This window comes from Felis catus, chromosome D3 (assembly GCF_018350175.1).
Source record: "Felis catus isolate Fca126 chromosome D3, F.catus_Fca126_mat1.0, whole genome shotgun sequence".
NCBI lineage: Eukaryota > Metazoa > Chordata > Mammalia > Carnivora > Felidae > Felis > Felis catus.
Genome location: NC_058379.1, coordinates 8,494,973 through 8,757,539, shown reverse-complemented (window position 1 = coordinate 8,757,539; position 262,567 = coordinate 8,494,973). Strand labels below are relative to the sequence as shown.

The 262,567-nt window shown below is 42.4% G+C and overlaps 9 protein-coding genes and 1 long non-coding RNA gene across 40 annotated transcripts; 7 read left to right on the top strand and 3 right to left on the bottom strand.

Annotated features, from left to right (window-relative positions):
- The first annotated feature begins 7,957 nt into the window (after positions 1-7,957).
- On the top strand, positions 7,958-28,936 carry PPP1CC (protein phosphatase 1 catalytic subunit gamma). Its single transcript, XM_003994662.6, has 8 exons — positions 7,958-8,202; positions 18,845-18,976; positions 19,943-20,173; positions 24,562-24,666; positions 26,069-26,292; positions 26,501-26,635; positions 27,594-27,654; positions 28,545-28,936. The coding sequence occupies exons 1-8, from the start codon at positions 8,148-8,150 to the stop codon at positions 28,613-28,615; spliced, it is 1,014 nt and encodes a 337-aa protein (XP_003994711.1). The 5' UTR covers positions 7,958-8,147; the 3' UTR covers positions 28,616-28,936.
- Positions 28,937-53,959: 25,023 nt separating this feature from the next.
- HVCN1 (hydrogen voltage gated channel 1) lies at positions 53,960-91,333 on the top strand. Of its 9 annotated transcripts, XM_045042376.1 has the most exons (9): positions 53,960-54,144; positions 55,255-55,320; positions 60,662-60,701; positions 65,848-66,868; positions 79,318-79,599; positions 84,097-84,195; positions 86,581-86,812; positions 89,061-89,173; positions 89,522-91,333. In XM_045042376.1, exons 5-9 carry the CDS (start codon positions 79,357-79,359, stop codon positions 89,585-89,587), a joined length of 753 nt encoding a protein of 250 aa, XP_044898311.1. In that variant the 5' UTR covers positions 53,960-54,144; positions 55,255-55,320; positions 60,662-60,701; positions 65,848-66,868; positions 79,318-79,356; the 3' UTR covers positions 89,588-91,333. The 9 variants fall into 9 exon arrangements, with proteins under 9 accessions (XP_044898311.1, XP_006938529.1, XP_006938527.1 ...); XM_006938465.4 differs by lacking the exon at positions 65,848-66,868 and having other exon boundaries at positions 53,965-54,144; XM_045042375.1 differs by lacking the exons at positions 53,960-54,144; positions 65,848-66,868 and adding an exon at positions 54,564-54,582.
- TCTN1 (tectonic family member 1) lies at positions 89,905-118,606 on the bottom strand. 6 transcript variants are annotated; one of them, XM_006938463.4, is made up of 15 exons: positions 118,299-118,605; positions 115,146-115,266; positions 108,249-108,379; positions 106,741-106,892; positions 104,950-105,037; positions 103,308-103,417; positions 101,499-101,525; positions 97,074-97,208; positions 96,411-96,536; positions 95,936-96,021; positions 95,255-95,395; positions 93,940-94,102; positions 91,581-91,706; positions 90,854-90,998; positions 89,905-89,993 (listed from the first exon to the last, which is right to left on the bottom strand). In XM_006938463.4, exons 1-14 carry the CDS (start codon positions 118,516-118,518, stop codon positions 90,855-90,857), a joined length of 1,770 nt encoding a protein of 589 aa, XP_006938525.2. In that variant the 5' UTR covers positions 118,519-118,605; the 3' UTR covers positions 89,905-89,993; position 90,854. The 6 variants fall into 6 exon arrangements, with proteins under 6 accessions (XP_006938525.2, XP_019670079.2, XP_044898306.1 ...); XM_019814520.3 differs by lacking the exon at positions 90,854-90,998 and having other exon boundaries at positions 118,299-118,606; XM_045042371.1 differs by having other exon boundaries at positions 89,905-90,998.
- Positions 118,607-122,755: 4,149 nt separating this feature from the next.
- On the top strand, positions 122,756-128,202 carry LOC123381391. The gene is made up of 2 exons (XR_006588273.1): positions 122,756-124,193; positions 126,191-128,202. It is a non-coding gene; the product is annotated as an uncharacterized LOC123381391 (long non-coding RNA).
- A 12,261-nt stretch (positions 128,203-140,463) lies between these two features.
- Positions 140,464-177,814, top strand: PPTC7 (protein phosphatase targeting COQ7). 2 transcript variants are annotated; one of them, XR_002737183.2, is made up of 6 exons: positions 140,464-140,986; positions 161,443-161,622; positions 166,957-167,155; positions 170,829-170,952; positions 172,069-172,157; positions 172,618-172,749. XR_002737183.2 is itself a non-coding variant. In XM_011287829.4 (6 exons), exons 1-6 carry the CDS (start codon positions 140,764-140,766, stop codon positions 173,924-173,926), a joined length of 915 nt encoding a protein of 304 aa, XP_011286131.1. In that variant the 5' UTR covers positions 140,467-140,763; the 3' UTR covers positions 173,927-177,814. The 2 variants fall into 2 exon arrangements, 1 of the variants encoding a protein (XP_011286131.1); XM_011287829.4 differs by lacking the exon at positions 172,069-172,157 and adding an exon at positions 173,868-177,814 and having other exon boundaries at positions 140,467-140,986; positions 172,618-172,747.
- Positions 176,829-209,276, bottom strand: RAD9B (RAD9 checkpoint clamp component B). Of its 7 annotated transcripts, XR_002147263.3 has the most exons (12): positions 209,124-209,275; positions 207,210-207,280; positions 206,260-206,412; positions 205,939-206,053; positions 198,044-198,143; positions 196,258-196,364; positions 189,812-189,918; positions 189,665-189,729; positions 188,991-189,113; positions 187,413-187,653; positions 184,185-184,269; positions 176,829-179,040 (listed from the first exon to the last, which is right to left on the bottom strand). XR_002147263.3 is itself a non-coding variant. In XM_045042260.1 (11 exons), exons 1-11 carry the CDS (start codon positions 209,158-209,160, stop codon positions 178,978-178,980), a joined length of 1,182 nt encoding a protein of 393 aa, XP_044898195.1. In that variant the 5' UTR covers positions 209,161-209,276; the 3' UTR covers positions 176,829-178,977. The 7 variants fall into 7 exon arrangements, 6 of the variants coding, with proteins under 6 accessions (XP_044898195.1, XP_003994708.2, XP_019670075.2 ...); XM_045042260.1 differs by lacking the exon at positions 184,185-184,269 and having other exon boundaries at positions 209,124-209,276; XM_003994659.5 differs by lacking the exons at positions 176,829-179,040; positions 184,185-184,269 and adding an exon at positions 179,127-179,832 and having other exon boundaries at positions 209,124-209,276.
- A 30-nt stretch (positions 209,277-209,306) lies between these two features.
- VPS29 (VPS29 retromer complex component) lies at positions 209,307-218,014 on the top strand. 2 transcript variants are annotated; one of them, XM_003994658.5, is made up of 5 exons: positions 209,309-209,452; positions 211,747-211,758; positions 214,007-214,198; positions 217,057-217,292; positions 217,528-218,014. In XM_003994658.5, exons 1-5 carry the CDS (start codon positions 209,450-209,452, stop codon positions 217,643-217,645), a joined length of 561 nt encoding a protein of 186 aa, XP_003994707.1. In that variant the 5' UTR covers positions 209,309-209,449; the 3' UTR covers positions 217,646-218,014. The 2 variants fall into 2 exon arrangements, with proteins under 2 accessions (XP_003994706.1, XP_003994707.1); XM_003994657.5 differs by lacking the exon at positions 211,747-211,758 and having other exon boundaries at positions 209,307-209,452.
- A 1,324-nt stretch (positions 218,015-219,338) lies between these two features.
- FAM216A (family with sequence similarity 216 member A) lies at positions 219,339-229,889 on the bottom strand. Of its 4 annotated transcripts, none has more exons than XM_003994656.6 (7): positions 229,647-229,889; positions 228,036-228,076; positions 223,941-224,056; positions 222,250-222,379; positions 221,987-222,170; positions 221,345-221,427; positions 219,339-219,715 (listed from the first exon to the last, which is right to left on the bottom strand). In XM_003994656.6, the coding sequence occupies exons 1-7, from the start codon at positions 229,736-229,738 to the stop codon at positions 219,600-219,602; spliced, it is 762 nt and encodes a 253-aa protein (XP_003994705.2). In that variant the 5' UTR covers positions 229,739-229,889; the 3' UTR covers positions 219,339-219,599. The 4 variants fall into 4 exon arrangements, with proteins under 4 accessions (XP_003994705.2, XP_006938518.2, XP_006938519.2 ...); XM_006938456.5 differs by having other exon boundaries at positions 222,250-222,376; XM_006938457.5 differs by having other exon boundaries at positions 228,042-228,076.
- A 325-nt stretch (positions 229,890-230,214) lies between these two features.
- On the top strand, positions 230,215-243,631 carry GPN3 (GPN-loop GTPase 3). 7 transcript variants are annotated; one of them, XM_023241411.2, is made up of 9 exons: positions 230,215-230,352; positions 233,977-234,085; positions 237,033-237,104; positions 238,811-238,978; positions 240,203-240,327; positions 241,025-241,140; positions 241,262-241,358; positions 242,322-242,450; positions 243,011-243,631. In XM_023241411.2, the coding sequence occupies exons 2-9, from the start codon at positions 233,995-233,997 to the stop codon at positions 243,071-243,073; spliced, it is 861 nt and encodes a 286-aa protein (XP_023097179.2). In that variant the 5' UTR covers positions 230,215-230,352; positions 233,977-233,994; the 3' UTR covers positions 243,074-243,631. The 7 variants fall into 7 exon arrangements, with proteins under 7 accessions (XP_023097179.2, XP_044897559.1, XP_019670073.1 ...); XM_006938458.5 differs by lacking the exon at positions 230,215-230,352 and adding an exon at positions 230,382-230,540; XM_006938459.5 differs by lacking the exon at positions 230,215-230,352 and adding an exon at positions 230,643-231,012.
- Positions 243,632-246,964: 3,333 nt separating this feature from the next.
- On the top strand, positions 246,965-256,604 carry ARPC3 (actin related protein 2/3 complex subunit 3). The gene is made up of 7 exons (XM_003994653.4): positions 246,965-247,248; positions 249,416-249,515; positions 252,419-252,495; positions 254,310-254,378; positions 255,230-255,356; positions 255,708-255,802; positions 256,280-256,604. Exons 1-7 carry the CDS (start codon positions 247,243-247,245, stop codon positions 256,340-256,342), a joined length of 537 nt encoding a protein of 178 aa, XP_003994702.1. The 5' UTR covers positions 246,965-247,242; the 3' UTR covers positions 256,343-256,604.
- Positions 256,605-262,567: the final 5,963 nt, after the last annotated feature.

The window sequence follows — 262,567 nt, the reverse complement described above, 5'->3', positions numbered from 1 at the left end:
AATTCCTTCCTTTCTCCTTTCCTCCTAAATATGATGCGTTTCATGAATGGGTCTTTATGGTTTTACTACATGGTAACACTTTCCTGAATATATGTATCTTTCTCATGTATCTTTACCACATCGTGTTGTAAATTCCTAAACCACTGTTTTCAAACTGCAGGTTGCAACCCTTTAGTAGATTGTAAAATCAATTCAGCATTTTAAAAATTAGGATAGGCTAGGATAAGACAGGATTAAAAATAATAAGAGTGTATCACATGTACTAAGGCAAGTATTATTGTCTTGTGAAACTTTTCTTCCAGTTTTACATCTGTGTGTATGTGTACTGGATTGGGTCATAAAATACCTTTCTTATAGCACAATGTGGCCCCCCCCCAAAAGTTTGAAAAACACTGTCCTAAATGTACAATATCGTTTTGTCATTTTATTTTTTTTTTAATGTTTATTTTTGAGCAGAGAAGGGGGTGGGGGTGGGGGAGAGACAGAGAGACAGAGTGCGAGCCGGGGAGGGGCAGAGAGAAGGGGAGACACAGAATCAGAAGCAGACTCTAGGCTGTGAGCTGTCAGCACAGAGCCCAACGCGGGGCTTGAACTCACGAACCGTCTGATCATGACCTGAGCTGAAGTAGGACGCTCAACCGACTGAGCCACCCAGGCGCCCCAGTTTTGTCATTTTAAACTTTTGCGTAAACAGTAGCCTAATCCTACCCCAACTGGCTTTTGCTCTCTTGACATTACTTTCCAAATAGATCCATGTTGATCCATGTAGCTTGCTTTCATTCATTTCCACCACTGCATAAACATGCCCAAGTTATTTCTCCCCCCTCCCAGTATTGGATTTTCTTTCTTTTGCCAAATGGGACATTTAAAAAATAGCTATCTGTCACTGTCACCATTTCATACTGGGAAGGACATTTCATACTGGGAAGGACATTCTAATATAAATAAAGTTGGAAAGCCCTATACTCCGAATCAAAGGCAATCTTTTAAATGGAATAAATCTGGCTTTATGAAAATACATTCCATTTGCCCTGGAGTCAAGATTATTGTTTTTCTTCCTTGTTGACTGTTAGTTTGCACATTGTAAACTGGTAAAAACATAGTCACCTACATACACAACCATCTTGGGCTAGCTACTTCTGGGGAGAGGAAGAAGGATTGAGAAGAATGGAGAAGGGGTTCCAAAGGAGTCTCAACTGTAATGTTTCGTTTCTTTTGTTACCTAAAAACAAGTCCAAATCAAAAATGGCCAAATGTTAACTTTCATGAACTACAGAGTGTGAACAGAGTCACCCAACCTTTGCTCTAGGCTTTAAATAGTTCACTAAAACAAAAACAAAAAGAAAACAAAAACAAAAAGCCCACCAAAAACAAAACAAAACAAAAAAAAGTTTATCACCAAATTGTACTTTCTCTAAGCTTTAAATAGTTCTTTAAAAATATTTCATCATCAACCAGAGTTAGAAAATGTACAATACAGGTAAAACAGGTAAAAGACAGTTTGGTCTCCATGGTTTAAAATCCAGACCTGTCAGGGGCACCTGGGTGGCTCAGTCGGTTAGGTCATGTTCTTGTGGTTCGTGAGTTCGAACCCTGCATCTGGCTCTGTGCTGACAGCTCAGAGCCTGGAGCCTGCTTCAGATTCTGTGTCTCCATCTCTCATTGCCCCTCCCCTTCTCGTGCTCTCTCTCTCTCTCTCTTTCTCAGAAATAAACATTAAAAACTTTAAAAATATAAAATAAAATCCAGACCTGCCAGCTTCTCTGTTTACTCTGTGATCTTGGTGAAGTCATTTAACTTTCCTGGGCCTCATGTCCCTCATCTGAAAAAAGAGGGCTGTGACAACCCAAAAGTCTGTCAATGGAGGAGTGGATGAACAAAAGTTGGCATATCCGTACAAGGGAACATTATTCAGTACTGACATCTGCTACAATGTCAATGAGCCTCAACAACACGATGCTCAGTGAAAGAAGCCAGACACAAAAGGTCACATAGCACTGGATTCCACTTAGATGCATTGTCCATGACGGGCAAAAACAGAGAGACGGGAAGCAGACTCATGGTGGCCAGGAGTTGGGAGGAAGGAGAAATGGGGAATGACTGCTAACAGGTACGGGCTTTCTCTTTGGGGTGATGGAAACGTTTTGGAACCAGCTAGAGGTGATGTGATGTTTGTACAACCCAATGAATGTACAAAAGGCCACTGAATTGTACACTTTAAGATGGTTCATTTTATGTGAACTTCATCTCAATCGAAAAAGGAGGGAGGGCTGTGGCTCCCAGCATTATCGAGGCTGGAAGTAAACATGAACTTGTATGCAAGGGGCCGGCACTGCCTGGTCCTCAAAGGGCCATCTCGCCACGTGGCGGAAGGTGGGACTGGGCTGACGGAGCATGTCTCACCAAGGAAGTCAAGCTAGTGACTTGCCCAAAGCCGCACACATGTGCACTTTGCCCTAGAACTTGGCTTTTCCAATCCCTGAGTCCAACAAGTTCTCTCCATTCTGCTTCTCCGACTTGATACTAGCATCACATTTTATTGTTTAAAAAATATTTTTCACCACGTGATTTTCGAACACCCTGTCTTCAGAGGCCCAGCGTGACAGAGTGGTTAGAGATTGTGGCCCTTCAAGTTGGACAAGTCTGGGTTCAAATCCAGGCTCTGTCATTTCTTAGCTGCGTGTCTTTGGGTGAGCCATCTAACCTCTCTGATCCTTGATTTCTCCATGTATCAAATGCAAATAATGACTTATTCTATGGATTAATTGGGAATGAAACCAGAAGATATGTATAACGCAAAAGTTAGGTCAATGCCTAATACGTAGTAAATTCTGAATAGCTGATGGCCGTTAGTAGTCAAAGAAGCTCGTCTGGCAAGGCACGTGACGCATAGGGTTAAAAGTTACAGAATAACAAAACAATTTCAAAGCCACTTTGTCACAGGCCTCGAAATGCTTGAAAGCAGTGGTCCCCTATGAGGGGGATGGGAGAGGGAGTGATTTTGACTTAGCAGGGGACACATAGTGGTACCTGGAGACATTCTCGCATGTCACTATTGGGGAGGGGGGCATGTTTCTGGCATCTAACAGGTAGAGGTCAGGGATGCTGCACAGGGCAGCCCCCGCAGCAGAGAATGATCTGGCCCAAAATGTCAATAGTGCCCAGGTTGCAAGACCCTACTCTCGAGTGAGCCTTCTTTTGCCAGACTTAGTTCCAGATGACAGTGCAGTCCACTCTCCAGATACTGGGATAGCTTGCTATTTTGTGAAGCTAAGGAATGTTTAACCAGGTGATGATCATCCTAATTTCCCTGTGGAGAAAGTCCAGATGGAAGTACATCACCCAACATCCGCATAAACTCCACGAGGGCCAAGGATGGTTCGAGAGATTTTGAAAGACCCATGTAAATCCCCCTCACCGGAGGCTTGTGGGAATATCCCAAAGAATCTGCTCTCCCTAATCATGCGTGAAAGGCCCCGAGCACAGGGACTAGCACAAAGTACTCAAAAAATATGCTATTATTATCAGCATCTTCATTGCCATCTTGTAACTATTGTCTCCCCAAGTACATTTGAAGGTACATTCTCACAACAACCTTCTGAGATGTGTGATATTGTCCCCATCTTGAAGATGAGGAAAAGGAGGCTCAGAGCAGTGATTCCATATTTTTCATCAGCCCCCTCCCTGATTTGCAGCGCCCACTCTTACCCCACTAGTCCATTATCCTCACAGACACCAAAGGGGTCTTTTTCAAACAAAGTCAGATCATATTTAGGAGAAAATGCTCTCTGGGTAATAATGTATGCAATATTTTTTTTACGGATTTTATTTTTAAGTAATCTCTACATCCCAACGTGGGGCTTGAACTTACAACCCCAAGATCAAGAGTCACATGCTCTACCGACTGAGCCAGCCAGGCACCCCTGTTATGTATTTTCTGATCCAACATTTCTTTATGATATAGGTGTCTTAAAAAATTAAGAGCAATGCCATGGTTGGGTTAGATGTTAACATTAAGGGGAGACTGAGTGAAAGGTATACACGAACTCTGTACCATCTTGGCAACTCTCAGTAAATTCCAAATTATTTCAAAATAAAAAGCTTATTTTTAAAAATGAATTAGATCATGTTACTGCTCTCACTAAAACTCCACAGTGATTTCTCACTAGGCTTAGAATAAAATCTGAGTTTCTTTCCATGGCTTTCTAAGCCCTGAGTGGTCTGGCCTTTGCCCATTTCTTCAACCTCCCTCCCAACATTAGCCCCTCACACTATCCTCCAGACCCTTTGACCATCTTTCAATCTTCCAAAGCTGGAAGATCGTTCCTGCCTCAGGACCTTTGTACTTGCTGTTCCCTCTGTTGAGAAAGCTCTCTTTCCCTGTGTAGTTCTTTCCATGACTCTCTCTCTTATCCTTCAGATCTTGATTCAAATGTCAAATCCCAAGAGTCCCTCTCTTATGTAGTCACATGACTTCTTCTAATTATTTCACAAAATTCACCACTCTCTGAAATTGCCTTCTTTGATTGGTTTCTCTGTTCCTGTCTAATTTCTCCATTAGACTAAGAATTGCATGAGGGCAGAGACTATGCTGGATTGCTTACTGCTGTGTCCCCCTGCTTCTCACACGGTGCCTGACACAGAGTAAGGCCCCAGTGAACATTTGCCAAAAAGAATACCAGTGTCTATTGGTGATACCACAGGATATTGAGACAAAACTGTGGACTTTGTCAAAGGTTTTCACCCATATTTTTTCCTATGGTTCTTGACTTTGCACAAAACCTCCAGAATATCCAGGCGGGGGGTCCAGATGTACTGGCAAACCTCATCAACACTATTTCTTTGTATCATTTAACAAGAATCCTAATGCTCATTAAATTGGGATAAGGGAGGGAAAAGAGTTCACCCCCAACATTCTAGAACAGAGTTCCAAATTATTGGCCAAGGGCCAAATGTAGTCCAGATAGGTTTTGTCAGTCTCATATAGTGTTTTAGGATTTGAGTTTATGACCAACCAATTTAAAAATTGGAACATTTCACATAAAAACCCATATGCCTAAATTCTCCTGAAAACTCAGAGGATCTGGCCACACTGGGCATACTTCCCACATGGCCTCAACAGACTGAAAGTGAAAGTGGCTGCTCCCTAGGTGGATGGGGTATGGGCTCTCCAGTTCACCATGGTCCCCATCCACTTGGCTTAATTATTTCATGGTGCCTGAATTCTCCTCGAAGCTAAAGTATCCCTAGAAATACCTTGGAGTTTTCAAACATTTTGGCCACAGCCCCTCTTACATGGGAAACTCAATGTATAAAAGATAATAGTAGTGATACTTAACATTGATCGTTTAGCGTGTAGTGTGGTTCTGTTCTGGCTGATGCAAAGGATGAGGGACCAGAACCCCATCAGTCCCCATCATTTCCAGCAGCTCCATAAAAAAAGCTCTGTGGACCCAAGGAAGAACACACAAAAAGCACATTTTAATCCACTATCTTCATTTTCTAGGTAGGCAAAATGAGGCATAGAGAGGAGACTCCACCTATGAGACAGTAGCCTTTCAGGCAAATGCTTGTCTGCTAGTCCTTTGGGAGACCATTAGTATCGATAATGGCAGAAAAAGGCCAATCAGCTCTTTCCTCCAAGAGCTGGTTTCTGGGAGTCATTCAGACCTATTTTGTGAGCTGATGCCACTCTTGGGCTCTAAGCCAGCTAATTTGCATAGACACATGCCAGCAAAACTGGACTCCAGGGGGGTTGCCCAGTGAAGAATGGCACGTGGATAGAGGCCCTCCCTATGTCCCAGTCCAGTCTGAAGTCCTCCTCCTGCAGCCCTGATGATGTCAACAGCTATTAACATACCTGCCATTTTGTGAGTGGAAAATCATGGCACTCTTGTTGTGGTAGAGACATGTTTAGATCATTTCACTGGGTTCCCCATTGACGTGTCAGGATTGTGCTTGGTGTGGTGCATTCACAATGGTGATTTGTTCCATATGAACAAGGGCTTTGGTTTTTAGCTGTCCTGAGTCCCAGCCCTGGCTCTGTAACTTACTAGCTGTGTGACCTTCAGAAGACAACCTACCCTCTCTGTGTCTCACTTTCTTCATCTGTAAAATGGGGATGATTGTCCTGGGGATTTGATGAGATCATTTTTGGCACATACTAAGAAAATGAGTGCAGTGTTTGGTTTTTTTCTCTACTGCACTTATCAGAAGCTGACATTTTTATTTGCATCTTTGTTTATTGTCTGTCTGGCTTACTAGATGACTCTCTATGAGAAGGGCCTTGTCTATCTTACTCACCCCTGCTTCCCAGCCTAGAACAATGCCTGGCACAGAGTAGGTGCTCCATAAATATTTGTCTGCTGAATGAATCGCTGTCTTTCATATTCTTGTGCTAATTGCCATTGCCATGATGCACCCTGCCCCGGAGGAGCCCAAAGTCTCCTAGAATCCAGCAAGAGCCACCCTGACCTCAACAGCCAGCTGTTCACAACAGTGCTGGGCATCGACTCTGAATGTCACCAACTGGGCCCTGTGCCCTAGGCTGAAAAATGACACTTGTGTATCTTCTGGTGGACAGAGCTACAGCACGAGGGAATGAGCTTAAGACTGGGGAAAGTGGAGTTGGTAGCTGAGTCAAGCAGGGGGAACCCTGAACTTCAACACTCCACCCCCACACCCCCACCCCGCCAGCAGCAATGGGACCACAAGTCCACGTGCAAGAAGCCGGCCCAGGGAGGACACCGATACCGCAAGGATTGATGCCCAGGTGGTGCAATAACCTCAGTGGCATTTGGGGATGGGATGTGCATCCCGAATGCCTTGGGAAACAAAATTAATTTCTCAGGGGTTGGGAAAGAGCTTTGCAAACTGTAAAATGCTGCGGGAGGAAACAGGCAAATGTAAAGGTCAGGAAAGAGCGTATGTTTTGCTAAGTGTGGGCTGCACTTCCAAAGCTAGCTAAAGGCGACACGGAGCCCTCGGAGGAGGCATATTTTGGGGGCTTCCTGGAGAGGGGTGCACTTGGAAAGACTGGGAAGCCGAGGGGAACGGGCCAAAGTTTCCTAGGATGTCTGCCCAGGACAGGACTGACTGCACTGCCGGCCTCTGCAAACTCGCTCCTCTCTTCCGGCCTCGAGCTCCGACGCGGGAATTCTGCAACTTCTCCCTTTATCTGCTTGCACACGCTTGTTCACCTTCATTCTGGTTTACATCAGGGTAATCGTTCCGGTGATTATATAAGTTCCCCAGTTCAAGAAAGATAATCCAAAGATAGGAAAGATGAAAAATTTTTGAGTGGATTAAAAACATTTTCTCCCAAACGTAAAAGTTACAGACCGCACACATACACAAAAATATACAAATACCCATAATCCCACCGCTCAGAATGAAAAACTGTTAACCTCTTGATTTATTTGGGAGACGACTTTTTAAATTAGTGGCCAAATGAACCTGTCCTTGCCCCCAAATCCCATCAAATTTGAATCCAAAATAAATCAACCTACTTCTCTTTAATGCGGTCTTCACCTCCACCCCAGATTTATTTTAGGAGGTAAATCCCAGGACCCCCGATTTCTCCCGGTGGGCTTCCACATGGCCAAGTCTGCAAACATCTAGCTTAATGAACAGTATCTGGCGGAGACTGCAAACCTAGGAGCGCACACCTGCGTCTACCACCTCATCTTCAACTCCCGCGTGCAACTTTGCAGCTCCCGCTCCCGCCAGGGGGCCTATTTGCTCGGCCCGTTTGGCGGAGGGATCCCGCGCGGGAGCGCGGTTACGCTCAACCGTCCTTTCCGATTCCCGCGTTCTGGCCCCGCCCCCTTCCCGCGCTCTGGTCCCGCCCCCTCCCGCGCGCCCTATGGCCCATAAAGAAGTCCCGGCCGGGCCGCTGCACTCCGCCGCGCGCATCCGTGCGCCGACAGAGACTGGCTGAGGAGTCGGCGGCCATCTTGTTCTTCTCGTGGTTCCAGTGGGGAGAGAAGGAGGAAGCAGGGAGCGGGGCGGTTGGGGGGGGGACCCGCCGCGGCTGCTGCCACCGCCGCCACCGCCGCCTCTGTGCTCGTGGCGTGGGAAAGGAGGTGTGAGTCCCGGGCGCGAGCCGGCGGCGGCGCCGCTGCGGGAGGGTCGGCGGTGGGAAGGCGATGGCGGATATAGATAAACTCAACATCGACAGCATCATCCAACGGCTGCTGGAAGGTGAAGGGGTCGGCAGACGGGCTGAGGGGAGGCGGGCGCCCCGGGGGCTCGCGGGGGAGGGGGAGTTGGGAGGCCGGTTGGGCTTGCAGCGCCGAGGGGAGTGAGCCCCGCGAGTTGGCTCGTGGCGCCAAGGGTTTGCAGCCCGAGGGAGGCCGGCCGGGGTCCGGCACTCGGCCCACCCCGCAGACCCTCCCGGCCCCGTTCATTCATTGCTCAGAGGTGCAGCCTTCTTCCCAGAGATTTGAAAACTCCGCTCCCCACCCCCACGTTTCCGGTCGGTACCCCCTTGCGCCCAGCAAACGGGACCAGTCTTTGGAGGCGAGAGGGCTGGGGGACCCGGTCCGACCTGCAGGACGGCGTGTTCCTTACTTTCTGGTACTCGTCCTCTCGGAAGGGAATTTGATGGGGCTGTGGGTTCCACCGGCTATGGGGGCTTCTTTCCTGTCTTGCTTATTTTTGTGTGGGGCTGGTGTCGGGCGGCCCATTTCTTATTACTTGGTGACGAATGTTCATATCTCCGGAGGATCTTGGAACCCATCCCCTCCTGCCCTCCCAAATACTCTTCTTAAGTTATCCTTATCTTGAAGAGGTCTCCGCGCTCTTTTCTGAACGTGCCACTGAACCTGAAACCAGCGATGGTGACAGTTTCGTTATCTTTCCGGTTGTGCCAGGCTCTGTATTAATGAGGCTTTGCATTCATCTCATAATTACGTTCATAGCAATAGTCAGCGTTTCTAAAGCGCTTACTATGTGTCAGACATAGAGCAGTTTCATTCTCCCAACAACCTTGAGAGGTGGGTGCTGGTCTTTTTTCCTGTTTTTCAGAAGAAACTAAAACACAAGAGACATTAAGTCACTTGACCAAGGTCACACATCAGTGACAGTCAGGTTTCAAACCCAGGCAGCCAGGAGTTAGAACTTGCTACATTCAACCCACCTTGTGTCTGAAGGAAGGAGCTGCTCAGCAGTTAGGCAGAGGTTAAAAGAAAGCTTGGATTTTGGTTGACCTGAGACTCCTGAGGTGCCTGACAGTTGATTGACACTGACCTGGGAGACCGATGAAGTTTGGATTTCATAGAGGGTCGCGGAAGTGAATCCCCCCACCCCACCCCCTTCAGGTCTAATGCTAAGTCTTTTTCTGAGGCTTTGGGAGAATTCAAATCTCTTTCTTGATTTGGGCGCTGGATAATGTAGGTTTGGCTGAGTTTTCACTGCTTTTTTGCCTTTATACTGTCCTCTTAAAATAGTGCACTGTAAATGCTTGAGGGATGGAGTCCAGACTAAGAACAGTTGGGGTAACTCTGGTTCTAGGATTTGCAGGTCTTTTAAATAAGTCATTTAAAATGAAACCCCTGGGAATATCTTAATCCGTGCTGGGGTTTTTTGTTTTTTTTGTTTTGTTTTGTTTTGTTTTTTTACTTTTATACCTTCTTAAAGGAAAACCTCACTGAATGTGTATAAGGATCCCTGAAATGTCAGTGCATTGTGTGAAAAACTTGTCACTCGTTAAGTACTTGACATTTATTATAAGAACTGTATTTTCATGCTAGTTAATACAGTCCTTTGATTTATATAAGGCCACAGAAACCAATTAAAACTGTTTGCAGTAAGAAAGGAACTTTTTATTAAATATTTTCATTTTAAATCTAACTTCTGTCTGTGCAGGGTTATGTGTCTCTAGATTAGATGGGCTTTATTTCACTGAGGAAACAAAAATTGGAATCATCAGAACTTTAAAACCATTTAAGTCTTGTTAACTTAAGATCTATGTTGCCTGTAATTCTATTCACCTAAGAGATTTGTTCATTTCAATCTTATTTTTAAAATCATGCTAAGAAATTTACCTTAATGAACTTAGATCATCTAAAATGAGATCAATCATTTCTTAATAGTTCCTCTTTACATGTTATGTTGCACTTGAAAACTGGATTTTTTTACTATTTCATTTTTCATTGAAATTAATATAAGAAAGCATTGTATCTTAATGCCTTCGGAATGGGCTACCTGCATAGTACTATATGCTTAAATCCCCTTTTTTCTCATCAGTATTAATTTGGCAGAGAAATGGTTGAAGATGATCCATTGAGGGAGGAGATTATATGTGTGTGTATATATATATATATATATTCACACACATAATATATATATGTTAGAAGTTAATAATAAATTTTGTGATTTTGGGGGGTAATGCCCCCAAAACATTTTCCCCTAAGAATTTTAATTAAGGTGTAAGTATATCTGACAATGGAATAGGAGTTTTGTGATCTCTCTTTGTATGTTCATATAACGTGGAAGATTGGGGGCGCTTGGGTGGCTCAGTTAAGCCTCCGACTCTAGACTCTAGCATTCGTGTCACTGTTCCTGAGATGGAGCCACACGTCGGGCTCTGCACTGGCAGTGTGGAGTCTGTGTGGGATTCTCTCTTTCTCTCTCTGCCCCTCTCCTGCGTGTTCTCTCTTTCTCAAAATAAATAAACTTAAAAAATAAGAAGGTCAAAGACTGTGCAAGCTTAGTTGAGAAGTGGCTCAGTAATAGTACTGACAAGGCAACTCAAAGCGAGGTCTTATTTAAGAAAAACAGCATGTTGATTTAGAGTACAGCTTGGCAGTTTTCTACTCTAAACTCTTAAGTTGTTTTTACTTAGCTGAGGCATCATTTATGTGATCCATCTCGGAAGCTTTATCCAGGCTGTTTGCCTTGCTGGTGATAAAACTTGAAACTCGTAGTTTAATGTTCAATTATTTAATTGCCTGTACCTTAAAACTTGGGAGATTTAGAGAGAAAATAAGCCAGGTGTTGATTTGGTCTGATATTCCTACCATGTTAGAGAAAAGTGAGAGGGCAGAGTTTTAACTTTGTAAGTGAGCTGGTTCAGGGAGCAGTGATGGCTAGTACTTTTCTTACATAGCAGGCAGTGTAACATTTCACATCTTGATTTGCAAAAAGCATCTTGGCTCTGAAGATGGCCATTGTCAGACTGCAAGACTTTGTCAGGCTTTGCATAATTGTCCTACTTACTTTAGTGTTTAAATAATGACTTCTGCCCCAGCCCTCAGAAAGCGCCTACTACTTTAATCCTCTGATGTGTAAGAGTTCATCTGAAAATAGTGAGTGTTCAGATACTCTCTAAAATTCAGTGACCCATGTGTTTAGCTCTTTGGTGTAATATGAAACATGTTTATACAGTTAGTAAAATTCTGATCAAAGAAAACAAAAGTAATCTTTTCTAATGAGACCTCTGCATTTATTATTTTTTAATAGGTCATGCTTTTAACGATACAGGTTTCTCTTGGAAGCAGTTACCATAGGGCGTTTTGTTGATAAAGACAGTGATACCCAAGTTTGTGTCACTACTCCCTAATTTACAAGAAGTCTGTGTTGTGAGACCTCTGCTCTTCCCTGCTGTCCCCGCTACTGCGTGTCTGCAGTAAGCCTCACCCTCTCCTGTGAGGCAGGAGATCTAGGAAAGATCTCTTGGAGACACGAACTGAAGCTTGCACCAGTCCTAATCCACAGCATGGAAAGGATTGCTCTCCTTATGCCTGAAGTGTCCCCTTGTTTGTCAGTAGCAGGAGGCATCAGTGAAATCTTAACAGGATGGTGTGCGTCATGATGTTGTGTTTGAGGGAATGTTAGCCACGGGAGCAAAGGCCAGGCTTTCCTTCTCCCAAGCTGGTGAGGTGGAAACAGTGCTGGGCCACGCATTAGTAATCTGTTGCCGAAGTAGAGTTTAGTTGGTGAGATTGTTTTATGTCTTTGACGCTGCAGTCCTATAACAATCTTTGACCTGTTCTGCAAAAATGTGTGCCAATGCCAGTTTACTTGAGGTAGGTGAGGATTACTGATCCTGAAGCAAGGCAGTGGTTGGTACTGATTTTATACCAACTTGACTATTTCATTCACTTCATTTACAAATCAGGGCTATTAGGAGACCTTAAAGATTGATATGTGATGGAGACCATATTCTGATGTGAATTGCTTCAAAACTGTGGAAAAATCTTATTCATGATGAATAAGGAAAGATTTCATAATTTTGTACTTTATGGAACTCTGGGATGAATTATTAAGTTTTGGGATCAGACCCCTGTATCCAAAGCATGTAGGAACAGATGATTTACTTAGTGGTCTTGATTTACCTGAAATCTCCCAAATTCTCCACTGCTCTAAGATTTGCAGGCATCCCTTGTGTAGAGTGGAATGGGTGTCACTGATATTAAGGCTTATGAAAATGAAAACCACTCATAAAATGTAGGGTCAGACCTCGAGTCCAGTTAGTAGTGTTTTACCAAGATGGGTTGTTAGACTGAAAAGATAAATGCTTTTCAATAAACTGGGTTCACTCTAGGTGTAGAAAACTCAAAATATTTTGAGAGCAAGTAGATAAGTGTTTTGCAACTATATCCTGATTATTTTGAGAAAATTGGTATCACCGCTAAATGCCCAAAGTATATACTAATGTAACATTGTGTGTCACCTATACTTCAATAAAACAATTTTTTTAAAAAATGGCCAAAGTATAAGGGCAGCAGTTAGGAAAGTCAATGAGGGGAGGGTATAGTGAGAAAACAGTTTTAAGATGGCCCGAAAGTGGGAAGTCTTCCTCCTGGTGACTTTGCAATAAAACCAAAGGATTCTTGATAACATTTTTGTCTTTTCTATTTTTTGCAGAAAAGAATTCAGTTGTTTGTGGGAAAGTTTTAATGTTGCAAATATTCCGTTTGTCTTGGTTTGAAGTCTTCCTTTCCTAAATCTGTCTTCTATTTAGTGAAGTTATTGATTCTGTCACTGCAGTGAATATGATTACCACCTGCTTTAATAAGATTATCTTAAAACAGCAAAATCTGTGTTGGCTCATTTTTCTGCTGGTTGTGTCATTCATAGATTCTAAAACTTCATTGTAATTCATCTGGGGCTTTTTTTGTGTATGCCGTTCCTTCAGTAAGACTTTGAATTAAGGGACTTCTTTTTTTTTTAATGTTTTTATTTATTTTTGAGGCAGAGAGAGACAGAGCATGAGCAGGGGAGGGGCAGAGAGAGAGAGCGAGACACAGAATCTGAAGCAGGGTTCTAACTCACGGACTGTGAGATCATGACCTGAGCTAAGTCAGATGCTTAACCGACTGAGCCACCCAGGCGCCCCTCAACAATTAAGGGACTTCTAATTAAGGAGCAAGAAGAATACTTTTTATTATTCATAAATAATCCCAAAGTAGTTTTAAATTTCCTTGCATAGTTTTCATCTCTACTTTGCTTGTTGGCAAGCTGTGAGAAAAGTTAGTGTTACTTGTAAGAAAAAGCTGGTGTTGCAGATAATCACCGAAAACATTCTTTTTATTATTTCAAGTTTTTGTCAGTTTGATAAAATTGCATGGAAGTTTTTATCATATGCTCATGTTAGTGATTTGCCAGATAAATAGATAAGTTTTTACAGAACAGCCTTTGCTGTTAACAGCCATGATGCATTTTTCAGAATTCTTTTTTCTAGCCAGGTAAAGGGAAAAGTGTTTACAAAGTTGTATGTTTAAGATCTAAATTAATGTATTTGGTACTAACCTATACATGTTCACAATACCTACTGATTTCCATGCAATACCTAGCATCTGTCTTTATGAGAAACACTCCATCTGGAAAGTGGAATTCTTATTTGTTGGAATATTTTGGATTCCTTTGGCAGTTGTTGAAATAATTTGATATTTACTACTTGAGCTTACCTTGGCTACCACTTAAGAAGGTGACATGGGGTGACAAGTCTTGAATTTTCCACCTAGGGTCTCTTTTTTTATGAACCTTTCTCCCACTATGCACAGAGTACAGTGAGGGCTTTAAAACCTCAAGGTAAGTATCGACTGATGTTTATTGAGTAGAGCTGCATTGTAATTCTCTTTGTAGCTACTAGTGATAAAATAGAGATATTTTTACTTAAAAAAAGCCTTTGTGTTTTTAATGATATTGAAGATACCCTTAAGGTAAACCTTTTAGTTTTATAATCTTTATGGGGGGGGGGGGGGGAGGGAGTTCTCATTGTAGCATTTATAACAAGATGCAGTTACCTAGTTGGTCTTACTTTTCATGTCCTCCACAAGAGAAAGGCTAAGGTTCCTGTCCATCCTGTTGCCAGGGTATCCCCAGCATCCGCCAGAGGGTCTGGCACATAGTAGGTACTCTACACCTATTCTCTTGAATGTTTGAAGCATAGTTAATAAGTATTGACAGTTTTAACAGATTGCCTAATTTAGTTCTGATTTAATGCTTCTCATTTGTAAGGATGCCTTATGATTTTATATCCCATCTTGGAACTTTCTTAGGGAGCAGTGACCATATATTAGGGTTTTGATAGTTTGTCCTATAAAAGCTCCTTTGGTTTGGAAGTTAAAGAAGAACAAATCCTCAGTTGGGAGGAAAGTAGTATGGTAGAAGCACCACTAGACCTAGAGTTCTTTGGGGCCCGGTGTGCTTAAAAGCTCTTGTGACCTTGGACCAAGTCACTAAACCTCTCCCAGGCTATAACAGAAGTGAGAGCCTAACTTCATAGGATTGCTGTGAGGATTAAATGGCAGCATAAAGCCCTTTAGTGCAGTGCCCAGCACATGGTGAGTGCTTAGTAAATGTTATCTACAACTAGTAAGTAATTCTATTTGATGGACGTCGAAAATAATGAAGTAGATCTATGTGCTGTTGGTCGATATGGCCATCTTTTTTTTATTTTTAAAAAAAATCTTTTATTTTTGAGAGAGCGAGAGAGAGCAGGGGACAGAGAGAGAGGGAAACTCCAAAGTGGGCTCTGCGCCTACAGCAGCAAGCCTGACACGGGGCTCAAACTCAAAAACCAGTCCTCAAAAACTGCGAGACCATGACCTGAGTCAAAGTCGAAGCTCAACTGACTAAGCCCCCTGGGCGCCCCCCACCCCCTGCCATATGGCCATTTTTAAGAAATATCCAGTGTGCGTTTGGTTTGCTAAAACACATTTTGAAATCTTTATCTTCTAATTGTTATCATTTTCAACTTGAAATTTAAGAGTAATCCTGGATTTTTACAACTAGAAAAATGCTCTATTAAAGGCTGATAGGAAAATGACTCTATTGATTTTTAACTTAAAGAACAGACACGGGTTGTTGGTTTTTTTTTAACTAATCAAAAGTATGTAGTCTGGTACGCGTGTTTAATTCTGATACCACAAGTCATCAGCGCTTAGAGATTTATCCAGGTTTCATTCACACAACAAATTTTGAGCACCTGCCACATACTGGCCGTGGCATGTACACTGCTGAGCAAGTGGTGTGGTCTTGGGGCTTCTAGTCTGCGGGGAGGCCCAGATGAATAGGTGAAAGCGAAATGGCAATCACAGTACGAAGTATGACGTGTGCTGAGTGGTGTCCGGGTGTCGTGAGAGCCTTTCAGAAGCAAGTAGGCTTATGAAGGGAGAGGAGGTAGACAGAAGAGGCTCTCCAGGGCGGTCCTTGAAGGATGAACAGGTATTTGCCAATTGGTAGATGGTGGTTTTGGCAGAGTTTCCGTTTTTATAATGTTATTCCTTGAGCTAATTGTAGGGAATTCAAGAAGCCTTGGGACCAGGTTATCTTTTTTAAATGTTTATTTATTTTTGAGAGAGACAGAGTGTGTTGGGGGCGGGGGGGGGCGGGGGGGGGCGGGCAGAGAGAGAGGGAGACACCATCTGAAGCAGGCTCCAGGCTCTGAGCTGTCAGCACAGAGCCTGATGCGGGGCTCAAACTCACCGACCGTGAGTTCAGTTGGCTTAGCCAGCTGAGCCACCCAAGCACCACAGGGCCATGTTATTTTTAATGAGCACTGTCCTTCAGATATAAATTCTTGATCTGTTCTGGAAAAACTGCAGTTAATCCTTATTCACGTAGAGGATAATTTTTAAATGTTGGCAATATTGCTTTTTACTTATCTATACACTCCACTCATAGGACAAACAGGAAAACAGAACAAGAAAACTTAACATAAACTATGTCTGAAGGTTGTAGTGGGAAGCCTTCAAAACCAGTAAAATTTATATTAACAAGATTGATTTAATCTGATGGCACTGATTTATTATGATAGCATTCTCCTATAAAAAGTATAGCTTTTGTTCCATATAGGTGTAAGTGATTATTGCATACTCTTCTGGAGGACTTAAAGGGCTCTGCTGTAAAGATTGAGGTTGAAAACCAGAAGCTTCTAGGAGTCCCCTCCTAGCCAAAAATAAAGTTTCCTGCTGGGCTGTCTGCCCAAACTTCTGGCTGACTTGTGGTATAATTGCTAATGATTGGGGTTTTCTGGCCAGTGAAACAGGAATCCCACCGTCTTTCCATCAGGAGCGTTTCTTGAGTTCTTCACTGTGTGTATCTAGAGAGAAAATTACTGTGGTTCTGGAAAAACCATTTTTTGTTGCTCAGTTGCTGTAGTATTATATGTGTGTCTATTCCATATCTTCCCTCAAACGTTATCATTACTGAGCTTTCCTCTTCGTTGCTTCTCATTTCGTAATATTTTTATCAGAAGGAGACTGGCAGTTGTTTACTTCAGTTACATATTTTGGGGTTCAAAGTAGTGATTTGCTCAGGCTCTAGAACTAATACAGAAACTTGGGGCCGGCTCCCAGTCCATTGCTCACCCTTAACGTTTTCTCTTCATTGTGTGTTTCAAGAGCTTGGCCCTTCCCTCTTGTCATCTTTTCTTGTTTACTGTCGTTCATTGAAAAAAATAAAACCCCCTCCACACAGTGTTCCATTTCTGCTCAAACTTGTTTCTTCAGAGAACTCAGGGTTTCAGTGGCTATTCAGGTTGAAGAATGGCTTTGCCTAGGACAGTATTTCTCAAACTTGGGCATAGTCGTTTTTTTAAGTGTATTTATTTATTTTTGATAGAGGGAGAGAGAGAATCCCCAGTGGGCTCTGCACTGGCAGTGCAGAGCCCATTGCGGGGCTCAAACTCACCAACCGTGAGATCATGACCTGAGCCAAAGTTGGACGCAACCGACTGAGCACCCAATTAACACAGACATTTTTAATGGAAAAAAGTTCTCAACAGACAATCGGGTTTTTTACTTGTAATTTTTATCACTCTGTAACATCAGATATTTACAGAACAAAGCAGTTAAACTTACTGTTTTTATTCAGCTGTTAGACTGAATGATTTTGTAATTGGAATATAAAGCCTCCAAAACTGATGAAATTTAAACTAGCAACCTTTATTTATTTATTTATAATTGTTTATTTTAAGAGAGAAAGCGGGGGGGGGGGGTGTCAGTGGCAGAGAGAGACAGAAATAGGGGCTCCGAAGCAGGCTCCAGCCAACAGTGGGAAGCCCGACATGGGGCTTGATCTCTCACATAAACTGTGAGATCATGACCTGATCCGAAGTCAGACACTTAACTGACTGAGCCACCCAGGCACCCCTAAATTAGCAACAATAATGTTATCTGATGGGTTTTGTGGTTTTGCTAAAACTAAATCATTTTATACTGGGTTTAATGGTGGAGGGATGTGACGTAACATTCTATATTTAGTCTGGTTCTTTGTTTTTGCTTCGCTTGTAGTTCATAGAATGCCTGCTTTCATTAGTCTTTTATGCAAAACGAGTATTAGGACTGATTGCAAGTTGAGGATAATCAATCCCTGTATTTAACCAGGCCACTGGATAACTGTAAAGTTAAGGTAAAATTAGCAATTCTTTAATCTGTAGTTAGTGACTGTCTAATCTGTTACAACTGAAATCAAAACAAAATTTCATTTCCTGCCCACTTGCTGATAAATTAACTGTTACGGAGCTGGAGTGCTCAACTTTGATAGTGAACAGAACTCCAACAAGAATGCCTGGATGTGGGCAACACCTAGTACTATACCATGTTTTCTTTTCTCCCTTTTCTTTTTATTTGTTCAGATTACTAGGAAACCTTCCTTACATCATTCATGGACATCCTTTGCCCTGTAAGGTCATGATTGTATTCACAGATGCAGGCTCCGAGGTTGCACGGCAAAATATGTACAATGAACGTTAAAGTGTGTTTCAGTGAAATGCAAACAACACCTACATTTTTTCATAGAACTCTTAAGAAAATAGATTACCTATCACCCTTTGAAAAGCACTGATGGGGGCAGGCTTCTGAGCATTACCAATCTCACATTTTAAAACAAGAAATTCTTAGAACCAACTCAGTAACATGATAATCTCTGAAACCCCCTACTGTACACATCCTGATTCATTTATAAGGCTGGAGAAGAGAAGACAAGATCGGAGGCAAAAAGCAATGGCCTGGTGGGCAGGCTGCAGGTGAACAAGCCAGTTGTGTGGCTTGGATGCAAACGGAGGCCTCGAGCTGTGCCACAGGGAGTCTGATTTCTGCAAGGAAGACCTTTTCTAGCAGTATTCATACGGAGCGTGGCTCCTTGTTCAGGACAGCATAAGAAGTCTTAACTTGGTATAGAAGATGTAACTAAATGATGAAATCCCGTCTAAGATTTTATAGTTGTAATTAGTCATTAAAACCATGTTGAGAAAATAGAGTCAAGTCAGAAAGCCAGTTAAACTGTGTTTTTGACTCCTCATTAAAACTTGTGCCTTTTCAGATCGTTGTAATTTTTCTGGTAAATTGGATTTTGACTTCATTTGACTAACTGGAGTTTTTCTTCTCTGCAGTGAGAGGGTCCAAGCCTGGTAAGAATGTCCAGCTACAGGAGAATGAAATCCGAGGACTGTGCTTAAAGTCCCGAGAGATCTTTCTCAGTCAGCCTATCCTACTAGAACTTGAAGCACCACTCAAAATATGTGGTAGGTTTTGGCACATGAACAGCTTTTGGTTATATGATTGATTGACTCAAGGATATAGAGATGAGCTTGTATTACCCAGCAGAATCATTTGCTGTTTATGAATAACCTGGAACTACTTAAAATTAAATAATTTTAGCTCTTGAATAAATACCATTAATGGATTTAGTTTACTTAGATGTGCTTCAGATTTTCTAAAAACTATTTCACTAAAGGAATATAAACAGAAAGGAGATGAAACTGAATAGAGAGCTAAGAAAAGGTCTGAACTATATGAATATATAGGAATTCTATTTAAGCTTAAAGTAAGACTGGTTATGCTTAAAAATAGACCTTCCTTGATGCCATTTGTCATCTGTTTCTACATGATAGATGCAGATAATCTGTATAAAAACTGAAGTTCATCTGAGTAATGTTCTATATTCTAGCATATTTGACTACATTGATAAAGCTTATATGGATTTTTTAAAGTAAAATGCTCTTTGGCGTTATCTAGCAGGGAGAAATTGAGAGCTGGATGAACTGGTGGGTGTTGTGTATGTTCCTTTGTTCATACCGGTCCAGGGCTCAGCAGCAGTGCAGCAGTTCTGCTGACACAGTCCCTGCGGACCGAGTTGCCAGAGGTCTGATATCGATCAGCCGACCTGAAAGGAAAGCGATGTTACTTGGCAGAAAGGCCTGTCTGGGCATTAATAATTCTTTCCACAAAATTAATTCTTAATTAGTTGAGTTTTGTGTGAGACTCTGGACATATACATATGCTTAAAATTTTCAGTAAAGCTCACTTGAACTGAAATGAACTGAAATACAGTACAAGATTGGGCATTAGTGTTAGCCATCAAATTTAACTCTCATTATTACAGATCAATCCCATTATGCAGGGAGTGTTTAAAGATGGTCTCTCCAGAGCTTGTTAGTGGATTGAACAAGAAGTATGAAGTTACTGTGTAACACAATTCTTGTTTCTAGGTGATATCCATGGGCAATACTATGATTTGCTTCGACTTTTTGAGTACGGTGGTTTCCCGCCAGAAAGCAACTACCTGTTTCTTGGGGACTATGTGGACAGGGGGAAGCAGTCATTGGAAACTATCTGCCTCTTACTGGCTTACAAAATCAAATATCCCGAGAATTTTTTTCTTCTCAGAGGAAACCATGAATGTGCCAGCATCAATAGAATTTATGGATTTTATGATGAATGTAAGTACTTTCTACCTCTAAGGAAGAGTTACTTAAACTGAGATACTTGGTCATAAATTGAACTATCACATACTTCTGTTAGGATTTATGACTGTTTAGATGAAACGTTACAGTCTCTCGTGTTTTCTATTAATTGTTTTTATCGTAGTTTTTTCTTTCTTGGGGTAGAAAAATAACTGCTGCTGCAGTATAATAATGCCCTAGATTCTTTTATGATGTGATTATTAGATTAAGAAGTAATGGTCTCAGCGATGACTTCTTTAAGATCATTTTTTGTGAAAATTCACAGATAACTTAATTCTTAGTACAACTCTGAGAACCTGTCCGAATAGATAGTTTTGTTTTTAACAACTTTATTGAGATATAATTTCATTCCATAAAATCTGTCCTAGTGATTTGTAGTAAATTTATAAGGTTGTGCAACTATCAGCACAGCCTCAGGCAAGCACTGACCTGCTTTCTGTCTATAGATTTGCCTTTTCTGGATATTTCTTATAAATGGTATCTTGAAATACACAAATAGTTGCTTTTTATTTTTATTTTTTTAAGTTTATTTATTTATTTTTGAGAGTGGGGGAAGAAGGGCAGAGAGAGAATGCCAAGAAGGCTCTGTACCACCCGCATGAAGCCCAGTGTGGGGCTCAGACTCACAAACCGTGAAATCATGACCCAAGCCAAAACCAAGAGTTGGACACTTAACCAATGGAGCCACCTAGGCGCCCCCAAATAATTGCTTTTTAAATTTTGTGATATTGTATTTTTTTTCCTTCTGGCACATGCGCACCCAGGAGAAATGCCAGTTACTATCCTAAAATGTGCTGAAAGGAGAAAGAAAAATTAGAAAACAAACAAAAATTTATTTGTGTAATATTTTACACATATTATCCATTTTGGATTGTGTAATTGAAGGTGTACTTTGAGTTGTAATTGACAAAAACCAAGATTCTTAAAGCCTTAAAAATTGCCAGTTTTGGTGGAGGTTTTTGTTATAGTGTTAAGTATAAAATGTTTTTTTAAAAAATGTGTTGAGTCCTTACCCCATCCTCCTTTTGTGCTTATTTGTGCTAGGAGAGGCTTCAGGCTTGGACGAGAGAGGTGGTTGAGGAATTTGAGTTACTAGCATTTGCCAGTGATGATAACAAGATCAGTAAAGAATTGTCCCTGTGGCCCTCCCCTAGAGTGTAGTCATAACCTGTAATGTGTTTTTCTATCTCAGTTCCACATAGCTCTTTTGTTAGAAGTGCACTGCTGGAAAGATTATGTTTCTAGACTTAGCTCTCCTACTCCTGCCTACCCTCTCCCACAATTGTATACTTGCCTGGTGGTCTAAGGCCCTGAGACCCATCTGGTAAGATGAGGTGGGGAGGGATCACCAAGGAAAAATCTTGTGGGTTCTGAACTGACCAGGGCAACTGAGTCTGTGGCAAGGTTTATTGTTGTTATTTTAAGTAATCTCTACACACAACATGGGGCTTGAACTCACCACCCTAAGATCAAGAGTCAGATGCTCTCCTGACTAAGCAGCCAGGTACCCAAGAAAGGTGTTTAATTTTGACAGTGAGTCTATCAGAGAAGTACTAGTAAAGCAGTTATTACTCCTAAGGTAGTGAGATGAAAGGCAGCGAGTTTTATAAATTGTGTTTTGGATATTTGCTATAGTTGCTACTTTTTAGAAAAGGTTCCTTTTAGGGGCACCTGAGTGGCTCAGTCAGTTAAGCGTCCCACTCTTGGTTTCAGCTCAGGTCATGATCTCACAAGCTCTGCCCTGGGCATAGAGCCTGCTTAAGATTCTCTCTCCCTCTGCCCTTCCCCTGCTCATGCGCGCTCGCTCGCTCTCAAATTTAAAAAAAAAAAAAAAGGTTCCTTTTATACACTATTCAGCAAGTACTTGATGTTTTCATTGATGAAGTTCAAATCCAGATGATCTCTTTGTTGTGACATATATCCAAATGTGAGGATACTAGCTATGTCCTTTTCAGTTTCTATTTAATGCAGAGGACTTTTTTTTTTTTTTTTTTTTATAAATTTTTTTTTTCAACATTTATTTATTTTTGGGACAGAGAGAGACAGAGCATGAACGGGGGAGGGGCAGAGAGAGAGAGGGAGACACAGAATCGGAAACAGGCTCCAGGCTCTGAGCCATCAGCCCAGAGCCTGGCGCGGGGCTCGAACCCACAGACCGCGAGACCGTGACCTGGCTGAAGTCGGACGCTTAACCGACTGCGCCACCCAGGCGCCCCATAATGCAGAGGACTTTAACAGTTATTTTAGATGGTTGGAATCAGTTTTGATTCTTGTTTGGTCAAGACTCATTGACTCTGTGCTCATGCTCCCCCCAGTCCCCCATCAGGCAGGTATAACTTGCCATCTAGTCTACTTGCAGGCACAAAAGTGTCCTTGGCATAGGTGGCCTTCAATTCATGGTTTGCAGACTTTTAAAAAACTCGATAATTTCATTAAAATTTTATTCAAATGTAGACTTTCATGGAACAATTTAAAACCACTGCTTTAAGTGCTAGGCTTATTTCACAAGTATAATAAGCGTTCTTCTTTACTACGGTTTCTCCCCCTGACCCCCACCCCAGTTTTATGACTGCAGTCCTGGTATCTGTTGTTAGATAAGATGTGAATGTGTGTTACCCTTTTCTGATACCAGAATGGTCTGATCTGTAGTAATTGGAAACTGCATTAGGGGTTCTGGCTCAGAATCCCCAGATTTGGAAGCTTGAAGAGACGTTGGCATTTATCCAGGCTAAGCCTTTCTGGAGCCAGATGTTCCTAGTGGTGTGAAGTAGCTTGAGAGAGGAAATGTAGAGAGAAGAGAAAACAGGGCCCCAGGACTTAGTTAAGATGCTCAGAGGCAATAGAAGGAAGAATCCTCGTTTTTGTTGAAGAAACCAACAAAGATAGCAAAGGACTCTGCGAGACAATCTGGAGTGTGTTGCATGAATAAAAAATCAGGGAGCAGAGCAGACTTTAAGAAGGGAGAGGGTTCGTCAGCACTGGCAGATGCGGCATATGGGCAAAGGAAAAATCCAAGTGAGCCATTGGTTGGTCCTTCAGAGATACAGTGGAAATGGGAGATAGAACCAAATCGCTTTTATGAATGGAGGTCAGGACCAGCCCAGCCTTGTTCTTCCATTATTATCATTATTGGAAATTGGAGGTGGTGATTGTGAACAGGTTCCCTTTCAGCCTTTTGTAGAGAGGAATTCTATTCAGCTTTTGGAAACCTCCAATGAAGGAGGATAAGGCATAGGGAATTAGTGACCGCCCAAGAAATACAAACAGGGTAAACCGTAGTGAGAGTTATACCCAGGTGCAGAGAAATAGACTATTATGAGAAAAAAGGACAGTCCTCCTCTGTAGAGGGAGAAGTCAAGTATTTGTTGAATTTACATTACATTCCAAACTCTGCTAAATTCCATACCCGACTTGATTTGCACTAGAGTGGAAGGTGTGGTTCAGGAACCTGCTGCTTGGGCCAGTCTCTAATTTTCAAAGAACATTTCAGCTTTAAACCTGTAGATGTCCCTAGAATAAGAAAGGAAAAAAGAGACGAAGGACAAACTTGGCTTTAGGAATGAACATTGTGCTTTGATCTTTGGTCTTTCTGGTATGGAGAGTACAGGAGACAAAGGCACCCAACAATTGGGCCATTCTCAATCCAGTTCTGACAGATTTGTGCTTCCAAGGTTTATGAGTAGGTCTTTAACTCAGAATATGATTTTCTTGTGGGAACAGTGCCTTAAAAGACATGCTGTGTCCAGATCACACTGTGACTCCAGTATGTATGGAATACAGGGCTGGTAGAGGGAATATAACCATCCTATAACATCGTGTCTATGGGGAACGTGAGCTTTTGTGGCAGTTGTAGGAACGGTTATCCTGGGGTGCCTGCAGTAAATCTGTATTCCCCTATAAGTCATTTGTGCCTGCTACTAGAGTATGTAGGACTAGTAATTGTCTGGTACCAGTAGGCTATTGATGATAGTAGGAGATAGGATGGGTGTTAATTCTCAGAAGCTTCCACAGAAGGAAGATGGTAATGACACATGTGTGATCTGTTCATAATTACGTTTAGACACAGGAGCTACTTATGGGTTGAGATTGGACAAAACAGACTAGATTTCAAACAGAGTAGGTGCTACCAAATAATTATTGGGGGTTAATGATCTTTAATCGTTGCATCTGGGAATCTGATCTCAAACTTCTATGGAATTTTAAATTATATCTAGTTCTGCTAAAAACCTCCATTGGGGTTTTAATAAAAGCATAGTTTTTGTTTACTTAAAAGGTAATTAGCACCTTGCTTTGGGAGAAATGGTCCCGAGAGAATGAACCTATAGAACACCAATCTCTTTTTAACCATCCTAAAATTTTCACAGGTAAAAGAAGATATAACATTAAACTATGGAAAACTTTCACGGACTGCTTTAACTGTTTACCGATAGCAGCCATCGTGGATGAGAAGATATTCTGCTGTCATGGAGGTTCGTGGGCCGATTTTAGTTCCAGATAGATTTTGTCCCCTCTAAAGGGTGTGTGTACACTTTGACATTTATGAGTTGTCATTGGGATGACTTCCTCTGAAGTCTCCTTTACTGATGTGTTGTATCATGGGTCCAGTCTGGCACATCCAGGATCATTTGGCTAGAAATCTAAAGTAAGAAATTGATTTGTTACAGGGAATTCTAGGCTCTGTAACAGTTTGACTTGAAAATAGAGCAGAAAGCGTTTTTAAATATAAAATGAAGTACGATTAATATGCTGTACTATAGATCCTCTAGAATACTGAAAATGTGAGTAGACTTTCCTTGGTCTGTTTTTGATCCTCCAGAAATTTTTATGACTTGGATTTTTATTTTATTATTATTATTATTATTATTATTATTATTATTATTATTATTTTAGTGTTTATTTATTTTTGAGAGAGAGTGCAAGCTGAGGGAGGGGCAGAGAGAGAGAATCCCAAGCAGGCTCTGTGCTGAGAGCTCAGAGCCTGATATAAGGCTCAGTCTCACAGATCATGAGATCATGACCTGAGCCAAAATCAAGATTCGGATGCTTAGCCAACTGAGCCACCCATGTGCCCTGATTTGGATTTTAAAAGGATTTTGCTCAGTGGTTGTGCTCGGTGAAGTAGTAATTGCAAGAAGAATTTCTTTTCATCTATAGTCAAAAATTAGATAACCATCAGAGAGCCAAAACAATATATTTTAATAAAGCCATTATTCCTGCCCTCCTATACTTTAACTGGTTTTGGTAGAGCTGGACATACGGTTTTTAAATTTTTTAATTTTATTTTTTAAAGTAAACTCTATCCTCATGATGCGGCTCAAATTCACGACCCTAGATCAAGAGTCTCCTGCTCCACCCACTGAGCTAGCTAGGAGCCCCTGGGCGTGATTTTAGACTCAGATGAAAGTCAGCTACATCTGAACTGGTCTGATAGATTCAATGGTCCTTGGACAGCACAGGTTCCCTGGAAAGCTTCTCACACCTGAGTATCTGCACCTTCTGCACCCAGTCCTTACTAATGGTCAGTAGTAAAATCTAGAATGTACACTGTTCACTACCATCATCAAAGGAGTTGAAGAGTAGTTGGTTTTAAATCACTGGATCTTAATTTTTATACCATTTAAACATAATGTGCCCCACAGATAGGTGCATATAATAAATTCTAGTGCCTTTTCAGTTGAGTTGTTTTTTTTTTTCTTTCCTTAAACCAAAGCTAAACAAGAAAGCATAGCCATGAAAAAAATACTAACCGTAGATTTAATTTAAGCCTTCCAGGTTAGAGTCATTGCATCTCTATGTAAGTAAATGGAACCGTTAAAGTGCAAACATCCTTTTTAAAGTTCTGTTTCCTTCAATTTTCATCTCATTGAATAGGTTTATCACCAGATCTTCAATCTATGGAGCAGATTCGGCGAATTATGCGACCAACTGATGTACCAGATCAAGGTCTTCTTTGTGATCTTTTGTGGTCTGACCCCGATAAAGATGTCTTAGGCTGGGGTGAAAATGACAGAGGAGTGTCCTTCACATTTGGTGCTGAAGTGGTTGCAAAATTTCTCCATAAGCATGATTTGGATCTTATATGTAGAGCCCATCAGGTATTGATTTTGAATTTTACATGTACACTTAACAGCATGTGTGTGAGCACAGATTCTCCTTGTTGATTTTAGTGGGTAGGTATTGCTTATTCATACAAAATGTCTCTGCAAGTGACCTAGAGGATACAAGACTCAATGGGAAACTGAAAAATGGTTTTACTCACCTACAATTTACACCTACTTACACTGAAAACATTTTCTCTCCAAGGTGGTTGAAGATGGATACGAATTTTTTGCAAAGAGGCAGTTGGTCACTCTGTTTTCTGCACCCAATTATTGTGGAGAATTTGACAATGCAGGTGCCATGATGAGTGTGGACGAAACTCTAATGTGTTCTTTTCAGGTAGAGGATGTTTTCAACATTGCTTCTTATTATGATGTCTGAAATTTACTGATTTAAAAAGACTACTTTCTGCCTACTGTTCATCTATGTTGAATAGACTCAATTTTTACTTTCCTGTAACCAGTGTTTGTCCTAACTCGGTAATGAGTGGACCCCTTTTAAGGGAAAAAAATTATCAGAGAACCTTTCCTGCAGTGTGGAATTTAACTGTTTTTGCATTATTTAAGTGGGGTAAAAAGAATTTCCTGCCTTCTTTACTATAAATCTGAAACTATAACATCAGTGTGTTCAGCTAAACTTAATCACCACTTGTACGTGAGAATAGAACTAACCGCCAGGTGCCAAATGTGCTGTGTGATTACTCCCTTCTCCCACCACTCTGCTCTCATTTCTACAAAACCTGTTGATTGTCCATGACATCATTTGGCCTTCACTTGGCGCAAAAGCATCGTTTTCATGTAAAGTCTGCCTGAATCTTTTTCTCATTCACTTATTACGATTAAACTTGTACAGCTTCAAGCTAGCCTAGCCCATCATTAACACAAATAAAGCCGTTGAAGTCAAGTGGCAGTAAAATGTTGTTTTACCAATTAACTGGGAGAACTTGCAGCTCCCAGAGATTGAGAGACTCAAACATTGCTCTCTCTAAAGAACTTTCCTCTGTGTGAGAAGGGATAGCCTGAAGGTACTTACAAGGTCTGACTTCAGAAAATTGTTATTTTATCCAGAGACAAAATAATTTGTCCATGCATTTAATGTGTTCGTCATAACATTTTTAACCAAAATGTTCACGTCAGCTTGGCTTATATTAATATGTTAGTGGGGCCTTCAAAGTTTTGGGGGCAGTTTTAAATGGCCAAAAACGTTTCTGAACAAAGATTTGAGTGAGATTTAAGAAATCTTAAGATTGGCGGTTGAGAATATTTCCTAAAATGCACCGTATTTTGAATCTTTGCAGATTTTAAAGCCTGCAGAGAAAAAGAAGCCGAATGCCACGAGACCTGTAACACCTCCAAGGGGTATGATCACAAAGCAAGCAAAGAAATAGATGTCATTTTGACATTGCCTAGTTGGGACTTGTAACATATAGTATATAACCTTCATTTTTAAAACTGTAATGTGTATTGGTCAGCTTGCTCAAATAGTGTGTTTGTGGGCTCCCCCTTCCATTTTTTGAGTTAATGAATGGCATTTGCTGGTTATAACAGCAAATGAAAGACTCTCCACTCCCAAGAAAAAATGTTTTGTTTTTTAATTGTCTATTCCTTTTGCAAACAACTTTAATGACGGTGTTAAAGCTGTACACCCCAGGACAGTTTATCCTGTCTAAGGGGTCAGTGTACAATTGATCTTTTTAAAATTTAGTTCAATCCATGAATTATGTAAATGCTTGTTTTCTTTAGAATATAAAGAGAGCCCTAGGGTGCTCAGTCTGTACATGTTATTGTCATAAAATACATACTGTTGATACAAACCACTGTGAACATATTTTTTTTTTAATTTTGTTTCAAAGGGATTGCTTTTTTCTCTCATTGTCTTGTCGTGTACAAACTAGTTTTTATAGCTGTCATTAGGATTAACTCAACCTTGCCAGCATCACTGGTATGATGTATATTTAATTAAAGCACACTTTCCCCTACCATATACTCAAAATGACAATTAAAGCCATTATTTTAAATGTTTGTGACTCTTTCCTAAAGCCAAAGTTTCTGTTGAAATGTGTACTGACACACCCCCTAAGTCCAAGGTGGCGTGGCTGTGTACACACACCACACTTGGGATTCAAAAACAGGTTTTTGGTTTTGAATAGCAATTAGTAACATAGTGCTGTTTAAGCTATTAATGATTAAAGTTAATAACATTTTGTACAATTTCCATATAGTCTATTCATTAAGTAATCTTTTTACAGTTACATCAGGCCTGAACCCGTCCATTCAGAAAGCTTCAAATTATAGAAACAATACTGTTCTATACGAGTGACCGATTATGCTTTCTTTGGCCTGCATTCTTTATTCTGCGGTGAAGTTGAGGCTTATAAGTCAAAACAAAGGAACTAACTTACTATCCACCAATTTATACAGAACTCACAGTATCTATGACTTTTTTAAACTTAATCTGTTAAAAAGAAATCTGTTTCAACAGATGACCGTGTACAATACCATGTGGTGAAAATGAATTCAGACTTATTAAACGACGAACTTGTTAAATTCTCTCAGTGTCTATTTATCTGCACAATACACCCAGGAGAACTGTTGATGGCATATTGAATAGATTTTAATGAATAAATTGCTCTGGAAACCACACAGTTTCAATTTGGATTTGTTTTCCTTCAAATAGTCTGTTTTGCAAAGAGGGATTATAATACGGATGCTCATGTTTGTGGTGGTCTAACCTGGATGGAGCTACGTTTCTGAAGTGGGGTGATGAGATTGAGCCATCCTTCCGTGTTGTTCGGGAGGGGTGGGGCTTGGTGAGCCGCAGTGTCCCCTGCATCCATGGTTTTCCCTCGGCGTGGGCTCAGTTGAACAACTGTTTGCTTTCTCGGGCTCAACCACCAGTGTTAGCATGCATGGTAATTTGCTCTCTTCTCCCTTCCCTAATTCGTATGGAACACGGTGTTGTGTCATGTTACATGTGTCACACGTGTGTCAAGTGGATATTAATTTCTTAAAGTACGTTAAAAGTGGGTGAAGAGCACGTCATTTGCAAAGTGCTTTCTCCTGTTAAAAACTGGTTCCCCTCAGAATTGGAGGAAGAAGCTGTTGAAGCCGGTGCTGGCATGTGGAGGGAAAAGCACAGGGCTGCTGGGGGCCAGTCTCCTCTCTACACTAACAAGCTGTGGTCCTGAGGCATTGGCCACATCTCATCTTCCCTCTCCTCCCACCCATGCTCCTCAGTCGGTGAGGGGGGTCAGACCCCCTGACCTCTTGTACTTTTCTATTCCACATTCTGTGACAGATCCAAATTTGTACTATTTTTAACTTCCTTGTCCTATTCTTCCAGGTCTCTCTAAAAAAAAATTTGTTTTAATGTTTATTTATTTTTGAGACAGAGAGAGACAGAGCACGAACGGGGGAGGGTCAGAGAGAGGGAGACACAGAATGTGAAACAGACTCCAGGCTCTGAGCTGTAAGCACAGAGCCTGACGCGGGGCTTGAACTCACGGACCGCGAGATCATAACCTGAGCCGAAGTCGGCCGCTTAACCGACTGAGCCACCCAGGCGCCCCTCTTCCAGGTCTCTTTAATTGTAGGAAGAAAGATGAGCAGTAATTGATTATGTCAAAGGCAGATTTCGTGTGTCCTTAATCTGTGCCCTGGACAGATTGTCGATTGTGTCCCTTCTAGGATTTCAGAATTCTACACTTGTAAAATTGGGCTACTCTACTCAGGTTATAGAATGTGGAGTGTGGTAGCCTCCTTAAAATTCTTTCAGAAAGAAAACCTAGCACCAGGTAAATAGGTAAGAAAGTCAATCTTTGTTTTAGGACATGAAATCTTAGGAGAGGCTCATAATTTGAAACTAGCATGTGCTAACAAAACTTGAGACCTTGCCTTACAAATCCCAGTCTGCTCTAACCTTACTTTCTCTTTTCTTACTTATCTTTATTTGCGCCTGAAGTCACATCTGCCTTTATAAACCATTGGTTACACTCCATCCAAGTCTGGCTCTCCTTCTCACTTTGAGTAAATGACTTAAATGCTGAGCAACAGTGTCTTATAAAACAGGGACAGTACCTGCCTCATGGTGAATCTTGAATGCAGTGATACGATACAGTAAGAATAATGCTTGACTCCTAATAGTATTCCTCACTCTCTCTTGCTTTATAATTAATCCCAGTTGTGTCGTGGTTGAGTGTCTCATCTGGCCAGCTGGGTTCTAAGTAGCAACCTGTATGTAATGACCTGATACTAAGCCATGGACAGCCAAGCAATTGAGCACTGACTGCACATAAAACACCTATAGATATTTTCAGCAAATACAAAGGAAACAACCAGGAAACATGAAGTTGCAATTAGTGTAATATTTTAAATTCTAGTTTGCTTCTGTGTGATTTTTAAGCATCCCTGTTCTTAAGATGACTGCACCATTACAATACATTCAGAAAGGTAATAGCTATCCTTATGTAGCTAAATAGTCTATATAATATAATTGAAACCATCTTTTGAAATCACTGGTTTGTGCCTACTTGACTAGACCTGCCCATGTCTAGCTACAACGAACAGCACAGATGCTGATGTGGCATATTTTTCAAGTAACAGGCACATAAATGGCACACGGGACATAGGAACTAGGAACTAGGAACAAATGATTGAGTCCTGAGCCGTGAAGAAGACACAGGATTTGGACTGAGGAAAGGGAAGGGAAATCACAGAAGTTTCCCACTGTGGGACCACGGTGGGAGGTTTTGAAAGGAAACTGCTGGGAAGTGCAGATAAAAGGATAGCTGCGAAACTAAGGCAGGGTGGGCTGGAGCCTTTAGAAAAAGGTTTAAAGGTTTCAAGTTCTCTACGCCCATTTCTCCCACCTCTTAGAAAAAGACCCAAAGCCCATTCAGCCTTGCAAACCAGCTAGCTGGAATCTGCAAGGATCATGATCTGCTTTTTTGAGTTCTGCAAGTCAGATGTAGACATCAGCCCAGAGAAGGCTCAGACACCCCAGGCTTTGGTTTCCTAACCTGTAAGATAGAGAATTAGAATACTTGATGGGATTGTGAAGATTGAAAACCCACAAATGGTGTCTACAACTTGGCTTACATATAACGAGCACTCACTAGGCAGCTCTAAGATACCAAGGAATATAATAAGATTTACATCAATGGCAACAAAAAGAAACTTAATAAGGAAAACTCAGCCCAGGCATAGGCAAAAAAGTCAATTTTCATTCATCCTTGCTGGATTATGTATGTGAGCTTCAGATGAAGAGTGAAGATGAAAACCTATCCATGCTTTCAACCTCATCCCAAAACCAGTGGAATGAATACTTAGAATTCCTGGTATCCCTGAACTGGCGTGTGATTAACGATTGGGTGGTCACAGAGATGACAGCTGTTGAACTTATCAGCCAATCCCTGCAGTAGCTTGAAAAGACATGGCATTTGGATTTATTCCATTTATCTGAATAATTTCAAATACAGGTAAGCTTTCCAGTTACGCAGATAGTCTTTTTTTTTTTTTTGACAGTTATTTGAAGTATAAATGTATGTTATAGGATGAACACTTCAGTTAATTTTGAACACTTTTACAATCAAAAAATTAAAGAATGCAATAAATAGGAAAATAAATAAGTTCAGGAAGAACTTTATATTCTTTAAGCTAACAAAAGGCTTTAAGAATTTTTAAATAGGCACGCAAAATACTGGAAGTTAATCAACATGGCAAAAATCTTAAGTGCTTCTGAAAATATTAGGAAAGCATCTTACAATAAAGCTTGAGATGGAGGGATTGTGTACAGTTAAATCATTGTCATCAGCCAGAATTTTTAAAGTCTAGGAGCTGCGGAAGACCCAAGTCGTTATCTTACGATCAGGACACAACACTCAATTTGGTAGTAGGACCACTGGTGCTAAGAAAGTTTCATTCCTGCCCAATGTCAAACTTTGGAAAATACTGACAGTTTAAATAAAATATTTTTTTTTTAGCTGGAGGTCACATTCTTGTGTTACAACAGCCAGTTTCTTTAAAAGTGATATTTAATAGTGTATTTGGCTGTGACCAAATACAGAATTTTAATAATCATTCGGCCTAGATGTGGATTTGGTACAACTGGAGAGGAAATTCGAAGGAGCCGTTTTAAAATGTGTTCCCTTTTTCTTCTAGTTACCCAATTAGCACAGTATCAAATACCGTGTCTCCCAGAGAGGACCAGCCCACACACCAGTTGTTCAGGGCTGGTGTACAAGAGAACAGTAACCAGTCATTATGTTCTTGGACAGACTGGCTGCTTGACCTTTCCAGAAAAAGCCTGGCAAGTTAGGGAGGTGTGGCAGGAGAGCGGGTGGGATAAAGAGGTTTTCGCTGTGGTCGGCAGAAGTTCGTTTGCCATCTGCTGGAGATTTGCTCCATTCACCAAGTCACGAGCCTTTAGAGGAGTCAAATTCTATACCTGTTAGTTACCAAAATGAAATCCTGTCTTTCCAATTTTGGTAGTCCACCCACAAACACCACCATCTTCCTTCGCATGTTTAGTGCTAACCCTCATGATAAAGGGCTAGCTGGAGGTGACTCAAATAATCGCCCAATTGGGAATCTGTGCAATCTAAGTGATAAGCTGTGTGGATCGGGGCATTTTGCCCACCAGCTTGGCTTAGATTGGTTTCAAGTCTGCCTCCTGTTCCTATCGCTCTTCTAGGGCCATTGGGTATTTCTCAAGGCAATGGGATAAGGACAAAAGGGGAGAGAGAGCCAGCTATCTCAAGATCTGCTGCAGCGCAAGTTGCTTATTGGGTGTACGTTTTGGTCCCCTCTGCTTTTACATTGATAGAGAGTTGAGAAAGGTGATTTGCATTGTTTTCCCAACTCCAGAATGCTAGCATTCCTCTAAGACAATGCTGTTCAAACTCTTTTGACAGGTGGAGCCCTTCAAACAAAATCCTATCAAAGGCATACATAAAGTGAGTAAAATCAGAATGGCTCTGTAAAAGCAGAGGCTGGGGGCTCCTTGTCCCCCACCAGCTTCAGTCCCCAACGATTGAAACCACTGCTTTAAGAGAACTGCTTACAGGCCTGGGTTTGTAGACCAGCATCGGTAAGATACCAATACAACCTTACAGTCTTAGAACTTTCTCAGCTTTGTGATGCCTTGTCTAGTATCTAAGAAATTTAATCCAGGTACTGTCCTGATAGAAAGTCAAACAGATTATCACTTTGGGGTTATTTAGCTTGCTTTCCCTTCTTAGCACTGCATTACAGGACACAGATCAGGAAAGCATTCTGCAGATCTGAACACAACATCCTTTAGGAGGCCAGGGTGTTTCATTGAGGGGGTTCCAGGGCCATTTTCTTTGTTTCTTGATGTGTGTGTGTAATTTTCATTAAGTGTATTTTACTGTGTGTGTATATATTACCATTTTATGTGTTACATATTTTATATGCTGTAGATTTTTTAGTGTATTTTTTGTGAAATACCTGAATACAAATATGTGTGTGTGTGTGTGTGTGTGTGTGTGTGTATAAAACACCCACATACCCACCACCTGGGTTAAGAAACAGAATATTACCAGTATCTTAGGAGCCCCCTGGATGTACCTGCCCAATTACATATACTCCCTCCAGAGTTAAGCACTGTCTTGAATTTGAGATTAATCATTTCCTTGCTTTTTATTGTGTATGTCCCTAAACAATATATTGTTAAATTTTGCCAATTTTTGAACTTTATATATGCTGGGTGTATTCTTTTGTGAATGGCTTCTTTCAGCATTTTTTAATTTAAAAAAAAATTTTTAAGTTTTATTTATTTAAGTAAATCTCTACACCCAATGTGGGGCTCGAACTCACCGCCCCAAGATCAAGAGTTGCATGCTCTTCCACCTGAGCCAACCAGATGCCCCTCAACATATTTTTTTTTAGAGATTTTTATCCATGTTGACATGCTCAATTCCCATTTTAAGGTTTTTTGGGGTCCGGGGGGGTTCCCCTCCTTTCTTTTTTTCCCCCTCTACTTTTTTTCTATTTGTTTGAAGTTATATTTTTTATGACTGCTCTTTTAGTAGTCACTCTAGTAATTCTAATACGCATTAATCGTGTTGAGAGTTACTATCTTTGCTCTTCTCATTTTCTCTCTTTTGGAATTGAAGATAAGACAGGCGTTCGACCCCATTCTTCCATTTCCCGGTAACCTCTCTTTTCCATCTCTGTCCCTGTGATCTACATTCTCTACCTTCAGCTCTAGCTTCTACTTTACTAATTTTCTCCTCACTCATGCCTAATCTAATCCACTGCATTTTTAAATTTTAATTGCTATGCTTTTATTCCAAGTTCTGTTTTTGTTTTATTTTCTAAAATCTGCTCGGTCATTCTTTGTTGTTATTTTTCCCCTGCTAATCTTTTTTTTTTTTTTTTTTAAGTTTATTTATTTATTTTGAGAGAGAGAAAGAGCAAGCACAAGCTGGGGAGGGTCAGAGACAGAGGGAGAGAGGGAATCCCAAGCAGACTCCACACCATCGGCGCAGAGCCCCATGTGGGGCTTGAACTCATGAACTGTGAGATCATGACCGGAGCTGAGATCAAGAGTCGGACGCTTAACCGACTGGGCCACCCAGGCGCCGCCCCCGCTAATCTTTTAAAACTGTGGTTCTATTTCTCTAAGTATAATAACCATGGTTATTTTATATTCCATCTGATTATTCCAATATCTGAAGTCTCTGGGAATCTGTTTCTATCATTTGTTACTCCTCCTACTGGTTTTTCATTGTTGTTTGGTCTGTGTGTTTTGTGAGTTTTGAGTGGGAGTTGCCCATTTTCCTTGCATCTTTACCCATGGAGAGTCCCTGTGGCCTGGATTGAAGTTGAGTTCTGTCAGTCAAGATTGAGTTTGCCTCTGCAGGTAGAGTGGACAGGGATGGTGTAGAAATCTTAAATTCCTCACTTGACACTTTTCAGATCATGCAGGAATCACAAAATTAGGTCTCAAACCTAGAGGTCCTAGTTGTGAATTCTCAGGAGAGCTTTTCATTTCCCTCTACCCGGTGCCAGGGTCAAGACAGGCAGGTTTCTTTGCTGTCCCCTTACGTGTGGCAGGGTTATTTCTTCTTTTTCTTTATGCCATAGACGCAGCTGTATTCACAGTCCACTGTAATTCAGTGGAACCACGGGAGGATGCCTACAGAATTCAGCAGTGTCATAGAAAATGGCAGCTTTCTAACAGACTCCCTTTCCCCCACCCTTTAGCCGGTTCTGGACTTTATCCCCTTCCCCACTAGCCCTAGAGAGTCGTAAGAACTGAAGCAGAAGGTCTCCAGGGTTTTGTAGAAGCCTTGAAGACGGAAACCATTTTGATGCTCACCTGCCTCCCCAAGCTCAAGTTTCTTATTTCTGCTTTGTTTAGGGATCAGTCTGTCAATCCCTTTAATGCCAACCCTGTAGTTTGTTTTTTAAAAACCTAATTTTTATATTTAACATTTTAGGTGTTTTAATCAGGAGGGTCTCTCAGGGTCTTTCTCCATACTTTGGTCTCCCCAAGTTTCTCTCAGCTCATTTCTAGTTCAGTAGTTGATATAATTAAGTTGAACCCTTGGCATTGTTGTTTCAGGAATTCAAACACCCCACCACTTAAACCCAGAGACTTTACGGTCTTGGGTGCCTGTCAGATTTCTCTTTAATAGTTTCATCCTTTGATCCTGGATCCCACTTCAAATGGAAATTATTTTTTACTTCGTATTTAAATTGTTTGAAGTTACCACCTGCAGATCCGTTTAAGGTCAGAGTTTGGTGTAGAAAATAGTTTACTGGGTGGGTGTATTGCTACTGTTATTTCAAAAGCTCCTGTTGATTTGCTGTGCAGTTTTCCTCTGGTAAGAATTTTATACCACTTGACTTGCACACCCAGAAGTGAAGCTGCTGTCGTGGAGAGCTGACTTATCAGGACTGACAGAGGCCAGACAGTGGATGTGGGTCCGTGAGCTCCCTGAAATTATCTGCATCGTATTACCTGTGAGTGCCTGTGTGAATATTTCTAAGGAAAGATTTATAGTTTTGTCAAGTTTGCATAATTAGAGGGCCTAAGTGGTGGTTTAAAATGAGTGAGTGGGCTTGGGTAGTACCTCAAACTTCATTTGACTTGAAGGTGGCCATTCTCATAATTACTACTTTAATTCTAGAGCGCTTCTAAAATACAAAGATAAATTCTTAGGCCTAGAATTGTAATTCTCTCTCTCTCCCCTCCCCCTCTTTGGTCTCATGTTTTAAAATGGTATTTATGCACTCTTGTTAGTAATTATCTCACTCATGGTTTCTTTGCCAAGTAACAGAGATCCCATTGGTAATAACTAGTATTTATGTTATAGTGCACATTTGTGTTCATTTTGATGAATAAATAGTAGAATCATACATCTTCCAGCCATAAGGGGACTTTCTGAATTATTAATAGTTTCTCAACAATATAGATGAGTGAGATTCAGTTTAAGCTTTCTATTCCTTTAGGAATCATTTGTTAGGGGGCGCTTGGCTGGCTGGCTTAGTCGGTTAAGTGTCAGACTTCGGCTCAGGTCATGATCTTGTGGTTCGTGAGTTTGAGCCCCGCATCAGGTTCTGTGCTGGCAGCTTGGAGCCTAGAGCCTGCTTCCAATTCTGTCTCCTTTTCTCTCTACCCCTCCCCCATTCATTCTCTCTCTCTCTCTCTCTCTCTCTCTCTCTCTCTTTCTCTCTCCCTCCTCCCCCCACTCTCTCGAAAATAAACATTAAAAAAAAATTTTAAGGAATAATTTCGTAGAAAGAAGTAGGAATGCAAACCCAGTATTATAAGGTTTTCTACAAAGTATGCTGCTCAAGCTACTTCCTACATAAACTGAGAGAGGTGCCCATTTTTGTAATGAGTTTGAATATATGTGACCTTGGGCTGGTTACACTAGCTTCCCAGTCTAGGAAGCCCCCATGGGCAGCAGCCTGCAGCATTTCCTCCTCCTGTGTTGGGCAGTGGTTAGAGCACGGGCTTTACAGCCAAGGGCCTGAGTGGGGTTCCTTACTGCCACTTCTGGTCGTGTGGCCTTGGGTGAGTCATTTAATCTCTCAGTGCCTCAGTGCTTCCCTTGGATAAAACAGGGATGATGACATCTACATCAGTGAATGCTGGGAGATTAAAATTAAAAGCTAATATATGGAAAGAACTGAGACCTAGACCCATAATAGCTGTGCAATAAATATGATGCATTATTACTATTTTGTGACTATTTCCTGCCACCGAATCCAGGTAGCACTAAGTGAATGGTATGAAACAGTTAAAGGAAAAACAAAAAACAAAAAACACCTTCATGCCCCTCCTCCCCGACCTGCCCCCGTCGCCATCATGTACTTGATAACCAGACGTAGAAATCGTTTGTGAAAAGCACTGTTACAAAATTCCACTCCGCGAATATCCACAGGCTTCCTGTAAGTAACACCAAGCTAACCAGGAAACTGTGATTTTAATACAGTCTCAGCTAATCAGTTATAAATTAATCTTTTTAGCATTTTTAATCTTTTAAATTATTTTTGAGGCATAATATATGTAAATCATTTTCTAAAACTACAGACACCAGAAGGGTCAAAGTAAATCTTCCCTTCACCCCAACCCCCCAGATGAAGCTGTTCCTGGTTTTGGGGTACCGTTCAGGGATATGCCATATACATACACCAGCATGTATGAGTATACATCTCCTTTTTTTTTTTTTTAACACAAATGGCACTGAAACATTGTTTTCATCACTTAACCGTATACTGTAGACACCCCATATTAGCATGTTATAGAACTAACTCATTCTTTCATCTCAACCGTTGATCCTAATTTTTCAAAAAGCTTATTAGAAGAACATTCTTCCTTTTTTGGAAACAGGGAATTGTGAAGTCAGGAGTAACAACAGAAAAATGTGGGGGGTGGGGAGCCTTATCACGACCCAATAAGAGGACCTGTTTTATGCCAGCAGAACTGACAGTATTCACCTAGAGACATTTGTTCTTGTAACAAGCCACGTTTGTTCCCAACCCTGGTTCCTCAAGTACGGTTGAGGAATGTCTACTGAATTGTGGCCAGAAGAGGGAAATGAGCTCGATGGGCCTCACACAGCCCTGTGATTGTGCCAGAAGGCAGAGGCAGGGGCCACACTCTGGAAATCAAGCCAGGGCTGGACCTTGAGGGCCAGGAGGCCTGCCACGAGCGGCGGCTCGCTCAGTGCTGGTTCCTTAGCTGCCCAGTGTTCATGTAGCCTGGGGGGCGAGTGTGGGTGTTTTCCACTCCACGGTAGCTAACGGTCATGCGTGGGACTGAAAAGTCGTTTTCAAGGATAGAAAAGGATAGACAGTGTAAGGTCCCCTAAGCTACCATTTTCTTCCCCAGAGACATGGAATCCCTCATTCTGCACGTTTATAAGGATAAGTTGATCTTTTTTTTCCATACACACTAATTTTTTGCACACTTCTACGTCTTGCTTTATGCGAGTCTACTAATAATAGGTCTTGGGGATCCTCCTATATTATGTGTACATGTTGCTGCCTTATGCATTTTAAGAACTGCACAGTATTCCTTTACATAGCTTTCCTTTTCTTAACCAGCTGCCCATGAATGGACTTGTAGGTTGTTTGCTACTATAAATAATGCTAGAATAAATATCGTTGCCAGTACTGAGGTGTGCACGTGTTCAAATCAGGTGCTGTGTGTTGAATATATTCCATGAAATCAAATTGTGAATCAAAAGGGAAGTCGATTTTTTAAAAATTCTTTTTAACTCCTCACTCTGGAAAGATGTCAAATGCGTACACAAGTAGACAGAAGAGCACTGAAGTCCTCGGTCATCACCACCTCGCCCCATCGGTCACCAACTGAGAGCTGAGCTTATATCATCTTCCCTCCCCAACACGATTGTTGTGAAAGATGCCCTACATATCACTGTATCTATATGTATTTCAGTTTGTACCTCTGAAAGATGGTTTTCAAAACCATAACTATAACACCATTATCCTACCTAATATCTAGTCAGCATTCAAATACTGAAATCCATGAGTTCATAGTGATATGAAAATCTCAAGGATTGCACAATGTTCATACTCTGATTCTGTCCTGCCTTCTTTATTTGTCACCTAGAATGTGTCTCTGCCGGGGACGCCTGGGTGGCTCAGTTGGTCTTGATTTCAGCTCAGGTCATGATCTCATGGTTTCTGGGTTTGAGTCCCACGTCAGGCTCTGTGCTGACAGAGTAGAGTCTGCCTGGGATTCAGTCTCCCTCTCTCTCTGCCTCTACCCTGCTCTCTGTCTCTCTCTTTCTCTCTCAAAAATAAAAAAATAAACATTAAAAAAAAGTCTCTGCCAAGAAATTTCCCTTCACCTGCTACTTGATTACCCTGAATTATAATATGTACAGGAAAGTCGGGACATATGCTCGGCTCTTCCCTTTTACTAACTTTGAAAACAAATGCATCCCCCAGCATCCTCTCACAGGTGACCGGTGAGTTAGGATTTTGTTTTGTTTTGCTCTGCTTCCGTATCATGATGAACCCTTGGAATTCTGAGTATTTGAAATGTTTCAATCTGTTGTAATTAATAACTTTGCTCATGTTCACAGTCACCATCCTTAGCCAATCAGAACCTCTTCATGTTCCCTGCATCCTTTTTTTTACCCCGTGTCCTTTTGACATGACTCTCCTAGTCGGTGTCTTCGCCTTCCACTCTGATAAGAGGTTCTAGGTGCATTTTGAGCTTGTCTCCATCTCTCCAGAGAGCTATGATTCCCTTCAGAGGGAAGTGGCATTTAGTCTGGGTAATAAGGTCGATGTTCACTGCCACCAACCTGTTAGTGTCTAAGGCTTTTCAGTGAATAAAGCCAGGATATACATTATTTTTTTATTTTTTTTTTCAACGTTTATTTATTTTTGAGACAGAGAGAGACAGAGCATGAACGGGGAGGGGCAGAGAGAGAGGGAGACACAGAATCTGAAACAGGCTCCAGGCTCTGAGCCATCAGCCCAGAGCCTGACGCGGGGCTCGAACTCCCGGACCGCGAGATTGTGACCTGGCTGAAGTCGGACGCTTAACCGACTGCGCCACCCAGGCGCCCCGGGATATACATATTTTTAAAGAGAAAATAAGTCATTAGTTTTTGCTGATATTTCCCATCGTTATTTAGGATTGCACAACTTTTACTTTGATTTTACATTGTTATATCTCTTAAATAGTGAAAATCTTCGTTCCTAGCAATAGTAACATAATTATTTGCTTCATCCTATAGTACATAGAATGGTTTCAGAATAATAGTATATGAATATTATTAACATCATGACTCCTCTAATTTTTTTCCTACGGTTCTTTTTGTCCTTAGTGTCATTTCTAGTCCTTCCAGGTGCACCAATTGCTGTTTTAAAGTCACCTGAGATGATTCTTTTTAAGTTCTATTTATTTAATTTTGCTTTTGTACGTAAGGATAAAATATTTACATGGGCCCAAAGTCAAATACGCGGAGCAAGGTATATTCAAAGAAGTCTAGCTTCTCTCCCTGCCCTCTCCATCCTGTCCTTACCTCACTCTGTTTATCCTAAGTGCGTGTGCATGTGTGTGTGCACGTGTGTGCATGTTTAATATAAGGAGCACATCTGTATATTCCTAGGCCCCCTTTTTCTTACGGAATGGAGGAATGTCACACACTCGATTACATCTTGCATTTTTCCCTAACAGTTTCTCGTGGGGACCATTCCATGGCAGTATTTGAGTTCTTCTTGCCCTTTTCCAGCTTCGCGATGCTCCGGGGGGGGTGTACCATAGCTTACTCGACCAGGTCTCCACCAGTGGCCACTGGGGCAGTTCCTACCCCGTGCTCTCACGGCTGTGGTAAGCAACTGGCATATACGCCTTTCCATGTCGCTGGCCCGGTATCGTCGGGATGGTCCAGAGGAGAGGTATCGCTGGGTCAAAGGGCAAATCTACATGCTTTTTGTTAAGTTTGCTACATTCACTTGCCCGCCTGCCTTCCAGCAGCAGTGTTTGAGAGCAGTACACTGGTCATTTGAAATGCACGTTTGCAAGGCAGTGGCACCCAGTTTGGTAGCCCTGTGTGTTACAGATGTCCTTGCTTGACCCTTGAGCCCCTGGCTAGTAACTGGCCACAGGAGTTAGACACGGGGCCTCACCGAAGGGATGGAACTGTGCTGAGTTAGAACCAGGAACCGGGGCCATTTTGATGCCAAGTCTCCCCTTGGTCTTTTCATTTCTTCTGTGTTCTTGTAAGTCATTTCTTTAAATTTATGAGCACCTGGCTGTTGTGTCAGACATCGAGTCTCAATAACCTGTCAGTAAGTGTCTTCTAATTACCGGTCAACACACCCTCAGCTCCCCCCTTCAAAGACAAATGTTTATTAAATGTTGATATGTCCTGAGTGGACATTAGAGGTGCCACAACTAGCTCTTCACCCTTCCTGGGCTCCAGGGTTATTTCTACAAGGGCGAAGCTGGAAATGATTAGGAAAATACAGGGCCTCCCACGGGTGATGTGGATGGGAATTTCAGGCTGAGGAAGGGATGCATCCCTGGGCTCAGGTATCCCTTTTCCTCTCAGATCTACTTGGGGAGGCTCTGTTGCTCACAGTTAAATATTCCCCCAACTTTTTAGATGTAGATAATCCAAGCCTGTTGTTGTGGACACTTGAGACAGAACAGTTGCCTCTCTAACTTGCTCCCTACCCTCTCCTGGTATATAGAGCCTAAGTTGAATGGAATTAACCCATTCCTTGGCAGAGACATTGGTTTAACAATGGTCAGCCCCCGGGCACCTGGGTCACTCAGTCGGTTAAGCTTCTGACTTCAGCTCAGGTCATGATCTCACGGCTCGTGGGTTCGAGCCTCGCGTCGGGCTCCGTGCTGACAGCTCTGAGCCTGGAGCCTGCTTCGGATTTTGTGTCTCCCTCTCTCTCTGTCCCTCCCCACTTGCACTCTGTCTCTCTTTCTCTCAAAAATAAATAAACATTAAAAAAAAAAAAAAAGAAAGAAAACAATGGTCAGTCTAGCCCACGCTCCCTAGCATACAGTATTCCCCTGGCTAGAGTGTATTTTGAGGTGGAAAGGTAATCCAGATTGATCTAATCAAAACAAAGGGAAGCCCAGGACCATCCTTTGGTTGGGGGTTGGGGGCAGCACCAAGAAGGCCCCTCTCCTCTAGAAGTTATGGTATGCCAGTGTGAAGCCTAGAACTGCTACGTTTTACAACAAGGGAGGAAACTAGTCTGAGGACAAAACCAATCCCAGGGAAATAGCAGGGCCAAGAGAACAGCAGAGACACTGCCAAAGCCTTGATCAGACCATACCTGAAACCTAGCCTACCATTGGACTTTCAATAAAGAAACAAATTTCCTTTATTATATAGGTTAGCTTTCTGTTACTTATAGCCAAAATGGACTTCTTACTGAGTGAGTGATAGGAAGAAAAGCAGCTTCTCAACAAAATGGTTTAAGATTACTACCAAATATCAACAGTTCTATCATTCAAGTACCTATATCCTTGTGTCTCCCGGGAGAAGTCTTCACAGATCGCCTTTGTGCTCCAGCCTAGCCCACACCATCTGGCTGCAGATGGGGTGGAATTGTAGGAGAGGTCGCTTTCGTGTGCTCATTTCCCCCCTGCTTCCTTCCCTAACTGCTAGAAGTAACAACCAGCGGAGGAGTGAATTCCCCCACACTTATAGGAAGTCACATTCAAGTGCTCTTGTAATCCCTGTAGATGAGCATTCACAGCCTAAAGTTGGAGGGGCGGGGGGGAGGATGTGGAGAAGGAATGGTGTTGCCGGCACAAGTGGGGTGATGCCCATGTTCTGTTTGGTGTAAAACCCGGTGCCTGTCCTGACGTTGGCCCTATGCCTCCCACCTTCCAGTGACGCCAGGCCCCACGCTGAGCCCTGTCCCTGCGTCGGCTCATTCAGTCTTCCCAAGCACAAGGTAGGTACTCTGATCCCCATTTTACTGAATAATGAGGAAGCGAAGGCAGATGGCTATTCCTAAGGCAAACGAAGCGTTTTTAAAATTAAATGTTAGCCCAGCACACAGTAGGCACTCCCGAAATATTTGTCAAGTGAATGAATGTTGTGTATTTTACTGAGATTGCAAAAGCTGAGACCTCGTTAGTACCTTTATTTAAGGCAGCTACTCTGCTCTAAGCCCCGGGGAGACAGGGGTCCTGCCCTCATGGGACTCAGTCTAGTGGGAGAGACAGGCAGTAAGCCAAGAATTAAACATTGTGGGTAGGTGTGCATGAGGCAATCACCTGGGGCGACCTGGTCTGGGGGTGTTGGAGGACCCGCCTAAGGAAATGCCATTACGGTGGAGACGGGAACCTGAGAAGGAGCGGCCCGACCCAGCCGGTGGGCCCAGCGTTTCAGAAAGAACATCAGGTGTGCCAGCCCTGAGGGAGGAGGCTGAGAGACAGTCAAGGCCAGCACAGCAGGAGCAAAGGCGTGTGGGCGGGGTGTAGAGGAGCAGGGTCCAGATAGACAGGGTCTCCTTGGCCACAGGTAGCATTTCAATCCCAAGAGCAAGGGGAAGCCAAGGAAGGTTCCTGAGCTTTGTGATTCAAGAAAACAAGTACTTTATTCCTTAACCTGGTGGTAAAGACATGGGTATTCCACATAATTACTTGAGTGTCTGTGATATTTCTTAACAAAGCGGTGAGATTATGTAAAAATGCTCTCGGTACTGCGGGGAACAGGTCTGAGGAAGACAAGAGTGGAAGTGGAGAGACTATTACAGCAAGAGACAGTGGTGACAAGGCCCAGGGTGGTTGCAGTAAAGACCAGAGAGGATGTACCCCGGCGACATCAGGAGGCGGAATCATGGGGCTTCGAGTCGGTCACCAGGTGGGGGGTAGGGAAGAATCAAGATCCTTTTCTAACATGAAAAGTCCACATGCCTAATGAGTAAGAAGTTCTGTTTTCATTCTAAAGACAACAGGCAGTGAAGCATGGTGCTGGCTAGTGGGAATTTGGGGACAGACAGAAGTGGTTTCAAATCCACCAGCAGTGACATTAGGCAAGTCAGTCAGCCTCTCTGAACCTCCGTTTCTTTCCTTAAAAGAGATACTCAGCGGATGTGAGGATTAAGTAAGGGCGGGCACATTAAGCATTTCCTCACCCGGGGCCAGGCGTGTGTGAAACAGCCAGTCAGTGGAAGGGCTCTGTTCGGTTGTTGGGAAAACCTAGAGAGACCTCGAACACCCAAGCTGGCAGCAGGGTCTGGGTTGGATCCCAGGTCACCTCGTTCAGCCGCCAGTTCTCCTATTGGGTGCCAGTGGAATCCCCTACGGTGCTTGACAGGAATGCAGAGTTGCAGCCTCACCTCCAGAGATTCTGATTTGGAAGTTGGGGCCCAGTAATGTGTGGTTTTACGGAGTTCGGTATCAGGGCGGTGGAGACACCGGGTTCGTCTTGGCGTTCACATTGCACCAGGCCCCACTGTAATGAAACACACAGATACTCCCTGACCCCTCTGCCCAGGTGGCGATAAAAAGAGGCCTGGGGCGTCTGGGTGGCTTAGTCGGTTAAGTGTCTGACTCTTGATTTCGGCTCAGGGCATGACCTCATGGTTCATGAGATCGAGACCCCCACCTTGGGCTTTGCACCAGCAGCGGCAGCGCGGAGCCTGCTTGGGATATTCTGTCTCTCTCTCTCTCTCTCTCTCTCTCCCTCCCTCCCTCCCTCCCTCTCTCTCTCTTTCTCTCAAAGTAAATAAGTGAACAAAACAAAAAAGGCCTGACATCTCTACCTCTGTTAGTTGGCATTCTTCAGTGACAGTGACAGGAACACCAATCAAACTGGCTGCGGCAAAAAGGGGATTTATTGGCTCGTGGAAACTCACAGGTGCAGGGTAGCTCCGAGCACAGCAGGATGCAGCCCCCCCTTTAGCCATCAGATAGATGCCTCTGCTCTTGTCTGTGTTGGCCTAACACCCAAGCAGGCCTTCTCCACAGGACGCCCCCCAGGTCCACGCTCACCCGTCCTTGCAAATGGCAGTCCCGACAGCGGAACTGTCGGCAAAGAGTCCCCGCCGGAGGCTCCTGTGGAGCCCCACTGGCCTGGTTGGGTCAGCCACTCTGGAGCCACTTGGACTGGAATTAGGGGACAGCTGGCATTCCCAGGAGAAGGGACACAGATGCCGAGCAGGGAAAAACTAGAGATGGCCACCACACTCCAAAGGAGAGCTCTGAGGAGAAATATGCGTAAACACAATGAGCTCTCACAGGCGTGAGCCCCCTCTTGCTGGAGATGATCCGGGCTATGGCCAGAGAGCATTTGTAAGGGGCTACCCCAAGAAGAGAAATTCTCTTCCAAATAGTTATGCCTCTGGACCTCAGCCCCCACAGTGTCCTTCTTCCACCTTTTCCTAACCCAGGAGACCCAGCTGAAATCTCACTTTGCCCAAGAAGCCTCCTCCCCCAGCTGCCCTGTGGCCTTGAGGTCTTCCTCGTCTCCTGTGGACAGGGGGCTCAGGTCCTGCCCTGCCACTTCATAGCTGGGTGACCTTGAACAAGTGACTTCATTCTCTGAGCCTTGTCAGTCTCATCTGTATAGTACCTGGCATTTTCTCAGAGTTCTCTCTGCACTTCCTCAACCATCCTACACTTTCTAGCTGGGCACACGGTGCCCTGAATGACAGCCACATTTCCCGTGTTCCCTTGCAGCTAAGTGTCCTGGGAGTAAGGGCTCCCCATGGGGTGGGGGCAGCAGTTTCAGAGGCCGCTCTGAAGAGACAGCCTGGCGAGCATCAATTGTCTCTTCCTGGTCTACACCCTCCTCAGGCCTGCTGCTGGAAACACGGATGCTGCCATCTTTGACCAGGAGGAAGGCCCTGGGAGTGCTCTGTGGAACGGAGGCACCCTACCTGCCCTGGAACTCATGCCTCCGGCCTTTGGCATGAAGACAACTTGTGATTTGTTTAAACCACTCGTGATTCGGGGACTTCTGCTACAGCAGAACCTCGCCTGAACCCATCAGGGTCCCTGCCTCCCAGGGGCTGACGTGGAGACTAAATGAGAGAGGATGTGCTCGGCGTGGCCGGCCCAGGGCCTGATGGGCAGTAGGCGCTCCCTCCATGCGCGTGGCTGCTCTTTGCTCCCAGTGTGGTTACTCCTGTCCACTCCCTTCTGCCTCACGTTTGAATGGCTTGTTCACAGTCTGCCTCCTGCACTAAGGCCACGCACCTTCACGGCAGGGACTTTGTCTTCCGCCTGTCTCCCTCTGGCCTGGGTTCCTTGGATGCAAACAGTGGAAACCAGCTGAGGCTCACTGCGGCAGCTTGCTGGGAGACCGCCAGGCACCCACAGGACGGCAGGGGCGGCCGACACCGAGGCGGGGCACTGACGGGCACCAGCAGCCGCACGTCCCACCCTGATGTGAGCAGATGCCAACTGGCCGCCGTCTCCCTGTGCGTCTCCCACTGGCTCCATCTGGGTCACATGCCCACCTCTCAGCTAGAAGGTAGGGACGCCTTGGTGAACACTCCCACTGGACTGGACCCAACGGGGGTAAATGCGTTCCCCAAACGGAAAGAGGACGCTGTTACCAAGAGAAAGCGAAATGGCCCCTGAACAGCAAATGCCCAAGTATGAATGGGGTCTGTATGCTCCTGGAAGTGAGGAACAAAGACCCTGCCCCAAACAAGAGTCACCTCTCAAAAATGGGCATCTGTACATGGCTGCCCATGGTGAGGGGGTCGGTGACTCGGCTGCAGCTGCATCAGAGCCCAGGTGCTTTCCACCCCTGGCCCTGCCCTCAGGCTTCGAGCAGGAGCTGCAGACCTGACGAGGAAGGCGAGAGGAAGGCCACTCCTGGGAGGAGGACACTTCCACAGACAATCCCCCGGGGTCTCGGTGGCCAGGGCATGGCATCACACGCCCTTTCCGGAAACATACGGGCAAGGAGGGATGGGTTTAGACTAATCTCCCGGGTGCAGAGAAGGTGGGGGGAGTCTATCCCAGTTCTGTTCTGGGCCGATGTGGGACCCATCTGATCGAACCTTCTCCAGCTGGCCAGGAAGGCTGAACCACATTGTTGAGTAGTTGCCGTGAGTAACCAGCAGGTGGAACAAGGATGTGCTGCTGCATCCTTTAGTTTGAGGTTCTGCTCGTCCACGTGAGAGTCAGAAAATACTTCCAGGGTCCTCTGCCCGCCTGTCCCCAACATTAAGCCTCACCGACATCAATAGGCGGGAAAGATTCCAGAGAACTGTTGAACTGGCCCCACAAACATCAGCACCCACTGCTCCTGCCGCAGGCAGGGAAGGAGTCCATTGAGAAGCCTGCACGGAGCAGCTTCCTGTTCCAGCTCTGCCGCTTACCCGCTGCGTGGCCTTGTAGTTAACTGTCAGGGTCTGGCCTCTCCATGATGTGGGGACTGGATGCTCAGCACGCCTCGGTCTGAGGTTCTTACATTCCAGGTACCATCTAGGCTGGGGGCTCTGTGTGGGCCCTGCCAGCCCTCCCCCTGTTGTCCCACCTCTTGGCTCCCTTTCATGAGCAGCCATTGTCCCGTGAGCGGTTCCTGTGTCTCCCCTCCACGTCCCTCCTCCGCACCGTCCCTTCCTGTCCAGCCCATTCCCATCAGCTTCTGACCCGCTCACACTTCTGTCTTCCTGGACCACTGGCTCCCTGGCCTCCAGGACCCACATGCCGTTGTCTTTCCCTTTGACCTCCGCTTACTCTTTGTGGTCCCTCTATAGGCTCTTCCTCGCCTGCTTGACCTCTAGCTCGGCCCTGGACCCTTTGTCTACACCTCACGAAGGAGGAGGATCTCAGCCTGGTCCAGGGTTTTCAAGACCAGCTATGTGCCGATGATCTTCTCAAAGAAAAACTCCATGTGTTTCTCTACATTCCATACTTTTGTTTCAACGAATGTGTGGGTTTTCCACACCCAGGAGTTGGACACTAACTGCCTGGAGTTAGCACAGACCTCACAGCTTAAGTGCTCAGTCCCACAAGACCCCACCCCCACCCCCACCCCCCACCCCCGCCACTTCAGACACCAATCGCATAGGTTGTCACCTATGTCCCTCTTATAAATCAGAGGTTCCCGTGACCCCTCCTCAGTTTTGATAATTTGCTAGAATGGTTCACAGAGCTCAGGAAAATAGTTTACTTGTAATTTAGGATTTATTCTAGAAGGACCCAACTTACAAACAGCCAGGCGGAAAAGATGCATAGGGCAAGGTATTGGGGGGTGGCATAGAGAACTTCATGCCCCCTCCAGGGATGCCACCTTCCCAGCACCTCCACGTGGTCACCAACCAGGAAGCTCTCTGACCTGTCTTCCACTTAGAGTTTTTCACAGAGATTCCATTATGCAGGCACCGTTGATTCCGTTGATTCCGTCACGGGCTACTGGTGACTAAGGCAGCCCCCACCTCCTCTCCCCTCCCCTGGGGCTGGGTGGGGTGGGAGGATGGGGGCGGGGGGGGGTGGTAGAGGTGGGACTGAAAGTTCTAACCCCTGGCAACCGGCCCCCCACCCTTAGGAGCTCGCAAATATTCTAAGGTGCTCCCTGTGCTCTTACCACTTAGGATATTACAAGGGTTTTAGGAGCTCTGGCCCGGAGCCGTGGATGAAGACCAGAATGTCTGTTTCTTCTATCACAACATCACACCCCAAAACTCTCTGCCGAGTTCCAGACTCAAATCCTACTGCCCACATGACGCCTCCACTTTGACAATTCAAACCAAACATTATCACAAACAGCTGGGATCTCCCTTCTCAGGGTTTTCCATCTCGGGGATGGCACCACAGGGTACTCTGACGCGTCTTCCTCCCCCTCCACGTCCAGTCCACACACTTCTCGTATCTGCTCTACCTCCCGAGTCCACACCCGCTTTTCCTTTCCCACTCCCAGCCTACTAGTCCAAACCATTCTCTGGCCTGCACTCCCACTCCTGCCTTCCCTAAGATCTACTCCGTACCCGGCAACCAGAGTTAACTGCAGTGAAAGCAAACTCTATCAATGGGTGAAAGAATAAAAATATATATGGCTGCAGCCACACAATGGATGTTCAGCCACAACGGGAACGAGATACTGATACATACTTGAACATGAAGGAGCCTCAAAAACATGCTGAGTGAAATAAGCCGGTCATGAAAGGCTACATATTGTATGATTCCATGTATAAAAATGTCCAGAATAGGCAAATCTATAGGGATGGAAAGCAAGTCAGTGGGTGCTTTGGGCTGGAGAGGAGTTGCGAATGGAGACCAACCACTTAATGGGTACAGGGTTCCCTTTTAGGATAATGGAGGGGCGCCTGGGTGGCTCAGTCAGTTAGGCGTCTGACTTCGGCTCAGGTCATGATCTCGCGGTCCGTGAGTTCGAGCCCCACGTCGGGCTCTGTGCTGACAGCTCAGAGCCTGGAGCCTGTTTCAGATTCTGTGTCTCCCTCTCTCTCTGACCTTCCCCCATTCATGCTGTGTCTCTCTCTGTCTCAAAAATGAATAAACGTTAAAAAAATTTTTTTAGGGGCGCCTGGGTGGCTCAGTCGGTTAAGCGGCCAACTTCGGCTCAGGTCATGATCTCACGGTCGGTGAGTTCAAGCCCCGCGTCGGGCTCTGTGCTGACAGCTCAGAGCCTGGAGCCTGTTTCAGATTCTGTGTCTCTCTCTCTGACCCTCCCCTGTTCATGCTCTGTCTCTCTCCGTCTCAAAAATAAAAAAATAAAATAAAATAAAAAATAAATAAATAAAAAATAAATTAAAAATAAATTAAAAAATTTTTTAAAAAGATAATGGAAAAGTTCTGGAACTGAGCAGTGCTAAAGGTTGAACAACATTGTGAATGGAGCAAATGCCCCTGATTGTATACTCTGTAATGGTTAAAGTGGTAAAGTTTTTGTTATGTGTATTTGACAATAATTAAAAAAAAAAACCAAACTATGTCCCTCCCCTGCTTAAAATTCCCATGGCTTCTTGCACCTTACATGAATCCAGCACTTCCTATTGGCCTCTGCTCCCCTCTCTGACCTACTCTCTTTCCCTCCTACCATGTTTGGATAGTTCCGGCCTCCTTTCGGTTTCTCACCAGGCCAAGCTCTTTCCCACCTCAGGCCCTTTGCACATACTGTTCCTACTTCTAGGAAGGCTTTCCCCTCCCTTCACGATTGGCTCCACCTCAGTTTTCAGTATTAATTTCAATGCCACAGAGAGGCCTTCCCCAACCACCCTACCTTGGTGGGACCTCATCTCTATCCCCACCACTCTAATCCTCTGCCATAACCGCCTGGCCATTTCTTTCATAACCATCATTGGGCCTTTGTGTGCATCCCTATGGAGAGTGAGTTCCATGAGAGGAGGTGGGACCTGTCCGTCTTGTTCATCTCTGTTCTCAGTGCCTGGCACGTGGTTGGCTCTCAGAGGCTTATTTCCTTAATTAATGAAAGATCACCCGGCTATCAAGGGAAAGGATGGAGGCAGGACTTAAACCCAGGTCTCTTTGACGCCAACTTCTATGCTCTTTCTACTCTTCCACATGATTCTCAACTACGTATGATGCTGAAGCTTGAACCAAGTATCAGAGAAGGGGATCAGAGTTAGCTATGACCTTTTAAAACAACATTTTTTTTGAGAGAGAGAGAGAGCACAAGCAGGGGAGAAGGGGAGAGAGAGAGAGACAGAGAGAAAATCCCAAGCAGGCTCCATGCTGGTTAGCCCAGAGCCCAACACAGGGCTGTTTCATGAACCCCGAGATCATGACCTGAGCCAAAATCAGGAGTCGGACACTTACCTGACTGAGGCACCCAGGGGTCCCTAGCCCTGACCTGATAATGTAGCTACATTATCGTGTCTAGGAATGCAAGACTTGTGTGGCTGTCACTGCTATACATGAATCCTATCTGCTGGCAAGACAGCCTCTGGACCCAGACGCAGACGTAGCTCTGGGAAATCCAAACAGGGCCCCTGCCGAGGTCTCATGGACCTTTCTCTCCTCCTTTCTGTTTTCTCACGTTCTCCTGGAGTGGGGACCTGGGTTTTGCCCTAGGAAGGGAAGTGGTCAACTGCAGCAGCTGAAGACACTGGCCTGGAGGAACCAAAACCGGCCGAGCCAACCCTCTCTCTTCCCACTGGGTAAAGCCGGAACTGGCCAATGCCTCGGCCCAGTGCCAGCCAGCCCGGGGCACAAGCAGACCCAGACCCAGGGGCTGTGTTTTGACCTTCCTCAGAATGCCCCATGAACATCAAAAGGCAGACACCCAGAAAGCTCCTGAGACGGTGACAGACACGTACTTGAGCAAGCTGGGCTTACTGCTTGGTATGAAATGTGAAGGTGGGGCAGGGACTCCCTTGTGCAAGAGAACTGTGTTAGCGTTGCCCAAGCCAAGTCCTTCCTCTAAAGCTGGAGTTCCTGGTCCTTTTTTGTGCCATGAGTCCTCCCCTCAGGGTAATGTCTTTAAATGCATAGTATAGAATACATTTCATTACAAAAGACCCACTGTCTTGAAATGCAGCTATTGAATTATTTTTTTAAATGTGATAAATATATGAAGTTATTTGCTAACACAATAAACTATGAGAACTAACAGCTGGTTTAGTTACTTCAGTAATTTTGCAGTAGTGGTAAAGGGTAAGTTATATTTTAAGGTGTCTAACTATCTTGTGATTTGGAGACATCTGTGATCTCGATGGATGACAAAATCGTGGGTACTGCTAATACAAGTGTGATCTGTTACCTATATTCATAATGGAAGGAAATTGCTCAATTTCAGTTAGAGGTTATTGAAAATAAAGTAATTTTTTCCCATCCTAGAATACTAGCCTCTTAGACCCTTTGGAGCATAGAGGAATGTGCCCCACTCTTGCCTCCCCAACTCAAATGGGAGCTCTCCGAGGACAAAGCTGTTCCTTCATCTTATATTAAGTGTCTAGAAAGGGCCTGCCTTCCACACGGTGGGCATCCAACACCACTCTGTTGAGTCTCTTGGATTTTCTAGGTAGACAATTACATAGATTGCAGACCAGAGGTTTTCAATCTTTGTCCTTCTCGTCTCCTCTCTTGTCTCGCTGCATTAGCTGGGGTCCCGGTACAATGTTGAATAGAAGCACTGACGGTGGGCACCCTTATCTTACTATGCTCAGTATTCACTTATTAATTTATGCAGCAGAAATGTAGAGCACCTACTATGTGCCAAACTCTGAGCTGGGGATAAAGATGTAACAAAATTGACATCTTTTCCTGTCCAACCGAGAAGATTGAGTAATAGAGGCATTTCTGTGGACAGAAATCTTGAGAACTTTACTAAATTCTCCAGACTTGCCGACCTGCTGTCTCAGGATCCTGATTCCTAAAAGGTATGGAAATAAGTCCCTGCTGGTGGTCCCAGTCTCCAGAGCCTAGGTAAGGCTGGCAGCTGCGGGCTTCCCCGGGCGCCCTGCAGAGCTGGGCCAGGAGGCAGCACACGGGAGGGATGGAGGGATAATGAGAGATGTCTCCAGCAGGGGTCAGCCAGAAGATCAAGCCTGGGGCGAGGTTTGAGCCTTGGCTTCCTAGGGCCTGTTGAGGCCACCACCTGTCTGCACTTTGCTTGTAACTATAGGCAGGACCAATTGTTAAAGCCTATGGAAAGAGGATTGCAGCTTCCAGGTGGGCAGTAAGGTGGGGAGATACCTGATACCTGTTCTCTCCACCTCTTCCCTTCCCAGACCCTGAGGGAGTGAATGCACAGACCAGTTTAGTGCACACATCCCTTCCATTCTGTCCAGCTGGCACTGGTAGGGGAGGGGCATTTTTAATAGAACAGAAGGTTGAGGGGCGCTTGGGTGGCTCAGTCGGTTAGGTGTCCAACTTCGGTTCAGGTCATGATCTCGCTGTGAGTTTGAGCCCCGTGTTGGGCTTTGTGCTGACAGGAGCCTGGAGCCTGCTTTGGATTCTGGGTCTCCCTCTCTCTCTCTGCCCCTTTTCCACTCATTCTCTCTCTCTCTCTCTCTTTCTCGCTGTCTTTATCTCTGTGTCTCTCAAAAAATAAAGAAAAATTTTAAAAACTTAAAAAAAAAAAAAAAAAAGAAAGAAGGTTAAAGTTTAAAATGGACCAGACTATGGCTTAGGGACCAGAATAGGAATGTTGAAACAACAAAAATGTGACTGAGAAGTCAGATCAGACTGAGATGTTTTTAAGAAAGCCTATCCAGCAAGAGGTTGGGGGCAGGATTGGGAAGAGCAGACTCAGTGGAAGCCAATGGAAACAATACCCCTGGGGATTACAGCCCACCCCCACCCCCCCCCCCACACACACACCCCAGATGTCCCCATTTTAAGCCCCAAGACCTGTGAATACAGTACCTGTTGAAAGGGTGTGATTAAGTCAAGGGTGTTGAGGATGAGCCCCATGTAATCAAGAGGGTCTTTTTAGGAGGGAAGGAGAAAGGTCAGATCTAGAGGATATGGGATGATGAAAACACAGGTCAAAGTGAAGCCACCACCTGGAAAAGGCAAGGAATGAGTTCCCCACTAGAGCCTCCAAAAGAAACACAGCCCTCCCAACACCTTGCTTGTAGCCCTATTAAGACCATTTGGACCACTGACCTCCACAGCTGTTAAGATAACAAATTCGTGTTGTTTTAAGCCACTGGGTTTGTGGTAACCTGTTACAGCTGCAATGGGAAACTCCCAGAACTCCCAGGATTGAGACTCCTCCCACCCCCAATTAAACCAGAAGCGAGGAGGTGCGTGGGAGAGAGCCTCTGCCCAGAGGCGTTTGGGGCAAGTGGTCTTTTTTGGAAGACGGAAACTAACAGAAACCCATTCCAGAGCAGTGCCAGAATGAAGTGCGTGCAGAGTGCCGGGGAAGCCCTGGGCGGGGAGGGACGTTGGAGCTGCGCGGGAAGGTGAGTAGGAGTCAGCCTGGCCAGGGGGCTCAGCCTCCTGGCAGGAAGGCGCCCTCCTCCTTGCCAATACCAGCCCCCAGCAAGGACCCCCCCCCCCCCACGGGTGTCCCGACCACCTCAAGGTTGGCCATCCCCTGAGGGCATTGCGCCCACTCTCCAACCCCTACGTGGCAGATGCAATGCAGGGGACCCTCAAAGCCGCTCGGAGCCACCCCCAAGTAATGAGGGCAGGGGTGCTGCCAGAAGTCAGGCCCAGCTTCCCGAGCGTGTGCGGTGGGGAGGGGAGCGTTTCCGCCCCCACTCCATCCCGCAGGAGGAAGGAAGTGGTTCCCTCCTCCCACCCCTTCCCTCAGGCTCGCCTGGGACAGGATTCTCGTGATTCGCGATTGGCTCCCACGGGCGGACCTTTGTCCATCCGCGGGACCGCGAGAGGCCCAGGCCAGGCTCGGGGCTGCGGGGCGGGAGGCGGCCGGGTGGGGGACAAGCCGGAGACCACAGGGGAGACAGGCAGGCCAGGGCAAGGGGACTGAGACACAGGCGGGAGCCAGGGACCGAGACGCGAACGGGGTGAGAGGGCGGGCGGGTCGCGAGGAGGGGCGGGTCGAAAGGGGCGGGCGGGGCGGCCCGGCGGGCGCAGAGCTCGCAGTCGCTGCGGTGGCCGCGGGCGGGAGGGGCGCAGGGTAAGTGCTCCGGCGCTGGGACGGGGGGCGCGCGGCCCCCATTCCGAGCCCTCCCAGCCGGCGCCCTCCGAGGAGCGGACCCTCATCCCCGTCGCCGCTCCCCCGCCAGCCTGCCTGGGACCCCGCCCCCAGTTGCCCTCTGTTCTAGCGTTTACCGGGGCGGACGGTCATTCCCCGGGGGACCCCTCCCCCAGCCCTTGTCCAGAGGGTACTAGAGTCAGGTGGGGGGGGGGGGGCAGGAGACAGTATGCCACGCGACATGGGAGGGAAGTCCCTCTTGGCCTCAGTTACCTCCCCTTGAAAAACGGGAGCCTTGATAAGAACTGCCCTTTTGCACGGCGTGCTTAACGTGGGGACAGGTGCCTTCATTCATCACATGCTGAGCGCAGCAACAGGTGAGGTAAGTACCCTCCTTGTCTCCCTCTCACAGGTGAAGAAACCGACACTCGGGCCAAGCCACCCTGCCAAAGGAGGCAGAGCCAGAACTCACACCCAGGTCCGTGTGAACCCCTAAATCCTTTTATTCCTCGCCCTTGCCTCTCGCTGCCCCGCCAGGGAGACTGCGGAGAGAGAAGGGGTGGTAAACGTAGTACTGGGGACCCCGGGGGGAGGCTGAAATGAGGGAACCTCCAGGGCAGCAAATCCTTCACCTGGAAATACTGGAAACACTCACCTCTTGGGGCAGGGTGTGCTGAGGAACAAGAAGGGTAGGCTGGGGACAGGTTAAACTCCAGGACACGGAGGTACAGCCAGCCCCCTGCAGGAACTCAGAGACCTTTACCCCCCACCCCTCCACCCCCCCAGCCCCGCGCCTCTGCTGAGTGCAGGGGCTCCTGCAGGCTTCGCCATGGGACTCCACCTCTCCATGCCTCAGTTCCCTCGACTGTTCCGTGGGGTTGAGCATGGTACTTCCCTCACAGGAGTGCTGAGAGTTAAGTGACATGGTTGGTATAAAAGCTTAGCCCAGCCTCTGGCTCAAGGTTGCTACCGAGCTGTGTCCCCCTCCAGCCTCACCCGCCCCTCTGAAAGCACTCCTCTGTCCTGGACACCTTTAACTTAAGGTCAGTCAGGGACACCTGAGACCTGCAGTGTTTCTGGAAAGGCCCAACATCGGGTGGAAGCTTCTGATAAGACGAAAGCTGGCAGTGGTAACTTCTCACCCTCCGAGTACCTGGGGGGAAGTAGGGGCAGGGTTTTGAAAATCTTTGGGCTGAGGCTCGCACAATTCCAGAGTTGCTCTGCAGCCCCCAAGCCCTCCCCATCCCTGGTTTAGAGTGAAGGAGGAAGTCCAGAGTGTTCTTGCCCCAAAACCTGGTCTTCATCTCCTCTCCAGCATGTAAGCCGGCAGCAGGTTCTACTTCTCGGCATGTTCTGAATCCGGCCATTGCTCTGCATCCCCATATCGCTCGCCTCTTCTTGGCCTCCCTGCCACCACTCTTGACCCCCAAATGTTCAGAGTTGTTTACCACGCCCTCTATGAGATCAGACCCTTGTCTCCTGCCACCGCCCCCTTACTGCAGCCACACTGACCTCCTCTTTCTTCCTTGGACTTGCTGAAGGTTTTTTTGTGTTTTTCTGTGGGTTTTTTTTGCCCTCTGAGGGCCTGTGCACATGGTCTTCCAGCCATCTTCTTGTGACTTAACCTCTCTGCAATTCAGGGACCACTATGCAAGTCTCCTACTCAAGTCTTCCCCCACTACTCCACCTGCAGGAGCCACGATGGCCTGGTCCCTTCTTGCATTACTGTTTTTCCTTCTTCGCATGCTTAGTCTTGGGTGGTGTTACCTTGCTTATGTGTTTCCCTGGTTCCTTGTCTGTCCATCCAGCTGAAGTATCAGTCTGTCAGGGCCCTGGCCTTTATCTTCTTGGCTTTGGATTCCCCGGAACTCAGCACAGCGCTTGGCACATAGTGAATGTTCCAATTATATTGTACAATTGCAAGCAAGTGTGTGCAACCATTCAGGGTTCTACTTCTCATTACTTAACAGAATTCTTTCTGTATTTCGACATGACACCCCAGAGTTGTCATTGCTTCTGTCAGCCCATAGCCTTTCTCGGCTTTTCTCAAAAGCGGGGCTTGTGGGGTCTTTCCAGCTTCTAGGCATCATATCCAGCTTAGCTTGTCCACACTGTACATGTTTTTTGCTATCAAATTATTTCTTTGAGATAATAGTTCCCAGACTGTTGTGTTCAAGTCAAGAGTATGATTATTTTGAAGGCACTTGCCACTTATCACCAGATGGCTGTTGAGGAAAAACTATGCCTGGCAATGTGTGCAAGTTTCCCTACAGCCCCACAAGCATTGAGTTTTATCACTTTTGTCTGTTTTAATGGGCAGTTCGTAGTAGGTTGAAATTTTCTGTTGCTTGAATTAGTGAACCTGGGATTTTTTTTTTTTTATATATGTGCTGGTTCTCTTTCCTGTCTTGTGAAGGAAGGAAATCTCCAGGCGCCTTAACTGCCCCCTTCACCTTTGCTTGTGCTAATGGTTCCATTTCAGCCCATCTCCTGAGAGCAGGTTGAGGGACCCAAGGGGCTAGAACAGGAACACACTGAGCTGAACTCTGCTGGTTACAGAAGCTGTTCTGTCAGTCAACCAGCAAGAAATTCTCCAAGAGTCCCTTATGCCCCCAGCATGGTACTAAGGAGAAGAACTTGTTTTTCTAAGTCTATGTGCATACTTTTTTTTCAGAATGATCATTTTTTCCCCCAATTATAAAATCACACAGTGTGCAGTGTTATTGGAACATTGGGGCAGGAAAAGATGGGGAAATAATCTAAACACTGATCACTAGTGGGACTACATACATTTCTACAGGGAAGTCTTGGGCTGTCATTCCAAGGAGTGCACTTGATTTAGCACACATCGATCTAGGACAATCTGAAACACTGTATTATTTTCCTATGGCTGCTGTAACAAGTCACCACGCATTTGACTCTTCAAACAACATAAATTTATTACCTTGCAGTGCTGAGGGCCTCAGATGTACAAAATCAATCCATTGGGTCCAAATCAAGGCCTTGGCGGGGCCGCATTCCTTTTGGAGGCTCTAAAGGAGTATCTTTCTTTGCAACTTTTAGAGGCTGTCTGCATTCCTTGGATTGCAATCCCTTCCCTCTATCTTCAAAGCCAGTTGCATAACATCCTCAAATCTCTGGCTCCAACTTCTGGGTCTGTACCCACCTGTCCTTCTGTGTCTGATTCTCCTGCTCTACTCTATTCATAAAGACCCTTCTGATTACATCGGACCCACCTGGATATGGATAATCCCCGTCTTGGGATCCTTAATGTAATCATATCTGCAAAGTCCCTTTTGCCATGTAAAGTGACATATTCACAGGTTCTGGGGATTAGGACATGTATATCTTTGGGGGTGGGTCATCACTGAGCCTGCCACACCCTAAACGGAAATAAGCAAGATTCACGCAGTATGCGTGGGCTCACATTTGTTTAAGTTTTAAAAAAAGAGTAAAGACGGGTGTGTTGGTGAAGGCCTAGAACACCACTGAAGGCCACAAAGGAGACTGGTAAGAGTGGCTGCTTCTGGGGGCATCTGGATGGTTTAGTCAGTTGAGTGTCTGACTTCAGCTCAGTCTGTGAGCGCAGAGCCTGCTTCAGATCTTCTGTCCCCCTCTCTGCCCCTCCCCTACTTGCGCTCTCCCAACAATAAAAAAAAAAAAAAAAAAAAAAAAAAAAGTGGCTGCTTCTGGGGAGAATGGGTAGAAAGGAGGCTTTTTTGTCATATATTTTTTTGTGTTCTTTCGCTTTTTAAAGTTTATTTTGAGAGGGCGAGCAAGGGAGAGGGAGAGAGAGAATCCCAAGAAATCAAGAGTTGGATGCTCAACCGACTGAGCTGTCCAGGCGTTCCTATTTCCCTTTAGTATGTGCATATGTCACCTACATTAAAAATAAAAATTTTTAATGTTTCATTTTTTTTTTCAACGTTTATTTATTTTTGGGACAGAGAGAGACAGAGCATGAACGGGGGAGGGACAGAGAGAGAGGGAGACACAGAATCGGAAACAGGCTCCAGGCTCTGAGCCATCAGCCCAGAGCCCCACGCGGGGCTCGAACTCCCGGACCTCGAGATCGTGACCTGGCTGAAGTCGGACGCTTAACCGACTGCGCCACCCAGGCGCCCCAATGTTTGCTTCATTTTGAGAGAGAGAGTGCACGTGAGTGGGGGTGGGGAGGAGCAGAGAGAGAAGGAGACCCCGAATCCAAAGCAGGCTCCAGGCTCTGTGCTTCCAGCACAGAGCCCACTCTAGGGCTCGAACTCAACAAACCATGAGATCATGACCTGAGCCAAAAAGTCAGCTTAACTGCCTGAGCCACCCAGATGCCTAGAAAGAAATTTTAAGAAGTAACACAAACTCACTGTAAGAGTTCAGACCTTCTAGAAGTCAGTAGAAGGAAAATACCCACACTCCCTTTTTGTCCAGCAATAACCACTGTAAAGAGTTTGGCTATATTCTTGCAGATGTATTTTTTAAAATGCATGCGTAGGGGCACCTGGGTGGCTCAGGCAGTTAAGTGTCTGACTCTTGATTTCAGCTCAGGCCATGATCTCATGGTTCATGGGACCAAGCCCTGCATTGGGCTCTGCGCTGACAGCACAGAACCTGCTTGGGATTTTGTCTCCCTTTCTCTGTTCCTTCCCTGCATTTGCGCTCTCTCTCTCGAATAAGTAATAATAAAATAAAAATGCATATGTAATTTTTCATGTAGATGGAGTCATACTGTATACACTATGCTGTAATATGAATTTTTAAACAATGTTTATTTTGAGAACACTTGTGCACGTGAGAGTACGGGAGGGGCAGGAGAGCAAGGGAGAGAGATAATCTGGCAGAGCAGAGACCACTCGGGGCTCCATCCCACAAACGGTGAGATCATGACCCAAGCTGAGATTGAGTTGAATGCTCAACCAACTGAGCCACCCAGACTCCCCTGAATTTTTTTTTTTATCTTACTATATTATTCACCTCTTTCCTTATCTGCATATTAAGATTTTAACAACACTAGCATTGCCACTGCTCAGATGTACCCTAACTGACTTAACCAGAACCTCATTGGTGGACATATAGATACTTTGTTGCTTTCCAAGGCATTCCCAGCACTGGAGTGTATGTCTGTGTGTCTTTTTTTTTTTTTTTTTTTTTTTTTTAAGTGTAAACTGAAGTGAAAGTCACATAACATGAAATTAACCATTTTACGATTTGGTGAACATTTAGCAAAGGATCCCATGACATTTAGTGCATTCCCAGTATCATGCAATTGTCACCTCTATCCAGTTCCAGAACATTTTCATCAAATCAAAAAGAAACCTTGCACCCTAAACAGTCACCCTCTGCCCCCCATCACCCTACTCCCCGGCAGCCACCAATCTTCCTGTCTCTGTGAATTTGCGTGTTCTGGGTATTACAGATCAGTGGAATCATGTAATGTGTGATGTTTTGTGTGTGGTTTATTTGATTTAGTATAAATCACTCATGTTGTAGCATGGATCAGTACTTGATTTCTTTTTAGGACTGGATAACATTCCATTGTATGGATATGACATCTTTGATATACCCGTTCATCCCTTAATGGATACTTGAGTTATTTCTACCTTTTGGCAGTGACTGTTTATGTACATGTATTTGTTTGAGTGCCTGTTTTCAATTCCTTTGGGTATATGTGCATCCTTCCACATACACTTTGAGCTTTATGCTATTTTCAGAGGCTGTTAACGTAAGCAAGTTAAAAATAATTTGTAACAAAGTGTTGCAAAGCACATACTAAGATAAAGGAGAGCAGAATGTCAGATCCAGACAAATGTTTTCTTACTTTCCAGATCCAGAGAGGACAGGAAAATGGCCACCTGGGATGAAAAGGTAAATTAATTCTGGCAGACCAGCAGCATTAAAGGACTTCCTGGCATTGAAGACAGTTCTGCTTGGTGTTACAAACAAGATAAAACACCTGTTTGGGGTGTTTCTGCCTTACCAAAGTGTTTCGTCACAAAGGTGAAAACTGTAGCAGGAAGTCACAAACCTCAAGATGGCCTAATAACCTGAATCAGACCATTCAAACACCACCTCTGCATTTTTTAAAATGTTTCTTTATTTTTGAGAGAGCGCATGTGTGCAAGCAGGGGAGGGGCAGAGAGAGAGGAAGAGAGAAGGATCTCAAGCAGGATGCACACTGTTGGCACAGAGCCCGACACGGGGCTCAAACTCACGAACTGTGAGATCGTGACCTGATCTGAAGTCAGACGCTTAACCGACTGAGCCACCCAGACACCCCTCACCTCTGCATTTTAATAACCATGTGTCATAGGCCAAGACTTTCACCTCCCTGAGTCTCTGTGTCCTTATCTGGAAAAGGGAGCTAAAATTACCCTTGTTCCGGAAGGTTGGGAGGAGTTGAAGAGACCGTGGTCTCAGAATGCTGGGCTGATACTGAGCCCATACGGGGCTTTTCCCTACTGCCCATTTTACCATTTTACAGATAAAGACACTTGCACAAGATCACACAGGTAGGAAGTGGCCGAAGTAGGATTTTACCCTGGCCTCTCTCCAGGGAGAATGCTTTGCTTCCTGTGGCATGAGACCATCCCAAGCAGAGCCGTTAAACCCTGCTCTTGATATCTGGATGCAGGTTTGTTGGGTTTGAGGGGACCTCAGTTGTGAATAGTGAGGACAAGGCAGAAGGGAAACGTTGGCTTCCGTTTCACCTGTTCACTAGGAGGTTCTGGGGGGTTCTGGCCAGGTAGAGCCATCAGGGCAGTGTTAGAAGCTCAGGGTGGCAGCAGGGTGAGGAGGGCGGGGTCCAAGAAGCAGGGCCATGGGATGATAATGATGAGCATCCTGTATCTCATCAAATTGATGACCCCTTTAACTGTAAGAGTCCTTCGGATTTGAGGTCTGTTAACAGTGTGGTGGGGTAAATGGCCAGTGGATGCCACCAACTCTGATTTCAGAAATGTTGAAATCTGGGGAAGAATCTGGGGACATGTTTGTCTTTGAATTAATGAACTAAGGTGCAGAAGTTGTAATAATAACACAAGCAATGTCTCTGGAGCACTCACTGCTGTGCCAGGCATGTGCTAAGGGCTTTCTGTGTATTTGATTATTTAATGCTCACAACAGCCCTGTGCGCTAAGTACTATTCTTTCCCTTATCTTCCAGGTAGGGAAATTGAAGCCCAGCAAGGTTTAGCAATTTGCTCAAGGTCACACAGCTGACAAGGGGTTCAAACCCACGCTGCCTGGCTTCCATGTCCTGATTACTGACTAGTGGTTGTGCCCTGTCTGCTTTTCAGACACAGTCTAGCCCAAAGACAGGTTAGGTCTCCAGAAGGAAGAGCCCAAGGAAGAGCTCACCCCTGGCAGGAAGGGAGCCGGGAGTGGGGAGCACAGGGGCAGCACTGGCTCTCTGGGGAGGATTCCTTCCCTCATTCATTCATTCAGCCACAAATGTTTATATCAACACCAGCCATGTCCTGGAACCAACTACAGCTCTCAGGCCATAGCTACCCAACTGAAGGCATTGGTCTCTGCCTGCCGGTGACTTCCTCTCTAGCTGCGAGACCGGTCTCAAGTCACAAAACTGAATGTGGGAAGGTGCACATGGGGTGAGCAGTAAAGGAGAAGCCATGGTTAATGTGGGCCCCTCACAAGGGCCACTGAGACCTTCAGACCTTCAGATCAGAGGGCTCCCCGACCTGACACCTGTGGGGCCTGAGGAGCAAACCAGGTAGAGGATGAAGTCTGTGAGTCTTGGCAGAGGAAGCGACCCATGCCACGGACAGAAGGCAGATGGCCAGGGTAGGGCAGCGTGGTGGGGGGCCAGGATGTGCTCAATCTGAAGAGACAAGGCCAGGCAGGGCCCAGGGGACACTGAAGGTTCTGGTGGTGGTGCTAGGAACAGTGGGCAGGGCAGCCCCCGATCAGGTCTGGACTTCAAAAAGCCTCTCTGGTGTCCTGTGGAGATGGGTGGAAATGCCAGAAAGCACATGGGGGGCAAGCAAGGTGGGAGCCCTCCTGCAGGGGAGCAGGGAGCGAGGCACTGGCACTGGAGAGAAGCGAGCAGTTGGGAGGGATTTACGAGTTCGGTGCCCAGAATCTGGGGAGGATGACACGGAACGTGGGGCTCATGTTCAGAGGAGGAAGACCCCTTTCCTTTGGAGGGTCGTGGAGGGTTCTACAGAAAAGGCAACCTTTGAGCTGGGCCTTGGGATTTGAACTTACGGGATCCAAGAGAAGGGCATTTCCAGCAGAGGGAACAGCATGGAGAAAGGCCTGGAGGCAGGCTCATGTAAAGTTCTACAGAGCAGAGGGGAGTTGAGGGGTGAGGTGATGGTGAAGGTCCCTGTATGCCCGGCTGAGGAATCTGCACTTTGACCATGGAGAACCCTAGTTCTGGAGCAGATTACCTTCCGGTCTGGGAGGTGCTAGTTTCCCCCTGTGCAAGCCGGCCTTGGGTTGCTCCGTGGCTCCAGCGGGTCAGCCCCAGGGAGAGCAGCTCAGGGCCGGACAGCCTGGGTTCCAGTGCTACATCTGCCCCTTGTGGGCTGTGTGACCAGCTTCCAAGCCACCCTGAGCTTGGAACGTATTAAATCAGGCAAACCAAAAGAGCATGTGGAAATGCTCAATGCTGGTTATGGAACCAGCCCATGTTGTTCTGGACAAAATTCGATAGTGTATGTTGAGCATCATGAAAATGTTCCTAATCAAACGTGGGCGTCTCACTTAAAAGGAGATAACCCATGAAAAGAAAACTGACTGACAGCACCGTATTTCTTGTCACATGAGGTACCATTGATTATAGATGCGCCATTATTTTATATATCACAAAGAACATAATACTGTCATTTACTGTGACCTTATGTTGCATAATGTTAACACTGGTCAGTCGTGAGACCTTCAGATTTCAAGAGTGTCAAAATATGAGGAAATGTGGCCTTTGAATTGGTGATAAAGGTGCTAAAAATGAACAATCAGTAAATGCAACAGTGAGAGCATTAACTTCTTGGTGAAGTTTCTTGGCCATTAAAACATACATCTGCGGCGCCCGGGTGGCTCAGTCAGTTAAGCCACTGGCTCCTGATTTCAGCTCAGGTCATGCACGATCTTACAGTTGTGGGATCTAGCCCCGCGTCAGGCTTTAGCTGGGTGTGGTACCTTCTTAAGATTCTCTTTTGTCTCTTTCTCTGCCCTGCACACACTCGCTCACTCTCTTTAAAAAAAAAAGGGGGGGGGGGTGGGGGACCAAAAATCTAGTGGGGAAAAATAACATATGAGATTGTGTGTGGTCTTTGATTACAATTGTAAAAGAGACCTTAGGTGGATGATAAGTCTGTTGTATTAGGAGTATCATGAATTTACTTCCTTTTGCTCATGTTGTCACGATGCTGAAAGAAATAGATCTAGAATAAAGGTCTGTTCGTTGGGGTGAATGACAGCAGGTAAAGTGGGGGTGGGGAGTGTCCAGGGGAGTCTGAATGAAGCCAGGGAGCTGGTGGGGTGGGGTGAGGGTCGAAGGCACAGAAGCACAGGATAGAGATGAGGAACCAAGGAGACATGCTGGGGGGAGGGCGATGACAACAGTTGTTGCGGGGGGAATGACCCCTGAGAGGGGGGACACAGGAGCCTTTTTGTCATGCCACAGAGGCCAGTACAAGGGCTGGAGCTGGAGAAGATTGGGCCAGGATCACTTGTGTAGCACTGAGCCTCTATTGATTCGGAGAACAAGTTCCTTTTAGTAATTTATCCTTGTGCAGTTAATTGGGTTTGTTTTTCTTTCTTGAGTTTATTTTGAGAGAGAGAGAAAGAGAGAGTGGGGGGGGGGGAGGGGAAGAGAGGGAAGAGAGGGAGAATCCCAAGCAGGCTCCGCACTGTCAGCACAGAGCCCAATGTGGGGTTTGAACCCACAAACCATGAGATCATGACTTCAGTTGAAGTCGGACGCTTAACTGACTGAGCCACCCAGGCACCTCAGTTGTGGGTTTTTTTGTTTTGTTTTAATTTTCAAGTTAGTTAACATACAGTGTAGTCTTGGCCTCAGGAGTAGAACCCAGTGATTCGTCCCAGTGAGACACCCAGTGCTCATCCCAACAAGTGCCCTCCTTAATGCCCGTCACCCATTTAACCCACGCCTCAACTGTGTTTTTAAAAAAATGTTGTCATGGAAATGCTTTTACCAGCTCTTTATTGTCCGGCTGCCCTAGTGTTTGAGGGGAAGATGATGGTGTTGCAGGAGAAACTGGCGGGGGTTTTAGCCCTGGTTCAGAGAGAGGGGCCGTGGACTCTGCCCCTTGCCACCACCCTGCAACTCAGAGTTCCTCTTCTGTGAAATGGGAACGGAAACACTCCGTCTACAGTGGTGGGGCTCAAAGAAGCTCGTGCGTGAGAAGCACTGAGCAGGGCCGCCCAGACTCAACCCATGGGAGCTGTTCCCTGGGTCATGAGGACGAGCTGGATTTTCAACCAGCAGCTGACCTCCTCTTCCTCTCAGGGGATTGCGTGTCGCCAGCCACACGGGGCACCTGGGAGCCAGGGTGCTTAGAAATCACTATAGCCCTTTGCTCATTTCTCATGAGCTGGAGGCGCCAGGTTTATTTATGGTGCACGTTCTCAACTTTGGCTGCAGATGGGAGATCCCAACACCCAGGCCACCCCCAGACCAATCACAGTCTTGGGGCCTGAGACCCAGGTATTGGGTTTTTTGGTCTTTTGGTTTTGGTTTTTAAAGCTTCCAGGTGGTTCCAAAGTGCAGCCAGGGCTGAGAGCTACTGGTTAGACTGTGGCGGGGTAGGGCCTCTCTCCGTGGGCTACTTCACAGTGAGGCGGGGTAGAGCGTGCTCTGTTCCGGGGCCAAAGCATTGCTAAGATGTTAGAGCCGGAAATTCCGTGGATGCCTCGGTCTCACATTGGTGATAGGTCTTAATTTCTGGCTGAAAAACGGTTTGTTTGTTTGTTTTCTTTCTATGCTTTCATTTTCTTCTGTTTTTGTAAACAACCTGACTTCTGCTTCCCAGTGAACATGGCTGACGTCACACACTTTAGACGGGACTGTCTCCTCTCTGGCAATCCTCGTTTCCTTACCCCTGGGAAATAGACTGGGCACGTCCTCCCATATCTGCATCTCTAAAACTCAACCTGTTGGTGACTCCTGCAATCGGTCATTTAAGCAATGAACTAGAATAAAACGGAAAATACAAGGGTTCTCGCACTTAGAAACTTGAGTGTTGGTTGTGGAACACGTGTATGTATGTCAGAGTGTACTAAAAGGCAGCATGTAAAGTGTATTTTTCTCACTGAGTAACACTCGGCTGAGCTCCCTGCACGGCCCTGAGCTCCTCACAGCTGTGAGCCTGGTCCAGGGCGGCGTTCAAGGAGGTTGTGCAGGAGGAAGGGGCTCCGGGCCAGGCAGCCTGCGTCTCACTCTCGCTGGCCGTGTGACCTGGGAAAAGTTGTTGGCCTCTCCGTTCCCAGTTTCCTCGCCTGTCGATGGAGATGTCTCCACTCCCCACCTCACGAGGCTGTTGCGATGTGTTATTAGAGGACTTTGTACGGAGCTCAGAAATGGCAGGTGCCCGGGAGGTAGTTGACGCTCACTGTGGCTCCTGCTACCGGATGTTATTGCCCGCATCATCTCCACCCAGCCTCACCCTCATCTTGCCAGGTTGGCGGACCACTCTGTCAAGACGGGAGGGATCCTGACCCCACAGGAAAAGGAGAGAAGTGTTGCAGCATTTCTGGGGGGACGTGGGCCACCGGTCGGGCTCGTTGGCCCATAAGCAGCGGCCCCCGCAAGCCGGTCAGCCATCAGTGGTGGTTGTTTTTGCCAACCTCAGACTTCCTCCCCACCCTAGAGAAGGAAAAGCTGCCACGCTTATTTAAAGACTTCCCTGATTTTAAAAATAGGCATTCCTCAGAACACCAATCCCCGGGGGCTGGGGGCGCGGCCCTGGGGTAGGTGACCGTGCGCCTGGAGGCCCTCCCGCCTCCCTCCCGCCAGAGGAGAGGTTTGCTCCAGGGATTCATTCCACCATCCAGGTATGTTCAGTGGGGGAACTGCCAGCTGCCAAGCGTGGAGGGCCCTCACGGTGGCTGACGGTCTCTAACAGAGGACTCAGTTCCTCCGGTGGGGACAGCGCGAAGTGACGTGTCCACTGGGAAGCCTGTTAGAGACTCGGGCTCAAGGTTGCAGCTGGGGGCTGGTCAAGGAGGTACCTTCTGTACAGCACTTAGAAAATTCCAGGCTCCCTGAAGGAAAGCAAGTGTTCAACATAAACTGAATTGTGTACACACACGGTCTGGGCCCACTGAGCTGTTCTTACCAGTAAGTGGTGGAACCCTCCAGATGCCAGCCAAGGACCAAGCAGGCCTTTTCTAAGAACAGCAGCCTCAAGCCTGTTCTGCACAGAGTGACGGGACTATGTTCTGAGAAGTGCTGTCTGGCCGGATAGAGTGCCAGAGAGTAGTGAAGAGCCGCCGTGAGAGCTAGAGGTGGGGCCACGGCGGTGGCAGAGGGCCTAGTGCCGAGTGGGCCCTGGGGGTGGGGGAAGGAAGGTAGGCACTGGGGACAACTTCTCTGATCTTCCCTGAGTGCGTTTTCCGTGTTCTGGACCCGAAAACCAGAGACCCAGGTACCTGTCTGGGACTATCCGTTGACTGGTAGCATTTGCCTTGTTTCAGGGCCTCAGTTTCCCCATCTGCTAAGGGAGGGAAGACAGCATCTCAGAACCTGATTTCTACCTCTTAGGAAATCATCATTTTGTTGCTTTAAAAACAAATCGACTTTTTCTGCCATATTTTCCCCTTGTTTTATAAGGAACAAAGCTGGTAGACTTGAGAGTTCATTTTGCCGGCTTTATCAGTCACTGTTTGTTTTTAGGTATTTGTTCCATTCTTTTTTTTTTTTTTTTTAAGAATGAGTAGGAGAGAAGGGGTGGGGGGAGGGAGGGAGAGACAGACAGACAGACCATCTTAAGCAGGCTCCACGCTCAACATGGAGCTTGAAGCAGAGCTCAATCCCACCACCTGGGATCAGGACCTGAGCCTAAATCAAGAGTCAGTCATTCAACCAGCTGAGCCACCCAGGCATCTGTTTTGATTTTCTTATTCAGGGATTTCGGGGGGGGGGGGGGGGAGAGGGAGAGAAGAGAGTGAGTGTGTGTGTGTGTGTGTGTGTGTGTTCGTTCATCCTCCTTCCCCCCCTTACCCTCAATACTTCATTCACTACTCAATTCTCTGTAGGCGGGATCTCCCTCCAAGAATGGCTATTTCTTATGATTAAATCTAATAGAATAAAATTTGAAAGTTTCTTTTCACCCTCCAACCCAATTGAACTCCTTTCCCAGAGGGAACCATTTAGTTTGGGGTATTGATTTTGCCTGTTTTTAACAAAGGTGGCATTATATGATACAATCTGGTCCACAACGTGCTGCTTTTCACCTAGATTTCATATAGACCAAGAACACCTTTCTGTGTCAGCGCCTACAGGCACACGGGCTTGCTGCCTTCTTAACAGCTGCCTAGTATTGTCTAGTGTGGGTCTCCCATAGCGTGTTTAATGATGGACTTTGAGGTCATTTCCAGGTTTGGGCTGTTGTAGCAGGACTTTAGGAAGCATCTATGTGCTAATGTGTGAGTCCCTTGTCATGTCAAAGGATAGGGACATTTTCAATTTTGACAGAAACCGGTTAGGGCTGATCCCCTCCTTCGCTCCCGTGCCTGGCATATTGGAGCCGCTCAAACATCTTTTCGAAAGATGAAAGGAACTGTCCCGCTGCCCTCCTGAGAAGGGCGTATCCGTTTACATGCCCCCGTCCCTTGCCTCTGTCATCCTGCCATACCATGCAACTCTGAGCAGTTGGCCTCTCCTCCCCGCACCTCAGTTTCCCCTTCTGTGGATTGGAGAGCCTGCCCCTCCCTGCCCTGCCTCCCTCCCAGGATTGTGACAAGCATGAAGAGCCGAAGGGGGTGGAGGTGGCCTGTAAGCTGCGAGCAAAAGGAAGCCGCTGCTGCCAGGACTGGCTGCAGAAACAGGCTTTTCCAAGTGGTCTGTGACCTCTGAAGGAGCCCGCTTTCTCCCGCTTTCTCCTTGGAGTCCGGGGTTGGGGTGTGGCCCACAAGATACAGGGAGGGGGCACACCGTCCGTGGCCACCCGTCGTAGGCTGATTCGGGCACAGGCTCTGCATTAGCTTCCTGGATCTGCCGTGATGATAACCACACACTGGGTGGCTTAACGCAGCAGAGACGCCTTCTCTCCGTTCTGAAGGCTCCGAGTCTAAAATCAAGGTGTTGGCAGGGTCGGTTCCTTCTGGAAGCCTTGAGGGAGCATCTGTTCCATGCCTTTCTCCCAGCTGCTGGTGGTTGCTGGCTGTCTGGCATCCTTGGCTGGTAGATGCAGCCCTCCCGTCTCTGCCTCCACCCTCACACGGCCCCTCCTCCTCTTGTAAGGACATCAGGGCCCACCCTAAATTCTGGATGATTTCATCTCAAGCCCCTTCACTAGTTAAACCTGCAAAGACCCATAGTCCAAGTAAGGTTATGTTCCGAGGTTCCAGGTGGACAGGAATTCGGGGGCAGCCACTGTTCAACCCCACTACACGGTCCTAGAAGGCAGATCTCCAGTCATTGGCTGCCTGCCTTTTTCTCAGCCGTGTGTTCTAAAACAAGGGCTCCGAGTCGTAACAGCCCAGGGGCAGATCGTGGCTCTGCCATTTCCTAAGTTGTGACTTGGGACAAGCCACCTTCTTCACTAAGACCCAAAATGATGGTCTTAACCTCAGAGGGTTGCTAGGAATAAAATTCAATAGCTCATTTAAGGAACTTTAGTGGTATATTAATATAATAAAACAACATAATAGTAGATGTCACTGCTATTGTGTCTTATTGGAGTTTGGGGGCAGGAGATGTTGAATAATACGCAAATCAGGTCCCCAAAGTAGACTCTGGGAGGAAGCAGGGAAATGGGGACTTAAGGGACATTGGGAATCCCCTGAATTTCTTTTTTTTTTTTTTTAAAGTGCCTTTTTCTGTGATTGTTGGATGACCGTGAAATAGGGACTCCCCCTCCTATAGATGGCAGCTTCAACACCTGTAAAACTAAATGTTCACAAGAACATTTTTTTTCTCTGTCTCTTCTAGGTCTCTTTTTCTCATTTCTCCTCCCTCTCCCAGGTAGCAATCTTTTTGGTATGATACTTGACATGTGTAGAAAATAAGTAGGCGATACATTTACCTTTGAGGAGGTAGCTCCTGTGGTTTGCTGTTAATTCGTTTATTAAATAGTTTTCATACCCCTCCCTGTGAGAGCGGGGAAGAGTCTGCCCTCCCAGAGTTTGCAGACCAGGGCAGGACACAGACGATACTGAGATGGCACAGCACAAGTTAGCAAATGGTAAGACATGGAAACAGGAGGGACACTCACCCAGCAGGTGGCGGCTAAGGAAGACCTCCCTGGGGTGGTACGGTCTAGACACATCTGTAAAATCGTGTATGACAGGCAAAAGATAATTCAGATAGCGGGCGCAGGCATGTGGAGTTCTAGAGCAAGAGAGAGAGAGGTTTATTCTAGAACCACAAGACATTGGGTGCAGCTGGGGTATGGCGGAGGCAGGGGACCTGCGGAGACCAAGAGAGCTTTGTGCCTTTGTTCTGAAGGCAGTGGTTGGCAGGAGGTAGGGCGGAGGACTAAAGGTCATGGGGGAGGAGGCAGGTGAGGCTAGGGACACAGCCAGGTTGTCGCCACAGAAGGGGGACCCTGGCCACCGCTGTGTGGAGAAAGGACCAGGCAGAAGGCCAAGTGAGCAAGGAGGCCAGTGCAGGTGTCTAGGCAAGAGGTGATGGCAGTTGGAAAGGGGAAGAGGGAGAAGAAAAAGGTGCGTGAGCCATTTTTAGGAGGTCAGATTGCCAAGGCTCAAGGGAGAGAGAGGAGCCCAAGATGATCTTTGGCTCTTGGCTTGGGCAGCAGGGTGGGTATGATGCCATGCCTTAGGGGAACATGGAAGGAGTAGTGGATGGGGGGCAGGGAAGATAAATGGATTCAGTTCAGGTCACAGCAAACAGATGACCTGGCAGGATACCACACATCATGCTGGAGGTTGATTTGCACATGAGACTGATCTGCACGTGTTCTCAGTGTTGAGAGCCCAGGTGTGCTGAGACTGCCAAAGGGGGAGGCTGGCCCTGCCTCAGCACAAGGTCACCAGCACTGGGGGACCTGGTGGCATGGGGGCAGGGACATGGAGGCTGAGGAGGGTGACCGGACATGGGAGAAAAATCAAGAGGCAAGATTGTCAAACAGAACCGAGTCAACGGTGTGAGAGGATGCGGTCCAGTCCAGGTGGCAACCACAGTTGTGGGCTTTGCTCCAGGTGACCCTGGAGAGAGTAGTGTCAGGATATAAGGGGACGGCGAAGGTTAAGGCAGGGGAGGTAGAGATGGGCGTGTCCAGTGCCAGGGACCCTACAAGTCTAGATTCCTGGCGTTGTCAGTGACAGAACTCAATCTAGCGTAAGCCTCAAAGGGAATCTGTCAGTTCGCGTGACTGCGAAGTCTGGGGGTTGCAGGGGCAGGCAGTGGGCCAGGGAGCAGAGAAGCGAACTGTCCCCGGCCGGGGATGATGTCCGAGGAGCAGAAATGAGAGTTTGCGCTGCTGAAGAGGAAGGATAGCAGGCGCTCACGGAGGGCTGCTCCAGGCCGGGCCCTGAGGCTGGTGCTCCGAGTAGCTCACTGAGTCAATCCTCCCATTTGCCTGGGCAGGGAGGAGGAAGCTGAGAGCCCCAAGTGGGTGGTGAAAAGTTGCCGAAGCCCACAGCATTTTCATGATCAGCTATATCTTTGACCTTTTCTGAAACTCCTCTGCTTTTGGTATGTCATATTTTTGACTTAAAACCAGAGTTGTTTTCTGCTCTGCTGGGTGCCATAAATATTTTCATCCCAAATTACAGAAAGTTGCTTTTTACTGGTCACAAGGTTTCAGAAAGAAAAATTCCCTCTCCTGTAAAATATAAATGTGGTTTTTACAAAGCACCCCAAGGCTCCCATCATGCTGAGAAAACCAGCCCAGGAGGCTTCCGTCTGCCAGGTGAGGCGTTTTAGGGGAGAATTACGGCCAGTAGCTGCCCAGAGGGCGTTGGGACAGCCATGGAGCTGGCCCTTGGCAACGGAGGGAGGGTCCAGCCTGAGACCAGCTACAGCCCAGCATGGAAGACAGTACCAGTGCCCTCAGCCAGCAGATGGTGGGCTTCTGCTCCCGGTCAGGTGTCACATGAGACTCTGGGGACACAGGCCTTGCGTTCATAGAGCTTAACTGCTAGTGTGGAAAGAGAAGTCATAAGTAAACGGCCATACACACAAAATTCTGATTAGAAACTGTCATGAGGATCTCTCAAAAGAATACACAGATTACAAACCTGAGAAGGGGTCTGATTTAGGTTTTAGGGGTCAAGGAGGGCCTCTCTGAAGAAGGGACATTTCAGCTGAGGCTCCAAGCTTGAGTGAAAGTGAGCCAAGCTCAGAGTTGGAAGAAGAGTAGTCCAGGTTGAGGGAAGATGCCATGTGAAGACCAGGTGTGGGGAGAATGCAGAGGGCTGGAGGGACAGAAGGGCCACAGGGCTGTGTATATAGTAGGAAGGATCTTGGATTTTGTTTAAAAATTCTTTTATCTTTTTTATTCATTTATTTTTAATGTTTATTAAGAGAGACAGAGCATGAGTCAGGGAGGGGCAGAGAGAGGGAGACACAGAATCTGAAGCAGGCTCCAGGCTCTGTCAGCACAGAGCCTGATGTGGGGCTTGAACTCACAAACCATGAGATCATGACCCGAGCTGAAGTCAGATGCTTAACTGACTGAGCCACCCAGGCACCCCTGTTTTAAAAAATTTTTTGTGTGCATTTTTTATTTATTTTTGAGAGACGGAGCACAAGTGGGGGAGGGGCAGAGAGAGAGGGAGACCCAGAACCCGAAGCAGGCTCCAGGCTCTGAGCTGTCAGCACAGAGCCCAACGTGGGGCTCAAACTCACAAACTGTGAGATCATGACCTGAGCTGAAGTCGGACACTTAACCGACTGAGCCACCCAGGCGCTCCAAAAATTTTTTTAATGTTTATTTTTAAGAGATAAAGAGAGCAGGTTGGGGGGTAGGCAGAGAAAGAGGGAGACACAGCATCTGAATCAGGCTTCAGACTCTGAGCTGTCAGCACAGAGCCCGAAGACCTGAGTTGAGGTCAAACGCTTAACCGGCTGAGCCACCCAGGCGCCCCTGGTGTTTATTTTGAGAGAGAATGTGAGCCAGGGAGGGGCAGAGAGAAAGAGAGAGAGAATACCAAGCAGGCTCCACACTGTCAGCACAGAGCCATATATGAGGCTCAGTCTCACAAACTGGGAGATCATGACCTGAGCCAAAATCAAGAGTCAGACACCTAACCAAGTGAACCATGCAGGCACCCCGGGATCTTGGATTTTTATCCAAAAAACAGGGGACAGTGATAGGATCAGATACTATGATCAGAGGTGAGGGTTTATGAGGCCTGCTTGGGCTGCTGGTTGGAAAATGCACTGGAAGAACCAAGTCCAGGGAGAGAAATCTATAAGGAAACAGTTGCAATCTTTGGGATGAAGACGTGGACTGGGGAGGAGGAAGAAATGAACAGCATACGTGGGGAGATGAGAGCCCAACAGGCTCCAGGATTGTGGATGCGGAAAAAATCAGAAGGTTTACTCTCAGGTGGTCATAAGCTCTCCTTGGACCTCTTCGTATCTCGTACCTCTTCTGTTTGAGGAAATCTCAAACTGGGAGCTCCTAAGGCACCCGAACCATATGGGAGACTGGGCAGAGGAGGCCACCTGGAATCAGAGAGGGGAGATCACCGTAGTTAATCCCTTTGGACTCTAACCTTTTCTGAGCTCGTGAAACCGTTTATGAAAAAAGTCTGAATATGCATCAAAGGTGTACTGTTGGAGAAAGATCATTTTATTTTACTTTGAAAAGTATAAAAATATAAAAGAATAAAAATACTATCGAGTACTTCTATAATCATCACCCTGAATTGACAGCTGTTAACATTCTGTCATACTTTCCTCAAATTTTTTTGTATTTTAAAAAGGTGTTCGGGGGCCCCTGGTGACTCAGTCGGTTGAGCATCTAACTCTTGATTTTGGTCATGATCCTGGGGTCAGGGATCAATCCCCATATCAGGCTTCACTCTGAGCATGGAGCCTGCTTAAGTCTGTCTCCCTCCCTCTCTCCCCCTCTCCCCCCCTCCCCCTCTCTCCCCCTCTCTCCCCCTCTCTCCCCCTCTCTCCCCCTCTCTCCCCCTCTCCCCCCTCTCCCCCCCTCTCCCCCCCTCTCCCCCCCTCCCTCTCTCCTTCTCCCCCTCCCCGCCTCCCTCTGCCCCTCTCCCCTGCTCACTCAATTTCTAAAATAAAAAAATTTAAAGTAAAATAATAAAAAGATGTTTTTCAGAGAGCATTCAAGTGCTTTTTGAACCCTTCTGTTTTTAACCTTTATGACTCCCCGAGGGCAGCCACCATCATGAATTTGGTATCTCCTTCTAGTTCATTCACTTTTATGTTTGTCCTCCTAAGTGTTCGTTAAGCTTCTTGGATCTACATGTTCATATTTTTCCGTCAAATTTGGAAATTTTTTCAGTCATTTTTTCTCCAAATATTTTTCTGCCCTAATCTCTCTCTCATCTTCTTTTGGGGCTGTAGGTATGTGCATATTAGACCACTTGATATTGTCCCTGAGACTCTGGGTTTTTATCCCTGCCTTTTTTCTCACCACATTTCTGCTTGATATTTTCTATTGCTCTGTCTTTAAATTCACTAATCTTTCATCCTGCGTTATCTAATCAGATTTGAGCCCATTTGAATTTTTTAAAAATAGTTTCCACTTCTCTATTAAGATTCTATATTTGGGGGTGCCTGGGTGGCTCAGTCAGTTAAGTGTCTGACTTTTGATTTCAGCCTGGGTCATGATCTCGTAGTTCGTGAGATAGAGTCCTGTGTCAGGCTCTGTACTGACAGCTCGGAGCCTGCTTGGGATTCTCTCTCCCTCCCTCTCTCTCTCCCCCTTCCCTACTCTCACTTGCATGTGTGATCGTGCTCTCTCTCTCCCTCCTTTCTCAAAATAAACTGGGAAAAAAAAGATTCTATATTTCTTCATTAAGCTCCTATTTTCTTTGAAATCCTTGAACATATTTATAATAGCTATTTATAAGTCTTTGTTGGCCAATTCTATTATCTCTGTCCATTTTGAGCTAATCCAATGTTTCTACTGGTTACGGGCCACATTTTTCTATAATTTTTTAGTGTATGCTATCCATTGATGAATGCTGCCTTGTTGAATGTATTTTGTTGTCCTCCCTAATAGAATCTGAGTTTTGTCCCAATAGGCAGTCAGTTTACCTGGGGATCTGCTTGATCTTTTCAAGGCTTCTTTTTAAGTGTGTCTGGGACAGGTCTAAGGTAGTTCTTCCTACAGAACTAGATTATGACTACTATGACTACGTATAAGGCATGGCTTTTCTGGAATTTCTACTGAATGCCCCCAGGGTGTTCAGCAAGATTGGTACTAGGGATGTTTGGAACTCACACATCTCCCACCCCAGCGTTGTATCATCTCTGGCAGCTTTTTAGCTGTTTACAATTCAGCCAAAGTTGGATTTTTGGAGCTCCTTCTCTGTAGAGCTTCCTTTCCTTGGGTATTTTGCCATGTAAATTCTTGAGGCGGGGGGGGGGGGGGAGGGGGGGAGAGGCCTTGAACTATAATCTTTGCTGCCACAGTCCAGAAAGTAATTCTAGGCAGAAAGCCAGGTGATTGTGGGGTTCACCTCATCTGTTTCTCTTCTCTCAGGGATCACAGCAAATTTCATGTGTTTCATCCAGTTTTACAGTTTTGTTTGTTTGTTTTTATGGCAAGAGGCCTAATCTGGTACTAGTTACTCTATCATGACCCGAAGCAGAAATCCCATTCTTTTGTATGCTTACACTCCCATTTTTTTAAATGTTTATTTTTGAGAGAGAGAGAGACAGAGTATGAACAGGGGAGGGACAGAGAGAGAGGGAGACACAGAATCGGAAGCAGGCTCCAGGCTCTGAGCTGTCAGCTTAGAGCCCAACGCAGGGCTCAGATCCAAGAATTGCAAGATCATGACCTGAGCCCAAGTCAGACACTTAACCTACTGAGCCACCCAGGAGCCTCTACACTCCCATTTTTACACACTCCCAAAAACGCATATAGTAATATTTTGCATATATTTTTACATGTTTATATAAGTGGTTTATATTCATATTCTATATTTTTCTTTTAAACTCAACATGTTTTTAAAGATCTATCCACATTTGTGTATTCAGTCACTTAAACATTTGAGTGTTTTCAAGTGTGTATGAAGTGCAAGACACTGGGTATGTCATTTGCACAAGAAGGAAAAAGTTCCACTTCCGTGGAGCTCAGAGTCTGGGAAGGTAGGAAGATAATACACAGACAGCCGGGTACACATATAATGTCGCCAGTGAGCACAATAAAGGAAAGTGAAGCAGAGTAAGTGGACACAGTGTGAGTGGGCAAGACGACCAGACAAAGCCTCAGTGGAGGTGATATTTGAGTAGAAGCCTGACTAAGTGAAGGTGTGAGCCATGCAGATGTCTAGGGGAAGACAGTTCCCAGAAGAGGGCCTGAGTGTGATGAAAGAAGCATTTGAGAGTTTTAAGGAAGGGCATGAAGTGATCTCATTTATGTTTGAGAAAGTTCTTTCTCGCTGCTGTGCGGAGAATGGATATGGGGAGGAGGTGGCAGGCTGCTGCAGTAATCTAGGCAAGAGATGGCAAGATATGGTGGGGCGAGGTGGTCTTCCTTGGGAAGTTAGCTTACAGGCAGTGCCAACAATTTGCTGTTAGGTAAGTATTGAATGAGGAAGAAGACATTTAAAGAATGATGCCAATGGTATTGGCCTAAGGAATTAGACAAATGGAATGCCATAAACTGAGATGGGGACTTTTGGGTGGCAAATGAATAATTCTGCCTTGAACTTGCTAGGTATAAGATGGCTCTCAGATAACTAAGGGTGATGCCCTTAGTTGAGATGGGGATTGGAGCTGGTGTTTATGTATAATCAGTGTACAGATGGCTTTTAATGCTGTGCCGCTAAATGAGAACCCCTAGGAACTGAGCGTGGAGAAGAGAGGTGATCATAGGCCTGAGCCCTAGGAATGTCAATTCTTAAATGTAAGGTCTTCCTCTTAGGGAATCCAGCAGAAGAGACTGGTAAGAAGTAATCATTGGGGTGGGAGGAAAACCAGGAGAATATGGAATCCCAGAAGCCAGTGAAACAAGTGTGTGAGGGAAGGAGTGACTTATTGTGTTCAGTGCCGCCAAGTGGGTATATGGACGTCATCAGAGACCTAGAGCCACGCGGTCCGTTTGTGTTAACTGCTGTATAGTATGCCATCGTGTGAATAGAAAAGGCTCATTCCTCTCTCTCCCACCATTTACATGAACATTTGCAGCGAACGTTCTTGAACATATCACTGATTTGAGCACATGGGGGGGGGGTTCTCTTTGGAGTCTTTCTAGGGATGGAATCACTAGTTATTAAGGAAGATATGCACCCCTTCAACTTGACAAAACGATGCCAGATTGTTTCCCAGAACAGTGGCACCAGAGTCCATGCCTGTGCTCAGTGTTCAAGAGATGGCCCACGTCTTTGCCAACATTTGCTGTTGCAGACTTTAGAATTCTTGCCACTCACATTTTCCTGAGTACTAGTGAGGTGGTGGGTCTCTGCCACTGGGGTTTCCTTTCATGTGACCTGCCTGTTAATATCAGGCAGTTTTCAATGGAGTTGTCTTTTTTTTTTTTTTTAAGTTGTATGATTTCTTTATATATATTCTGGACACTAAACCTCCATTAAATACATTGCAAATAATGTGTGTGTCACACCCAGTCTGTGGTATGTCTTAACTTGGTAGGGTTGTGGGTATGTGTGTGTATGTGATATAAAAGCTTTTTGCTTTTCTTGTCGATGATGTTTTTAGAGAGAGCACCAGCAGGGAAGAGGGGCAGAGGGAGAGAGAGAATCCCAAGCAGGCTTCACACACAGCATGGAGCCTGACACAGGGCTTGATCCCACACCCTGGGATCATGAACTGAGCTGCAATCAAGAGTTGGACACTCGGGGTGCCTGGGTGGCGCAGTCGGTTGAGCGTCCGACTTCAGCCAGGTCACGATCTCGCGGTCCGGGAGTTCGAGCCCCGCGTCGGGCTCTGGGCTGATGGCTCAGAGCCTGGAGCCTGCTTCCGATTCTGTGTCTCCCTCTCTCTCTGCCCCTCCCCCGTTCATGCTCTGTCTCTCTCTCTGTCCCAAAAATAAATAAACGTTGAAAAAAAAAATTAAAAAAAAAAGAGTTGGACACTCAACTGACTGAGACACCCAGGCACCCCAAAATAGATTTGAGTTTTGATGAATCAAATCTATGTGTTTGCTTTGTTTTGTGTCTTATTTAATCAACCTTTCCCTATTTGAAGGTCATAAAAACACTTGGCAATATTTTTTTTTCCAAGACTTTAAAAGTTTTTTTTTTTTTTTTTTTTTAATTATAAATGTTATGGTTAATGCATTGGAGATTCTGTGTAGGGTGTGAGGTAGGGATCTTTTATGTTTGCTTCCTCTTGTGAAGGCCAGGTCTTCTGACCTCTCCAGCCTCTTCCCACTGATCTGCATTGCCACCACCATCACACACATTTCCTACAGGGGAATACGTCTGGTTGGGGCTTTTTTTCCCTAATCCACTGATCATATTGCCCATTCTTGGACTCATGCCTAGAAGTTTTCATTATTGAACTTCATAAGAAACTTGCTATCTGGCAGGGCAAGCTGGGCAAAGGGAGGAGGATTATTTGTTTTTTGCTCTGAAGTCATTTGTCTTTAAACAGCTGTCCATAGTGTACTTAAAACGGCACTGGCCGAACTTGGGAAAAAGCTATTTGCCACTCACATATCAAGAACTAATCTGTGGCATAAAGAGGGGGGCCTCACTTTTCCGTGAAACTCTGGGTACTTTTACTTTTGACTTTCCACACCCTTGCCCCGCCAACTCTCACCTCCGGTTTTTCAGGTTGTGATGTCTCTGAACCATGGGGCCACTCTTCCGGTATTTACACGTGGTGGGTATTTTGTGACTGAGCTGTGGTACCAATTTCATTGGTTATTGCCAACCAGACCATAGTGACAGGCCTGACGGGTTCTGGGGTTTCCTGTTGCCTCATCGGCACTGAGACCCCGGATTCCAAAAATAAAAGCACAAGAAACCACCGTGACCTCACGGTCTCTGCTTGCACGGTCCTCTGAACGCCAGGGCTGTTTTCCCCCCCACGGCCTGGCCCGGCCTGGACCCTGCTCCCTGCCAGAGCAACGTGGGGTCTGAGTGGCCTGGACAGGCTCTGAGGGCCGTCCCCCCCACCTGAGAACTTGCTCGCTGTCCCCCCTCTTCAGGCTGGCTCCCGCAGGGCCAAAGTGGCTCCGGCAGAGAGGATGAGCAAGTTCTTGAAGCATTTCACTGTCGTTGGGGACGATTACCATGCCTGGAACATCAACTACAAGAAATGGGAGAATGAGGAGGATGAGGAGGACGAGGAGGAACAGCCGCCACCAACACCTGCCTCCGGTGAGGAGGGCAGAGCTGCCGACCCGGCTGGGGCCCCTGTCCCTGCGCCCAGGCCCCCCCTAGACTTCAGGACCACATTGAGGAAGCTGTTCAGCTCCCACAGGTTTCAGGTAGGTGGGCAGAGGCCCAAGATGCCTAGGGTGGGGCAGAGCTGTCAGCCAAGAGTCACGAGGCCAAGGTGGGAGCCCGTCTCTGCCACCGTATGCCTACTGAATGCTAACCATGTGTCAGGTGCCCCGTCCAGCACTGGGCAGATCCCGTGTTGTCAGGGATAAAATAAGTCACAATCCAAAGTCAGTTAAAGGTCTAGCACCTGATGAGTGAGTAAACAAAATGTAGTCTGTCCATGCTCGGCCAGGAGGAGGAAGGAGGCACGGACACCTGCTACAAAGTGGAGGAGGCTTGACAACGTGGTACTCCATGAAAGGAGCCAGACACAAAGACCGCAGAGCGTATGATTCCATTTATGTGAAATGTTCAAAATCGGCAAATCCGTAGAGACAGACAGCAGATTGGTGATAACAAGTTGGAGGGAGGGTAGAATGGCAATGGGCTGCTTACCGGATACGGGTTTCCATTTGGAGTGATGAAAACGTTCCAGAACTACATAGTGGCGATGATTGTACCACCCTGTGAATGTGCTAAATGCCCCTGAACTATAAGCCAACTTAAAAATGATTCAAATGTTTTATGGTAGATTTTAGGTTATGCAGATTTTATGATACACAAAAAGTAAACTGAAGGGTAAACACTGGAGCCAGAAAAAGATGTTCCTGCGTTCATTCAGCAAACACTGAGTGCGTGCCCTGAGTTGAACAAAGCCAAGATGGGTCCCGTGTCCCAGACACATCACCCTGAGGGCTTCAGTCTCTAATGTTGTAGAGCGATCTGCGTAGTGTAGCCCACGGCTGACCTCGGGGTGCAGTTAGGGGAGAACATGAGAGGGAGATGTGGAGTTGAGAGAATAGCGAAGCATCTGTTGGCATCTTCTGACTTCGAAAGACAAGCGCAGGTCGAGTCTGGTCTGGCTGGCCCCGCAGTGTCTGGAAACGTGTTCTGAGAGCCCCAGGAGAATTCGGGAGGCCCAGGGATACTAAGGAAGCATGCAGCCCCCCAGGTCCTGTAATGGAGCCATTTTGGGGACCCTGTTGCTGGCGTCCTCCTAAAGCAAAATAAACCAGCGCCTCCCAAAGCTGACTTCCCTTCTGGAAGCAGAAACAGCCCTTGCCTCTCCCATCACTGACTCTGTTCCAGGGTAAAATAGAAAACAAAAAAAATTTTTTTTTTAATTTTGGTCTTTTTCTCATTCTTGGTTAGCTTAGAGAAATGAAGCAGGCCAAACAGCCCAACAAGCCTTGCAGCTCAGCACTTTCCTCTGCGGCTGTGACAGGAAAGGAAACGTGGTATTAAGTTGTTGGGGTTGAAATCCCAAACCTTCAATTTCAGGAGGAGAAGGAAGGCATCAGTTTCCCTCCAGCTGCAAGGGAAACCCTGGACCTCCCAGCTCTGGGAGGTCCTCCCGAGGGGGCATAGGGGTGGCCCCCTGCGCCAGGACCCCTAAGGACACTCCTACTGGATAAGCCTGACTGTGGAAACATAAGTAGACATGCTTAGTCATTCACTCGACAGTCACTTCTCAAGCACACACTGTGTGCCAGGGGTACAGCAGCAGGCATGGCAGATGTGTCCCTGTCCTTATTCTTGAAGGACCCACGGTCTATGGAGAGGTAGGCACTCCAGGAACCATCACCCAGACTGATGCTGGTTATGAGTGAAGGGAAGCCCTCTGTAAGAAAACAGAAGGGGGCTCCGAGAGATCCTGGGGGCAGGGAGCCACCTGACCCAGGATTGGGTGTCAGAAGACGTGTAGTGGAGGAGGTGATATTTCACCTGACACCTGAAGCTTAGGCAGGGCTGAGCTGTGTGAATGGGGAGGGGAGGAGCTTTTCAGGCAGAGGGACTGTGTTTGCAAAGGGCCGAAATAGGAAAGGAACTGTCATATTCCTGGAATTGAGAAGGGTCCACATCGGCTTCCGTGTAGCAAGTAAAGGGATAACTTGGCAAGAGAGGAGGTGCTGGAAGGTCACCTGTGGGCAGTGGGCAGCCATGGAAAGTCTAAATGCGTGGGTGGGAGGGAGTGACACAACTAGATTTGTAGAGAGGCTCAGGGAGACCACCGCGGAGTGGGGATACCAGTGCAGGGGTTTGATCTCTGCCGGTAGAATCAGCATGCAAAAGGATTCTGGAATCCCTTTCTTGGATGCGTTCTCTACCTGTTCCCGTGGTTTGAGGCAGCCTAGGTGACCAGATATATAGTTAATTGCCATCACTTCTCACACAGGATGGTACAAGCAAGGGAAAGAATATAGGGCGTGTTGGGCCTCTGTGGAATCCATGGGTGGACAGGGTGGCTGAGCTGGGGAGGACAATTGTGAAGGTCAAGGAGCTTCACTTCATTACCTGCTCACTACAGCCGGGCCCTGTGCCTTATAAGCACCCTTCACACATTACCTCATGTAATGCTCCCTCATTCTAGGGTGTAAAATGTGGTCAACCGCATTCTCTCCAAGAGTACGCTGAAGCTTGGAGTTAACACTTGAGAGACGTGCCCAAGGTCTAGGCCAACGCAGGAGCCGGCCCGGGGCTGGCGGCCCCATAGCTTTCACTCTCACCATGGCCGTCTTTGCCCCATCTGGGTTTGGAATTAACCGGCTTCCCTGAATTCTCAGCTTTTCTCTTTGTGACATGACTCCCCTCAGAAATAGCACTGCCCTGTGAAGTGGCAATTTCACGGTCTGGGGATTTTTTCACAGCGGTCAGGATTGGAGCCCAGACATTGTAGTTTTATGACCTTCGGTCTGTCTCACCTTTTTTAATTGAAGAGAAATTCACATAATCATTTTATTACAATTATTTATTTTAAGAGAGAGTGAGAGAGTGCACATGGGATAGGGACAAAGAGAGGGAGAGAGAGACTTCCGAGCAGGCTCCACACTGACACAGTGTAGAGCCCAATGTGAGGCTCAAACTTACAAACCGTGAGATCGTGACCCGAGGCGAAATCAGGAGTCATTCACTTAACTGACTTGACTGAACCAGCCAGGTGCCCCTAAAGTTAATCATTTTAAAGTGAACAATTCAGTGGCATTCTGTACATTCACAGTGTTGTGCCACCCCCACCACGGTCTAGTTCCAGAATGTTTTCATCACCCCAAAAGGAGATCCAGTACCCATTAAACAATAACCCTCGGGCCCCCGGGGACCACTAATCTGCTTTCTGTCTGTACGGATTTGCCCGTTCGGGACTTCATAGGAAAGGAATCAGACAACGCGTGGTCTGGACGCCCGGCTTCTTCCTCCGCGTCACGTCTTCCCCATCACTCGTGCTGTAGTGTGCCAGTGCCGCTTCCGTTTTACGGCTGAACATTCAGTCTGCTTTTAATGTCTCTGTGCCTTGGTTTTAGACCAGGCAAAGCTCTCACATCCCTTCAGCTCTAAAATAAAACCAAGGATGAAGAAAGAAAGAAAAGGAAAAACAACCTGCCAGAGGCTGGAATCTTCGAGCTACTGAATTTGAATATGTGTGAAAACTTCATTGCAGAGCAATTTGGCGTGCAATTTTCACAGTAAACCATGTCACTGAACACTGTAATTACTGAAATAATTAGCTACGGGCTGAAATGGTCAAAGGGTTTACTAGTCCACCCTCACACAGGCCTGTTGGGTTTCAGCCCTGAACTGCGGGCACTGCCAAGAAAGTGGCAGATGAACCTGCGGAATCTACCCCGGAGTGTTGGATGTAGGAAGGGCCCTGAGGGAGGCGAGGGAGGGTCCGCAGTTCCCAAGGGAACAGAGGGGTTACACGGTGTCCTTTGGGTCTCCTCCCATCGCTGCCATTTCCACCACCGGACACCGTCACCCCCACCCTGCCATTATAGAGGCCTCACCAGCATCGTCACTGTCACCGGGCCCCCCCGCCCCCGTTGGTGAGAGCACGCCCTCACTGCACCCCACTCTCACGGAGCCCCGCAAGATGGTCCTCCTCCCACCACTCTCTTCAGTCCCCAGGAGACCCAGGACTCCCTCTGCCCTTGGCCCCCTAACGAGCACGCGTGAGCTGGGCAAATATTCGCGGCTCTGGACGGAAGCTATTTCGTGTGTCCCGTGGACATCACTGTAATCCGGCTGCCTGAAGCAGGCAGTCCCTGGAGGCCTTCCATGACTCAGATCTGTGAGACAGATCTTTTTAATTATTTACCGAACATCTGTTCTGGGCGTACCCTGGCAAGAAGATCTCCAGAAACAGAAAAATTAAAACTTAAAAAACATTTTCTTGCCATCTAGGAATCGGCAGTTTGGCTTGAGAGATGCTGAGACACAGTGAATGAATACGAAGACTGGTGGTGACGGAGTGTCACTCAGCCACACAGAGAAGCTCCAGGGGGACAGACACTTCCCAACGGGTGGGGGGGGGGGCGGCGCAGGCAACAGGCCTGGAAGGCGCTCGACTGTGGGCCGCGGCCTCCCATCCTTGGCACCTTTACCCAGGATGGTTTCCCCTAGATGTTTCTGGCCTAATGTTTCTTGCGCCTTCCCTTGGTCTGCAGGTTATCATCATTTGCCTGGTCATTCTGGATGCCCTCCTGGTGCTCGCTGAGCTCATTCTGGACCTGAAGATCATCAAGGCTGACAAGAACGCCGTCAAGGTAGTGTGTCAGCAGCCCTTTAATACGGCTCAGTTCTGTTATCTTTCCTGAGGCGGGCAGAGTGGGGCAGACGGCACCCGCCTGGGAGTCGCAAGTCCTTAACAGAGTAGGTTGACTGGGTGCTTTTAACCAACGAGCAGAGAAAATGTCTTTCTTTCCAAACTGTAGATAAGCATTTACTACAAACAAGAAACCTTCTCATTTCGTGTGATGGCTCGAATCTCAAGTGGTGCTAGACCGCAGAGCTGGAGCCTGCTGCTGCTTCTAGAGGATCTGACCGAGAGAGGGCTACTGTCCCATCTTTAGGGGCAGACGAGCTATTTCTCTGCCTGTCAACATTCTGATGTGGTCCCCATGTTGGAGATGTGCCCACTGTTTATCCCCCAGTTCACAGCTGCTGCCTGAGCCTGCCCCAGATGTTTGTCCAGCCTTCCCAAGACAGCTGCTAGCTTTTCTTCTGTGGCCAGCCCGAGTCCTTCTGGAGTATTTTTCCTCTCTCTCTAAACTTAATCACGGACATACCTGCTGTACTCACTCTCTTGTGCCTTTTTCTTCAACTTTTTATTATGAAAAATGGCAAATAAACATTTGCTGTATTTGCTTTCTCTGTATCCACAAACACACCCATGTATTTTTGACCATTTGAAAGTAAGTTAGACATCAGGACACAAATATTTCAACTTGCTTAAGTATAAGGTCCTTCTGGGGCGCCTGGGTGGCTCAGTCGGTTGAGTGTCCAACTTCGGCTCAGGTCATGATTTTACAGCTTGTGAGTTCAAGCCTTGCATCGGGCTCCGTGTTGACAGTTCAGAGCCTGGAACCTGCTTCTGCCCTTCTCTGCCCCCACCCTGTTCTCTCTTTTTCTCTCAAAATAAACATTAAAAAAATTTTTTTAATAAAATTTTAAAAAAAGGTCTTCTACAGAACCACAATATTATCAATTCCTGAAAAGCTATCAATGATTCTATAATAACCAGTTTATATTCAAATGTCCTCATTTGTCCCAAGAGTATCTGTTATAATGTTTTTGTTATTTTTTCAAACTAGGATCCAGACATCTGATGTTATACTCAGTCATATCTCCACAGGCTCTTTTAATCTAGAAGAGTCCTCCCACCTTTAATTTTTTCCCCTTAGGACACTGACTTTTTGGAGTCCAGCCAGTCATCTTGTTAAGTGTCCCGTGTTCTGGATTTGCCTGTTTCCACAGAGGTCCTTCCAGCTTGTTCCCCTATCCTCTGTACACCATAGGTGAGGTCCGGAGGCACAATTAGCAAGAGTTCTTGGCTGGTGGGTGTTTTCTTTATAGCACAGCACATCGCTACCGGTGATCCTCACTGAGACTACTTAAGGCAGTAATTGCTGAGCTGTTCCACTGTCCAGGGACACTTTTCCTTTTCAGTTATAGATAATCTGCAGTGACACTTGACTGCCATGCAAAAATCCTCTTCTCCAATTAGCGTCCACCTGATGGTCACTGTCTGAGTCGGTGAATACATTGGGGGATGCGAACTCAGATTTCCATCATTCATTTTACATCTAGTAGGTGGTAATTTTTATGTATATATAAAGAAGAGCTTTCCTTTTCCCCCATGTGTGTATACATATCACTATGGGGGACTCGTGGATTTTTTGGGTGTATTCAGTGTATGATAATCATAGTCCTTCTGTTCACTGTTCAAATTGTCCCAAATTTGGTCACTGTGAGCCTCTTCAAACTGACTATATCTTTTTAACATAACTCCGTAGGCTCTGAGCATTTCTTGTTCTCTGGCGCAAGACGATGTCCCAGCTGAGTTTGTACTTTCCCTGTCCTAGAATGGAAATGGTTACTTTAAGGAAACGTAGTATTTATAAATAAAGATCTAGCAATCCTCTTCAATTACCGTCTACCTCGGAGATCATTTCTCGTCAGTACATAGGAGTCAGCCTTGGTCCTTTGCCCAGTGCTCCATATGGAGGTGCCATAATGCATCTGCCAGATGCCCTCTAATATTTCTATACTGCAAAGAATATAGAAGTTCTTTTGTCTGTAAATGATGCTGCAGCGAATATCCCTACAACATGCCTTTGTGCATGTGTCAGCTTAGCTATAGGATAGATTCCTAGCATTGGAGTCACCGGGCCAAAGGACATGGTTTTCAAATCCTGCCATTGCCCAACTGCCTGTCAGAGGGCAGGCAGGGCAGAGCCCCGGTCTGTGGTGTTCCGGCCGTATTTCCAGGCCAGGCCAAGAACTGAGCCCGTGGAGTTTGGGGTCAAATCAATGAGTTCACTCTCCGGTGCCCGGGCAGGTGCACTCAAGGCCAGCTTGTCTGTGTGCCCTGCCCCAGCCTGTGACCAGCCCTGGATCTGCACTCACTGTGCTGCCTCTGTCCTCTCCAGGTGTTTCACTGCATGAGCATTGCCATCTTGACCTTCTTTATGATGGAGATCTTTCTAAAATTATATGTCTTCCGCTTGGAGTTCTTCCACCACAAGTTTGAAATCCTGGACACCATCGTGGTGGTGATTTCCTTCATCCTTGACATTGTCCTCCTGTTCCATGAGCACCAGTTTGAGGCTCTTGGCCTACTGATTCTGCTCCGGCTGTGGCGGGTGGCCCGGATCATCAACGGTATGTTCCCTGCACTCCCGGGCTGCAGAGGGAATTGGAGGGTGGGCACAGCCTGAGAGTGGACCCAGAGGCCATGGTTCCTCCTCCTTCTGGCTAGCATTTTCTAGGGAAAAAGGGGGTGACCTGAGTTTGTAGCCTCTGTGGCTACAAATCGACACGGCGTCACATGCTCAAAGAGGAACCACATTTCTCCTGTAGGCCTTGTTTTCATGATAATTAGAAGATATTTATAGAAGGGGTCAGACAAATGCCTCATTGGTCCCTACAGCTTGGTCCCCAGAGCACCTTTGTTGTTTGGTGTTTTCCCGAAGACTGTTCCACCGCACCCCACCCACTGGGAGGGGTACCATCCAGAAGGGGTGCAAGTAAGCTGACAAACGCTACACCCTAGATTCTGGCCCTTTGAGGAAGTCACAGCACTTGTTAACATGAGGAAGACTTTGAGAACTGTTTCCCAAACTGACAAACTGGACAGTTTGGGGGGAGATAACACCTCTTAACATGACGCAGACTTTGGCTCTAGAGAACACGCTTGGGGAAAGAATGCTCTACCATATTCCTCATACACACCCTGTTGGTGCAGGGAGGCTCTGTTTCAGAGAAGCCATGTTTGTGCTGTTATTGGGTGGACACAGTGATCACCAACTGGTTCAGCTCTCCCTGAATGAGTCAGGGTTGTTCTGAAGCCTGTCTGTAGACCCACCGCACCAGAATCCCCTTCAGGGCTCTTATTTTTTCACTGGAGAGTCTGATGCGGCGTCTGGGTGGACCCTCGTGGGGTGTCTGTTTTTGAAGTGCTACCAGGTGACCTGGGCGTCCAGACAGGCTTGGGAATCCCTAGACAAGCGTCCAGCCCGACAGACTGTAGGTCAATGCCAGGAGAGTGAGGCAGGCCCGTCCTAGGATGTGCAGCTCCTTCACTGGGCAGCAACGAGTCCCACCCCGGCCTTCCGTGCTGGCGGTGAGGGGTCACATCTGCTCCGATGCGGGGCTCTGCCTGTGGGCACTGCGGGCTCCCACAGGCTTTAGGAGCCAGTTCAGATCTGATTAAAGTTTATTAAGAATATTCACTTGGGGGGCTGAGTGGGTTAAACATCCGACTCTTGATTTCGGCTCAGGTCATGATCTCACGGTTTGTGAGATTGAGCCCTGTGTCAGGCTCTGCACTGACAGCAAGGATACTTGCTTGGGACTCTCTCCCATTCTCTCTCACAAAATAAGCAGACATTAAAAAAAAATTAATTTGGGCTCCATCAAAGGAAATAAAGGAAGTTTTCCACTTTACTGAATATGCTTATGCTGATTATTTCATTCATCAAACAGAAATACTCTGTGCAAAGGTTAGCACAATTGAAATGGATCAACCGTTACAAACTATGAATGACTCCGGAATAGTTACTACCCATTACTCTCCTATCACACCATTGTGAGATGTGCTTTTACAGATAAAACCAAAAGCCTGAGCTCTGTTCATTTTCTTGGTCCAAATGGTAGCAGGGCACAGGACTGCCTAATAATGCGCACTATTGCATCGCTATCAAATTTAGGGGCAGGACATGAAAGGTCTGAGAAAGCAACACAAGCTTCAACTGGATTCAGACAATCAAGAATGCTGGGGACCGGGGGCCAGTGCTCCCCGACCTATGGCTACTGAGTCCACACATGGTCACTCTTAGTTGGAAGGCACAGAGCATCCCCAGTTGCTGCACAGTCTTTTGAGGTCATGTCCCCACTGTGGCATGGGCATTTGGGAGCCACCAGATAAGGCCGATGACCCCCCTATCAGCCAAGGCTTTGTTGATGGCCTGATAGCTGAATTGGCCATAGCTATGGGAGGCGGAAAGTCAGGACAGTGACAATTCCAAGGCCAAGCTTGCGCATTTCCAGCCTTGTACTTTCGTGGCTTTTGTGTAGAGTGCTAATAAGCCATGCCGTCATGAACATGCTCTGTGTTAAGGAGCTTAACACTCACGTGGTCAGGGACTATTAAGGACTTCTTAGCCCATGTGGGCTAAAGGGAAATCTTTAGGAGCCAGTTCAGGTCTGATTAAAGTTCCTTAAGAATATTCATTTGGGGAGCACCTGGGTACTGAGCAGCTCAGAGATAAACTCTGACCCTCCTAGTTCTGATGTCTTTAAGGGACTGACCATGCTGTCACCAGCTGGACACATTTATAAATAATACAGGGCTTTTTCCAAGTGGTTAAACTAGAAACCTGTATCACTGAGACCCTTAATTATTTTACAGGAATAATTATCTCCGTTAAGACACGTTCAGAACGGCAACTATTGAGGTTAAAACAGATGAATATACAGTTGGCCGCCAAGATCCAACACCTTGAATTCAGCTGCTCTGAGAAGGTAAGACCACAGTTTTGGGAGAATGCCACCTGTCTGCCTTCAGTTCTGCGCTTCTCCCTGCCAGGCCCTTGCTCGGACACAGCCCTCGACTAAGTCTTCCTTGTTCTTTCAGACTCAGGTTAGGCATCGCCTCCTTCCCCAGAGCTATGTCAGGTGTCCCTCCTCTGAGTACCTCCTGTCACTGGAGTCGCCCACTGGACCCCATCTGACTGAGGCAGGCTCCACTGGCAGACTCCAGTAGGAGTGTAGCATTCATTCGGCTGTGCATCCGGGGGACCCGCTGAATGCTCGCCACATCTCTGGGGAGGCTCAGAAGGTAAACTGACTTGTCTGCTTTTGTAATGACAGGAACAAGAAATTGAAAGACTTAACAAGCTCTTGAGACAGCACGGACTTCTTGGTGAGGTCAACTAGATGCGCACCTGCTCCACCCCAAAGAGAAGACCCTGCTTCCACGGGCTTGTGTCTCTGAGAGAAAGACAGCTGCCTCTCCTGGGCCCGTTTCGGGGAGAGGTTTGGTTCGATGCCTTTGCCTCACCTCCACCCAGCTTGGATTCCGGGCTGGGCAGGTGGTAGGGGGAGGGGGGAAGGCGGGGGAAAGGCTTGCCCTTCCTTTCTTGGAGTGACCAAGAGCTTCCCATCGCGTCCTCACTCCACGTCACCATGTATCATAAACTATATTCTCTCATGTTGACACTTTTGCTTGAAAATGAACGAAGCTGGACAACTACTAGTTGTATATAAAATTTTATCTCATCAGTGTACTTTTCACATTTCGCGTGTATATTGAGGAACCAGTGCCTTCTTTCATATGGGCATTCTGAAAGACAAAGGAAAAAAGAAAGCTACCTTAGCTACCAGCCCATTCTAGAAAGTCTTCTCTTCCCAAGCTGTTCTCAACAGCTCCTCTTGGCGCATATTCCTCCAGGGAGGTTGTCCTCAGGTGCCCAGCCCCTCCTCTGCCGCATCTAGCTTCTAACTGGCTCTACCCAGTTCCGCCACCTGACAACTTTTTTCTCAATTACTGTGCAATTAATGTATAAAAGCAACTCCTTCCCTCGGGACCTCCTACTCTATTCTTTCCAGCATCAACTGCTAGGAACTGCTCTGTGGTATTCCGTACAACCACCCGTTGGAGAGCTCCAGTGCCTGCCACCGAAATAGCAATTAGACCCAAGACTCCATGTAATGAAGGTGACACCGGGGAAAGATCCCCTCATGAGGCCCTGTGCTCTACTTGCATGATTTTGTACAATTTTGCTATTTTTGTATTCGTTTCCACGGGACCAGTAAAGAAAACAACTACAAACAATGAGTATTTTTAAAATAAGTCATGTTGAAGCAGAGGATGAATACACTGGATGAACCCTCGATGCCTGAGCTACTTCAGGGTCTGTCCCCTGTACCATCTTCCCAAAGCTGCAATTTGCTTTCCACACGTGACCTATGTGCCGACAGTACTGGAAATCACCAAGACCAGACGGTGCCCCATTCTAAGGTCACACTAAGTAGAATTTCCAAAAGGAAAAAGGAGGGGAGTGAGTGGAGAGAGGAGATGTGTGGTTTGAGGGCAACCCCACAGGTCAGAGGTGTAGCACCACAGGAGGTCTCCAAGGGAGCCCACGCCCCACAGCACTTGATTCTAGAGGTGTGGTGTCATTTCCTTGATTAAAAACTTACGTCAAACAAAGGGGAAGAAGAAATTAAACGGCAGCTTGGCATTGATGGTTGGCCGAGCCCTGAAGCCCGCCTCTGCAGGTGCAGACACATCCACAAAAGTAACCGCAGTGGAAATAAGAACCGTTCTTTCATTTCCTGAGTTGGTCTGTAATAAAAAGAGCGATGCAAGCCCTGCCTTCCAGCGTGCTAACAAAGATGGGACATGTTGCGTTCTTTTCCGCACGTGACCGTGGTCAGTGCATCTCATAGGTATGCGGAGGGCCCATCAGCCACTAACTTGGATGAAAGATACCACTTTTACCCAGGTTGTCCTAACCCATCAATGTCAATCGCAACTCAATTTTCAATGAATTTTAAGGATCAAATCTAAACAAGAACGCTAATGACAACGCTGTTGTCAGAATTTTCTAACTAAATGACTGCTAAAGTGTTTAAATTTCAATAATTTTTTCACAGAATAAATTTTATTATCACACTTGAGTTTTGTCTGGACTTACATCTTAACCAATACCTTGATTTTTTTAAGTTTGTTTATTTTGAGAAAAGTGTGGGAGGGGCAAAAGGAGAGAGAATCTTAAGCAGGCTCCATACTCAGCGTGGAGCCCAACACAGGGCTCAATCCCATGACCCTGGGATCGTGACCTGAGCTGAAATCAAGAGTCTTGACGCCCATCCAAGCCACCAAGGGGCCCCTTAACCAATACCTTTCTACTCAAGTTAGACGTACCTCAGGAAATGAGGATGCAATTAGATTTGCAGTGACATTAACTATTTTAGCCTGTGGGTTCAGTAAGGATCCGTACTTTGTCCACTTCACTTCTATAACCAAAGCCACTGGGAGCTGGCAGGAATCCTGCAAAACAAAATGCCATTCACCAGTCTGAACATTACACAACCTCATGTCAAACTTAATTTGCAGTTCAGTTTTAATTATAAAATGTTTCGCATATTACAAAATGTTCTGAACAAGAGAGTGAATAGACTCTAGAAGTTCAGACGAAAACAGCTGAGAGCACATATTTTAAAGTACTCAGTGCTCCAAAAATATTTTAACACCTAAAGCATCATTTTTCCGTGCTCTCCCGTTTCTAGAAAGACCAGCCATTATTGGGAAGTTGTGGAGATCCCAACACCAAACTGGAACACGGGGCTTCAAATGCCCCAACTTCAGCTCAGGGATTCTTTAGGGGAGAAACTGGCATTGGGTGGGGAGAGAAGAGAGGATGGGGTTATTCACAGAAATTAAACCTAATTGCAGATCACGTTAAACCACACCTGGAAGAAATGCAGTTGCTCTCTTTCCATTTATTTAATCTCATCAGTTGGCGATCAAGGTGTTACACAGGAACGTATAGAAATGAGTCTGTAAGGGGCGCCTGGGTGGCTGAGTCGGTTAAGTGGCCGACTTCGGCTCAGGTCATGATCTCACAGTCCGTGAGTTCGAGCCCCGCGTCGGGCTCTGTGCTGACAGCTCGGAGCCTGGAGCCTGTTTCAGATTCTGTGTCTCCCTCTCTCTGACCCTCCCCCGTTCATGCTCTGTCTCTCCCTGTCTCAAAAATAAATAAACGTTAAAAAAAAAAAAAAAAAAAAAGAAATGAGTCTGTAAGTTGTCAAAGATACTAAGTCTCCTGTGGACTGAGAGCATTGCTCCCACAGTTGCTCCTCCTGAGGCCTCTGCCCCCGGGCAGAACAGGCCAGCAGCCTCCCAACCTTTTTCTTGCCTTTACATCTGGTTTGTTGGCAAATGTGATACCCACTGAAGCTGCTTGACCGGTAGAAGGGATTCCATTGTAATACTCGACTTCTGTGTGTGTGTTTGACATTTTCCCCACAATAACAAGTTTTTAAAAATACGCCTCTTTAGGGCATGAAAAGCTACCAAGCCTGCTAAATTTGGTGCCTGCCAAAAAGGCACTGGTGGAACTCCTTAGCTTGGAACTGCCTTTTAAGAAGTTTGCAGGCAAAAAAATCCCTGTGACTATCCTGTTATTAGAAGATGCGATACACCACTGGCAGAAACTGAGCTTATTAGCACAAGCTCTCATGTCTGCTACTGGAGTTTCCTGGAAGGGGAGTACAAAACCCACTCCAGGCTCTCTGAGCTCCCTGGACCAGCAAAACCCTGAAAACGCTAATGTCTGCACTGCCTCTCCTCCCAACCTGTTTTCCCCTCTGAGGGGTCCTAATAACTGGATGTCTCAACCCAACTGCCAGAAGCCAGAAGCAATTTGCCTCGCTCCGAGGTGGCAGACCCGAGCCAAGACATAGCAGCTGAACAGCAGGGACTGAGTAATCATGGGTCTCTGCCGGGGACTCAGGAGGAGGGCCGGATCAGAGCTAGAGAGCTAGTCCTCAGCCCCATTGTCCCCATGCTATAAATACGCTAAGCAGATAATGAGAGGCCCGAGAAGCTGCCACAAGCAAACGCTGGGCAATTAAAGGATAAGATGGAGAGCACGCCTCCGGTGATGGGGACCAGCCCACGCTCTGACGGCTGAGACAAAAGAAAAAGGTGGGCAGAGCAATCACATGTGATCAGGAACCTCTCTGTAGCATGTCAAGTTCCATTAAACTCTTCAGGGAACTTTGGAACTGAAAGCTCTCACGTGTGGGCTGCCTTTATAGACCAGGGAACGAGAGATGGGACAGCGATGTGGACAGGAGGAGTCTCTCTTTCTGTGACAGTCCATGTCATACTCCCCTGTCCTGTCGCGATGTCTCATGTCACACCAGCAGTGATCGTAGGAAGTCAGGATGGTGATGGGTGGTAGTTTCCACGTTTGGAGCGGCCACTAGGCACCACGAATGTCCCTCATTTAACTCCACCACCCCGTGTGGCTGACACTGTAGCCCTCACTCCCTGTTTCACAGATGAGGAAACAGGCTCAAACCCTCAAAGGCAAGAGCGCTAACGAGGGGCAAAAACAGTTTTCAAAACGCAGGCCCATCTGACAGCAAAGCCTGGGCTCCGGCCTAGAGCCATCCATCTCCTTAACAGCTCCCCTACCTCCCCACGGGGGGTGGGGGAGCAGTGGGAATAGGAGAGACCACTCGCGCGCAGGTGCGGCCTTCCGCTTCCCCTTTACCTTCATGTGGGGCGCCTGGGTGATGAAGTGGATGGGTACCCAGTCCAGCACATCCTGGGCCCGGGAATTTCCAAAAGGGGCCACATAATCCGGGAAGCCATGGCCCTTCAGGAGGCTCTTCACTTTCTGCACTGCGAGCTGACACGTGATGGCTTTGGTCAGTCTCGTGGGAAGGAAGAAGAGGTTGATGCAATGAGGCTGTTGTTCATTCCAACAGTTTTCACCGGCTCAATAACACACGTGCCCTCTCCAGTTTATTTTTATTTTCTCACTCCAAACCCATCATTTGACAGAAGCCAAACTGTCTCTAACTCTGAGAAACCTCGGTTAGCTCTGTACAAGCAGAGTTTCCATGGCCAAAAGTTTGGGAAATATTGCATGCCCACATCCCTCCTGAAGCACACTGGCATATTAGAGGCTCTCCTTACAGTAAGGAATCATGTTTTTAACTTTAGTTTGGTGTTGCTCAAACATATTGATTGGACCACAGACATACCCCTACTGACTCTTGTGGAAATGTAGTCCCTGAAACTCCCTCAGAGAAATACTGGTCTAAAGTGATCAGAACCAATAATGGAAATGGAATGTGTTGGTCTAACCAAAACAAGACCATAATTACCCTGAGGGGAGGTAGGGATGGGAAGTGTAGGGTAGGAGAAGAAAGGGGTAAGAGCCAAATCTTGGTCTTCCATAGTGGGGACTCAATAATTCATAAGACCAAAATATCAAGAAGCAGCATTACATAAAGGTTATTCACAGATTTGGGAGTAAGTTTCCAAAAACTCAGCTATAGGAACTGCAAGAGATTGCCTGCAGAGTGGGGGAAATGAGGGTAAGCCATGCAGAGCTAACATTTTACGTTATATGTATGTTTGATGTTAACACGGTAAAAACAGAGATCACATGCAGGCTTCCTCTCAATGGGCTTGCTGCACTATGTAAATTAAATTTCAGAAATATAGAAAGGACTTTCAGGGACAGCTTTTTTTGTTTTTTGTTTTTTTTTTGCTGTGAACTCAGATGCTATGTATGCAACCTTAAAACCAAATCTCCAAAAGCCTTGAGATTTTTACTCTGCCACATCTGATAAGAAAAATGATCTAAACAAGTTTCCTTTGAATCATGACAAATGGTGTATGGCTGTGAAAACTAAAATTAGAAAACAAAGGTACTGTCACTAGTGCCAACAGGTCACACTGTGGCTTTCACATGCGCTTGCAGGCTGATGGGGAGGTTCGACTGAGATGGGGGAAGAGTAGGAATGTCTTGTTTTCTGATCAACACAAGTTCCAAAAGAAACAAGTTTCTCTCTTACCTTAGCTTACAGCCCGATTGCATATCATAACCAAATAACACTGGGGTCCGGATCCCCTCGAGTGCTAAGCAGTCTTTCTCCGCTGTGCTTCGAAGAATAGTAAGTTGTCCATATCTGTTCATGGTCTGAATAATCCCAGATATTCACAGAAAGTTAAGGGACAATCACCCAGTACAAAAGCAGTCCGATTTTCAGGAGACAGTGACACATGTGTGACATGAAGTGAAACCCAAATATCCCTTCTCTAGGCATCTGCGATTTTGACAGTTATTTCCTGGGACAGAGCAAAAAACGGTTCAATTCTCCTTGATTAGGAGATCCTCAGAAGGAAAATCCTCAGAAACCGTTCCTCCTTTAAAATATTTCCAATTTTTGAAAATCACTAAATGTGTTTAAAAGTCTCTGTTTAAGTATGCAATTAAATATATCTAAAAGTCTGTCAACTTTTCTGTCTTAAGATTTTCACTATAAAACACGTTTTCCAGGGTCACGCTGTTTCACCCCCAACCACCCCACGTACCTCACGTGCTCTGCGGCCAGACCCACGACCCACCAGAGCCAACCAGAGAAGTCCTGGCCAGAACTAGCCTCCAGCTCACAGGACTCTCAGCAATAAAGAGAAGAGCGACACACACAAGTGGACAGGGAAATCAACCTTGTCTACAGAACCAAAAAGGATATCCCTTCTGAGGCTGAAATCCAGCAGCTAATGGGAGCCCTACAACATAACCAGGGTTTCCACTGAGAGGAACCGGCTTTGTATTTTGCTGAAAGACAAAGAAGAAATGCCCCCAAATAATTCTTAATTTAATAAGGAAATAGGGTGAAAATAAAATGCTTTTCACAGTGAAATCTAGGATTTCCAACCAATAAAAGAATTCCTCCCCCCTACTCAGAACTATAAATATATCTGCTGAGTGTAGGAGTAGATCATTCTATAAAAGAACAAGCTCACATGGAAGAAAATCTTACTCCCAGAAAGGATAAGATACAAGGACTCTGCCTGATTTCCTCACAAACACATGCGACATAAACCCTTTGTTTAGTACAAATGGATAGATGATAATACTTCTAAATTGGGATACCTTTTCCCCTAAGAAGTTATGGTTTCTTTGTATTTGCAATTAAATATGTGTACAAAATTGATCAAACCTACCTGAATGAAACGAATTTCAAACTTTTGCTCAAGTGGAAGCATTGCACTGCTCACTGTCCCCAGAAGGAGAGAGAGATCAGCTTTGGTTATTTCCCCTGCATCTGTATATGTGAGGCTATACTTGACCTAAAAACAAAACGATACTCCAAATCCACCTGTTCCTGTTGCATTTCTGTAGTTGTATTAATAATTCAAAATACATATAGAACGCAAGTCCTTTCCCATTTCTCTATTCGTGGAAGCTTTTCTGTCCTGGCTCATCAGACTTCAGGATGAGTTGCCTCACCACCCCCAGCTGACAGCGTCATCTGAGCCTCTCTGTACCGAGTTACGTGTATTCCAAATCAGCAGGTTTGACCAGATCGTGATCAGGCCATCTCCGCAGGGGAAATGTGGTAAAACAACAGCAACGACAACAAATTTTGGTATATTCTTGAAAGTCACTAGGTTTGTGGAGAAAAACCACACATGATTCTTTCAGAGACCCTAAAGAAGCATCCTCTAATGACAGAGCATGAAGGCAAGCAGGAGGGCAAGCCAAGAAAACCAACACATCAGAATGGGCCAGAGCCCCCTCTGAAGGGCGTCCAGGTCCTCCCTCGGGGCCATGCAGCCTGAGTCTGCCACACAGACTCTGCTTTCAAAGCCAAACTGGGCACCTACCTCAAGAACAACGTTAGTGCAGATTTTAACGTCCCCAGCCTCAATAAGAGTCTGGTTCAGTACATCTGTGTCCTCCAGTCGGGCTAGCGTTTTATTCAGAGACTCCATGAGGATGGACTGAACAGTGATAGGGATCTGCCAAGTAAAGGAGATGGCTCACTGAGGACACCGTCCAATAGAGATGAATCGGTTACAGTAACGAAAAACTGGAGACAAACTCCGCCGACAGACTGCCAAGCAGGGAAAAGCATGCCACACAACAGTATGCATATTATAGTTCCACACTTGCAAAAATACATTTGCTTATATGTAGATATATTTACACAGAAAATACTAGAGAAGGATATTACCAAATCTTTCAAAGTGGTTATCTCCGAAAATCTATGTTCGCACAAAAACTCATACACAAATGTTCACAGCAGCATTCCTAACAGCCAAAAACTGAAAACAATGCAATGATCCATCAACTGATAAATGGAAAAATGTAGTATGGCCATACAAAAGAATATTATTCATCCATAAAATGGAATGAAGTGCTGATTCATTCCACAACATAGATGAATCTTGAAAACATGATGCTAAGTGAAAGAAGCCAGACACAAAAGGTCACATATTACATGATCCCATTTATCGGAAATGTCCAGAACAGGCAAATCCACAGTGACAGAAAGTAGATTAGTGGTTGCCTAGGGGTTGACGGAGAGGATTAGAGAAGAATGAGGAGTGCCTGCTAATGAGCACAGGGGTTCTTTCTGAGGTGATGAAAATGTTCTGGGTGGCTCAGTTGGTTGAACGTCTGACTTCAGCTCATATCACGATCTCACATTTCGTGAGTTCAAGCTCCACTTCGGGCTTGCTGGAGCCTGCTTCGGATCCCGTCTCCTCTCTCTTTGCCCCTCCCCAACATGTGCGTGCACGCTTGCTCGCTCTCTCTCTCAAAAATAAACATTTTAAATTAATTAAAACATGTTCTGGAATTAGGTAGTGGTGATGGTTACACAACCTTGTGAATATACTAAAAACTGCACAAATCGCACACTTAAAAATGGTGAGTTTTATGGTATGTGAATTGTATCTCACATTCACATATATTCACCTCCAGAGCACAGCTCCTACCGATAAATGCACTCATTCTGTACACACGAGCACATTCTGCACAGTCCCAGAACAAAGCTCCCTATACCCCCACACCCTCCCTGAATATACCCTTGGCCCACTTCACACCCAACTTCTACACACACCCTTACACACACACCCTTACACACACACACACACACACACACACAGTGGTGGGATCATGGTAAGAGAAAACAGAGACAGATAAATCTTTCAAGCAGAATCAGGAAGCTCTGCTTAACCCAATGCTATTAAAGGACACTTTTCATGGGGCACCTGGGTGCTCAGTCGGTGGAGTGTCCGACGCTTGACTTTGGTTCAGGTCATGATCTCACCATGTGTCGGTTCAAACCCCGGGCTCTGGACGCTGACAGCATGGAACCTGCTTGGGATTCTCTCTCTCCCTCTCTCTCTGCCCCTCCCCTGCTTGCGTGCTCCTCTCTCTCTCCCTCCCTCAAAATAAATAACATTGTTTTAAAAAATAAAGGACATTTTTCATTTATGGCCACAGCCAGCAGAACAAGCAGCAAGCAATCCTTTAAATGGCTCAACCCTCTAGGGAGTTGGGCCTCTTCATACCATGTGACAAATCTGATGTTTGCTTCAAATGTCAGTGCTCAGAAATCACTGTTTAGGAAGGAATCTAACTTGTATCTAGTTGTTTATATTGCTTTGAACTTTGCCCTCAATCATGTACCATGCTGTTTATAATTCAAAATTACTAGGTATTTAAGCTGTCATTTTATAGATAAATAAGTAGTTGTTACACATCTGCTCCCATGACCAAAAGGACCTGTAACTGTCCTTATAAGTCAAACCTCTAGGAACGTGACAGGGTGTGGAAGCAAAGACAAGCTGTCATGTGACAACAGTGGCAAAAGGGCACCACCAAGCACCACAACACCCCCTGCATAACAAGCCCACCAATCCACGTAAGACCTACATAGGGAGTCCCTTGCTATGAGTTAATGAACTCTTCGGTTTACGTCCTCAAAAGACAACTCTGGATCTCTTTATCTGAACCTACTGATCCCTGGTTCAGCACGAATCCTGGGTTCTAAGAAAGCGCACACCCTTCCACACCAGCCTGTGATGGAGCCATCCCGGTGGTATACAGACGTAGTTGGCAAAAACCAAAGGGCCCAGGTTAGACAAGCTTTGGAAAGACTGGTCTGGCAACAGCCACTGGAATAGTCACAGAATGAAAATGGTGGGGCTACTCTGGTTTCCTGAATGTCCTATTCAGTCCTATCCCACCCCCAAGCTACCCTGTGGCAAAGAACTAAAGCGTACGTAACGGTGGAAATATAGTGCCGTAACTTAATCTTTCATTGATGGTTCAATAGATATTAACAACGATTCCAGGCAAGCCTAACAGACTGCACTTAACGGGAAGCCTAGATCCAATTTTTATACTCCTGATCCTCTAACAAATCTTGGAAGTTGCTTTTTAAAAATCTTTATAAACAATCTCTGATATTAGTTGATATATTTGTCCTTTAGAGCACAAGCTTTGGTATCACACAAATCTGAGTTCTAAGTCCCAGTGCCACTTCCTGACTGCATGGCCATAGGAGGCAGAGAAGGAATGTGTGTGAAGCTTGTAACTGGGGGCCTGACACACAGTATAGCTTGTCCAGTGTTGTGGTTGAGAGTTAGGTCTTTGGAGATTCCTATCCCAGCTCTGCCACTTCCCCACTGGGCAGCCTTGAGCAAGCTAATTCAACTGCTCTGTAACTCATGTGCCAGGGAGTGACAACAGGCCCTACTCCCAGGACTGCTGAGACTAACAGACTAATGGACTTCAGACGTGCATAGGAATGAGAACAGTGTTCAGCACGCAGCACGCCCCTTCCCATAACACCCATCATCCTCACACTAGGTCTTCCCTGCTTGATTGAACCAATCCCCTAGGCACTGATTCAATTAACACATAACCCACTGAGTACCCAGTACATACTAGGCACCAGCTTACTACTATGGATATGTCATGAACAAGATGGACAGGATCGCTGTCCCCACAGACCGTTCACGTTTTGAATGGTAGAATCAAAGCACTTTGATTTGAGGTATTTGAAAGCTAGTCTATTGTATGGTTTTCAAACTGGGTTCCTGGGAGCCATAGGTTCCTCAGAAGGACTAAACAGGAGAGAGATGGGGAGGCCAGGCAGGTGGAGAGCTCTGGGCCCCACCCCTGCTCCAACCAGGGGCTTTGGATTCAATCCAACTTAACACAGTAGGGAGAGTTCTGCTAAAGATCACATTTGAAAAACTCTGAACGAGTTTGAAAACACCTTCACAGATGAGGAAATCCAGGCCTACACGCCTACACACAGAAGTGTGAAGTCCAAAATCACATGACTATTTCCTTTCAAATGTCTACCTCAAACACATTTGTGTCTAGAGACTTAACGAAATCAATTACAGTAGGTATCACTGTCCCAAGTGCTCCCTGGGCACCAGACACTGTGCAGAGTACCTATGTGCATTCTCCCACTCAAGCCTTACACCTTCTCTGGGGCACACACTTACCATCTGCTCAACAACTGGGGAGAGTGAGGCATATGTCATATGAGAAAATAATGGCGAAGTTGAATTTTGAACCAAGGTCAACCAATTCCATGAGCTTTGGTGGGAGACCATGACAAGGCCATCAACTTGGTCCTCCTTGGGAACTGTATTCACAGGCACAGGGTGCAGACCCAAAAATAAGGGGTAGATCCATGTTCCTTTGCTCTAACATACCCACGAGAAAACCTTGGCCTCCCGACCACAGCCTGACAGAGCCTCTGGAGTGGGGTCGGACAGAATCGACACCCATACCTCAACCCCTGAAGCTATACCGAGAGGGTTCAGCTCCTACACAAGTGTGGACATTCACAGGACCATTCACTGTTTCTACCTTCTACCCCAGACAGATGGACAGACGGCATCCTGGTAGCTAACCAGCTCTCCTGACAGGAGACCAAGAAGACCTAAAGGGATGCCTGGAAAGCACAGAAGCCAATGGGTGTGAACCCATTGTCAATAACATAGCTAAACCATTTAAATATGAAAAGGTGCAAACTATGAAAACAGGGGTTTTGAAAATTTTGTATTTTTCAAAATTTTACAAATTTTCAAAATCTGTAATTACAAAAAGGTCCTCTACTAAGGAGTTTCCCTATTTCATTTCTGTTTGCCTTTTGGCAAATGTTTGTTATTGGCAGTAAGGTACCCTTCTAATCATAAGTGTATTCATTTCAAAGGGCTCAGAAATAAGGCCATATATTATAATCTATCTTACTTTCCACCAAGAAATACTCTTACCTCTGCCTTTGTTCTTAAACCAGGCACCTAAACAAAAAGAAACAACAAATTTTGTTAAGTACAATGGAAAGAAACATTTCTATTGCTTTTTCAGACCGCAGGTTAAAGGATATATTCAACTTATCACAGACTTCACAAAGAAGAAAACAGTTTCCTTAATCAAGACTTGCCACCTACATATTTTTATATCTGTCTCCTAATCCAAAGGTAACTTTATGTCTTCCTTCTATATTCATTTCTTTTAGACTGGAAGCTTAATGGAACAGCCTGACAGAGCTGGTCTCTGGAAGCCTCCATGCTTCACTGTAATCTTTACGTACTTTCTACATGGTCACCAGTGACACAGTACTGTGGGGGAGATGTGGCTCCTATCCTCCTAGGTCACCCTCCTGCACCTGTCCTCACTGGAAGGCCACTGTCACCGGCCCAGGTGATTCCACAGCCTCCTAACTGCTCTTCCTGCCTTTAGCCCAAACCACTCAATGGCGAGCTCCTGCGTCCCCAACACAGCAGAGTACTCTTCTGAAGGCCTCGACCTCCCTTCACTCTCCATCCCCATCTCCCCCAACCTCACTTTTCATCATAAGACACCCTACCAGGCCAAAGGGAACTTAGGGGTGGGGGCTGAGTAGACATGTTGGGGAGGCCTGGGATGAGAGCGCGGAGACTGCACGCTTGAGGGGCTACTTCCAGCACCACCATGAGAGGTCAAATACCTGCAAGAATTCAAAGATCTACATGGCTGACTTATGAGGAGAGGGGAAGAGGGAAGGGGATGGGAGAGGAAAAGCTTAAACTTGGTTCTGAAAACTGCAGCCCAGATGAATACTGATGTCATGGACCACCCTCCTCCCTTCCCGTTCCCCCCCAAAATAAGGAAATCAGGAGGTGAGGGTTCACAGCAATCATATGGTTTTTCATTATTGAAAATAACTTGTACCTCTCACAACCCTCCATGCCATCCACCAAGTGGGCCAGTGGCCTCTCTTATTGACTCCCTTCCAGCTTTGGTCACTGCAACCAGAAAGAAGGGGCCTCGATAACACCGTGACCTCTTCCCCCTCTCCAGCAACCCTATCTCCTACCTGTCTTTTCCTGCTTATTTCATCAGTGAACCAGAACGTGGATTTTCTATTCTTTTCCGGCCTGCTTCTCAGAGAGGTATCTTTTTGGTGCTAATGTGATTATTTCTGCCACAGACATTAAGATGTTTTTATAATTTCTAAAGTTTTCAGTTCTTAAAGTCTTTTTTTATTCAGGAGACAGACATTATCGGTTACCATGAAAATGAGCGAGAGCCCCCCGCCCCGCAAAAACAAAACAAAACAAAACAAAACAAAACACCCACAATGACTAAAAGCAAAATATGAGCTATGTAAAAATAAAAATTACTTTAAGTGACTATTTCAATATCTTTGGTAACAGTATACTGAAGAACCAGAGAAGACAAATTTAAACTTGAATTATCAATCAGGTACTGAAATTTTTCTATACTTGTCATTATTTCAAAAAAGCGCAAAGAACATGAGGTGCCTGGGTGGCTCAGTTGGTTGGGCAGCCAACTTCAGCTCAGGTCATGATCTCACGGTTCGTGGGTTCGAGCCCCACATCGGGCTCTGTGCTGACACCTTGGAGCCTGGAGCCTGCTTCCGATTCTGTGTCTCCCCCCTCTCTGCCCCTCCTCTGCTCACGCTCTGTGTCTGTCTCTCAATAATAAATACATGTTTAAAAAATTTTTATAAAAAAAAAAAAGTGCAAAGAACAGAAAACAAACCTGATGAATAAGTTTCGCTTCAAAATAATTCTTACCCTCAAAATTTTAGGGCTGCTGTAATAAGCCATGCCCAGGGCTTCAATTTCTTCACACTGTGCCAAATTTATCCTTCTGGTGCACTTAACAGCTTGGTTCACCAGAAATGCTAGAAATCATAACGTTCCCAAGGGGGGAAAAAGAGAGAGAGAGAGAGAGAAGAAATTTTTCAACTGTCCAATGGTAACTAAAAACTTGTAATCTAAGTAAAATCATAAAATAAGTTATAACACAGATATACAACATGCTTCAAATAGGGTTTAAGAAATTGTGTTTTGAATAGGTTATACATTCACACAATTCAAAAGGCACAAAAGGATATTGAGAGTCTCTCTCCAACCCTTGTCCCCTTCCCCCCATCCCCGCCCCGGCCCAGCCACCACCAGAAACAACTGCTTGTCTCCAGAGACAATCAGCGTCGTTTGTTGTGTATCTTTCTGGAAATATTCTACGCAAATAAAAGCGTGGGCATATGTATTTTTAGTATTCCTTTCCCCTTTTAGAAACAAATATGTGCTATGTATTCTGCCCTTCACTTTTTTTCACTGAACAATATATTTTGGAGTTCAGTCTAGCTCAGAATATGAAGAGATTTCTCCTTTTTTTTTTAGGGATAATCAGTATTCTATCATAGATCCGCCACAATTTATTCAACCAGTTCCACATTAATGGACGCTTAAGTTATCTCTGGCTTTGCCATCACCAACAATGCTGCGATCTACAATTTTGCATGTGGGCCAGACATTCTGTAGGACCAACTCCTAGAAGCAGAACAGTGGGTCAAAGGGCATATTCACCTGCAATTTTGACACATACTGCTAAATTGCTCTTCACAGAGGCTGTACCAATTTGTGGTCCCACCAGGTATGTAAGATCAATGCCTGGAGATCAAGACTCTCCAGAGTCTTAAATTTCTTAAGCTTTGCCAATCCATTGGATGGAAATGGTATCTCAGTTTGGTTTTAATTTACACTGTTCCTATTGTGAGCAAGATTGAGCATCTTTTCAACAGAATCCACTTCCATTCCTGTACGAAATGATGTTCCATTCGGCCACATGTGACCATACACTACTCAGCTAGCTTCTTCACTGTGATGCTGCCTTAAGGATTGGAGAGCCGTGTCTGCTGCCTCCCACTGCCAGGACGGTGACTCCACAGAGTCTATGATGCTCCTGAAAGGAGAAGCAGGATCCGTGGGAAGCAGCTGCATGGGCTGCATCCCTGCTCTGCCATTGCCTGAGCGGGCCTGAGCAAGAAACTGAATGTTCCTCAGTTTCCTCATGGAAAAACACGTGGAAGCACTTAATACAATACCCAGCACAAAGTAAGTGTTTAATAAACATTAGCTATTGACAAACTTTAGCTCCAGTGAAGAAAGAACTCCCCCCAAGCTTGGCAGGGTTAAACAACGGTGGGCTGGTTTCGGGTAGTGAGTTCCTCATCACTACAAGTGCTCATGCAGTCACATGGTAGAAAAGATTTGGGCACTGGTTGGGAATCTAAACTGCATAACCTTTGAGACCTCTTTCAAAGATAGACTATTTCTAGTTATGAAGCCTGTTCCATTATGACTACTATAAATTTAAACTAAGAGCAAACTCTGTTTATAGAGAGAAAGAAAAAATTGCCCACTGTCTTACCTGCAGGGTTATCATCAGTGCAGAGAGATGACGTAAGGGGAGAGGGAAATCTCAAGAATGAATCTGAAGTCTGTAGACGAACCCCATACTGTGAACAGACCAACCAATAGCTATTATGGTGCTATTAAAAGCATTCATTCAACACTTACTAGACACCTACTATGTGCCAGACAGAGTTACAGGCATCAGGAACACAGTGATGAACAAAAAACAGATATGGTCCCTGCCCACACGGAGCTTACACCCATGTGCCCCATCCCTTTCTTTTAAGGATGTATGTCTCTGTGTGTGAACATTATTGTATTTGCAGGGTTTTTGTTTTGTTTTTTTATTACAGAATTCGTCCAGAGAGGTATATAAGAAGTTGACATAGCATCTTCCAATGCAGACAGAAACTGGGTAGCCAGCAAAGGAAGTGAGACAGGTAATTATTTTTTATTAGCAATAATTATTTAATAACAGATACGGTATACGTCAAAATCATAAAAATGATAGGCCTTCTTTCCCCAAACCAAACCATGTGAAACTTTTCCCCAATATTCAAATCAAAATTTGCAGCTATTGGGCATACAGCCAATTTTCTTGAATCTCGGTGCCAACAAGGATCTAGGGAAACAAGCCCTCTCCTTCACTGGACCTGGGAGTTTAAACTCCTATAATCTTTCTGGAGGGCAACCTGAGACAGAGGTTTTAAACTCCCATTCATTTTGCCCAAGTTAATCCAGTTATAGGAATGTATCCTAAGGATTTAATCAGACAAAGATATACATATCTATCAGAATGTTCCTTATGGATTATTTATGATAGCAAAAACCGGAAACAAATGTCTGTTAATAGTGGAATGGTTCAACAATAAATGATGATACATACACAGAGGGTATACTTTGTATCAGTAAACTGTAGCTCCGACAGTAGCTCTGATAAGTTACTTTCCTAGACTGAAGTTTCTTTTTCTCATCAGTTAATGGGGACAAGACGCATTATTTCAGGGTTGTGTGAAGTAATGTCTGGGAAGCTTTGCACAGTGCCTGGCATGTGGAAAATGATCAAGAAATGGTAATTTTTATATTGATATGGGAAGATGCATAAGATTTATCACTGAATAAAAAAGGAAGCTTACATAACAATGTAGATAACTACAAATCCTACTTCCATACAATACTATACATGTATATTTTTATAGATGCATTTAAAAATCAGGAATATATGCTGATCTATTAACAGTGATTTCCAGTGTGCATTTCCATGGACATTATGGCCTTTCCATCATATGTACCTCGATGTTTTTACCTTTTAGAATTAGCACAGAATGTTTTTATATTTCTCTTTTAAGATGTTTCCAAAAAATCTGAAGTTTATTCAAAGTTAATGTATATTACATTGAAAAGTTTACTAATGGATAGTATATAAAATAGCACACATTTTTCTAAAATCTGTAAAACTAAATACAGCTTGGAGAAGTGGACCAGGCACACAACTAATCCACTCTGTGTCCCCAACAGCATGACTCACACACTCTGCTGCGTCTTTTGAGGTGGAGAAGCACAAAGATTTCTGCAGAGAAAAATGCAGGCTTACTAAAGAATAAAAAAAACCTTATGTTAGAATTCAACTACTCAATTTTAATCTTTGTGATCTTTGATTTGTAGGCATGAACATGAAGTTTTCCCCTCTGTAATGTGAATTCTGTCTCAGGGAAACCAGTTTTGCTGATAACATACTGAAAAATTAACTCACAAGGACAGGATATTTGCAACAAGATGAATGGACTTAATCAAGTTCTTGATTCACCTCATATTTCGCAGTATCTGGAGCATCTGACTGGATTGTGAAAGAAATCTCTGATTCTGAATTCAAGGAAAAGCCATCAGATGTTTCCATCAATTTATCAAAATTATTTTCATCAGGCACTTCTGGATTAATAAATGATAATGCAGGTTTATCTGTTTTTAGAAAAAGTATTTTAAGTCAGCATACAATATAATATGAGCATTATATATAACACATAATATTTTGGAAACAGCTTTTAAGTAGCATTAAGGCTGATGTGAGGGGGGCCTGGGTGGCTCAGTCAGTTAAGTGTCCAACTTCGGCTCAGGTCGTGATCTTGCAGTTCATGAGTTCAAGCCCCGTGTCAGGCTCTGTGCAGACAGCTCAGAGCCTGGAGCCTGCTTCAGACTCTGTATCTCCCTCGCTCTCTGCCCCTCCCCCACTCGTGCTTGCTTGCCCGCTCTCTCTCAAAAATAAACATTAAATTTTTTTTTAAAGGCTGATATGAAAAAAAAAGTGTCTCTTTCCATATTTACTTTACCCAAAATTTCTCGAGTCTTATTAAATAAACAGGATCCCTAGATTCGGCCTGTTTCTCTAACAGTGTGGAAGTAATGGTTTGTAAAGCCTGCAGGCGAAGCACAACAAAAGCCAATAATAATCAATCTTTCTGCAGCCCACGGACTGGGGAGCCGGCTGCATCAACCTCTGAGGTGCAGCTCTCTGCAGATGGTGACAGGGACAAAAGACTGTGTTTCTACCATCACGCAGCCACCTCCAACCAACGCCCAGGAGAACAATGTGCTGTGTATGGAATAGAGAGGAGGAAATGGGCTGGTATGCTCAGTTGCCTGGTCTTACGTCATAGGACCCGACAATAACTGACCAGTCATTACTTTAGATTACCAATCACAGTGCATTCGCCTGGTTTTCGACTGCAAGGGAACGAACTCAAAATATAAAGACGTTCTGAAAAGATGATGAAGTTTAAGCAATAAAACCATAAATATGTCTTTGATCTTGGATATCTTAATAACACTTTGCACTTATATGTACTTTTGGCTCTAGACCCCTATCTGAGCTCAATGCTCAGATAAAAATAAAGATCCTGTTTTCATGCAAATATTCTCAGTAAAAATAAAAGAGAAAAAAGGAAATTGAAACCAAAGCTGAACCTGATTTTCAACCATTAAAAAACCAGGAGAAAATAAAAAACTACATAAATATACACACAACCTAAATAAATCTAGATTCCTACGCATGCCTACATATTATAAACACCTGTGAAATAAAGTATGTAACTTCAAAAGACAACTACATAAGCACATTAGTTTTAATGAAAACATGAGTGCCCACAGGCCTATCAAGTTTTTGCAGTCGCCTGTGAAAAGGCCTCAGAAGATACACCTGAGCCAAACCATAAACTGAATGCTTTAAATCTAACTGAATGAGACATTTTTTCCATAAAAGAACTTTTTAAAGAAAAAATTTCCAGGGCTTCTCAAAGTATATCAGCATCAAATACTTACAGTTTGTAATATGAATGCAGAAAATAGATGGATTAATCTGGTCAACAAGTTTAAATATCCTTTGAGGTGGGTTTGCTGTAAAATTCAGTGAATAGATGGCTGCTTTTTGACTACAAAACTGACTATCACCCCTGGAAATTAAAAAATAATAATACAAAATTTTAAGGCATATGCACACAATCTTAGCAAGATTATTTTAAAACTGTCAGATGCTTGTACCGTACTATGTTAACAACTACATGGAAGATATTCATGAAAGCGTGATGTTAGAACTGAATCCATTTTTATTTGGTTTATTCAGTGTTAAAATGTTCGGCATTTGAAACTCTTTCCTTTAACAGAGAAAATATTAAGACAAGTAGAATAACCTTTAAGGAAATCGTATCAAGTACAGAATATAGATCAGGGTATAATTTTGATGTAAATGAACCTTGTAAAACTCTGACACCATCAATTATAAAATTTTGCAGAACTTCAGATTGTTTACAAGTACCCAGAATGGATCCAAAATTCCTTGTCTTTAGAATAAAGCTGCCTTCAACAGACTGAAAATCAGAAAATGTGAAGTCATCTGGAAGTTTGGGGGCTTAGAAGTTAGGGTTACAGTCAAGACTTCAACCAATCCCAGATTTGACAAAGTGTTATCATTTTGATACAGGTATGGTGTGAAGATAGCAAGGTAACAAAAATGGGATCATATTCTATGTGCTGCTTTTAAGACCTTTTCTCAGTATATACTGCCCAACATTTCTCATGTCATCAATATGTTTTTGCAATACTATATGAAATGACTTCATTCTATACCAATTTATTTAAGTGAGCTACCCCAATTTTTTTTAGCCAATTCTCTACTGTTGGTCTAGGTTGTTTCTCGCTTTCCCCGATTACATATAACGCTTTAACATCACCCTTGCACATATTTAGGAATGTCTCCAGCTATTTCCTCAGGCTGTGCTCCCTGAGGTAGAGTTGCTGGGTCAAAAGGTAGGTGTATTGTTCAAGGCTTCTGAGACATACTGCCAGATTCCCTCCAGAAAGGGAAGACGCGTGCTCACCAGTACTGCAGTTAAGAGTGCCTATGTCCCTGTACTATTGCCAAGAATACACATTATTCAGTTTCTACACTTTGCCAATTTCACAGGCAAAAATCTGCTATCTCATTGTTTTAATTTGACTTTTCTCATTTACTAGTGAGTGTACACATTTTTCCATATGGTTATTGCTCACTGGTATTTCTTCGGTAAGGTGCTTCTTCATACCTACTCAACATTTTTTATGAGGATATTTGTCTTCTCGTTGGTTTGCAAGAATCCATTTTTTAAGAATCTCGAGTGTCATGTGTTGTAAATATTTTTTCCCTGTTTGCTACCTTTCAATTTTATGGTGTTTTTTGTCATAAAGAAGTTTTAATATATATATTTTTTAAGATTTTATTTTTGGGGTATGTGGGTGGCTCAGTCAGTTAAGCATTAGACTCTTGATCTCAGCTCAGGTCCTGATCTCAGGGTCATGAGTTCAAGCCTGGTGTTGGGCTCCATGCTGGGCATGAAGCCTTACTTAAAAAAAATTTTTTTTAACCCAAAATTTTTATTTTTAAGTAATCTCTACACACAACATGGGGCTTGAACTCACAACCTTGACATCAAGAGTCACATGCTCCGTGGACTGAGCCAGCCAGGTACCCCTTGATTTTTTAAATAAAATTATCAATCTTTTATGGTTTGCCTGTGGGCTTATGCTTAAAAGACATTCCTTAACCCAAGAACAACAAATTTCACCTATATTTTTCATTAATTTTTTTAACATTTTACTCTTTGATCTATTGGTAATTTACTGATATAACGCTATGACGCAGAAGTCTAACATTTTTACTTTTCAATAGTTACCATCTTACATCATTTACTGAGTGACCCAAACTTTACTCCATTGTTGTAAAATCATACTTGCTATATATTAAACAGGAAAAAAATACATAGTATTTTGTGGGTTTTTTAAAATCAGTACACAGAACGGATTTTTGGACTACTCTCATCCTGATCTACCTATCTGTCTTGAAGCAATATGCATTACTTTCATTACTATAATGTTACAACATGTTTGAAAGCTGATAGTTTGCTCTTCTTATTCAATAATGTCTTGGCTGTTCTCAGGTTTATTCTTCTAGATGAATTTTCAATCATGCTGATGTATTATCCACCCCACCCCCATCTGACAATGGAATTACACTTCAAATTAAGGTGTGTTTTTTTTTTAACTATTTTTATCTATTTATTTAATTACCTGAGAGACAGTGAGCAGGGGACAGGCAGAGAAAGAGGGAGAGACAGAATCCCAAGCACACTGTGTGGTACCAGCACACAAACCATGAGATCATGACCTGAGCCGAAATCAGGAGCCGGATGCCCAAGTGAGCCACCCAGGCACCCCTACAAATTAAGTTTTTATAAGTTAAAGTGTTTACATAATGATTCTTCTCATCCCACTACAAAAATTATCTCTCCATGTATTCAAATGTTTTAGGTCTCGCACCATATTTCAGTTTTCTTCACATAAATTCTAAGTACTTACGTTTTATGTGACATTTCTATGGGGTGTTATGAATAGGATCCATTTTCATTATATTTTTTGATGGTTATTGCTGAAGTATAAGGAAGCTATCAATTTTATAAGTGGCTGCTTTTCCAAAAGCTCTGTATAATTCTAATGGCATATTGGTCATTACTGTGGGCATAAAGAACCTATAAATAGTATTTATGAGAAAAGATCCAGCACTAAAAAATTTACGAGGCCTACTGCGTCTTAAAGGATGTACAGGAGTTAGAGAGTGCAAGAATGGCATGGGCCAAGGATGGGTAATGTACTGATGGGGTCTAGAAAATTCTTGAGTACCAAAGTTCGGATGCATGGAGGAGACAAGACGGGTTAGTAGGTAGTAGGATCTGAAAGAGTTTGGGGATAGATCTGAATCGGGATAGATCTGAATCCAGGCTAAGAAGTATGTAGGTAATGAGAGCTTCTGAAGGCTTTTTTATAGCAAGCGACAAAATGAGGTGTGACCTTACACAGAGGGAGTAGGAATGGACAGACACAAGGGCTAGTGTAAAGAATTCAGTAGAACGGAACTCCTTACTCTTCCCCTTCCAGTCTGCCTGCTCTCAAATCCTGTGCAGTGGAGGGGTATCGGTTCTGCATATGTCTCTAGTCACGACCTTCAGCGTGGGGAGGAGGGCACCTGTTCATCCGTATCTCCAACAGTTTCTTACTTGGTTCCCTGCCACCAGGCTTAGCCTCTGTGACCCATCATCACCTGTGCTGCCGCAGAACTGCTTCAGGTGGGAATCTAATCCCCTCACCCCCGGCATCCTGCAGAGTTCAGGACAAAACCCAAACCCTCAGTGTGCACACAAGGCCCCTCAGGATCTGACCCCGGCCACTGCAGCATACTCCTCTCAGTCCCGCTCTCCAGCCACACTCAGCTACCTGCAGTTAAGGCAACAGGCCAGGCCATACCCCCCTCACTCCCAGGACTCTGTCACGTGGCTCCCTCGGCCTGGAATGCCCTCCCCGATTCCATGCCGGCCAACTTCACATCCTTCAGGACCCAGCTCAGATTGTCTTTTCTAGAAAGACTTCCTTAGTCCAACTGCCCAGGTTAGATGCCACTCTTCTCAGTTGTCTCAGTGCCTGGGGCAGCACTGCCACCATTCCTCTGTCTCCCTTTGTCAGTGAGCTCTTGGAGGGCAGGGCCGCATGTAGCTCATCTTCCACACTGGTGCTCATGGAAGCACGAGGTGTGAAAGACAGCTAGATGGAGAAGGCAAAGAAGAGGAAGGAGTCAGGGTGGCCTGCAGGTTCTGGCCTGGCTGTCTTCCTGAGAGGACAGTGGTAGAGAGGTCAAAAGAGAATACCAGAGGGCCGGTTAGGGGTGGAGGGGGGAAACTCACCCACAGAGTCAACTCACTTCTAATGAGGGCCAACTGTGTGGCAGGAGCTAGACTAGGCACTAGTGACAGAAAGTATGTAAGAGGGATATTAATCTTGCTTTCATGAACCTCACATCTGGTGAGGAAAACAGACATTAACCTAATAACCTTAACAATAAATTTGCAAATCATTAATTGGCTGCTGACAGTTAAGCATATGTAAACAAACCTTTTATGAATTAGAACCTACATAATGAAAATAATTAATTAGGATTATTAATTTTTATTTCATTATTTCTACACTTCGTATTTAGGAGAAAGTCGTAAGTAAAACTAACTCATGGGAATGCAAACTGGTGCAGCCACTCTGGAAAACAGTATGGAGGCTCCTCAAAAAATTAAAAATAGAACTACCCTATGACCCAGCAATTGCACTACTAGGTATTTATCCATGGGATACAGGTGTGCTATTTCAAAGGGGCACATGCACCTCCATGTTTATAGCAGCGCTATCAACAATAGCCAAAGTATGGCAAGAGCCCAAATACCCATTGATGGATGAATGGATAAAGAAGATGTGGGGGGCACCTGGGTGGCTCAGTCAGTTAAGCGTCCAACTTCGGCTCAGGTCATGATCTCACAGTTCATGAGTTAAAGCCTCACATGGGGCTCTGTGTTGACAGCTCAGAGCCCAGAGCCTGCTTCGGATTCTGTGTCTCCCTCTCTCTCTGCCCCCTCTCTGCTCATGCTATCTCTCTCTCTCTCTCTCTCTCTCTCTCTCTCTCTCAAAAATAAATACACTTTTAAAAAAAATTTTTTTAAACAAATAAAAAGATGTGGAGAATATACATATATCTCTCTCAAAAATAAACTTAAAAAAATTTTTTAAACAAATAAAAAGATATGGAAAATATATATATATGTACGTACACACACACACACACACACACACACACACACACACACACACAATGGAGTATTACTCGGCAATCAAAAAGAATGAAGTCTTGCCATGTGCAACTACGTGGATGGAACTAGAGGGTATTATGTTAAGTGAAATTAGCCAGTCAGAGAAAGACAAGTATTATATGACTTCACTCATATGAGGAATTTAAGATACAAAACCGATGAACATAAGGGAAGGGAAGCAAAAATAACATAAAAACAAGGAGATACAAAAACATAAGATACTCTTAAATACAGAGAACAAACTGAGGGTTGCTGGAGGGTTTGTGGGTAGGGAGATGGGCTAAATGGGTGACGGGCATTAGGGAGGACACTTGTTGGGATGAGCACCGGGTGTTATACATAGGGGATGAATCACTTGAATCTACTCCTGAAATCATTATAGCACTATATGTTAACTAACTTGGATGTAAATTAAACAAATTTTTAAAAATGAATATTTATAAATGTAACTTTTTAAATGTAAATAAATAAATAAGTAAAGGGGGCAGAAAACTAACTCAAAAAAAATTCTGAGGTCCTTTCCTGAGGGGACTATGGATTCAGCTCTAATGTCTATACCAGGAGTCCACAAACCACACCTAATTTTGTAAAACTTCATTGAAACACAGTCATGCCCATTCATTTACACATTGTCTATGGCTGCTTTTGCTCATCAATGGTAGAGTTGAGGAAGTTGCAACAGAGACCACTGGTCTATGAAGCTTTTTTTTTTTTAAGTTTATTATTTATTTTGAGAAAAAGAGTACACACAGGAGGGGCAGAGAGGGAGGGAGTGAGGGAGGGTGGGGAGAGAGAGGAACAGAGAGAGAAGCCCAAGCATACTCCACATTATCTTGGTGTGGAGCCTGATGCGGGGCTCGAACTCATGAACCGTGAAATCATGACTTGAGCCGCAATCAAGAGTCGGCCGCTCAACCGCCTAAGCCACCCAGGCACCCCTGGCCTGTGAAGCTTAAAATATTTACTATGTGGCCTTCCACAGGAAAAGCTTGCTGACCCATATTCTAAATAGTCATATTTCTAAAATTCAGTATTGACTAATTAAAAAAAAAGATTCTAAATAATCATCTCGAATTGGAGCTGAAATCTCTCTCAGGCTCCTGTTACTTACTAAGGCAGAAAAGCAGAATGGTTTCTAACAAAGATTTAACTATGATGTAGCCCAGATAACCAGAAAAGTAATTGACTACAACATACCATTCTCCAAACATTTTTACGATATTGGGAGTAGATTCACTTTCTCATTGATCAATAAAATAGTTCTTCATGGAAAAACACATCCTACTTCCAAAAAGCATTCAATCTGTCAAGTATCAACTGCTACAATTTACTACAAATTTAGCTACAGAGATAGCTAAATTTAAGTTAGCTATCTCTGAATAATAAATTGGTCCCATCCTGAATAAATTAACCTCTTTTAAGTGCTATATTTTTCAAAGAGCTTTGAAATCTGAATTACGAGAAACCATTCAGAAGAGATTATTTCTTAACCTGATAATCAACTGGGAATGTTATTTGCCATTATTCTCCTATACAATGTGAACTGTGAGAATCCCCAGTAGATTTACACATCATAAAAGTATAAACAAAGCTTTCCTATCTGTTTAATTTTTTGTTACAAGTACTATATCCACAACAAAAGCTGTAAAATTAAACTGCACTTTTCACCCTATGCTATATACATGAGACTAATTCACCTATACAAAAATGTGCACATTATCTGTTTACAAATCAGAGTGAAATGTAATTCAGTCTCTGGAAACAAAGATTTCCTTATACTCTTAACCAAGTAGACTCTCTCTTCTCTTTGGCCTGCACTATCAGCTGGCTGGATGCAAATAAGGCATACTCCAAACATATTGGTTTGGACAGCATGGCTTCTGAATGATGCAAAATTCAGGAAACCAGGTATGGGTTTTTCAGCCTGGAAGAGTTTTCACTTTCTGTCCTCAAATTTTATAATCTTGGTTCAATTCCATCAAAACTGCATGCATCACAAACTTACGTGACACTTGGAACTGAACAGGCAGAAAAGACACTGAAATCCACGGGGCTGCAATCAGGATCACAACAGCAGTTGACGTCACACTGTGCTGGAGACAAGTCACAGACACACAGAGCAGCAACTACAGAAACAAAAGAGGTGGGATGCAGAACTTCACAATCAGCAGGGAGTGACTGCCCCCTGCCACTGCAAAGTACCAAAAGTCCATATCATACAAAAGGTCCATTTGATTTTTCCCACTGCACTTCAGGTTGGGGGCGGAGAGGGAAATTTGTGAAGTGAAAATTAGTCAGTTTGAATACTCCTCAATCTGAAGTTTCCCCAAAATAGCTAATCATCTGACTCGCTTGGAAAGTTCTGTTTGTGCTTTACCTACAAAGACTCTGATTTGGTAAGCTATGAAACCCAGACATTTGTGTTTTTCAAAACTATCCAGGTGATGCTGATAATTTAAGAACCAGCATGCTAAATCACTTGCCGGACCATAAGAACCTGGTGTAATAGTACAGATTCCCAAGCCCCTCCTCTGGAGACTCTGATTCAGAGGAAGAGCCCAATGAAGGCCACCAGGAATCAGGGTTCTCAATCTTATTTCTCTCCTCAGATGTCACCTTGCAGCTTTAAAACAGAGCCCACATTCAAACTATTAGCCAAGAATCAAACTGGCTCAGGTGCTTTGTACCTGGGGTTCTGGAAATATCTTTGGTAATTTAGACAATAAAACATGGGGGGGGGGGTAGAAAGGGTAGAAATCTCCCCAGTTCACAACATTTAATTTTTAATAATGACTATCTGGAGTTTTAAGTCTCTATTTTATTCTGTCAAACAGGGGAGAGATAACCCTTTTAAAGATGGCAGAGCATAAGAATGATAAACAGGGAATTCATGGTAGTAATTATTCCTAAGAGGAGAAGAAGATCATGCTTCAGTCTTACGTAAAATGTTTTGTTTCCTTTTTCAAAAAAAAAAAAAAAATCTCATGCAAAACAAACAAGGATCTTAAGCAAATGGTGGTAGAGAGTCAATTCAACATTCTGATTTGCGTGAATGAACTATTTCACAACAAAAATCAGCTTTACAAAATACACCTCAAAAAAGGTACAACAGCATCCTCTGGAAGGAAGTGTAAGAGGAAGGTTTTGCCAATAAATACACAATCCTTTCTTCATCTGAGACACAAAAGTTTTCCCCCTTAAGCTTACATACTTCCCTCTAGCCAAGGACTCTCCTATGTGCTTAGAGAAATGAAAAGGCAACGTGTGCAAGCTAGTGTAAAAAAAAAAAAAAAAAAAAAAGTTGTTTAGGCTCCCTGCCTTATGTGCTTAAAATTACAATCTTGACTTGTTTTTCAGAACTCAAAACCCTTGTAAGTAACTATATGACCAGTAAGGACAAAGCAATAGTGTTTAAGAACGCCACTTAGGGAAGAAAAAAACAAAAAAAGGTCTCTATCCAGGATGTGAGTGCACTTAATCAGCTAACAAGTATCTGCTGAGCGCTCCCAAGGTCTAAGTAGCGCTCAGCTGCTCTTCTAGACCTCTTAACATCTACATGCCTGGCTCTAGAGCAAGATATTAATGAACAGAGCTCAGACCAAGAATGAAGTTATCACTTTTCTCTTCTATCTATAACCCATTCTGCACCTGGTGTCCAGTTCTCCACTCCACAGCCCCTGCTCCAACTCAGGGCAGGGGTGGGACCTAAAATCAGGCAACTAATTCACCTACCCAGAAAATGGGGATAACCCACACCATTGGGAATTAAATGAGATACATTAAGATGAAAAACTTAGCACAGGGCCTACTGCTACACAGTAAGCAGTTAATAAATGCCAACTGTCATTTCTTACCATTATAGTCACAGATCTGGAGAGGGGTCCTTTAAAAAGATGAAATGCAAATGCATCCCCCATACTGGAAAAACAGCCCTGAACACATGCCCGAATAATGATGGTTCAAGAATAGATTTATTGTGGGGAGAAAGTACATAAACAGATGGAATACTTAGATGGATAAAGGACAACCCAGTCCCAACCTTAGAGAATTGTGGATATTGAATTGTGTTCCTGTATACCATTTATTTACCTCCCCTAATTCACCAAATCGACAGTTTCAATATAGAAGTTTGGTTAATATATACTGAAACAGAAAATGTAAAAATGTATTTCTCTGCACGTTTCCTTACACATAATGTATAAAGGAGGCCCTCTGGAAAAATGATGATTCAGGAACTGAAGTCCTAGAGTACATGGTGTCAGCCAATCACGACTTTTCAACTAATACTGAGCCTTACTCAAGATCTTTTTCTCTCACAAAGGAAAAAAAAAAAATACTGCATGCCTATTGGGGTTACAGCCAGAGGACTTACAGTTTTGATGTTTTGGTCTGGTTTGTTTTTTGAGATCACGAACCCCTTTGAGAAACTGCTCACTGCTAAGAACCCTCACCCAGAAAAAAGCATATTCACAAAATTTTGCACTCTGAGCATCTCAGGGTTACAGCCATCCCCTTAAGTCATCCATGTCTTATCACATTATACAATATTCACTAATGTGTAACTCCAGCATTAGGTCACTTTCTGAGAAATATGTTAATTATCCCTCAGGATGAATCCTCAGAGGTGGGCATCACCCCTCACCTCATCGCTTCCCACCTCCAACTCAACATGGGAGGAATCCTGGGTTTTCATAACTGAAGTCAACAGACAAGGGCCTAGTCACATCTAGTAAACTAGACATCTGGCGTCTCTTTTTGATGAATCAAAAGTTCAACGCATCCTACGCATTCAACTTCCATAACTGCCCAGAAACTTTGGATTTACATAATTTCACCTTTGGCTGCAAAGGTGTAACAGTTCGTTCATTATTACCTCTAGCATAATGTTGTCCAGGACCACTGCAAGTAATTGCAAAGATTTTATACTGTCACACTTACGCTCTGTGAGCCTCAATTTTCTCATGTGTAGGGGAGGGATAATGAGGTCTATCTACCCTTAAGGGCTGCTGAGAGACTCAAAGCCTATGAAATACTTAGAAATGCCTGCACACAGCTGCGTGCTCCATAAATGTTAACTATCATTATTACATCCTCACCCGGGCTAACCGCTCCAGGTTGGATCACTCTGGATCCCCAGGAACTGCCACTTGGTACCCACCGTCCGTGACCGGAGTGGGCCTGGGGCCAGAGAAGGGCCCGGGGGCCTTGGGGGTTCCGGGGGGCCTAGGAGACAAGGCGGGTCGGAGAGTCATCCAGGCTGCCTCCGTAGAGTTGAAGCCCTCCGTCGTCACGGGCGGGGTGGCAGCGGCCTGGGCGCTCACGGAGGCGCAGCAATCCAGGAGCACAAGAAGGAGCGGCCGAAGGCCGGGGGAACCCATAGCCCCGCGGAACCCCACGCGACCCGCAGCGGGGACCCCGCGCGTTGCCTGGCAACCGCGGCCTGGCGCGGGGCATTATGGGATTGGTCCCGCGAGGCCACACGAGACCGCGGTGGGCGGGGCCTGGGTAAGGCCGGCTACGAGGGGCGGGGACAGGGGCGGGACGCGGCGGGAAGACCTGGGGTGGCGTGAAGCTAGTGAAAGCTAGTAGGGGTGAAGAGCTTGTAAATCCCCCCAGCAGTTTGCAAGCCAACTTCCAGGCTTGTTTAAAAAATGCGTGTTTCTAAGTACTTTCCCGGGATTCAGACTCAGTAAGTCTGGAGTAGCGTCCAGGAATATATATACATATATATATATTTTTTAATTACGTGATTTTTTATGGTATTTTTGTGCTATATTATATTGCTAGACTCTATTTTTTATTTTTTATTTTAGAGAGAGCATGAGCAGGGGAGAGGGAGGGGGAGAGAGAGAGACAGAGAGAAAACTTAAGCAGGCTGCGCACTCAGCGAGGAACCCCACGTGAGGCTCAATCCCATGATCCTGGGAAGGTGACCTGAGCCGAAACCAAGAGTCCAATCCTTAATTGACTGAGCCACCCAGTCACCTCCAGGAATCAATATTTTTAACAAATGTCCTGACGCAACCAGTGACAGGAGGGAAATTTGGGAACCTATCCCCTAAAGCTACTAAATATTTTTTTTTAATTTCTAATGTTTATTATTTTGAATGAGAGAGACTGAGCGGGGGAGGGGCAAAGAGAGAAGGAGACACAGAATCAGAAGCAGGTTCCAGCCTCTGAGCTGTTAGCACACAGCTGGACAAGGGGCTTGAACCCACGGGCATATGGTCATGACCTGAGCTGAAGTTGGTCGCTTAAACGGCTAAGCTACACAGATGCCCCTAAAGCTATAAATACTAAAGGAACACAGAGAACACATCACAGCCCTTGAATTTTCTCCATGTCATACACTGTTGACACTTGCTTTGCCTTTTTTGTTTTAGATGGCCAGATCTAAGGAGGTTGCCAGATAACTTCTAGTCACCCTGTTGTAATAAGGGGGACAAATGAACACTTTTTTTACAGACAAAAAAAAAATGATGAAAATTAAGCAGAATGATTTACAAGTTTTAAAAGAAAAGAAAGAAAACAAATCTGTATGTAATTCTACCAAAGGGGATGGAGACCACAAGACTTAAGAAAGCCCCTACAATCTAAACTGGCTTATTTATAAAGATACCCCAGTCCAGGGATGTTGGCTGTATCATTGACCCTTAATCTCCTTACAATTCAGAAGTAAATGTCAAAATACTTAAAATCTCATGGTATTTACTCACGAGACACATTTACCAATTCAGAAAAATGCCAAAACAGTACATATATCTAGTTTGTTAAATTTAGCAAAACTAAATCATCAAAGTGGCACCTGTAGCACCTTTGTCTGGCATGCTGGACAAAGTGTAGAAAGATAAAATTGGATCAAATGTATACTACAGATATTTCCTTTTTTTTTTCTACAAAGGATTACTTTAACATCTGACTGAAATTCTGGACCACTTTTAATAACTGGTGTAATGCTTCCCTTAAAAAAAAAAACAACAACTGTATTTTCCAAACCTTTATTTCATAACTTCTAAATCCAGGACTTACTGTTGTTTTTTAAAACCTTCTCTTTAGGGGCGCCTGGGTGGCTCGGTCGGTTGGGCGTCCGACTTCAGCCAGGTCACGATCTCGCGGTCCGTGAGTTCGAGCCCCGCGTCGGGCTCTGGGCTGATGGCTCAGAGCCTGGAGCCTGCTTCCCATTCTGTGTCTCCCTCTCTGTCTGCCCCTCCCCCATTCATGCTCTGTCTCTCTCTGTCCCAAAAATAAATAAACGTTAAAAAAATAAATAAATAAAAACTTCTCTTTACTTCCAGGTACTAATTTCCTTTCTTTCTTTCTTTCTTTTTTTTTTTTTAAGAGAGAGAGTGGTAGGTGCAGAGAGAGAAAGAGAATCTCAAGCAGACTCCACACTGTCACCGCAGAGCCTGATGAGGGGCTCAAACTCACGAACCGTGCGATTGTGATCTGAGCCAAAATCAAGAGTCAGACGCTGAACCAACTGAGCCACCCAAGAGCCCCCAGGTACTACTTTCCTTTCTATTCCTTAATATCTGTGAATCTCTTTGCCCTGTTTTCTGTTTTAAAATTTTAGGCTGTTGGATTAAATTTTGATGAGGTGTCTTTTGGCTCTAACATTTTCATTTTATGGTTTGGGAAATAATCTTCCCACCCTTTTTGTCCAATTTCAAACATTCAGTAGGCAATTTTATGACATCTTGCAAAGTTGAAATGAGGGCTACAATCAACTCAAATCAATTTTGCAAACCTTAGGAACATTGAAAGTTTTCATTTCACAGGTAACCCATTTCTGCCAGGCTTTTTTCATCTTTCAACCCAGAGGATCCTTTCTCCCTTCCTTCTCCCCTGCCTTTGGCAGGTTCCTTCATTAGGATGGAAAGACACAAGGAAGGCTAAGATCAATTTCCATATTTATCCAAAACTGCATCATTTGGGTTGCGCATAAATGCTTGTGATTAAAAATGTCCATCTGTTTCTCTAGGATTACTGGCATTGAGAATTCCTTATAGTCTGTGCCAACGTTGGGAGGAATCAAGATAATTCAGCTTTTTGGAATTCTGAATTTGGAAGCTGCCTCATATGAGGAGGCTGAAAAACCAAAGACAGGAGTGGCTAGGTGGGAAAGTAGCTAAGGCTGACTTTTTTTTTTTCAATATATGAAATTTATTGTCAAATTGGTTTCCATACAACACCCAGTGCTCATCCCAAAAGGTGCCCTCCTCAATACCCATCACCCACCCTCCCCTCCCTTAAGGCTGACTTTTTAAGGCAGAGTTAGCCACTCTTTCTTGACCTTTGGTATGGTTTGGGGTACATTGGTTTCTAACCTGTCTAAAATTACGTATCCAGTTTTTCCTATCTTTATTCCATTTAGACAAATATTTTACAAATAGGGAGGCAGAGCCATCAAGCTTTATAAAGGGACTGCTTAGCACCACAAGGAGTTAAGGCTATGTGAGGACAAAGGATTGACGCTACCATTTTGACTGAAGTGAACAGACCAGTAATTGATTTCTAAATCAACACCCAGGGGGGAAAAAAAAATAATCCCCAGCTTCTCTCCTCCTCTCATTCCTCATGTGTCCAGTCAACCACCAGGTGCTATTCTTGTTCTGGAACACTATGAGGACAGGAGGACTATTTGAGCAGACTTCACATTCTTGAAAGGTCCCAAATTTACAAGTTTGACCTTTCCTGAAAATGACGTAATAAATATGATCACAGACATACACTTACAGGAATGAAATAAGAATTCCTTGTTTACCAGACACTTAAAAAAAAATGTTTATTTAGTTTTGAGAGAGAGAGACAGAGCACGAGCAAGGGGAGGGGCAGAGAGAGAGGGAGACACAGAATCTGAAGCAGGCTCCAGGCTCTGAGCTGTCAGCACAGAGCCCGACACAGGGCTCGAACTCACGGACCGCGAGATCATGACCTGAGCCGAAGTCGGACACTTAACTGACTGAGCCACCCTGGTGCCCCTACTAGACAATTTTAAACCTGCCTCCTACTAATGGACCATACTGTAGTTGGAATAAACCAGTTGATTTTTTAAGAATCATTTTTAGTGTTATTATTTATGAATTGAAACGCTTCAATCACAATGAAAGTTACAAGAAAGAATAGCACATACACCATGATGTGTACCATGATCAGGTTTGCATTTTGACATATGTACTCATATTTCTTTCTAGTAATTTTTAAGAGGGATAATTTATATACAGTATAAATCTCTTCATATACAATTTTTGATGTACAGGTTTTTCTGACACATCAATGTACAGGGTTTTTTGGCATAGTGTTATAAATTTTAACAAACACATACAGTCACGTGACCACAATTACAATCAAGATGTAGAACAATTTGGGGTGCCCTGGTGGCTCCGTTGGTTAAGCGTCCAACTTCAGCTCAGGTCATGATCTCGCAGTTTGTGGGTTTGGGCCCACATTGGGCTCTGTGCTGACAGCTCAGAGGCTGGAGCCTGCTTCAGATTCTGTGTCTCCCTCTCTCTCTGCCCCTACCCTGCTCATGCTCTCTCTCTCTCTCTCTCTCTCTCTCTCTCTCTCTCTCTCTCTCAAATAAACATGAAAAAAAGTTTTAAGATACAGAACAATTTTATCACCCTCAAAGTTTCCCTCATGCCCCTTTATAGTCAACCCCTCCCCCTGGCCCAGCCTTTCATAACAGTAATCTATTTTCTGTCCCTAAGGTTTTCCCTTCTCCAGAATGTCACATCAATGGACTCATACAGCATGCAGCCATTTGGTCCTGGCTTCTTTCACTTAGCCTAATGCCTTTGAGATTTATCCATGTTGTTTGTATCAACAATGTAAAAACACATAACATTAAACTTACCATCATAATAAATTTTAAGTTCAGTAATGTTGAGCGTTTTCACATTGTTGTGCAATAGATCTCTAGAACTTTTTCATCTTACAACACTGAAACTCTACTAATTCCCCTTCCCCTCCCCACAGCCCTTCATAACCACCTTTCCTTTTTCTGTTTTTGTGATTCTACTTTAGATACTTCATATAAGTGGAACCACACAGTATTTGTCCTTTTGTGACCGGCTTCTTATACTTAGCATATGTCCTGGAAGTTCATCCAGGTTGTAGCCTGTGACAGGATTTCCTTCTTTTTAAGCCTGTATAATATTTCATTGCAGGTATGTACCGCACTTCTTTTTTTAAAAAATTATCTGAGTATAGTTGACACACAATGTTACCTTAGTTTCAGGTGCACAGCATAGTGACTGGACAAGTTTATATATTATGCTGTGTTTATAAGTGTAGCTACACCTGTTACCATACAACAGTATTATAATATCATTGTGTAGTCTTGGCACCCTGGTTGAAAATCATTTGACCATAGATGCAAAGGTTTATTTCAATCCACTCCTTTTTATTGCTGACAAGTATTCCATGATGGATATACCACCATTTCTTCATTCACCCGTTGAAAGTATTTGGGTCTTTCCAGTTTGGGCGATTCCAATTAAGTCATTATAAACACTCACATACAGATTTTGTGCGAGTATCTATTTTCATTTATCTTGGGAACATATACCTAGGAGTCAGGTTTCTGTGTTGTATAGTGGGTGTGTGTTTAATGTTATAAGAAATTGCCCAACTTTTTCCCAAAGCAACTGCACATTTTGCATTCTCACCAGTAGCGTATGAGATTTCCAGCTGCTCCACATGCTTGTAAAAACTTAATATCATCAGTTTTGTTTTCATTTTTGTTTTTAGCTGTTCTAGTAAGTGCGTGATGGTGTCTCACTGTGGCTTTATTAGTTGGCTTTTAATAAACTCAGTCATTTTGTGATCACACAGATTCCATTACATTTTAATCTTGGGGCTGCCAGGAGCACTTGTTAAATGCTAGACGAAGAAATGAATTCTTTATTTTTCTGCAGGCGAAGAGCCTCAAGAAAAATGGAAGTGAGCTGGCCTCTTGGTGCAACTGAGGGGCACTGCTCTCTCCTCCCCCACTTCTATTTCTATGTCTGTGCTGTAAACATGTTTTCATCGTTGCCCTCAGGACCTACAGGTAGTTCTGCTTTTATTCACCCCTTACTGGAAGCCTGTTAGTGAATTCTTCTTGAGGAGAAGTCACTCTTCAATCTATTGTGCATGCATTACTTCTCAGTTAAAATCAAATTGAATTTTTTTTTCAAGGCGCCTGGTTGGCTCAGCAGGTGGAGTATGTGACCCCTGATCTCAGGGTCATGAGTTTAAGCCCCATGTTGGGCACTGAGCTTACTTTAAAAAAATAGTAAAATGAAATTAATTTTTAAATTAAATGAACACAATGATAAAACAAAATTTTAAAGCCTATGTTCCCTCTCTTAACCTATTCTTATGTTCCATTAGGGGGAGCAATTGGAAAATAGGGCAAATATCCTTCCTTCCTGCCAACTTTGCCCGGTGTCTACTGCTTAAACTAGACTCGAAAGCAAATTTTAAAGGTTTGAACATTTTCAAGTCTAAAATAAAATTAGACTCAAACAAATACTGTAGGCTTGTCCTACAGGAAGTGCTTACTTTCTAGAATTATTGAAAATATGTCACTCTTCTTAAAAAGTGTTTAAAGGGATGGCACACTGGGGCGCCTGGGTGGCTCAGTCGGTTAAGCGTCCGACTTCAGCTCAGGTCACGATCTCGCGGTCCGTGAGTTCGAGCCCCGCGTCAGGCTCTGGGCTGATGGCTCAGAGCCTGGAGCCTGCTTCCGGTTCTGTGTCTCCCTCTCTCTCTGCCCCTCCCCCGTTCATGCTCTGTCTCTCTCTGTCTCAAAAATAAATAAACATTAAAAAAAAAAAATTTAAAGGGATGGCACAGAGGGAGACCAGTTGACTACATGGGTAGCTTCTGATGGTCACTGGTCACCGTGATCTGCAGGCTGGCCCTCCATTCTGACATTTCAGAAACAAAATCTTTTCAGATCAGCCCATCATTACTGGGTCACGGTAAGCAGATCTTCCAGAGATCAGAAGAAGAGATGTCCATTTATTGTTCTGCCTTATCCCTCAAATCTCACCTCCTCCAGGAGGCCCTCCTGCCCTGACCCACCAAGGAGACAGACCCTCACAAATTTCAGAGCAAGACCAGTTTGTGTTAATCTAATTCCATCTCTTATTAACTGGGTACTTAACTTTTCCGATAAAATCCATCATGCTGATGTTTCTAATTAAAATCAAGACTATGAGGCGCTTGGCTGGCTCAGCCAGTGAAGTGTGCGATTTTTGATCTCTGGGTTGTAGGTTCGAGCCCCATGTTGAGTGTAGAGATTACTTAAAAATAAAATCTTTAAAAAACCAAAAAGTAAAAAAAAAAAAAAAAAAAAAAAGTAAAAATAAATAAAATCAAGACTAGAGGGGTTTTACTTAAACACATTGATCTTGCATGTGTATTTCTTTTTTCCCATACCATAAATGTTGTTTCTCAATAGCTTCCAAAATAATTCATTATTTGATTTATCCCAAAAAATACACTTAGCACAGTGCTAAATCTCAGAATAACAATGTCAATATTATCGCTAAATACATGGTTATTGAAAAAAACAGGAGAAAGGGCACCTGGGTGGCTCAGTTGGTTAAGCATCTGACTTCAGCTCAGGTCATGATCTCACAGTTCATGAGTTCAAGCCCCACATTAGGCTTGCTGCTGTCAACGCAGAACCTGCTTCAGATCCTCTGTCCCACTCTCTCTCTCTGCCCTCCCAAGCTCACACTATCTCTCTAAAATAAATAAACATTTATTTATTTGTTTGTTTGTTTATATTTTAAAAACCCAGGAGATTTCTTTTTAGCTGCATGCTTTCATTTAATCCCTCTGTTTTTAGCATGTTGTCTCCACTCCTTTTTCTGAATGCTATCTCTAAACTTAGAGCTGCTCTGTTTGATGTTCTCCAAAGAATAAACACCTAATCTTCTACAAGGATCAGTGCAAGGAGTCACGGGAGGGGAATCTGAGATTATGTTATTGGAATCTTAGTGTATGTTACTGGTACAATTAATGCTCTGCTTTCACTCCCACCTCTCACCCCAGGTACTTGGGACCTTCAATCCCTGAGCCCTTCTGGGGCTCAACAGCTGCGACTGGCTTGCTCCTCATTGGCATCTCCTTCTGCAAAACCTAGGGTTTTTCCACTCAGCCAAATCATCCATCCACTCTCTAGCCTCCAAAAAGGATTTGGTATCTCTCGTGAGCAGTCATCAGCTCTCCGATTCTGTGTGGTAAGGTTAGACCTCTTTGATGCTTCTTTTACCATGTTAGTAGTGTTTCAGGAGAGCACAGAAATAAGTGGCCGGGTTCTGTCTATGTATTTCTGTATGTTTCATGTAAACATTTTCCATATCAGGTGTAGAGAGGCAGCATAGAAAAATGATTAAAAGTATACGTTATGGCCCCCACGGTGTTTGGGTTCAGATCCCTAGTTCTGCTACTTGCTAGCTGTGTAGTCTTGGGCATGCTTTCTATGCTCAGATTCCTCATCTATAAAATAGGGATAATAGTGATACCAGTCTCAAAATGGTGTGTGTGGCATGGTAATGGATGTTTATTAAGAACTCCAAAAGGTTACAAATGTTATTAAAGAAAGGGTACAGGTTTTCTTAATTGGAAAAGACAAAATGGGATGTCTGGTTGGCTCAGTCAACAGAGCATGTGACTCTTGATCTCAGGGTCATGAGTTCAAACCCCACGTTCCGCATAGAGCTTACCTTAAAAAAAAAAAGGAAAGACAAAATGATGTTGATTAATTCTGCCAAAAGCTAGAGGAGAACAATTAATTCTCTGGAAAATTTTGTCGTGAAGTTGACTGTATTTACCTTAGGGCTTTAGTGGCTTTGAATCCTGCAGATTCACTTTTTCCCTGCAGGTGGCAACCTTTGTTACCAAAACTTAGTTCCTCAGCTAGGGCTGACCCTGAGGGGGGAAATAAACCCTATAACTTTATTCTTTCATTGGTTTGATCATTTCCTCAGTAAGTATTTACCGAGTACCTACTGTGTGCCAGGAACCAGGGAAACACTAGTGGTCAAGTACACACCAGCACTGCCTTCTCAAACTTAATGGTTTGCAATAGCCCTGGAACTTACTTCAAAGAAGCTGAGAGGACCCTCCCTCCCCCCACATCCCTCTTCCAAGAAAACCTTCCATATGAATGGGCTTGGGTGTGCAAGCCCTAACTAGAGTTCTACTAAGAAACAGAATGTCCTCTGGAGCAAAAATGATGCTGTAAAGGACATTACTTAACACCAATACTTTCTCAGGCCTTCTTGCACTTAAAGACTTTCCTAAGTCCCACCCTCCAATGAAAGGGTTGGGAGACTAAGAGGCATTGAGATAGTCACCAGTGCAGAAAGGGGTGTTGCAGTGTTGAAGTAGCTGGACGGGAGGATTTAGGAATTACAGGCCAAAGATAACAACTCTCAAAGTGTCCCCCAAATTTTTAAGCCAAACATCTCCTTTTGAAGAAAACATTATCCAGAATTTGGAATTAAGACCAAAAGAGGGCGGCATAGTTCTTTCCATGTTATCTGGGACATTGTTTAACAAGCCCACCCAAGGATGAATTCTCTAACAGGGGTCTGGAAACTTTTCTTATAAAGGTCTAAATAGTAAATATTTTAGGCTTTCAGGCTATATTCTCAACCATTCAACTCTGGTGTCTTAGCACTCTCATTGTACAGCAAAGGCAGCCTTAGACAACATGTAAAATGGCTATGGCTGTGTTCCAATAAAACTTTATTACAAATGTAAGCAGCAGGGCCAGATTTGGCCTTCTGGTCATATATATAAGACAAAGAATGTAACTTTTTTTGCCTAGCTATTTACTATTGGTTAAAGGCTCAGGTTTTTGTCTGGTAGAAAATTTCAAATCATTTCTAACCAGTACAAAAAAATAAACTCCAAAATTTATAGTTTCTATTACCCTGTGGAGATTAACCAGTTTTGTATTTAAGTTTCCTACTTCTCAAAATGCTTTCTGAACCAGCCTTACTATATTACTGTCTCCTCTTTAACAAGTTAAATAAATTTTTGACGTTTATCCTGTATTTGAATGAGTCATGTTGTAACTTTTGACATTGTTATTTGTTATACTCTTGTTGTTCCCTAGCAATTATTGTTTCCTCATTATCATGGAGGGTAGCAAAGAAAGAATTTAGGAACCTCATCCTAATCTGTTGTCAAACTCAGAGAAGAGAAACCCCCTGTGGTAGGGGCAGAGTTTTTGTGTCTTTGGCAAGGAATTTTTTTTAAAAGACCGTATCATTTCCCCCTGATTCCCCTTGGCATGAATACAGAACAATTCTTTATATTAACAAAAAATAGACTATGGGAGGATTCATTCTATCTTACCCAACCTCCGTTGACCTCTAGGATTTCACTTCCACATTTTAGTCCTGAAATCCTGGCTCCCGCAAATCTACTTTTTTAAAAAATGTTTTTTATTTATTTTTGAGAGAGAGAGAGCAAGCAGGGGAGGGACAGAGAGAAAAGGAGACACAGAATCTGAAGCAGTTCCGGGTTCTGAGCTTTCAGCACAGAGCCCCGTGCAGGGCTCAAACTCACGAACCATGAGATCACGACCTAAGCTGAAGTCGGCTGCTTAACCGACTGAACCACCCAGGCACCCCTCAAATCTACTTTTTTTTTTTAATTTTTTTTTTCAACGTTTATTTTTTTTGGGACAGAGAGAGACAGAGCATGAACGGGCGAGGGGCAGAGAGAGAGGGAGACACAGAATCGAAAGCAGGATCCAGGCTCTGAGCCATCAGCCCAGAGCCCGACGCGGGGCTCGAACTCACGGACCGCGAGATCGTGACCTGGCTGAAGTCGGACGCTTAACCGACTGCGCCACCCAGGCGCCCCTCAAATCTACTTTTTAAAGCAAGCTCCTCACCATGGTGTTATGAACTAAATGTTGATGTCCCTCAAAATTCATATGTTAACGCCCTAATCCCCAATGTTACTGAAATTGGAAACAGGGCTTTTAAGATGTAATTAAAGTTAAATGAGGTCATAAGGATGGTGATTATGGATGAGGTCATAGGCAAGCCACAAAGAGAGGCCTCACTAGAACCCAACCATGCTGGCATGCTGATCCCAGACTTTCAGAACTGTGAGAAAATAAATGTCTGTTGTTTAAGCCACCCAGTTTATGGTATTTTGCTATGGCTGCCAAAGCTAAGACATCACCAAATGTATTCCCAGCCCAGGACATTTACACTTGTTGTTCCCCCTGCCTGGAATGCACTTCTTCCAGAATTATGAATGATTGGCTGTTTTTCCGCAAATTTTCACTTAGGTTTCAGATGAAATGATACCTTTCAGAGTAGCCTTCTCTGCTCACCCTAATGTAGCCTCCCCACTGTAGTCATTTACCTGATCACGAGATCGTCTCTTTGCATGTCTATTGGACAATTGGCTTTTCTCTTCAGAAATGCCCTTCCTCAGGGCTCCTGGTTGGCTCAGTCAGTTGGGCGTCCGGCTTTGGCTCAGGTCATGATCCCACAGTTCATGGGTTCGAGCCCTGTGTTGGGCTCTGTGCTAACAGCTCAGAGCCTGGAGCCTGGAGCCTGGGGCCTGCTTCGGATTCTGTGTCTCCCTCTCTCTCTGCCCCTCCCCTGCTCACTCTCTGTCTCTCAAAAATAAATAAATGTAAAAAAAAAAAAATTTTTTTAAAGAAATGCCTTTCCTCATTAAAAGATAAACTGAGTCACATTAAAAGTTTTAGAAGTTACTTGAACACAAATCCATTTGAATCAGGCAGCACCAAATCAGAAATGGTTAGGAGAGCTCCACCAACAGGAGCTAGGAGCAAGACTTCTAAGAGAAGACCAGGAAGCAAAGCAAAGCAATTACTTGATTGGCTGTACCTTAAGCGATTGCCTTATGTGAGAGAGCCCAGTTGGCTGTTTGTGCCTAGGTTTCAATTTCTTAACCTTAAGGCATTTACAGACGTAGCTTTTGGTTCACTTATATAGGCTGCTCGGGCACTAAGCCACCTCACTCTAATGGCTTCTTTGTTTAATTAATGTAACACCCCACTGGGCATTTTTCATATTTTTCTACTTTGTTATTGAGCTCTTTTTCTTTATTAATGTGAAGAAGTTCTTTATGTACTCTGGATACTAATCCTTTTTGACTTTATGCATTACAAATATCATCTCTCAGTCTATGGCTTATCTTTTTATTTAAAAACATTTTGGGGGTAGTTGGCTGGCTCAGTTGGAAGAACATGCAACTCTTGATCTTGGGGTTATGAATTCAAGCCCCATATTGGGTGTAGAGATTACTTAAATAAATAAAAAACTTAAGAGAAATATTTTAATGATGTCTTCTGTTGTGTAGAAGCTTTAAAAAATGTTATCTGTGGTAAAATATGCATGACATGAAATTCCTGTTAATGGGTAAAATATGCATAACAAAATTCATGTTAATTTATGTTAACATAGAATATGTATAACATGAAATTAAGTGTACAGTGTACAGTTCAGGGGCATTAAGTACATTCACGTTATTCTGCAACCATCACCACTGCCCATCTTCAGAACTCTTTTCATCTTGCAAAACTGAGACTCCATCTACATGAAAAAATAACTCCCCATGCCTTCCATCCTCCAGTCCATAGCAACCACCATTCTACTTTCTGCCTCTATAAATTTGGCTACTCTGAGTACCTCATGTAAGTGGAATCATATAGTATTTGTCTTTCTGTGTGTGGCTTGTCTCATTAGCATAATGTCTTCAAAATTCATCCATGTTCGAGCCTGCATCAGAATTCCCTTCCTTTCTAAGGCTGACTAATATTTCACTGCATGGAAAGACCACATTTTGTTTATCTGTTCATCCACTGATGAATACTTGGGTTGGCCCCATCTTTTGGCTATTGTGAATAATACGGCTATGAACATGGATGTGCAAATAACTGTTCAAGTCTCAGTTTTCAATTCTTTTGCGTATATGCTCACAAGTGGAATTGCTGGATCATATGGTAATTCTGTTTAATTTTTGAGGAACTGTCGTACTGATTTCCACAGCAGCTATACCATTTTACATTGCCACCAATAGTGCACAAGGGTTCCCAATTCTCCACATCCCTGGTAACATTTGTTACTTTCCGGTTTATTAGAATAATGATAATAATATAATAATAAAAATAATTATTATTTTATAGTAACCATCCTAATGTGTGTGAGGTGCTATCTCTGCAGTTTTGATGTTCATTTCCTTAATGATTAGTGATGTTGAGCATTTTTGCCTGTGCTTATTGACCGTTTTGTATATCTTCTTTGGAGAAATGTCTGTTGAAGTCCTTTGCCCATTTTTAAATCTTTTTTTTCTTTTTGTTGTTGTTTAGTTGTGAGAGTTCTTTATATTGTATTATATTATATTATAATCTAAAATATATATAGTATAAATATATATTTATATAATTTAATAATATATATAATATAAATATATTTATATTATATTATATTATATTATATTATATTATATTCCGGATATTAACTCCTTGTCAGATATATTACTTGCATATATTTTCTCCCATCCCATGCTTGCCTTTTCACTCTGTTGATTACGATCTTTGATAAACATAAGTTTTAAATTTCGATTTAATCTAATTTATCTATTTTTTCTTTTGTTGCCTGTGCTTTTGGAGTCATAGCCAAGAAATCATCGCGAAATCCAATGTCGTGAAGCTTTTCCTCCATATTTTCTTCTAAGAGTTTTAGAGTTTCAGCTCTCATGTATAGGTCTTTGATCCATTTTGAGGAAATTTTAACTTTTAACATAATCAAATTGGTCAATTTTTTTTAATTTTTAAAAATGTTATTTTTATTTATTTTGAGAGAGAGAGAGAGAGAGAACAAGCAGGGAAGGGGCAGAGAGAGGGGGAGAGAGAAATCCCAAGCAGGCTCTGCACTGCCAGCGCATAGCCTGATGTGGGGCTCAAACTCATGACCATGAGATCATGACATGAACTGAAACCAAGAGTCAGATGCTTAACCGACTGAGCCACCCAGGTGCCACTGATCAAAATTTTTCTTAACAATGTGTGTATTTTTATATATTATTGAAGTCATCATTTCCTATCTCAATATTCTATATTTTCTTCTAAAAAGCTTTAAAGATTTGCTTTTGACCCCTGGAATTTACTCTTGTATATTGTGTGAGTTAGGGGTCCAGTTTAGTTTTTTTTTAATTTTTCCAAAGGGATAACCAATGTCCTCACATCATTTAAAAATAATTTTTTTCCTGGGGCACCTGGCTGACTCAGTCAGTGGAGCATGCAACTCTTGATCTTGGGGTTGTGGATTTGAGTCCACGTTGGGTTTAGAGAGTGCTTAAAAATAAAATCTTTAAAAATAATAAGTACCATTTCCCCCATTAATCTGTAATATTACCTCAGCTTCCTCTCAAGTTTCCATATATGCATGAGTCTCTTCTCCCTCTTAATACCTGCCTAGCTGAGCCTTCAAAAACTCATTTCCCTTTCATATCTATCTGGTCTACTAAGCTCACAGTTCTAGCTTTAAAAAATCCCCGCCTTACTCCATCCAGTTTAGTAAGCCAGTCCTTTATTTGTCTGTCACTCTTCCGCTGGTTCTGTTCTGGTAGTATGACAGAAGCATATTTTTAAAAACAACCTCATCCCTCCCTGATTTCCTCAGCAAACCTGTTTCCCAGAGACAAAATCTTCTGGGTATAAGCTTCATTAACTGCCTTCTTAGCTGTTAGGTTTTCATTAGCATTCTCTACCTCAACCCATAAAGAAACATTATCTCCTGTTTAATAGGGGCCCTGTTCTTTTTCTTTGTTTTCATTAATAAAATATACCCCCCATTCTATGGGTAAAGTTGAAGTCTGAGCTCCCTAAAGCCAAAGCCATGATCAAGGTTTATGTAATGAACAAAGCAAAGCTATTCTGGGATCTCAGTAGTGAAATGAGTCTTACCAGCATGTGACAAGCCAAATGTTAAGAAATCAGCCCCTCTGTGGGTCTTGTTCATGGCCCTGAATGAAACTCAGAACAACCTACAGAAGAACAGATTTGGGGCTATTAACTTTGTGGTGTCCACCTACACCCTGCATTTGTGCTGCCAGGAGGCTACAATCACACAAACAAGAGCTCTGCCGACCCTGTATAATTTAGCTGCCTCTGCTGTTTTAAAGTTTAGCTTAAAGCTTTGCTGAAAGACATAATACAAGAAGCAAAAACTGTCTGCCCACCAGAGCCTAAATGTTTGGAGACTAAAGTTCTGCCCTCTTTAAGGTAAGCCTTTCCTGGGACAAAAAGATTTTTTTCCAATGGCCTAATCCCTGTCCCCGCCACCTGCTGAGGTCAAAGCTGTGCTCACATGGGTTACGTCAAGGCCTGCCCCAGCGGCCCTTGTACTCAGGCCCCTGCCAGTTAAAATCCTGCCAAACAACTGTAGCTGTCACAAACTGCCCAGGTCAAAAACCCACTTGACCCACAATTACCTTTAAGCCTAGGGCCCTGACTGCACCAGAAACCTGATCTCCACGTGCTATTTTAGCCCCCCAAGTGTCAGTCGGCATGCCCGCCTCTCAAAGTTTTCCGAAAAGAAAACTAACATGTTGGGGGTTTATGGGGTGATAATTAATTATACCCTTCTCAGCCTTTCCAAATTCTAAACCCACTAAGAAGGAGATGTATCAATCAGGCTGCCGGGGCTCAAAAGTATCAGCTTTATAAGGCTGATTGGAGAATGTGGCTTCATTGTGCACTCAGTTCCCCCTCCGGATTACATTGATTCACCTGATCCCGGGCTGGATTACCGCAAGCCTCCTCCAGAGGGACAGGCTCCCAAAGGTGGAGGAGGAAACACGAGTACCCCAGAGTCAGGCCACAGCAAGAAAGAAAAAAAGAGAAAGGGACTGGGCAACTTGCTCAGCATCTTCTCCCAAACACACTGATCAGACCAATCACTCCTCACCCCATGGAAGGAGCTTTTCCTTCACTAGTTTTTCTAATGAGAAGTGGGAGCTCCTCCTCCTCTATGTAAATAAGCAGAGGATAAATTCTCTTCTCACAGTTGTCTTGGGTTGAGGACTTATTCTCAGTTCAATCAATGTAGCCATGGTACCTGGATCACATGATGTGCTTGTCAGGATTCACCGTATTGCAAGCTAAACTCAAAGTGACTTAAGCAAAACAGGGAATTAACACGAGTTCCTTTTTCAGGCAAAGCTGGATTCAGGGGTTTGCTCAATGTTCCCAGGCCTCCATTTCTTACCATCTGTAGGATCTGCTTCTGTTTGTATTACTGCCTTTATTCTCGGGCTAGCTCCTCCTAGGTAGTGGCAAAAATGGCCATCCGCAGCTCCATTGTTGCAGTCTCACCACCTTACAAGCCCTGGTGAGAATTTCTCCTTCTTAATACTTCCAGCAAAATTCCATAGTGGAATTTCATTGACCCACCTTGGGTTACGTTGCCTTCACTCTGAACTAATCACTGTGACCAAGAGACTGTAATGTTCTGATTGATGATACCTGGGCCATGCGTCCACCGCTGGTCCAGGTCCACCCAGTCTGCACGAACCAAGGGGGTGTTGGAGTGCACCTCCAAGGAAAATCAAAATACCATTATCAGAGAACGGATTCTAGGTGGGAAAAACATGACCGTCGCACATAATGCAAAGCAGGGTAAGTTCAATGAAAAGAACAGCCTGTGGCTAGTTCCTTCAAACGGCTTTACAGGGCAGGCGCCAGGAGTTTCGTGGACACCTCTCCTGTTCACCCCGTCTCCACCCATTAACTTCATATGGGATGAACATGCTGCTTGCTCCCTTTCCTTAACTGTAAAATAAGTTGCTTGTTTAATGTGATCTCTAAAGTTCTTTTATTCAACAGCATTCACTAATTTGATTTATTTAGCATCTATATACATGCCAGGCACTGTTCTGGACATGTGAGTAAAAAAAAAAATAGACAAAATCCCCTGCTTTCCTGGAACTTACATTTTAGTCAGTGGGGGAGCCAAACATTAAACAAAATAAGTAAGTCCTACGTGCTATGAAGGAAACTGCAGGTGGGACTCTTGGGTCGTCCCATGGTGAGGTAGTCACAGCAGATGGTATAGGTAAAGCACATGGCAAGTGTTCAGTCTATGGTATCTATTATTTTCACTCTGTTATTCTTTTCATCACTCTTGTTTTTTATTATTTTATTATAATTCTATTATTATTTATTACTTTATTATTACTACTGGCATATTAAAAGCATTGGGTGACCCCTTGGTGTCTCCAGCATTAAGAACCCTCAGCTTAGGGGGCACCTGGGTGGCTCAGTCGGTTGAGCGTCCGACTTCGGCTCAGGTCATGATCTCACAGCTCATGAGTTTGAGCCCCACATCGGGCTCTGTGCTGACAGGTCGGAGCCTGGAGCCTGCTTCTGATTCTGTGTCTCCCTCTCTCTCTGTCCCTCCCCCACTCATGCTCTGTCTCTCTCTCTCTCTCTCTCTCTCTCTCTCTCTCTCTCTCCCTCTCTCTCTCAGAAATAAACATAAAAAAAAGTTAAAAAAAAAAAAAAAGAACCCTCAGCTTAGGATATAAGGCCCTCTGCCATAGGTCCTAAACTATTTTTTTACTAAACTTTTTTTTTACTTTATTTGTTTATTGTGGGGGGGGGGGGAGAGAATCCTAAGCAGGCTCTGCGCTGACAGTGCAGCCCCTATGTGGGGCTCGAACTCATGAACTGCAAGATCATGACCTAAGCTGAAACCAAGAGTCAGATGCCTAACCAACTGAGCTACCCAGGCGCCCCAGGTCCTAAACTATTTTTTAAATTGAGATGTAACTCACATACTATAACATTCCACGTTTAAAGTGTACGGTTCAATGCTTTTTAGTATATTCATAAGGTTGTACAACCATCACCACTATCTAATTCCAGAACATTTTCATTACCCCAAAAAGAAAGCCCACACCCATTAATAGTCACTTCCCATTTCTCCCACACCCTAGCCTATGGCAACCACTAATCTGCTTTCTGTCTCTATGGGTTTGCTTACTCTGGATATTTCATATAAATAGAATCCTACAACATGTGGTCTTTGGGGACTGGTTTCATCATGTTTTCAAGGGTCATCCATGTTGAGGTATGTATTAGTGCTTCTCTCCTTTAATGGCTGAATGGTTCCTAAACTACTTTCCTAGCCCCATTTCTCATTTTTCTTCACTCAAACCCTAAGGTTGAGCTGCACTGGATTACTTGTCCTTCTCCATACTCTGCTTTTGTTTTCTTTCTTTCTTTCTTTCTTTCTTTCTTTCTTTCTTTCTTTCTTTCTTTCTTTCTTTTTTAATGTTTATTTTTAAGAGAGAGAGCGCCAGCAGAGGAGTGGGACGGGGAGGGGCAGAGAGAGAGGGAGACACAGAATCCAAAGCAGGCTCCAGGCTCCAAGCTGTCAGCACAGAGCCTGATGCGGGGCTTGAACCCACAAACTGTGAGATCATGATCTGAGTGAAGTCCGGCGCTCATCCAGCTGAGCCACCCAGGCGCCCCTTTTGTTTCATTTCCTGCCCCTCCTCAGACCTCTCTCTGTGCATTCACACCCCTCACAAATGTCACCTCTTCACAAAGTGCCCTGAGTGTTCTCCCTCCCCCCACAAAGGGTCCCATTTTTCCTCCCCATGCTCCTTTTTTTATTTCAACCGATGATGCTTATTTTTTCTATATATTTACTTAACTTTAACCCTCCTACTCCACTGTGATTGCCATGAAGGCACTAACTTTTTAAAATCCCTTTCCCACAGCTTCAAATGTAACAAGTGCTCATCAAATATTTGCTAACTTGCATGGCATTGGTATAACCCAATGGTTCTAAACTGGGGACAGTTTTGTTCCCCAGGGGACATTTAGCAATATCTGGAGAGCTTTTTGGTTGCCCTAACTAGGAGGTGAGGTGTGCTACTGACATCTGGTAGATAGAGGTCAGGGTTGCTGCTAAGCAGCTTCCAATGCACAGGGTAGTCCCCTATGCACCGCCCCCCTCCCCCCCTAACACACACACCAAAAAAATTATCTGGCCTTAAATGTCAATAGTGGCAAAGTTGAGAAACATTGCCACAAACTAATTAATCCTCCTTTTGAATAGGTTAGCAAAAAGAAGTTAGGAGAGATCAGTGTATGACTTTGGCAGAAAATCTTATTAAAGAATTTTTTTTCTTTTTTTAGGAGCTGAGGGTAACTCCAGTGCAAACCTCTTTCCTAATGCCATAGTAGGTGCCCTGGGAACACAGATGGTATTTTCACCACTTGTTCGCCTTTGAGAGTGACAACTGACCTCCCAGGAATCTTTGAAGTGCTAGGAATGTAATTCTGTTAAGGAAGAAAACTCTTAGGGATTTTTAAATCTATCAAAATGTCAAAAGTGAATAGTACTTCTGGGGGAGGGCAGAGGAAGGTGTTTTTTTAAAGTACCCTCTTCTGGGGGTGCCTGAGTGGCTTAGTCGGTCAAGCATCTGACTTTGGCTCAGGTCATGATCTTGGGGTCTGTGAGTTTGAGCCCCGCACTGGGCTCTGTTCTGATAGCTAAGAGCCTGGAACGTGTTTCAGATTCTGTGTCTCCCTCTCTCTCTGCTCCTTCCCCACTTGCGCGCGCTCTCTCTCTCTCTCTCTCTCTCTCTCTCTCAAAAATAAATAAACATTAAAAAAAATTTAAAGTATCTTCTTCTGGCTTCCCCATGATGGTGAAACTTTTCAGATCTATCTCTGGAATAAATGATTCAAGGGAACCTGAGGCCTTGTCTCCTCTCCTTTCTAAAAACTGCAAAGGAGTTTTGAGAAAGGATTCTGTTCACATTGTGCTCCAGTGAGCAACTCACTTGCAGGAAACTCATTTGCAGGAAACTCAAGGCACCCGTATCATTTAACTGAACACAGCCGCCCCATCAGAGCAGAGGTTACCAGCTTCAGAGGCACTCATCTCATCCAACCGGTTCTTGGGAGTGACACGGAAATTAGATAATATATGCTCTGAAAATGAAAGGTAGGACAGTCTGAAGGAGTTTGACGAGGCAAGGAATAGGGGTTGACGTGCTATTTTAAAAAGTTTGTCCTTGGGGTAGAATTACCTGACAGCCCGGCTGGGATTTGGTAGTGGTGTGTGTGGTTGAAAGAACAACCTTTAGCACAGCTGGCATAGACATAAATGCCAAGCAGAGGATCCACAAGACTCTACCCCCTCTTCTGGACGTGCTCCAATTCTTGTGGGCCATAAAGAATAGTAAGGCGGGACTGCGTTCTTGGAATCGCCATATCTTTTATCCAGCAAATGAACTTTTATTTCGTCTGCATAGTTGACAAAATGCCCTTGCTATGTGAAGTGATTTATTCAGTCCAATTTTTATGAAAACCCTTAAGGACAGAAACATATAGAGTACTCGGCACACCGAAACACAGAAGTGTTTAATGATGACAGTAATTAGGATAATGCAACAATGTGCTTTGAGTGAATGTTTGGCAGGACTTTAGATATATTAAGAATCACTTAAATATATATATTATATACTTTTATATTTTATATATAAATATATATAAATATATATTATATTATAAAATATATATTATAAAAAATATAAAAAATATATATATATAAAAGATATATGTATATATATAAAGATAGATATATATAAAGATAGATATATATAAAGATAGATATATATAAAGATATATAAAAAAGAATCACTTAAAGAATGAAATGGGAGTCCCCAGAGTAACTGCAGTTCTGTCAAAAGTGAATTGGAAGAAGACCAATGCATCTGAGTGATATTTATGTTTTAATAAAATTAAAAATTATTCCAAATTGGATCACTTGCCTCAAATCTCAATTTTCTTTTGTAACCACCCTTCAATCATTCTTGTATTCAATGTTATTTTTTATATTATTTATGGTTTCTATTCAATTATTTCCTCTTTTATTCAACATGCAATTACAAACTCCCTACCATGTGCCAGGCTTTACATTGGATTCTAATAATACAATGGCAAATGATTCTTGGCCTTGAAATTTTAGCAAATAGAACTATTCATTCATTCTTTCATTCATTTACTGAAGTATCCACTGAGTGCGCATACATTTTGGGTATACAGCAACAAAGAACATAGGACCCTGAGATAATAAAATTACATTCTAGTGAGTAGAAGGAAGAGCAAGAGCAAAGGTCCTGAAGCAGCTGTGAGCATGGCTAGAGCCCAGCTAGTGAAGGGGACATGGCACCAAATGGGATGGAGAGGTACCCAGAGCTAGATTATGTATGGTATGGTATGTAATCTGGCATGGTATGTAATCTGTACGTGCATACACACATACAAACATATTGCACATATTGGGTGAGCTAACCTTTCCATTAGATTACAAACTCGCCATTAAATTTATTTAACCTAAATAATTTCAGAAGAAGTGTGTTAATAGTCAAACTTTGGAGAAGCCTACTGTGCTGTTTTTATTAGGGGTGGGCTGAGAGCTTGATAGAAAAAAGTAAAAGAACTGCCTTTCTTGCCAAGGGCTGTCCTTCTGAAGAGAAGAGGTAGCAGCCATAGAAGGAGAGAGGAGAGACCTCATCTTTGCAAGTCTTTGGCACTGCACCTCTTCTGGGCAACTCAAGCTAGAGGTCAGAAGACCTGCTCATACAGGTGGGCCCTCAAGATAATTAAGATTTGGGGCAAAGAAGTTTGGGGCTTGGAATTTTTTTATTACCAAATTGACAGAACCATTTGCAAAGTCTGAAACACTTCTATATAGCCATATCTACAGTGACCATTTTTGTATCTACATCACTGTCTTCTCATTCAACCCCTAGTCTAATAAGGACAGTAACATCTCCCCGAATTTTCCTAAATAATATGCAAAACGGCTCTTATTTCCAGATTTCTGCCTCTTAACCCTTCCAGTATATAAATTCTGGAGATGTCACTAGAGTAGTATTATGTGACCTGACTCTAGTTTCTTTTGGATTTTTCTTTTAAGGGATGGTGGCGTTATTTAAAACAATAGCCTTTAAAATACGTGGTTAAAACAGGGAGGAAACTTTCAAACAGCCCATCTGTAATTCTCAGTAAATGAATTTAGGTCCCGCGTCTGGGGAATCCTCAAACGTCCTGGATGGTAGGCAGTGAAGTAAACAGAGACTACAACTCCCAGGAGACATTGTGTCCACTCCCTCTGCGCACGCTCGACCTCAAAGGCAGCCTGAGGCACGGGGCCCGAGAGGGCGTGGCTTGGGCCCGAGCCGCGAGCCGTGGGCGGGGCTATAGGCGTGGCCACGGGGGGGGGGCGGCGCTGCCGGCGCGGCCCGGAACACGCTAGTGGAGCGGAAGATGGCGGCGGCAGCGGTGGCTGCAGCCGGGACCCCAGTCGGGCTGAGGCGGAGGAGCCGCCGGCTCTGACCTCGCTCTGGCTCCGGTGCGCGCGGCGCAGCGTGTGCGAGGCCCCGCGCGTCGGGCAGGGGCGGCGCCGGCGGCTGTGCGCCGCCCTGAGGAGCGTTCCGGCAGCGGCGCTGCTGCGGCTGAAGAGAGAGCCGGCTCCGGGCCTCCGCGTCCTCCTGCTCCCCGGGCCCCCCGCCTCCTCGGGGGGGCGGCGGCGGCGATGTTCTCGGTCCTCTCGTACGGGCGGCTGGTGGCCCGCGCCGTCCTCGGCGGCCTCTCGCAGACCGACCCCAGGGCCGGTGGCGGCGGCGGCGGTGACTACGGGCTGGTGACGGCCGGCTGCGGCTTCGGCAAAGACTTCCGTAAGGGCCTTCTCAAGAAGGGCGCGTGCTACGGGGACGACGCGTGCTTCGTGGCCCGGCACCGCTCAGCAGACGTGCTCGGTGAGTCCCCGGCTCGGGTCCCCCCGTCTCAGCCCCGGATCCGCCTCCTGGGGACTTCCCTGCTCCGGGCTTTCCCCAGTTCTCCGGGCGGTGAGAGGAGCCCGAGAGCCAGTAGTAGCTGCAGGGAGGGAGCGCTTACTATGTGCCAGGCGCGATGCCAAGCGCTCCAAGGTGCGTTTTCCGTGGGAACAACCCCTATTTTAGAGATGAGGAAACTGAGCCGCAGAGCGGTCGAGCTCTGTGCTCAAGGTCACCCAGCCTGAGATGTGACCAGTTTGTCCGAGTCCAGAACCGCACTGTTAGTCACTTGGCTCTGCTAGTCCCGACGACCTCGTCCCTTCCCTCGGAGACACCTGCAGACTCCTAACCTCGCTCTTGTTCCCTCCCTGCCTCCTCCCTCTGCGTGCCCCGGAGATCCCTGATTCTTCGCGCACTCCTGACGCCGCAGCCTGTCCACGGGCTGCGGGATCCAGAGCGGACTGTCGCGAGCCCCAGACAGCCCGGCCGCATTCTTTGACCGCCTCGATGGTGACCAGATCTCCATCCTTTTCGGAGTCTCGCAGGCGGTGGCGGTGGCGGTGGCGCTGGCCTGGTGAAAAAACACTCGCAGTACCTTCTCCCAAACTGATCTTGCCCGCTTGAGGTCACTTGGGGTGGAAGAGAATCTCCTTGACCCAAAATAGAATGGTCGAACCTTCTTCAAACTGCAGCCAAGAAAGCCTTGAGAAATTGGTTCAAGCCTTTTCAGGCCACAGGTGCTTGCGAAGGGCCTGTTCCAGTTACACCTTTGGGGACGGGAGACTAGCGTGAGAACTTACAGAAAGGGCTAGATATAATTCACAAGCAATCAGAAAGTTTGTCATAACGTACGTCTTTGGAGACAGTGTGTATGCTATAGAATCGTATGCCATTGAATCTCCTTTAATGAGTAAAGCACTTCCTTTGAAATTGAAGGACATGCTGTCATTGAATTGGGTTCAAATGTCACTTTGGTTTCACTTCCCAGGTGAGATTGAGTTTTTGATTACTTTAAATTTCATATGCTGGGGCAAAGTTTGGCGTTGGAACAAATGGTCCTGTAACTTTTTATGACAATAATTATTTTTTAATTTGATCTCAGAATAACTGCTTATTATCTTTGTTTCTACTACATGTAGTGTTTGTGAACATGGTATAGAAAGGTTGTTCTCATTTTAATTTATGAATGACCCCATTACCTGGGTAGAAAAAATCATTTAGTGTTTAGGCAACACTCTTGATGTTAACTGTAAGAGGGTGGGAGAGGGTTCCTTAGGTGAAGGAGCTTGTAGATATCCTACAACTCCACTTTGAAGTCGGCTTGACCCTGATTCCGTGTATTTTTTTTAAAGGGCTGTCGGGAGCTGTCTTTTTCCATTACATTTAGAAGCTTCATTTAATGAGCTTGTGACCTGTGCTGCTTTTTCAAATTGCACTCCTAGTGCAACAGGATAGGTGACAATGAGCCACGAAGGTTCCCCCTTGTAAATCTATGTAGTGGCTTTTGTGAAATATTTGCAATTTGATTGATGATTTGGGGACATTTTAATGAGCCAAATCCCTGTACTTAAGCTTGATTTAAAATTTTTGAAAGGGGCGCCTGGGTGTCTCAGTCAGTTGAGTGTCTGACTTTGGCTCAGGTCATGATCTCGTGGATCTGTGAGTTCAAGCCCCACATTGGGCTCTGTGCTGACAGCTCAGAGCCTGGAGCCTGTTTCTGATTCTGTGTCTCCCTCTCTCTCTGCCCCTCCCCCACTCATGCCCTCTGTGTGTGTGTGTGTGTGTGTGTGTGTGTGTGTGTGTGTGTGTGTGTCTCTCTCTCTCTCTCTCTCTCTCTCTCTCTCTCTGTCAAAAATAAATAAACATTAAAAAAAATTTTTTTTGAAGGCTACTTTCTTAATGAAGTGGGGGTATTTCTAAGGATGGGGGAATTTTGGTCAAACCCATTTTGAAAGATAAACCTATCATCTTGGCAGAAACCCTGCCTAATTTGGTTCTGAGCCTTGCCAGGCTGGCTCTGTGATCTGTGATTTTGGGCAAGAGCCTCTCGACTCATTTTCCTCATCTAAACTAGAGGATGGAATACCACTAGAGAGTGGACTATGTGACCCTTAGGGACTTCTGACCATCAGATCATATTTTCTTTTTGTTTTGAAAAGACGGCACCCTTTGCTATTTTGCATCTGAAGTAACGGGCATTACTTCCTATCTTATTCACATGGGTACCTTCAGTATATTTCTTCTATGTTTGGTGCTAAAGCAGTGGTTCTTAACTATCCTTGTTTCACAGTCTCAGGATTTTTGAGTGCCCAAGGGCTCTCTCTCCAGAAAAATGTGCATGGAGGCAAAATTTTGTACAGGCATTCAAGGACTTCACTAACCCCATGAAGTCCATCTGTGTGCGACCTAGAGGTGCATGCACGGGGACCAGATTAGGAACTGCAGCTCTGTACCCCTTCCAAAAGGGAGGCTGCCAGGCATAACCAAACACGTGTTGCTTATGTCACCTAGGGGTGGTCTTTGGCCATATTTGACAAAGAGCCATTTTAAGAGAGAGAGAGACTGAGTGTGTGTGTGTTTGGCGTACAAATCAGGGAAGACAGGTTCTCTTGGACTGTCCTGTTTTGGAGGAGCTCTTCCAGAGAGCCATCTTGGGAGCCACCGGAAGCAACTGAGTTGGCCTCCTTTCTTTGGCTTCCACTTTGTGTGATGGTTACTTCTATTTTATTGACACCATCCCCTCCCAGGCAGCTCTGGTTATCTCTGGCTGTGAGAGAGGCGAAGCATCTCAGCACATCTTTAGTAGTGTTTTTTTCTCTAGAAGTTGGAGTTCTAAACTGAAATGTGTTAAAAGACTGTTGAATGATGTTATGTTGAACCTCAGTGCTTCAAACCTTCTAGTTCTACAGATAATTCATTTTCTTTGGGTTGACACCATTTGTTGCTAAGTATATGTGCAACTCACTGTGGTCATTTAGAACTCCTTGACTGTTTGGAATAAAAGCTGTTTTTTCTTTTTGTATTAGAAAGAGAAAACTGTTGTTTTTCTTTAATTTAGAATTGATCTGTTCTATTAGTCATGCAGTGACTAAAAGTACCTGGTGCATTACAACATTTTGTAGAGTCCCCACTGGATTTCTTTTAGGAAAAACCGACTATGGTGGGTGTGGTGAGACATAGGAACCACTCCTATCCCTTGGAAAATTGGCAAAGGTGCTTTCTCTTTATTAGGTCCAACAGGAGGAAACCAGTACCAGCAGGGGCTATGTGTGCACTTTTCTTTTTTCTTCTTCCTTGTGGCTAATCCTGAGTTCTTTCATTACTCTATGTGGCATGGATGCCTAAGTACACAAAAATATGAGAGCTGCCTAGTGTGTAACTGCTAGGCCTCCCACAGCCCTAAGCTACTTAACAATAGAATCCAAGACTGTTGAGAGTTGTAAGACTTAGAAACCTTGGAGACCAGTGAGAAGATGGACGCCTACAGAGGGTCAAATGATTTTGCTTAGTTTACTCCACTAGTTAATAGCAGCACTAGGACTAGCACCCAGACTCCCCATTCCTGTCCTCTTTCCGTTGCATCACTAGTTAGATTTTCTTGAAAAGATAGGTGAATTCAAAACCAGTCTGTCTTTAGGTACTGTTTGTCCTTTTAATGCTTTTCTGCTTAAGGGTGTGTGTGTGTGTGTGTGTGTGTATTTACAACTTCTGCATTCACACTATGACTCATAATTAAAATGCAACAAAAACTCCTCTGCATACTAAAGCACAGTTAACTGAAACCACTTCTTTACAAATGGCAGCATGGTCTCTGCCATCTAAAATCTGACCTCTGAAAATTGAGTATTTGTAATGTAATTCTTAAAAAACTGCAGGATATTTATTTAAGCTAGACTTAACTTAAACCTTAAAGAGAAATGAAAACAATGTCATATTCTAGCCTTTAGGTATGATTTTGATCGTGGCCAGGATTTCTGAAGTGTTTTTGTAAGTAATGGCAGTCTTAAAAGTAGTTGTCTTTAAGGTGTAAGGATTATGTGAACAATATAAACATTAAAAGTGTATTTAGGAAGTGAATACATTAGGTAGAATTTTATGTTTTCCAACAGTCATGATAATTTTAATGTATTTGATTGAACTTCTGTACCCAAAAGTGAGTTATCCTTTTAGTAGCAAAGTAGTCACCCTGGGAGAGTGTGTACGTATGCTAATTTAAGCCTTTGAAGAAGTCCTCTTTGAAACTTGCCTCAGCTAAAATTTACGCTGTATCAGGAAACTAGTGTTATTACTATATAGTCATAATTTTCTGAAAGCCAAATTTTAGCCTGATCTACATCTTGACAGCAGACATGACCTTGGTTGAATTTTAAAAAATTGAGGTATAGAATTCATCTGCCATAACATTTACCTTTTATAATTAAAAAATTTGGGGGGCACCTGGGTGGCTCAGTCAGTTGAGTTTCCCACTCTTGGTTTTGACTCAGGTCATGATCTTATGGTTTTTTGGGGTCGAGCCCCACATCAGGCTCTGTGCTGGCAGCTCAGAGCCTGCTTGGGATTCTCTCTCTCCCTCTCTCTCTGCCCCTACCCTGCACATGCTGTCTCTGTCTCTCAAAAATAAATAAATAAAACTTAAAAAAAATTAGTACATTTAGTACTAAATTTAGTATTTAGTACACTCACAAGATTGTTCAGCTGCCACCACTGACTAGTTCCAGAACATGTTCATCCCCACACAAAAAAAAAACCCCTGTGCATTAGCAGTCACTCCCCGTCTCCCCTCCCTCAACCCCTGGCAACAGAAAGTAGATTCTGACAATAGATTTGCCTATTCTGGACATCTCATATAAATGGAATCATACAAAATGTGGCCTTTTGTATCTAGCTTTTTTCACTTAGTATATTTTCAAAATCTGCTCACATTATAGTTTGTATCAGTGCTTCATTCCTTTTAATGGCTGAATAATATTCTGTTATATGGAAGGACCGCATTTGTTTATCCATTCATCTATTAATGGACATTGGGTTGTTTCTACTTTTTAGCTGTTGTGAATAGTGCTGTTGTGACACATTCATGTACAGGCTTTTGTATGAACATATATTTTTCATTCTCTTAGGTATATATCTAGAAATGGAATTATTGGGTCTTATTATAACTATAACTTTATGAGGAATATAGTTGTTTTTTATATAATTATTTTTACATACTTATAATTATCCAAGGGAAATTTTTTTAAAAGGTAAAAATCAAATGTAAGTTCTAAGATTAATCAGTACTTTAAATATGCCTGATTTCATAATCTATGTACTTTCAAGAGAAAATTGTGGAATATTAAGGAAATATGAGAGCTGTGGGTTTAGTAAAAGAGCCTTCTAGGACCCATAGAAGCAACAGGGCTTAAGAAGTCACTGGCCAAAAAAGGAAAGAAAGGAAAAAAAAAGGCCATGCATTTGACTAGTTGCTGTCTGATTTTTCTGAGTGTTCTTTCATTGTGTAATAAATAAGATTACAGGGTTGCTGGGTAGAGGAATCTTGCTGTTTGTTTTTTAAACCCTTTCTCCCTGATATTTTTCTCATTTTGTTATACAGATGTATTGTACTTTTCTTAAGATTCTTATAAGGCACATTATTTTTAAAGTCATGTCCTCATTTGTTATACTGTCAGAACTACTTTTCCTTTGTTCAGTCTTTAATCTAGAGATTTCTCAAGCTTAGTTTTAAATTTTCCTAACTCTCAGCTTCTCTCTCAATGTGTTAATCTTTTTAAAGGATTCTAGATGAATCTTTTTTATAGAGCAAGTAACTGAATTTTGAAAGCATGACTGTTTATACTTTTTAGAAAATACATTTTTTTTAAAAGGTTTTAAATTGTAGCAGAAGGTAAGATGCATATGTTAGTTAGCTGGTTGTGGTGGGGTTTTTTTCGGAGGGTGGAGGAGAAGGGGCTGGATCTAAGGAGGCTGTTCTCTGAACTTTAGCACTGCTCTATGAAACTGGGCAATACATAACCTGAATAGTAGCAACAGTATCCAAATGGAGTTTGTACTCATGTGTGACTCACGAAGCATTATATCCGGGCCACAGTATTTGACCTACAACCATGTCCTTTGAGTAAATGCTGATGTCAAGTTCAAGCTGAATGTCAAATGCATTTTATGTAAGTCCCGTGCCTTTTAGAGAGGCCTTACTTGGGGCTTTAGGTTCAGAATTTTCAGGAAAATGCTTTAGGAAAGTAAGTTAACAGTATTTTCTTTCTAAAGAAATTTGACTTTTTAGGGGCACCTGAGTGGCTCAGTTGGTTAAGCATCTGACTTCGGCTCAGGTCAGGATCTCACACTCTGTGGGTTCTAGCCCCACCTTGGGCTCTGCCCTGACAGTGCAGAGTCTGCTTAGGATTCTCAGTGTCTGTCTGTCTCTGTCTCTCTCTCTCTCTGCCCCTCCCCTGCTCGTGCTCTCTCAAAAATAAGTAAATAAACATTTTTTTTAATTTGAAAAAAAAGAAATTAGGCTTTTCAAACCAGAAGTTCTAGTTAGCTGAAAAACAGTGTGCGTTGTGAGTTTGCCTTTCAAAATTAGTGTTAACTTTTGATCTCATTTTAAGAAGTGATGCCCTGGATCCTAATTTTTGTCATTAGTAATAAAATTTAGTGATCTATTTGGTTTGGGAGTTGTCAAATATTTTAAAAATCTGGTATTTTTCTATTTCCTTGAGAGCTAAGTCATTTGTTTCCTATTATTAAACACTACACACAATTTACAGAATTGCATCATAAATCAAGACTTTTTGCAAAAGCTGACTCATTGCAGAGGGCATTAGGCTGATAACATACTTAATCATTTAAACTTGAGTTGGCAAGTGGCACAGCTCTTTCAATTTAGTTTAAAATTTTTAAGAAGAAAAGATGTTCAGTTCTTTTGAATAAGATCCCAAACAGGATTTTGGATGGATTGTGGGGTGGGGTACAGAGCTTTTCCTTGAAGAGTGAAAACACTTCACTCAGTTTTTCCTAAGCATTTATTCAGTATCTTGACACAATATATGATTCATCAGTGCTTTATATGTAGTGCTTTAGATTTTACAGTGCATTTTTGTGTTTAACATTATTTAATCTTTTAACTAGAATAGCTGTTCTTATCTCCATTTAATCTGCATCTGTTTCCTCATCTGTGAAGTTGACTCCTCAATAAGGTCGTTAACAGCTGGTATCATAGCTGGGACTTGGGCCTAAGTTTCCTGCTTGGTTATCTGGTGCTTTTAAATAAATGCTTTTGTTTTGTGCTTTAAAAAGTAACCCATGTTCAGAAAAGCACAGTATAAAACACCTGTACATCATAATTCAGCTGTAGTCAGTGTGGCTTCCTCTAGCTTTTGTGTATGTACAACAATATATATATTATTAAATAAAATTGAGTTAATAGTAATGTTATTTTTTGTAATGTAAATTGAGCATATTTCCTTACATAATTGCATCACATTTTACTGCGTGCATAGTCCATAATTCATTTAACCAGTCATCTATTTTTCGTTATTTAGATTATTGCCAGTTTTCTTTCATTTTTTAAAAGATTTTATTTATTAAGTTTTATTTATGTAAGTAATCTCTACACCCAATGTGAGGCTCAAACTCACACCCCAAAATCAAGAATCGCATGCTCTACTGACTGAGCCAGCCAGATGCCCCAATTGCCAATTTTCTGTTTTGAGTAACATTAGAATGAATGAATATCTGCATCTGAATATTTCCTTAGAATAAATTCCTTGAAGAGTTCTTGTGTCAAAGGCTACAAACACTTGCAAGGCCTCTGATATGAATTTTAGCATAGGTCCCTTCAAAAAGGTTATAGTAATTTATCCTTTTCCAATTGTTATGAAATTGCTCTCATTAGTAAGCTTATTATTGATCTTGAGTCTGTCACATTTAATTAACAATTTATAAATTTACCAGTTGTTGTGTGGTGAATAAGTTTGGTGAATAGTTCTAGAATTGATTGAATTGTTGGTATGAATCCCACAGGCTACAAAATGACTGCAAAAACTTTGCCAGAGACTACAAAAGTGACTTACTACAAAGAATGCTTTCTGTTGAAAGACCCAGTACTATTTTGACTCAGGCCAATTCTAACACATTTTTGTACCGATTTTTCTTTTACTCATTAACAGACTATTTTGAAGAGAAAGGGAATTTCTTTTTGCAAGTCTCTGTGCCACTATGACTGTACATTTTGATCTTTCAAGGATGCTACCCAGCAAGTTTTTTGATTTATCAGAATTTGTCCATGCTGTCATTTGATGTCTATGAAAAAGATTAGCTGTGCTGAATGAAGCAAACAAAAAGTGCTTCTGTTTTCACATCAATGTTTGGATAGCAGTTTAGGATAAGAAAATAGAGGTGAGCTATTTGCATAAGAGCTAGAAAACGGTTCATGGTCTTTAAGTCAACCACTAATTGGTAATATGGTCATTAATGTTTCTATGAAATGAGGAACTCTAAACAAAGATGTCTTATGCATACATTGTTTTTAAAAATTCACTTCTCTTAGTTCTTGAGCATCAACTTTGATCTTATCATTGCTTTTCTTGTTCATGTATGCTAAATTCACTCAACAGTTAGTGGTCTTTGGATAACAAAGTGTGTTTTGTGAATACATTCCATGTATACATATAAATTTCTTTACAGATCAGATGAATTCAGTGAAGTAAATTAATACTAATCGATAACCCTCTTTTATTCTTTTTTTTTCTTCTTTTATCAGAGTTTCAAATTGAAAAATGGTTGGCCTGACATTTTGTTAGGCTTAATTAGACTTTTGTCAGAAGAAACATTTCCAACATTTTTAAGTGGTTAAAACTAAAGTAAAAGGACATGGGGCAGTATTCTTACCCTCTGAATCATTATTGCAACGTCTCTGAAAACATACATGTGATGGTGTAATAAAGAAGAAAGGAAAATTTGCGAAGGTTAAAATGGAGCCTTTGCTTCAAAACTAGCTCATGCAATAAATGTAATGTATGTGAAAAAGAAAGCATAGCTGTATGTTAACCTTTATTTTATAGTTTCTAAATCAGGTTCCCTTTTCTTGCAGTGTGATTTAGAATCCCAGAATCTTAGTTCTTAAAGGAACTCGAGAGAATTTGTCCTTCCTGTCGCTTATTTCACAGATAAGAAAAGTAAAGCTTAGGGAAGTGATTTGGCCAGTTTCCTACAGCAGGTTAGTGGCAAAGAAAGCTGGGAGTGGTGTTCTCTCCTGACTCCCTTTTAGGATTCTTTCCATCAAACTTTCTTATAATGGTCTGTGACGGGAGCATCCTGTAGCTAGCATAACACCTTGTGCAACTCTACGATAAAATATTGGGTAAGTTCTCTTTTTGGAGTTCTCAGATGAAAGTTTGTATACCAGAGTGTTGGTATTGTAACTTTTCAGTACAGTCACCTGAATTCATTGTTTACAGGTTGCTTCCTTGGTGGAGAAGACCAAGAACAAAACAGACTTCAGCCTGGAAGTTTCATAGTGGGGCAGGGAAGGCCGTAGGAACAGGATAAAGAATACACATCAGGTGTTATGGAAGCCTGGAGTCAGGCCTCGAGAGATGGGTTTTCAGTAAATGGAGGCAAAGGAGAAAAATGGTGAAGCTCTCCAGATTGAGGGATCAGCAGAGACACTGGAGATTCTCTGAACTACAGCTGTTTTGTGGCTAAAGAGTAATTTGGGCCAGCTGGGTGGGTTTGGGAGGGTGGTTGAGAATTGTTAGAAAATAGGTTGAGACCAAACTGGAAGGTCACAATTGCTGTGTTAAGTAATTGGGTGTTTCATTTTTGTTGTTGTTAGGAAGCTATAGAAAATGTTTTCACTTTTGTTTTGAGTTTGGTTTGGTCATTTTTGAAGAGGTACCACATTCAAATGGTACAAAATTCAAAAGATACTATAAATTTAAAAAGGTGCAGAGTAAAATGTCTCTCTTGTTCTTGTCTTCTAGCTGCAAAGTTCCTCTCCCAGAAGGAACTAATGTTACCGGTTTCTTATGTATCCTTCTAGAGAATGTTTTTACATATACAAGTAAAAAAGTGTATATACATGGAAGGTATTTGACTAGAAGAATAACATGGACATAGTAAGCTTGTAAAAAGCAAAAAAGAAAGAAATGAAAATGATACAAAGAGTGTAATGGGAGAACAGGAAGCAAAAGACCAATTAGGAAGCTACTGAAATAGTCTTGAGTTAGAAAAGGCTTTAACTAGGGCAGTGGAAAGTAGTTGGGCTTCAGACTCATTGCAGACATAGAACCAATAGTCCTTAGTGATAATTGGACAAAGAGGATGAAAGAGAAAAGAGGAATTGAAGTTGATTTTGAGGTTTTGCATCTGGAAGCTTCCTTAAGGTTTCTAGCCTACAAGTGTGGGTGGGTTGGGCTGCAAGAGAAGGAAATGCAAGAGAAGGATCAAATTTGGGAATGGGAAATAGGGAATTGCTTGTTGGGAGAGGCATTTCAGAGGTGGAATCATCTGGCTCATAGAATGTTTAAGTCCAGCTGGCCTTAACTAAGTTCTCAGTGCTCCAGTAGTGATTCTCATTAGAATCACCTGTGCAGTTGGTTTGCCATACTTTGCTAGGATGTCCAGGTCCATCCTGGGCATACTGACTCAGGAGGTGGGACTTGGATCCCACAGGTAATGTCATTGTGCAGCAAGAATTGAGAACTGTTATGCCAGCTACTAGGCCAGCACCCAGAGATGAAAAGGATGGTTGGTTAGCAATGTGAAAGAGACTCCGCCCTGAAGGGGAGTCACAATATAAAGAGAAAGGAGACAGGAAAGTTGTGATAGAGGTGCTGTGATTATTGTAGTGACTGAAGGGAATGGTTTAGGCCAATTTATATATCACCAGTTGTTATGTAAGATTTTCCATTTAAAATAAGGAATATCTAAATCTGAACCCTGGCACCTAGCAGACAGCAGGCACTGAAGAGATATTTGTTCACTAAGGTTATTTCAGAATCACTTCTGAAAAAGGAAAACTAATTTCTTCAAAGTGTAGGTGGATCTGTTTTTCCTTGTATATTTTGTAGAGACGTATATGTTTGTTCCTTAATTCCTGTTAAATGTTTAATGAGATACTGAATGGTGGTGGATGTGTGATGGGAAAAGTTGAATGGACTCCATCTTTTATATATTACCTGTGAGTGGGAATTGTCTTTTGGTTGTGACCACAGAACAGTGGTTGTAAACTACAAACACTGATCAAAGATTGCTTGATATAGACTGTTCTATATGCTGTTATTTGGTCTTAGAGAGGCATAAGTCTCTCTTACTGCATGTCAACTATGAGCTGAGCACCCATTTACAGGTGAAGATGCTAAGGCTCAAAGAGCTATCCAAAGGACACCCTTGGATACACATTACCCTGGTCCTGGAGCTGCAGTTTGAACCCAGATCTGACTCCAAAGCCTGTGCCCTTGCCTAGTGTATATACACTGCTTTTCAAGTCAGAAATGATCATTTAAAACTTTGTTTTACTAAGGTGATCTTTGCTGAGTCTGAATACTACCTTGACATTAGCTATTCCTAGGCTAATAGTTGAGCAAAGCCCCTTCATTAAAGCAAATAAAGGCCTCAGTTGAACTAACTAGTTCAGTGGGCCTCAAGGACTTTGGTGGTTTCAGGCCAGTCCTTTCCTTCAGGAGACCTCCTTTATAAGCCTGAACTCCTGCAGTGAATTGTTTGGGCTGATTGCTGGTCAGAGGTTCCTGGCTGGAATGTAATAAATAGGCATTTACCTGGAGGTCAGGTTTCTCAGCTCTTAAGAGTTCTACCCTCACCTTTATTACTGCACTTTATCCATATTAGTCAGAATCTTAAGGAACTGCCCAAATTGCCTCTCTTGTCAACCTCCTCCCCCATGACTCATGTTTTCATCTTTCAAGGCACGGATCAGGCACTTCTCCATGAATACTTTCTTGATTCCTTCAGCTAGATGTAATCTGATCTTTACTTTAGTTTTTATTGGTGCATGTTTATTTTGTTAGAGCCATTTATCATAAACCTCTCAACCCTTCTTCCCTGCCACAGTCACTACCACTTGATTTTAAGCTCCCTGGGCAGGAAATCTTTTATTATATGTAAATCCCTTTAGCTCCCTTTCACTACAATGTCATGCATATAGAAAATGTTCAGTAAACTGTGTTGAATAACTTTAATATTGAATGTAAATGTAAAATATAGTTCTAACTGGATTTATATAGGTTTTATAATCCCTCCCATAAAGGTAACATATATACTCATTACTGAAAAATGGGAATATCGTGGAAAATGGAAAGAAGAAAAAACAATTATTGGTCCTACCACTCAAATATCATTACTTAGTGAAACAGTGTGTAGGAAAAAAAATTAATTAGTGTTTAGAAATTAAGGGACAGTTCTCCACTTGGCAGGCTTATTCAGAGGAATTATGTTCTCATTTTTTAAAAAAAGAGTGTTTGTGCCAGGGCTACATGTGACTCTTGACCTCTCCCAGAGGGTGGTATTTTAGTAAAGGCCAGCTCTTATTTTTATAGATGGGTGAGAAAAGCAGGGAGGTAAATAAGTATCCTCTTTGGGGTTAGGTCAAGGATATATAGCTTAATTGTCATAAATATTATGTTAACCTTTAAGACCAGAATTCTAGATCTAATCTTATAAATTACAAGCAAAAGGAAAAATTCTTTTTTAGCCTAAAGGGCCAGTACAAGTAGGTACACATCAGATAACTAACTAGGCTTTAATTGCTGTTGTTTTCTTATTTAAACATTAAATCATTAGGTGTTATATAACATTTTCTAATATTTAGAAACAGAAGTCTTGGCTTTAATAGAAGCCCTTAATTCTATGACACACTAAGGGCCCTGCCCATACACTTCACAGTTCACAGTAAGTGTGAGCCCATGATTTGCCTGTTGCTTCCTTCGGTTCAGAAAGCACTGCTAACAGCATTTAGCATTTGAGGAAGATACTGTTGCAGCTCAGAAAGGAGTGAAGTGACCTTTTCTGTGACTTCACCTTCAACTCTTCAGTTTGATGAGAAGGTAGTGATTCATACCCAAGTCTATAAGATACCAAGTTCCCCAAGTCACGCTGAGCCAGACATTCCACATTAAGTGTTGGTATTTAAACAGAAGAGCTAAAGTTAGAGGAAGAACATTTTAATTTTAATTTTATTTTATTTTGCCTTCACAGTATCATTTCCTAATCCTTTTAGCATTTTTCACTACTTTTTTAAGGCAAAGCAACTGCCCAGAATTGTCTGGAAATTACCATCTCTAGATAATGAAGTATTCTGGACAGTAGGGGTGAGTGTGTGTGTGTGTGTGTGTGTGTGTGTGTGTACACTTTAATTTGATTAATCACGAAGTAATTTTGTGTTTACTAAGCTAGTAAGAAATAGCAGCTATATTGTTTAGAATTCTAAAACATAAAATGGACCATTCTGCTTTGGATCCTTATTTAAGTGCCTCAGACAGTTCTCTTTCTTTAGCAGAATTTGAGTTTTGTTTATAGGTTCCACTTTCACACATTTTACCACAGAGTTGAACCTTTCTTCCCTTCCATTCTTTCAGCTTCATGGCCTCAGCTCTGAGTTTGCTGTTCTGCTTAGAGATCTTGAATTCTTGACGTAGATTTGTTCTCCGGAGAATCAGAAGAAGCAGGTTTTGTTGTGATTAATGAAGAATGGTTGCTTTGGGGAAACTTTTTGCAAAGGGAATATATCACTTGCTTGTTAAAGCAGAAAGAACATCATAATCTATATAATTTCACCTCTAGAGAACTGAAAGGACTGTTAGTCAAAGTAAATTGTACTTTTCTGAATAACTCAACTGTTGAATTTTTTTTTTCAGTAATTCTGCTTTTTATTCCCTTTGGGATAATTATTTGCAGATACAACAACATTTCACAGTCCTGAATCACAGGGGAGTGTTCTTAATGCCCAAATAGTTGAGGCTTCAGCAATGTTGATACAAATATGATCTATTCTATTTGATAGAAATTGAGTTTATACTCTGATCTCATTTTTCTTTAGTTATAATGCTTCATGTTGTGATGTCTCTAGACAAAGAAGATTAGCTCGGAGAACACTAGATGATAGTATTTGAAAAAGAACCTTTTCATCTAAAAAGGAGCTGGCCATAGCACTGCAATAAATACTGCCTAGCCAGGGCTTCATTAGATGAATACTTGCTGCAGAAAGTGTAAAAACAGATATCCTGATCCCTCCTTATTCAACTCTTGTGATCCAGCCAGAATCTTACTCAGTTTCTCTTCTGGAGTTTCAATTCACTATCAAGTACCCATCTTAGTAGATAGGAGATATGTTTCACTGATGGAAAAACAATCCCTGTCGAACTGTCTTGCTTCACTAGAGTGTGAGGCTCAATGTAAAATGCCTCAAGATCATCAAAAATGCAAAGAATAAAGCTATTACCTTTGGGTACTAGATAATATCTGAAATTCTGCCAGAGTCTATTTTTAGATAAAATTGTCAAATCTTTTTTCACTGATACATAAAAATTGAAATTTAGAATTTATTCTCTAGGCGTCACTTTCTTCTGGAAAATGTTTGCTTTGTAACTAATTGCATGTCAGTCTGAAGGTGAGTGTAGTAGGAAGGGCTTAAGAATGGCAACCTCATGCTTATGGCTGATAATGGACCATACTAGAGAGACACAGACTAATGTTGGCTTAGTTCAGAGTCCTTTTCAAGGTGAGCCTTTTGCAGCTAGGGGACCATAAGTAATTGGAAAGATAGGATTGTTAAGCTTCCACAATTTCAGCTTATGAAATCTTTTCTCCTTCAACTTTTGGCCTAAAACAAAGCTATTAAGTAAAAATTTAAGTTTAATAAAAAGCCAAATTATTTTTTTAAAGTACGCAAAATTTTGTTTTTATATGATTATAAGTAAGGAAAAAACAAAAATGTGTTAATAAATGAAAATTGGCTGTTACTTTAAGAATTTTCTTTTTATAGAAAGATACACTTAAATGATGGGAAACACACCAGAATTATCCTATCTTCTTTTCTCTTAACTCTTCACTTTAGAAAAACAGTCTACAGGAAACTTACCAAAATGTTATGTGGAAAATTATAATCATCATAAATATTTTCTGGTTGATTATCTTCCACTTTACAAAACTGGCATTTCCACGTAAATAGTACACCTAAATGAATTTTCTGTGTTCTGTAGTCTCCTCTCAGCCTTTTGCTTGGCTATTTCAGATATGTAACCATTATCTTACTCTAATAATGGTTTTAATTGGATTTGGGGGGTCAAAGGAAACACTTAAGCTAGATATATGCTGACAGAATGTTATTAATGGAGACATAAGATGATTATAGTGAATTAAAGGAAATAGCTTCTATATTCAGTGTAAACTCTCTGGTGGCATTCAAAGCATTCCCAGTCATTAATTCAGGCCTACCTTTTCAGCTTCACCTCTTTTCACCTCTAAAGAAATTATATCATTTTGCCAAACTGGACTATTTCCTTAAACTTTAATCAGTTGTAAAAAACTTAATCAGTTATCATATCTGTGATTGTAATTTGATGCCTGGAGTAAAATGCAATTCACAAATGAGCTATTTGACCAGGAATTCTCATTCCTAAGGTCCCCACTTGACTCCTTGAACTTACTACTCTCTGTGTTCTCCCTGAGCATCTAATCCACCCCTAATGGCGTTACTTCCCAATCTTTGTCAAAGATGTGGCTCTGATTACCTCCCCAGCTGCAGACTTACAGTTCCTGACTTTTCATACATAACATTTCTTTAAAAATGTCCTCCTGGTGCCTAAAACTCAGCATACCCAAGACAATTCAATATTTTCTAGAGGCATTTCCACTCCTTTCCCAACTGGAGAGTCATCTAATCAATACTCATTCCTGAAATCCAGAAACCTGTTGACATAAAGTACGTTGATATCAAGTCCAGGTGTCTTTCTGTATTCATTCCTTTGTATTTCTAGTGAGTATTCTATTTTTCTCGTTACATCTAAACTAAAATCTTGCAGCTGATGCCTGACCTCCATCCTCTTCCCAACCCATTCTCTCCACTGCTATCAGTATTATTCTTCTAAAATATAGATTAAAAAAAAAAGAAAAAAAAAGAAAACATAGATTAGATTATATCACTTTTACCCAGGAAACTTGATGACTTTATTGTCTATAGCAGTGCTATATATACTGTAAACTACATAATGTAATCTTAAATTTTGTAGTAGCCACATTTAAAAGTAAAAATGAAACAGATGCAGTTAATTTCAATTAATATATTTTATTTAACCCACAATATCTAAAACATTTCAATCTATTCAGTATAAAACTATCACTAAAGTATTTTATAGTTTTTTGTACTACATTTTTGGAATCCAGTGTTATTTTACATTTAACAGCACATCTCAATTCAAACTAGCCACATTTCAAACTCAGTAGCCACATGTGTCTAATAGCTCCCATATCAGTTCAAGTCTATAGCGTAAAGTTTAAAGTTCTTGTATCACAACTCTGAGCCCACAACTTCAGCTCCTGCCCTGCATTTTTCAACTTAACTTCTCAGCACCCAAACCCCAGCCACACCTAATTGTCTACCATTCTTTTCCTCTTATTACTTTCCTTTGCCTGTGGAAGTGACTTACCTTCCAGGGCCTAATCTGAATGTTATGTCCTAAGTGAAGTCTTGCTCCTTTCCCACAGGGCACCATGAGCATTAACCATTTGTTTTTGACCCTCCTATAGCAGCATTTATGGGAGCTGTGTGTCTAGTTCCTGTGTGAGTAGTTGCTGCCCACTAAGAATGTGAGCTGCTTTCTCATAGGTAGGATGTGTCTCCCTCAGCCCCGTTTCTAGTATTTACTGTGGTCTCCCTTTGCTCTTAGGTATGTTCTTATTTGCCGTTTCATATCTTTGGGATCTTAAGCAATCTCTCCTTTGACAGTTGTTTTCGTTACCTTTGAAATGTATTCTGAGTGAAATTTCTCTTTATATCTGGATTAATTCCATTGTTTAAAAGGTGTTATTCCTTTGTGGATGGAGGCTTTTGCTTGTGCATGAGAGGAAATACTCATTTCCTTGTAGAAATAATTGCCTAATATGAATTAAACTAGGTTTCAAATATACATGTGGTAGGTTATTCTGGTTTTAGCCTGATTCTAATCCCAAATATGACTCTTCCTATTACATAACTTGTTCTTTGTGAGTAAATTATTTATGTATACTAAGGCGTTTTTTTCCCACAGCTTTATTGAACAGTTTATAGGCTTTTTGAATCTCCTTCTTGCCCTAAAGAGATTTCTCCAATGGAGCTTTGCCTAGGATTTTTTCCCGTAGAAAAGCAAACAGGTGCTTGAAAGGTTACACTCTATTCTGGGAGAAATCTGATTAATGTTGAAGGGCTGTGTCAGGTCAGACTCTATAACCTGCTGACAGATTATTTAGTGAGTGCCAGGATCAACTCTCAACGTTATCTCAGATTTTAATGGTTTTCTTGTGAAGGGCATTTGCAGATGAAACCACTTTGTATTTAAAATTGTGTCTCTTAGAGACTGGTTAAAAAGAAATTCTTTCCTCAAGCAGGCAGTAATTTGAAAAGAACGAATGATTCATCAGATGAAGTTGCAACGGTTATAATTAACACAAATTGTTGCATTTAAAATAATGGTGAGGGGTACCTGGCTGGCTCAGTCAGTGGAACATGTGGCTGTAGGTCTTCGGGTTGTGAGTTCAAGCCCAATGTTGGGTGTAAAAATTACTTAAAAATAAAATCTTTAAAAAATAAAATAATGGTGAAATCTTACCCCCAATAAGAATTCCTCAAAAGAAGTTCCTATTAAACTATCGTAAATTCTGTGAAAATTTTCCAGATATCCTCAAAATTGCTTGAAAAACAAAAAAGTGATACTTCTTCCTGGTAGGGTAGACCTCAGTCATCCTTGATACTTGTCTTTCTCCACCACTGCTATACCTCCATCCAGTACCCCAATGAGTCCTTCTGTTACACTGGATCTCCAGTCTCTGCACACTGACTGCACTGCCACCATTTCACCACTGAGTTACTAAGATAGATTCCTGATTCGTCCCCTTTTTCTGCTCTTGCTCTCCACACAGCCAGCAGAAGAATCTTTTTTCTTTCTTATTATCATTGATAATAATAATGGAAATTTTAAATAATGTATAGTGGAAAATTTGTATAACGGAAAATTTCAAATATATATCAAAGTAGAGAAATGAGAGTGCTTCTCATTCCACTTTATAGTTTTCTATTCATGGCCAATCTTATTTCATCCATTCCTCCATCACTCCTCCCCCCTATTGTTTTGAAAAAAATCCCAGACACCATATCATTTAATCAACTAATTTGGAACTGCCCCATAGTGAAATTTTGCTTACTGGTTGGTCATAAAGGTAGGAAAAGTTGCTGTCCTAAGAGGGATATTGCTTGCCACCTTCCTTATACTCTCTTCCAATTATGTTTCCTCTCATTTTTTTCAGGATGTATTCTACTTCTATTTGAGAAATGCAGTCACCAGAAAACAGAGTTTCATGTGTCCATTTCATATTTGTTTGTTTGGTTTTTCTGGGTCCATTTCATGTTAAGCCAGTTTTTTCAGGACGCATATATAGACAGACACTCTCCTACTTTTGTACCAAATAAGTTCTTTAAAATGTGTGTGAAAGTTGAACATACAAAAATGTAAATATGTATGTGGGGAGGATGTTTAATGCTCAGCAAGCCTTAAAAATTATAAAATTCCTAATATTTTTATTATAAAATCAATACATAATCATTATAAAAATAAATTTTAAATAGTTCAGAACAGTATGAAGTTAAAAAGCTAAAGTCTCACCATTTGTTCACTGATCATTTTCAGTCTCTTATTTCCAAAACTACTATTAATACTTCTTATAGATCCTTCCAGAAAGGTTGATATATGGTCATTTAAAGCCTTAATAATGTATATATATCTGATCTTTTAGTTCCCTCAGTTCATTTAAACTTAGCAGACAGAAATTGATTTTAATGTTGAACAACTAGCTTTGGGTTTTGTAAGGAGTTGAATAGGAGGTGGTATGATGTTGACTTTGGTGTCTTACTGACTTTCTTAAACACTAGTTTCCTTTTGATAAAGGAGTCTTGTGTACACTCTGAACTCATCAGCAGCTCTATGGACCCATGCAAATCTCAATACCATTGCTATCCAATGGAAGTACAATGTGAGGGGCCCCTGGGTGGCTCAGTCGGTTGAGGGTCTGACTCTTGATTTCAGCTCAGGTCATGATTCCAGGGTTGTGGGATTGGGCTCCACATTAAGTGTGGAGCCTGCTTAAGATTCTTTCTCTCCCTCTGCCCCTCTCCCCTCTGCATACTCTCTCTTTCTCTCTCTCTCTCTCTCGGGAAAAAAAAAAAGGTGAACCACACATGTCATTTTAAATTTCCTAGTATTCACATTAATAAAACAAATAGAAACACGTGAAATTAATTTTAATCTTTAGCACATTATATCCAAAATATTATTTCAACATGTAATCAATATAAAAATTTAGTGAGATATTTTACCCTTTTCTTATACTAAGTTTTCAAAATCCAATGTGTGTTTTGTACTCAGAGGACTTCTTAATTTGGATCAGCACCATTTCAAAGGCTCAGTAGTCACTTGTGGTATTGGCTGTTGTATTAGACAGTGCTGACCTGTACAGAATAGTGGCTGTCTCTGAGGGAGGAGGAAAGAGGATGGGATATGTTTTTAATTATTTCTTTATTTGATAGTTATTGATCAAAATTTGAAGTTAGAGTTTGCTGTGTTTGATATCCTGAATGATTGCCAGCTCTGGCTCAGTTGTATTATCACTATCATCAGCATTTTTTTTTTAAATCAGTTTTCATTCTTATAAAATAGGACACAGTAATAACATAAATACTTCTATACGAAGACGATAATCCTTCTGAAGTTGAACTCTTGGCTAATAGGCAATGCCACCCTGTGGTAACACACATATTTATTCATCAATTTATGAAAGATCGAATTCTAAGTAGAGAATGTGAATTAGGAGTATTAGTGTATAATACATTATTTTTGAGAGAGAGAGAGAGCACACACGGAAGAGGCAGAGAGAGAGGGGGACAGAGGATTTGAAGCAGGCTCTGCATTGACAGCAAGCACCAAGCCTGATGTGGGGCTCAAACCCACGAACCACGATATCATGACCTGAGCAGAAGTCAAGACGCTTAACCATCTGAGCCACCCAGGTGCCCTTTAGTGTATAATACATTAAATATGAGCACTTTTCATTCTGAATTCCAGGGTAAATACATGTACTAGTATGTAGTAAAATTAACTGTTAGTAGGAGACAGGAATAAAAATTCCTGAGAGGTCAGTAAGAACATCATTTCAATGTAATTTTTTTGTTTTGTTTTTAGGGGTTGCTGATGGTGTAGGAGGATGGAGAGACTATGGAGTTGATCCATCTCAGTTCTCAGGGACTTTAATGCGGACGTGTGAACGGTTAGTAAAAGAAGGACGGTTCGTCCCAAGTAATCCCATTGGAATCCTCACCACGAGCTACTGTGAGTTGCTGCAAAATAAAGTACCCTTGCTTGGTAAGTAGCTATGCTGTGTGTTTTCCTCTGTAAAGAAGCTCAGGAGATGGTCAACAAAACCAAGAAAATCACTTGGCAACCCACCTTTTTTTCTGAGGCTCTTTATTAAGCAGAGTTTGATAGAAAAGCTCTGAGCTTCTCTCACTCTCTACATAAGTACTACTGCTTGGAGGGGATGTAAATAGGTGCGGCCACTTTGGAAAACAATTTGGTATTATGGAATAAAGTTAAATGTAAACAGAGTGTATGACATAGCAGTTCCACTCCTAGGTCTATACCCTAGACCAGAGAAGCTCTTGAATATCCGTGTACCAAGAGATAGGTACAGGAATGCTCATATAACAGCAGAAGACTCAGAACAAATCTAGAAAGTCCATTTACTGTAGAAAAATGCATTTTGAAAAGGAACAACTTAAAGCTGCATGCAATATTCAGGAACATGATGTTGAGGGAAAATAGAACATTGTGGAATATCACCTAACAGTTTTAATTCCACATTTCAAATTCATAAACATAAATAAGTAAAATCATATTGTTCAGGGTTTCCAAAATGTGATAAAAGAAGAAAGAAAAGTAAGTGGTTGTATAATTCAGGATAGTGGTCCTCTCCAGGGGAGGAAGAAAGGGAATGGGATTGGGTATGTAAAATTAAGTTGATTACCTGTGGGGAGTTCAAGTTGCATTTAGGTACCCTAGACTGCTAGCAGGTAGCTGATTAGTCTGTGAGATAGCATGACACAAAATAGATCCCCATTAATCTTATATTAGAAAACTTCCAAATATCTAGTGTGTGTTTATCTGGTGTGCTAATAGAGCATCTTTTGGCCAAAGCTTCTACATTTGTTTGTTAAATGGTTTCCTGGGAACTTACCCAACAACTTACCCAGCCTTCTGAGCAAGCTCTCAGAAGGCTGTTAGTAAGTTTCTGCTAATTGCCAGCATCTTTCTGGTTAGTAGAAGTAGCCTCCTTCCCAGTCACCATCCATTTTTAAAATCAGCCTCTGATCAGTGTTAATGGAGATTTCCATGTTGTAAAATTTTGCCTTCAATTTAAATCTTTTATAGGAAGGCGTTCTTTTTATCATGCTGCCATCTTCTGTCTTAGTGCTGTGACTAATCAGCTTGTTTTCCTTCTAACTGAAGAGAAACCTTGTCTTGAGGTTTCAATATACCGCTTTGTCTTAATCCGCTATTTTGGACATGCAATCTGGAGCTTGCCTGGCACAGTGAAACACCCTAGATTCTATTTCTAGCACCTCTGTCAACTTTCCATATGACTTTGGGAAAACTACTTAACCTCTGACCCCCTTGCTTCGTTTGTTCAGTGGAGAGATCTTTTTCTGTGAAAAGGAACAACTCAAAGCTTCATGCAATACTCAGAAGCATGTTGAGGGAAAGAGGGCATTGCAGAATACTATCTAAAAGTCTAACATCTGACAAAGAGCCTATAGACACAGATTCCAGGTCCCAACTCCTGCTTGTTCCCATGAGTCCTTTGCCAACACCCCCTATCAATTCACTGCAACTTGGAATGAGCAATTGCAAAGCAACAACTATCCTGATTTTGTACTTTGAAAGCTTTAACTTTGTTTTTTGCTATGTTTCTTTCTTATCCCTCCTTCCTTTCCTGTTTACCCTCATGTAGTTGGAAGGTCTTAAAATAAATGTAAGGACATATTAGAAGTTTTCTTACATTGAATATTATAATCACTTCTTTTCTCCCAAAAGACATATTGAAATAATCCTTCATTACCATGTTTGATACATACACGCTTCTTTCACCTAATCTACACTCCTTTAAGCTGTTTAAACTCAAGCATCTTTTGGCGAAGACAGTCTGCTGAATTTTACTGAGCCTCTGATATAACCGCAAATAATGATAACTTTAGGTAATTCTTTTTTTTTTTTTAATCCAGGAATTGCTAAAAAGCCTATAAACAATTTCAATATAAAGGTCAACTACTCATTTCTTAAGAATTTCTAGCTGCTTTTATATCCAGGTCGGCATCACAGGCTAATTGTCAATATATAATTTCTCAGAAAACCATAAGTGGAGTTAGGTCTTATAAAACCAACATATCTTAAGAATTTGAGGGGGTGAGTCATAATAAGGTTCTTTCTTTACTGCACAAAAGGCTTCATAGTAGTTTACAAAATTAGGGGCCAGTGATAAAAATTATTTCCATTTTAGCATGAGTGATTTGCTTGGGTCCCTGTCTGGATTGTCAGTGGTCTGAACATCTTGACCCTGTTGTCCTCAGCACTTTTTTTCTTCATTTCCTGCTTGTTCCTCTACAAATACACAAGAATAATGTATTCCAGGATTAGGCTCTCAGGGCCCGAGCCATGTGCACACATCAGTTATTTGAAGAGGCAGAGGAGGAGTATATACTCCCAAATCCAGATGATTCCATAACACTGGGCTTACCTTCATTTGTGCTGCTTTGCGTGTTAAAGCTCTGTCATTCACAAGGACCGTTTTGACTCCAACTCAGCAGGTGACCGTGACGGCCACAGGGGTGGCAAAACAATAGCCTGGGTTTGTCAGTGAGTAATAATGAGTCAACATGAGTCCTTCCTGCCCCAGGTTTTTCTTTTTTTTTTTTTTTTTTTTTAATTTTTTTTTTCAACGTTTATTTTTTTGGGGACAGAGAGAGACAGAGCATGAACAGGCGAGGGGCAGAGAGAGAGGGAGACACAGAATCGGAAACAGGCTCCAGGCTCCGAGCCATCAGCCCAGAGCCTGACGCGGGGCTCGAACTCACAGACCGCGAGATCGTGACCTGGCTGAAGTCGGACGCTTAACCGACTGCGCCACCCAGGCGCCCCTGCCCCAGGTTTTTCAAGGCTATGCTACTCATCTGTCATTTTTCCTCCTCAGATTAATCCCATCAGCTTTCAGAAGATCTTTTGTGTGGTGATTCTATTAATGAAAAGTGATTGGAGTTTTTGTGCTTTGAGTTAGGAAGGAAAGGTAATTGGTGATCTTAACGTAAGCTATGCAGATTATCTGGTGGCACTGCCAGTTCATTACAGTGCTGTGTTTTTCTCTGATGTTTAGTGGCTAGCGACTAAATAGCTTAGCGTTAGGGTGTCCGATTAGATAACAAGGAAATGGAATTTCTGAACATTATGATGAGATAAATATTTTAAGTGTTTTTATATTAACTTACACATTTTTATTAAGGAAAAGTTAATAAATTACCCATAATCCCACAAAGGAAACTATTAATATTTTAGTGATTATGCTCCCTTATTTTTCTTTTGTGTATGTTTGTGCATAGAATAACGGTAATATGAATTGTGCATCTACCGTGTGCTTATAGCAGCCCCATGAGATAGATCCATAGGTACTTCTGTTTCTCATTTTGTTAGGAAGAAACTGAGGCCTAGAGAGAATAAGTGACTTGCCCACAGTCACACAGCTAGAAAATAATGGAGCCCTGGGATTTAACGCAGCTGGTTCCACAGCCTGTTTATTTTTTTTTTCATTTTGCTTTTAACAGGCATCTTAACAGTTTAGCTTTTGTATACTATTATCTTTTTAAAATTACATTAAATTTTACTTTTTTTGAATTACAATTTAAGTTTGAGAACACTTTTTATATAAGGAAACTTAAAAAAAAAAAGTTTAATGTTTATTTTTGAGAGAGAGCAAGCAAGAGAACCAGCGGGGGAGGGGCAGAGAGAGAGGGAGACACAGAATCCAAAGCGGGCTCCAGGCTCCGAGCTGTCAGCACAGAGTCGGGGCAGGGCTCAAACTCGCAAACCATGAGATCATGACCTGAGCTGAAATTGGTTGCTGAACCAATTGAGCCACCCAGGTGCCCCTATTTAAGGAAACTTTAATGCCAACTTGTAATCTACTTGTTTCGCTTAAGTTATCTTTCATTTGCAAATATATTTCACTTAACAATTTTAGTGACTATCAGATAGCTAACACTTACTATGTGTTGTAAGTGTTTGACATGCTTTAACTAACTTTATCCTCACAGACTACACTAAGAGGTAGGTACTGTTATCCCTGTTTTGTAGATGAGGAAACTGAGGTGCAAAGAGGTTAAGTAAGTTGCCCCAGGTCACCAGGTGAGTAAGCGACAGAGCCAGCATTCAGATGGGGCCAGGCTGACCACAGAGTCTGTACTGCTAAGTATTCCGTGATAGTGTGCAGCCTCCTGCTGTTACATCCTCCTGGAGGTGCTGTAACTGATTTAACCATTCTCTTAATGTCAAATGTTGAGGTTGTTTCTAGTTCTTCAGCAATGCTTTTGTACTTACTTTGTTTACATCTCTAGTTGTTTCTTAGGAATTGCTAAATCAAGTGATACACACATTTCCCAATGTTGTATTGCCCTTCAGAAAGGTTGTTTAGTTTTACCCTCCCACCATCATGGAATAAGAATGACCATGTTCCCTGCACTCTTGTCAACACTACACAGGACTTTTTTTTCTTTTTTCTTTTTGGACTCTTGTTAAACTAATAGGCAAAATGGCTACTAGTGTGATGATGATTTTTTCATATATTTAAAGACCATTTAACATTTACTTCTTGGTGAACTGTTTATTTTTCTATTTTGCCACTTTTTCTGTAGGTATAAGTTTAAATTTTAGTACTTGAAAGCAGTTGTACTGGTGGTACATCAGCTTTTCAATCTGCAGAAGGTCATGTGAGCTGTGTGCTGCAAAGCTACACAGAAGCTTTTGCTCTCTGCTTGGACATGCTTGCTTCTCTGTGAACATTAATGGTCTCTGTAAGGTCAACAGGTGGATCCCATAGGCTACCTGAGAAAAATTGGTCTTGTCACTTCATAGCAAGTCAGTCTTTGATGAAGGTTCTTCATGACCTCAACAGATGGAAATCTGGTTAAATATTATAGTTATGTGCCCTCTTAAATTTTAGTAAATTTCATAGAGAAGGCTTCCTGCCGATGACTAATGAGAAATGTCAGGAAAACATAACATTCTTATTCTGGCATTTAAGTATTAAAACTTAAAATTTCAACAACATGGTTTTGAGCACTTGGCACAGATTATAGTGCTATTGAAATGAAAAAAAGTATGGTTAGATACCAGCCATTTTTATTGTTTTCTGTCTCTGCAAATGAAAGAATTCAGATTCAGGGGCCTGCTTACTATGTGTAATATTTCTTTCCCTATTATGTTGACCCTGATCAGGTTACTATTGACACTTGTTGGAGATTTGGAGCATGACTAAGATAGGCAAAGGAGGTTCCAGTTGTGGCATATTGCTTTTTGGGGTGATGTGATAAAAATGTGGATGCAAAGATAGGAAGGTAGAAAGAAAAAATAAACAGGGATCATTTTTGTTTCTAGGTAGCAGTACTGCCTGCATTGTGGTGCTGGACAGAACTAGCCACCGCTTACACACAGCAAACCTGGGCGATTCGGGCTTCCTGGTTGTCAGGGGTGGTGAAGTTGTGCACCGATCAGATGAGCAGCAGCATTACTTCAACACTCCATTCCAGCTCTCAATTGCACCACCTGAAGCCGAGGGAGTCGTCCTGAGTGACAGGTAATCTCCCCTCTTGGCCATTACATTAAGAGCCAGTAGGACATGGCTCGCCCACATCCTCCTCCCATCCCCCTTTACCTACAGCGGAGATGGGCATTTTCAGTTCTCATATGACATAAGGCACATTGAGAATGTTCTCATCAAAAAGATCTTTTAGTTTGACTTTGAAAGATATTTTGCTGGCTATTGCAGCCAAGTTGAATTCTAACAAACACCCAATAATTTGACAAGACTGAAATATTCTTCAAGCTTACAGAATATCAGTTTTTCGTACCAAGACCAACATGGTATATACGGTTATATTTGTTAAATTGTGCGGAGAAGTGAATCATTGTCTATGCATGCCACTGCCCGTATGAGAATTTGCATATGTTGTTAGGGAAGAGTTCAAACAGACATCTGCTTTATTTATCAGAATAACTTCCTGATTCTCAGGGCCTCCTATTATATGCATCAAATAGAACTTTTAAATTGTCAAGACCTTTCAAGACAATAACTACTTTTCTGAATCAACTTTTACAGTTTATCTTTCCTAAGATCAGAGTACAGAATAAGGCTAAGACAGTCTCAGATTCCTCTTCCTTTAACAACCTTATGGGACCTGGCACAAACATATTTGATTGTGCCAGACTATGATTATGATTCATGAATGTTGTAAAATGGGTAATGAACCTTTTGTAAAATTAGAAGTAGTCTTGGAAAGGTCTGTTGTCTCTACTTAATAGTTCTTATTAAGCCAGATTTTGAGTGCAAACTAAGATAGAATGATTATTACTGCCATCTTTTAAACTGCAATGAGTATATTGTATAATTAGGTATTCAGGATTGTCCATCTAGGTCTGTGGCTGACTCCTACAGAGAGGGAAGCATTTTTTTACTTTCAGATTAAGGTATGTTACCATAATTGGAAGAATATTTCATTATAGTCCCTTCTTCAGTTGGCTCTAACATATATTCATATTAGCCATATTGGAGTGAGGAGAAAGCAGAACCCCAGGGGGTGGTAGATACCGAGCTCGGCTAACAGGTACCGAGAGCAGTGTTTTAATTTTCCCTTATTTGATTCTTGTTATTTTGGCATCTGAGTGCTAGAGCTGCCCTGCCATACCTCACACGCTATCTTTGGGACAGTCTGGTTAGGGCAGCGCTCTGGCCTGCCAGCGAGGTGGAGGTTGCTTCCCCCCGGAGCCCACAGACAGCTTGCTAGCATGTGACTTCAGCTCGTGTTTCAGTGCAGTCAAAAGTTTCCAGCAGCACAGTATGTTCAATCAAAACGGGCAAAACTGCAGCTGGCGGAACACCAAGCTCATGGGTGGGAGTGTTGGGAGAAGAGGGCAAACCGTCCAATGGTAGCGAGTCTCGCACAGGCAGGATAGCAAAGGACACTCCTGGGGAAGAAAAACCTCAGCAGAAAATAGAGCTTCACTGCCAACCTGGTCATTAATCTAAACTTCTAGAATCTGATTCGTTTCCAAAGTCTGAGCAACTGTGAAGTGTCTTGCATTGTTTCTCTTTATTCCACAGAAGAAATCGACCTGGTTTCCACCAGTTTTACAGTCTTTTTTCCTCCTGCTGAATGACATTTCTTTTGTCACTCGGTTCCTCATATCTATAAAGTATAATTTTTCCTTAATTTACAGGTTTCCTTTAGTTTCCTTTTGGTTTGCTGTCTTTACAAAATATTTGTGATATAAATGTGTAAGTGATATGTGTAAGCCTAAGCCCATCACAGAACTTTGAAATGTGCTACTTCTTTTCCTCAGTCAGGAGTAGACGAACCAGAAATTTTCTCAGTGCACTTTGTATAAATCCCCAGCAGGCGTGGGTGGGTGGGTTTTTATGTTTTCTCTTCACATATTTTATAACATATCAGTTACACAAACAAGTTTTGGGATTTTTCTGTCAAGCTCAGGGTACTTGGTTCTGGCTTCTCCTTTCTGGATCAGTGTGTAAATTTTTTTCTTTGCATTTGTTCCCTAATTACAGGTTAAGGCAGATTATTAGATATTTCACCTTTCCTTCACCTTGGAGGCTTGGATTCAGTGAAGCTGGCCTTTGGAGATGGCTGAGAACCAGCCTTTGGGAGAGGGCCATTGACTCTTTGAGTATATGATCTTTTCTCCCCACCTGAGATTCCCCCCCCCCCACTCCACTTCTTGTATCTGTTTTCATCAGGTGTTATCACAGAAAAACAAACAAAAAACCACTGCCATCTATCTTTTTTAAAGTTGCATACAAAAAGATGTAGTGAAAAATCTACCTCCTGTCCCATCCCCCAGCAATACATTCTCTCTCCTCAGCCACTGTTGTCTGTTCTTTGTGTCCTTCCAGATTTATTCTCTGCATATGGAAGCGTCTGTGTTTATGAATCTACCCCCCCTACACACACACACACATGCACACAATGTCTGTACATTCCTCTCTTCATTAACAATGTGTTAAACAGTTTTTCCCAATTTGGAGGGTTACTTTGTTTCTTCACTTATTAGGTATTTCTTGAAGACCTACTTTGCACCAGGCATACTAATAATTAAATACTTAGGTGATGACAGGGTGCCTGGGTGGCTTAGTCGGTTAAGTGTCTGACTTCAGCTCAGGTCATGATCTTGTGTTTGTGAGTTTGAGCTCCGTGTCAGGCTCTGTGCTGACGGCTCAGAGCCTGGATGGAGCCTGCTTCGGATTCTGTGTCTCCCTTTCTCTCTGCCCCTCCCCCGCTTGCATTCATTCATTCATTCTCTCTCTCTCTCTCTCTCTCTCTCTCTCTCTCTCTCTCTCTCTCAACAATAAATAAACGTTAAAAAAAAAAAACTTACATGATGAGCACTCTTTAAGCCCTGGAGACACACAGTCCCTACTCTGCCTTACTAGTCCATACTAATACTAATCTAGTAGTAATACTAGTGATTACTGGCACTATAGTGAGAAATACCATTGTAGGTATTTCATGTGAATTAATTCTTACAGGATTTGCATGCTCTCTTCCATGGTGCTCTCTTGTTACACTATTATGGCAGCCTCCTGAGAGCCAGAGTCAAGCCTGCAGGGAAACTGATGAGTAGAAAATGAATAAGAGAGGATGGAATTTGGCTCTAAAGAATTAGGAAATAAAGACTCATTTCTACTAGGCTTTTAGAGGCATGTTAGTTCTGACTCAGAAAAGAACCCTTCCTCCTTTTAAGCCATATGTGACTAATCATCAAACTCAGTCTTACTTGGTAGTTTCAGTTAAGCTTTTGAAACATTTATATCAGATTTTTCAATTAATTTTTTTCAAGGTTAGGAATTTCAGAACTGGGGTTTTTTTTTTTATGTTTTTTATTCTTTTTTGAGAGAGAGAGGGAGAGCGAGCCAGCACGAGCGGGGGAGGGGCAGAGAGAGAGGGAGACACAGAATCCAAAGCAGGCTCCAGGCTCTGAGCTGTCAGCACAGAGCCTGACGCGGGGCTCGAACTTGTGAACCGTGAGATCATGACCTGAGCTGAAGTCCGACACTTAACCTACTGAGCCACCAGGCGCCCTGTGACTGGGTTTTTTTTAATTTTTTTTTTTATTCTGTTATTATAAATTAGTTTTTCTTATAGCCTCATTACAATATAACATAGTGCCTGTTGGAAACTTTCACCATATCTCTGAAGGCCTCTTGTAACTTTGCCCCTACCCTGTCCTTGTCACAGCCCGGATGCTGCTGATAGCACATCTTTTGATGTCCAGTTAGGAGACATTATCCTGACGGCAACAGATGGACTTTTTGACAACATGCCTGATTATATGATCCTTCAGGAGCTAAAAAAGTTAAAGGTAATTAACTCAAAGGTTAGTTCGTGGAAGGAGAGGCCCTCTCTGGGCAGCTAAGTTTTATTGGTACAATTGTATTATCTCTTTTTGTAGGAAAGGACTTTTGTAAATTTAGGAAAGAAATAATAGTTCTGGTCTTTCAAGCAATTGTAAATGGAAATAGTCACAATTGGAGCACTTGAGAAAAAAAGAGGTTTCCCACCTACACCTTTTAGTAGAGTGGTAAAGGTTTAAAAAAAAAAAAAAAAAAAAAGAGTGGTAAAGGTAGGAAAGTCCAGATGAGACATTTCTTGTAGTTTTAATTGTATTTTAATGGTGCTGGTTCCTGGTTGTCTTTTTCTCCTTTTATCTCTTAACAGACTCAGCAGGTGTTGAGGTCGGGAAAGACAAGAAATCACCACACTAGAGCCAGCCAGGCCAAGGGCAACAGGCAGCTAGGGGCCTTGATGTCATCTGAGCTGTCCCAGTAACTAAAAGTTCAGACTTGGCCCATATAGAGAGTGGAAGGAAGTGAAAACCAGTTTTTCCATATTTTCCTGGCTTTGTAAAAGTACTAACTCTGGGGAAAATTAGTCTTTTCCTAGGTCCTTACCAGTAAGCAGTTATGACTTAAAGTAAGTTGCTGAACTTTTTTTAAGCAATATTTTCCTCACCTTTAAAATGGGGTGGGGGGGTACCATGGTCTTAGTTAATCCTCACCACAATGCTATTATAATTTATAGACTAAGACCATGTATACGAGGTCCTTAGTGTCATGCCCCATCTGTGGGATACAGTAAAGGTCAGGTGCTTATATGGAGCTGGCCCTGTGCTCTGTGTGGTGACAGAGTGGTAAGCAGAAATGACACATTCCTTGCATATGGAGCTGACATTCTAGTGGAGAAAGATAATACAAAGAAAGAAATATATAATAAATGTTGGTGGCTTAGAAAGAAACTAAAGCAGGGTGAAGGAACAGAGAATAAAGCCAAGCTGCTGTTTTAGAAAGATTGGCCGGGGAAGGCCTCTTTGAGGAAGCGACATTGAAGCAGAAGCCTGTTATTTATTTATACTAAAACTATTCCGAGTCTTAGCATGTTAGAGCTAAAGTGGACCTTGTTTCCCATCCCCATTTTACAGATGAGGAGGTTGAAGCAGCAAGGATAAGGGTATGGATCAAGATCACACAGCTAAACAAGAATCTTTCATCATGATATAAAATTCTGAAGGTATTTTCAATAGGACACCTGGCAGCTCTCACTTGGAGAGCAAACTGTGTGGTTGGCCAGGGTCGCATTCCTAAGCAAGGAAACTTTTGAGGTCCTCCCTGAAGTGCTATCAAAATCCACCTTTTCAGTCCTGTCCAGATTTAGCAAGAATACCTTAAGAATTCCAAATGGGAAAAAAAGCAGAAACGGAAATCCAACCTTCAGGGCCCAAGGCCACCTGAGCAAAGAATGACATCTGACTGACATCTTGTGCAGGCAGCACTGGTGGCCTTGTTCATTTTACTGAAGGTGTAATGTTTTAATGTCTTCTCTAACTAGAGTAAAAACTGAAATGCTGGAAACTGTGGCTAGATAAATGTTACTGTCTCAAAAAGTGGTATTTACAAAAAGTGTATGTACTTGTGTGCAGAAATCCTATGAGGCATTGTGTAAAAATAACTCCCTCATCCTTTCGTCTTAGAATTCAAATTATGAGAGTATACAGCAGACGGCAAGAAGCATTGCTGAGCAAGCCCATGAGCTGGCCTATGACCCAAATTATATGTCACCTTTTGCACAGTTTGCATGTGACAATGGATTGAATGTGAGAGGTAAGCATTCCTTAGGAAGGTCATAGGGACTAACTGGGGACATAGTAGGATGGGAGCATTCTGGGCTGTGGGGTGAGGTAAACTAGAGCACTGGGGTGAGACCGGGAAGATATCCTCTTCAGTTGGGAGCCCGTGGCTTTGAGCCTGGTCAGCAGGCCCTAGCACTGAAGGACAAGAGCAAGTACCTGTCATCGTGTCTTCCCCACAGAGGATGCCCTCCAGAACTGAACTCCATTGGCTGTAGAGGCAGGCGGAACCTGAAGCCCTTTATTGCCACCACCGCACTGCTTGGACCTGAGCCCAAAAGGCCTCTAAGTCTGCCTAGAGGCCCTGGACATTCCTAACAGCTTAACATTCTGCCCTTCACGGGTCTGACATTTCACTTCTCCCTTCCTCTGGCCTTGTGGGACTCATTGACGATATTTGCCTGCCAGATTACCACAGCAGGTTTTGAAGAGGAAAGCAATGTTAAACTGCCCTTGCCTCAAGAGTCCTTCTATGTGCTGAACGATATGTAACTTCGGGAGCAGGCCAGCAGCTCAGTCTTAGAGCTGGGGTGACATGTTGTGCTGTCGTATCAGAACTTGTGGAGTTGGTCAGTGTCTTGCTGGTATAATATTGTGACATGTAAAGCATTTCTTAGCCCTCCAGGAAGTATTAAAATAGAAAAAAGCACATGCCATAGCTGTTTGGCAGATTAGAATACAAGACTATTCCTAGTTTCAAAACATTAGATATGTTTGTCCAAATTAGGATTGTGAGTAAAAGCCTGTAACTTTCTCATCAGGCAGAATTTATCCCAACCAGATTTGTCTAGTTTACTGCGATTGCTGTAGACAGAGGATGTGGTAGCCATTTTAATAGAGCTCCTGTGGTAAAGAAGCAGCGAAGGTTTTTTTTAAACCTCAGTTAAACTACATGTCATTTTTTTTTTAAGTATTTCTCTTTATCAGATATTTTCCATATCAAATACTTTTCTACTAGAGCATGTTGACACATCAAACCTGCCTTACTTGCAAACTTTTATCTCCTAGTACCTGCTTAGGCTTACATTTTTAATTGACTTTTCCTTTTAAGATCTCTGAATACATTTTCATTTTCATTTTCATTTTCATTTTAGGTGGAAAGCCAGATGACATCACCGTCCTTCTTTCAATAGTGGCTGAGTATACAGACTGACCCGCCTAGGTGTCAACTCCGGCCTTTCCTTTCATCTTCCCAAGTTCTCCCCTGCCACATGTGCTGATCCTGCTGGCGGGACCGTGTTTCTTTGCCACTGATCTCGATGGCCGGTGATGTAAGCCTTTGCCTGTCTTTTTGAGACCCGGTTGAGATCTTTGTGGAGAACCACTACTGTCGTTTGTTCGCTAGCTCATTATCTGCCAGCAACTTTGAAGAGAATCAAGATTTGAAGATAGGCCTTCACTTCCTACTGTCCTTTCTCCGATGGGATGGAGGTTTTCAAGGCCAAAATGGCTATTGCATTTCCAAAATGGTTTAGGCATTGAAAATGATGATGTTGGTAACGTGCATTCAAAATTACAGTGTGTAAAAGGGATTTTTAAAGTCTAACACAAATTGTATGTTATGGTACATCTACTAGAAACATACATTATCATCAAAAGAAACGTTACACACGTACTATACAGTCTTTGTTATGATGATTGGGTGTGGCTTTATGTTTTCATTATAAACTCCTCTTTTTCAGGGGCTTATAATTCTGCTCTAAAACACTGCTCTGGATTATGAAGTCTTTATCCCAGGAGCTTTTTTGTTACAAATTGGAAGAAAACTTCAGTTTAGTTCTATAGATGCAAATGTTCTGTGGTTTTTAAAAGATGCCTAATTGTACTCCTGTAAGGAAAGTTTCGGCAGTTTATTGAGTGGTCCAAATCATAGGCTGGTGGCCTGATCTGCAGGAGGGGTGAGGGAGACTCCCTACCAACATTTTTCAATGGAAATATTATTCAATATTGTAAACTCCTCAAAGCCTAGAAATTTAATGTTGTGGATGAAGTTCCTCCCAGCTGTCAGATACGATGCCCCTGTGTGGGAGTCCCTGGGCCACAGGCCTCACAGTGGACAGCTGTAACTTTGAATTTTGTTGGCTTTTACAGTCGTGCTACTCCTGGTCTCCCTGTCAGACCTGTCGTTAGTAGCCTTGCTCTCCGTAGAGCATGCACCACATTCGGGGAGTCTGTGTGGAAAGAGCACCTTGGGTGATGGCAACAGCACAAGAGTCCACAGGGAAAACTCCTGGTGATGATCTGACATTTGCATTTGCCCTACACAGAAATTTAGGGGTTTCTGAATCAAGCTTAATGTTTACAGTTTCCGAATAGCCATCTTGCAGTGTATAGTTTCCTTATAAAACTACCCCGCATTCAGTTTTCCCTTTATCTGCAAGCCCAGACTTATTTTTAAGGTTTGTGTACAAGTCGACTGCTGTAAAGATATATATTTTTGGGTCAGTTTTTTTTCCTTCATTAACTTGGTGGTAGAAAAAAAAAAAATATATATATATATATACATATATATACATATGTGTATGTATATATATATATACACACACTTAGAAATTCTTAAATTAAAGCCATGTTTTATATATAAGTCAGGTAACATTGGTGTATAGATGAGAATGCAATTAAACCTGATGAGAATCTACTGGAGGAGAATACAGAAAGTCTCTTTCTCTAAAGGAGATACTTATTCCCTGGTTTATTGCATTAAAACTTATGTTTGAGGTTACCTCAACTTGTTTTAAAAGATTTTGTTTTGTGAATTTGTACTGTATATTTGAGTAACTGTCAAGCTTTTGTTTTATTTAAAATTGTTTAACATGTACCATGTACATGTCATTACTATATTTCAATGCATCATGCTTGTAACAGGCATTTCATTTATAATAAGAATGAGTTATTCATTTGTAAGCCGTTCAGTAATTTATCTACTATTCCTAAATTGGCATAATGTTAGATATCTATTTTGAATCACCTTTAATTACATGTCAGAATGCCTTAACTACCCTAACTTGACAAAACAGAATTCTTTGGTAGAGGAGATAGGGGACAGGGCAGGGGGATGGAGGGGAGACTGTTGAAATAATGAGCAGCCATCGTGCTTTGATAAAACACAGAAGCGTGAGTGGCAAGTGGTGGGGTATTTATTTTGCACAAACTGTTTGCAGTCTCTGTGTATTTAAAAAGTAAAGAAAGTTGCATCCAGAAGGGTTTTGTTGGAAGGAATACACTTATACTTGGACTGACAATTTCAGTTCTTTTGTTTGGGTTTTTAATTATTTCTGGTCAGAGGTATGTAGCCTTATGATCTGGATATATTTTGCATTAATTTTCCAATGCCTACATTTAATTCCTTGTAAGAGCAGTTCTGTTCAAGTCACTGGCTTTCCTCTGCTCTCATTTAACCCTTCAAACACAATCTTTATAAAGCTAGATTGGTGGTGTTTTACACAACACATTTAATCAACTTACTTTTTTTGAGAAATGACTGTTAGAAACCGACATCGTTTGTGTCAGTGATGTTGAAAGTAGCAGGACAAGAATTGAGTTTCACAGTGGAACTGACTTTGGACCTGGCCTGTAGATTAGTGACACAGTATTTTCTCTATTTTCTTTTGCCCTGTCCTTTGTGTGTTGAGCACTTCATTTTGTGACTGGGGGTTGGGGGGAGTGGTCAGTTGAAGTGCTGCTTAACAGGGAACTCTCCTTCCACTCCCAGCGATCAGAGGCTCTGCTGGATCCATACTGGAATTTTCCAGGTCACAGAACCCAAGTCTCTGGGGGGTGTGACTGAGATATACTACTTGGTGGGTCTGATTTTGAACTTGATGTGTGTGTTAGTTGTATTTTAAATCAAGCAGTATAAACACACACACACACACACACACACACACACACGCACACATTTGCCTCATCCAATGGACTTTTATAACAAAAGAGAATTTGGATTTCTAATTTACAAATGGCAAATTATTTATCCCTCTCTGGATGCACCAAAGACCAGTAAAGTTTATAGCTTTTCCATCTATATTTATAAAGCAATACTGTATTATAAAAATCAATATTTTTATCACATGCTTGAAATTTTTATTTTATTCTGTTTTAAAATGTGCACTCTAAACATATCAGAACCTTATTTCTTCCTGTGAACTTAAGCTGCCTGCGCACAAAAAAATTTACTGAATGGATAATGCAGTAGAATCCATAGGCTCTTCAAAACTGAAAGAAGAAATGGGGGTGGGGGAAACAAGTTATTTGTCCTGAATTACTGTCCTGGCTTGATGTGGTTGATAGGTACTAAATCACAAAAGAATCCATTCCAGGTATGCATGTCTGGGGGGGCGGGCTGTGTCTAGATTAGAAACTAGATTTTAAGCTTTGCGTGATAGGAGTGTGTCCTCTCCTGTCAGCTGCATTTGTTCTGGATAGAACAGTAGCCTTCAGTACCACCTTCAGTAGCACCAACCCACCACCTTGAGTAACGAGGCAGGAGTTGTTGGGATTCACTGAGTCGGTTTTGAGCGTTTTGGAGATTGTAAACAAGATTGGCTAGAACTGTAAATGTTTGTCCTCTGGAATAAGTTCATGGTTCCTTGTCACCTTATACCAGCTATCTTTGGTAGAAGCTACAGCATCCAATTTCCCTGGAAACTATCACATTTTGCAGTGAAAAAATTTTACAATATGAAAAACAAAGCAAAATCTACTTATAAAATTGAAAATGTGAAGCAGAAAAGGATTTGGATTCTATTTGCTAAAAACAAATTCTTTGCAAAACTGAACTTCTCAAACTAAACATCAACAGTGTCCATGGCAAAATTTTAACTGTTAGCAGGTAGTTTGTGGCAAAGATGGCTAAATAATGAAGCAAATTTGAATTTGTGTATACTAATGAGCTGCTTTTTTCTGTTGAGACTATCATTGTTTGTCTTACCCAAGAGGCAATGACCTGAATTGGATGTCTGAAATATAACTTATGCAGGAATAGTTCTGTAAATACATTTAAATAAACTGTAAAGATATTTAATAAATATAGTATTTATACTAATCTGTGTTAACTCCTCTTAATTTGAACCTTAACTACGTAAGACACCAGCCCTTGGCATTTTGTGGGTCTCTGTCAAGCCCTCATTTCCAAGGCTCTTAGTCATGCCAGCAGTACTCCTTACTTTGTAGCTATCATTTTCTGTCTTTTACTAGTTTATCCCACTTAGCTCTTTTTCACCAGCTGGTTTACTACATCAGTTTAGCTGCCTCAAAAATTCATCAAAATGGACTGATAATTGAATGTAAAATATAGATGTTTTCCCAACTGAGAAGGCTTTTGCATCTTCCAAAAATGGTATGGAATGAAGCCACAAAAAAATCTGGTGTCATTTAAACTTAGCATTCTGTATGCAAATTATAAAACCCAAATTACATACAATTTAATAGTGTGACTATCTCTTCCAGACTTGTGCTGCATCCAGGCAATTATTGGTGAGGGTGCCTTCACAACGTGCACCCCTCTGCCCATTTCAGTGAGCGAACCAGAAACTTCATCCTCTGCAAGGAGACCTCCGGTTACTCTTGGGTACACCTGCTCTCTTTGTAGTCATCCGCAATCGTTAGGAATTTGTGAAATTTCAGTGTTAATCATCAGTGTAAGCATAAGATATGTAAATCTTTAGCCTACAGTGTGAAAGGACTTGAAATTATGTGGGCATTGCCAATTTCCACAAAAAGCTTGGTGAAAGCCCATTTTCATTCACTGAGGAACATTTTGGGATGAACTTGAGTTTTTATTAGGTTATTGTGGGTAGCTCTGACTCATTGACTAAGCTACAAGAGCCAAATTCATTCTGGTTTTAGTTAGAACTCTGTTCACAGTTCTAAAGTTTACTAATTCACTCTGCCACCTTTGTGTATGAAATCCTCACAAAACGTACAACTGCTTGCCAGTTAAACATTTCCTTGTGATGTGTTGGTTCACAAAGACTCCACAGTAAGATGTTACAGAAGTCAAGAGTTTGTCAGGTTATCATGGACTCTAAACAGGTTTGGGGGAGGGAGAGGCAGGCGTAAAATTACATAACAATGGTTTTGTGCCAGATTTTTTAGTCTGTTTGTTCAGGTAGGAAGCTGATTCTCAGACGGACAAAGAACAGAGACATTTGTAATCTACTTCATTTTACTCCAAACCTAGGGTCCCTGGCAGTGGAGGCTGCTGATCTATGTCAGATAACAGAAATAATTTTTTGGCATCAGTTCCATTAGATTCTTCTCTGCATCACACTGCAAAATGTAAAAACCACATATGAAAATCAGAACAATTTAAGGCTACAAAATAAAATTTTACAATACCTAAAAAAACTCCAAAGTGAGGGGGGTAGCTATTATTTTTATTCCAGACTTTTTCCTTCCAGAGATTGTTTTACTTAAAATCTTAAAGTATAAAAAGCAATGAACAAAAAAAGTCATGCATTACACGAGAAAAGATTGCATAACTTTTAACTGTCTGAAAGCACCCAAACTCAAATGTTTGCAATCAAATACAAAAGCTACCTACTAGTCACAAGACCACAGGCCATATTGACGCATTCCAAAGAGCTGCTGAAGAAAGTCTAAATACCTTTAAAAACTGGCAAAGAAAATGCTAAAAGCTCTAGTGTGAACGTGCACTGAATTGGAGAACTCGAATGGGCTTTTTCCCTGTACGGGAAAACTCTTCTGCCTCCCAAGTAGCATAACAGATTTAAAGTAAATATGTCCACTTAACAAGCAGCTATTTCTAGATATGGCTGTTATACCAGATGATGATGTTGAGAAAAGCAGAAACCCATCCCCCATTTCGAGGAAGGCCAAGACAATATCTTTATTGACTAAATGTGAAAACGTGTCTGAGGTTGCAAGTGAGCTAGCAAATGGGCTGAGGGCCAATTCAGCCATCATTAAGTGTTAGAATGTGGAAAAACTGCCATCATTCATGTCCTCTTCACTGTCACTTGCTGTTGCCAGACTGTCAAAAGGGTGGTTGAAGCGTTCTTGCTGGTCAGAAGAAACTGCTCCAAAGAACATGCAAGAAAACTGGAGGGAAAGAAGTTACTCCACTGTTTATTCAAGTGAAAGTGCTCGTTAGATGCCCCAGGTACCAGCCCCTTCTCAGAAACCTGGCCAATACGGTCCCCGAACATTAACGGTGATGGTTCATGGAACACCCCAAACCTTCATGACTGGTCCAGCACATCCTAAAACAAAACCTTTCCCTGACTTCAAGGCACAGTTTGGGATAAGTGATGTGCTTCTGACTCTTCTAAGCCATTAAAAAAAAATTTTTTTTTAAGTTTATTTATTTTGAGAGACAGAGTGGAGGGGCAGAGAGAGAGGGAGTGTAGAGCTCTGTCAGCACAGAGCCCAGTGTGGGGCTCAAATTCACGAACCATGAGACCTGAGCTGAAACCAAGAGTGGGACACTTAACTGACTGAGCCACCTAGGTGCCCCCTGCCTGAGCCATTAAAACTCACACCAAGGCAGTGGGAGACAAAGGGACCTTCTGCAGGCTACTTGACTAATTCATCTTCCCTTTCCTCCTGCTTCAGCAGAGGCTACCACTCCCAGCTAAGGCCAATCCTTCCCTCCCTGTCTCTGCCTCCCAGGCCTCTCCTCTCTTGAATAGGAATATCACCATTGTAATCAAATGTCACTTATCTCTTTTTTTCTTAATATTTATTTATTTTTGAGAGACAGAGCAGATGGGAGGGGCAGAGAGAGGGAGGCAGAGGATCTGAAGCGGGCTCTGCACTGACAGCAGAGAGCCTGATGCCAGGCTCCAACTCACCAACCGTGAGACCATGACCTGAGTTGAAGTCAGGCACCTAACCTATGGAGCCACCCAAGCGCCCCTCTCATCTTTAAAATATAAAATAGCCTTATCCCATTCCCCACTTCCAACCGTTGCCTGACCTCTGCTGTAGAGTTATCTGCATTTACTGTCTCCATTTTCTCATTCTCCTATTCCTCAATCCTATCTGAAAAAGCTGCTGACCCCATCACTTCACAAACTGTTCTTGTGGTCACCCCAAATCACCACATCCTTATCAATGACCATTTGGGGTCTTCATCCCATTTGATACTCACTGACTCTTCTCATACCTTCCCCCTGCCACACTCTCCTGGTTGCCTTTAGAATTTTCAGCTGGCTCGCCCTTTGAATTAGGGTTTCGCAGCCAGCACTACAGACATTTTGGGGCTGAGGGTTTTTCATTGTGGGGACTGTGCTGTGCAGCAGGGGATGTTGAGCGGCACCCATGGCCTCTATTCACTAGATGCCAGTAGCATTCCCCGCCCCCCACCAAACTGCAACATCCAAAAAGCCCCTAGACATCGCTCAGTGTCTTCTGGGGAGCATAACCGCCCAGGTTAAGAACCACTGCTTTAGGGGCACCTTGGTGGTTCAGTCAGCTAAACATCCGACTCTTGGTTTCAGCTCAGGTTATGAGCTCACGGTGTGTGAGATCAAGTCCCATGTTGGGCTCTGTGCTGACAGTGCAGAGCCTGCTTAGGATTCTCTGTCCCTCTCTCTCTGCCCCTACCCCACACTCGCATACTCTCTCTCTCTCAAAAATAAACAAACATTAAAAAAAAAAAAAAAAAGACATGGAGCCTGCTTAAGATTCTCTCCTTCTTCTGCCCCTCCGAGGCTCTCATGCACACACACACCCTCTCTTCCTCCCTCTCTCTCAGAACATAAATAAAAATAATTAAAAAAAATAAATAATTTGCCTCAGTAAAACTGCACCCAAAATAATAAGCTACCTAGAAATAAGCCTAACCAAAGAGGTGAAAGATGTGTATGTACTCTGAAAACTGCAAAGCACTACTGAGAGATTGCAGAGGACACAAAGAAATGGAAAGGCATTCCACGCTCATGGATTGGAAGAATAAATATTGTTAAAACGTCTATACTACCCAAAGCAATCTACTCATTTAGTGCAATTCCTACCAAAACAGCATTTTTACAAAAATAGAACACACAATCCTAAAGTTTGTATGGAACCACAAAAGACCCTAAGTAGCCAAAGCAATCTTGAAAGAAAAGCAAAGCTGGAGGCATCACAATTCCGGACTTCAAGTTAAATTACAAAGCTGTAGTAATCAAAACAGTACGGTACTGGCACAAAACCAGACACATAGATCAATGGAAGAGAATAGAAAATCCAGAAATAAACCCACAATTACATGGCCAATTAATCTTCGATGAAAGAATATCCAATGGGACAAAGAATGTCTCTTCAACAAATGGAGTTGGGAAAACTGGACCATTTACACAAAACTGGACCATACACAAAAATAAATTCAAAATGGATTAAAGATCTAAATGGGAGACCTGAAATCACAAAAATCCTAGAAGAAAACACAAGCAGTAACTTCTTTGACACAGGCAGTAGCAACTTCTTTATAGATATGTCTCCTGAGGCAAGGGAAACAAAAGCAAAAATAAACTATTGGGACTACATCAAAATAAAAAGCTGCTGCACAGTGCAGGAAACAATCAACAAAACTAAAAGGCAACCTACAGAATGGGGAAGTGGTTTGCAAATGACCTATCCAGTACAGGGGTAGTATCCAAAATATGTAAAGAATTTATGAAACTCGAGCACCTGGGTGACTCAGCTGGTTAAGCATCCGACTCTTGATTTCAGCTCAGGTCATGATCTCATGGTTCGTGAGTTTGAACCCCACAACAGACTCCACGCTTACAGTGCAGAGCCTACTTGGGTTCTCTCTTTTTCCCTCTCTCTGCCCCACACCTGCTTCCGTGCTGTCTCTCTCTCTCAAAATAAATAAATATTTAAGCAGAAAAAACAACACACTTTTAGGAATTTGCCTTGAAGATACACTTTCGACAATATGAAAATACATGTGTGAAAGTTATTCACTGCAGCTTTGTAACTGCAAAATATAAGGGGGGATTATCTAAATGCCCACATATAAGAGAATGGTTGAATTAATAATGGTACATCACAGGTGAAATACTACACAACTGTTGGGGGTGGGGGACATAGAAAGTGACAGGGAGTGATTTGCAGTACATACTAGTAGGTGCAAAAAGCCAAGCGGAAAACAGCATGTATAGTATAAGAAAGGAGAAGAAATAAAATACATGCATCTGCTCATTTGTGCAAAACTAACACAAATGATCAATGAAAAACTAATGAGATGTATTCTCTACAAAGGGTACAAAGAAGGGAGTGATGATCCCTTCTTTGTCTCTGCAGAGACGCTTGCATAGTTCTGACTTCTAGTGCTGTTCACGGGTCAGCACTCAAAGACCAAATCAACAAGGATTTGGGGAGAACCAGAATGGAAGACAAGCAAAGGTATCCATATGATGATTAATATAACCATACTGAAATATGAGTGAAGGAAGAAACTACCCTAAGTAACTTTGAAAAACGGTCTTTTGAATATATACTTTATAGCTAAAGACACAAAAATGTTCACAAATATTATACCTCTGTTAGCAGATTCATTTTTCCAGGGGTATGGGTTAGCAATTCTGAAACTACGTGCTTGGATTGAACAATAAGTAAACATGTTGTGGATAGTAACAGCCAAGTTTCTCATTGTCAGACAGGAGTTATAAAGAAAAGGGGGTGGTGGTGTTGGACTGGAACTGGAGGTATCATTATGAATGCATGGGTTTTCGTGTACATATGTATGTATGTACACAAATAGATACAAAAATCGATCAGTATGTGTGTATGTGTCAATAAATGCATATGTTTCCTAGTTCTGTCTGCTGAGAGGCCCTAGAAGCAAGGAAACCCAAGTACAAAGGAGCACAAAACCTACTACCCACAAGTTGTTTTTGTCTACCATCCCCAATCAAAGGAACCAGGACTCTGGGAGAAATGGCTGATTCCATTTGGGTTGGAGTCAGAGAAATACAAGTTAAGCCTAGCACACTTTAAATTTCCCAAAAGTAAGTAAGTGCTCAAAAAATGCTGGAGACATGCCAAAGAGATAGTCTCCCAGTGGCCAAATATGGAGAGTTCAAGCAACAAAATAAATGATAGTTATGGATCATTACCCAGAAAGTAATATTAATATCCAAGAGTATTTTGTGATCTAAATAACTGAATAACAGATGAGGGGAAGGAAAGTTATTAAAGTGCAATTTCATCAGATAGTAGAAAAATTACCCACCAAAAAATTACCATTTGTCAAGCATCACAGTAATAACTATTTTAGACAAAAAAAAGCATCAATGGATGCTAAAATTAGTAGGCAAAAAGTATGATGAGAAACAGGATATTCATGTAGTTTCAAAATATCTTCCACCACGACACCTTCAATTACTAACAGAAAAAAGTACCTTTACAGTGGAGAGATCTGGCAGATAACACCTTAATTATATGATAAAAATTAGGATTACCAAGGCAAGTCTCCATCATGTGCCTCCAGATATGATGTAGAAGAACACAGCGTCATTCTGTTGTATTCTTACTAAAAATACACAGCTGAAATTTAACCATGAAGAAATCAGGAAAATTCAAAATCAGGGATATTCTAGTGAAGTGTCAAGGTAAAGAAAGGCAAAACAAGATTTAGAAAATGTTCCAGACTAAAGGAGACTGTTAACATTTAGGGAATCTGGGTAAATGGTATGTGGGAATTATATACTAAATTCTGTGAGTCTGAATTTATTTCAAAATTTAAAAAAAATTGATGTGCATGTGTACAAGTATGAGTGTGTACATATGCACAGAAAAAGTCTTAACAGGTAGAGTAATAATAAAAGTGTTCATAGTGATTATCTCTGAAAATCTCTGATTTGTACTTTCTGATTTTTCTCTGATGAACTGATAATTGTACTGTTACACATAAATGTTAGCATTTGGAGAGTCTGCGAGAAGGGTACTAATTCTTTGTACTAATGCATGGGTATTCTTTGTACTAATTTTGCAACCTTTTAGAAGTGAAATTATTTTAAAATGAAAAGTTAAAAATAAACGAAACAAACAGGATGGGCCATATTATCGTAAGAATGTCACTAGCACCATAATGGCTACAATTTTAGTCTGGTTCACAGGTGATGGCCCTCTAGTGTGCATGGCAGATAACTGCTAATCAACTAGAGATACAACTTTAGTCATTCTCAGCTTGCCCAACCAAATGACTGACAGGTGGTGTTACTAGAGAGGAAACCTATCTGCCATTCCCGGTGTGGAGTGTGTTCTGTAATGGGGCAAGAGGGAGGGAAGGAGGAGGCCCAGTGAAGAGCATAGGAAATATCTTAGGGATGGTTCCCGAATGCCATTCCGAGGAGTTTAGGTGTAATCTCATGGGAGAAAAGGAATGATCCAAGAGTTTTGAAGACAGGAGAGTGACGTGTAAAAATAACATTTAATGAGCGCCGACCATATGCCAGCTCCATATATTGGTTCAATTAGTTTCCACAGTTCTAATTAATGGGTAGTATTATTATTATCTCCATTTTACTGATAAAAAAAAAAAAAAAAACTAAGACAAAGAGGAGTAACTTGTCCTAGTCACACAGCTAGTAAGTGGCAAGCAGGGATGTGAACCCAGGAACTCTAAATCTGGAGCCAGCACTCTGAACCCCTGTACTCCATCCTCAGCTAGAAGGTTTGCACAAAATCTTCTAAAATACTTTGAGGAGAACCAGAGTGCAGGGGAATGGAGGCATGGAGGCCAACTGGAAGGCTCGCAGTAGTTTGGGAGGAAGATGGTATGGGGATAAATACTTAACCATATTGGAATTTCAGTTTTGCAGGAATTTGCCACATTAAGGCAAATAATTCCCTTTAAAAATAGAATTTCCTTTTTAGAATTTAAGTGACATGATGGGAAATTTGAAGAAGAGTACCTGTAATGGTGCTCATGGAGCTTACAGTTCTTTATACATGTCACTTTCTCTACGGAGGAAACGGGCAATCTTAGTGAATTTCAGGGAGGTGAAGCAGTCAGAAAATGTTTTTGTGTTGTTATCTGTGAAAAAGTAAGCACATAACATGTGACCAAAAAAAGGAGGGGGCTGGGGCGCCTGGGTGGCTCAGTCGATTAAGCGTCCGACTTCAGCCAGGTCACGATCTCGCGTTCTGGGAGTTCGAGCCCCGCGTCAGGCTCTGGGCGGATGGCTCAGAGCCTGGAGCCTGCTTCCGATTCTGTGTCTCCCTCTCTCTCTGCCCCTCCCCCGTTCATGCTCTGTCTCTCTCTGTCCCAAAAATAAATAAACATTGAAAAAAAAAAATTTAAAAAAAAAAAAAAAAGGAGGGGGAAAACACTTTCGTATAATCAAAGGACAAATTTCTGTTTTCACCTTATGGCCAAGCTAGGAATACAGAAGAGAAAACTGTGAACTGCTAGGAATGTAACAGGTATTCAGTAAACACTTATAGGGGCATCTAGGTGGCTCAGTGGGTTGAGCTCCGACTTCAGCTCAGGTCATGATCTCGCAGTCTGTGAGTTCGAGCCCCGCATTGGGCTCTGTGCTGACAGCTCAGAACTCGGAGCTTGCTTCGGATCTTGTGTTTCCCTCTCTCTCTGCCCCTCCCATGCTCACGCTCTCTCTCTCTTTTTCTCCCTCTCTCAAAAATAAAATAAACATTAAAAATTTTTAAAGAGGGGTGCCTGGGTGGCTCAGTTGGTTAAGCGTCCAACTTCGGCTCAGGTCATGATCTCAAGGTCAGTAGGTTTAAGCCCCATGTTGGGCTCTGTGCTGACAGCCTGGAGCCTGCTTCAGACTCTGTGTCTCCCTCTCTCTGTGCCCCTCCCCCGCTCAAGTTCTGTCTCTCAAAAATAAATAAATGTTAAAATTTTTTTTAATTTTTTAAAGAAAAAAATAAACACTCATAGCATCAAACTGAATAATAAATGGAGTTTACAACCCAATTTTACTATTCTAAAAATCTTTTATACAGCATAAAAGATAGCGACTTTTACAAATATTCTTTCTCCCTTCAATTTTCTAATTCTAAGAAACTCATATTTCCAGTAAAAGAAGCTTGAATAAAACATTAATGTAAACATGTTAAATTGGGACTGGTATTTCAGATACTTCAGTTTTCTAATAAATCCTATTTATCTTCAGCTCAATAGATATAATAAGGTTTAACACAACAGCACTCCATAAAGCTTATTATCCACCTAGTAAAATGTTGGCAATACAAATGTTATTAGCTGGGACTCCACTATGAAAAAATTTATGATGTTTGTTGGGATGAAATTTGTATTTGTACTACAATGAGTAAAGGGTTTCCCAGCCAAATTTGAAAACTAAAATGAGGACACTTATTTTAGAAAAGAAATTATATGACTTTAGCAAAGTATTTGTACTCACAGATAAGTATCTTGTAAGAAATCATAATTTATTCTTTTAAACAAGTGACCCAAATCTCTACTTGAATATACTTTGTTACTCAATGAGCAATTTTTAACTCTTTTGTACGGACAGCCTATATAAGTCAGTCTTTGCACCATCTCAGATTGGTTTCACCTCTGCCCTATCAAAAAGTAAGGATGAACTAAATTCAGGATATTGGGGTGAGCTTGGGCAAGGAGACTGCAAAAGGAGACAGATGATGAGAATTCCTGACTGAGACACGGTCGGGTCGGTCGCGTCTCAACGCTTTCCCTTTACCTTCCTCAGATACGGAGGCCCCGGCACCTCCTCCGTGTCGCTGACGCTGCTTTCCGACACTTCACTCCTGTCTCCATTCGCTCTTTTCATTATGGGGCTGCCACAGTTTTCCAGTGCAGAGACATCTGTGAGAGTCTCCTTCGGATAAAGCCTTTTAGGTGCTACTTTTCTCAGGATACATTCTGGGGCCTTGCTGGTTACATTTTTACCAGCCTCTGAATTTGAACTCAGCGGCTCTGACCTGAGGTATTAAGAGGTTAAATGAATGAACTGTTTGCCTGGAAATATATATTTTCATATAACTGATGAAGCAATATGGGATGACAGTGATAACACTGGTTTAGAGAATATATTGAAACAACACAGAACTAGTTGTTGAAAGTTAAAATTTACATATATGATTATTTAGAAATTCTCCCTACAGATTCAAATTCTTCAGTAAAGCAACCCAGTGTGCATGAGACAAACCTGTGATGTAGTAACAGGACCAAAAGTTAGAAAAAAAGTCAAATACTAAACATCTGTATGATAATATTTTATACAGTCAATAAAAGTCATGTTTCCAGGGCCACCTGGCCAACTCAGTCTGTAGAGCATGTGACTCTTGATCTCACGGTTGTGAGTTTGGGCCCCATGTTGTATGCAGAAATTACTTAGAAATAAAATCTTAGGGGCGCCTAAGCATCCGACTTCGGCCAGGTCACGATCTCGCGGTCCGTGAGTTCGAGCCCCGCGTCGGGCTCTGGGCTGATGGCTCAGAGCCTGGAGCCTGTTTCCGATTCTGTGTCTCCCTCTCTCTCTGCTCCTCCCCCGTTCATGCTCTGTCTCTCTCTGTCCCAAAAATAAATAAACGTTGAAAAAAATAAAAATAAAAAAAATAAAATCTTAAAGAAAAACCATGTTTCCGAATCATAATCAGTGATACTGGAACATATTCACAATATATTCTGTGGGGGAAAAACAAGATACAAAACTACATATGCTATATGATCCTGATCTTATTTTAAAACGCAAGTATATGCAAAATAAGAGAAAAAAAAGGTGAAGCAAATGTTAGCAGTGGCTATCTCTAGGTAGTGCAATTTTGATTATCTTCTTTCTACTTTTCTGTATTTTCCAAATTTCCCATAGTACCTTTAAGCTACTTTTACAGTGAAGAACCCTGCACCAAAAAAAAAAAAAAAAGTTACTAAGAGACAAAAAAAGGAAAGAAAAACAATGGCTGTCTCCTTGTCTGAGAAAGAGAGTTCTAGGCAGTGAATAAAAACTGTCCGGTGAAGCTTAACACCATATCCCTCCTAAAAAATGACTACCAAAAATGGAAATGAGTTTTGGGTAGTAACAAAGATAAACCAAAACTATTAAATTCTGATCAGAACAGAAAAAGCAAATTTCTAACACATGACTGAGGATATCTCAATGCTAGTTAGGTCCTACCATAGCTCTTCCTGATTCAGTCAATCTGATCTAATGTTTTGTTCCTCGACTGTTTCCTAAATGAATGCCAATGAATTATTTCAGAATAAGATTGCAATGGCTTTTTCCCAAACAATAAAGACGTTGAAACATTGGCCTTACCTTTTTTGTTTTTGGGAAAGACACAGTGACTGCGGAGAAGATGCTCTACTTGGCTCATCAGCTAATGTAGCCAAAATAAAGTTAGCTTCCAATAACATATCATCAATACTTAAAGCCATAGGTCTAGAAAAAGGCAAAGTCAGAGCAAACATCATACACATTTTCTGATGGACACTGGGAAAACATTAAAAAATGACACTTAATTCAAGAGTAAAAGGAGATCATAGAAGTAGAAGTCCTTTTTGTCTTTTCACAAAGTTAATGCAGTCCTAAGGGCTGAAAGGAACCTTAGACATCATCAGATCTAATTTCATAAAACACATCTATCCTAACCTAATCTCATTTGAAATTTTAGTTCTGCAATACCATAGAAAATATCATAGCTTCATAGAGATTAGACTTATTTAAGCCATGTATAATTTTCTAATTAGGCAATTTATTTGGCACCATGTCAAATTCATAAGTGTTTTCACTCTGCAGAATATATCTTTCTCAATTACCAATTAAAAAATGCCCTGTTATGGCATCCTTCAAAATTCTAGTTTGATAAGTGTTGCTGATAAAGTAAGCAATTCCTGAGGTGTGAATTAACTGCAAAGTGATCCAAAGGGTTTTATTATTGATATATAACAACAATTAAAAAAAAAAACTCAGAAAACTTCCCAAGGACTTACTTCCCAGGAAAATCAAAATGAATGGCTATAGGAGCATGTGTAGCTTCTGAAAACGTCAGTATTCCCTGAAAGAAAATAAGAAGAAAAATAGTTGAAAATCTTTATTTAAAAATTACCAGTGAAATTTTGACACAAATTTTTGTTTACCTTCAATTCTTTGAAGCAAAATGTTATTTCACTATCAACTCCAATTTGAAAGAAGTCAAACTCATCTGGGCCAACAAACATCTCACTGTACACAGAACTGGTCAAATCTGTTCGATATTATAGGAAAATAAAGAATAAAATTAGTTCCAGAGGTACTTATGAAATTTTAAAAAAAAATTTTTTTTTTTTGAGAGAGAGAGAGAGAGAGAGAGAGAGAGAGCGAGCATGTGTGAGCATGGAGACACAGAGAGATGGAGAGAGAGAATCCCAAGCTGGTTCCACACTGTCAGCACAGAGCCCAATGTGGGGCTCGATCTCACAAACTGTGAGATCATGACCTGAGCTGAAATCAAGAATCAGATGCTTAGGGGCACCTGGGTGGCGCAGTCGGTTAAGCGTCCGACTTCAGCCAGGTAACGATCTCGCGGTCTGTGAGTTCGAGCCCCGCGTCAGGCTCTGGGCTGATGGCTCGGAGCCTGGAGCCTGTTTCCGATTCTGTGTCTCCCTCTCTCTCTGCCCCTCCCCCGTTCATGCTCTGTCTCTCTCTGTCCCAAAAATAAATAAACGTTGAAAAAAAAATTTTTTTTTAAATAAAAAATAAAAAAAAAAGAGTCGGATGCTTAACCCACTGAGCCACCCAGGCACCCCATTTGTTAAATTTTAATATGAAAATACAACTGTAAGTGGTAGATTAAAAATAGCCACAAGTCCTTTGACATCCCTTCATTGAGAGATGGGGTCTATGTCTATGTCCCCCTCTCCTGAATTTGGGTAGGAGGGCTCTCTGACTACTGCGACCAATAGGATATGGCGTTATAGGTGAAATGACCTGGTGCTGGTTTCTGAAGAGACTGGCAACTTCTACTTCCTCTATTCTCTATCCACTTCCTCTATCCTATAACACTCACTCTTGGAATTCAGCCACCATGCTGAGTTCATGCTATATGAAATCCAAGTTAATGGAGAGGCCATATCTATGCAGTCACTCTGGTTAACGGCCCAACTGTGTTCCCAAGATCAACTACCAGACATCTTGGATGTCTTCAGATGATTACAGACCCAGCCGCTATCTAACTACAATTGCATGAAAGACCCCCAAGTGAGAACTGTCTAGCTGAGCCTCATAAACCCACAGAAACATAAGTGACAAGAATAAATTATTTTGTTTTTCACTGCAAAGTGTTTGATATAAATGCTCAGAAATATATACACACACACACGAGTACCTTTTCTTCCATTTTCTTTTTACACCTTACTTGAAGTGTAATTAACATACACTGTTATATTAGTTTCACATATATAATTCAACAATTCTATACATTCCTCAGTATTCATCAATATAAGTGTATTCTTAATCCCCTTTATCTATATCAACCATTCCCCTACTTACCTTCCCTCTGCCAACCACTGGTTTGTTCTCTATACTTACGAGAATGGGCAAGGGGCGCCTGGGTGGCTCAGTTGGTTAATTGTCCAACTTCAGTTCAGGTCATGATCTCACAGTTTGTGGGTTCAAGCCCCACATCGGGCTCCGTGCTGACAGCTCAGAGCTCAGAGCCTGGAGCCTGCTTGGGATTCTGTGTTTCATTCTCTCTCTGCCCCTCCCGCACTTGTGCTCTGTCTCTGTCTCTCAAAAATAAACATAAAAAAAATTTTTTTTTTTTTAAAAGAGAGAGAATGCTGGGGCACCTGGGTGGCTCAGTCAGTTAAGTCTTTGGCTCAGGTCATGATATCACAGCTCATGAGTTCAAGCCCCACATTGGGCTCTGCCTGGAGCCTGCTTCAGCTTCTGTGTCTCCCTCTCTCTCTGCCCACCCCTGCTCATGCTCTGTCTCTCTCTCTCCTTCAAAAATAAATAAACATTAAAAAAAATAAAAGAGAATGCTTTTTGTTTGTTTCGCTTCTTTGTTCGTTCATTTGTTTCTTAAATTCCACATGAGTGAAATCATATAGTATTTGTCCTTCTCTGATTGATTTATTGCATTTAGCATTATATCCTTTAGGTACACCCACGTTGTTTTAAATGGAAAAATTTCATTCTTTTTTATGGCTGAGTAATATTACATTATATACATACCACATCTTCTTTATCCATTCGTCTATGGATGGACTTGGGTTGTTTCCGAATCTTGGCTGTTCTAAATAATGCTACAGTGAACACAGGGGTGCATATATCTTTTCAAGTCAGTGTTTACATTTCCTTTGGGTAAATACCCAATAGTGGAATTATTGGATCATATTGTATTTGGGTTTTTTTTTAAGTTTATTTAAGAGAGAGAGAGAGAGAGACAGCAAGCACAAACAGCGAAGGTGCAGAGAGAGAGGTAGAGAGAAGATCCCAAGCACAGAGCCCGAGACAGGGCTCAATCTCACAAACCATGAGACCATGACCTGAGCTGAAATCAAGGGCCGGACGCTTAACCAACTGAGCCACCCACATGCCCCTAGTATTTCAATTTTTAATTTTTTCAGGAAACTCTATACTATTTTACACAGAGGCTGCACCAATTTATATTCCCACCATCAGTGCACAAGAGTTCTTTTTTCTCAACATCCTCGCCAACACTTATTATTTCTATGCTTTTTATTTTAGCCATTCTGACAGCTTTAAGATGATTATCTCATTGTGTGTTGTGGTTTTTTTTCTTTAAAGGAAGACAGACTACCACATGGAGCACCTCATTTGTATGTGTCTCAAGTCTTGGAAGCTTGACTACCCAAGTTCTCCTGCAAAAGGACCGTGAGAGCTTGTTTGAAGGTTGTAGCAGGGGAGAGCAGCTACTTGTATACCGTTGACCAAAGAACAGTCCTCTATTAGGGAAGGTCATCCTCTTCAACTGAGCACACAGCTTCTGGAGGGACACACATCAAGCGGTAAGGGAGGAAAGGGACACCTGCCTAGCCAGACAGATTAGCCAAATCAACCCTGGCAATGGATGGGGTGACAGATGTTGCAGCCAGGTCACCCTCACATCCTCATTGTGGTTTTGATTTGCATTTCCCTGCTGATGAGCGATGTTGAGCATCTTTTCATATGTCTGTGGCCATCTGTATGCCTTCTTTGGAAAAATGGTATTTAGGTCCTCTGCCCTTTTTTTATTGAATTACTTTTAATAGCTTCACAGTATTTCATTACTTTCACTCAACCAATCTTCTGTCATTAAATCTAAAGTATACAAGGAGATGTCCCAAACTATTAAAACTGCTTACTTCTGGATAGTGGGATTTCAGGTGACTTTTTTTTTTTTTTTTTTAGTGTTTGTGTTTTTTATTTTCTTCAATGGACACGAATTATGTAAGAACAAAGGATAAACAGTATATACTTTTTAAAAGGATCAAACACTACCCTAAAAATACATTATTATCAAACAAGAAGGCTCATGTCACTCCCAGTGTACTAGTACAGAGTAAGTTCAATAATAAACAGATGGGGCTCAGGAGTCAAGCATCCAACTTTGGCTCAGGTCATGATCTCACAGTTCATGGGTTCGAGCCCCGCATCAGGCTCTGTGCTGACAACTCGGAGCCTGGAGCCTGCTTCAGATTCTGTGTCTCCCACTCTCTCTGTCCCTCCCCCACTTGCACTCTGTCTCTGTCTCTCAAAAATAAATGAATGTTTAAAAAAACTTAAAAAATAAAATGAATAATTGGGTCTCCAATTGCTACTTGTGCCCATAAGTCCCCAGTCAACCATAACTATAACTACTCATTAGAAAGCTTCTCACAAGGGACAGTGTCTCCTGGTGAGACACAATGGCCATCTTTATTCAGAGATGGCACTACGGAATATAAAACAGACCCTTTTACTAGAATAAGCATATATTTTCCAAATCATGCACTTCTGGCTGTCAAAAAACAATGCTAGATAAGACTTCAGAGAAACAATAATAACACAGTAGTATTGGGCCTGTGCCTTGAAGCCTACATTCAGATAATATTCCAGCACTACTAACTGTGTGACACCAGGCAAGTCACTTAGTTTCTCTGTGCTTCATATTCTTCACATGGAAAAATGGGCATAATAGTACCCACATCACAGAGTTGTTACAAACATTACATGAATTCACAACTGGAAACCGTTTAGAAAAGAACATGGCACCAACTAAATACCACAAAAGTCATCTGATCCAATTTTATCCCTGGTTCTACTGGTTTTTCACTTCAAATAATACAATTCCCTCCCTTCATATTCTTTACTGCTCTCTCTCTCTCTCTCTTTCTCTCTCTCTCTCTCTCTCTCTCTCTCTCTCTCTCACACACACACACACACACACACACACACACACACAATTACCCAAAATTAAAGAGTCTCAAACAGCTTGTGTCTGAAAGACCCTAGTCAATTTTCTTGGTAGCAAAACTCCCAATTTAATCATGCCTTAGTTTCTCCATTAAATCCAGGTAACTCTTGGAAGAGCTGACTTAAGACATAGTCACATTTTCTGCCGTGTGTATTTGCCATCTGGAATATCTTACATCTCTAATTTGGAGCTACTTTTTCTTCTTAGGTGACCAAAGATAATCTCAATTGGATTGCTCCCTCTTAATTTTTTTTTTTTTTTGTGCCAAACACAAAGGGTGATAAAAGATGAAAAACAGGGGCACCTGGTTGGCTTTTTGGAAAAGCATGCAACTCTTGATCTTGGGGTTGTGAGTTTGAGCCCCACAGTGGATGTAGAAATTACTAAAAACAAAACAAAACAAAACAAAACAACCTTTAAAAAAAAGATGAAAAACAGATCTTAAAATCTTAACTGAAGATATACTTTTCTCAGTAACCATTCTCTTAATTGTATATTTTTAAATCTTTTTTAATGTTTATTTTTGAGAGAGAGAGAGTGAACATGCATGCCCATGCTCTTGTGGGGAAGGGGCAGAGAGAGAGGGAGACACAGAATCCAAACCAGGCTCCAGGCTCTGAGCTGGCAGCACAGAGCCTGATGCAAGGGTCTAACTAATGAACCATGAGATCATGACCTGAGCTGAAGTCGAATGCTTAACCAACTAAGCCACCCAGGCACCCCACCATTCTCCTAATTTTAAAACACCTGAATTTCCAAAAACAAACTCAACATGGATGAAAGACCTAAATGTAAGACAGGAAACAATCAAAATCCTAGAGGAGAAAGCAGGCAAAAACCTCTTTGACCTTGGCCACAGCAACTTCTTACTCAACCGGTCTCCAGAAGCAAGGGAAACCAAAGCAAAAATGAAATATTGGGACTTCATCAAAATAAAAAGCTTCTGCACAGCGAAGGAAACAATCAGCACAACCAAAAGTCAACCGACAGAATGGAAGAAGATATTTGCAAATGACATATCAGATAAAGGGTTAGTATGCAAAATCTATAAAGAACTTATCAAACTCAACACCCAAAAAAACAAATAATAAGTGAAGAAATGTGCAAAAGACATGAATAGACACTTCTCCAAAGAAGACATCCAGATGGCCAACTGACACATGAAAAAATGCTCAACATCACTCATCATCAGGGAAATACAAATCAAAACCACAATGAGATACCACCTCACAGCTGTCAGAATGGCTAACATTAACAACTCAGGCAACGACAGATGTTGGCGAGGATGCGGAGAAAAAGATCTCTTTTGCACTGCTGGTGGGAATGCAAACTGGTGCAGCCACTCTGGAAAACAGTATGGAGGTTCCTCAAAAAAATAAAAATAGAACTACCCTACGACTCAGCAGTTGCACTACTAGGTATTTATCCAAGGGATACAGTTGTGCTGTTTCGAAGGTGCACATGCACCCCAATGTTTACAGTAGCGCTATCAACAATAGCCAAAGTATGGAAAGAGCCCAAATGTCCATCTATGGATGAATGTATAAAGAAGACGTGGTATATATATACAATGGGGTATTACTCGGCAATCAAAAAGAATCTTGTCATTTGAAACTGTGTGGATGGAACTAGAAGGTACTATGCTAAGCGAAATTAGGGAAAGACAAATATCATATTATTTCACTCACATGAAGAATTTAAGATACAAAACAGATGAACATAAGGGAAGGGAAGCAAAAATAATATAAAAACAAGGAGGGGAACAAAACATAAAAGACAAATATAGAAAACAAACAGAGTTGCCAGAGGGGGTGTGAGAGGGGGGATAAGCTAAATGGGTTAAGAGGCATTAAGGAATCTACTCCTGAAATCATTGTTGCACTATATGCTAGCTTGGATATAAATTTAAAAAATCAATCAATTAATTAATATAAAAATAAAACAACCTGAATTTCAAAGCCAAATATTTTAATTATTGGTTATGTCCCATTTCCTGGATCTCTCAAAAATTTTAATGATCTTTCTACATCTTACTGCTTTTTAGACAAGAATAAATGTCATGCCACTAATGTTTACTGTGGTCACTAATCAAGAAAGTCAGGAAGTGACATTCCATCCAAGTGCCGTGACAGATGTAGTCCTTACCCACTGGTTCGTCACTGGAACTCTTAAGGCAAACACTGAGTGGGGTAACAGCAAGAGTAACTTCTTCTTGACTTGATGTGAAAAGAACAATTGCCTCAGCAAGCACTCTACAAAATGTAAAGAAAAGTACTACGTTATTTGAAAAACAAGCAGAAAAAAAAGTCTTATTAAATAAGACTCAAATCTTTAATCTGGAAATATACAGGTTAGTCAGGATAGATTTTTAAAAACTTACCAAAAAAAAAAAAAAAACGTATTTTCTTTTTTCTATGTGAGCTGCAATATTTTTAGTGTATTTTAAAATGGCAATTCAGGGGCGCCTGGGTGGCGCAGTCGGTTAAGCGTCTGACTTCAGCCAGGTCACGATCTCGCGGTCTGTGAGTTCGAGCCCTGCATCAGGCTCTGGGCTGATGACTCAGAGCCTGGAGCCTGTTTCCGATTCTGTGTCTCCCTCTCTCTCTGCCCCTCCCCCGTTCATGCTCTGTCTCTCTCTGTCCCAAAAAAAATAAATAAATGTTGAAAAAAAAATTTAAAATGGCAACTTCATTTGACAGGCCAAGAAAATAGTAAAATATATTCTTAGTAAGACATGTGAAAGCTGCAAGATAAACCAGACACTGGAAGAAAATGTTTTTAATTCTATGTTTTTATATGATCAATATATATTTTTAATGGCCTGCAATCATACGCCTAAGGGAGATATAAGAAAACAGAGCTGTTCAAATAGAACCTGCTGGAGACCCAGGTGAGGGTAGAGGTTTACAAACAGCCTGCTGCCTATATTCTCTTTCTTGTTGTTATTTGTCCTACATTATAGCTATACTTTCAAGGTTGTCTTGACATCCCAAATGCCCTTTTATCCTGGGGCTCCCTTTTTAAAAACAGCTTTATTGATACAGAATTCACATACTGTACAATTCACAGATTTAAAGTTTTAATTTGTATTTCCCTAACTACTAATGATGGTGAGCACCTTTTCATGTGCTTTTCAGCCATTTGTATATCTTCTTTGGCAAAATATCTATTCAAATCCTTTGCCAGCTCTTAATTATGTTATCTTTTTATTATTGCATTACAACTTCTGGGATACTTTTTAAATTGAGGTGTTGTTAGATAAAAAATGAGATTCTTAGAATTTATGTGATGTTGATGTTAACCTGATGCTAGACATTAGCTCAGCAGTGTTTCTTGATGCCAAAATGTCAGGAACACCTACCAAATTCATCTAGCAACTTTTCCAGTGTTGGGGGGAGGTGTTTTATAAGATACCAAATAACTTGACGTTAAAAAATGACAACAGGGGCGCCTGGATGGCTCAGCCGGTTGCGTCCATCTTTGGCTCAGGTCATGATGTCATGGTTTGTGGGTTGAGCTGTGCTGACAGCTCAGAGCCTGGAGCCTGCTTCAGATTCTGTGTCTCTGTCTCTCTCTGCCCCTCCCCCGCTTCAAAAGTAAATAAACATTAAAAAAAATTTTAAAGACTCAGAAGGCAATATATAAATGCAAAGTATTATTAGGTAATATATTTCTATCTTGGTATCACTTAATATAAAAATCCAGTAATAGGATATTTTTAGAACTTTCTTGCCACTAAATCATCATTGCTACCATTAAGCAGTTATATCATCTACTATTATCTTTTTCATGGTTTCCTCTTCACTTTGTAAGGTGATTTCTACAAGTTAAATATTAGCTTTTTAAAAAAATATAACTGATTACAAAGCTTAATTCCTTACTATGTGCCCATATTCAGAAAAAGAAAAATAAATACCAGAGAATTCATTACCTTGGTTGAATCACTAGTGTATTAGAACACATATTCTTTTCAAAAATAACTTGCAAGGGCTGACTTTCTTGAAAACATACATTATGAGTTCTTCTAATACCTTAAAAAGAATAAATAAACCTTTTAATAATTTTAAGTGCAAAACAAACTATTTAAAAAGTCTAAGTGTCGCAGCCAAACAAAATTAAAGTAACATTTACTATCTATCAGGCAGGTGCCTACATAGCTTGAAGGAACACTGTTCCTCCATAAATGTGTTTATCGCCCCCTAGTGGACATTATGCAACATGCCGGGTCCTTGGACAGTATCAGTAGAGCTCCCAAGTTCTTTTGAAATACAGGTTAATTCTTAAATTGTGTGTAAGATAGTGATTGCCCATTACAGTTCACGTACTTACAATTCCCTTTCACTACCTTTTATCCACGTCTATTATTTCCAGATTTCTGGGACTCTCGGAAGTCAGACATGAACATCTGGTCTGTGAATTCTTTTCTTCCGAGAGGAGGAAGAGAGGAAGAGTGTATAGCTGTAACGGCTATGACCCCAGGTGCCAGGAACTGTGGTACACATTTTACATACATGACCTCTGATCTTCACAATATTCCTATGGTGTAAGCACTTACTCTCAGAAGAGGAAACTGTAGCTGAGAGAGACTGACTTTTCAAGGCTATGCTATTTTAACATGTATAGTCAAAATTTGAATCTAAGTTTGGATACAGAGCCAATGTAATAAAATCCAAGTGGGCTGTAACTTTCTACAGCATAATAATGTTGCAGTGAGAATCAAAAGGGCTCACTAGAAACAATGTTTCTCAACTAACTGGGATTTTTTGGTACCAAATTAATAACAGCAACATTTATTAATTTCTTAAGTATTTACTGACCACCTACTATGTACAAAGCTGCATTAGTTAGTTTTTTATGGATAACAAACCAAAATAACAAACATTTGTTGTTTCTCACAATTCGACTGAGTCCTTCTGGTTTAGGCTGGCTTAGCTGTGGCTGGACGTTTTGGATGGCTTCACTTTCAGGTCTAGGGCCTCAGTAGACAACAGGCATGGCAGGGGCCTGCGGGGCCAGCGGAGGCCTCTCACCACATGGTCCCTCATCCTCCATAAGTCTATACTGTGCTGCATTTATTCTCATGCTGAGGAAAAGTTCCTACTTTAACAGGGGAAACTGCCAGGCCTCTTAAGGCCTAGGCTTGGAACTCACAGAATATCACTTCTATTGCATCTAATTGATAAAGCCCAAGGCAAGCCATGATTCCAGCTGGGGAATCAGACTCCAGCTTTTGAAGAGGGGGGTGTTGCAAATAATTTGTGAGATCTTTTTTTTTTTTTGGTAATCTACTACACAAGAACAATTTTAGGAGCTGGGGATTAGCAAAGAACAAATCAGACAAAATCTCTATCTTCATAGTGTTTACATGCTAGGGAGAGGAGACAGACAATAAGAAAATAAATAAGTAAATAATTAATATGTCACAGGGTGATACAGACCACAGAAAAGCAAAGCAGGAAAGACACTAGGGAATGCCAGTGGTGGTAGGTAGCAATTGCAAATAGAGAGGTCAGGAAAGACCTCATGGAAATGACACCATCTGAGTGAAGACTTGGAGAAAATGAAACAGCAAGTTACATGCTACCTGGGAGAAGGAGCTTACTGGGCAGAGGGCTTCCAACCCATGTAGGACCTCACTGGCCATTGAAAGATCATTGGCTAATACCCTGTGTAAAATGGGGAAGGTGGTTTTGGGTTTTGTTTTTTTTTTTTTTGAGAGAGAGAGTTTTGAGCGCTAGAGTAACATAAGCTGACCTATTTCATCTTTGCTTTCGTCCATAAATTTTAGATGTACTACAAAGAGCATGGCATTGTGAAGGATCACTGTGATTTCCATTTGGGGAAGACACAAATCTAAAAAGTTGGCATAGCTTACCTATTTTAAAAAATATTTTCAAGTTACTTTTGGAGGGACACGTAATAGATAGATGCTGACGGTAGAAAGTTCAAAAGATACCAGAGAGACAGTGAAAAGTAAGTCATCCTCCACTCCTGACTCCTGCCAGCCCTGTATCCTCCACAGAGGCAACTACCGTTACCGGTTTCGCAGGTACTGTTCACAAACAGCCCCGGCACACACAGCACAAGCATACCTCTAAATATTTCTCTCAAGCAAATACTGGCATTGCCAAAGATGTCCAGGCTGAGAAATGTCTAATCTGTCATTCCTGATGCTCCTGTTCTTGCCATCGGCTTCCTTCACCTTTTACCTTATGAACAGGTGCTAAACACTTTCAACCTGTGCCTTTGATCACACTGCTCCCTCATCACAGAATGCCTTCCCATTTCTGCCTGCTGGAAACTTACCCAGATGTGATGCCACTAACCAGAAAGCCTTTCCTCTTCAGCTTTCTCTCCTTCGAGTCTCTGGCTCAAAGAACATCCACTGTCCCTTGTTCGAGTAATTTGGCTTGATGTACCTGTTCGCTGTGGTTTTTCTAGTTTCTAGTTTAATAACAATAACAATCTCCCTTGGTAGCATGCAAATGGCATAAACGTTTAGAAGTCCTGTTTCCCCCCTGGGTCATTTGTAGGCTTTATCTTATGCTGCACAAAGCACTGGACTGTAATGAGACAAGGGATTTTTCATCAGAATTGACTTCTGGGCCACCTGGGTGGCTCAGTGGGTTAAGCGTCAGACTCTGGATTTCGGTTCAGGTCATGACCACATGGTTCATGAATTTGAGCCCTGCATTGGACTGACGGTGCAAAGCCTGCTTGGGATTCTCTCTCTCTCCCTCTCTCTGCCCCTCCCCGACTTGTGCTCTCTCTCACTATAAGTAAACCTTAAAAAAAAAAAAAAAAAAAAAAAAAAAAAAAAAGAGGAACTGACTGCATTCTTTGATAAAATAGTACTATTAACAACAACAACAACAACAACAACAGCTGAATTAACGCAAATGCTTAGTAATGTATTTGGCCTAAATTCTGGCATAAGCTCGCTATCTTCTCACAGAACAGTAACAACAACTTAGGGCCCAGGAGCCAGTCGATGGACCATGCTGAGTAGTGGGTGTCTCATACCATCTGCTCCTGCCATGGGATTCCTGGCGCTATGAAAGAATTCTACCAGCCACTTCATAAGCTCTATTTCAAACTTCCCTCAATGGGTCCAGAGAACTCTTTCAAACCTGAAGGGGTACAGCTAAGGACGAACCATTAGTTTGGAGATGTTACATTTGTAGAGTTTAGAATTTTAGGGGCTAGTGATACTTCAAAAATCTTGTAAGTTATTCAAATATTCCTCAATCCCTGTAAGTTCACCATTGAGTTTAAAATCATTAGCACATCTGTAGAATGCCCAAAACTTGAAAACTTGAAGGAGTCCAACCTTCTTGACATCACTTCATTAATATATGCGTATGATTCAAAGTCTCATTTTCATTCAGTATCCCAGTGCACTCCTCTTATGGAAGCTCCCCTCTGTTGGGAGTCCTGTCCCCTTGAGCCAGGACAGAACATATTAGCAGGTGGTTCATATCCGAGTGTGTTCTTCAGGAACTCATGGACTCATTTTTAGAAACTCTAGGGCCAGTGCAAAAGAAAAGTATGGAGAATTGGTAGAATTATTAATGACATAAATATTTCAGCTAAATCTTGCTTCTCAGTGGTATAAATCCTTTTTTATCTATTTGCAGATGCTAAATAATTCAAGAAATCACTGTTACAGAAACTTTTCATGGTTAGATTTAGAGAAGTCAGTCCTTTTTAGTAGCTCAGTTTTTTTTCAAGTGTTTTCTATCAGTGAAGAGAGCCAGATTTACATCACTATCCTTAATTTCTTACCAAATCCCAAATATGTATTTCTAGCAGCTTGTTGGCTATCCCTGCCCAGGTGATTTTTCTCAACTAAATTTGAACGTTTCTCCACCAGATTATAAATATAAAGTTGCAAGCTTTATTTTCTGGGTACACACAGTTTGGGGAAGTATAACTACTTACCTAATTAAGTAGCAGCATCTATCTCCTATGTTCCCCTTCCTTCCTGAGCTGTCCCTTCCCCATTTTGCAGCTGCCATGAGGTTTGGGTGGGATTGACTCTGCTTCCAGCACCATTGATGGGCCCTCATTGGTAGAAATTAATTGGTATAATTTTATCCCCCCCTACAATTAAATTTGGACCAGGTATGATGCTTAAAGAGTGAATTTCCTAGCCACGAAGATTAGTTTAGGTTGGTCCAATCAGAGCAAAGGCAAGAACTTTTGTTTAATGGATACATGAGGTAAGGCTCTCGCTCCCACTGGATGTGAAAGAGGAAGCATCTAGCCTCAGCTGCTGCTGCAAGCCACCTTATTATTGAAAGTTTATCAGAGAAACTAGCCTTAGGATAAGTCACGTGGAGGAAAGGAGAGCTGAGTGAATTTTAAAAAGAAAAAGGAGAGGAAGGGGCACCTGGGTGGCTCAGTCAGTTGAGCGTCTGACTTCAGCTCAGGTTGTGATCTCACACTCCATGAGTTCGAGCCTTGTGTCGGGCTCTGTGCTGACAGCTCAGAGCCTGGAACCTGCTTCGGACTCTGTGTCTCCCCCTCTTTCTGCCCCTCCCCTACTCATGCTCTGTCTCCCTCTGTCTCAAAAATAAATAAAAACATTTTAAAAAATTAAAAAAAAAAGAAAAAGGAGAGGGGCACCTGGGTGGCTCAGTCAGTTGAGTGTCTGACTTCAGCTCAGGCCATAATCTCGTGGGTCGTGAGTTCAAACCCCACACAGGGCTTGCCGCTGTCAGCGGAGAGCCTGCTTCGGATCCTCTGTCTCCCTCTCTCTCTGACCACCCCCACTCATGCTCTGTCTCTCAAAAAATAAAATAAAAAGGAGAAGGAAAAGAAGGAGCAGCTGCTGCAGCCTGAACCAAACCCACACCTGTGACCCAATTTTGACCTTTTCATTTCCATGAGCCAATATTTCTCCTTATTGTTAAAGTTAGTTTGAGTTAGATTTTCTGTGGTTTTTTTTTTCCTGTTACTTGCAACTTAAAGCATCCCAACTCATATAGCTTTCCTACAAAAGCTACTGAAAATCAACCAATTGGAGTGCCTGGGTGGCTCAGTCAGTTAAGTGTCAACCCTTGATTTCAGCCCAGGTCATGATCTCACGGTTCGTGAGTTTGAGCCCTACGTTGGATTCCACGCTTTAATGCAGAGCCTGCTTGGGATTCTCTCTCTCTGCCCCTCCCTTGCTCGTGCTTTCTCTCTCTCAAAATAAATGAATAAACTTTAAAAAAAACAACCAATCACAAGGATGTATTAGACAGTAATCTAATCAATCTGCTTGAGAGATTCTTAAGAAACTGAAAAGTTGGTTGTTTAAAATCTAGCTGGAAATAAGGGTTGAGGGTAATTGTAATGACAGCAGTCATTGACTCTCTAGTACTTCCTCCATGTCAGACACCACGCTGTGTGCTTCACACAAGTGATCTCGCTTTACATTCACAACAACCTCCAAACGTGAGGGTAAGAGTATCCCCATTTTACAGAAAAGAAAATGAAAGTTCAGAGAGCTGATAAGAGAAACACTCTCCAAAGGCCAGATATGCAAAGGGAGCCCTGTTAGATTTCTAAGTTAACATGACTGTTCATAAATCTTGTTCAAACCAAAAGGCTGATTAATGGCCTGCCATGCACACGTTGTACATCTGCTTTGAGAATGACTAGCCTAATGAAAATCACATTGTCAATGCTCCTGCTCCTGCATTCCTCGTGATTCCTGCCTATATGCTAATCTATCATCTTTCGAGCTTTTACAAAATGTAGAAACGTATATAACCCTGTAAGAACTGCTCATTCTCTAGAGCACTTTCTCCCCCATGAAGAGTGTGTTTCCCAGGCAGCTGTCCTAACTTGGGCTCGAATAAACTCTTTCTTACTTTCAGAGATTCTAAAAGCTTTGTTCAATTTGTGTTGACAAAGCTTATGCACTTTCACAAAGCTGATAAGAAGCATAGAAGGGGCGCCTGGGTGGTTCCGTCGATTAAGTGTCTGACATTGACTCAAGTCATGATCTCACGGTTCCTGGGTTCGGGCCCCGCGTCAGGCTCTGTGCTAACAGCACAGATTCTGTGTCTCCCTCTCTCTCTGCCCCTCCCCCACATGTGCTCTGTCTGTCTCTCTCTCTCTCTCTCTCTCTCTCTCTCTCGAAAGTAAATAAACATTAAAAAAAAAAAAGAAGATGGGGTGCCTGGGTGGCTCAGTCGGTTAAGCGTCCGACTTCGGCTCAGGTCATGATCTCACGGTCCGTGAGTTTGACCCGTGCGTCGGGCTCTGTGCTGACGGCTGAGAGCCTGGAGCCTGTTCTGGATTCTGTGTCTCCCTCTCTCTCTGACCCTCCCCTGTTCATGCTCTGTCTCTCTGTCTCAAAAACAAATAAACGTTAAAAAAAATAAAAACAAAAAAGAAGCAGCAGCAGCAGCAGCAGCAGCACAGAAGAATCCATACCCAAGTCTGTGATGCCAAGGCCTGCTGTGCTTTTAATCATGCTCTTTACGTGATTCTGCTATTACATGAACTAAAGTTCAAAGAAGGGGGAAATCATGTTAAATCATTGATATTTTGCAGGGGGAAAATTAAAGATTATAATACAAATATGAGGTGAAATTTAAGTAAGACATATAAGATAATTGTAACACTACAATAACCTTCCAGAAGACCATTCCGTTACAAAAAAAGATGTGGACTAATATCACAAGCATGAGCTTTTTTTTTTTTTTCTGATGTTTATTTATTTTGATAGAGACAGAGACAGAGTGTGAGTGGGATAGGGGCAGAGAGAGAGGGAGACACAGAATCTGAAACAGGCTTCAGGCTCTGAGCTGTCCACACGGAGCCCGATGTGGGGCTCAAACCCATGAACTGTGAAATCATGACCTGAGCCAAAGTCGAACGCTTAACCAACTGAGCCACCCAAGCGCCCAGCACGAGCTTTTTTAAAGCATACAATTCTACATGCTAATGTCAAATAAAATAGCAGCAATCATAATAAATACAACAAGCTAACAGAATGTGCCAATGTTCTTTTAAACACTTTAGAACTATAACTTCCTCTAACTCATCAAATCCTTCCCTAAAACCCAAGGAAGCTGGTACTAACACGACCCTATTTTACACTGGGGGGGAAATGAGGCAAACAGATGGAAAATAATTTGCTGAAAGTATCAGCAAAGAAAGGGCAGAGCAGGATTCCACCCTAGACCTTATGGCCTCCAGAGTCCATGCTCTTAACCACCGTGCTATACATACTTAAGCATGTAAATATCCCGTGGGTACGTTTGAATATCTACCACGCAAGGCTGGGAGGCAGGAAATCTGTTTTACAGCTTCGTGTAACAGAGAGAACGTATAAAAGTTTTGGCTCCTATTACTGTGACTTACTAATTTTGTGACTGTGGGCCAGTTACCATGCTTCCTTCAGCCCCAGATATAATACTATGTGCCTCTTGGAGGACTTTCAATACAGGTAGGCATTATTCTTTTCTGTTCTTACCAAAGAACGCTGTTACCAAGGCACTCTTAACAGAATATCATCAAGCAGCCAGTTAATTTTAGAATCACCAGTTGTTTGAATTCAAAAAGACATTTAAAAAAATTTTTGGTTTGTATACAGGCCAAGCTTGTGCCACTGATAAGTCAAAAGAGGAAAAACTGAATACAAATCATTTCATCATACTTCTACAGAGACAAGATAATACTTTCCAAGTATTTACAATGGCCCTACAACAAAACCACATAAATTCTAAGCAGTAATGCAATGAGAAGTCTTGACATGCACTTTCAATATTCTAAACATGAAAAATATTAACAAAAAACACATGATACTTTAGCTTTAATTATACCTACCATGTCTGCAGAAGAATTCAATAACCACTTTACATTTATCAGATCTGGTGAATATTTTGCACTTCTCTACATTTCTTTCGAGGGAATTCAGGCATCTAAAGATGGGCAGAATTGACTGTAACACAAATACGTTATAGAACATGGTTTGGTGTTTGGTTGTTTGATTAGTTTAAAAGAACTAACAAGAGTATGTATATTTATAAATGAATAGATTTGTTCCCCACACCCTTTAAGCCATATATTAAATGCAAGGTAGATGTTATATCATATATAATAAATATTCCTGCAATACAAGAGAAAAACAGGGCCACTTATATTTACCTTCATTCCCAATTTGCAATTTAAGTTTGATGAAGTCGAATCATTATCATTCATTTTCACTGAGGTTGACCATTGATAATGTTGAAAAAACACAGGAGAGAAGAGAACACATCCGTATGCTGACCGACAAGAATTCACAGATCTTAAAGCAAGCTGGAAAAATAATAGTTATTAAGGGAAAAAATCAACGTTCTTTAAAGGATTCATTCAAAAAATTCTATTATGTGTAACACTGCAATTAAATATAGGATGTTAACTGCATTCTATGGACTACATTTTACATATGAATTATTATAGATATTAAATAGGTTGCATTATCCACTATGCATTGAATTTGCATACCTACACACACAGGTACACATCTATATTGAACACGTATAGGTATTAAGTCTAATATCTTGCATGTTGAAAATGTAAAGTTGTAAACACCTTTTAACTTTAATGCTCAAAGTGGCAGAAAGCAACGTAAAAGGGGGTAAAAAGATTGCAGCAAAATGGCAATCTCTTGTCCTGTCTAAAGGGAGAAACCATCCATCAGCGCCAGCCAACTATTTCCGCTTGGGAATCCTGGCCCCAAACTGTCAGATATTAAGTTTTCAAGAGAAGCAGAAAACTCCGATCTTTATGTGGACTCCCAATTTTTTAAGTTTAGAAAATTATTTCTTTTTTTTTTTTTTAAACACAGTGCAGTCCCACAAAACACTTCTGCAAGCAATATCTAGCTTCTCAACCACCAGTTTGCAATTTCTGGTTTAAATCTCTTATGGTTCTCTGCATGCTTTTTAAGTTTAATATGCTCTAAATGTATTCAGATATGGAAAATAAAGATGAACAATGAAACGGATAATTACAATTTCTGGATTTCATAGTAAACATTCAATCTGGACTGGGATCTGTAAACAACTTCTTTTGCCTTAATAGATGGTCTATTGGTCACTTTTCTTACTTACACCTTTTTCAGATGGGTCTAACCACAGCTCGTCACTGACTCGTGATAGAGCTTGGATTGCTTTCCCAAATACTACGGAGCAAAAGAAAGGTATGGTTTACATTTTTTCTCTCAAACAATAACAGCAAATTGTAGGACTACTTCAGCATTCACAGGACTCAAGATAAATTCATAAAGAACAGTCTTTTATAGACTAATGCTACAAATTGCTTTAAATACAGAATAATACTCTTGACAAAATGCTAGACACATAGTAAGAGATCAATAAATTTACAAAATGTGCAAAATGATAAAATGCAGTAACATTCTTCCTTTCTGTACTTTAGCAAGCCAATTTCCATACTAATGTATTTTTAGACTTGGTTTACCACCCCCCACCCCTGCCCAAAAAAAAGAACTGTGAAAATAGAGCATGGAGAGGTTGAAGGGATTCAATAACTTCACAGGTGGCAAGGTCAAAACAAGTCACATGAAAGAAATTAGAGGCATTTAAGATGCATCTTTGAAATTTGAAGGTAGCACGCAAAATGCCAGATCTCAGATCTCACCAAACACACTCAGATGCCCTGTAACAGAGGCCAGGATGAATGACATATTGGTCTAATCTGGTATGACACAGTTCATATTCTTATGAATTATGAATAAGTACAAAATGTGACAAATGGATATGGAATACTATGCTGCAATAAAAATGGATGGCCACAGCAATCCATGGAACAGTAGAAAAAAGAAAAATTAATTCCAGAACATAAAATCAGGTTACAATATTAAGAATCAAGGGTATGTGAATTGGGTGTGCCAGTGTCAAACTGAGATGGGACGCCCAATGGTGGGGGGGGGGGAGGGGAAAGAGGCATTTCTCCCTTTTACCACTTCACATTCAACACTTTTTCCTAGAGCTGCCTGTTGCAGACCCTTCATTCCTCCAATGACTAGGTTTTGAGCACCCACTATGTTTGGGGTACAACCCAAGGCAATGGGAGTAGAGCAGTGAACAGGACAGGAACGGTTCTGCCCTCACCATACGTACAGTCCAGGAGAAAAAGCAAAAACAATCATACAAATTGCTTATCGAGAAGTGAGCTATATACTGCAAGAGAACTTCCTAGAACTCTGAGAACATGGAACAGCTGAGAGCCTGTGCTTCCCTTTCCTGTTCATTACTACTATTCCATATTTGTCCTCAACACAGAGCAAGCCAGCCACCACACAAGATGCCTTTCTAGGATCACTTCACACCTTACAAAATGTAGGAAACCACTGTTTTCCTAAATAGAAACTTTAGGAAGTTTCTGAAAAACCTTGTTTAAGTACTATTTGTAACATGTAATAGTTCCTATACATTCCCATCTATTATTGAGCTCTTTACATGCATCTCCATTTCATTGCTACAAGGCCTATAACGAAAACGTTACTATTCTCATTCTACAGATGAAGAAACTGAGCAGCCCCCCCCCCGCCCCCGCCAAGTGGTTCAGTGGCTTGTTCCAGGTCACACGTCAAAAAATAGCATTTGGAATAAAAAACAGGTTGATGCTTTTCTCGTGGCACTAAAACACTTCAAGGGTCTAAACATTATTTTTTCTCGCAACTCCACCCAGCACTGTCCTCATCAGCGCTCCCAATCTCTGTTCCAATGTGCAACTTCATTTCAAGGACACCCAAGAAGATAAACACTACGCATAAATAAAAGCAGATGGGCTCTCTTTCTTCCCTCAAAAGCTACTAGAAGCTTGGGTGGGCGGCGGCTGTTTGTGGCCAGGCCTTGTGTCGCCAGTCATTGAGCATAAGAGCAAAGGAGAAGACCCTGAGGCTGAACCTGAGGCTTTCTCTTTTCTTATTCTTTTACTTTTTTTTTTTTTTTTTTTTTTGGTTTTCCTTTTTCTACAAAGGCAGGCAAAAAAAGTCGCTCCACCTTTCACCTGACTGCCGCTCATCCCGCACTTCAGCATGGCCGCAGCCCTACCAAGCAGGGCCCCGAGGCGCGCCTCAGCTCGACGGCCCCAGGTGCCCGGATGTCGGCCGCACCCTCCGAAGCTTCGAGATCTTACTCTCCCGCCACCCTCCCTTTCCCAAAGGGCAGCTAAGTTTGACGTCGCGGAAGGGCCTGTACGGGCCTCCGTAGGCCGTCTCCCGTCGACCTCCTCTGTCATTGGTTGAGAGCGAGGTGGGCGGGTCGCCCCGGAGCCCGAGGAAGAAGGCGGCGGCGGCGGTGGTGACTGAGCGCAGCCCTGTGACAGGATGGTGAGGAGTGCAGATGCGGCGGCCGAGGCCTAGCTCTCGGCCGCGGTGCTGCATCGTTGGGAGACGTTGGGAGTCTCTGAGCGAGGGCATGGGCGATCTCGGGGGCGTGGCGGGCGCAGCCCAGGTCCGGGCCTGGAGAAGGCCCAGGGGGAGGGCAGGGGAGGATCGGGGGCAGCCACCGCTGGGTGCGGCCGGCTCGCACCCCCGCCCCAGGGACCAGAGGACGTCCGAGGGGAAGAGGGCCCCCCTCAGCGACTCGTGCTGTCACGAGACCCGCGCGCCCGAGCCGGGAAAGACCTTTGGGCCTGGTCCTCTAGCTCCTGAGAAAAGGGGCATGGTCCCCTCCGTTTCCAGACGTTTCCCTACTCCTTTTCCTTAAAAGGCACCTCCCGCTGGTGAGGGTCTACCAGTTGCCTGCCGCTTGCGTGGAAAGCTGGCTTCTCGGATGCAAAATGGGAACTAGAGCAGAATCCCCTATCCATTTTAGTTTGCCGTCCGAGGAAAGGGAATACAAACTATCCCCTTAGCCCCTGCAATTTAGTGCAGCTGCCATTGAAAATTGGTAGTGAGTCCTCAAAGGACTGGATGTGGCTCTTAGAATGGCTGGAACCGTTGTTTCCTTAATGGTTTATGAGCTCCTCGAAATTGGAAACATTTGTGAATGTGTGTACATTTTTTCCGGGTAAGGAGCCAGCGTGGGTGCCGGGGCGGGGGGTAGTTTTGTGGAGCTTTTACCTCGTCAGACTCATCAGACTGCCCTGCCCGCTTCAAGGCCAAACCCCACCCGCTGGCCTCCAGTAGGTGTCCGCCCCTACGACCGTCTTATATAAAAACTCGGGAGCTGCTACTGGAGAGGACTCCGAGCTGCGATCAGATTTTCAAAGGTGTCCTTCACTCCCTGAAAAGTTAACCTGTTCAGAAGGAGCTCTGATTATCTTGGTGTTTGTGTTGGTGAGGGTACCTGTAAAGGGACTTCTATTTCTGATGGGCATCCATTGCACGTTTTAAGATTCCCACGATTGTGTGACAAGCATAGCCCTGGAGGTGGTTGTAGACGCGACAGCCAAAGATTTGTGGTCTGTGCATCTTTGTAGACGTGAAAGGTTTTTAACCCCGTTGATTTTTGCTTCTAAGCAGACTCCTGTTTGGAGTGATCGGTTTACAATAATTTTGAGGCAGTTATTCCTGAGAGAAGATGACATATGATTCCATACTCATGTTCCTGAAGGGTTTTTTGAGAAATGAACGCTTTAAAAAAAAAGTTTTTTTTTTAACGTTTATTTATTTTTGAGACAGAGAGAGACAGAGCATGAACAGGGGAGGGGCAGAGAAAGAGGGAGACACAGAATCTGAAACAGGCTCCAGGCTCTGAGCTGTCAGCACAGAGCCCAACACAGGACTCGAACCCACAGACTGTGAGATCGTGACCTGAGCCGAAGTCGGACGCTCAACCGACTGAGCCACCCAGGCGCCCCGAGAAATGAACACTTTTTAAGGGGAGTTACACTGGAACATTACTTGTCACGTGAGATAGAACTGGGCAGAATTTAGCATTAGCGGACTCTTTCATGATTAAAAACTTTTTATTTGGCAAAGGAGACTAGAAAGATTCAACACCTGGTATACAGGGTCTGTGGGCAGCAAATTCAGGTGTGGAGAAGGTCCAGTTGTAGCTGGAGGAATGTGTTTGGTTTTGTATCATCTTTCGTCGGTGGCTTCATCACTTGATAATGTATTCATAGTGCTGTGTTAGATCTTCTGTACAAAATAATGATCTAGCTGCAGCATAAATTTTCCAACTATACTAGAATTTTGAGCATAAGAGACTTAAAATCAGTATACTTGAGGAATTAGTCCTTACGCATCCAGAAAATGTTAGCTTTCATTTACATCGTTACTGGTGAACTTTCCAAATTGTTTTACAAAATTTGAAACAGAACAGGAAACAAAAGAGATTGGAATCATGGTAGAGAAGAGGAGGAGAAGTAGAAAAAATCGACAAGGCAAATTTCTTTTACAGTGCGTTTGTGTGTGTGTGTGTGTCCGTGTGTGTGTGTCATGTTTAAAAATACAGCAAATGGTTCTTTTGGTATTGTTTTGAGCAAAGCCAATTTTTAACATTTTCTTTCATAACACTCAGAAATCATTAACAAGTGTTTGCATATTCATTTGATACGAGTTTTTGTTGCTCTGTTTTTGGTTTGTTTCTTTTCGTTGCTTTCTTTTAACATTGGTCATGTTTCACCCTTTTTTTTCATTCCCCTGTCTGCAATCAACTTCTTCATTCCACTAAGGCTGGGCACAGAGTAAGTTTCTTCTCTTAGCTCCTACTAACAATGGTGGTCGGGTGGCTGATGACTGGGATTTCACCCTTTTACAATCTATCAAATAGGAAATAACCAAATTCCTATGCTTTGATTGGGTTGGTTCTTTATTTAAATTTAACAAAGCTGCCATTTCTAGGATCTTTTGCTGTCTCAAAAGACTACAAACTTTGCCTAACCTGAACTGTCAAAAGTGTGGAATTTGGGCAAGGACGTTCCTCAGAGTATGACATTTGTTATGTGACACTATCTCCCCTATAACTTAGTCACCTATCTGAAATGAGAGTCTTACTAAGAATCTTTACTACTTTGAGATAATTTTTGTTTGATCATTCATATAGTTATATCTTTAGACTTAGGCATAATCCGTAATACGTGATAGAATTTAGGTCATCAGTCATTATAAAGTATCGTGTGTTACTAATATTCTTTCTAGCACATTCAGATTCAACAGCTGATTATCAGTCCCAAAGATTTTGAACCTGCTATATGTAGACGTATTCCCTTTTATGAGTAGTTGGAGGGTTTTTTTTTTTTTAATATAGACATCTATTTTCTACCTTTTTCTCAAATGCCAGCTTCCCACATTAACTATGTACTTCAATCCATATCTGAAGGGATCCCCCTCTAAAGATGAAGATTGTTCTGTCTCCAGGTACTTTTGCATTGATTACCAGTGAGGGTGGAAACTTCATAGTGGTCTTTAGTTTTACAATAAGATGTTTTATCCACTAAGATCTGGATTGAAACAATTAAGTCATTGAACAAATAACCAGCTGAAACCACACTTTAAAAAGAAGAAACTTATTTAACAATTTCTTTTAAAGTATGCTAATTGTGTAACCTCGTGTTACCTCAGTTACTCTGTGTCCTGATAACAGCTCCTTTCCTTTGTAATCATGTTGATATTTGTTGCAAGATGAATCAAGTTTGTTTTAGTAATAATTTTAGTTTGACACATTTTCATTTTTGATTAATTTCAGTTTACAAAGTCTATGGTGGCAAAACTATTTTCTGATTGTATCGTATTTATTTAATGTTTTCTTTGTTAATATTAAGGAATAGTCATGCCTTCTTTAAAAGCAGTTAAAGGGCATGTACATTTATGGATGGAATGTCTGTGTGGGAAAACATCCTGTTACAGAATGAGGGTGCTTATACTAATCAACATAAGAAATTGATTATTGTCCTTTGGGGGGCAGATATTACTTCAAAATGACCTTTTGACAATATTCCATTAAATGACTGAATCAAATAATGTTTATATTCAAATCTTGAATTTTCAAAATTAAAATTTTACAGGATTGAGGTTTTTTTTTACTCTTTTACACTTAAGTGCAAAATTTATTTTTGTCATCTGAGACTATGTTGCAACTCTAAACCACCTCCTGCTAAATTCATGACTTATTTAGTTGATCTCTTTTTTGTTTTGTTTTGTTTTGTTTTAATCTCTAATGCACATGAAAGACTGTGAAAATGTTATTTTAAATTTGGGAACCAAACTGAGGGTACATAGGCAATTTAATCTAGACAGTAGAAATATGACAGGATTTTTAATAAGGAAAGAAGATAACAGAGATCATAATTCAAAAGCACGTGTTTGTCCTATCGAAACTCTTTGAAGCATAGGCTGTTTTTATTCCTATATACTGTAGAACTAATTGTTTTAAGTAAAATATTATAAATTTTGGCTACTGCTCCTCCATATAGTTTAGTAAACAGTCTAGTAAACATAAATTACAGAATTAAGTTTTTTTTCTATCACTACATTTTTAGCAATTCTCTTTATTAATGTTCCTGGAACATTGGAATCAGTATATTAGGTTTTACATTATAGCTGGAGAACTAGGAATTACCGTATCACACCTCAAAAATGCCAAATCCCATAGGACCCAGTAGTGTATTTTTCATTTTGCAATTTTTTAAGTGTCATTTATAGGTCTCTAAATGAATTGCTTTAGAAAGCCCAATTTTATTCTTGGTAAATTGAATGATGACCTGTATTGTGAATGCACACCTATTTATGACCAAAATAAGGTTGATTAGAACAGAGTAGGTTACCATATGTGTGTTTGTTTAAATGGTCATGTTAAGAACTGTATGGATAACTTCTGCTCTTATGGGTTCTGGAATCTCTGCTTAATTTAATTTAAAAGGGGAGTTAAGAGAGAACATCTTGTTTTGACATCATGTTTGACATGATACCTTGTCTCACCTTGACACTTTAAAGTTGGTGTTGGTATTAGGAGACCTGCACATCCCACACCGGTGCAACAGTTTGCCGGCTAAATTCAAAAAACTGCTGGTGCCAGGAAAGATTCAGCACATTCTCTGTACTGGAAACCTTTGCACCAAAGAGAGTTATGACTATCTCAAGACTCTGGCCGGTGATGTTCATATTGTGAGAGGAGACTTCGATGAGGTGATGTATTTCTCTTTCCATTCACAACTATTTCTTTTTCTTAATTCTTACATATATAAGCTTTATTCTTTACACCTTAGTTTTTCAGTTGTGAAGGTCTTTTGTTGTTAATATCCCAAATGCAATTTTTTAAGCTTATTTATTTATTTTGAGCAAGGTGGAGGGGGGGTGGGGGGGGAGCGGCAGGGAGAGAATCCCAAGGAGGCTCCACACTCTGAACTGAGCCTGACGTTGGGTTCGATCCCATTACCGTAAGTAAGATCATGACCTGAGCGGAAATCAAGTCGTTGGATGCTCAACCAACTAAGCCATGCAGGTGCCCCCCAAATACCAATTTCCGACACATACTTGTTTCTTACTCTTTGCAAATCACTGATAGTAGATTACTCAATAGGCATATTAAATACTTGTTCTGACTAAATTGATATGGACTAAAAGTGATTGTGTTGCTATTTTTTGTAGTGATATCATTTAGTTTATAAAGTTTTTTTTTTTTTTTTAATGTTTATTATTTTTGAGAGAGAGTGCGAGCAGAGAAGGGGCAGAGAGAGAGAGAAGCAGGCTCCAGGCTCCTAGCTGTCAACACAGAACCCAATGAGGAGCTCGAACTCACAAACTGTGAGATCATGAAGTCAGATGCTTAACTGACTGAGACACCCAGGAGCCCTATAAAGTTTTTATTACTTCTCACCACCACCTCTACTACCCTGTTCCAAGCCACCATATCACTCTTAAATTCCAGCTTTCTCATTCTACCCTTCCTTCCTCCACAATTTGTTCTCTAAGTAGCAACCAGTGTGATCCTTTTTAGGCGAAGTAACATCACATCACCACTCTGCTGAAAACCCTGCTGTGGCTCCCTAACTCCAGGGTTGACAATAAAGGGGCATGAGGAAGTTTTGAGGACTTGATAGAACTGCTCTGGGTTTGATTGTGGCAGAGCTTACATGACTATATTTGTCAAAAACCCTTGAATTGTACACTAAAAAGGGTAAATTTACTGTATGTGAATTGTACCTCAATAAACCTGACTTTAAGGAAAAAAGTTAGAAGTTCTGGGATTCCAGCTTTGCCCATTAGTTAATAATGAGATTTTAGGCAAATTACATCCTCTTAGTTTCCTCTCACGTAAATGATTGGAATAGATGATTTTTAAGGCCCCTACTTATACTAACACTGTATGATTTAGCATGATAAATCTGATACTAGTGTAAAAAATTGCCTTTTATTTCTGGGAATATAAGCTTTTTCATAAATTAACTTAATTTGTACTGTTTAATGGGATTCCTTTATATCAAACTGAGTAAGTATAGTCTTTTTCTTTTTTTAGTGGATAAAAAAAAAAAAAAAGAGTTCAGGGATACCTGGGTGGTTCAGTCAGTTTAGCATCTGACTCTTGGGTTTCAGCTCAGGTCATGATCTTGTTGTTCATGAGTTTGAGCCCTGCATCAGGCTCTGCACTGACAGTGAGGAGCCTGTTTGGGATTCTCTCTGTCTCCCTCTGTCCCTCCTTTGCACACGTTCTCTCCCCCCTCTCTCAAAATAAATAACTTAAAAAAATAAAATAAATTAAAAAACAGATTTCGGGTAACTTTCCACCTGAGAGCAAAAGACAGGGAGATGAGAAGGAAGGCACAGACTTCTTGTCAATAATTAGAATATAGGTTTGGTTTGTTAAAAACATATTTGGGTTTCTGCTTGTGTTATGCTAAAGACAGTTTCAGTAGCAAGAATTAAAATTTTTTGCTTCTGATTGCTAAATTCACAGACCGTGGAGCCATACTACCAGGGTTTAGATCTTGGCTCAACCACTTATTACTAAGGTGTGACCTTAAGCAAGTTATTTTAACCTCTCTGTGCCTCAGTTTCCTCATCCATAAAATGGGGGTCATAACAGAAGCTACCTTTTAGGATTGTTTGTAAGTATTAAATAGGTTGATGTTTATAAAGCCCTTGGGATAGTGCCTGCTTCATACTAAGTACTGAATAAGTGCTAACTATCATTATTATTTGAAACCATCTATATAATTATTAAAGCCTTGGATATAATTTGAACACACCTAGCTTATAGGTCGTATGCCTAGAATTCTTAGGTAGAGGAAACTCACAAATTTGGGGGAGTAATTATTCTCCACAGCATGCCCCAAAGAACCTATATTCTACAAAAAAAAAAAAAAAAAACAAACACAAGAAAGGGATTGCATGATAAATTCCAGTTTACCTGGAATAAGTTATGTTTTGAGCATAGTTGTAGCCTTAGAGACTGAGAAATAATCAAGTATTTAACAAATGGGGGGTGCCTGGGTGGCTCAGTCGGTTAAGCATCTAACTTTGGCTCAGGTTATGATCTCACAGCTCATGAGTTTGAGCCCTGCATAGGGCTCTGTGCTGACAGCTCAGAGTCTGGAGCCTGCTTCGGATTCTGTGTCTCCCTCTCTGTCCCTCCCCTGGTTGTGCTCTCTCTCTCTCAGAAATAAACAAACATTTAAAAATATGTATTTAATAGGGGTGCCTGGGTGGCTCAGTTGGTTGGGTGTCTGACTTTGGCTCAGGTCATGATCTAGTGGTCCGTGAGTTCAAGCCCCGTATTGGGCTCTATGCTGACAGCTCAGAGCCTGGAGCCTGCTTTGGATTCTGTGTCTCCCTTTCTCTCTGACCGCTCCCTTCTCACACTCCCTTTCTCTCTCAAAAATAAACATTAAAATTTTTTTTTAAATACATATATATTTAATAAATGTATTGGTTGTGGAGCACTGTATCAAAACATCCATATGGGATTGAATGTTTAAGCAGGTTGTTTTTTAAACATAAGTATCTCTGAAATATATATATGTTTTCATGTCTGTTTCTTATCTTAGAATCTGAATTATCCAGAACAGAAAGTTGTGACTGTTGGGCAGTTCAAAATTGGTTTGATCCATGGGCATCAAGTTATTCCTTGGGGAGACATGGCCAGCTTAGCCCTGTTGCAGAGGCAGTTTGATGTGGACATTCTTATCTCGGGACACACACACAAATTTGAAGCATTTGAGCATGAAAATAAATTTTACATTAATCCAGGTTCTGCCACTGGAGCATATAATGCCTTGGAAACGTGAGTAGGAATTTGGGGATTTTTTTAAAGTTAATAATTGCATGTGTCGTGTTTCATAAAGGAGAAATGCAGCCATTTCAGTGACAGCCTTTTTGGCATTCTTATTTGGGTGATTATTCTTTTTAATACGTAACAACTCGAATTCTCCTTGAATCCAAATTGTCATTGTAAATTGAAATTTTTAGTGCGGTGCTTTTTAGTACAAAACACTGACATTATTTATATTTTCTTTCAGAAACATTATTCCTTCATTTGTGTTGATGGATATCCAGGCTTCTACAGTTGTCACTTATGTGTATCAGCTAATTGGAGATGATGTGAAAGTAGAACGAATTGAATACAAAAAATCTTAAAAGCCAGGCCTATCTTGCTGGGTTTTTTTTTTCATTCCCTGTTCAAATCAAGTAATTAAACATTTATGAGCCACAGAATTGTATCACTTTTATAATATTTTGCAGTAAAATATAATATCTTCTGTTAATACAGTGTTCCAAGCTTCTTATAAACTGTTAAGAATATATTCCGTTCCCATATATGATTTATATGAAAAAATGTCCACCACCCAGTAAATGGTCACGTGTTAAGAAAAATTTATCCTTGTAAATATCTTCAAAGTTGATATTTGGAACTTTATTACAAAAGTAGTGCATGAGGAAAAAGAATCTAGACTTTCTTGTATACATTTTTCTCTTCACTAATAAACAATTAACCTTTCATTTATACTTTCTTGGTAAACTTGTAATTTTTTAAAATCATAAAAGGGGTGACTGGCTGGTCAAGCATCCAACTCTTAATTTTGTCTTGGGTCATGATCTCACAGTTTGTGAGATCTGTGCTGACAAGGCAGAGCCTGTTTGGGATTCCTGCCCACCCCCCCCCCCACCTCTCCCCTGCACCTGTGTGTGTGCGCGCTCGCTCGCTCTCTCTCTCTCTCTCTCTCTCTCTCTCTCTCTCAAAATAAATAAACTTTAAAAAAAAGAAATAAAATAGGCTCCTGGGTGGCTCAGTCGGTTAAGCACCCAACTTTGGCTCAGATCATGATCTTGTGGTTCATGGGTTTGAGCCCCGCATTGGGCTCTCTGCTGTCCGTGTGGAACCCACTTCAGTTCCTCAGTCTCTCTCTTTCTGCCCCTTCCCTGCTCTCTCTCTCTCTCAAAAATAAATACACATTTTTTTTAAAGTTAAAAATTCTTGGGGTGCCTTGGGTGGCTCAGTCAGTTGAGCGTCCAACTTCAGCTCAGGTCATGATCTCACAGTCCATGGGTTCGAGCCCTGCATCGGGCTCTGTGCTGACAGCTCAGAGCCTGGAGCCTGCTTTGGATTCTGTGTCTCCCTCTCTCTCTGCCCCTCCCCCGCTCATGCTCTGTCTCTCTCTGTCAAAAATAAATAAAACATTAAAAAATAAAGTTAAAAATTATTTTAAATAAAAAATAAAAGGAAATTAAATGCACCTAGGCATTAAAGTGATGAGGTAGATGGAGTGACCTTTCAGGGTGCTCTCATTTCTTACAACATTCTGGGTCATAATGTTGGGCTCAGATTTGATTTTCCAAAGAATATACTATATTGACATATTAAATCAGCAATAATTCCTCAAACTGTTGCTTTAAATTGCCCTATTCCTATTTTTCAAGTTTTAACTGTGTTTATGTGTATGTGTGTATACGTATTTTTTTAAACAGTAATGTTTAGAAATTCCGGAAGCACACTAGAGTGAATACATAATGTAAAGAATCCTCTGATTAGTACAGTTACTCCCAACTCTAGCTTGAGAGGCCAAGGGTTTGTGTGGCAATTTTCATAAAATAGGGCAAATTGATATTTTTAAGTTGTTTTCAAGCAGCAAATATTTATTAAGCACCTTCTTTACAAATCAGGGTGCTATGTCTATCAAGTGCTGTTCTGTATCAGGATATTTCAGGGCTTTCCTTAGCCCAGTCAAAAAAATAATTTGTAGGGAATTCCAATGTTGCTGTTTTAGGACTTACTGTAAGCAGAAAAATAATTATACAATTTACCTCTCAGGGTTAAAGAAAAATAATTCAATTTTAAGCCACAAGAAAATTTTTAATTGTATCTAGCTAGAAATACAAGCAAATATTACACATAAATTTTATTACACAAGTATCAATTAGCACATGGAACTACATCAAACCAATTACACTGTTGTAAAAGTTTCTGAACAAACTAAAATTACTTAATGACTTACTGGTGAATAACAATACTATCCTAAATGTAGAGAGAGGACACAATTCACAACCCCAACCCCCCACCTTTGGCACCTCATTGACTCACAAGACAAGATTGTCAAGTTAACATCACATGTTCTTGTTCTTCAATTGACATTGATTGCATATACTTATTTAGTAAATCTTCTTCCTTTTTTTCTTCATTCATGTATGATTCAGAATCATTTGCAGAAACTGAAAGGAAAATAAGTTTATAATATCTGTTTTGGAAATAAAGTTGTATTTCATCCTGAATATTGAGATCTGTACATAAGAACAACCTTCAAAATGGCCTACCTTAGTAATAACCTTTCGCAGAAATAAATGGCCCGCAATTTTCAAAACTTAATCACTTCTCCCTTCCCCCAAATCTCTTAACTTTGTAAAATAAGAGTTGTAGTAAGTACTGTATTCAGGCCAACTTATAGCAAATTCTCTGTTACTGAGTCTTGTTTTCTCTTTGCTTTCAAAATCTCTTGGTTATGCGAAAGTTAGGGCTTCAGCAGTCTCATCTCAGTAAGCCTGAAGTCCTTGCCCATCTCCCTTCCATTGGTGACCACAGACACTTTCCCCCTATCTGCACTGCAGTTCGTCCAGCTATTCTTTCTGGACCCAGACTTACTTTTTCCCCTGCCATTTCCCTCATTTCTTGGACAGGTATACTATGGTATTTAAGCAGAGCTGAGCAGCACTGTCATACAGCAAGGAGCCAGGCGTTCAGAAGGCCTAACTTCCCCACTTCCTTCCTACCCACTACTCATTGTGTAGCAACTAGGAAATTGTTTAACTTCCACTTAGTCCTCGCCACGTTATCAATTCTGAGGAATACTGAGCATTCTTTCTTCCTCTTTTGCCTTTTTCATTTTGTGGTATTCTGTACTTGTGATAGAAGGATCCTTTATGCTGATTCTTACCAAGTCTAGATTTTTCTGAGTTGCCCCATAAAATTGTGATAATATCACTTGGTTGGCTTGCTTCCACTGGGTTGTTGAATATTAAACAAAATGATATAGGTGATACAGCCCTTTGTAAACTATGATGCTATATAAAATATGTTGTCCATCCAAAAATGACACTATCTCATAAAAATGCTATGGCTTAAAAAACTCATGTTTGTGGCTGTGAGTTCTCAGAAATTCATTCTCTGTTAAGTCTCCGACCGTGATATTATGAATATCTTTGTTTAGAATTAGAAGTGCCTTGAATTTTACTCCCCTCAGCAGCATGTCCATTTAGATAAATGCAGAAACTATATTTCATATTTATTTTATTTGGAGAATTAAAAGCAAATAATATTCTATATTTTTAATGTCTTCTGTAATAGAAATGAAACTATATTGGGTTAATATTTTTTAAGCATGGGGCACCTGGGTGGCTAAGTCTGTTGAGCATCTGATTTTGGCTCAGGTCATGATCTCTGGTTCATGAGTTAAAGTCCTGCATCTGGCTCTCTGCTGTTGGTGCAGTCTGCTTCAGATCCTCTGTCCCTGTCTGTCTCTGCCCCTCCTCTGCTCACACTCTCCCTCTCAAAAATAAACATTTAAAAAATGTATTTTTTAACATAAGATCTTTAAAAATGCTATTTTAAAATTCTGTGTTTAAAAAAGTGGGGGGGGGCACCTGGGTGGCTCAGTCAGTTAAGCGTCCGACTTTGGCTCAGGTCATGATCTTGCGGTCTGTGAGTTTGAGCCCTGTGTCAGGCTCTGTGCTGACAGCTCAGAGCCTGGAGCCTGCTCCGAGTTCTGTCTCCCTTTCTCTGCTCCTCCTCCACTCATGCTCTCTTTCTCTCTCAAAAATAAACATTAAAAAAAAATCCACATTTACCTGATTGCATGAACAGTCTGCCTGGTTTTCTAAAAATCTTCAGTGACTTACATCTTGTTTTGGATGCATATCCAGTTTTTAAACTGTAAGAAAGAGAAGTATCTTAATTGGAGCCAGTGAAATGAACAACTGTCTAATGCATGGAGAAGACCATACAAATTCTTTTTATTAAGCTGCGAGTATCACCAAAAAGACTCTTTCAATCTCTGAATTCTCCTGTGACTTATTAACCCTGAAATGCAAAGCTCACTATTGTAGTACAGGTTGAATAATCAGGCTTATTTTCTTTTTTCTTTACTTTTTTGTTTATAGTAGTCCCCTGTGCAGAAGCAACCATATGCTCCTTTTGGAAGTGTTTGTATTATTTTAAATTTGAGTGGGAATTACTAAAAAGGGCAGTCTTCCATATTTCTAGCTGATCAAGAAATTTTTACAATTCCACAAAAGATGTTCTAAAAGGAGTGGCATATTCCAGTCAGATCAGTAAAGAGACCATAAGATAACATCCTTTTGTGCTTTTTGTCTAACCTACTCTGAATGTAGCAAAATGAACATATTAGGAAACAAGCTTTCATCTCATTTAGCTACCCTTCAGATAAAATTGGGATATATTTTCCTCCTTTTAAACAATAAGAAACAGACCCTTCTTTGTTTCTCACTGGTCGCCAGAGTGAATGTTGCAGGATCATTTCAGGTGCAGGTGCAGCTGCGATGTTAGAAGGCCCCAAGTCCACTCTCTCCAACTGGTGTCGCCATGTGGTGCAGGGGTAATGCTGCTTTTGTGAGTAACGAGAACTGAGGCGGCTTCTGTGATGAGTGAAGATACCTGTCATACAGACCAGCTCTGTTAGAAGGCCCTCTTGTTTCTTGCCAGAACTAGTGAGAAACGAATGAGGTGCACCTGCCTGGCTTTTGTGAGTTGCGCTGGATCACATGGATATACTGCTTCTTCATTAATATCCGCAGGTAGTTTGCATTATAGATCTTAGCAATGCTGCACAGATAACGCTTCTGGCCTAAGGTGAGGTCTGGCTGCTAAAATACAAACAAGGTTTATAGGCATTGTAGAACAGAGATTGCCAAGATTCTTTATCTGAAAGGCTGAATGTTGAGGACAGCTGAACCATCTGTATTTTTATTTATTCCAATTCAACTATCCTAATTTGTCCAAAAAGAGAAAGAAAGAAAAGAAAGAAAGAAATGGCCATTTAAACAGTACAAGTGACCCTGCCTCCTCCTGTTTGCACTCAAGTGATTCAAATGCCCAATGAAGTTTGAGAACCAGTGATCTAGAAGAATAAGGAGAGTTGGGGCACCTGGGTGGCTCAGTCGGTTAAGTGTCCGACTTCGGTTCAGGTTGATCTCACAGTCTGTGAGCTCAAGCCCCGCTGTCAGTTCAGAGCCTGGAGCTTCCCTCTTGATTCTGTGTCTCCCTCCCTCTCTGCCCCTCCCCCACTCATGCTCTGTCTCTATCAAAACATGAATAAACGTTTAAAAAGGAAAAAAAAGGGGCGCCTGGGTGGCGCAGTCGGTTAAGCGTCCAACTTCAGCCAGGTCACGATCTCGCGGTCCGTGAGTTCGAGCCCCGTGTCGGGCTCTGGGCTGATGGCTCAGAGCCTGGAGCCTGTTTCCGATTCTGTGTCTCCCTCTCTCTCTGACCCTCCCCTGTTCATGCTCTGTCTCTCTCTGTCCCAAAAATAAATAAACGTTGAAAAAAAAAAAAAGGAAAAAAAAAAGGAGAGTAGAGATTCGCTGTTCTGTCAGTGAGACTTAGTTCCTGTGTGCCTCTCAGTGAATGTGGGCATCTTACCTTCCAAATATTTTTGAGGTATCATGTGGTCTCAACTACTCAACTACTCTACTTAGTCTTAACTAAAGAAATAGTCTTTTCTAGCACCAGAAGAATAACTGCGTTGAACAAACTGGGGAATAGTCTATCGGTCTTTGATGAAAGTAATTTTGACTTAAGATTTTCACTTGCTGATTTTAGAAGGTAACACTCACTTAAAATGCAAGGCTACACTGTGTCTGTATGTGTGTATACACACATGGGATTTACTGAACTGAATAGGTAATAAATTCAGTGAAAACTCAAAATGCTGGTCAAAAAAATCTGACCAATTTGCACAGATCTTTTGTAACCTTAATTTGCTTTCCTCTAACAGGGACACATCTGGCAGATATGACCTTTAAAAGGTAATAGAGGTTCAACAGTTATAAAATGCTTATAGCCATTTTCTTTATTAGCTTGCCTCTAATTTTGCAGTCCTTCAGTGAAATCTAGGAGTTTGGGTTTCCATCTCTGGAATGTAACTTTCCTCAGGGCCATTAAGCTTTCTGAGTGAAGGTACATTAGATGTCAAGTATCATGAAGCCCTAAATGAACTCTTATGATGAGAAATCTATAATGATAAAATCCTTGCATACATTCCTGAGTTTACTCCACAGATATTTATGGAGTCCTAGACAATATGCTGGGTGTACCTTGTCTTCTCAAGTGCCTTACCCTCTAAGCAGCAGATCTCCAATAAAAAGTTCAGCTCTGAATACAAAGAATTTGGCATTTAAACAAAGCATTGGTATTTAGTTAGCATACCTTTAGAAAAGACGCATCTGTCATTGATTTAGGGATGTTAATTGCTTGAATTTGAGGAGTTTTCCATAACTCTTGCAGCTTGGCTATGTGTGTGTTGGGTCCATCTTTGATTCTGTCTGTGGGCAGGACATTATTAGGTGAATTTCATGAGCAAAGATGTACTCAATAAATTAATTATTAATATCTATATATTTACACATGTCCCTGACAACCCTGCAGTAGGAATACGAGTCACTCTGTTAAAGTTCAAGAGGCTGTATGATATGCCATTTGGTTTTAGAGCATACAAAAGTCTAAGATATTTACAAATATTTTCTCTCTCTCTCTCTCTCTCTCTCTCTATATATATATATATATATATATATAATTATATATAGACTACATTATTTTGAACTCAGGTGAGATGCAAACTATGTTGTTTAGTTTATCGTATGTCAAACTATACTAGACAAGAATATGCATGCAAGACTTGCACTTTAAAGATTTACAATATTTTATCATTCATTTGATTTTAGTATGTTAGTATTAAACTCAAGATAGAAGATAGAATAACACAAATTTTATACCTTTAATGAGGCAGTGTTAAAACACAAAGGGCTTTGCAGAAATTTACTAAAACTTATTTTTACATAATTTCTGTTATTTCATGTTTTTAGTACCGATGTGGGTAGACTAATAGTCTTTTAATACAAAATGCAATTTGAGACATATCTAGGAGAATGAAACTAGTTTTCAGTTTCAGACATATTGAGATCAGTAACTTAATCTAGGGTAAAAACTTCATTAACAGTTTGAGGGAAAACAGTATCTGGTGAAATTTAACCAGGAAATAACTCTTTGAAACACTCGCTAAGTCCCCACACACTCTTCCGCTCCAGGCAACCAGTAATGTGCTTTCTATCACTACAGTTAGTATCACTATAGAGTAGTTTGCATTTTCTTGAGTTTAATATAAATGTAAACATACAGCATATATTCTGTTTGTTACTGGCTTCTTTCACTCAGCATAATTATACTGAAATCCATCTGTGTGATGTGTAACAATAGTTCATTCCTTTTTATTCTTGATATATATCTATCCACCTGTTGGTGACATTTGGGTTGTTTCCAGTTTTAGGCTATTACAAATAAAGCTGGCAGAACAGATTTTTAAGTTAAAAGTTTACATTCAGTAAGTTGAATTAAATAAGCACACTTTTGTTTCAATATTGACAACAAAGTCCATTACAATTTTACATATTAAATTTTAGTTATTTATTTCTTCAAGATTTTGACAGGGATGCCTGGGTGACTCAGTTGGTCAAGCATCCGACTTCAGCTCAGGTTATGATCTCAGAGTTCATGGATTCAAGCCCGGTGTCGGGCTCTGTGCTGATAGCCAAGAGCCTGGAGCCCAGAGCTGGTTTTGGATTCTGCGTCTCCCTCTCACTCTGCCCCTCCCCTGCTTGCACTCTGTCTCCCTCTCTCAAAAATAAATAAACATCTAAAAAATTTAAAAAAAGAAAAAGATTTTGACAAATTGGAGAGTTAATGCAGATAAGTAAGTGTTATATTTGCATACTAAAGGACTAACTAGTTTGCCAACAAAGAAACAATTATCTGGAAATTATGTCATTATGACCCTTAAAATATAATTTGGAATCTATAGTAATAAAAGCTTATTTTTTTAAATCCTTTTTCGAGTGATAAATGTGGGCTAATTATCTAAGACTATATCTTTTGTGTCCCTGCTCTTCATTATTTCTGAGATGCGTATTATAGCCTGGACTAACATTTAACTTGTCAAAAGCTTGGTAGCCTTTCTTCACAGAAAATTAAACATTTAAAGATAACAGTTAAACTCAGTGACAAACACCCAATTGAAAAATGAGCATAGGACTTGAATAGACTGGATGTCTCCAAATAAGACACACAAAAGGCCAATAACCACAAGAAAAGATGCTCACTATTAGGGAAACAGAAAGTAACAATGAAGTATCATTTCATATCCATAAGGGGAATTATCACCAAAAAAATATATATATATATGAAGGTGTCTGGGTGGCTCAGTTGGTTAAGTGTCTAACTCTTGACTTCAGCTCAGGTCATGATCTCATGGTTCGTGAGTTTGAGCCCTGCATCGGGCTCTCTGCTAACAGCACAGAGCCAACCTGGGATTCTGTCTCCCTTTCTCTCTACCCCTCCTCTGCTTGCTCTCTGTCTCTTTCTCTCAAAATAAATAAAAACAAACTTGAAAAAATGAAAACAGGAGCGCCTGGGTGAAAACAGTTAAGCGGTTCTGGTCATGATCTCACAGTTCGTGAGTTTGAGCCCAAGTTGGGCTCTGAGCTGACGGCTCGGAGCCTGGGGCCTGATTCCGATTCTGTGCCTCCCTCTCTGCCCTTGTCCGCTTGAGCTCTGTCCCTCTTTCTCTCTTAAAAATAAACGTTAAAAAAATTTTTTTAAATGAAAACAAGTGTTAGCTAGCATGTGGAGAAATTGGAACCCTGTGCATTGCTGGTGAGAATGTAGAATGGTGCACCGGCTGTGGAAACAGTGTGGTGGTTCCTCAAAAAATTAAATATAAAATTGCCATATGATCCAGCAATTTCATTTTAAAGCAACCACTTTATTTATATGTACATATGCATTTTTATGTATATACACATTGATATATGTCTGTGTTTTTCTGAGGTAACTGTAAGGGCTACAAAATTTCCAAGGAAAAATAAAGTGAATCTAAGTTTATACATCATAGAATTGAAATTGCTCCCCTCACCGCAACCAGAAATTAGTGAGAGGCCTTTGGGTTCTGTGTTACTCTCTTAATTCCAGCAGTTTTATCCTTTATTTCAAGTGAGAGGGAAAATAGCAGCAATGAGAAATATTTTACATCCTTTGAAGTTATTCTAGTCAGAACTTTTCCCTTCAATTTGTGTATAAACCCCAGGCCATACCTAGGACATTTCAAACATCAGTTATAAACACAATTCTTTTCAGATTCATTGCTATTTTGAAGTACTCTTTTTTTTTTTTAACGTTTATTTATTTTTGGGACAGAGAGAGACAGAGCATGAACGGGGGAGGGGCAGAGAGAGAGGGAGACATAGAATCAGAAACAGGCTCCAGGCTCTGAGCCATCAGCCCAGAGCCCGACACGGGGCTCGAACTCACGGACCGCGAGATCGTGACCTGGCTGAAGTCGGACGCTCAACCGACTGCGCCACCCAGGCGCCCCATGAAGTACTCTTTTTAAAATGCTTGATGTGGGGGGCGGCTGGGTGGCTCAGTCAGTTAAGCATCCTAAGCATACACTTCAGCTTCAGTCATTGACCTCAAGGTTCTTGAGTTTGAGCCCTGCATCAGGCTCTCTGCTGTGAGCACAAAACCCGCTTCAGATCCTCTGTAACCCTCTCTCTGCCCCTCCCCCATGTGCATGCGCACTCCTTCTGTCAAAATAAACAATTTTTAAAAACCCTTAAAAAGGGGCGCCTGGGTGGCGCAGTCGGTTGAGCGTCCGACTTCAGCCAGGTCACGATCTCGCGGTCCGTGAGTTCGAGCCCCGCGTCAGGCTCTGGGCTGATGGCTCAGAGCCTGGAGCCTGTTTCCGATTCTGTGTTTCCCTCTCTCTCTGCCCCTCCCCCGTTCATGCTCTGTCTCTCTCTGTCCCAAAAAAAAATAAATAAACGTTGAAAAAAAAAATTTTAAAAACCCTTAAAAACAATTTTTTAAAAAATAAATACTTGATATTAGATATTTTAACAAGAGAAAAAGCCTGGATTGTTCTTTTTAATGTTTATTTATATCTGAAGGAGAGAGAGATACAGAGCATGAGGGGCAGAGGGAGAGGGAGACACAGACTCCGAAGCAGGCTCCAGGCTCTGAGCTGTCAGCACAGAGCCCAACGGGGGGCTCGAACCCACGAACCGTGAGATCATGACCTAAGCCGAAGTTGGATGCCCAACCGACTGAGCCACCCAGGCACCCCCCAAAATTTTAAGTTCAGGATGCCAATAAAGTCTATTTTTAAAACTCCATTGTTTGTAGTTACAGCAAAATTAGCATCTCTAAACCATGTTATTTATAGGTATTATCTGTTGTATATGCTCTACTCACCAATACCTTTGGAATTCTGATAATAAGAAAGTCCAGGTGATCTGTTGGGGAAAAAAAGATTTAAATAATATGCAATAATTGACAGCTTTATAAACATTAAAGAAAGCACATATTTTAGGGATGCCTGGGTGGCTGAGTCTGTTGAGAAACTCATTATTAATTTAGGCTCAGGTGATGGTCTCCTCGTTGGTGGTTTGAGCTCCCAGCCCGCTTGGAATCTTCTGTCTCCAGTCTCCGTGTCTGCCCCTCCCCTACTCGCACACAGGCACACTTTGCCTCAAAAATAAATAAATAAACGTATTTCTAAAAAGTATTTTAAATGAAAAAAGGGCAGTATCGAGTATGCTTTTTACTTTTCATGTTTCCATCAGACAGAACATCTTGTAAATGTTCTCCTCTAATCCTGGTTATATCCTAATGGCTCCAGGCTTTTTCAAAGTGAGTTATCTGAGGTTTTTACTAGAAAGGATTTACTTTAAGCCAGATTTGGTCTTACTTTTATAGCCTTTTTAATCTAATTCCTACTTTGAGCTCAATAAAGTAGTTTGGGCTTCTGTGTTATCCGTGGCATTTTCTTGCTCTCTTTATTTTTAATCAAGTAACTTGCTATGGAGGAGACTATCTTGTTCTTTACTGTATGTAATTAAGGTGTACTGGAACTGATAAATTGGTCTGGAATATTTCTATTTTTGTACAAGTTCTTTTTTCTTTTTTCAAATTAAGACAAAACTCCCTTCCTTGTCTCTTCCTTCGGTTTATTCAGTGACCAAGTGTTCATTTATCTCCTGATACATTTAGGATCCCACACTTTGTCAAGCACTCAAGAAAGACAGGACCACATCTTTAAAAGTCTTCAGTACATTATGGTCATTTTGTTTTATATGGCAGGAGCCATGACTGTGTGCTGAATTGGAGAGAAACACCTGGCAGCTCTCACTTTTAGGTAATAACTGATGGAAGGGATGAGGAGGTACCGAAGACTAATTGTCTTCAGCATCCTGTAAATAATAGTAAAAACAAAACAAAACAAAAAAATGAAAAAACAAAAAACAAACAAAAAAACCCACCCTGCTTAAAATAAAATGGATTTACGAAGAAAAACTTATGTGGGAAGAAAATATCAAGATCAAGGTGCCTCTAATATCCCTAATTATCCGTCTCATTGGCATTATGAATCCCTTGGACACGAAGGTGGCTAATGTCGCACATACGGCACTGATTTATTGACTTGGAAGTCTTCCGTTGAACCTCCCTTTCTGCTCTATCCCCCACCCCCTCTTTTTGTAGAGATCCTGTGACCAGACGGCATATTTTCCAGCAGGTTTAGCAGCGCCCCCTCGGGGCAGAAAAAGGCACCCAGGCAATTGTCGCAATCACCGCGTTTAGTCATTGCACCAACACTCAACCTTATCTCACAAGCCCTTCCCCTAAACTGTGAGTCGGCTTCCATTTGTTCCACTCCGGCCACAACAAAGGTTCTCCCTCCTCTCGCTTCAGTGCACTGGGGACCAGTCTATTGGAGCAGTCAACTCCCACCCCCTCCTCCACTAGGGATCACGACCCAGGGTCGGTCGCCGTCCTCCCTAACCCGTCAGGGCCCCTCAGCCTCACCCGCCGCCGCCACCCTCGGTTCTGGCCACTGCGGGAGGCTCTGCAGAAGAGCTGCATTCTGTCCAGTCGGACACCGGACCCTGGCCCGGCATCTCCTCCCGGGTGCCCGGACCTCGAGCGGCGTGCGGAAGCGGCTTTCCCCTCTCCCCTCCCCCGTCAGCACGCGTGCGTCAGGCCGGGCGATATCGCGGGTGAAGAGGAGGACGCGGTATTCTAGCCCCCTCCGATGCGCTCCGGACACTGCCCGAATAGCTTCGGGAGAGCGGGGAGGGCAGATGCGCGACGCAGGAGTTAAATTGGGGGAGGGGCAGGAGTTCTTTAGTTGATTGCGCGCTTGCACGTTTGCATCTTTTTTGTGGAAGGGATCAGTCACGATAAGGAAATATACGTGTCCCCTAAAACAGGAGGTGCCTTGCACCTTAGTATTCCAGACCCTTTACAAATTTGAAAATCTTGAGAGTCACCATGTAGGTCAAACCTCGGTACACAAACCAAAGACCAAAGCCCCAGACTCAGGGATGCTGAGTGTGGTCCGTTAACCGTTATCACCAAGGCAACCAAGCGTCTCGAGCCTACCAACCGCCTATTTCCGTCAACTACTTCTGCGCACACGCGAACCGCCCTCCCCGAAGTTTCCTGAGAACGCGTTTCACACGAGATGTGACCTGCGGGATGCTCCGTAGTCCGGGATGTAGCAGAGCGGAAGGTACAGAAGGACTTTGGATTGCGATTGGTTCGCAAGTCGTGTTCCCGGAATTCAGTCAGCGCCGCGCGAAGGCTGAAGGGAGCGGGGCGGTGGGTCCTTGTGTCGAGCCGCCAGCAGCACCCGGGACTTGGAGTGCCGGTATGCCTCGGTATGCGCAGCTGGTCATGGGCCCGGCAGGCAGCGGGAAGGTGAGCATTTGGCGGGAGAAGAAGAGAAAAGTCCGAGCTCGTGGGAGGCAGGGAGGTTCTAGTCCTGTCGGCGGGACCGGCGCGTGCGTTTACTGGGGACCCTGGGCAGCTCGCCTCTGCAGTCTGTGCTTCAGTGCTCTTTTTGTTGTGGTTCTGAAAGTGGAGTAACTAACGATGGTTGCTAGTGTTTATAATGTGCCTGTACCCCAGATACTGCGTTTAAACACTGTGCGAGAAGTCCTATTCTCATTTTACAGAAAACGAGACACAGAAATGTTAAGTTCTTTGCCCAGGATCACACAGCTAGTAAGTGACGGCTGGAATTTGAATCGCTTTGTGTAACCCCAGAATCCGGCCCTCTCGCGCTCATAGAAGGTTCAAGTGTGGTCGCATTAATCACTGTTTCTTAGAGGTTGAGACGTGGACTTCTGGTATTTGAGGCGCTTTTAGGAGGTACACGGACCTAACATTAGTGAGTATTGAATCATGTATTGAGAAAGTTACTCCCTTTTCAATTCTCTTTCAGTTTGCATTGAGGTGAAATTGGCAGTTTGGTGCTTGTATATCTAACACTTCTTTAATCCCCAGGTCTCTTCAGAGGTCGGATCTTAGACTCAGAGCTTTTGACAGACATTTGTATTTAGCTAGAACAAATAGACCTTTAAAGGTACCTTTTAAGGTACCTTTAATTTTACGGTTAATTTAATTTTACGGTTACCTTCATGTTATGATAAATATACCTGGCTTCCTGTTTACAATAGAGATTATTTTTTTCTTGTAAGCAAGTATTAGCAGAGTGATACGAGGGTCATTCAGATATTGCAGAAATGGTGAAGATACTGGTCAGATAACAGGAGTGTGAAAAGCTCGGGAGTCTGGAAGTGTTGTCTGGCTTCAATCTTGAAGACACTGTTCTAAGGCTTGACCTCTTCTGGGTGCAGGAGATCTACATGTGACTGTAATATAGCCCTTGCCTACCCAGTGCCTGTAGTCTATTTGGGAAGGCTGATAGGTGTCTTGTTAATTAAAATATATGGGGCGCCTGGGTGGCTCAGTCGGTTAAGCGTCCGACTTCAGCTCAGGTCACGATCTCGCAGTCCATGAGCTCGAGCCCCGCGTCGGGCTCTGGGCTGATGGCTCAGAGCCTGGAGCCTGTTTCCGATTCTGTGTCTCCCTCTCTCTCTGCCCCTCCCCCGTTCATGCTCTGTCTCTCTCTGTCCCAAAAATAAATAAACGTTGAAAAAAAAAAATAAAAAAAATATATAGTGTGATGCACGGAGAGGGCCTCCTGTTAGGCAGAGAGAATGGTATGTGAAAAGTCACTGAGGAGAAAGGGTAATAGAAGTTATCTTCTATATTCCAGATCAATTTTCTTTTCTTTTTCTTTTTTTTAACTTTTTTAACGTGTATTCATTTTTGAGAGAGACAAAGAGAGACAGAGCATGAGCACGGGAGGGGCAGAGAGCAAGGGAGACACAGAATCCGAAGTAGGCTCCAGGCTCCGAGCTGTCAGCACAGAGCCTGATGCGGGGCTCGAACTCACAAACCGTGAGACCGTGACCTGAGCTGAAGTCGGACGCTTAACTGACTGAGCCACCCAGGTGCCCCCAGATGAATTTTCTGACTGTGTTAGACAAGTACCTTTCTCTAAATTTTTGATGCCTGCTATCCAAAGTACTCACTGAGCATGTTCTTTTTGCCAGGCACTGTTCTGGGCCCCGGGGGTTGAATAGTGAATAAAACACACATACACAAACATACACACATTTCTGCCCTTGTAGAGTTTATATCTGAACATATTAAGTCAGCCAATTAGAAACAATTATCAAGCATTTATTATGTATCAGGTGCCATGCTAGTTTCTGGGCTTGTAAAACTGAATAAGACACATCCTTGCCCTTTTTTTTTTTCTTTCTTTCTTTTGCCCTTTTTTTTTTTCTTTTCTTTTTTCTCTTCTTTTTTTCAATTTTAGAGAGCGCACAAGTGGGAGAGAGGGACAGAGAGAGAGGGGAAAAAATCTGAGAGAGAGAGAGAGAGAGAGAAAATCTCAAGCAGGGTCCACACTGGGCATGGAGCCTGACACAGGGCTCAATCCCACAACCCTGGGATCACCACCTGAGCTGAAATCAAGAGTCGTATACTCGACCGAGTCGCCCAGGTGCCCCAACACATCCCTGCCCTTAAATAGAGAGTAGTAAAGACAGACAAGTAGCCTAGAGATTTTACCATAGTGTGTTAAGGATTACATGAGGGATAAAGAATTCTCTAAACCAAAAGTTGCAAACTGATAGCCTATCTCTAGGCTATTTATTGACCTCGGTGTGCTCTCATCTTGAAATATTCTTCCCCTGGCTGGCAAGCACATTCACATCCCTTGGCTCAAACATTCCCCCCTCAGGGACATCATCCCTGACCACCCTACCTAAATCTTTGTTTGGACTGTAATCATCCTGGTAAGGATATTGTGTGTTACATAGACATTGTGTGTGCTGCATGGTATGATCAGAAATCTTCTTAAATTCCACTTTTTGCATGTTAGAGCAGCAGGGAGCCTTAGTGATCGTAGAGGTCATCCCAGTTAAGAGATTAGAAAACTGAGCAGGGGGGGCACCTGGCTGGTTCATTCCGCACAGCATGCATCTCTTGATCTCAGGGTTATAAATTCAAGCCCCATGTTGGGTGTAGAGATTACTTAAAATCTTAAGGGGCGCCTGGGTGGCTTAGTTAAGCGTCTAACTCTTGTTCTTCTCTCGGGTTATGATCTCGCAGTTCATGAATTCGAGCCCTGCATATGGCTCTGTGCTAATGGTGTGGAGCCTGCTTGGGATTCTGTTTCTCCTCTCTGCGCCCCCCCCTCCCCCCCGCTCTCTCTCAAAAAATAAATAGGGGCACTTGGGTGGCTCAGTCAGTTAAGTGTCTGACCTTGGCTCAGGTCATGCTCTCATGGTTCGTGGATTTGTGCCCCACGTTGGGCTCTCTGCTGACAGCTTGGAGCCTGGAGCCTGCTTCAGATTCTGTGTCTCCCTCTCTCTCTCTCTGCTCCTCCCCCACTCATGCTCTGTTTCTGTCTCTCAAAACTAAATAAAGGTTAAAAAAAAGTTTTTAAATTAAATAAACAAACATAAAACCTTAAAAAAAAAAGAAGAGGGAGGGAGGGAGGAAGGAAGGAAGGAAGGAAACAAATGAGCAAAGTAGAGAAGCAATTTCCCTAAAGTTACGCATGAGTCCCAGCCAGGTCTGGATCCGCAGCCCAGTCTGGTGTCCCTGACTCCCAGCCCAGTACCTTTCCTGTTTTCAGTCAGATTTTTGGTCAATAAAGGCATAGTTTTACCCTTAGTGGATACTAACCAAGGGATATGGAGAGTCCTCCTGGGGGTGTAGGGGGCTGTACTACTCTGCCTGTTGCTTTGACCCCTCATGCCTTGTGACATTACAGAGCACCTACTGTGCCACCATGGTCCAGCACTGTGAAGCCCTGAATCGATCTGTCCAAGTTGTGAACCTAGATCCTGCAGCAGAACACTTCAACTACTCCGTGATGGCTGGTGAGTCCTCAGCAGGGCCTTCCCCCTCCTTCAGGAAAAATAAGGGGGTGGAGAAACCATAAGTGCAGGTTGCTTGGCACAAAAGCTGAAATTTTTAATTACTACAGTTTGCTTCCCTGTTTTATAGTGAACAGCATGAGGCTGAATGTCATTTGGTGACATCCACTCATGTGGACATAGGTGACAGTATCCTTTCCTGGTCTTTGGTTTAAGAATTAAGTGAGTAGACTCCTCCCTTGTCACACTTCCCTTCTGTCCCTTTCATGCTTAGTCCTGCTGTGGTGAATCAGGTTTACTGCTGATCATAGTATAAGTAACCAGCCTGTTTTGTTTTTTAAAATTCTTTTAATTTATTCATTCAGTTGAGCACATGCTTTATAAACATTGCAGATTGTCCTAAGGATTGCAAATAGGCTGATGAGAGGGAATAAGTGGGGAAGTTGGTTTAGGAAGGGTAGTCGTGGAAAAGTCTCAGGAAGGGAGATTTGGACCCAGACCTGATGATGATAGTAATGTGCTCACCAAGCAGGGGAGAGGCCTTCCAAGATGAGGGAACGTCAGGGCAATAAACAGTCTAGAGACAGGAAGGGGTTTGGTGTGTTCAAGAAAAAGCAAGTATGTCAATGAGCTGGAACATAATGAGTGAAGCAAAGAAATGCCAGTAGGACATGAGAAGTTTGGGTTTTATCCTGTGTTCTTAGTCCATTTGAGCTGCCTTAACAAAACCCCACAGGCAGGGCAGCTTATAAACAACAGAAATGTGTTTCTCATGGTTCTGGAGGCTGGAAGTCCAAGATCAGGATGCCAGCAGAGTCAGGTTCTGGTCACGGACATCTTCTAGGTGGCAGACTGCTGACTCCCATGTCCTCATATTATGGAAGGGGACAAGGGACCTCTCTGGGGCCTCTTTTATTAGAGCACTAACCCCATTCATGAGACACCATCCTCATGACCCAGTTGCCTCCCAAAGGCTCCAGCTCCTAATATTATCACCTTGGGCATTAGGTATTCAACACAGGAATTTCAAGGGGACACAAACATTCAATCTATAGTACCTGTCAGCAATAGAGTACCATTGGAGGGTTTAAAGCAGAGGAGGGGATTGACATCCGATGTACTTTTTTTTTTAAATAAATACAGTCATCTTTTTTTTTTTAAGTTTATTAATTTTGAGAGAGAGAGCAAGCACAAGTGGGGAGAGGGGCAGAGAGAGAATCCCAAGCAGGCTCTGCACAGTCAGCCCCAGCAAGGGGCTCGAACTCATGAACTGTGAGGTCATGACCTGAGCCAAAGTCAAGAGTTGGATGCTTAACTCACTGAGCCACCCAGGTGCCCCAATATACATTTTTAAAGATACTGACTCCCAGATGAAAAACAGATTCTAGGGGTCAGGAGTAGCAGGGACTAGCAGTATGGCTCTTAAAAATGTCTAGGTGGCTTGGACTAGTGTGGTTATGGTACAGATGGAAAGAAGCAGATGGATTTGGTATCTACTTTGCAAATGGAATTAGCATTCTGTGGGAGAGTGAACCAGAAGGGTGTAAGAAAGGGAGGAATCATCAAGGGTGACTCTGAGATCTCTGACTTGAGTGTCCTGAATTGCTGAAGAGAGCATGTGGTACCATTTACCAGGAAGGAGGACAAGTCTGTTTAGGTTTAGGGCAGTTCTCTTTGCACTTACTAAGCTGGAGATGTCTGACATATCTAAGAGGCAGCGTCAGGGAACCAATTGGATATAATAGTCTGGGACTCTGGGACAAGGTCTGGCCTAGAGATACAAGTTGGCAAATCAGCAGCATATAGACAGAACATAAGCCTCCAGGCCTGGATGAGATCATCTCAGGAGGAAGTATGGTGAGAGAAGAGAACCCAAGGCCAAGCCTTGAAGTTGTCTGATCTTCAGAAGTCTGGTGGAGGCAGTGGAGTCAGTGAGATAGGAAAGCCAGAAAAATGTTGTATCACAGAAGCCAGGAGGAGAGACAGTTTCAAGAAAGAGCTTGTGCTTGGTGATGTTCTTGATGGTTAGGAGTTCATGTAAGATGAGGACAGAAGTGGGTGTTAGACGTGGGGACATGGAAGTGGTTGGTGGTGACTGTGCCTAGAGGTTTCAGCAGAGCGGTTTGAAGAGTGGCCCGGAGGTGATGCAGTGACGCGGACAGGAGACAAAGTTTCACTGTGAAAGGAGCAGAGAAGTGGGATGAGAACTGGAGGGGATAGGAAGGTCAAGGGAGGTTTCCTTTTAACGTTGGAGATGCTAACTGGAACACTGGGTCGGACTTGATTGCTGAAGAGAACGATCCAGTAGAAAAAGAAACTGAAAATGCCAGATGGTGGGAATAACTTCACGAGTGAGAAAGGGAGGGGAAATCCCAAACAAGTGGAGAGTTTCGCCTTCACTAGGAGTGGGGGGCTTTTTTTTTTTTTTAAAGAAATTATCTCTTCTATTTTAAGAAATAGAATCAACATGGGGCTCAAACTTAACGCCGCGATCAAGAATTGCATGCTCCACTGACTGAACCACCAGGTGTCCCTGGAGTGGGGTGCTTCTTCCTTGCAAGCAGAGGGAAGGCAGGGTGGAAGGCACCATGTAATAGTGGTGGTGGGAATATGGGAAATTCTCTTTGGTTGGCTTCTGATTTCTATTAATGATATTTGTGCCATCAGGACGTTAGAGTGGCTGGAAGTGGGTGCGAGTGGGGTGGAGGAGGCAGGTTGAATAGTCATCTTCCTTGAAAAAACATCATTGCATTGCTTTGGGATTGTTTCGTTGCACCCAACATAAAGCACTCAAGCCACCTTATATAAAAGGATTATTTAGAATGAATAAGGGAATCTCTTACAAAACCCAAGAGGAAGGCTTTATGAGAGACTAGAACCCAAAACACAAAAACTAACAGAAACTAAAGCCGGCTTTCTGTCTTTCTCTGCCTTTTTCTCTCTCTTACAGACCAGCTTTCTCCGCTTCAGGTGGCCCAGCAAAGTGCCTCCAACTTCAGGTTCACATCCCTTTCTGGTCCAGGTGTCTTAATGACTGACTTGTGTCCTTTTATTTATTTATTTTTAATTAAAAAAATTTTTTTTTAATTTATTTATTTTTGAGAGATAGAACACGAATGGGAGAGGGGCAGAGAGAGAGAGAGAGAGAGACACAGAATCTGAAGCAGGCTGTAAGCTCTGAGCTGTCAGCACAGAGAGCAACCCATGAACTACGAGATCATGACCTGAGCCAAAGTCGAATGCTTAACTGACTGAGCCACCCGGGCACCCCTTGAGTCATCCTTTTAGAAGACCTATTTTATTGTCTCAACTTGGGTCAGATGTTTATCCCCTGGATAGGGAGAGGAAATGCATAGGAAGATATTACCCATATAAACATGGCTATGAGTGAGGCATTTCTCTGTGAACAGAGATTATAGTTTTGTTTTGTTTTGTTTTTTAATGTTTATTTATTTTGGGGAGAGAGAGACAGAACATGAGCAGGGGAGGGGCAGAGAGAGAGACACAGAATCCAAAACAGGCTCCAGGCTCTGAGCTGTCAGCACAGAACCTGACACAGGGCTCGAACTCAGGATCATGACCTAGTCTGAAGATGGACGCCTAACCTACTTAGCCACCCAGGTGCCCCTAGAGATTGTAGGTTTGAGCACAAACATAAAAAACCTGTGGTAGAAAGTTATAAGGAATAAATTTCCAAAATTAGTAGTAGAGAAGAACTATACATATACCAGAATTTTTAAGCTCCTGCTATAGGTGATTTAGCTACATTATCCCATGGAGTCTTCATCCTACCCCAGCATATATGATTTGTCCACCATTTTATAAATAAAGAAAGTGAGATGCAGAGAGGTTACATAGCTTCCCTGAGGTCATGATGTTAAGAAATAGCAGTTGGTTTTCTTGGTTTGGTTTTGTTGTACTTGTTTTAGAATAAGTAGTATATATTCACATGGTTCAAAATGCAAAAGGTACAAAGAGTAAGTATACAAGAAAACGTCTCCCTCCCAGCTCTGTGTCTCATTAAGCAGCTCCCCTACCTGGAGGCATCCAGTGTTGTCAGTTTCTAGGATGTTTTTCCGTATAGAGTCTGTGCATATAAAATCGCGTATGTGTATTATTATGTATATAGTGAATCTTTGTCTTTTTGTTGTTGTTGTTGTTGTTGACACATATGATGGCATTTTTACACAGAATTCTGTACCTTAAACTTTTCACTTGAAAGTATACCTGGGAGGGCCGCCTAGATGGCTCATTCGGTTAAACGTCCAACTTCAGCTTCGGTCATGATCTCGTGGTCTGCAGGTTGGAGCCCCACGTCGGGCTCTGTGCTGACAGCTGGGAGCCTAGAGCCTGCTTCAGATTCTGTGTCTCCCTCTCGATCTGTCTCTCTGTCTCTGTGTCCATCCTCGCGCGCGCTCTCTCTCTCTCTCTCTCTCTCTAAAATAAACGTTAAAAAATGAAAATAAAAAAGTAGACCTGGAAGACTATCACATGCATACTTAAAAGAACTTCTTCTTTTTATGGCTACATAGGATTCCAGTATCTGGCTATATAGTAATTTATTTAATTAGTTCCCACAAATACTGCTACTTGATCAGAAGTGAATAATCATGTACAGGAATAATTTCATATATGTGACTTTTTTATATAATTATTAACTCTCACTAGTGAGGATAGCAGTTTTTGAATGGATGTTCTTATATTCTGGGCCCTGTCTATCTTTTGCAGACATTCGAGAGCTGATCGAGGTGGATGATGTCATGGAGGATGACTGTCTGCGGTTTGGTCCCAATGGAGGATTGGTGTTTTGCATGGAATACTTTGCCAATAATTTTGACTGGCTAGAGAACTGTCTTGGCCACGTAGAGGATGACTATATCCTTTTTGACTGTCCAGGTAAGTCTACAATTTGAACATGACCTTTTCCTTGAAGTTGTGCTGGCTCTATCCTCAGTGAGAAAAAGTGGACTGAGCCTTTGTAGCTCTAAACCATATTGCAGTGAAGTACAAAGCTCTTATTCATTCATGAGTCTACTGAGGGTTTACTTTGTATGCTGGGAATACCATACAGAGCCAGGAAGCCATGGCCTTTGCTCTCACGGAGCCCTCAGTCAAGTGGAAGTGCTAAACAGAATGAACAAAATCACCCAAATTATTATTTAATATTCATTTTTGGTAGGTTCTCCACAGGAGTAGTACAGACCCCCACATAGCAAGATTAGGAGTCTTCTGATCAAGTGGCCCGTAAGCTGGGCTGTGAGGTGAAGGTGAGGGAAACCATGGTCCAGGCAGAGGGCACAGCATGCCAAAAGCCTTGAGACAGGAAAAAGTGAGATGGGTTTGGGGCACTGAGAAGGCCAGTGTGGCTGGAGTACTGAAAACCCAGGGAAATGTCATGAGGTGAGGCTGGTGGGGGACACATAATCACGCACAACTTCTTAAGCCAAATTGTGAATTTTATTTATCTTTTAATGCTTATTTATTTATTTTGAAAGAGAGAAAAAGAGAGAACGAGCTGGGGAGGGGCAGGAGGTGGGGGGGACAGAGGATCCAAAGCGGGCTCTGTGCTGACAGCAGAGAGCTCAATGTGGGGCTCAAACCCACAAACCGTGAGATCACAACCTGAGCCAAAGTTGGATGCTTAACCAACTGAGCCATCCAGGCGCCCCTATTTTTTTTTAATATTTATTTATTTATTTTGAGAGAGAGAGAGAGAGAGCAAGCACATGCAGGAGAGAGGCAGAGAGAGAATCCCAAGCAGGCTCCCGACATGGGGCTAAATCTCACGAACCATTAGATCATGACCCAAGCCAAAATGAAGAGTCAGGTGTTTGACTGAGCCACCAAGCTGCCTCAAAATTGTGAATTTTAGACTTGAGTCTAACCTAGATGTGATCATTTGTGCCCTCACATTATTTTCCCTTGCTTTTAATTGAACCTACAGAAAAGTGCATATATCCCAAGCATACAGCTTGATGAATATTCCCAAACAACACACACCTTTGTAGCACTTGCTTTTGATTCCCTTTATTAACCATTTTTAGAAAATTTTTTTTCACGTAATTTAATGAGTTCACATATTTCCTGTTTATAATAGTCTTGTTATTATTCTTCATGTAGGTCAGATTGAGCTGTATACGCACCTGCCTGTGATGAAACAACTAGTCCAGCAACTGGAACAGTGGGAGTTCCGAGTCTGTGGAGTTTTTCTCGTTGACTCTCAGTTCATGGTGGAGTCATTCAAGGTTTAGATCAATCATACCGATTTTTTAGTCGTGGGTATATGCAGGTGACAGTCTTCTTTAATCACTGTGTGATTCTGGACATTTCAAAACGATATTCCAGAATTTAGTATCCCTTATTCAGTTATTATAATGATGTATTTTTAAGTCAAAATATGATATCATATAGATTTGGGGGAACTACTTACCAAGAAAAATAAAGCAAGTGTATAGTTTATAAGTCTATTTTTGATTCTCTGAGGGCCTTTGGTCTAGCTTATGAACTGTATTTCCCATTAATCGCTCTTAAGGAATATTCGATGAAAAGAAGTTAAACATCTAGATTGAGGTTTGTGATCACTGTAAATTTTTTTTTAAGATTTTATATTTAAGTAATTCCTACACCCATGTGGGGCTTGAACTTACAGCCCCAAGATCAAGAGTTGTGTGCTCAGATGACCAAGCCAGCCGGGCTTGGTAATTTACAATTGTAATTTACAATCACTGTAAATTAAATCTACCTCTTCCTTCTTTATTCTCACCTTTGGAAACCAAGGGTCAACCATCTGATGAATGGACTGTCTTTTCTTTAGGACTAGCATTTCTTTTACTTAGGCCAGTTTTGTTCCAGTGAGGAGTAAAAGCCTCTCTTTTATGCAGAGACAAGCAAATTTTATTGGCAACAATTAATTTATCTTCCCTTTTCTGTTTCCTCCTTCAGTTCATCTCTGGCATCTTGGCAGCCCTGAGTGCCATGATCTCTCTAGAAATTCCACAAGTTAACATCATGACAAAAATGGATCTGCTGAGCAAGAAAGCTAAAAAGGAAATTGAAAAGTGAGTTCACTTCTTCCATTATCATCAGATTTTAATTGCAGAGATGTGAAATTCTGTCAGTCTACAAAACTAGTTCCTGATTTATTCTTCATTTTATTCATCATTTTTCTCTCCTTCGAAGGTTTCTAGATCCAGACATGTATTCTTTATTAGATGATTCTGCAAGTGACTTAAGAAGCAAAAAGTTCAAAAAATTGACTAAAGCTATTTGTGGACTGGTAAGCTTTCAAGTTTTGTTTTGTTTTTTTTTTAAGTTTATTTATTTTGAGAGAGAGGAGAGAGAGAACCAGTGGGGAGGGACAGAGAGAGGGGGCTACAGAGGATCCGAAGCTGGCTCTGTGCTCACAGCAGAGATCCCGATGCAGGGCTTGAACTCACAAACCAATGACATTATGACCTGAGCCTAAATCAAGAGTCAGATGCTTAGCCCACTGAGCCACCCAGGCTCTCATCAGGGTTGTTTTTTTTTTTTTTTTAAAAACCTGACCATAACCTGACCATAACCTGGTCAGCTGTTTACCCATAGCTAGTCAGTGGCCACTATTACAGGAAGCAGAGTCCAACCCTATTCCTTGCAAAAGGGAGGAAGGTAGGGGCAGGCTGTGGCCAGTCTGTTGCTTAAATTACTTACTTACTTACTTACTTATTTATTTATGAGAGCACACGTATATGCACACATGGGGAGGGGCAGAGGGAGAGAGAGAATCTTAAGCAGGTCCCACACCCAGCACATAGCCTGATACAGGGATCATGACCTGAGCCGAAATCAAGAGTCAGACACTTAACCAGCTGAGCCACCCAGGCACCCCTCAGGAGTTTAATTTAGAAGTAGTTATTGGCAGTAGCTGATAAGTTAACTGATGTGTCTACTATTCTAAGCTTTCTGGGGAGGTCGGAACTGTCTGTGCCCTTTTTAAATTCCTGGTGGTTGTTGAATTCAGAGAAATGCATATGAAACAGTAAGTGTCTAGTTAAATAGTAAGTTAATGAGTATCCGGGAGGTCAGAGGCCAGAAAAATCAATGATGATTTGCTGTTGTTCTGTGTCTATCCCTCCTCCCCCTCCTTCCACATGCAGATGTTTTAAATCAGAAGTATAAATGGTTATAAACGAAAATGTAAGTTGAAAGTTAAGTCTTGTACAGCTTCAGAATGACCCTTTCTGAAATTCCCAACTTGTAGATTGATGACTACAGCATGGTTCGATTTTTACCTTATGATCAGTCAGATGAAGAAAGCATGAACATTGTGTTACAGCATATTGATTTTGCCATTCAGTATGGAGAAGACTTAGAATTCAAAGAACCAAAGGTAATTTTGATTATTGGCTTTTGGTATCAATGTTTGCCAGCACTCAGTGGCCTCTTAACATATTCCCAGCAACTCCTTAAATTTTGTCTTACAGCAGTGGTAATCTGGGCTTTTCTGGGAGATCTCTGAAATTGACATCTTTGCTCAACAAGCAGTATCAGTTCTACTCCCTGTTATTGAGGCTACAGTATTATTAAGTTTCTTTGTTCTCAGGGCGTGGGGGCATGTGCAGAGAGGAGATGAAATCCAATTGAACTTGGGCTGCCCTCACATGTCACTGGGAAGCCTGGTGGTAGTCATCGTAGGCCGCTATCTCAGCAAAGTAGCTGAGAATCAGCAGGTGTAAACTCAAGTGAGAAGTGCTTCCAATGAGATACAGGCACTTTGATTTACCACTTAGCTGGAAAAATTCTATCACTCATGCCTTTTGTCACTGTAAAATACACCTAAAATGCAGTTGGGCATTATCTCCTGGTAGGGCATTACCTGAAAAATATGTAAGCACATACTAGGTCTACCTTAGGGGAAATGAATATTTTCTATTTTGTTCTTTGTGTCAGGAACATGAAGACAAGTCTTCTTCTATGTTTGATGAATATTTTCAAGGACACCGGAATGAATGAAGAATTTTTAAAATAGTAACCATATATGTGAAGCACTGTGGCTGAACCAGCAAGACATTGTTCTCTTCAAAGGATGCAGTACTAGAAAGCTACTTATTTTAATGAAAAAAGTAATACTTGGCTCTTTAGCAGCAGCATGCCTGAATCAAGTTCTAGTTATTCTTCAATGGCTGATGTTTCAGGTGGAATCTTTTAGTATCATTTTAACAGCATCAATTTAGATTTTAAATGTTGAAGTTGAAATGAATGCACATAGACTTGTATATAGTATGAATGAGCACTTGTGGTACATTTAGGACCCATTCTACCTTTATTTCTACTGTTGGGTTTTTGTTATTTTTGAAAGGTTTTTTTTTTTGGAAAGGCAGGGATTATTGTAGTAAAACATATGTATGTGTGTCCAAAGGAAAATCTAGAAGGATATAGTTAAGACCCATTGCTTACCTATATCTCTGAGTTTTCCTACTTTGAAAATGTATCATTTGTGTAATTAAAAAATGAAAAGTAACTTTTAAAATATATATGTATGTATATAAATAAAATGAATAGAAAATAGCACTAACCTTTCATTACACTCTTGTTTTCCAGTCAAAATTTGAAATACTCAGCCAGGGGCACCTGGGTGCCTCAGTCAGTTGAGCGTCCAACTTCTGATATCAGGATCAAAACAAAAGTCAGGAACCCAGGGTCATGGGATTGAGCCCCACGTCAGGCATCAGGCTCCATGCTGAGCATGGAACCTGCTTGAGATTCTCTCTCCCTCTACCCCTCCCCAACTCACATGTGCGCTCTCTCTCATTCTCTCTCTCTCTCTCTCTCTCTCTCTCTAATAAAAAAAAAATGAAATACTCAGCCAGGGCAAATTTTTAAATGAATAAATTTGCCCAGTCATCAAAACGTAGTCAGTGATTTCTTTAAAAATGAAGTTTTTACCATTTCATTTCATTTCATTTCATTTCATTTCATTTCATTATTTCATTTCATTTCATTTCATTTCATTTCATTTCATTTCATTTCATTTCATTTCATTTCACTTCATTTTTATAAGAGAGAGCAAGCAGGGTAGGAACAGAGAGGGGAGAGAAAGAATCCCAAGCAGGCTCCACACTGTCAGTGCAGAGCCTGATGCGGGGCTCAGACTCATGAACCGCAAGATCGTGACCTGAGCTGAAATCAAGAGTCAGACACTTAACCAACTGAGCCACCCAGGCACCCCAAAAATGGAGTTTTTAGTCTCTGAGCATTTAAAAATGTATACTTTCCTGGAGTAACATGCACACAAAAATGCAAAAGACGGAAAGTTTTTTCTTTTAACTAATGTGCACATTGGTCGAATTGTTTCTTTTCAGTGTTTTTAAGTTCAGTGGGGTTGGGTATGAAAGCATGGAGAATGGCTAGTCAGTCAACAGATATTTTTCTAGTATCTACCATGGGCCAGGCCCTGCTAAAGCCCACCGAGTTCTACCAGGCATTGTGCTAAGAAATATCTTACATAGTCTTGGGGTGCCTGGGTGGCCCAGTTAGTCAAGCGTCCAACTCTTGATCTTGGCTCAGGTCACAATGTCATAGTTCATGAGTTGGAGCCTGTGTTGGGCTCTGCACTGACAGCACAAAGCCGGCTTGGGAGTCTGTCTCTCCCTCTCTCCCTCTGCCCTTACCCTGCTCTCTCTTGCATGTGTGTGCTCTCTTTCAAGTCTTTTTTAAAAAGGTAAAAAAGAAACATTTTATAGTTTCTTTCACTTTCATATCCTCGTAAGGGGCCCAGGCTTCATTGGTCATTTGGTCCTGGATCTTCTAGCAATACAAATTAAGCCCTTTAACCCGCAACTCCAGTTAAATTTTAATCACTCTTAGGCCTTGATAGCAGGAGAGACACCTGTAGTGTCACATTTGATCCATTTTAACTAAAGACTTGCAAACTGTGAGAAACTGTAGCTTTCAGTGGTAACTTGTGTCTGGGGGCTTAGGCTATGAATACAAGTCAGGTATTTGCATAATGGTGCACTGGTGTGAGCTATTGTCATGGGGGGGGGGGGTTGGTCAATAAGGCGAGAACATGAATGGGCATCAGGGGAATGTGCTGTCCTGCTTGGGGACTCTCCCTGTGGCCCTGAGTATGAAAGGGTAAAAACACTCTGGTCTCCCCATGTTGCAAATTCTTAGAAATTTTATTGCCATGGAAGAAAGGAAAGGCAACTTCGTTTGCCCTCCTTGCTCCTTGAACTATTTTGCCCTGGTTTCGCTCCTGGAGTCTGGTATGTGCCTCCAGGCAAGAAGTGAAGGGCCAAATTGAATTTCCTTCCCCTCGAGACATGGGTTTTAAAGATGACTGTGTCCATTCCAGTCCCCAAGGATTTCATTATCTTGCTGAAGATCCTGACATGATTCTGTGGAAAAATTTACTGGTGGGTGCCAGGCACTGGGGATAAAATGGGAGCACTCAGAGCAGACAAGGCCTTAGTCTCATGGAGTTGACATGCTGGGCCCTTGAGACCATAAACAAGGAAACCTTGATAAGGAATGGGAAGAAATGAAAACAGTAATGAAGTGGAGAGTGAGTAAGGGGCTACTTTGGGCTCATCGTCAATGAAGGCTCCTAAATGGTGCTATTTGGCCAAAAACCTGAGTAAGAAATCATTTGTGGGAACACGGGGCAGAGTATTCCAGTCTGAGGGGCTGGCAGGAGAAATAGCCTGAGGCAGCAATAAGGTGGCACTTGAGGTGATGTTGGAGAAGATAATCAAGAGGATGTGACCACTGGTTGACCCTTAAACTGGACTCAGGCAGTCCGAGGTTCCTCATCCCTCCCACCCCTCGCTGTGGGAGATGTTCCAAGGACATGGTCTTGAGAATAAGGTGTTGAGCCCATCTGGATGTGACTGAACCCAATTATGACCTCTATACAAACTTAGTCTGGCACGTAGGTGGGGACATCTACTCTTGCCTCACCAAAGAGAACCCTTACAAGTAAGCTTCCTCGCTTAATGAGAACCACCACCTATATATCTGGATTGGCCTTCCTTTTCAGTCTTCTTGCCTCCTGTATGCAAGGGCCAGTTCGCAAACTAACACATGAGGTGCTTTCTAGTAATAGGTACAAAAAAAAAAAAAGAAAAAATCCTGAGCTTTTAGTATGTTCCAGGCATTTAAGTTCTACACACTTTACATGTGATTCATTTCATCCTCACAAAACAATGAGGTAAGTATATTATCTCCAGTTTGGGTGAGGAAACTGAGGCACAGAGAGGTTAATTAACTTGCCCAAAATGACAGCGCTAGTAAATGCTGGAGCTAGGATTCAAACCCAGCGTCCATTTTCGCAGTTTTTACACACAAATTGGAGTGGGGTAGTGCATAAATCCCATCTCTGAGTGCTCTCCTTTCCCCACTGTTAGGACCAGTTGGGTTCATTCACTCAACAAATATTTCTTGATGCCTGCCATGTACATCACTATTATAGGCGCAGAGGATACAATGGTGTGCGAAATGGACAAAATCCCTGCCTTTTTGACGTCCACATGGATGGGGAAATAAATACTAAAAGTAAATAACCAAAGAATCATAACTGTGGCTGAAAGAAATAAGGATGACACAGCGGAGTGGATTGGGGTCGAGCTTAAAATAGTGTGACCCTTGGGCTCGGTCCCTTGAGCATCCGACTTGGGCTCAGGTCATGATCTCGTGGGGTTCCTGAGTTCGAGCCCCCCATGGGGTTCGCTGCTGTCAGCACGGTCAATACAGATCCTCTGTACACCCCCCCCCCGCCCCTACCCCGCTTGCGCTCTCTCTCAAAAATAAACATTAAAAAAATTAAAATGGTGTGATCTAGGGAACGCTTCACTGAAAAGACCGTTGAGGAAAAGCAAAGTTTTTAGGGGATTGATCCTTAGGATTCTGTAACCCAAGACCCAGCTCCATTTCGCGCACACTTTACGCAATGCGCGGCCATTCGGAGCCCCTGCCTAGCGCTCGGGTGCCCTCTGGTGTCCCTTCCTCCCTGCGGAGCCTCCGCCGCCTCAGCAGAGGGATGGCAAGACCGGAAGTGCCGCGTCCTCCCCTCACCCTCCCCTTCCGGCTCACTTCCGCCTACCCCGCCCGGGCCGCCGGACCGGAAGCGTAGCGCTCTAACCCCAACCTCCTGGTCTAGCTTGAAACCGGGTGCCGCCAAGATGCCGGTAAGGGGGCGAAGTCGCGGTGTGGAGAGATGGCGAGAACTGGGGAGAGCGGCGAGAAGTCGTGCGTGAGCTGAGAGAAGCGGGCCGAGGAGGGCAGAGAGGAAGCGGGCCCTGAGAAGGGGAGAGGCGAGGAGAGGGGGCCTGTCGCTGTAGGATTGGGTCGGCCAGCGGGGACGGGGCCGCGGCAGAGTGGGCCAGAGACCCCGAGCGTGTAGAGGAGGCTGCCCCGGCCCCTTTCGCCCCTTTCGCTCCAGTGCCCACCCCTTCTCTCGTTCTTCCTGTGTCCCCGGATTCCGGCAGGATCCCCAAAGCTTCACTAGAGCCGAGAATCCAAGGGCTGTGCTTTTTTTTTTTTTTTTCTTTTTTTCTCCCCCAATTCTCAAGTCTAGGGTCTGGTTTCTCTTTTTCCACCCCCCCCCCCACAGGCCCACTTCCTCTTCAGCCCCCGGGGGCGGATCACTCCCGCTGCTTGTCACTGTCATACCCCACTTCCCGGACTCCCCCTCTGTCGCTCCGGCTGTGGTGGCCACACTTGGCTGCTGCTGGCTGTAGGGCCGCCGGAGCAGACGCTAGGTCGGCGCCTGGTTACCAGATGTTTCTATTTTCGTGTGCCTCGGGGTAGGAGTAAAATTGATAGTAGGCTAGTTGTCCTTCATTGCTGACAGCCAGTCTTGTGGGGCAAATTTATCGCCATCATGGTCTCCATTTTGCGGGTGAGGAAAAGGAGGTTCAATAACGTGATTCCTCACACAAAAAAATTACTGAGCATCTGCTGCTTGCCAAGTACTGTTAACGGCTGTAAATAAGGCCAACAAACCCCTACGTTCGAGGTCACAGTCTAATGGGGAGACAGATAAACATGTAAGTGTAAATAGAGAAGATGGTTTTAGATAGTGACAAATGCGATGAAGGAAATCGATGGGTAACGAGACAGCTGGTGGAGGCTGCTTTAGATGAAGCACACCTGTGACAAAAAAGAGCAAGCCACAGTTACATATTTAATGAATCTCGTAGCTACCATTTGATTCCTGATGTGTGCCAGGCAGGCCCTGAGCTACACACTGCATGTAAATTATCCCATTTAATCCTCACAGTAACCCTGTGAAGTAGATACGCTATTGTTCCCATTTTGCAGAGGAGGAAATTGAGGCTCAGAGAAGTTAAGTAACTTACCCAAGGTTGTGTGCTAATGGTGAAGCTAGATTTTAAGCTAGGACTTTAGAGTCCTGTGCTCGTTCCTGGACTTCCCTGTCCCCCATTAGGTTGAAAGTTCTTCAAGGAAAGAGATCATACTGGGCCTTCTTACCATTTTATCACCATGCCTTGCACATAGAAGGTGTTTGGTTATCATTCGGTGAATGAGTGAATATATGAATGGGGCCCTTCTTGAGTTACCGAAAGACGTCTGTCTTTGTAAAAAGCAGAACTAGGAATCAGCATACAAGTTGCGTTCATAAATGTGGTTTCCCCTGCTCCTTTAACCCACACCTACCCGCTGAAGGCAGTAGATAACTCTTCATTTTATAAATTTGGAAATAGGCTAAGAGAAGAAAGGCGATGTCTTGGTCAAACACACAGCCAGGAAGTGGCGGAACTGAAAAGCCAGTGCTTGGGTTCTGGTTTAACAATAGCTTGGGGAAGGGGGGGCGTACCCCTGATTTTTTTGTGTTTGCCTATCTTTGTAGCATAAAGACTTCCACCAGTTACAAATGTGATGTCACTGAACATGAACTTGGAAGATGCCCAGTAGCACACCATTACATAGTATTTATTCTGCAAAGATAGAAAAGTTATAAATAACCTTAAGATCATAGACCATAGTGAAATAATTTTTAAAAATAGAAAGTAATGAATTTTGAGTACTTATTACCTTTGTTTTTACTATAACTTAGTTGCAAATTTATATAATTTAATTTTTAGTGACGGCTGTGTTTAACAACCAGCTTACTTCCAAATTTGTCAAAATTCCTCAAAATGTATAACATCCCGTTTTCATGAGCCAGTAAGAGCCAGCTCCAGACCACTGCTGCTGCCATCCCTTTTTCCCCCTCCCCTAGTTAGTCTCGGGTGGGTTATTCTTTTTTCCTCTGGAGAAATGTTGCTTGTCTGCCCCGCTGACATTTGCTCTCTTTCTGTTTCCGTATTCTTACCTGGCTTGCCACAACAGGCTTACCACTCTTCTCTCATGGACCCCGATACCAAACTCATTGGAAACATGGCACTGTTGCCTATCAGAAGTCAGTTCAAAGGACCCGCCCCTAGAGAGAGTAAGTCGAAACTTCTTTCCATTATTTTCAGATTTTAGTAGGAAACAGCTAGCGATCCTCGGACGTTTTCAAGTCAGGCAAAGTCTTAGTTCAGTCCTCGGTCTCAGATTGCTCTTGTATTTTCTCTACGCTTGGTGGATATTGCATTCTAGGCCTTTCAAGATCAAGTGTATTATTGCTGCTGAGTTCTCCAGGATATTTTGTTGAGAGGGAAGAGGAAATGTGCTTCTGGACAGTGTTCTGTCATCCCGCTGTCAGTTCTTACAAAGTGATTTAATGCTGCTATTTCTGTAGAATGACATGTCCCCATCCTTTCTCTATCTTAAGGCTGGGAGAAAAAAACAAACAAACAAACATTTTAACCCCTTCTCCCATTCAATCCTACTTCCTTTATTCATTCTTCAGTATCTTCATTTTCAGTAGTACTTTGATCTTAAATCTTATGTGCCCTCTATAACATTGCACATTCTTTCTCTTGTTTTTCTGAATTTTAGATCTTTGCTTTCTTTCTTGGTACTCACTTTCTCTTTTTTTGAACCATGTCTTACTGTTTAGAAAGCCCTATTCTTTTAGACTCTTCTGACACATTCTGAGATGTTCTGCCAACAGTGTGATTTGTATTGTATTAGACAGGGTTTCCCTGTACCCAGAAAGCATCTGCACTGATTTCCATTTTGGGTTTCTAACACCATAGTTTTCATTGTCAATTTTGTACTGACCTGGTCTCCATTCCTCTGCCAGACTATTTATTTGACTTGACCTCTTCTTAATTTTGTTTTCAACACCAGTGGAAAACTCAGTAAACTCAATAAATTTGGTGAGTTGCCATAGTTTTTACTTGATTCTGAGATGAAGAAAAAGGAACAGATGGGAAAAAATAAAAGACCAAAAAGAAGAAAAAATAGCATAAAAGAAAAGAATTACAGTGCAAAGAAAGAATAAGAATCAATGTTGGCCCAGATTCCTTGAGAAGCAGCCTTTTCAGATGGTTACAAAATACATGTAGCAGATTAGAAAATGTAATTGACCAGGGATGGAGTGTATCTAATTACCACCTTTGCAACATTTCCTGGGCCCTTAAGGGAGAAAGGGGCCCCTAGAAACCAGATCTTTGTGGCTTCTGTAGACAGGGATTCTCTTCCTCAGGAGACAGGATTAGACCTGAACAAGAATTAGGAAGGAGTACAAGCCTGTGCTGTGAGCTAAATAATAGGTAGCATTAATCAAATTAATTTATTTATGGGGCACCTGGCTGGCTCAGATGGTTGAGCGGCCAACTCTTGATTTCAGCTCAGGTCGTGATCCCAGGTCATGGGATTGAGCCCCATGTCACACTCTTCACCAAGGGTAGAGCCTACTTAAATTTAAGATTCTCTTTCTATACCTCTGCTCCTCCCTTCCGCTTGTGCACGGCCTCCCCCAACCCCTCTTTCAGAACCAAAAAAAATTTTTTTACATTCAACAGATAGCTTTTGAACACTTTTTTGTGCCAGACATGCTTCTAAATCTTGTAACCCATTCCCCACCCCCCACAGTTTTACATTTAGAAGAACTAACTGGTTTTATAAACAATATTGAATCTTTTGAGGAAGTTTCCTTTTCTCTAGATAAGAAAATAGGTTGGGAGAACACAGAGTCTAGAGTTAGAATTATGTTGAAATTTTTTAGCAGGGGAACAAGCAGCATTAAAGTCAGCTGAATCACACAGGATTCAGCCTTCAGGATTACCTTGCATTTCTACTGTGTGAGAGGGATAGCAGTCATGGACAAGAAATATAAATAACTGTCTCTGGGGAAAAAAAAAAAACAACAACAGTCTGTGCATTTCTGCAACCAGCTGCCGGATATCAAGACCCTGGGATTTTGACCTTCTTAAAATAAGAAAAGGAAAATAAAAAACTGCCAAAGAAATGGTATAAAGAGATCTGTCTTTGTCACAACAGTGTTTCTGGCTTTTCTCAGTCTCTAACCACCTAAAACAGCTTGTACAAGTATGTATTAAGTCATAGTTTTCATAGAAAGATACATACATGAGCCCAGTGTGTTCCTAAATAACAATTGAGATTTTTTTCCCCTGAAACTGCAGTATGTAAATTCAAATCAAATTACATTGAATAGTTTTTAGTTTTAAATAGCATTTTATCAAAGTTAGTCTGTGTCTCAGTCTATTTTTATAAACCCATTGAGAAACGTCTGGAATGATGTTCACCAAATGTTAATAGTAGTTATTTCCAGGGAATGAGATTTAGGGTGACAGTAAAATATTTTTCTGTGTTGATAAATTTGTTTCTAATGAGTATATTTTTTATAAAAACAATAAAGCTATAAGAATAAACCATGGGGGTGCCTGGGTGGCTCAGTCAGTTAAGCGTCCAGCTCTTGAGATCAAGCCCCAGGTTAGGCTCTGTGCTAACAGCAGAGGCTGCTTGAGATTCTCTCTCTCTCCCTCTCTCTGCCCCTCCCTCCCTCCCTCCCTCCCTCCTCCTCCCTCTCTCTGTCTTAAATAAACCTTTAAAAAATAGCAAGCTTTTTTAAAAAAATAATAAACCATGTACATACTGATTTTTCTAGAAATTGTTTCTAAAGACCTCATGTCTCAGCCTCATTTTATTTTATTCAACTCCATGTTTAAGTTTGTTTATTTGTTTTGAGAGAGAGAGAGAGAGAGAATGAGAGAATATCCCAAACAGGTTCCGCACTGTCAGCACCAAGCCAGATGCAGGGTTTAAACCCATGAAACATGAAATCATGACCTGAGTCAATGTCAGATGCTTAACCAACAGAGCTACTCAGGCGCCCCTCAACGCCAAGACTTTTGACCATTGAACTGGGGTTTTTTTTCTAAGTGTTATTTTTGCATTTGGCTAATGTTCTCTGCCTTCTTCCCCTTGTGTCCTCCTTAGCAAAAGATACAGATATTGTGGATGAAGCCATCTATTATTTCAAGGCCAATGTTTTCTTCAAAAACTATGAGATTAAGGTAAAGTAGAGCTTTTAATATTTAATTTGGTTTTCTGGTAGGGATAATAATCTACCTGGCAATCAGGGTTCTGAGGAGTAAATAAAATTGAATGAGATTGTATGACTTTAAAAACCCAGAATAATGCCTAATATTAGACCCTATATCAACATTAGTTTCTCATGTTTCCTCCGAAGTCTGTACCATGTGTCAGCAAACTACAGCCTAAGGGCCAAATCTGGCTTCCTGCCTCTTTTTACAAATAAAGTTTTATTAGAACACAGCCACGTACATTTTTTAAGATATTGTCTATGACTGCATTCACTCCACAGCAGCTGAGTTGCACAGTTGTGACAAAGCCTGGCCTACAAAACCTAAAATATTTAATATCTGGTCCTTTACAGAGGAAGTCTGCCAACCCATCATCTAGACATTTTTATTTATTATCAGCATTAGTAAAGCTCCTACTGTGTGCCAGTCCAAAACTAAAAAATCCTTCGTGATATGATATTTTTATATACTTCTGTGTCCTGGACCTGAAATGGAGCAATAAAGAAACTTCACTGATCCTGGTCCTTCCCTTGACTACCCTTTTCTCCTTTCTGCTCTTAGTTCTTGTGAGGAACGGGGTGAAGAGGAAGGTAGGAGGAAGGTGGCAGAAAAGGAGAGGGGGAGATGGAAACAAAATAAAAAAGAACTTTTCTGAGTTCCTTCTATGAGCGAGTTACAGGAATGTCAACAACTTTTCTTGATAACATTCTAGAATATGGAACTTCAGCCTCTCCTTGCCAAACTTTGACCTTTTGGAATCAGGGTGTGAAGATCTTTGTTTGTAGACTCTTGGTCTAGAAATTGTAGTCTAACTGTCCTGGGATACAACGTATTCTGTATTTAATATACGGTCTAAGTGTTATGTTTGTAATAGGTGTAAATAAATGTAATTCTGCCACATTTCATTCTTCTGAGTCATATAATCTTAAAAAAAAGGACATGTGTCATTTGGTTTTTTTTAGACTGTAGATCTGTGCCAAATTTAACCTGAAGTATGTGCCACATCTGCTCAACATCCAATCCTCACATTTTCCTTTTAATTAGATCAAGAGGTGGGCTCGTGAAGCTCTTTAAGAACAAGACACATGAAGGGGTGCCTGGGTGGCTCGGTCAGTTAAGCGTCCACCTTCAGCTCAGGTCATGATCTCACAGTTCCGGAGTTCGAGTCCCCTGTCGGGCTCTCTGCTGACAGCCTGGAGCCTAGAGTCTGCTTCAGATTCTATGTCTCCTCCTCTCCCTGCCCCTCCCCTGCTTGTGCTCTGTCTCTCTCACTTGCTCAAAAATAAATAAACATTAAAAAAAAAAAAAAAAAGAACAAGACACACATGAAATAGCTGTTCCTCCTTTAAAGTCATAAAGGCTTTTGTTCTCGGCAGAGACTCTGAAGTGAAAGAGCTTTAAAAATTAGCTGACCATATGGTGCACCTCAGGTTTTCCAGGCAGCTCTAGTAACTCTCCTTCCTATACGGAGGGAGGTGCTGTTGGCACAGCTTCCGGGGACTGAGAGGCAAGGGGAATGCAGGGGTAAGGGCAGCCAAGGTGAACAAAAACAGCCACACAGCTCAGGATGGCAACAGGCGGCTCCCTCCCTAGGAGCGGACACACCAGTGGCCCGAGAAGACTGCATTTGGAGAATGGCAACTTTTGATGCTATAGGAACTATACTTGCAGCTTTCAGTTGATGCTCAAAAGACAAAGCTTGAATTTTTGTTGCACGTGATTGTTATGTTTTAATCAGGACTGTTTTTAACTTCTGTGTTCCCACCCCCGCCCCACCCCTGCAGAATGAAGCTGATAGAACCTTGATATATATAACACTCTATATTTCTGAGTGTCTGAAGAAACTCCAAAAGGTAATTAAACTTGGATGATTGTCTATCTGGAAAACACAGTACTAACACATGTTCACCTGCTTAGCCATCTGGACTTGTTGAGACTTTAAGGACAAGTAGTACTTTCTCTTAGAGCCCGGACCCAAGAGGAAAATCTGAATGTGGATTCTAAACCTATAATTTAGTTGACTAATGAGAAGATAAGGGTGTGGTGTTTTAAGGCATTGCGTGTATCTTCCCGAGACAGAAATCTTTCTTTTAAACTCTTGGCTCAGAGGTTGTTAACCTGGGGTCCAAGGATATAATTCAAGGGTTCATGAGCTTGAGAGGGAAAAAGATTACATCTTTCTTTTCACTAACTTGTAACTGAAATTTAGCATTTACTGTAATTATTAATGTAGGCAACAACCCACAGTAGCATAAGCTGTACCTGTGACTTTTTCTTCAGTAGAAATCACAACATTTTCCTATTACATTCAGAGTTGAAGATGTTTTGAAATTTTATTTTCACTCATTACTACTTCATATTTTAGTTATTAGGCCCCTGCCTGGATCTTGTCATGCAGTGCATTAATAAAGAAGTGCCTGTATGAGTATGTCATAAATTTGGCTTTTTAATATTGTAATTATTGTGTTTGACTATAAATGATTTCTTTTGTAATTTTGTATGTTTTAGTCATTTAAAACATTATTCTGGGGAGGGACCTAGAGGCTTCCCAGAATGCAGAAGGGCACCCAAAAACATTAGTAATCCCAGCCACATCTACTTAGACTAAAAAATTACAAATTGGATGTTATTATCCTTTTCTCTGTAAAATATGTGTGTGTATATACTTTTTTTTCTTTTTCTTTTCTTTTTTTTTTTTTTTTAGTGCAATTCCAAAAGCCAAGGTGAGAAAGAAATGTATACCCTGGGAATCACTAATTTTCCCATTCCTGGAGAGCCTGGTTTTCCACTTAATGCAATTTACGCCAAACCTGCAAACAAACAGGAAGATGGTAAGAGCAGGGTTTCCACCTCCCTCTCTATGGCACAAGATTTTCTCCATTTGATTATTTACCCCCTCCTTTCTTCGTCTTGATTGGTGTACAGGTTGAGAGTAGTAGAATCATTAGCACAGATACTATCTTCCAGTAACTCTCACAAAAGATTCTTGGCAACAAATATAACATGTAGAGAATCCTTTGAACCAAAATAGTTATAAAACCACTGGACTGTCATTTCTATTTCTTATCTTGTCTGAATGTGTAGAAATGTATTACCAAGGTCACTGTCCAGCAACCAGCACACATTGGGGATGTATTCTCAGACAGGATTTTTCTTATTTTTCTCCTGGCTCCTTATTTTAGAGGTGATGAGGGCCTACTTACAGCAGCTGAGACAAGAGACTGGACTGAGACTTTGTGAGAAAGTTTTTGACCCTCAGAATGATAAACCTAGCAAGGTAAGACCCTCTTCTTTACCTATTTAGTTGATAAATAACCTTTTATCATGCAGCTACTATTAAATAAACTAAGGTCTTCCCTTGCAAGAATATTTTAGTCTGTGCATTGCAGTGCTGCTTAACTTTGAGTATGTGCCTAGTACATAGTAGGGGTTCAGTGAGTCACAGTGAATAATGAATTGCATATAATAAACATTTTTGGTTGTATGTTCTTATATTAGGGCATTGTAAACCCATAGGGCAGATTTTCTGTGTGAGATATCTTGGAATGTATTACATTTTTTTGTCATCATAATTTTGACTGATTTGTGAGTCAAAAAAAACTTTTTTACATGTGTTTTCAAGAAGTTTATAACGTAAGAGATGTCAGGCCAAGATTACATTTTGTTATTACATAAATTAATATTCTGACCTTACCTTGAACTTGCATGGTGATTTGACACCCACTATCCATTCTGTTTTATCCCCTCTTGTTAGTGGTGGACTTGCTTTGTGAAGAGACAGTTCATGAACAAGAGTCTTTCAGGACCTGGACAGTAAAAGGAGCCTGGGCAGATACTTCCCACAGCCATGGGCAGCATTTTACAGCAAGATGTACACAGTTCTTTGCCTTTATTTGATAAAGTTTTATACGGAAGAGAGAAGAGAGCATGTCTTCACTTGAAGAACGCTTTATCAAGAATTAGGGTGGCGGGGGGAAGAATGGGCTGTCGAAGGGTGATTTGAAATTTTCTGTGTTATTAAGCTGGTGCTTAATAAGAATAGGTAATAATAAAGAAATTTCTAATATTCCATGTCAAAACACCTCATTGCTTATCTTTTACATTCACTTAAAGTGTTTTTGAGCTAATATTCACTCTTTTAAAGTGTACAGTCCATGGCATGCCTGGGTGGCTCAGTCGGTTAAATGTCCAACTTCCGCTCAGGTCATGATCTCATGGTTTGTGGGTTCGAGCCCCGCGTCAAGCTCTGTGCTGATAGCTCTCTCTCTGCCCCTCCCCTGCTCATGCTCTCTTTCTCTCTCAAAAATAAATAAACATTAAAAAATAATAATTAAAAAATTATAATAAAGTGTACAATTCAGTGGTGGTCACCCCCCCCCCCCAACCATTCTTTTCCTCTCCCCACCCCATCATTCCCTGGCAACCAGTGATGTACTTTCTGTGTATGGATTTGCCTTTTCTGGATATTTCACAATAAGGGATCATACAACATGTGGCCTTTTGTGTCCTGGCTTCTTAGAATTAACATTTTCAAGGTTCATCCATGTTACAGTAACAGTACTCCATTCCTTTTTTTCTTTTTCTTTATTGTGGTAAAACATATAATGTTACCATGTCAACCATTTTCTTTAAGTTTAGTTCTTTATTTTCAAAGAGAGAGAGCAAGTACAAGCAGGGGAGGAGAGGGAGAGAAGAGAGAATCCCAAGCAGGTGCCATGCTCCCAGTGCAGAGGCCGACATGGGGCTCGATCCCATGAATCGTGAGATCATGACCTGAGCTGAAATTCAGAGTTAGACACTTAACCGACTGAGCTACTCAGGCGCCCCATTTCAACCATTTTTAAGTGTGTAGCTCACTGGTATTGATTACATTCACAATACTTGCAACCATCACCACTGTTTATTTCCAAAGCTTTCTCAGTATTCCAAACAGCAACACTTAAAACCACCAGTGACTGTAATACCCAGCTCCTGATAATCTCTAATCTACTCTCAATCTCTGAATTTGCCTATCCTGGCATCTCATATAAGAGGGATCAAACAATATTTGTCCTTTTGTATCTGGCTTCTTTTACTTAGCATAATGTCTTCAAGATCCATCTATATTTTAACCTATATCAATACTTCATTCCTTTTTATGCCTGAATAATATTCCACTGTATGTCCATTGTGTGTGTGTGTGTTTGTGTGTGCGCACGTGCACGCGCGTGTGTATATCCCATTTTGTTTTTCCATGCATCAGTTTATGGACATCTGGGTTGTTTCCACTTATGGGCTGTTAGGAACAATGTTGCCAGGGACATTCCTGTACAAATTTTTGTGTGGATATATGTTTCCATTTCTCTTGGTTATATACCTACCAGTGGGATTACTGAATCACACTATGTTTAGCTTTCTGAAGAACTGGGAGACTTTTTCCACAGTGGCTGCACCAGTTTACATTTCCAATAGCAAGGAATAAGAGTTCTAATTTCTCTATGTCCTCTCCAACACTTGTGCCTTATTTATAACTATCCGGATAGGCATGAAGCAGTATCTCATAAAACTGTACTGTTTTATCTCATTGTGGTTTCGGTATGTATTTCTCTAATAACTAATGATGTTGAGCAGCTTTTCATGTAGATATTGGCCATTTGTATATCTTCTTTGGAGAAATGCTTATTCAAATTCTTTGCCCAGTTTTTACTTTTTTTTTTTTTTTATCTTTTAGTTGTTGAGTTGCAGGAGTTCTTTATATTCTGAATTCTAGACCCTTATCAGATATATGATTTGTGGAAACTTGCTCCTATGTCTATATATAGTCTTTTTTTTTTCCCCCCTTTGGTGGCTTGTGCTTTTGGTGTCATATCTAAAAAACTATTGTAGGGGCGCCTGGGTGGCTCAGTTGGTTAAGCGTCCGGCTCAGGTCATGATCTTGTGGTTTGTGGGTTCAAGCCCCCGGTCGGGCTCTGTGCTGACAGCTCAGAGCCTGGAGCCTGCTTTAGATTCTCCCTCTCTCTCTCACTCTCACTCTCTCTCTCTCCCTCCCTCCCCCTCTCTCCCCCTTCCCCTCCCTAGATTGTGCTCTCTCTGTCTCTCTCTCTCTCTCTCTCAAAAATAAACATTAAAAAAATGTTTTTTATTAAAAAATGATTGTATATTTCAAAACATCATTTTACACCTAAGTAATGATTTCCTAAGTGTTTTATACTTTTAGCTCTTACATTTGGGTTTTTGATCCTTTTTGAGTTTCCTTTTATATATGATGTAAGGTAGAGGCCCAGCTTTATTCTTTGGGACATGGCTATTTGTTACAGTACATTTGTGGAAAAGGCTATCCTTTTCCTTTTGAATTGGCTCTCTTGTCAAAAATGACCATAAATGTATGGGTTTATTTCTGGATTCTATTGTCTATCCTTATGTGACATTCACTTTTCTATTTAGCCAATTTTTTAGCATTTAAGAGGTTTTCATTATTTGGCTGATAAAAGTAGCCATCATGAGTTATTACAAATACTTATGGGACCATGTATTTTCTGGTATGTTAAAGTTATAAGTTAGATGATTCAGAAAAGGCCTTGAGTCCTTTGGACATAAAGTTATTGCACTGCCAGCTCTATCGAGCCTATATGTGTTTGGCTTTTATTTTAAGAGGCAGTTGTTTCTGTATCTACGTTGGGATTGTTATTTGGCCACGAGCCCAGAAAACCCAATTTACACTGCCTTGGGTGGTGGGGGTCTTGTTTTTTCTTTTGAATCTAGAAGTAGTCCCTGAATGGGGCAGCCATTTAAAGAGGTCATTGGAGATCCAGGCTCCTCCAGTTTTCTTGCTCTACGTTTCTTTACGTGCCACATGTAGAGCACCTCTAGGTGCTCCTGCATCTCTGGGCTTAAGAAGAAGTGGGGACAGCATGAGGGCATACCAGCTGAGTGCCACTTTGAATATCCTTCCCAGAAATCCTGCCTGGAGACTTGTACTATATCTCCTTCATGCGTAGCTACAAGGGAGTCTGGAAAGAGGAAAATTTTAGCTGAGCGTGTTGCTACCCTGGTTATTTGTGTTGTGCTATTAAGGACAGAGGGAAAGCTACATAGAAGCAGAACTAAGTTTAAAATTGTATTAAAAGTGGAGCTTTATGGTGTTACTTGATCAACTAGAGAAGAGCTGACCCCAAACATGAGTTTAAACTGCTTGGGTCTGGGGTGCCTGGGTGGCGCAGTCGGTTAAGCGTCCGACTTCAGCCAGGTCACGATCTCGCGGTCCGTGAGTTCGAGCCCCGCGTCGGGCTCTGGGCTGATGGCTCAGAGCCTGTAGCCTGTTTCCGATTCTGTGTCTCCCTCTCTCTCTGCCCCTCCCCCGTTCATGCTCTGTCTCTCTCTGTCCCCAAAAAATAAATAAACGTTGAAAAAAAAATTAAAAAAATAAAATAAAATAAACTGCTTGGGTCCACTTATATGCAGATTTTTTTACAAGAATGTACTGTAAATGTTATTTTCCTTATGATTTTCTTTAGCTTTATATAAGAATACAGTATAAAATATTTATGCAGAATACATGTCAATTGACTGTTTATGGTATCGATGAGGCTTCCAGTCAACAGTAGGCTATTAGTAGTTAAGTTTTTCAGGAGTCAAAAGTTAATATACAGATTTTCAACTTGAGTGGGGGAAGGTCAGTGCCCCAACTCCCACATTGTTATGGGTTATATATAATTGTAATGTATGAGTTACAAAAGCCAAAAGAGGGTTTCTAAAATCAAATTCTGGGTGTTTGGGTTGGAATTTCTATAAGGAACTCAGAGACATGTCAGAAAGAGAGAGGGAGGGAGGTAAGGGGAAGAAAGAAAGAGAAAAAAAATGCCACAGTGATCCATATCAAGATTAAAGGGTTGTTTATAACAGATGAGGGTTTTTTTATTTGTTTTTTAAATTATGGAACCTTTGTACTAGCAACAAATCACTATGGTGCCTGTTCTGTAAGTGTCAGCAGGGGGATCAGAGACAATAAGAACTAAAACTTGGCTTCTAAAACCTTTCCATTGGTGCTATATTATAGGAGTTTGGTTTTGTTTTTTTTAATGTATCTAAGAGAACAGTTTCCAAAGAATCCAAAATAAATTATACATGAAGGGTAGCACAGTAGATTTTAAGATACAGCTTTCATCAAAATGTAATGCCAACATTAAAAGAAGATTGTTACAAGGTGTACATGCTCTTTAGGGAAGGTAATTTTGTAATAATTATATTTTCTTTTGTTTTCTTTTTAAAATTGTATCAGAGTTTTAAATGTTCATTCTTCTTGATCCAGCAACTCAACTTCAAGCATTGTTGAATACCGAAACACACACACACACACCTGGAAATAATTCAGTTGTCTTATAATAGAGAATTGGATAACATATGGTACCTCTAGAAAATGAAATATGCAGTCATTAAAAATAACAAAGGACTCAGTCTATCCCATCATGGGACTATACCTCAGTATAAAAAACAAAACAAAACAAAAAAAGGACAGTATTGTAATGTGATTCCATCCTCATTGATTTAATCACACACACTCCAGGAAAAACTATGGGAGTACACACACCAAACTGTTAACAATGATTACCTTGGAGTAGAAACAAAATTACAAAGATGTGTCCCTTCTAAGTGATGCATACTATGATTCAGTCATATATACGGTACCTTAAGGGAGAAAATGCCTTTTTAAAAAAAGATATGTAGGGGCACCTGGCTGGCTCAGTCAGTAAAGCATGCGACTTTGACCTCGGGTTCAAGCCCCAAGTTGGGCATAGAAATTGCTTAAAAATAAAATCTTTTTTTAAGTAATAAAAAAATATTGGTAGAGGACCAAATACTAGAAAAAATTAACATTAGCCAAAAACGAGGAAAGGACAACAATCACCTTGTTTTTTCTTAAGCATCCTGTTTACACTTATCATTTTTAATATGCCACTAATTACCATCATGTGTAGGAAGATTACAGTACATGAAAATACTCAAACAAGATTTATGAGAATTATTTTATTTTGCATTTTCCTTTTCTCCAAAATTATGAGTACTGAAAACCTTAACGAGTTCAGAGCCTTGTCCAAAAGGGACGTGATACGACTATACCAAAAGCCATTTGGTTTGTTTCTCCCTTCACTTTGTTTATAGAAATTTGGAAGAACATTCCATTAGGAAAGTATAATGTTAGGGCTACATCTGTTCTGTGTTGATGTTGAGATAAATCATCAGTCATAGTTTTCTTCTTTGCTTTTACACCACAGGTCCAATTTACAGGTGATTTGGCAATATGCTAAACACTTCACATTTTAAAATTCTCTTTAACCCTTGCAAGAACTGTTGTGGCAGATACAAGTATTCTCCCCTTTTCCAGGTGAAGAAGCTGAAATGTACAGAAATTAAGTAACTTGACCAAACACACACCTGGAAGTTGGCAGAAATGGTGATTAAACCTGAGTCTTGGGGCACTTTGGGTGGCTCAGTAGGTTGGGTGTCCGACTTCAGCTCAGGTCATGATCTCGCGGTTCGTGAGTTTGAGCCCTGCATTGGGCTCTCTGCTGTCAGCACAGAGCCTGCCTTGGATCATCTGTTCCCCTCTCTTTCTCTGCCCCTCCCTTACTTGTACGCTCTCTCGCACTCTCTCTCAAAAATAAACATTAAAAAACAAAACAAAACCTGAGTCTTTTTTAATCCAAGGCTGTCCCTCCTGGCCATTATAAGAAGTTTGCTACATTCGGGCAACAAGATTGGGAGAATGTGTATTCATTTTGCTGTGCCAGCTACTGAAAGGATGTACAGGAAATGTAAATAATGAACTCTCCTCTCCAAGATTTAACTATGTCATGAGAAACGTGTGCAACAAGATAGAGCCAAGAAACCCTGAGAGATTGGCATTACTGCCCAGTGCTATAGGAGCTCAGAGACTGTTATAGCTAAGATCAGTTTAGTGTAGATGGCATTTAACTGGCTTTAGAACAAGTGAGCCCGAGTGAGCAGGCTTGATGAGAAAAGGGTATTGAGCCAGCTATGTGGTATGACCGAGCCTGCCGTGAAG

Bases quoted from the DNA above. Each gene is read 5' to 3' on its own strand.
- TCTN1 (XM_045042371.1), bottom strand. From the start codon at position 118,518: ATGGGTTCCCCCGGCCTTCGGCCGCTCCTTCTTGTGCTCCTGGATTGC. The intron at 105,038-106,740 runs GTGAATCAAGAA...GTCTGTTCACAG, and splicing joins CAGATACTGCGAAATATGAG to TATGGGGTTCGTCTACAGAC. The intron at 90,999-91,580 runs GTACGTCTAACT...TTTTTATTACAG, and splicing joins TTGCATCCTCATTTCCTGAG to ACCAACTCAGGAAATGAAAG.
- RAD9B (XM_003994659.5), bottom strand. From the start codon at position 209,160: ATGCTGAAGTGCGGGATGAGCGGCAGTCAGGTGAAAG. The intron at 196,365-198,043 runs GTAATGAATTCT...TACATTTTGTAG, and splicing joins ACACTAGTGATTCAACCAAG to AGTGCTTGCTGAGGCAATTG. The intron at 189,114-189,664 runs GTAAGTCCTTGG...GCCTTTTTCTAG, and splicing joins CATTTTGATTTTCCTGGGAA to ACCTATGGCTTTAAGTATTG.
- VPS29 (XM_003994658.5), top strand. The intron at 214,199-217,056 runs GTGATGTATTTC...TTCTTATCTTAG, and splicing joins TGAGAGGAGACTTCGATGAG to AATCTGAATTATCCAGAACA. The intron at 217,293-217,527 runs GTGAGTAGGAAT...ATTTTCTTTCAG, and splicing joins GCATATAATGCCTTGGAAAC to AAACATTATTCCTTCATTTG.
- PPTC7 (XM_011287829.4), top strand. From the start codon at position 140,764: ATGTTCTCGGTCCTCTCGTACGGGCGGCTGGTGGCCCGCGCCGTCCTC. The intron at 170,953-172,617 runs GTAATTAACTCA...CTTTCGTCTTAG, and splicing joins AGGAGCTAAAAAAGTTAAAG to AATTCAAATTATGAGAGTAT. The intron at 172,748-173,867 runs GTAAGCATTCCT...TTTTCATTTTAG, and splicing joins CAATGGATTGAATGTGAGAG to GTGGAAAGCCAGATGACATC.
- FAM216A (XM_003994656.6), bottom strand. From the start codon at position 229,738: ATGCCGGGCCAGGGTCCGGTGTCCGACTGGACAGAATGCAGCTCTTCT. The intron at 228,077-229,646 runs GTGAGGCTGAGG...TTTCCCCAACAG, and splicing joins ACCGAGGGTGGCGGCGGCGG to ATCACCTGGACTTTCTTATT. The intron at 221,428-221,986 runs GTCTGTTTCTTA...TCTTTCTTACAG, and splicing joins CCAGTGAGAAACAAAGAAGG to TTTAAAAACTGGATATGCAT.
- ARPC3 (XM_003994653.4), top strand. The intron at 252,496-254,309 runs GTAAAGTAGAGC...CCACCCCTGCAG, and splicing joins TCAAAAACTATGAGATTAAG to AATGAAGCTGATAGAACCTT. The intron at 255,357-255,707 runs GTAAGAGCAGGG...TCCTTATTTTAG, and splicing joins TGCAAACAAACAGGAAGATG to AGGTGATGAGGGCCTACTTA.
- HVCN1 (XM_006938465.4), top strand. From the start codon at position 60,681: ATGGCCACCTGGGATGAAAAG. The intron at 60,702-79,317 runs GTAAATTAATTC...CCCCCTCTTCAG, and splicing joins TGGCCACCTGGGATGAAAAG to GCTGGCTCCCGCAGGGCCAA. The intron at 86,813-89,060 runs GTATGTTCCCTG...ATTATTTTACAG, and splicing joins GGTGGCCCGGATCATCAACG to GAATAATTATCTCCGTTAAG.
- GPN3 (XM_006938458.5), top strand. From the start codon at position 230,493: ATGCCTCGGTATGCGCAGCTGGTCATGGGCCCGGCAGGCAGCGGGAAG. The intron at 234,086-237,032 runs GTGAGTCCTCAG...TCTCTCTTACAG, and splicing joins CAACTACTCCGTGATGGCTG to ACCAGCTTTCTCCGCTTCAG. The intron at 242,451-243,010 runs GTAATTTTGATT...TCTTTGTGTCAG, and splicing joins TAGAATTCAAAGAACCAAAG to GAACATGAAGACAAGTCTTC.
- PPP1CC (XM_003994662.6), top strand. From the start codon at position 8,148: ATGGCGGATATAGATAAACTCAACATCGACAGCATCATCCAACGGCTG. The intron at 26,293-26,500 runs GTATTGATTTTG...TTTCTCTCCAAG, and splicing joins TTATATGTAGAGCCCATCAG to GTGGTTGAAGATGGATACGA. The intron at 26,636-27,593 runs GTAGAGGATGTT...GAATCTTTGCAG, and splicing joins CTCTAATGTGTTCTTTTCAG to ATTTTAAAGCCTGCAGAGAA.